At 41.2% G+C, this 273,053-nt stretch overlaps 3 protein-coding genes across 3 annotated transcripts; all 3 read right to left on the bottom strand.

Moving 5' to 3' along the window:
• Nucleotides 1-58,629: 58,629 nt before the first annotated feature.
• On the bottom strand, nt 58,630-60,768 carry LOC144719650 (uncharacterized). The gene has a single exon (XM_078595788.1). It carries the CDS (start codon nt 60,766-60,768, stop codon nt 58,630-58,632), a length of 2,139 nt encoding a protein of 712 aa, XP_078451914.1.
• A 50,947-nt stretch (nt 60,769-111,715) lies between these two features.
• Nucleotides 111,716-262,265, bottom strand: LOC144719448 (transmembrane protein 132E-like). The gene is made up of 9 exons (XM_078595363.1): nt 262,163-262,265; nt 232,430-233,315; nt 198,700-198,855; nt 152,340-152,532; nt 142,607-142,750; nt 139,991-140,196; nt 135,279-135,543; nt 133,020-133,211; nt 111,716-113,621 (listed from the first exon to the last, which is right to left on the bottom strand). The coding sequence occupies exons 1-9, from the start codon at nt 262,263-262,265 to the stop codon at nt 112,539-112,541; spliced, it is 3,228 nt and encodes a 1,075-aa protein (XP_078451489.1). The 3' UTR covers nt 111,716-112,538.
• On the bottom strand, nt 158,871-165,642 carry LOC144719449 (uncharacterized). The gene is made up of 2 exons (XM_078595364.1): nt 163,767-165,642; nt 158,871-159,952 (listed from the first exon to the last, which is right to left on the bottom strand). Exons 1-2 carry the CDS (start codon nt 165,039-165,041, stop codon nt 159,938-159,940), a joined length of 1,290 nt encoding a protein of 429 aa, XP_078451490.1. The 5' UTR covers nt 165,042-165,642; the 3' UTR covers nt 158,871-159,937.
• Nucleotides 262,266-273,053: the final 10,788 nt, after the last annotated feature.

Here is a 273,053-nt window from a genome sequence, read left to right as displayed (position 1 = left end):
GTAATTAATATTCTAGATAAGGGTAATTTCCTGAAACATCAGCTTATTTTGCCATTTTAAGGCAACGTTAATGTTGAATATCGTGGTTTGTTTTAGTCCATGCATCCCATCGCCAACGCTTTCCCCAAATGTATTGTCAGATGTTTTTATAGGTATTTTTCTTCAAGGAAATTATTCTATACTTCATGAAATCAGGTGTCGGAGCTGAACTAAGGATTTATTTTTTTAATGGAACACAACATTCAAAAGTGTTATTGGTGCAGCCATTGATGACAGAGCAGACACTTATCATTTCGCTGCACTTGAGCTCCTGTAATGATGGTCGGATATCTCTATTTGAACAGAAGGGTTTCCACTTAAATTAAAGGGAGTAAGGGTTTTTACAATTGCGCTTCATTCATTCGCAGGAGGTCGTGGGTTCGAGCCCGATCCTGACGATGCCTCGTTATGCATTCGTGTGTTCTCTCCCCGTGGTGGCCTCGTGGATTTTTCTTCTCGTCCTGCGGTATCGCCCTCCACATTCTAAAACGTGCGTTGAGATTATTTGGCTGCGACTATAAATTCCCACGTGTGATAAGCCACATCGATGAGCTATCATATGTGGACAGGTCGCCTCTGAAAAATAAATCATGGCTCAAAGGGCTTTAAAAAATAAAGCTTTCCGTGATTTTTGTTAGGTCGATTTCTGTATTATTCAGATTATATAAGACTCACTCCCACCCCCCCCCCCCCCCCGTGTCTGAAACAAAAAATTGGTTGTGCGTCTTATAATCCGGCAACTGTGTGTTTGTGACTGGATGTTTATAACATTATTGACTGACAGAGGACAAAGGTTTGCGGTGTGTCTTACATTATTGTAACCTGGAGGAGTTCGGTGGTCTCTAGTTAACGTGATCAATACGTCGACAATGTCTCCTTCATATATCCATCTCTCCACATATTTAAAAAAATAATAATTATTAATCCATCAGCCTCTCGTCTTATCAGCAGTCAAGCGTGCTTGAAATCAGGGCCGGTAAACTGCCAGATGTTCGGTGCAAAGTAAAATGTAATATAATTAATAAAATATTAAATAATGCATAACTCGATGGTGTCGTTGTGGGAAATATACACAGTCTCGTGATTATTGTAATAATTACGAATTCATCGATATCACATAGTTAGTATTGCTCGTAAGCCTGAAAACGAATGAGAAATGCAATTTGAGGCACGCATGCAGCTCCCTCCACCACCACAAATGTGCCTCCTCCAGTTCGAATTGTAACAAAGGCATTGCCGGATCGCATGCGGCCAAAGGCGTTTTAAGTGGAGCAAGCTTTCGCGTTGGTGAGCAGCGATAAACTAATTGGGTACCCTATCCCAATTCTAAAGGGACCGCGTTTGAAAGCGAGGTGTTTTTATTTAATATGCCTTGTATTACGAGGTTTGTTTCGTCTAATTGCATTAATTGCTTTCATTAACGTGATAATAAACAGGTTGCGCGCGCAGTGAGTAAATTGTGTAATTTCGTTATTAAGAAGGTGCGGGTGTCTGTGACTTTGTGTCTGATTGTGTGTGTACTGCTGAGGGTGGCTTTATGAGAAGGAGATGCCCTAATTATTTAATGAGATAGTTAATTAAAAAGCGTGTTTCGTGGCTACCATCGTCTATCGGCGATATATTATAGCTTTGGTTGCAAGGACCGACCGAACACGACTCTCCATTCATCACAGTTTTTAAGTTACTGCAATGGCATTGTTAGGATTATCGATGTTTAAAAAAGTTACATCAACACGAAAGCATTCGTTGCAGGCTGTTGATCTGTTTAATAGACCATCTTACACAAATATAGAAGCCGTAAAAAAATTATGACCAATGAAATGTTGATCTAACCTATAATGGGTTAATATTAACAACTGAAACTTGCAAGCGCAAAGCATACCGCGACGTGATATTCATTGCATCAATGCGTGTGCAATTTGTAAGGGCGCGTTGACAGAGACCTATCGAATTTAAAGGTTATACTGGTAGGAACCACCTGGTTCCACCAGCCCACAGGGGATTATTGTGTCCGTCCGTCCGTCGTGCATCCAAAAATGGGAGGGGTGGGGCTGGGTGGGGTGGGTGGGAAGGGGCTGGGTGGAGAGGGGAGGGTGGGGCTGGGGGGCTGGGTGGGGGGTGGGAGGGGCTGGGTGGGGGGTGGGAGGGGCTGGGTGGGGGAGGGTGGGGCTGGGTGGGGGGTGGGAGGGGAGGGGCTGGGTGGGGAGGATGGGGCTGGGTGGGGGGTGGGAGGGGTGGGGCTGGGTGGGGAGGGGCTGGTCACCCCGTGGTGCCCTTATAAAACTCAACGTTTAACCTACTCACACCGGCTTGTGCCCGCCCTCACAGTCGGGAATACACCACGCCGCCGTTGACCCTGGCCATTGACCGAGCAACCCAACCTTCCTACCAGCTCCCTCCGCAGGAATGTGTTAATCCCTTGTTCATCGTGACGTCCTTTTTACTTTGATCTCTCAACAGCGTTACGGAGATCGCGTGACAGACAAATATATATATGGAAATACAGAACAAAATCATGCTTATGAATGCACGTTGTAGGTAGTTTACATATGCAACAGTATAAAGAGGCCACGTCACATATCCGGTGTCTGCTGCAGCCAGGCCTGTGAATTGGAATTCAGAGTTAAATACTATGACTGAAAAGGGGATTGAGCTCGATCCTCACTAGCACAAACATTTTCGCAATACATTGTGCCATGAACATGTGATCGGTAACACGTTTTTGATAATTGGAGTGTTTTTTTTGTTGGTGTCCGGTACGCAATAGTTAATATTGCGCAACGATGCATATGACTATTTAAAAACTGGTCATCAGGAAAAAAATGTAAATGTAATTTCTCATCTTCCTGTGGTGTTAAGTGCAGTCTCCAAGCCTTATTAATTCTATCCCTCTGGCCTCCCTCTGTTGATGTGCAAAAACAAGCCATTGCCCAAAACCTGACCAATTAAATATTATAGGAGGTGCACGATAAAAGCATTGTCCAATATGCAAAAACATGGTTTAGATTGTAATAAAAAAACATTTACGAAGCAACAATCACAAGTTAAATTTCCAGATAAATAGCTATTACCAATTAGACCCGTGCTTTATAAAACATTTCCTTAGTAATTGACAGAGTCGTAGCTCTATGCACAAGTGTTATGGTACTGTGAAGTTTAAGTGATGATAAACCTTGCAACTTGCTTATATTGAGTAAACTGGTGTTACATTACTTTTCTGAATTGTTTCTTTAATCTGATTTGTCTATTCAATCCTGAATCGAGCCTTGTTGGATGACAATTATTTGCACTCCGTACAAAGCTATGTTGATGGCCCTTCATTCAGCACTGGATACGTCATGACGGGTGATGACGGTGATGACAAAGCTTTGCCGTTGCCTGCCGGTGGTGTCTATTGAACACAACTAACAGGTGCTTGCATTTATATGAAGAGGAGCCGATTTCACTTTGTGGAAATATTTGAATTCGAGAGACGCGTGGGTTAGTGCACTGCGCTTAGTTCCCAGCTACCCTGCATTCTATTCCCGACCACGCCTAACAGCGCTGTCAAGCAGGAATTCATTTGCAAAACGCCTTTAAGGCTGACTTGGAAGTAGAATCATCAGCGTAAGGCACTACCACCAGACTACAAGGTACGCCTATCCATAATAGTTATTTATTATTGCCCCCCCATATTCGTATATGGCTATGAGGACAAAATAAGTCGGCGTTTTAAACTTATCTTTTTTCTCTCTCTCTGACTACTTGCTCTCTCTGCCTGTGTCCTCTCTTTGGAATGTTCACACTTAAATTCTAACTTAGCAATCTTTGAAATACGTAATCAACCAGGCTATGCGTTAATTGTGTGTTGACCGACCCTCTGTGTTGTATTACATTACATTTCGATATTTTACTAGGTTATTTAATTTTAGTGTGTCCTTCTCCTGATTTTCAGGCTTGCTTGCCGTGTCATCGCACTTGCAGCAGCACGTTTTGTTGTCCACTCATTGATATGCTAATTTTTTCTCTAACCCCCCTCCCTCGCTCTGCGTCCGCCCTCCTCTGTCTATTTAAGGCCACCCCACAGAGACGACCACCTCTCGTTGTTACCTGTGTTGCTCTCTCTATGTATCTTGGTGATATCTGTCTGCTAATATGTCTGTCTATAGTTTTCTGGTTAGATTTTATGTCGCTATTTCATTATACCTGATGATGATTGCTTGTGTTGCAATCGAAACGTCGTATTCTATTATTTAATTTATTATTTTATCTTTAGACGTGACTTAACCGAAAGAAACAAATAACGAAGCAGAGCTCTTTACTGTTCTGGCTGAAATTAAGCACTGGTTGGCCAGTGATACCTGAACCAGGCCTGCTTCTTCAACACTACCCACCCCCCACCCTCACCAACCAATCACACTGGTCAGCGTGGTGAAGTATGGTCAGACAAGCCCCATGAGCACCACGCCGCGGGGAGGGTCTTTGTCGAGCAGTTGATTGAAAAAGGAGGCTGAGTTCTAGATTTGAAGCTTTCGTGACTGCAAGGATTCATATTCTTAGGTTTTTTCGGTAAAGTCACGTAGGTAAAACATTAAAATTAATAAAAGTAAAATAAAATAAAAATCACGACGTTTCGGAGGCAACACAAGCTTCCGTCTTCAGGTAGAACCGTCACAGCCACGACAGTTTAACACGTAGGCTTTCGCGACCAATGTTATTCATAATCAACGTTTTTGGGTTTAGATCACGTTATTTATAAATGTGTCGCAACCCTCCACCACCCGACACGGCCAATCAGTAAAAATGTGTCACGTTGACAAAAGACAAATAGTTCACTGCTTTAGCCCACCGGTGTGTTGAAGCCACAACATTTACAATTTGAGTACGACGTTTCGCTGGTAATTGCATCCAGCATCATCGGGCAATTCGCCAGAATGGTGAGGCGCTGCTGTTTCTCCCGTTCTTATATAGAGCAGCAGCAGGGTGACGTCATCATTAACTCATTAACTCATCAGGTGCAAAGATTCAAGGGGGGAGTGATTGTAATTATATACTAGATTAGTAATCAGGCTATTGTTACGATGCGAGTTGTAGATTAGTAATCATTTGGAATGTGTTTTATTGTGATTATGCTACATTAGTAATCAGTTAATGTTTGTTTCCCTTATAAGGAATTGTAATGTATCTTATTTAATAATACGCTTCCAGGCCGCACTAAGCCTGTAGCTGTCTGAGCGATTAAAGTTATTTCTGTTTCTCTCAATTTCAATCGATTTTCTAATTAGTCTTTGCCAGTAGTAACTAGTTTTACACAACACTTCCACGTTGTCAAAATCAATTGAGTGTCCCTGTTGGCATGCATGTTCTGCCACTGCCGACAGTTGTGTTTGTGATAGTTTAATATTTCTCTGGTGTTCTTTTAGTCTTACACTAACGTTGCGCCCTGTCTGTCCAATATAGCATCTGCCACATACACAATTAATCCGATATACACCTTCTGTTGATAATTTAGGCAATTCGTCTTTAGTGCACGTTACTAGTTGTTGAATTTTGTGTACTGTACCAAATCTTACTTTAATGTTTTGCTTTTGCAAAACACGGGCTAATTTGTCAGTTACTCCTGAGATAAATGGTATTTTTATTGTTTTAATAATCTGATCGCTTTCAGCAGTGTTGCTTTGCGATCGTGATTTGGCTTTTAGTGCTCTGTTAATTTGAGCATTATTGTAGCCATTCTGTCTTAGTGCTTCTTTAACATGTTTAAGTCTAGTGAGAGAGATGATGCTGGATGCAATTACCAGCGAAACGTCGTACTCAAATTGTAAATGTTGTGGCTTCAACACACCGGTGGGCTAAAGCAGTGAACTATTTGTCTTTTGTCAACGTGACACATTTTTACTGATTGGCCGTGTCGGGTGGTGGAGGGTTGCGACACATTTATAAATAACGCGATCTAAACCCAAAAACGTTGATTATGAACAGCCACGACAGCTGTATCAAGTAAATGAAAAAACCTAAGAATATGAATAAGGGAGCTGAGATTAGATAATGAAGCGAGCAAACATTTGAATGTGTTATGAATCAATTTAGTTTATGTTAATCCCAGAGAAAGGGGGCCCACTGGCTATTCTTTATGAGCGTGTTATAATAATTTTGCACGCAGCCATGTAGGTGTTGTGGACATATGTCTCCGTCTTGGATATGAGCCAGGAACACATCGTGACACAGCAGCAGCAACCTCATGCAATGTATTAGAAGAATGAAAATTAGTTTAGTATGTTCCTGCTTGTGTCAGCTGAAATTACTTCTTCTCCAGATGCCGGTAGACATACTGAATGTCAGCACTGTTTGACTGCTTATTGATGCACACATTACCCCTGCTCGAGCACACGGGCAAATGATTAAGACGCTGTGAATGAGCTAAGTGGGAAAATACATATTCCAATGAAATATGCGTCTGCACGGTAATTTTATGTAAATCTATGTAACTTGTCTCATCTTACATTTCTACTTTGTTATAATCAAGGAGGGTGTTAGTGGTGGTGCAGTGGTTAGCGCACTGCATTCATAATCTATTAATCTAAGTTAGATTTTTTTTCTGGCCACGGCTAACATCTGAACCGGTTCCTCCACCTGCACAAGCACTCCCTGCCCAGCAAGGCGAAGTATCGTAAAGCAACCCCGATGACGGGTCAAGGCATGGGGAGGCCTGGATTGATTTGTGTGCATTTATTATAGCACACAAACTCGTGATGGTAATTTACAGCGTCACCCGGAATGCGAACGAAGCTCTGCTGCTGCCAAAGTGACAAGAGCAAGACTTGGAAAATACACATTTGAGAATGCTTCGGGTGTATTCCATAATTACTTGTAGATCAACACCATTGTGTCCTGCTCTTTAAGAGAGAAAGTTAATAATTTCCATTGTCAACATTTTTATATAAGTGGTAATAATTACACTCACAAGTACATGTATTGGAGAATGTGAGCGACCGCGGAGAACTCAGCTGCAGGGTGTTAAGTGTATTAACAATACAACAATATTGTTAATTCTGACAATATGGTGAAACATCTGTTATTGGCAGCCCTTGTATCTGCAAATTGCTAATATGTATGGGGTTCGGCTGAACCCCATACATATTAGCAATTTGCAGGTATTCATAAAGTCATTCACAACTTTGCAGAACTTATTTTGTACTCTCCGTCGCCAACCGTGCTAATCGGGAATGCGGAGGAAGGACAACAAACTAAACACATAAAGCAATTCTAAAGAAATTAGTTTTTTTAATTTAGATTTATAAGTGGCTTCCGAATATCTGAAGCAAAAGCGTTCCAGATGTCCGCAGTGACCGTCTTTGTTCGATGGTTATCCAGATAATGGATTGAGAACAAAAACAATGACGATGAGAGGGAGTAAATACTGCTCACTATATCAGAATAGAGTTTACCCTTTCTGGCAATAAAACAGGTGTTATGATGTGTAAACACCAAACAGAAAGGTCCCGTGATGTATGTAGCTGCTCATCCCGAGCGATACAAGCCCTGCTAGTGGAATTGACTTTGTGCCAGAGGTGTGGACTCGAGTCATGTGACTTGGACTCGAGTCAGACTCGAGTCATGAATTTGATGACTTGCGACTCGACTTGGACTTGCATAACAATGACTTTGTCCCACCTATGAGATGTGGACTCGAGTCATGTGACTTGGACTCGAGTCAGACTCGAGTCATGAATTTGATGACTTGCGACTCGACTTGGACTTGCATAACAATGACTTTGTCCCACCTATGAGATGTGGACTCGAGTCATGTGACTTGGACTCGAGTCAGACTCGAGTCATGAATTTGATGACTTGCGACTCGACTTGGACTTGCATAACAATGACTTTGTCCCACCTATGAGATGTGAACTCGACTCATGTGACTTGGACTCGAGTCAGACTCGAGTCATGAATTTGATGACTTGCGACTCGACTTGGACTTGCATAACAATGACTTTGTCCCACCTATGAGATGTGGACTCGAGTCATGTGACTTGGACTCGAGTCAGACTCGAGTCATGAATTTGATGACTTGCGACTCGACTTGGACTTGCATAACAATGACTTTGTCCCACCTATGAGATGTGGACTCGAGTCATGTGACTTGGACTCGAGTCAGACTCGAGTCATGAATTTGATGACTTGCGACTCGACTTGGACTTGCATAACAATGACTTTGTCCCACCTATGAGATGTGGACTCGAGTCATGTGACTTGGACTCGAGTCAGACTCGAGTCATGAATTTGATGACTTGCGACTCGACTTGGACTTGCATAACAATGACTTTGTCCCACCTATGAGATGTGAACTCGACTCATGTGACTTGGACTCGAGTCAGACTCGAGTCATGAATTTGATGACTTGCGACTCGACTTGGACTTGCATAACAATGACTTTGTCCCACCTATGAGATGTGGACTCGAGTCATGTGACTTGGACTCGAGTCAGACTCGAGTCATGAATTTGATGACTTGCGACTCGACTTGGACTTGCATAACAATGACTTTGTCCCACCTATGAGATGTGGACTCGAGTCATGTGACTTGGACTCGAGTCAGACTCGAGTCATGAATTTGATGACTTGCGACTCGACTTGGACTTGCATAACAATGACTTTGTCCCACCTATGAGATGTGGACTCGAGTCATGTGACTTGGACTCGAGTCAGACTCGAGTCATGAATTTGATGACTTGCGACTCGACTTGGACTTGCATAACAATGACTTTGTCCCACCTCTGCTTTGTGCTTTTCGCCTTTTGGCGTTCTCTGGTCCAACACTTTGAGACGAGGCTCTAAAGAAAGCTGTCTCTGGTGTGGACCAATCAGTTTCAAAAACAAAGCATATATTATCAGAGCATGTTTTTGTTTACATGTTCACTACAACAAGTACGTGTGATTAATGCAGACAGGATTCATTGCAAACGTGTTTTAACATATGAACACCCGTTTTATGAAATCTTGACTTAAAGCTTTGGAGACTGCAGGAATTCATTTTCTTTGGGTCTTTAGGTAAAGTCACGTAGACGAATAGGTTTTACCCTTTCTGGCAACAAAACAGGTGTTAAGATGTTAAAACACCAAGCTGAAACCTTTTGCAAGGAATCATGTCTGCATTAACCACATATACTTGTGGTGAATATTCTTAGGTTTTTTCGGTAAAGTCACGTAGGAAAATAAATAAATAATGAAAATAAATAATATAAAATAAATAATAAACACAAATAATAGAAATAAATAATACAAAATTTAGAAATAATAATATAAATAAAATAATAATCATGACGTTCCGGGCGCAACACAAGCGTCCGTCATCAGCTGGGACAACCACAGCAAGAAACAATTGTTTCGTGATTTATTTTCTATTATTATTTCTATTATTTCTATTATTTATTTTTACCTACGTGATTTTACCGAACAAACCTAAGAGTATGAATCCTTGCAGTCACGAAAGCTTCAAATCTAGAACTTGTGGTGAACATGCAAACCAAGAAAAAAGCTCCAAGCTCTCCGTGTCCTGATAGTGCATTGTCTTTGTGCTGTTCGCCTTTTGGCGTCCTCCGGTCTAACACTGTTGAGACGAGGCTCAAAAGAAAGCTGTCTCTGGTGTGGACCAATCAGTTTCAACGACAATGCATATATTATCAGAGTATGTTTTTTGTTTGCATTCTGACCACAAGTATTGTGGTTAATGCAGACATGATTCCTTGCAAAAGGTTTCAGCTTGGTGTTTTAACATCTTAAAACCTGTTTTATTGCCAGAAAGGGAAAACCTATTCTTATATTTGGGGAGGTCCCATGATAAAGTCAAGTCGATAGGTTCAAAGAAAATAACTAAAAACTACAACGTTTCGATCGCAACACGAGCGTTCGTCATCAGGAAGAAACAAGAGGGGGAAAGCTGCTGAGGCAGACTGTTTTAAAGGTTTAAAATGAGTGTAGCCCCAAGGGTCATAAACGAAGTGGGCGGGGCTAGTTATGTTAATGTAAGAAATTAGCATGTTAATGTGAGATCGGAGGGCGCCCGCCACGGCGAAGGCGTGGAGGTGGCTATGTTAATGCGAGAGAGATGAGCATGTTAATGTGAGAGATGAGCATGTTAATGCGAGAGATGAGCATGTTAATGCGAGAGATGAGCATGTTAATGGGAGAGATGAGCATGTTAATGGGAGAGATGAGCATGTTAATGTGAGAGATGAACATGTTAATGCGAGAGATGAGCATGTTAATGTGAGATCGCAGAGCAGCAAGGTCGAGCTCGGCGAGCTCGGTGGCTGTGTTAGTGTGGGAAATTTAACCTGTTAATGTCAAATCAGAGAGTTGAAAATAACAACTAACATCGGAAGGCGGTAGGGTGGGAACATCACAGCCAGTTATGATTTAAACTGCTCACAATCTCATGCGTTGTGCGGTACCCCCCCCCCACCCCGCCTCTTGGTCAGATAACAGTCGCTGGACTCGTTTCTGAAGAAGCTGCCAACATAATGGAGCGAACAGCATGCAGCAAACACACACCCCTAGGAGAGATGTAATTATGAACATATACTAAGGGGTACAGTTGGCTCATGTCGCAATAAAAAAAAACATCTTAGCAATTTCCAACTATTTTCAATCTACCAATGAACGTGATTTGAAGCTGTATAAACCGAGTTCGATTCCCAGCCAATCTACACACGTCATGTTCCAGGGATTCTGCCGACTTCTGAATACTCAGTCGATCCTCATACAGCACCAATTCGAGAACTCCGTAGTTGTACATTAGATTGATGAGAGAGAGTTTGCATTTCAATTCCCCCCTTCGTAAGGTCGCGGAGTTTCTGTTCCCCACCGTTTGCGATTGGCGTATTGTACCGGACTCGAGTTGCGTTGCAATAAAACACATTTTTAAAAAGAGAGAGCTTTAATTAGTTGTTTTCTTACTTCGTTCTTTGCATCGCATCATTGTGAATTATTTTACTTTAAAAATATTTAGACTCTACATTTTTTTAATATGGCACCGTACAGTACAATATGCTGTGCAATATGATGAAGACACATTTTTTTCCTCTCTTTAATTTTAAGGGAAGTGAAAGGCTCTCATTCCTGATTGGTCTATAGGAAGAGGGAAGGAGCGAAAGCCAGAATTAAGATGTTTCCGTGTGTCAGCCAGAGGGGTTTTACACTGCCTTATGATGTTTCTGGAGTGGCAGCTGATCTGTGAAGACTCAGCAACAGCTGCTGCTGAAACGTATATGCACAAACATTGCACACGTGTGGATGACCTAATTCCACCAGACCACCACGTGAGAGTTTGTTGAATATAAGCCACCTGCTGCCAAGGCTCTAGCTGGAACATCACCAGTTACTGAACCCATGACGGATGGCATCCAAGGCCGTGTGCAATAAACATTTTCCCGATTGTGTTTGGAGTCCCACGGATCGTTGACGTGTCGAGTAAGATGTTCACCCCCCCCCCCCCATTGTGGAGGACGATGGGGACGTGAGGGTGGTGGATCGGTGGTGCAGTGGTTATTGTGCTGCACTATAAAGCTGGCAACCCGAGTTTGATTCCCAGCCGTGGCTAACATTGGTGGTGAGTTACATTAGAACCTGTCCTCCCCTCCCCTTCACCAACCCACATTGGCCAGGGAGGTGCAGTATGGTCAAAGTTTCCTACAACCAACATGGCATGGGGGAGCTCTTTATCCATTAGTGGATTGAGAATTTTTGGAATTATTTTAAGCGGACACTACTATCCAACTGTAGTTCTGTAGGATTGTTCTTGACTCGTTTTCCATTCTATACATAGCTTCCTTCAGACTCATAGAAAAGAGCTATGGTATTTATAAAAATTATAACTTGTTATATTTGTGCTGAATTTTATTTCGAGGGTTCTGTTTGTAGAGTGTGTAAATATTGTCTAGTTCCTGTAGTTGTTGTTGGCGTTTTAAATTTGTGTTGTCTGTTTTTTGTGTTGGATGTTGTTCTTGAGTGCACCTTTGGGCCCTCGATGAAGCACAAACACTGTGCACGATCAAAACGCGGTAAAATCTTGTATTTATTACGAGAGCACCTGGGGGCTCAACTCTGGTCCTGAAGAAAATGTGACGATTAAATCGCATCAATTACGCCTGCCCTTGACATCCTGTGAAAAAAAAATAGCACAAGAAATGACAGCCTCTACATACGTACACGTAACACACTAAAGCTGGCAATGTGTGTATGAAGTGCAGTCCTTGCACTGGCGAGCTCCAGGCTGGGCAGGTGGTGCACGCTCTGAGCTAAAAGCCAACTGCAAATGCAGTGGGCACCTAAGACCTCGTGTGTGTGAACGTTGCGTGAAATAACGCGTGCCCTTGCCATTGATGAAAAAAGACATTTCCCAAAAAAAAACTCCACACAATGTCTCCAATCGGATACAACTATTTTGTCCAAGTATCTTTAATGTCAGACAATCAAACTCATCTTTTCCATGGCATTCCCATCCACAACTCCCAACGTCAGCGGGGTCTGGGCGATCCATGATTAATCCCATGACCAACAATGTGGTCATTAATTTTAGATTTGAAGCTTTCGTGACTGCAAGGATTCATACTCTTAGTTTTTTCGGTAAAGTCACGTAAGTAAAAATGAAATTAATATTAATAAAAATAAAATAATAAAAAACACGACGTTTCGGAGGCAACACAAGTCTCCGTCATCAGATGGGACCGTCACAGCCAGATTTGCTGTATCAAGTGATACAGAGACTTGTGTTGCCTCCGAAACGTCGTGTTTTTATTATTTTTTTTTATTTTAATTTCATTTTTTACCTACGTGACTTTACCGAAAAAACTAAGAGAATGTGGTCATTGATGATGGTGCTCCGATCGAGATAAAATTATTATGCACCCAACCTAAGATTTATTGATATTGATAGTATATCTGATCGAATAAAATCAGAAGGCACCCGATGCATTTCAATAGGATAGTTAACATTTTCGTGCAGTTTTATTAATATGGCTGTTCAGCAGTGCAAATGGTATAGTACTACAAAGAGCGTTGGCATTTAAAGTTGTGGCATCTCCCAAGGCAAATGAGCAATCAGAATTAGAGTGTATTTATTCTGGATGATTCCCATGAGCTATATAGCTATTTTTCACAAATGTAGGCCGGTCAAAACGTTACAATAGCAAACAATACAAAAACACGATAGGCGTGCAGAGTATAGGAAAAGTAAGCAAATCACTAAAATAAATGTTTACATTTTTTAAAATCTTATCAGATAAAGCCCACTGAGCTATTAGCTTATTTTTGAGAAGTGATCTGGCCACGAGTGATAGCTCAACGAAGTGGTTTATCATGTGGAGATTTATAGAAGCCAAATAATCGAAATCATCTAATATATTTGAACACATCTGGAATTTCTTTCGTTTAGTGTGTAATATTGAATTTGCATAACAAAACAAGGTTTTACGACAAATGTTAAACTGTGCTGTCACAAGACAAAGATGGCCAGAGCTGGACAGAATGTCTTGCTATTGCTGAAAATATGTTCCACCCTCAAGTAATTGAAACATAAATACGTATTATTTCCAAAAGCATGATCATAATCAAAAACATTATTGTCTTGAACGTTTGCTAAAATGCACTAAACTTAAGCAAATAAGTAGACACGCAAAATAAATCATTTATAGCAGCAAAATAAAGTAAATAATCTGACTGGGGCAGCGATCATTTTGTTGGTGGCCATGAGGAATGGTGGACATTTCAGTCCCCCAGCAGGAGCAACAATGGGTGGATTGGATGTAAAAATAAAGACGAAGCGAAGGTGAACACGTAATAATTTAGTTCATTGCCATCTTATGTTTATTTTATTAAAAGCTAAGCAGTTTAGTCAAGATCCACATTTGCACATGTAAGCAAACCACTTGTCATGTAATATGGAAACCGCTGCGATTTGAATTCTAAAAGCATTTCAGAAAATATAATTTAAGATATTCAGCCAGGATTGCTGAGAATAATGTATATAAATGGTGATGATGACTTGAAGCTTTAATTGTATTTCTACATCACTTGATTAAATGCTACACCATTGCTCTTTCTCATTAAAATGCACATAAGCTATATTATTAAACTTTTTTTTATTAAGCTATCTAATTGCCATTTACCTGGAAGCATGCAACCAAGTGTCAAGACATGACTACCTGTGGAATACTTGTGTTTATAATTCAATCATAACTCAAGATTAATACATGTTCCTCAAATGTAATGCATTTCAGAGCCACTGTCTACGCTTTTGAGATCCGTAAAATGCGCATAACAAGGACAGTCTTAAAATAAACCCCGAGCCATTTGTTCCATGCTCCAAAGAAGAAAGTGCATCCTTGATTTTGAGTGTGATGGGAGGGCATTTCATTCAAATATGTGTGTTGCTTTTAAAGTGATTACAGAACACTATGCTCCAATCACAGTCTAACTGTTCACACCGTGGCACGGAAACAAAATGTTTCAGAATGTGTTAAGGCCTCTCTTCTTTTTTCGTATGACAAGATGAGGATGGAAGAACAACAGTTTAAAAAAAGAGATGTTACAGTTGAATGCTAAGTTATTTCAACCAATCCAAGGAGGAGGTAGTATCGTCATCTTAATAATTAAAACTAATTCTTGGGATGACGCTACATGCACGAACGTATACGTGTAAAAGTGGATTATGCATGATTTATGCAAATTGCATACATATAATATACATATGCTACATCTAGGTCAATGAGGCCAACAAGACGGTACAAATGATACATACTATTCACAAGTTGATGAAAACTACCTGGCGACGGTTCTAACAAACTTTTCACCAGGTAAGGTCCCACTGAACTACGTAGCTACTTTTTCAGAAGCGACCTGGCGATCACGAATGATAGCTCAACGAAGTGGCTTATCATCACTCGGCAATTTTTAGCAGCCAAATACTCTCATCGCTTGATTCTAAATGTGGCTGGAAAAAATAGGAGAAGGTAAATATTTTTTTTATTTTACCAGGTAGGATCTACTGAGCTTCATATCTCGTTTTCATAAGCGACCTGGCTATCACAAATGATGGCGCAACGAAGTGGCTTATCACGTGGAAATTTCTAGCAGCGGCCACGTATGTTGATTCTAAATGTGGAGGGGAAAAAAACGGAGGACCCGGAGAAAAATCCACGCGAATACGGGGAGAGAAAGAGACACATGCAAACTTCAAATATACAGTTGTCAGGGTCGGGATCCAACCCACGACCTCCTGTATACGTGGCAAAGTGGAATTTGCAATATTCCTTGTGTATGGTGTGTTTGCTTGGTTTAAACAACGTAATCCAAACAGAGGTACACCGTGTTAACTTGTGGCGTTTGTTCATTGTAGCAATTGTTAAATCAGGCCACCGTGGTCTCATTATGGGCCCTCAACCACTTGTTTCAGTACAACTCGGGGTCTCTCGAGTGTGCGAGGGGCGCACTTTATGATTCAAATGTTACACAGTTGCCTGTCTGTCTCTAGCACAGAGCTTCCCTACAGAATTCCATTCACAGCTGTTCTCGTCTGCTTGGGATGACATCAAAACATTGCTCCGCATTAGCTAGTCATGACACGTCTCTTAAATGTGGGGGATGTGTGGGGTAGCTGCCGTGGTGTCATGATTAGCATAATGGGACATGCAATCCAGAAGATCGCTGGTTTAGCAAACAAATGTTTTGCCTATTACTATCATTGATATTCAAATTTTACATTACATCGGTAAATGGAGATGATAACATTGGATGTAATTTCACAATTGTGGGAAAATTCATTCAGGGGAGATTGTTTTCACGTGTTAACAATAACAAGCAGTTGTATACATTTTTCAAATGTAAAGTCACATATCGATAACAATAATTGTGAGTTATTAACTGTTTTAAATGTTTCCAACAGATGTAAGGGTTAGCGTTGCATTAACAATCAACACTTAGCAACAATGTTTTTGAGCAAAAACATGGTGATTGGGTTTTCCAGTCGGCTGGTTTTCCTTGTCACCCATGACTAATCTTATGTTTAACTTTGCCAAATACTTGTCGACCTTATGAGCTCAAGTCGATGAAGTAACATTTGCATACGAGTCTTAGGACATTGGTTGGCACACAATTCCACAGGAAGGCCTAAACTGCTGTTTGGGGTCGATTTCACATTTTTCACTATGCGTGCCCTCTCCACAGGACAAATCACTGCTGAGTTTCAACCACTTGGTGGTCACCAACTGGCGTCTTTCTTCCGCTGTAGAGGGATACAAGTTTTAGTTAACCCTGACTGAAATTTCAATTCGCGAAACCTCACGATTGAGCCCTCCGCTGTAACAATAGCGATACCAGCACATATCAGCTGTTCATCGCCAAACCACAGTACTGCTATCGTATTCCAAAAAAAGCGTATACAGGGGGTGTACATATGTTTCTATATACACACACACACATTTCTCAAACTGTTGTAGAGCAAGTTTTTATCCATCGCGTCACCAAATGGATGTCTTTGGTCTGAAGCTTTGTGACCCACATTTTGTTGAGTTCATCTGTATCGTTTATCCTTTAGTAGCACATGGTTGGTGTGTGACAATGAATACTACTCTGAAAATGTGGTGGCTTTGTCCGAGGTGTAGTGTTAATACAAGATAAAATATGGCGTCAATAGAAGAACACAACTTAAAGGACCATTTATCGAAGCGTTGCCTATTATACATTCCTTTTTAAGGAGTGTTTTTGATTACAGTTTTTTCAACATATTAGTAAATATAAAAAACAGTATTTCGCAATAAATATATCATTCTTGACATCAAAATAATGTTATTATTTTATCTGAAATTTTGAACCAGAACCACTAAACCTCCAGTTCACACAAAATGTACCTGCGGGTCAGGGTGAAACATTTCAAATAGATATGTATTGTTTTATATTTTAGTAGGAAGCTGTTACAGAGCCTGATTCGTGACGTGGAGGGGGGTACAGTCCCAAACTCTGTGTTTCAGAACCTTCGAGGGAGGAGATTTGGCTCGCTGCAGTGTGAAAAGTTTTATTTTCATACGGAAATTGAAATGGTACACTTAGACGCTTAGATGCATGGTGTGTTTACAGCACATTGTGAGTGTGTGTGGGAAGCGGTTAGCGTGTTGCGTTCCGAGCCTGGTGACCCGAGTTCAATTCCTGCTCACGGCCAACACCAGTGACAATTATCTCAACCGGTTCTGGGCCTCCCCTAGGTCGACTCAGCCTTAAACACTCGTTTAAGGCTGAGTCGACTTGGTGCCGAAAATGTAAACATCACCACTAGGAAGATAAAGGCGGCGAGTGTGGTGTTGGCCACCCACCCTCTCGTGTGCCGCGCTGGCCTTTCATAGGTGCTTGCTAACAGCACTTGCCCCAACAGTATGTTATAACTTAAAACCCTTTCAAATGTAGATATTTGCGAATGACAAGTACAATTGTTGTCATTATGAGTCGTCACCCTTTTTGGTTTAATTCAGTTTAATTAATTAAATATACAACTGCACTAAATTCGAGTGCAATTTCCATGAGGTGCCCTGGAAGATGAAAATTCCAGGGAGGTTTAAGCCATTTACAAGGCATCCTATCAGGTTAGTGAAATTAGATGACTGAAATACATTTCAAATACAATAATGTAGTTATATATAATGTAAACTACTTTAATATTTCTATCCCGTGTCCCCGATGTAAATGCCATTGTATTGCACTGGGGTTCAATTTAGTTCAAACTCGGTTATTGAAATTGAATGTCAGGTATTTTTTGCAGTACAGGATTAGCTTACTACACAGTCGTCTATCGGTATTCCAACAAATGCTTCTCTGGGTTGTATACATAGTAGTGAGCCCATCTAAAAGATTACAATTGTTTAGTGCTGAAGCTAGAACATCAATTAATCAATGATAGGACTAACGTTTTTTTCTTATACGTAATGGAGTAATCGACAGCCATTTACATTTGGCGGATGTCAAGGCAAGCAGCCTCCAAAAGGCGCAGGGGGTTGTTGGTTCGGTTCAATCTCTCGGCGTGGTGGTTGAAACCAAGGCCGTAGCCATGGAGTCAACATTGGGGGGGGGGGACCAAATCTTTCAGGGTGTCTGGGGGTCCCAACCCAGCCAAATATCAAAATTTGAAAACGAATTTCCTGCCTAAAATATAAAAAAAATCACTAACACATGGGATGGACTTTTTATTTATTTTTTACAATGATGTCTAATAGTGTATTGTATTACATTGCTCTGTTTTTACTTTTTTTTTACTATTTCTTGTTGCATTCTATGTAATGGCAGAGATTAGGGATAAATAAAGTACAACCATAACCACAATCATATAAACAGAAATCTATACATTGATTTATATGAAGACAAGTCCGGATATTGTGGCCAAGGTTTAGAAAATTGTTGTTATTATTTACATAGCATAGCAATTTTTTTCATAGCAATATATTGGGGGGGACATTTTGAGCATATTTGAATATTAGGGTAGATGTGTCCCCCCCAATATTGTTTATAATATATTCTTTATAATATATTATAATTACAGCCTTGTTTGAAACGGTCGTGCATTTTCTAAAAAAACATTTCTGCCACCAAGAAGCATCATGGCTACTCCCACAAGTCGACTGGCTGGTGAAGACTCACCTCTTCCAACCCGACTCGTCAGTGTGTAAGAGGAAGGGCTTCCTCTCGTGAAGGCCCTTCCACACCAGTGGTGTGAGCAAGCAATTGCAGGGCTGCTCCTTTCATTGTTTTTTTTACCTTTTTACCTCAACTGATTAGTGAATGTATTTAATTAGGATGCTGCAGGTGCTGTGAGACGGCTACCACTGGGCAAATCAGTGTTCGCACGCGCCGTGCCGTTTGTGCGTTGAAACACGCCAATCGGTGGATTCATTCCCAATATTTCCACAGGAAATGGTGACCGGTTCCTGGATTTTGGAACCGAAAATCTAAAATATCCACGGTTACTGGTTGACACTTCACAGCCCTCGTTGGAACACGGTTTCCGAGAAGCTCAAGCCACTGGTAGCTGGGAAATCAAAGAAGAACCCCCAGGCTGCCTAAAAGGAGTTTTATCACTATCTGTAAACTGTGAAGGAATACAAAATGTTTGGATGACCGGAATAGATTGAGGAGTGGCTCTTAAAATCTTGCAGACGGCTCATCGGAAAAATACTCTCGCTGCCCGACAAAATGTCATCACATTTGACATTTGTCAGATTCCCCCCCCCCCCTCCATCTAAATCGACTTCAAAACTGCAAACGCAATTATTATCCGTTCTGCGAAAGAAAAATACAGACATTGTTTTGTCAAACGAATATTTCTGACCATTGAGGCAAATCATGAAACCCAGATCAATTTCCGCATGGACATTCGACACAGTCTAGAGCAGTGGTTCTTAACCTGGGGTGCACGCACCCGCTGGGGGTGCGTGATGCCCGTTTTGGAGGTGCGAGACGTGGCCAGATTTATTAAAAAGGAAAATAATCGAAACAGTTTTTTTGACGATTGAGAACCAAAGGGGTCCAGTAAAGGTTAAGGACAACTGGTCTAGAGCGTTCTACCTGTCATCGTTTTCTCAGAATGGTCCTCCTTATTGAGGTAGTTATTCTGCGAAAACTCTAAGTTTTCCCGGGGGTCATTAGAATGCCCTGTTTTTGTCATTGTGTGATAATGCACCACTCAAGACAACGCATTTCTCCCTTCTTATGCTATTGTGGAGACGCTATTTTGCTCCGTTTTTTGTACCTCCAGAGTTGACAATATTATCTGTGTTACCTAGCAATAAGTGCATAGAGGGGAGGGGGGGGGGAACAAAAGTGGAACGTGCTTTCAAGGCCGTAAACATCGTGCTACTGCCAGTCGATGGGCCCAACAACGGGACGGCTAAAAACTGAAGATCATTGCTCCCGCCATTATCTTTTGATTTGTATCAATTCAACTCCTTTGTTGATGCTGACAACGACTTTACAACTGACTGATGCTCACATAATTTGGGTAGTGAACCAAAATTGACCCCCCACTTACTCCGCTACCCCGCTACTCCATCCCCAACAGGGGCAATGATTCACAACCACTTGAGAAAACTGATTCTCTAGCAACTACAATAGATTTCTCGCACCCCCCCCCCCCCCCCCGATTAGCATGGTTGGCTACGTACGGTGCGAAATAAGTTCTACATACATACATGCAGATGAGTGAGATCGATTATTACAACAAAATTAGAACTGGGCTGCTGAATCACACGAATACGTGTCAAGCTGGAATCTGACAGCCTACATGACACTGACAAAAAATGTAGTGCAGGAAAAAAAAATGACATTACATGCGGTTTGATTTTGTGAAAAATGTAAACGCTTGTGCGGTGATAGATGAGCAGATATCATTTTAAGAGCCGTAATATGGTAACTACTCATCATTAATGCACGTAGAAATGTGTTGCAATGAAGCAATATTGTACAGTACACGCAGCTTGCTCACACTTAATCGTCGGCGTTGTAGCATTTTCGTGAAAATACTTGATGACTTGCAACGGAGAATAAAATTACCCATCACATCTGATAATAGAGTGCATTAGCGCCGTGTCAGTAAATCTGTGCTTATTACACGCGTTAAGCCTTTGAATCTATGCAAATTACGTGGACATCTAGCTATTTAAATCAATATATTTATCGTTTATTTTAGTTTCCCATAGTTGCAACTCTCTAGAGTTGTCCATAACCCTTGGTTCTAGGTCTCACTTTCTGGCCAAGAGCTTTTGACTACCGATCTGTCAAGCCGGGTGCGCATTGGTGGTAACGATTCTTGCAGCAATGGGGATGCACTGAGGTACGCATTCGATTTCAGCGATCCCAACACTATTGTTACGAGTGTAAGAATAATGTGTCGATTCCTCTTTGCCGAGATTTATGGTGAGGTAGACGACATTCGCAAACACAATGATGCAATACTCGAGGAGATAATTTGAGCTCATCAAATACACCACACGTTGTTGGCAACTACAACAAAAGGCGTGTCGTTATGATGAATGATGTAGTGTTTAGATTTTTTTGGTTCAATTTAGATCATTGAGATTATATATGTAATTTTAATACCAATGATAGAAAAAGATAAAAAAAGACACGTAACCAAAATAGATATATAATGTATTTTATAGCTGTGGAGTTAACCAAATTAATTTTACTTCACTCAGAATAATGTCTGTCTCCAAAAATGTGCTGCGTATTTTTGCCCTCGATGGCATCTTTGTAGAAAATCAAGTATTTTAATTAAATCAAGAATGTTCTTAAACACACGTCTGGTCCCAACATCTTCTAAAATGAGCATTTAAAGTCACGTAAAACGGTTATGTTATGTGCAGGCTAGACACATCCACAGAGCACAAATAATAAAAAAAACACCTCCACAGGAGAGGAACACTTATTCTGGGTAGATTTTTACTTTCACTACTTCTCCCTTTGTAGTGAAAAAAGTCAATTCTGAAATTTCTTGACTGGAAACTAGAGCCAGACACACGCATTTGCACCATGATACTTTTTTAACGAGAAATACCAAAAACAAATACGTTTCTGAGTGGAGAGCCAGGACTGCGTGGTGAATTAAAATGCTGCACAGAATTCAATGCACTCGTTTTATTTATTTAATGTCGCTCCAAGCCAAACATGGGAAATTACTTATGGTGGGGGGGGGGGCTTTATTTTCCCCCCAATGTCTGCAAAAATATCCCTTCAGTTATTATACACCCACGATGAGTTGTAATATAATTGCAATTACTCACCCCTCGATGCAATGTGTGTGTATTTAATATGCGCCGCATTTCATCATTTGGCTGAGAATCCACTTAACGGTAAATTCTCGCTGAAAATTGCATGAAAATAAGGTTTTTTTTGGATAGTTGAATTACAAAATGTTTTGATAAATAATGCAATTTCACCTGCATCGACCATTAAAAATGGACAATGCATGCAAGGCTGTGATCTCATGCCTGACAGTGTGGCTCAGTGTGTCCTGGTAAAACCTATCCCAGCTCCTCCTGCAAGATGACCCTATGGGGTAAATGACCATTCCTATATTTATCTTCTATCTATCAGCATATTATAGGTGGCGTTTTATGACAAACGCATTCAATGGCCTTAGTGTATTATTCATGGTTAAATGAAAAATATAATACCATTTCTTTTGATGATATCAATAAATGTATGACTTTTTTTCAGATCTGAAGACATGATCATTGAATTGAAGATGACATAAGACTTTATAAATGTTAGCAAATTCTTTTGTTGGTAAAGTAGTGTTCTTTTGCACAAAGAGTAGTGGTAAATGTGCAACGTTGATGCTTTTGTGCCACAGTCCAAGAGCATTGTGTAATATTCTACGTACCCACTAGCTACAACTATGGGTGGAGTTGTTCCTTACATTTTTAGCTTAACAAAGAACGAGTTATGTCGCCACATTAATTTTACACGCGATTCCATAGCACGCTGTACAGCACCTAATGTACTGACATTTCATGAATCGCGAGCATTACTTAAAATTCATACGGGGAGGTAGGTGTAATAGAGAATACCCATGTTCTGTGTTTTTTCTGTCGAAAATTACTAATGCATTCCATGAAGGTTTTTTTTTGTCATGCTACTTTACCCCTTAAACCTTCCAGCATAGTCGTATAGCACATACATGACACATCCCCTACACTGTCAACAAGACATCTGTGGAATGTGATAGAGGGTCAGTGCAGAGTCGTAACTAAGGGATGGTTGCCTTGGAAGGGGGTGGAGAGAATGGAGATGAAAGGAAAATATGAACTCACAGCAGCCAACGGGACCTTTATTTATTGGCTTTACAAAACAAATTCCAACTTTGGGTTACACGGCATTTATCATCCTCGTTTAAAAAAAGTTACATTTTTATTTCTTTGCCCACAATTATTGAAGCAGCGCTCTTCTCCCGTTAACAGCCCGGAGCCATTGGTGGAAATTCCTCATTCTTATGGCAGGGAAGAACTCATAGCACAGGACAACCACTGTTGACTTCCCCACAAAGTGGTAAGCATTGTCCTCGTAGGTCCCGATATTTTTCTTTTTTATCTGGGACTATAGCCACTTGTTTTGTTGCCTATTAAAAGCAAGAAAACAGGGATGAGTGAGAATTTAGCAAACGTCAAATATGTTTCATATGTACTCAAAAGTAATTGCCACAATATTTGGTCATTAAATAATTATTAATGTCTATAAAATAAAAGGGAAATGTGTGATAATTGTGTGCCTGTTCAAAGTGTTTAGCGTACGTCCCGACATGCAACAAACTTGAAATTGGCAAGTGAGCTGTGACGCCACATCTGTCATGTCACCCGCGCACGTGGAAGCGTAACGTTTTGTCGTGTAGTGGTTAGCGCACTGCGCTACGAATCTGGCGACCGAGTTCGATTCCCGCTCACGGCCACCACCGGTGACGATTATTTGAACTGCTCCTGGGCCTCCCCTAGGTCGACTCAGCCTCAAATGACTAACTGGTGTGGTGTGTGATCATCGCCACTGGGGAGACAAAGGCGTCCGGGCGTGGTGAATCCATGTCCTGGGCGAAGCTAGTCAATCATAAAGTAATTTGATTTTCATGTTGTTACATTTTTATTTGCCTCACAAGTAATTGGTTATAGTTTATTTTGAGGAGGGAAGAAAATACAATTCAGAATGATATGCCTCTGCTTAATTTTGAGAACTGCAAATATGCTGTGTGGGGACCAATATATTGAACTCTATATATCGTTGAGCTAATAAACTTTGAATACTGACATCGATTGCTATTATTGAATGCGTAGAGTGGATACTATAACATACTATACCATTCTCAGTCGTATTATATATAAAAAATAAACTTATGTTTAGAGAACCACTGAGCTCTTGGGTGGACATATATTTTATCTCTGAAAAAGTATTTTAGAAATCGGCAGTAATGTCATATTTTTTTTATATAGATATAAACGGTGACTGGTGAGTGCTGCGAAAAATGATGATATGGGCCTTTTTGTAGTTTTGTCTCACAAAAGTTGTTGCAGGATAACAAATGCGGAGCACTGACCCCCCACCCCTCTCTCTCTCTCTGCAGTTGGCACGTGCCGGGGATAATAAGGGCGGTGATTTTGGGTTGCCGCTCACCGAGGGGCAACGCTGCTCACCGCTGCCCCATTGGGTTGCCGCTCACCAAGGGCAACGCTGCTCACCGCTGCCCCATTGGGTTGCCGCTCACCGAGGGGCAACGCTGTTCACCGTTGCCCCATTGGGTTGCCACTCACCGAGGGGCAACGCTGTTCACAGTTGCCCCATTGGGTTGTCGCTCACCAAGGGCAACGCTGCTCACCGCTGCCCCATTGGGTTGCCGCTCACTGAGGGGCAACGCTGTTCACTGTTGCCCCATTGGGTTGCCGCTCACTGAGGTGCAACGCTGTTCACAGTTGCCCCATTGGGTTGTCGCTCACCAAGGGCAACGCTGCTCACCGCTGCCCCATTGGGTTGCCGCTCACTGAGGGGCAACGCTGTTCACTGTTGCCCTATTGGGTTGCCGCTCACTGAGGTGCAACGCTGCTCACCGCTGCCCCATTGGGTTGCCGCTCACTGAGGGGCAACGCTGTTCACCGCTGCCCCATTGGGTTGCCGCTCACTGAGGGGCAACGCTGTTCACCGCTGCCCCAGAACAAAACAAACACACAATTGCGCGGCAAACAAACACATGGTTGCGTGTCCAGACCCGCCGCAGATCGCAATACTATTGGCAAGCCACCTGTAATTGCAATGCGCGTTTATGTAATGACGAACTGCAGGTTTGTTATTTCCCGTGAAAGCAATATCCTGTTCACCCGTCACCCTTCTGATTAAATTCGATTCGTCAACCAGGAGGCAGGTGAGGACACAAGAGTAAATGCTACTCAAGTGGCCGGTACTAATTATTCACGTAACATTGTGACGGTGAGGGGTGACCCACACACCTGTCAACCCATACTGTTCACCCCGTATTCTTGTACAGGGAAATTTAGTTTTCAGGTCCATACGGCGTACAGCCGTTTAAATATGGGAACATTTTTGTTGTCTATTTGTTTGTGTTTCTCCCTTGTGATGGGACTTTGTAGGATGGAGGTTAAGATTTGTAAGGGCACGGGGTGACCACTATGGTCTGAATTGTTCTGTAATAAGGTAGGCACTGATAAGGGGTTCACAGGTGTACCATGACTGACATCCAAGGATCGGGATGCGATCAAGATCGTACATAGGGCGTTCTTTTTTGTATCAACATTACAATATCTAAAAAGTTCGTACAGTGTACAGTACATAATTACACTCCATAACGACCAGTGGTGCAATAATTCACTCTCTCCATGGTTCAAAGCATTGTCAAGGTCTGGGTTCAAGAATTTATTGTGAGAATCTATATAATCTTTCATGGTGTGAATGTATTAAATGATACTGTTTGTAGTGGAGTAAATTCATACAATCTGTAGTAGTGTGAACCTACAGTCGGATGAATATATATCAAATTTGTATTGGTATAAAATCTAGAAATCGGAAGCATTGAATCTGAAATGCCTTGCTTATTTATTTTAATAGCTACCGTCTGTAATGTTATTTCTTCCAGGACTTGATATTCTATACTACATTAATCAAGTTCGCTAACAGAATAAAAAAACCCGATTTGGTGCAATATTAAATCTACGTCGCTAAATGCAGTGAGTTTTTAAAGCTGCTAAAAGTTAAGTTTGATGTAACAGATAACCTTTTAAGAAGGACGGTCGTGTATTTTAATGAACATTTATAAAGCAAAAGTTGATTATGGTTCTTGCCCTTGTGAAAGTGCTGATAAGTTCCATTTCCACGAATGCCAAAAAAAAGTTGTTATCCACCTTGCGATGCATCTTTTCCTTCAAAGGAGTGCAAAACGCAAGGGCAATGCAATATCTCAGCGACCGCGCAATGCATTATGTGGAGTCGTGCAACGCAACGGTGTAAAAAATTAACCCGTAAAAACAAAGTTTTTCACTATAAATCCTTTATATGCGTGGCGGCTAGAGTCCTCTCGTCCTCTGGCTTGAGATGGCTGCCACCTATGGGTCAGATGATTGTCTGCCACCATTAAGCAATTGGTAATTAAATACTTAATTTGTTTTCCCTAAACAGTGTAAAATTTTGGAAAAATTTTTTCACGAAAATTAATTGTCACGCACAACGAGTCTGTGTGGAAAATGTCAGCTCGAGTGGATCACGGGAAGTGTGTTAAAAAACGACTGAAAGATTTGCACGGTCGTAAGCAAGCAAGCAAGCACGCAAGCACGCAAGCAAGCGAACTTAATATAAAGGATTTAAAAAGGGGTAATAACTTAAAGGTGCAGACCTGCAATTGCTCCCTCACGCCACTGCATAGCAGCAGGACTTATGTCAGAGGGAGCCCTAGAGAGTCGCTCTATAACAGTAAAATATTTCTGACAATTAAATTGTGTTCTAGATTTGAAGCTTTCGTGAATTGCAAGGATTCATACTCTTTGTTTTTTTCGGTAAAGTCACGTAGGTAAAAAATAAAATAAAACAACTACATTAAAAATGCTTTCGCTACGTTGTCCCCACCTGAAGAAGGACGCTTGTGTTGCGCCCGAAACGTCGTGATTTAATTTAGTTGTTTTCATTTATTTAATTAAAATGTTTACCTACGTGACTTTACCTAAAAAAACAAAGAGTAATTAAATTGTGTTATTTGCTGTTATCCAGGCTATTTATCATCTTGGTCAATGAGGCCTAAACAATAATTAAAACGGCCAATTTAACATTTATGTAAAAAAAAAATCGCCGTTAACAATTGCAGAGAGTTTTTTTTTCCAACTATTTTTCAATAAGTCTAGATTTTGAAGAGTGTCTAAATACGATCGCATCTATTAAGGCGCTGTACGTCATTTTAGTGCACGTGTACGCGTATGAACATGCACATGTATATACACAGAGTGCAAAATGACAGTAACATTCTTTTTCCGGAGCTGTGCAGGAGATCAATAAATTATCATTGCTGATAAAAAATACTTAATGCTGGTGTACAGCTGGAGATGAAAGAAAGGCTGTAAATTGCTTTACAGCTAAAATAAATATATTAGTGCACTCTCATGCATACATGCATACATTCATTATTTCCTGCACACAGTAAATCTGTATAAAATGCTCCCAGGCTATAATGCTTGCTTAACATATTGCATTCATAGCTTTTGTAGTGTTTTAAATATTTTAGTATATGCAGCTACACAGTCGTGCACACGCTGAATTATACCATGCTCCAATGAATTACAGTTGATAATAACATATGCCGTGCACACTGTCAACTGCCAAACGTAACCATTACATTATTTCATTTGCAAGGCGGCAGACTGCTGGAGGATCTTGAATACAATTAACAAGGTGTTACCTGAAAGTAAGTAAATAGTGATTCACGTAAACACAAATGGGAAAAATAATATTGAAGCCATACACACACGCGCGCACACACACTTGGCAATATAAAATGGTGTAGAATCCAGATTCACGGCACGACCGCTGTTGTGTGTAAAACTGTCAAAAAAAAAACTGCGCATGATGCTTCCTATTATCGCTGTAGCATTGCATGTATGTGCATGAAAAAAAAACGTTAAAATAACTTTTATTTGTCATTTAATGACCGTAATTGCACAATGTTGTAATTATGAAAATAATTAAGCTGAGTGGTTTGGTGGAAGCTGTTATACAACTAAATAATTCAGGGGTTTTCATGATGGTCAGTTATGCATACAGAAGTCATCTTTTAGAAGTGTTGTTTTTCTTGCTGATATTATAAATTGGTCCAAATTATTCACTGAGGGTGCTGGAAATACATGCTGCCTTGTATGGATATGATTTGACAGAGGAAATGCATTTCTCCTCAGCACAAACTTTGTTAAAGGGCAATTAATACATCCATTGGGTTTTGCATAGTTTAAATCAATTTAATGAAGTATAATGTGCTTATATAATTTGAATGTGTCTATGATATTATACAAAAACAAGCATATTATTAATTTCATAGTTTTTTGTATCAAAAAGTATGAAACCATGAACATACTTTATTGGACTTTACAGCAAAAGGTTAAATACTATACACTATATAGCACTAGAGCATGTCTGGCTGAAAAACTGTACATCAGGCACAATGGAAATAACGAATTCATAATCAACGTTTTTGGGTTAGATCGCGTTATTTATAAATGTGTCGTAACCCTCCACCACCCGACACGGCCAATCAGCAAAAAAGTGTCACGTTGACAAAAGACAAATAGTTCACTACTTTAGCCCACCGGTGTGTTGAAGTGTGAAACCACAACATTTACAATTTTTGAGTACGACGTTTCGCTGGTAATTGCATCCAGCATCATCGGGCAATTCGCCAGAATGGTGAGGCTCTGCTCTTGCTCCCAGTCTTAAATAGAGCAGCAGCAGGGTGACGTCATCATTGATTACGAATAATATTGGTCGCAAAAACCTACGTGATAAACCGAAATAACGAATGAATTCCAAAAAGTTTTTTTTCTCGAAATAATTCAGCGTCCAAGTTGAAACATTTGCAGCATATGAAATGTGTGCCTTGTTTTAAACGTTTAAATGGAGATGATAACCCAAGACCAATAGAGCTTATGTTGTCCACTGGTAAGATATATCAGTGCGATTTACAGTCGAGCAATGCTATCTGGCTGGTCTAATCATACATTATTAATCGCAAACGAGTTTTCTTTGTGTTCACACGTATCAATCTTACAGTTGAACAATAAATATGTAACAAAGATGATATTGACATGGTTTTCATGTTGTAAAATATATATTTAAACTTCATTCTTTGGAAGCCAACATTTATCCACCACTTTCCGGGTATCAGCTTTTGAATTGAAAATAATTTAAATAATAGCCAAAAATCTACACTTGAATGTAGACGGGAAAATTATATAGTGATGCAATGGATATCACTATTAGTCTCACATTCCTGACATAATTCACATACCATAGCTGACATAATTCACATATATCTGAAGTTCTGCAGCATATTAATCTGTTGAGGAATAAGTGGACTTTATGACCATAACATGTGAATAATTCCTTAGTTTGATTACTCATTATTTGTTAATTAACCACCGGCAGATAATGAAGCAATTAATTAGTGTACATTATTAATTCAGTAATATGGCTTGAGCCACCCCCACCCACAAAAACCGTGGGATTTATTCACGGGACATCGTTGGGTGGCTCAGGGCACAGAGTTGGCACTGCTGAGCAGATTGCACTCAAGTCCAGTTCGAGATCCGTGATGAAAACACGCTTCGCAAGTGCAGTGACTTGTCAGTCTTGGGGGGAGCCACAAATTACATAAAATATTGCCTAATATCACGTTAAATTTAGGGTTTACCTTCAATTAGCATCAATTTCCAGCTCTGAAAATGTCTAAATGTAGTATTTGTTTTACAGCGATGTGGTGAATATTTATCTGTCGTGGAGCGTGTGGAGTAAATGTCGCCCACAGTGTGGATAAAACGCACTTTAAATAATAGAAAAAAATCCTTCTTGAGGCACGTGCAGTTGCATTGCTCTGCAAGAGTTTTGAATAGATAATATGTTTCTTGACACGATGATTATAGTACTATTATGCTAACTTTGGGAAAAGACAAATCAAACAAAAAAGGACTTAAACCCATCTAAGGATGGTATCAAATTCGATTGAAGTTCATCTCATTGAACATTATTTAATCATCACTGAATTAGTTTATGTTAACCTGTGCTCATAACAAGCCACATAAAACACTTATGCAAGCACAATCAATATACTAATGATAATTACACCACGTATATGGTGGTTCTGTCGATCAATCAAAATGTTTTCACAATTTCACAAGTACAGATGGAACAAGAGGCCCAGTGCCCAGGATTTCACCACTGGCCATGGCGACTGTCACAGTCACCACTTCGTCAAAATTCTACCGATGCCAATCTTGCGTTGCCATAAGATCACCAACACAGCTCGAATTTTGTCTTTTGCTGGCACACTCATGAATACACTTACTAAAATTAACATCTCATGCACATCACAATTAACTGATGGCCTCGAGGGAAATCGGGTTCTCAGGATGGTGTTGAAAGTGATGGTTTGGAACTCTTAAAATGTAAATATTTTGACAAATGTTTGTATCGTTGATTACGAGAGTCGGCGCACAATGTTATTATTGGATGGTTGAATTGGGAGCTGCTCACGCATGTAAAATAAAAAACGTTATTCAGGTTGATTGCACACCCAGTCAGCAGTTGGCAGTGCCAGCAGCAAGCACTAACATGCACCAGCAAGTACTAGCATGGATCAACCAGTGGCAGCTAGCTCCAGGCAGCAGTTGTCGGCCTGTAACTACTCACTGTTGGGCAATGGCATCCCCCAAATTCATCCATCCCCTGCTCTGCTTCGTTGGCTCCTGTTCAGTAGTGGCCTTCGAACTCTTTGATTTAATTTCTCAATTTCTTCCGCTCTCTTCCTCTGCGTTGTTGTTGTCTTATATCGGTTACCCATTTTGTCGTAAAATTTGTCTCATCTCTCATCGGACAGCAGTGAGTGGCAGAAAGAGGAGTCCCATGCTGTTAATTGTTGTTATTACTTAAAAAAAATATTCTTCTCTGAAGGAGATCCAGTCACTTCAATTAATGACTTAAGATTACATGCTACTTGGAAAGGTCTAAACTTGTGATGTTAATGCTATTAATAGCCTCCTACTTACACATTATGGCTTTTGTGTATGAATTGACACCTTTTAAGAGATAGACGATCCAATAGGTTGAGTGGAAATCCCAACTCTTATTCGTGATGCCTTCTTATCTGAGGGAAAATAACCAGTCCCAAGAAGCTAAGGCTACAACCGAGAAGTCTTTGCTCAGATTGACCTCAAGTTGACACCCTTTTGCCAGAATGTTATAATTAATTAAATATATCTTGGATCTTAAGGATATTGAAACTGTACCATGTCCAACAGGCAAGATTCCTGTGTGATATGGCCATTAAAACTATTTATGAATTTTACTGTCTGCCTTGAAGATGATTAGTTGGCAGTAGAGTATGTAAATCATTTTAAACATTGTTTAATGACCTGCTGTATGAACAATAGTCTGAGCGCAAATTGCATTTGGTCTCCATTTGTTAACCTTGCATTCCCCACAAACTACAACGTTGTTGTACTCTGATATAATACTAGATCCCCTCCTGCATCATTTGTCCCTATAAAAAAAAACATTTAATCAATATTATTGTGTTTACATTTGGAGTAGTTGCTATGGGTACCCTGCATTATCAATTTCAACAGCACTGACTTTGTACTCTGTTTGCTATTCTCGTACATTGAACATGTTTAGATTTTAGCTCATGTTTAATATTACTATAATACATATATATGTCTAGATATTCATTGTGAACAGTTTGAACAGTTTTTTTTAATAACGGCCATGTTTAAATAAAAATAATATATAATAAAAACGAGATGTCCCTGTGGGCGTAGAGGTCACCTCCTTCGACCTCTCGACAGTTGAAATGATGGTGGAAGTCTCTCAAATCTCTCGCTTACTGTCCACCCAGCGATACGTGAACGGATTCACCACTCTACCCCGTCACAGGGCACGGTATCGGTGGCGTAAGTGTGCGAGTACTCCTACCATTCCCAAATTGTTTGGCCGGTGTGTGTAAGAGAGCAGGCCATTGTTAATTGTGTGTCATTGTTAATTCTCTGTAAAGCGCCTTGTTTATTATAACGCATTGGTTAAGGCGCTATATTCACATTCCTTTAAGATGAGGCCAAAAATTACCCTAGAGAGGGCCCACTCTCGAGCTCCATCTAGTGGAGGCCCTTCTGCCAGCAGTAGTGCGAGCGAGCATTTTCAGTATCAGACAATGTTAACATTTTTTAAAATGACAAATTCCATTTTAATTCTGATCAATTCAGATTGTAGATTGTCCGATGGTTTGGGGCTTTGCAGTTTTTAATTATAATACGATGCGATCATTTGACTCCCTTATCACGCATGCTAGTGATTATATAAAAAGCAAGCCAAATGCCCAGGTAACAGAAGCAACAGCTTCAATGTTAAAAGCTCACAAGGGGCTCTAGGTAAATTGTGCATGGTTTAGGTACGCGTTAGAGTTCTAGATGTAAGAAAGTAAAACGTTTAGTTTGGTTCGGCATTAGGTTGCAATTTTACGAATATGTGTTCACGTTAGATTTTATACAGAATCAATTGTTATTTAACTTCTGCCACAATAATAAGAAGAAAATGAGAGCCAATATTATAATCGTATATGCCTTCGCAAGAGCATCGTCAGTTTTATGCAGAGTCGAGGCATGTATGGATGTTGAAGAGCAGGATATTTTCAGTGTAGTAATTTAGATAAGCAGATGGAGCATATATATTTAACTGTGAAAACCTTGCTTTTTTATTACAAATGCAGAACAAACACCTGACAGTTGTAAGGTGCTCAACACAGACAGCATTGCCTGCCTGCCTGCCCGTGATTGAACTGTTTAATTTTTGTACAAAATCCCCTTGAAATATAACACACTTCATACATTGACGTTCTAATATATCAACCGCACATTATCCACAAACCACTTGTTTCACGTTTCACTGGAAAATTGCTTTCCTACAAAGTATTATTGTATTACCATCCAAATCAACCGTGTTTCATCCGCTGCTTGGTGAATACCTCCCAACCGCGTCACCGTTCCACGATGCCAAGGTCCACGTTGCTGCTGCACGTCAGCTGATCTCATCGCTACGGTGGTTGTCTCGAGGTTTTCTACCCGATTTAACTACAGCAGCAATTAGGGAGTCATTGGCTGAGAGAGGTCCTGTAAGTATGGCAGGTGATCCACCAAGCCAAATAAGGCGGTCGTAAGGAACTCAGGATTTGGAATATTGTCGCATTGAAACAATCGATCAGCAGTGCCCATGTGGTGGAGTCCAGTGTGGGTACCACCACCTCTTCCAAGACGTCTAGCTATAGAGGACCTTTAGAGCGTATTCTAGTGGATGCCCTTCCATCAGCAGTGGCGTGAGAATGAAATTAAATTTCAAGGCTGCACCTTTACTGTGAAACAGTGCACCACATCTCCGCACCTTCGGTTAGCATGGTTGGCTATGTACAGTGCCAAAGAAGTTCAACACACATACATACTTCCCAACTGGCCTCCGTATTGGTTAATTGCACATTAAAGTGTTGCAGCTGTATCTGTTTACTACTTCCAGTTGATTTTGTCTCTGTATTTCAAATAATCAATCGGGAAATTCCACCTGCAAAAATTGAGGGCTTCACTTTTGCAAACGGAGACTTGGTCTTTCATTTTACCACGTAGGATTTATCCATGGAGTTTACGCTCGGAAAACCTGTGTTTTAGTTGACCAACAATATTTTGATAAACCATGTGTGCTTAATTGCCATAACTTTGGCGATAAAAATGGTCTCCCGTTGTTTTGGTGCTGGCTCAGAAGAGCATGACTACCAGACACTCGTTTATTTCTGGCACGCAGTCAACATTACTTTAGAAAATTTCACTCAAGGCCTGTGTGTTCAACATAACGAGCATCAGTATCGGAAGATTTTCGTTACGATACCGATAATGCCTTTCAAAGGAAAGAGCATATTTTTTCACGAGTTGTGGAAGTTGGAAGCTGCCCAAATCACACAAACGTCTTCTCAACACTTCGTACATATTGAAATTCCATACACCATTTTTTCAACATAGCATACAACTGGAGGAGGTTCTCCCAATGGATTCCCCATGCCAGCATGGATTTCATGCATGGACGTAGCAATTACTTAATTATACTGTATTTTTATATAACTCTCAGCTCAGATTTCTCCATTATTCAGTCAGCACACAATAGCCATACGAAATTATCTCAAACACTTCTATGGAATTGAAACATCCTTATTCAAGTATAGTATATATGCATACCCTAACATTCGCGATTTGTCATAGCACACATTCTCTCTCCGGAAACCTTTCCCTTTAATCGCCTCTTGAAGTTGCATGTCTTCGTCAATTTTAAAGCAGCGTATACATAATTTGTCAGCATTGTCATTCACGAATTCAGAATTAAATTGTATTTGTATTGTAATAGTAAGATTTTACGTCAATAATGAAATGTCATTAGAAACGCAGACTGCAATTGGGCGTATATCCGAATAAAATAATACTCAGTGATGATCTCGCACAAATTACCAAGTAGATGACTACTCTAACAACTCAGATCACAGCTTAATGTTTCCATTATTCTATCCAATGAGAAAAATACACACATGCACTTTAATAAGGCCACGATTCAATAGGTTGGGTCAGAGGTTTACTTTAATTGGACTGTTGGATCATTGACTTAACCCCTATTTAATGAAGACAATTATGTTCATGTTCACTGTGATTTAGGAAAAACTACAAGTCCCTGATTCACTACATCTGAATGTATACGCATATTTTGAAAAAAAAAATTGCGTTTGCCATTCGCAAAACTCTTATTGCTCAGCTGTTTGGTGACACGTTGAAAAATTGCTTGATATATTTTAGCAGTGAGGCCTGTATGCTGATTTTTAGAAACTGACACTGCATCTTTCAAATATTCTCTTGCATAAATCAGACTGGGTCTTGACCTAATGGAGTTGAAAAAAAAACGTTGTCTCAGTGATGCACATACCTTCTAGAATCCATGATAAATTCTGATTCAGCCTTCAGGCACATGTCTAGGCATCATTGATTTTTTTAGCAAAGCACACCCTAAGCATGTTGTCACTGACACACATCTATATTTTTGTGGACGGGTGAATGCAAAGTCAAATGTGAGAAAAAATATACAAATTATAGTTGACCATTTTAAAAGCTTGCTCTGTACGAAGATACTTTTCTTGGAACTTCCTCATTGATAAATGCTAGATATATACTTGCTAATCGGTGGTTTATAAAGAAAAATAGCCAAAATGTAATCGTACTGAATTTTTAGAAATCAAATTTACTAACTTAAAAAGAATAAAGTGAAGAGCAATGCTCAATCGTCTACTTTTCTAAACCTACACCACGGTATTACCCTGGACTTTATTATTATGCAGCTCCTTTCCCTGTACATTTCATGGCCACGGTTCTTTAATTTGGCAATGCTAAATATTGTGTTCAGAATAAAACCTGGTATTTTACAACTGTAAACGATATTAAACATATATAACCCATTCTAGATTTGAAGTTTTCGTGACTGCAGGGATCTATACTCTTTGGTTTTTTCGGTAAAGTCACGTAGGTGAAAAATAAAATAAATGTGAAAAATAAAATAAAATAAATGTATTTTATTTTATTTTAAAATAAATGTATTTTATTTTATACCTACGTGAATTTACCGAAAGAACCAAAGAGTAAATATAAACCCATCTTTACATGGAAAAATAAAGGTGCTGTATGTGAAAAAATGGTTGTGCTGTGGTATACCACTGCATTAAACATTATGAATAACATCGAAAAAGTTGCATAATTAAATCATGTTTCTCTATATATTTTCTCCAGACACTGTATCGGCAACACCAAATGATGAGTGCAAATTCTCGAATAACTAAATATATTACGGTCAGCATAACTGACAGTTTTAATCATTGTCAATTGTTCTCAACTATGATATGTGACTAACTTCTTACACTTCCAAGTTAGTGGGGGTTGGGATTTATAGTATTGCCAAGGTTGTTGAAACCTCCCTTTTCAAATTTATATTACAGTGATACCTCGGTTCACGAACGCTTCGGTTCACGAACAACTCGGTTCACGAACAGAAAATTTCATAAAAATATGCTCCGGTTCACGAACTCCGCTTCGGTTCACGAACAGGAGCCGCGCCCATTTTTATGCTAATTCCAGGCTGTCACGTGGTCGTGACTTCCTGTAGGAAGATCGTGGAGAGAAGCAGAGACACAGAAAGAAGTACTGTGAGTACTGTGAAGACACTTTCAGTGACTTTTTGATTTTTGGTGTGCTTTTTAGCACATACAGTACTGTACTACTGTACTGTACAATACTGTACTTACTGTATTGTACAGTTCACCCGTTTGAGTGCTTACTGTCTCCCACCCGCCTCCCACCTGCCTTCCTCCATGCCAGAAGTCATCTCAAGCAAGGTTAGTGTTCTCTCTTTATACATTACTATTACTTTGTAATATATATAATTTATATTACTTTGTCTTTTCACGTGAACCTGCCATATATTCAGAATTCTAAGTAAGCATATAATTATGAATTCCAACAGCTGATTTAATGAATCTAAAAGCAAACACTGTCATATCGTGCCTTGCTGTATTAAAAGATTTGTGATCCGGAAAAAAACCCACTTCTATCTTCTTGATAAGTTTTCCGAGGCTTTGTGTCCCAGGCTGTCCAACGTGACTTCAAAGTTTAAATAAAGTGATGAGTAAAAGCATGCACGAGTGACACCCCAATAACATGACTGGAGTGTGATACTTCACGAAAGTGATTTGAATTTATTTTTCCTCATTACTGAGGCTTCAGCACATGTGAGACGGCTAGTAATGTACAACCATCTTTGGCGTGTTTTCCAGTTGTATCGCACCAAAAAGATATCGTTGACTGTTTAGCGAACTTGTGATACTGACTTATTGTTTCTGCTCGTATGTATTGTTTTTCTCGAGCCCCACTTTGCAAACGTGTACTCGGGCGGATTAAGCACGATGAAATAGAGGTGGACAAGAGCAATTTGTAATTCTTTTTTGAAACTGATCTTAATATTTAAAAGCAACGTAGCCAATCTGCCAGAAGAAGAACGGCTTGAATCAGGGCACATTACTCACTGTGGCACGTGGATCGGAAATATGGACAGTGACAAAGAAAATTGAACAAAAGCTGAGAAGCACAGACAAGTGCGCACTTGGAATTGCACTGAGAGACAGGAAGATGAATGCACGGATCAGAAAACGTGAGAGACATCGCATTGACTGGCAATTAAAGTAAGTGCGGTTTAGGCAGGACATGTTACTCGAAGGGACTACGGCCAGTGGTCAAGACTAATGATGGAGTGGTAGCTGGATGTCCGCCGCAGAGTTGGAGCAAAATCAGCTCGCGTGTACGAAACAGGTCCCTGCGGGGTGGGCTGGTAGGAACGAACAAATGAATGGCTATAATAAAATGAAATGGCGGGGGTACGATACGAAGGGAGAGTTTGAGGCCTAGTTCTAGGCTTTAGACCTAACTGTAGGCTTTAGGCCGCTGTGAGTTAATTTTTAATTTAAATGTTTTAATTAAAAAGTATCTCAGGGAATTATAAGGGAATGTTACACTTGTTTAGCCAGGAAAGCCTCACTGAGTCTAAAGGTTTTTGTAGGGTCCTGCCAAGTGCTTGCAGTAGGGGGCGATGTTGCTACACCTAATCGGACGATGGACGGACGGACGATATAATCTATTGTAGGCTGGTTCACTTCGTTCCTACCAGTATTAGTGTTACATAGCAAAGACCTTGAGAGATGGTGGCAGCTTAGATATAACTTGATTCAGCAGTGGGTAGATCATGGCTGATGATGCTTCAAACTCGTGCCATACAGCACATTATGCACAGCTTAGGTATTTACATATAAACATTAATTGGCTGCATATCTACACATTTCCAAGTTGGCGGGTATCAGGATTTACCGTCATTCCACGGTTGTAAAACCCTTGCAGTTGGCTAGACATCTCTATACAGATCTACAGAGCTTTCCTGTGCTTTCCCACGCCTTTTATTCTAACGAAAACGGTGTGCTTTACAAACTACCGTATTGACATTAGTCATGTGTTTCCATGAAATACTGTAACTTTCACGGCCGAGGTACATATCTGCAACGTGAGAGTTAGTTGCATTTTTTTTGGTTGTGTCTTCCTTGGAGAAAATAGTCGTGGAGCTCAGGATTCGATGTACACTTTACAAGTTCCAGCAGGCTTGCGCCGGTTGACCCAGCGGTCACAACGTGGCGGTTTATGCTCTAACCTTTAATAGGTGGTCTGTGCCCAACATGCACGCCTTAACACTTACTGTTACGTTATAGAAAATAAAGTGCGTGTGCAATGTCAAGGTCTCTTCTGATGTTTTGGGCATGACGGGCACAGTTGTGGACATGCCAATATGGGGTCCCTTGCCGAGAACACACAATTCCTTCACCTTAACAATTTCACAGCCATGCTTCCACTCGCTTCTCTCTCTCTTGTCTCTCGCTCGCTCGCTGGCTTGCGGCAAGAACATTATCCATCTCGCCATTTTTGCCAGTAACATCCACTTGTTATGCAGTATCCTGATTTTTTTTGTGCTCGTTTTTGAGAAATGAAATGCCTCCAGTACTGCTTGGTATTTCTCTGGCCACATTCGTTGAGGGACTACAGCGCTATGCCGTCGCGATTGAAGAGCGTTGTGAAAACTGTCACTAATTGTGGGAAAGTGCCTCACTCGTAGTATTCCATTCATAGAAGACAATGCCCATCGTACCCTCTGTTCCAATGTTATTTAAAAGTAAACATTTTCAGTGGATTGAATTATTTACCGTGGCTGCAGCAGGTTTTTGCGTAAGATAAGTCTCAATATTTGTGCCTTCAATATAGTCTGTCAAACCTTTTTGTTGTTGTTGCAAAACTATCCTTTCAATAGTGGACTTATTTTATACAGTGTTTATTTAAACGTTAACAACCACCAATATATATTGTACTTTTGGTCTTTTATTATACAATGTAAAGATTGGTCTCGAATAATTTGAAAACATTGTCAAGTATTAAGGGTGGACAATTTAACACTCCATTATTATGAAGCCGTCTGTGAAATAAAAAAAAAGTACAACTTGCAATGCGTCTGATCTCATGACATCTTGGAGGCTAAGCAGGCATTGAGCCTGGATATTGCTTGGAGCGGTGGACCACCATTAACTGTCATTGGCAGCTGCAGGGCTATGCTACATAGTAGAGAGCAGTGCAGAAATATATTTTGTTGTACTGTTCGTCTATCCCCCACTCCCGCCAATGTATATGCGCTCCACCTTCAACGACCCACACGTATCAGTGTGGTGCAGTATGGACCAAAAAAACCTCCATGATTTGCATGGCATGGGGAGGCCCTCATCCAGCAGTGGAATATCAAAGCGACGTACATGTTCATATTATGAAGCTATGCATCTATACATCGGGACCGTATCGCAAATATATGTAAACAAATGTTACAAACTGCAGGACGTGTTGCTTGAAGCGATGATGGCAGAGGAGCTAATGCTGAAATCAGCTTGTGTACAAGTGCTCAGAGGATTATTAGAACCGTTACATCCCAAGAGCACAAGAAACGGCAACGGCTTGGGAGGCCTTCATCCAGCAGTGGATTGACCCTTGATGATGATGGTGACAATGACTAAAAACAGATATTGGCTATCCCCAGGTAGTAATGGCTAGGCCCTGTCAAATTGTCACAGCTGTTCATGGCTCTCCTTGTAATTGCTCCACAAATCAGTGAGCTCCCAGTTGGTCAAATTAAAGATATTAAAATTAATTATGGACGGGTAATACACTATTTTTATGCAACGAGACCATGGTAGAATGGCACTGGGGTATTGTGTACAATTAAGTTGAAATGAGGGGAGGAGGGGTATGGGAGCTTCATGAAGAATAATGAAAACTACGGTGCTTGAAGCATCCAATGTTTGTACGGCTGTAATCCCCTTCATCAGCCTTGGCCATTTTCTATTTACTGGTGGATGAAAGTAATCTTAGTTTGACACCGTCGTGAAATTTAAATGCGAAACCTATTTGCAAGAGTAAAACATTGCAATGCGAGAATATGGTAATAAAAACAACAACATAGCTTTATAGTACGTAATTTTAAGTACTGTTTAATGAGCGAGCAATTATCATTGCTTTGATTGCTTGCTTGGGGAGAATTTGCATGGGTAGAAGTTGAACATGCCACTTATCATGTTGCAGGATGTTTATGTTGTGGGATGTTTATGTTGTAGTTTTGAAGCGCCTTAAAAATATTCAATTTATGAGATATATTTAATGAAATGAAATAGAAATGTGCAGCACTTTGTCAGTCTGCATTTGGATGAAGGCCTCATGCCCTTTCGGTTGGGTCGGTCTGAGGGGTTTTTTGCAATACTTCAACATGGTGCTCACTGCATGAGCCAAGCCTTTCTGGTATCACTCACAACTGCTGAACTGTCCTTTTAGGTAAAAAGAAAACAAGATAACTAATACTGTGTACGTTAATTAGTATATAATCTATCATAAAAAAATACTAAATTTTTTTATTTTACCATTTAATGCCCATTTAGCTATATAGCTCTTTGTCAGAAGCGACCTGGCCACAAATGATAGCTCAACAAAGTGGCGAGGACCCGGAGAAAAATCCACGCGGCCACGGGGAGAGAGACACGCAAACTCTAAATGTACAGGCGAAGGTTCGGGATCGAGCCCACGAACTCCTGAATACCAGGCAAGGTAGTTAACATCTCGCCACCACGGCGAGAAATGCACCACTTTTCTTTTTCACAATACATATGCAAAGTGTATGAATGATATGAACGTACACGTGTGATTATAAGAGAATTGAGCAAGGTGGTTAATGTACTGTACGTCTAATAATAATAATAATATTGCATAATTCACACCAATTCCAACTCAAACGCACTACACCACTCATGTCAACATCAACATGGGATGAGAGCAGAGGTCGCAACCGGGTACCCGATACCCGTACCCTACCCGATACCCGGTTACCCGTACCCGGCCGGGTACGGGTACGGGTAGCCGTTTGCGACCCTGGTGCGGCCGGGTACGGGTACGGGTAGGCCGTGAGTCACTGGTGAGTAACCGTTTGTCACTCATTTCGGGTAGGGTACGGGTAGGGAACGGGAACCCGTACCCGGCTGGGTATGGGTACCCATTTGCGACCCTGGTGCGGCCGGGTACGGGTACGGGTAAGGAATCAAAACCCGTTTGCGACCTCTGGATGAGAGACACCGCAGGGCTCAAGACACGAACGCAACCAGGCTCGATGACAGTCAGCACTTTGAACTCCCAACCGTCAGAGGACGTCCAGGGAGTGACCACCAGAGGCGTCCAATTGCACACCAACCCTGGATGATCGCCGCAGCTCCTGACACCAGCCAAGGGTAACTCTCGCAAGAAGGCTCCTCTCCCAGGAAGGTATTCTGGCAACGGTAGGACAGACTACAAAATACAATTTTTTTGCACGTTTGGGAATATCTGACCAACATCTCAAAAAATAACGGACTTGCAGGAGCTTAGCACCCCCAAAAAGAATATATATATAAATACTCGCAAAGTATTATTATCCTTACCATCTTGAACAGCAAGGAGGATACAAAAAAGGAATCATATCTTTAAAATTATACATTGCAGTAATGCAATGGTTTCTGCTGCTTTCCATTTACACCGGTTTCCCCGCAGATCTCGAACAATTTAAAATCCTTCCCTCCGCACTTGTCTTAAGCAAAGCGTTGACCTTGCCCAGGGCCCAGGTAAGAGACGCATATTGTGTATAGCCTGCTGCTGAGTAATTGCTCTTTGGCTCAACAGTGATAAATGATAAATGTGTGCAGTGCTGTCGAACGTCGAGGCCGTTTTGATCATACGTTTCTGAGACCCAAAAATGTCATGTTTGTACAAATATGCCAAAGAATCACAACGAATATGAAATATATGAATGCATTTCAAGATATTGTTCATTGAGATTTCATTTATCGAGTACGGATTCAAATTAATTGTGTATATTAAAAGCCGAGGATTCTATTCTTATTGGAGGATGCTTATGTTTCTGAACAATATTTAGATGCTTGTACAAAGATACAAACTATCGCAAACACGTATGTATGTATTGCTCTAGCAATGCAACGCGATTGTTTTAGTTGTAGTTATTAAAAGATGAGGTTGTTGGTTCAATAAAAACAATAAAAAATGAAGTTGAGGTTTTAATTGTTAGATGATGCTTGTACAACTTAATGTTTCCACACAGCATGCAAACATTGAACTTCTAGGAAGCACAAAGCAATCAACAAATTTAGTGAAGTTTCCATTCACGTGCAGAATATTTGCTTTACGAAAATGCTTCAGTGTCTCTTTGGCTGTAGAATTTTCTCATATTGTTGAGAACTTTTAAGAAATGACATTGATCTCTCGGGCACCGTGTATGCAGTAGAAATGACATCACACAAGGTGGGGCTGATGTTCTGAGCAGTGTAAATAACCCCTGACATGTATTTGTTGACCTTGCCGTTGTAATTGTGTTAATCTGCATTAGGACGGTATACATTGAATAGTAAACACTATACTTTACCCATTAGATCACACAACAATAACAAAGGGTCTGAGAGTATTACAAGTCTGCTGCGTGAATTAATTCACATGTGACCTTCATGTTTTGTGACAATAGACTGATGCAGCTGTGGACTGTGTATTGAGCATAAACTGCAAGGCCTTGTAATGCATTATTGTACAGAACTCTATCTTGGATGATAATAATAATAAAAAAATGAAAACTTCGAATGTATGAGTAAAACAGTTGTAAATTCACTCTCCACAATGAGGAAAATTAACAAAGTGGTGTCATGTAGTGTTACCATGTTTTGTTAATTTAAAGATTATTTGCTTACATAAATGTGGTCCTTCACGTAGCTGATAATATATTGGTGCACTTTAGAATTTACTCACAATTTATATAGCTCTAATGATTGTCCTAACCAGTTGTACTTGTTATTAAGGATAACAAATCGTGTGATTTTCATGCAGCACGAAATAAAAATGCGCTCCAACTGCAATATATTAAAAGCAAATAAAACGAACTACTCTAACTGAATTTTTTTTATGAGTGTAGACTTCGCACATTGTAGTGACCGAACATAATATATATATTTTAAATATCTATCGTGGGGCACACGTGGGCAAATGAGTCAATCATAAACATAACTGTGCGATATTCACGAAGTGAATAAATAGTGTTGGAACATTGCAGCCGTTTGTACTTAAAGCACAGTGGCAGCAGAAAGCATATTGGTTGATAAGCAAGCTGACAAACTATAAAGAGGAATCTTGCACTTGCAGATGTGTGAAAACATGCATGGCCAGCTTCGCAGTCTGGCATCAGAGTCCATTGGCTCAGCCAGTGCAATTAAACGGGCTTGAATTGCTGTCAGCAGATGATGTCGTGCTAGTGACTTGCATATAAATTACCAGCATTTCCATTATACATTGGCCTTCCACACAGGGCCACACTGCGAATGTAAACCTTTTCCTTAAGCATTTCGGGATTATGTAGCAGCCTTTGGAATCAAAATATGCAACTTTTATGTCCACTAGATACATTTCTTAATGCATGTACCTACGGTTAACACTATTATTTATTTTATATAACAATGATAATATGCAACGAATGCATAATGTAGACAAAATCTGACTAGTGGTAATGTTTTAATGTCATGGTGTGTAATAATACATTAATTATAGCATTGTGACATCTATTGGATATTCATTTTTATATGTAATTTATTATATCAATAACAATGTATAATAATTTTCAAGGCATGCATTAAATATACAAATTTAATTAGTGGTAATGCATGAATGTTGCGGTCTTAATTTCAGAATACTAAATATATTCTTGGTTCTTTCGGTAAAGTCACGTAGAAGGGAAATAATAAAATAATATTTATATAAAACAATAAAAATTCTCAAGACGTTTCGACTGCAACACAAGCAATCATCATCAGGTGTGAAATCCACAGCAAGAAAATTAGAAAATTTGTAAAATTAAAAAATTAGAATTTTTTTCTTATTTTCTTGAAATGTTTTCTTATTTTCTTGAAAAAAATTCTTGCTATGGATTTCACACCTGATGATGATTGCTTGTGTTGCAGTCGAAACGTCGTGAGAATGAAATTTTTTTATTGTTTCCCTTCCACATGACTTTACCGAAAGAACCAAGAATATGAATCCCTGCAGTCACGAAAGCTTTAAATCAAAATACTAAATATGTTATAAGAATTGCATTAAAACACACTCAAAGTTATGTTCACCTTCAGCTATATGTATTTAAGGTCATTACGAGTGGGGCTCAGATTAAACTTGGATCTGATCAGATTTTTCATTGGATCGGATGATTATCCCAACCATTCAGGAAATATATGATCTGATATGGATCGATTCACAACCCAATTCACTAGCAAAATTACTGTATATCTCATCTGTGGAGTGAATATTTACGGTGGATCTGATTGTCTTCCTCGAAGACCCTGGTGTATCGTTAACTGCATCAAAACATCAACAGGCCAATGTGCACATCTCCTTCATGAATTGAAAATTTAAGACAAGCCACAGTGCGATTGTGGCCATGCAACCCAAACTATGGACCATGGAGTAAACCACTGTAGTCTGCATTCCTTCACTGGAGGAGGAAAAGCAAAAGTACACCAACTCTGTCCTCTCGTGGCTAGCAGACCTCCACATTGGCATTTAGCTCCTGAACATATTGCCATTCCCAAGAATAGAATAAAATTCCGGAATATTTTCAATTGCACTTTTAACGATATCAGTTTATCATATTTTTGCCCGTAATGAAAGCTATTTCAATCTCTAACCTTTTTATGATGTGTTCTGTACAACGATACCCACCTCTTGCAAAGATCTACTTTTATTATTAATACATATTAAGTGAAGGTTTTCCATTACAGCTGTGGTTATTAATGAGAATAAGTATGCACCTGATGGATAGATAGTGAATTTAACTAGGCAGGCTCAACAAATTAGCTCCTAAAACACTTGTTCCGCTTTTCCACTGGCACATCCGAGCCACGCCACCTTGGGGCCATCTTGGCATGGGTGATTTGACGACTGGCTTCTTGCCGAGTTGTCGATTTTTTTGGTGCGACAGTTTAAAATGCTGTTTGTATATACATACTAGCGGGAAGTACCCGGCATTGCCAGGGTCTTAAAAATATTTCAAAACTACTCTAAAAATATAACAGCATTGCTTACTGACTGTGGTGATACCTGCTATGATTACAGCAGTGCATATTGTGGTGGTACCTGCTATGATTACAGCAGTGCATACTGTGGTAGTACCTGCTTTCACTCCAGCAGTGTATACTGTGGTGGTACCTGATATGATTACAGCAGTGCATACCGACTGTTGTGGTACCTGCTATGATTACAGCAGTGCATACCGACTGTGGTGGTACCTGCTAGCACTACAGTAGTACATGCTGACTCTATAGCAGTATGGATGGACTCTATAACACAAAGTACTCACCTGACAGAGTGGCGTGGTGAGACCTAGTCCCGTGCAGAGCCTCCGGCCTCGCCTAGATTGTCCAGCCGGCCGAGGTGGCACCTTGGCAGGCTGGGGCTGTGCTGCTACCCCTGACCCCCCCCCCCCCCTCCCAGCCACGATCTCCCTAGCCGCTCTGCAGTAATATCTACGGCCTATAGTGGTAGCATCTAACCGACTGTATAGTAGTAACTGCACGCATCGGGGTGGGGAGGACATCACACAGTGAAGAATTAACCTGAGCGTTTAGTGTATTTCTATAGTGGTTTTAACGCAAAAGAAAATGTCCCCCTCACTCCCACCGAAGGCGTGCGACTTGGGATGGGCCATCCCCACCACCAAAGGTGCGTGAGTTGGTATGGTCGTGCACGTGTCATAAATTAATAAATAAAATGGAAGCGCACAAAATCGCTAATTAAACTAATTAAAAGTTGACGGATGTGAAAAAGGAATAGTGCTTGCTCACCGCGGGGCTTACAGCGTGGTACCTGGCTATTTTTGTTTTGCTTAAACCCTACCGTTGGAGAGCCAAGCGCGCGACCACATACAAACCCCGCCACAAACCCACACACAATTTTAGAATTTTATATATATAGAAGAAGAAGAAGATAGATATCATGGTTTTGTTATTATCTCAATCCGTGTTTGAATTAAATGTAAAATTCTATGGTCCTAAATGTTGATGTTTCGGTTGTAAAATATATTGTAATGTTAGTTAATTGTGATTATTTGGGAGTTAATGGCATTGTTACATTCGTAACTTACTGCACATACACGCATGCTTTTAGTTTATTGATTTCAGACGAACTTTCAGACACATCAATACTCGTGATATAACTTTAATTTGTTTTGCTACCGAGGGTATCATTACAAGTAGAGTCGACTGTAAAACACTTATTTTTTTTTACTGTTCACGAGTAAATTCCTTCTGCAATAAAAATCATTGCACTATGAATCCCTAAATATGTTACAAATCACCCCCAACAGCCGATAGGATGCAAGCACTATTTGGATGCAAAGAGCATCTAAATGAGTCCACATATTTAGAAGCTGTACACAGATGGGTACATGCAAAATTAGAACCTTTAACGAAGAGGTGTTTTTGCTTTTTAGGGTAGGAATGGGGATAGAACCCTATAGGACAGTGAGAGACCCACCATCTCCACCACAACATACAGTACGTAAACCCTTATGATCATCTTCAACAACTCTTGCACTATCAATCATCAGTTTACTACACTTTTATTTTTAATTTTATTTGACCAGGTAAGGCCCACTGAGCTATATATCTCTTTTTCAGAAACGACCTGGCCACAAATAATAGCCCAATAAAGTGGCTTATCAAGTGGAAATCTATACTCTAACGCATATTTAAAAATGTGGAAGTAAAAACCGGAGGACCCAGAGAAAGATCCACACTGCAAACGTACATCGATGGGAGGGTCATACTCTCTACCATACATCGAAAAGAAGGGAGAGTAGCCGGTGGACGTGCGCGGGGTCATCCTGTAAGCGGCAAGAACCGTAGGGATATGCAAATCCCAATCGACCTGCGAGTCGCTGACCAAGTGACTCAACATGGCGGTCAGATTTTGATTTAAAGCTTTCGTGACTGCAGGGATTCATGTTCTTGGTTCTTTCGGTAAAGTCACGTGACTTTATCGAAAGAACCAAGAATATGGCGGTCAGAGTCCGGTGTAAGCGCTCGACCATGCCATCAGTTTGCGGGTGGTACGGGGACGTGTGTGCCTTCTTTGTACCCAGCAGGTCGTAAACTTCACGCAGCAGCGTGGAAGATTTTTTTTTACCTTGGTCTGTCAATAGGCACTCCAGGACATAGCCATTCAGGAACGCGTCGGTGATAGCAACAGCCGACTGATTTGTCAGTGGCCAAGCCATAGGCCAGCGTGAGAAATACTTGATGCCCACGAGTAATTATTTGTTTCCACACGCTGAAACGGGAAATGGCCCGAGAATATTGAGGGCAACAATTTCATTCACCCGTGACACCTGGATGGATTGCAGCGGAGGACAACAGGATCTCGCTGGCGGCTTGTGCTTGGCACATTGCACGCAGCCTTTAAGTAGATCCTCAACATTGGAGGCCATGGCCGGCTAATAAAAATCCTATTTGAGTGCGGCCAGCGTCTTCTGCACTCCGAGGTGCAACAGCCATTTATGCACAGCCCACACGACCTCGCCCCGCAGGGCGGTAGGGACAACAATAGCATAACAGCACAATCCTCTATCTCAATACATGAGCAATCCTCCCGCAGCACAAACGTGTTCACATCCCGTGGTGTCTCACCAACGGCGGTCACCCTGACATGCTTAAGGAGGGACGAATCCTCTGCCTGTCGACGTCCCCATATCTCATAATCAAGACCCAAGGTAGCATCATGCTCGATGGGGACGTCACTCGTCCCCTCAACGGCGTTCATGGCAGATGCAACGAGAGGGGAGGGAAAGGTCGAGCCGCATGGCCGACAGCGACCCGAACTGGAAAAACATGCGCACTCCCCAGGTGCTGGCAATTGTGAGAGGGCATCGGCATTCGAATGGCGAGTACCCTTACGATATGTGACATTGAACGAAAAATCCTGTAGGATTTCAAGCCAGCGCGACAATTGGCCCGAGTCCACACGCAACGCATACTGGAGCGCCGCGTCATTGAGGGCGCCTTCAGCGCGTCCGCCTCCGACCACCCCGCCACGTCGGCATTCGTGAGGAATCTTCTCTTAAACGCCACCCAATCTCCGCTGGCGGCAACAAATTCTTTAAAGCTTGGCAGGCTCCGCGCTCCTCGCTGGCGGCAAAATGAAGCCCGCGAGCGCATCTTGACGAGGAGGGAGGACGCCGCTTGGAGGAGGTCAGCGAGATGGCCATGTGCGTCCCTGACGAGCTCCTCAACAGAAGGCGAGGCGCCCTGTGCCCCGGCTGCGCCCTGCTCCGCAGGCAGCGTCTCCGCTCTGTCCTCGGCGGCCGTGGGCGAAGTCAGCTCGTCGTCGTCTTTGTCGTCCAACGCTCGCACACGAACTCTGCGACGTGTAGACGTCTTCCGTCTACCGCTAGCTATAGCCTAGCAAGTTGGCCACTTCCGACACCAGTTGTAGTGAGTCCAACTGAGTCGCAGACGCTATCTTGGGAGCAATACTATTTATTCACTTAACAATACGTAACATAACACAACCTACGCTCGGGTCTCGAATGCCCATCTAACCACGCTATGGCAGAACTTGACACGGTTCGCTATCCCGGTCCGGACCACAAGCTGAGTCCCGGACCATGTGGCTAGAAGCTTCTTCTCCCCAACGTGGATCTTCGAACACCAACACTTGAAAAACCCCGAGCTCCTCACGGATCTCTCATTATATGCCCCCCGGGCTGGGGCTGGCTCCACCTTTAGCCCCGCCCACCTTCCAGGCTTTTCGAGCTCCCTCTCAAATGTTCCCGAGAGCTCTTCGGGACCACGTGACTGCCCCCCGACCCCTGTCCACCGGTGGCCCCCCTCCAGTATTGTCCGGTCACGTGACAACAGGTCAACGAGAGTATCATGCCCCAGGGTAACCCTGGCTGGCTGACGCTTGCTCTCGCTCCCTCACTGGGAGCCGGCACCGTACACTGCTCGTGGTGCCTCCGCACTAACCAGCGCTCACCTAACCACCGCTAGTGTTTGTACTGCAGCCCGCAACCCGGGCTGCCCGCAATGACAACATTACCAGCCGTGACTTCGCAAGTCCCGGCACCACACAGTGACAAGTACAGTCACTACATATTTATCACGATCTAACCTCAAAAAATCCCTGTATTAGGGGGAGGGAGTATTTACAGCTCTACACACAATCTGATGATTGTAGTGACTTCATGGTATTTAAAGGGCTGATAACAAATGATGGATGTGTCAATGAATTATGACGATGTTTGGAGGATTCATTCACACTGCTGCAAACCAGCAGTATTCAGGCGGCACAGGCTGTCGTGCTTGAAGCACCACCTGCCTGTCCAAATGCAATCTAAAAAAACATCTGGAAGTAAAAAACATTCACATATTCTACATATACAAACAATTAACGTGTGTGTTTATTTAAATGGCTACGGATTTAAAATGTTATTTTAAATATCAAGCTTGAGGAGTCCCCACTTCCTAAGTGCTTCTAAAATAATGGCTCAAAGTGTCTCATTTTCATCGCTGGCAATGACATTTAGCAGAGATCTGGTATAATCAATGGTATCCGTCCGTCAAACCTGACAATGAAATTTGCAGCTTTACATTTCTTACTAATATGACAGACTTTACTCGGTTTCATTTACATTTCCTACAAATTGCTGTAAAGGCTGATGCTAGAGAGATGGAACCTACAACAGTTGTGTAGTGAGCGGCTTCCGAGACACGTCGTGTACAATTCTTATTTATTATGAACACACTGGGCGATACATTTATGTCAAACCTGACAATGAAATTTGCAGCTTTACATTTCTTACTAATATGACAGACTTTACTCGGTTTAATTTACATTTCCTACAAATTGCTGTAAAGGCTGATGCTAGAGAGATGGAACCTACAACAGTTGTGTAGTGAGCGGCTTCCGAGACACGTCGTGTAGAATTCTTCTTATTTATTATGAACACACTGGGCGATACATTTATGTCAAACCTGACAATGAAATTTGCAGCTTTACATTTCTTACTAATATGACAGACTTTACTCGGTTTCATTTACATTTCCTACAAATTGCTGTAAAGGCTGATGCTAGAGAGATGGAACCTACAACAGTTGTGTAGTGAGCGGCTTCCGAGACACGTCGTGTAGAATTCTTCTTATTTATTATGAACACACTGGGCGATACATTTATGTAACGCAGCTACACATAGCCGACCCGATCACACAACCCCATTGTCGGCGTCCAACTTCGCAGCTGTCCGACAAGCCCAGTGACGGCGACGATGGGAGCTTTGCAGAAGTTCGACCACGTGGTCGGACGATGAAGAGAGATGACGGCGAGTGGCGACGCAGCCAGGACCCAGGACCCGCAACAGCACCGCACCTCTGGTTCAGTCCCCCCCTTATATACGCCCCAGCACGACCAAGCCTCGCCTCCGGCCACACCCCCTTCCAGAACCTTCAAGCAGGTTCCTGGAGTTCATACTCTTAGTTTTTTTTTCCGGTAAAGTCACGTAGGTAAAAAATAAATAATAAAAGATATATAATAAAAATAATAGAAGAAATGGAGCTTCAACTGACTTTGCCTTTCACCTTTACCCCAGATACGCCCCCCTCATAATTAGGCATTATGCAATATACCCATTGCCCCTTCAGGCCGATAGGTGGCACCCTGTCATTACAGTTGTATATACTTGTAGTCCACTCTTAGGAAGCCACTGGAGCTATACACTTTTACATATAAATATTTTTTTTGTGTTTAGTTTGTTGTCCTTTCCCCACACCTCCGATTGGCGTGGTTGGCTACGTACGGTGCGAAAGAAGTTCAATATACACACGTTACACACGTACAATCTGCAGACGAGTCATGACCAGCTCCCTGCTTCGTGCATTCGCGATTATTTCGGAGCCTCTGAAGCCGTTCAAGATCACAGTTCTATGAGCAAACTCGGAACCGGTCACTGCCAGTTTTCCCGTTCTCTTGCCGTATTTTCTCACCTCTCAGTGTTGATGTCAAAGGTGCTTAGGTCACGTTTGTAGACGTCTTGAAATGGAAGTTTTTGGTGACCTACGGTTCTCTTGGCATTGGCTTCCTCACCACAGAGCATGTCTATAGGTATGTGTCCATCTTGCATTATGTGCGCATATGCAAGCCAACGAAGCTTGCTGTGATTGCTTGTCACAAGTGTGAACATTTAAGGTGTATGCGAATGTCAAGGTTTTGCACACAATGTATCATTGCAATGTCAGAATTTACGATGTGCAAACTCGAGCTGGAGTATTTTCCTAAAAGTGGATTTGCTTCAATGAAAGTTATTCAAGTTTTGCATCATTTAACTGGGATAAATAAGATCTGATCCAAGTTGGGAGCACATGAAGGTCGAAGGTGAGAGTGGAGAGTGAGGTTTAGTTCATCGAGTCGATGGCGATGTAGATTGAGCTGCGTGGCTTTCGTGCTGATTTTACCCAAGGGGCAAAGCCTTTGGAGCACCAAAGCACGGGGAATTTCTGAGAGGAAGGACAGTCCTTGTTTTTCAATGTAGAAGGAGAGGTTTCAGAAGTAAGAGTGGAGCCAGGAAAAAAGTATCCCGCAAACGCCCACGTGGCTATCGATATGCTTAAGGCAGATAAATAGTGGACAAAGGTGCCAAAAGCAGCGGAAAGGTCTCAGAGAACTAGGTCTGAGGAGAGACGTTAATTTGTCACACGTAGAAGGGCAGCTTCTGAAGAATGCCCTTGGCAGAAACAATATTGTACTGCATTGTGGAGATCATGGAGGGAGCGGAATTTGGGAGAGTTAGGGGAGGATAACTCTTTCCAGAACTTTCAGATAAAAGTAGATTTGAGATAAGATGGAATTTGCACAGATGTTGGGACCAAAGATTCAAGGTCAGTTCTTGTACCATTGATATTTATCTAAGTGGACGTTTAGACTTTCCAGCTATTATCTTGGATATTTCCATGAGAAAGCAATTGTGAGGAGTCTTCTATTAAAGTCAGTGACACCAGAATATTGACACTATCCCTCCTTTGGGCGCTCTGAAAAATTGATTGGCTGCAATCACACCATGTAACGTGCTGAGCCTTCTTGAATGGGAGCCTCAAATCCCACAGGGAAACAAAATATTAAAGCAATGTTGGCAATATTAGTTGACCTATTTTACTGATTTGTGTCAGCTATTTCAAATACACAGGCTTATTACGTGAAAACTACTCCGGGGAGAATAATAAGAAAAAAAACGTTCTGAAGGAATATATTTAGGGAGCGCAAACAATTTGGCAATCAGTTGTGGGGGAACTGCGTAACATGAGAGGGCTTTCTGGGTCGACATTAGTAAAAAAAAAATAATCATCATAATGTCAAAACCACTGCTGGATGATGGCATTGTCAGGCCGTGTCGGTGCTCGTGGTTGTGTGATCACATACTTCACGACTTTGGTCAGAGGGGGTTTGTTGAAAGAGGTGGGGGGAGAGGCAGGGTAGGGGTAGATATCCAGGACTATATTGGGCAGCACTCGCCATGAATTGTTAGTCGCGATCCGTGAATCAAACCAATGCCGTTGGGTTTGTAGCGCATCGCGGGATCCTCCCTTCAATGAAAAAAAATAAATTAAGCAGTCAGGTTTTTGTAAAAGTAAAAACATGCATCGAACCCTATGTTGTTATTAAATCCTGTTTGCCAAAATGTAATAACGAAGAAAGGAATGCTAAATATACGCAGAGATAATTCTGGCAGTGGAAAGGTCATGCGAAGCAAGATGAGAACATATAACAGTGAGATATTTAATTGAGCAATTAAATACATTCTTGTAAATGTAATGGCGAATTTTTTTCCTATAAAATCTAAGAAAAATTTTTGTTGTTGCAAACAATAATGATTATTGTGCATGCTAAAAGGGTTTTGAGGTAAACAGTTGAGGTTTGGAAGTGCAGGTCAATTAATCAGTATCGCAAAACATTAATTTTGTGCTCACAAATCTTCATATATGTTAAGTATTTGTCACACGAGCTTCACAGAAGCCAACTGCGCCTTACACATATTTTAGTCTAGGTAAAAATATGCCTTCCATTTATTATTTTAAAAATGCCTTCAGAATGTATTAAATTATGGGTTAAAAAGCCAGTATTAGTGCTGCACGTCCAAGGCTGAGACTGCATTTAAATGACCAAGAAGGACATGACCCCGTTCAATATCTGGGAATGATCTACGGGAATGCATGTTCACCAATTGCCTTGCTTTCACCTTCTACTAGATTTTTCCATGGCTAACTAAATAAATGATTGCACGAGAAAATAACTGAAAAAATCACGACTTGACAAATGTGTGACAATGCATAAACAATATTAAACGCCGTCCAAACCTGGCAAGTGGAAATAAAAATGCAATAATGGAAGAAGACTGAATTGTTGAATTTATATGCTACGAAATATGTTTTTTTTTTCTATTTTAACATGCTTCAGGCCTATCTGGCTTGAAGGGCACTTTAATCACTTGCCTTTCATTCCGTATACATTGGAAACTAAACCAGTGTTCATTTATGCCAGTTAAAATAACTGCATTTCTCTTTGAATAAAGTGGTCTCTACATTTTGGAAATATCTTGCCACAAGCAGCTACTTTATTGTAATTCCCTTTACAGCAAATTGTCCCGTGTCGACTATGCATAGTTGTACAAAAGAACAAGATGGATATTGATCGTAACTTCACAACGTTGTCAGCACGTTGCCGTCCCCACACTGATCTCTTTAAGACTTCGCCAAGCTTGTCAGTCCCAAGAAATTAACCCTATAGATAGTAGATAGCGTTGAATAGCGAATAAACACTTAAGATGTATATCGTAATCGTAGTTAAATGGAATGGTTTTTAAATGTGCTGTTGGGCATATTTTTTTCATGAAGATCGTTGTCGTTTTAGTGTTTAACCCTCCACGTCTTTATAATGTAGGTGCTAATAATAATGATAGACGTAGCATATAGAAGGAGTGGTGGTGAATTTGAAAGGTGATGTTATTTTTCACTTAACATAAAAAAAAATTCAGTGTATATACAACGATTAATACAATTAATATTTGTAAAGTGTTCAAATTGCTAATTAGTTCATATAACAATTATATTAATCCTTGTGCTAAAGATAATTCTGCATAAGAGGTCCAATGATTTATTCCCAAACCCCTCCTCCCCCTCCCAGTTATTCAATGCATTATCGTGATTCAGGGTCATGATAGATTCAAGTATAATTTATTTAGTTATTTGCCTTCTGTTTATTGTCTCTTATGTTTTTTTCTTCCAGTTTTTCCTCTTTCGTTCAGGGTTGTTCATCCCATCGGCTTAATATTATATCAGCAAGTAATTATCATATAATTTGCTTACATTGAAAAAAACACATTCCTACATATGTGATTCAATGCATCTGTCGTGAGCCTCAACAATTAATATTAATTGGTGAATCAGTACAACGCCGCAACCTTTACTTACAGAGTGTCATTGTTCAAAGCAGAACCTTTGCCTGTCAGGTTCTAGTTGCCTGTCACTCTTGCAGAATTAATAAAAAAAATTAGTACCGCACGTAAATTTGCGATGCTGGAAGGTCAAATATTGCTGAATAAAGACATCTGAACGGTTAAAAATTAACGTAAACTTTATTTTAGATGCGGAAGCAGGAAGTTAAAAAAGTATTGAACGCTCTGTTATTTTTTTTGTCCGCACTGTATTTCAGCTTGATATAAAGGTAAGAGAATGCCCCCTTGTTCCTCTTGCAAAAACGTAGCTTGATTAACAAGTGATGCTAATTGTACCGCTAGATGCTTCGGACAAAGTGATTTAACTACGCATTAAATATTAAAATTACGCCACGGACTTCGGGCTGTCGGATAATTCAAGTGTGGCTGTGCAGAATTGCATTTCAAATCCCACGCAGCGTCTTCACGCTCGAACAAGCATGGGGCTCAGTGCTCATCTCCATTGGTGATTCTGAGCCAGTGGCGGAAATTCCACAATCTTATATTGGGGTCCAATCTCTCCATATGAGAGCCACTCTTGATTATCTAGTGCGGTACTTTAATGGCCTTAACGAGATGATGGGCTACGTCAAAATTGGAGTCACGTTCAAATGATGAGATTTGTGTTTCAGTATGCCTATACCAAATACCCAACTCCGATGGACCGGCCACTGCATCCGCATACCTGAGAACTGCCTTCACTGCCAGATCCTTTTCGCCCAGATCTCCAATGGGCTGCGGGCGAGGGGAAGACACAGGAAGCAGTTCAAGGATACCCTCAAGTCCTCCCTGAAGCGTGGAAATATCAGCCTTCAATATCAGCAGGAGCAGCAGGCTGCCGACCGCCCAGGATGGCGCGGCTGCCATTCCCCAGGCCGCGACCCACTTCGAGACCGAACGTTTCGATGCCGAAGCGGATCGCCGCCAAAAAAGAAAGGCAAAAAGGAAGACAACTTGGCACTGCGGACCCCACTTCCACCTGGGACCACGTGCCCTCAATTCCAAAAGATCTGCGAATCCAGAATTGGACTGCTCAGCAGCCACCTCAAGAGCCACCACTAAACCTCATGGACGTCATCCTTGAAGCCCCGAGGGACTGCCGACGATACTGCCTGGGTGGATATAATACTGCCGCAATATAAACGCAGCAGAGTCAGATATATCTAAATTCGTCTAGATCTTCATTGTTCCCATACTTAGAGTATACAAGGCCTGCACTGGTGACACCCTCACGGTTATTTAACTAACCATAACATGATAATTGTTTTTTTACCCTTCTATCTGGCAACAAAACTGACACCTTTTTACAAGGAGTCATGTTTGCATAGACCACAATACCTGCAGTCATAATGCAAACAAAAAACATAACTCTGATAATGTGCACTGTCTTTGAAGTTGATTGGTCCACACCCGAGACAGCTTTCCTTAGAGCCTAGTCTCACATGGGTTGGACCAGATGACGCCAAAAGGCGCACAACTCAAAGACAATGCACCATCAGAGTATGAGAGCTCGGGGTAACCATAACATGCTTTAGATTTTCACGAATATTGTCCCACATAAAACGTGCACACAAAAACATTCGTAAACAGAAAAAAAATTTACAAATAATTTAAAATGTATTGCCATGTACAATATGATATGGAAACGAATACGCTAACGCAACAGGATTTTTGATCAACTTCAAATGGCACTGTGCTTAAATCAAAGTGGCAAGATTTAAATGGATTGTGCCCAGCTCAATTTTCAATTAACTGAAACAATATTTGCAACTACTGTACTGTATTCTTAGGTTTTTTCGGTAAAGCCACGTAGGTAAAAAATTAAAATTAATAAAAGTAAAATAAAAATACACGACGTTTCGGAGGCAACACAAGCTTCCGTCTTCAGGTGGAACCGTCACAGCACGATAGCTGTATCAAGTGAGAGAAATTCCAAGAAAACAGTCCTTGTATATATACTGGTTGAAGGTGGGAGGAGCCAAGGTAGGCCTTGAATATTATTTTTGTGAGGTTCGTGATTTTTATTTTATTTTTATTTTACTTTTATTAATTTAAATTTTTTACCTACGTGACTTTACCGAAAAAAACCTAAGAATATGAATCCTTGCAGTCACGAAAGCTTCAAATCTAGAATTACTGTACTGTATTGAGTAGTTTGCTTGGCTTGAAAAGAGTGTGTGCACGAGAGGCCAATAACATTGAGTGAGTTATGGATTCATATATTCTAGCATACATAAATATTATGATTGCAATTCAGTACTGGCATATCCATAGAAGTGGAAATTATGCAATATCTTTACGTGTGAGTAATAGTTAAAGCCCACCAAAAAGTTAGTTTGATTCATTACAGGTGTACTTTCTAGACAAAGATTTTTTATCAGAGGTTTTATGGTTTATACCTGTGTGATGTATTTTTCATCACGTCCCTAATGCCATTAAGTAATGCTATCCTTGCATTGATTTGTTTAAATATTTTTTAAAATCAAAACACTATGAAACCGTTTGAAAAATGCGATAATCTCTTTCTAATTAAACCAATCAAATGTCTTCACGGCACAGGCTTGAATTGAAAAAAAGACCATAAATAGGCTTGCCTCCTCAGGGTTAATTACTTTAAACGTTTTTGTCATAGCATATAATGCACTTAATTGCACCGTATAAATGCACTAATTTGCTACGTGGGATGTAAACGCATGTGTGCTACAATTCCTTTAAAAATACAGGTATGCATTGAGCGGGTTGTAGAAGCTGCAGGACTGGTGAGTATTGGCATACTGTGCGATTTATGTTTATGGCATGTAGCGTTGTGGCAAATAGTTGAGTTTATTTTGTCTGTAGATAGAAATGTAGTCAATATTTTATTTATACGTAGGAATAAATACGACATTGCAATCAATATCATTTCCAAATTGCTCTTATACGTATATCTGGAACGTTTATTTTAACCCATGAAGCATCATTAGGTTTTAAATAGCGATAATAACAAATGCATATTATTACATTATGGTTTTCATTGCATCACCATTATTGCATCTTTGTAAATTGTCAGTAATGCATTTATTCACGCAGCATTCCTGTGCATATCATTGGCAATATACGATCATTAAAATCTGCACCGCTTAGTTGACAAAACTCTTTGGAAGAGCATCGCAGCACTGGCTGTGTGTGAAACAAAAGGATTTCATCTCGACATCAGGGTCCTTACACCTGAGCCTTTGTGTTCTGTCCCGAGAGTGATGAACAAGCTGCTTAATCGAAACCCCTCGCGGAGAGAGTCAGCGAGCGAGGGAGAGAGCCCCAGCGGTGAGACTGACGGAGAGTCCAACAGCAGCGAGTCCCAGCTTGTCTTTATTTATGCCTGTGAAGACGACGACAGTTGTGATTGTGAATCTACAGTACTATATTATCGTGACTTCTACCATGTGTGTGTGTGTGTTCATATTTGAATACAGTGTTACGCTAAGTCAACCTTTAAAAACGAGAAAACGATTAATCATAAATGTTTGTTAAAGTATCTATCAATGCTGCCTTGCTTGAACTAAGAACCAATTAAAGCTCAGTTGTTCCACGAACTACGCATATTACTCTCACGACTCCTGTCACCACGGTGACTTAGCCCGGTTGAATGACAAAATATTTTTCGATTTAAAGCTTTCGTGACTGCAGGGATTCATCTTCTTGGTTCTTTCGGTAAAGTCACGTAGAATTGAAATAATAAACTAATAAAAATAAAACATAATAAAATAATTCTCACGACGTTTCGGCCACAACGCAAGTAGCCGTCAGGTGGAGAACAGGTCTGTCGAGGAGACAGGTCTGTCGAGGAGACAGACCTGTTCTCCACCTAGGGGTCGGCACGGTTTGAACCGACTCAAACTGGTTTCAAATTGAGCAAGCCAAACCAAACCAAACCAGCGACGACTGAACCAAACCAAACCAAAACCAAACCAAACTAAGCTAAACCAAACCTCTTGAGTTGGCTTGAACCGAAAAGATGCGCGGCAAACAATATTCGCATTCAATACAAATATCAAGTGTATTAATCGCTAATTTCTACGCAGGCTTTCTTCATATTGAGATTCACTAGCAAGTACTGGACGACGATGTCGTCCACAGCCATCTCCTCAAGCTTGGCACGCCCAATGTCCTTGAACGCAGTGTGGTAGTTCAATGGCAGTGAAACCCCAACACTAGGCAACATCCGCGCCCACGAGCGCACACACATCTCGGCCTTGAACGTGCACTTGTGCAGGTTTGGTCGGTCGAGAAAGGAGCGCTTGGCGGCCGAGTTTGCTCTCTCGGAGGGCACGGACGACGCCGGGATAGGCAAATAGTCGAGGGCCACGCGTCGTAGGCGCGGGTACTTGCCGCCGTACAGCTTCCACCACTCGACGACGTCCATGCTCAGGTCCTGAGTCGGCTCAAGCAGGAAGCGGTCGACCTCGGAGGCGGCGCCGTCGTGAGCGTTGGGCGCGTAGACCATGTCAAAGAGGATGTTAATGCCGCCACGCGGCGCCGCCTTCGGCGCCGCGTCTGTCGTCAATGCTGGGTAGCGCTGGTTGAGAATGTCCGTCATCATGTCCTTGATATTGCTGTACTCGGTGCTCGAGGCCGCGGGCTTGGGGTGGCGCAGGTCGAGAAAGCGGGCGACGCGGCTTGGTTCGGACGAGAGAAGGTCGCTGTACTTGACCATGTAGTCGGAGATGGTCACGGTGGCCGAGCTCACGACCACATGAGGACTCGGGCGGTGGGTCATGCAGTGGCTCAAGAGAGCCTCCTGCGCCGTGATGGCGTTCGAGATGGTGCAGTACTCCTCGGCGCCCATGGCATCGGAGATGGCCGCCGGCTTCTCCAAGAACTGGCAGAGCAGCGCCGCCTGCTCCCACTGCTCGTCCGACAAGCCGGCCTGGCTCCGCGACCAGCCGGGCTCAAGGCAGATGGCGTCGATCACTTGGCGCTGCCTTAGCGACGCCGTGAGCATCACGTACGTGCTACCCCAACGTGTGACCACGTCGAGGCAAGGCGGCTGCAGCGGGCACTTGAGGTAGTGCCGCGCGAGCGACGTGTAGGCCGCCCTCTTCGTCTTGCTCTTGCGGATAGCGCCGAGCGTCGCGCGGAGGCTGCGCAGCAGTGTCTCGAACGCGCCGAATGAGGCCTTGACGCCGAGGTTGACGCAGTGCGCGATGCACCGCAAGCAACACGTCGAGCGCAGGTTGCTCCCCTCGAGGAGCGTGAGGGACTTGGCGGATGCGACGGCGTCAGAACCGCTGTCGGTGACGACGGCGAGCAGGCGCGGCCACACGCCAAAGTCGTCGAGCAGCTCGTGCAGGCGCTGCGCCATGCGCTTGCCCACGCCTTCGCCCGGGGCCACCCAAAAGAAGTCAATGATGCAGTTGCACATGGAGAACGACGCCGGGTCCATCCAGTGGAGGGTGACCGAGAAGAAGCCGGTCATGGCGTCGTTTGTCCAACCGTCGTAGGTCAAGGAGACGCAAGAGCCAAAAGTAGTAAAGTACTGTAGCACGAGTAGCTTGAGGACGACATACATCTCGAGCATGCGGCGCTTGACCGTGCGCTCAGACTTGGGCTCGTAACCCGGGGCAGCTCGTTGAAGAAGAGTCGTAAAGGGATCCGATGTTACGTGTTTATGGCCTAGACCACTCGTCGCGATGTACTCGGCGACAAAGCTGTCCATGGCCTTGCTCGCGTGCGCTGACATGGGCGTGGCCATCTTGGACTGCACGAGCAAACCCTTCCCCGTCGGCGGCGACGTGACGACCGTGGGCGACTCGGGGTCGACGATCCCATGGGTCTTGAGATGCTTGATACGGGTGCCCGAGGAGGTGGAGCCCGCGTACTGGAGGGTGCAGATCTTGCAGGTCCGGCTCTGCACGTCGCCCGCGGCCTGGCTCGTCTCAAAGTACTCGTCGTGCCACAGCGCTCGGGACACACGGGCCTTCTTGGGCTTGGGCTGCGTCGCGGTCTGCAGCGCTGCGGCGCCGAGGGTGCGCATGAGGCTCTGCCGCGTGTCGCCGCGCGTGGCGTCCGGGCTCTCACGTTCGCTCGCCATCGGCTCCTCGTCGCTACCGGCGTGTTTGGTCTCTTCCACGTCGTGGATGAGATACCTTGTGATGCTGGAGCCGCCGGGGATGGCGCCGTCTTGAGCCGCTCGAGCCATGGAGATGCAATTGCAAAGTGAATTCGCAGGCAAAGGCAACTACAGCATGTCCTTTCGTGTCGCCTTTACAACCAACCAAACTAGTTTGAGCCGGTTCCACCCTGTCCGAGCCAAACCGAGTCGGTTTTCGTAGCCCCAAACCAAACCGAACCAGTTCAAACAGAGCCAAACCAAACCGATTTGGTTCAGTTCAAACCGCGGTTTGGTGGTTTGAGCCAAACCGTGCCGACCCCTATCTCCACCTGAGGACGGCTACTTGCGTTGTGGCCGAAACGTCGTGAGAATTATTTTATTATGTTTTATTTTTATTATTTTATTATTTCAATTCTACGTGACTTTACCGAAAGAACCAAGAAGACAAAATATTTCTATACCCATAGCAGTGCAGCGCCGACAATTGTGACGATGTCTATTCACGACCGCATGTGGTGACCATTTCTAAATCAATAGACACCCCCTTGCTAACTGGAGCACATGCTGCCGAGATGACTAAAGAAGCCGTTAAGAGCCCTGAGTGAGGGAGTGACGAGGTTATATGAAGGTGCTAAGTGTGTAAAAGGCAGGTTGACAACGGGAATGAGTCACCATTAAGCCATTATACATTTAGCCTTTGTAGAAAACACTGAACGCTAGTTTAACACGTAGTGGGATTTCGTGACCAATATTATCCACAGTAGAGGTTTTTTTGGGGGTTATAAATGCGTTATTAAACATGGCAATTCGTTACTAGTCCAGCACACCGGGTTTAACCACACATTTATATTTACACGATCTAACCCAACACACCTCTATTATGGACTGAATGCCATGTGTTACCTTGTGAAATCTTATAGTGGTCCAAGTGGTGACATTTCTCAGCTCTGCCATGTTGTTGAGCTGTATGGACAGTAAAAATGAGCTTCAACTTTATTATCAATATAATACAATACATTTTAGTCAAATGGTAATGTAAATGGTTATGAAATTGTATATACGTGTAGATGCAGCAGATGCTATTTTCACGCGTAATAATTAGCACGACATAAAAAAAAAAGTTCTATTCGAGGTGATAAAGAATAGTTTTTGTCACATCATAATTTGCTTTGGTAAACTACACATGTATTAATAGAAATAAATACATTCATACTCAGTTACAATTTTCTAAACCATTTGGTGAACTGTGCATCTCAGCATTGGTCGCACGTGGACATTGTGGGTGAATACAATTACTGTGGTTAAATGTTTTTTTCTCTCTCTGTCATTTAAGAGATGGTAAAGAGTTAACACGCACATTTGAGTTGGTGATCTCTAAATGCATGCCGTCCATTTCCGTCCAAAGATCACCGATCGACTTACGTTGGCAAGTGCGATCGCTTACCACGTGACAATTGTTTTCTTTCTGGTATACAGCTTTGAGTGTCCACAGTGGCGATTACATGCATGAAGGAAACACAAGATATATTGGAAAAAATTGGCAAAAAATGGGCAATATCTGCAGCAGCAGCAGTAGCGAATATGGCGCAGTTTGACCTGAGCACACTTGCAGAGATGACGGCGAGATGGGGATCATAAAAGAAACAACGCCCGAGCCCAGATCATTACGTTTGCAGACCAGACTGCAGGCTGCGGCCTGCCAGTGACCCCTTTTAAGATCCATGTAGATGGTACCCTTAGGAGCATGTGGCACCTTGGGGATTGGTACCAGTCACTGGTCACTCACTGGTCTGTGTGGTTTATATTGTTTCATGTTCGGCATTCTCCCACTGTGAAGTGGGGAAGCCTGAAGCCATCTGTCATCATAAGCATTATTAATGACCTTGCATATTGAGAATGTGCACGCTTGATGGCTTTGAACAAGGCTCTGCTCCACGCATACTCTGCAAATGCGGTTGTTGATCCTGGTGTATTTTTGCGCTACGATGACCACGTCGGTTTCGAAGCTGGCATCATGTGAAACACCACTTTGTGTATCCTGTCCCAGTTTACAGGGCGGTCCAGATCTCTTGTGACCTCTCCCCCGCAATTTAATTGACCCCCCCCAATTTTATTTACCCCCTAACATTGTTTTCTTCTGCGTATTCTATTCATTAACTGTTTATCTTAATGTAATAAAAGACTCCGTCAGGCACTGCTGGTCTCCGCTTGTCTTTTATTCAGGTTCTTCTCCACACCCCACTGGCCTCTTCCACGGACCAGCGCCGTCTCACACACGCCCTGCGCACGCGCTTCCTCCTCAGCTCCTCCACTTGTCCTCACACCCCGCTGGTCCTCTCGCGTGCCACGCATGCTCCTCTCGCGTGCCCCGCACGCTCCTCCGTCAGCTCCTTCTCGCGCGCGCCCCGCACGCGCTCTCCCGTTAGTCGCTCCGCTCCTCCCCGCTCCGCACACCGCTGGCCGACGGTGTGCCGAAGCCCCATCAGCCACGTGGCTGATGGCGCGGCGGCCACCCAACGTGGTCCCGCTTCTTCACTCCATCAACTGACCCCGATCTCTTCCGGGCTCCCCTCTATATCGTCTCTCCCACGTGACCCTGACTCCTCCCCTTCCGGAACGTCAGATCCCGCCTTCCCATACTGCCCTGCTGGCTCCACCTCCATTCACCTCGCTTCCCATTGGAGCCGAGGTGAACGGCGGCCCCTCCCACACGCTCCCCATACCGGGCCGTGTGATTGATGCCAGAGCCCAGCAGCAACCCCATTTACGCTCGCATTACATTAAAACAACCTTATCTTAAAACATGTTAAGTATTAGAGAATTGAATTGGGGGGGGGGGGGGGGTCACAAGAAATCTGGACCATGCTGTATTCTGAGGTCAACGTCCTCCTTTCAGGCACCAATAAAGTGTTTAGAGCCCTGAGTCAGCGGTGGAAGTTACACATTTTCAGATCCATAAGATGATCACTTATTTTATGTTTGTTCATCCCGGAAGGGTTAAGGGCTCATTTGACATTCAGCTGGTACATGCACAGAAGGTGGTTGCGCTGTATATAGCTCTCAGATGTGTTTTCGCGTTGTGCCGTGCGTTGTTGTGCGTGATGTTCGACGTTCTGCTCCACGTACTTGGAGCCGAATCAAATTCAGTTACTTAACAAGCTCCCAAGCATGCGGAGCGAAACGTAAAACATTGGGCAGAAAAAAAGACACGTGGTACAACCAGAAAAAATATGGGATAGATTGAGGGACATTTAATTGGGCTCCATTGGCCGATGAGTCATGGTATTGTCAACTTGGCTACTTCATCGCACAGGTGTGATGATGTCACCGGGATGACAGCATCAACTACATTCCTAACCACAGCCCATCTGGGCACTGGCAGTGTTTGATATAGTGTTCCGAAGTCACGTGCTCACTGAGACATGTCTCATTAAGACTCGTTGCGATTGTTTGAGTAGTGAGAGTGGAAGCCGCTATACTAATTGCTCTGGAATGCCAAGAGTCGCCACAAAAAATTACCACATTCTCTGTAGGCTGGTTTCTGCTGATTTCAAACGTTACTCGGTAACCCTGTCTCCATCCACGCCGTACTGTACTAATCATGGAATGATTTCAAAGCGAGTGTGACGATCTTCAAAAGTTGGTGTAAATTTTGTGACATTTCCTGCATGTTAATTCCGGTTGAATTGAATTGAGATCTGTCACAGCGTGCTAGATTTACGATCTCATAGATGCTAAAAAAAACGATAGACACTAGAGGTTTGGGTTCATGTGAATGCAGAGTTCAATATCAAATGGAGATGATACGTGAAAGGGACGGGACCTCCTTCACCATATAGCCAATAGGAAACAGAGTGATATCCATTGCTGGATGAAAGCCGAGCCATGCCCTCTGTGCCATGGGGGTTGTTTGACCATAATTCACCACGCTGGCCATCGCAGGTTGGTACCTAAACTGTTTCACATACCAGTTTCCATTGATGTTAGCCATGCCAACTTAGCTGTCCGGGTTCGCAATGTGACACTCCTAATTGAGGTGTTTTATGTATATAGGTGGGTAACAATAGCCTAGTTAATATAATGTGATGGTTAATTCACATTTAATTATGAAATATTCATCAATACATTGATAATGATGTATTGATGATAATATAATCACATTAACACGTAAATCTTGACTTAAAGCTTTCGTGACTGCAGGAATTCATACTCTTTGGGTCTTTCGGTAAAGTCACGTAGATAGAAAAAAAAATCACGACGTTTCGATTGCAACACAAGCAATCGTCCTCAGGTGAAAAAATATAGCAAGAGAGCTGCTGAAGCAGCAGGGTGTTATATAGGCCTGAGATGGGTGCAGCCCAAGGGTAAGTGGGCGGGGTTAGAGAAGGAAGATCGAGGGCACCCCAAAGCTGTTGGGCTGGCCGTTGTATTGTGAGAGATTAGCACGTCAATGTAGCCACCGCCACATCGAGGAATGCAACTCAGAGAGTCGGAAATAACTGCTGACATCGGAAGGTAGGATGGAAACATCACAGCCAGTTATGACTTAAACTGGTTAATAACGCCCTTCCAATGATTGCTCAGTTTGTACCCATCTTCTCGGTTGAAATTTTGTCTGTGTTTATGTATCTGGATGGTTTAATTAACGAATCTTTGTTGATAGCCAGTAGATTTGCAGATACTCTTCGTCTTGGATAAATCGATTTCGTGTGTGCCCACAGTGGTAAAACAGTGATCAGCCACGGCCGAGGTATTGGTCCTACTGTGTTTCAGATCTGCCTTATGTTCACGAACACGGTCCGAGACATGTTGCTTAGTTTCCCCAATGTAACTATTGCCACAGGCACAGCTTAGTTGTAGACACCGGGGTATTGCATGTCAGGGATCACATCCTTCACAGATGGGATAAGATCACGAATTTTATGTACTGTGTTGAATCGATCCTGGATCTTGTGTTTGCTCATGATTTTGGAAATATTTTTGGTAACCCCTGCTATGTATGGCAAGGTGATGGTTTTGATTGGGTCCTCAGATGGTTCTCTCCCAGCGGTTGCGGTGATAGCTTTACGGATTGTGTAGTCCGAATATCCATTCATCTTGAGGGCTGGGTGTACGTGCTCCAGTTCACTGGCTAGGTGGTGATGGTCGGAAATGCAAAAGAGTCCTATGGTGTAGAGTTTTGATGAGGGAATTCTTCTGGGCTGGATGGTGGTGGGAGTCAGGTTTTAGATAGGCATCCATGTGGGTGGCTTTTCTGTAGACAGTGTCCCAATGAGCCATCTGGCATCCCAACAGCTTTGGGGTGCCATCGATCTTCCTTCTCTAACCCCGCCCACTTACCCTTGGGCTGCACTCATCTCAGGCCTATATATAACACCTTGCTTCAGCAGCTCTCTTGCTATATTTTCTTTTACCTGAGGACGATTTCTTGTGTTGCGATCGAAACGTGATTTTTTATTTTTTTTATTTTTCTATCTACGTGACTTTACCGAAAGACCCAAAGAGTATTAACATGTATTTCATTAAACTTTTAATAATTGAAGTGCGTAGAGCCATAAAGTGCATTCAAGCTTATTAAATGAAATGTTTTATCTTGAGTGATCCACTTATTGAAACCCCACTGACCTCCTATGACTCGCTTAAGTTCTTAAAAAGAAAACTCCAGATTCAAACAAACCTATGTAACAGGTGACGGATTGGGCAATGTGCCAGGAGCAGGGACCCTTGGCCGAAACGTTCTATGAACAAGGATCCGAAATATATATATAAAAAATATATACAAACTATATTTCTTTTACATGGTCATGCCCACTGAGCTATATTGCTCTTTCTCAGAAGCGACTGGCCACAAATAATCGCTGAACGAAGCGGTATTATTAATGTAGTGTGATTTATAAATGAATTGAGGTTTTGTTGTTGTTGTGTGCACCACTACCAACGCAGCAGTATCATCACCAAATAGTTATGTTTGGAATGACAGCTTAGGCCATCACTGAAAGGTTGTAGGCAAATCGTGCATGCTATATTGGACACGGTGTCTCAGAAAAAGTGCTACACGTTTTAATCAGTATATCGAGACTGGTGGGAGACACGTAGCGGCTTTTAAGTGAAATATCGTTTCTCTATAAATATCCATATGAAATCAGTGTGTAACAATCTGTAATTGGATCACCCTGGGTTGATTTTACTCGAAAAATGTTGCCGTATTATGTGGTGTAATGTGTACATTGTTTAGCCTTCAAGTGGAACTAGAGAGGATGTGGGGGAGGTGTGTTGCTAAGGTTACAAGGTGTGCGGCTTTCACACAAAAAATAAACATGGAAATTCAAAGCCATCATTCGCCCTTTGTTCCAATGTTGTTTGATCATGTGAACATTCAATTTTGGATCTGGATTTCTTTAACATCAACCTTTAGAGTCACGTGGCTACAGGGATCCAATAAAAGAGAGATTTACTTTGAAAAACTGGATTTTCTCTTTCCTCCGTGTGAGCAACCACAATCGGTACTGGGAGCTGTACATATATATATAAAAGTGTAATTTCTCTTTGATCCGCGTATAAAGCTGTGCGGATCATAGCGCGCATATGTTAAAGTTCACGGATTGACATTGGAGTGGAGCGATGGTGCAGTGGTTAAAGTGCCGCACTATGGACCTGAGTTCGATTTCCATCTTTAGTTGACATCAGTGGTGAGTTGACTATCCAACCTGCACATGACCAGCTTGGCGAAGTATGGTCAAACAAACCCCCATAACTGACATGGCACGGAGAGGCTTTCGTCCACATACTGGACTGTTTAAAGGCTACCATTTTCTTTATACTTTGTTATAGATATTAAATAAGAGATATTTTATGATTGTTTCCATCAACACATTATTTATGCATGCTGTGTTGAATAACTGGTTGATTCCTCACAGAAATAGTGGATTCATGCTTCTTGAAGCACATGCACAAACACATTAATTATTGCCATATACAGATTTTTTTTAACTTTTCAGAAAATTCCCAGGCTGATTTTAAACCGAAACTAAAGGAAACTTAGTTATGTAAACGATATTGTATTACATTTTTCAGCAATAACATTTCGCGTTAGCAGAATTTCTGCTATTGATGTCGTGGTGGCAGCTTTATTCCACATACTATATTGCCAGATGTTGCTTTAGGCTTGGTCTCACACTCTTGTCGCATCTGGAATATAGTGCTGGTATGGCATTTGTAATAATCATGACGTGTACTTTATAGAGACACGATTTAATATTATTAAAGTGTTTAAATTAGCATGACCTTGACATAGAAATCCTTTTTTTTATTTGAGATACAATGTTTCTGCATCTTTTTGGTTCTTTCGGTAAAAACATGTTTCTGCAATCTAACTTTTTCTTTATGACATAACATTAACATATCACTACGTGAAATGTACACATTACATTATTTTGTGAAGTGACATACAGGTATCTCTTAGTCGTTACATAAAGTACACTTATCATACTAAACATGTCTCAGTTTATGTGTTGTGTGAAGTTTTCAGATTCGCGTGCAGATTCATGGGATTAGAGATCTATTTAAAGATTCACGTTTGTTAGTAAGCCAGACTTCTAATGAGGTAGAACAATCTACATGTCATAAATTATATGTATTTTTATTTTAAGGCGGTCTTGTTGATGAGTGTGAGTTTGTTTTGTTAACTGTGCATGCGCACCACCTCCAACACCACATAATCAAATTATTTATTTGAGTTATTCGTCATGGTCTGCCTCCGTATCCTTTTGCCTTGTTGTTTTGGTGAACTGGTTATAGAGTGGACAATTTCTGAAATGTGTGTACACTGCACTGTCAAAGCATATGTGTTGTGTGGGCCATTGGAATAATTGCTATTGGTCAATGTGAATTAAATAACACGCCGAAGGGATCTGAGCGGTGATGAGTGCCTTGCGCAATGAGCCTAGCAACGTCCGTGTGATTCTCGGCACGGGTGACTTCAGTGGCTAGCGATGTCTAAAATCATTTTGCGCACCCCCCGCCTTCCCCAATCTGCACTGACTGGGCATGGTGAAGTACAGTAAAGCAACCTCCATGCAATGACACAGTGTTAGGAGGTCTTCATCCAGTGGAGAATTGACACAGGGCTATTAATGGGGCGCCTCGGTGGCGAGATGTTAACTACCTCGCCTGGTATACAGGAGGTCGTGGGTTCGATCCCGGCTGTATATTTGGAGTTTGTGGTTTATCTCTCCCCATGGTCGTGTATATGTTTCTCCGGGTCCTTCGATTTTCCTAACACATTTAGAAACATGCGTTTAGAGTTTTTGGCTGCTATACATTTCCACGTGATTATCAATTTGGTTGGGTTATTATTTGTGGCCAGGTCGCTTCTGGAAAAGAGCTATTTAGCTCAGTGGGGTTTTCCTGGTAAAATAAAAAAAATAGTTCATACTTTGTTTGTATAAATAGTATTATTTTGGATAGCCCTTTAAGATGAGTTTTCTTCATTAAAGTATTTTCTACTACAGCCCACAGAGACTACACACTGCGCTACATAGATACACTATATGCAAATAACCACGTATTTCCGTGGTAGAGTAAGGTGTTCAAGATATACATTTCTTCAAAGAATAAGTCGTGCATTCAACTGTGTACATTTTTCCTTTTCCCAAGGTCCACAAAATAATGAATGGACGTTTTACATTTGCATCGAAAATAATCCATTGGACACAGTGCCTGCTCGGTGCGTTTGCGATTGAGCGATCGTACTTTGTTGCATAGGAATGCAACTAATGAGAGTGTTTCTACGTATTTCAAAAACATCAATTTCTATTGAGTGTTCGTAGGAATGTCATCGCTGCCAGAGCAGTGACGTATCAGGAGTGCATAAAGAACGTGAAGGGCAATTTCTCATGTGGATGATCATTTCTGCCCTTCGTAGCTGTCGATTGTAACAAAATATGTTTAAGGAGCATAAATACTAAATAATTTACAGGCATTTAAAAAAAATTCAACTTGATCATTAACATTCTGATCAGATGATGATGGAAATATCCACATCCAAATGTGGCCAACTAGGAGGAAATTATACTCTGGTTCTTTCGGTAAAGTCACGTAGGTATAAAATAAATCACGACGTTTCTGGCGCAAGCATCCGTCATCAGGTGGGAAAGCATGGTCTGCTGCTTCAGCAGAACCAAAGAGTATGGATTCCTGCAGTCACGAAAGCTTCAAATCAAGATAGAAGGAAATTGCAAATTATATCTTACAGCTGATCTTCAAAGTGAGATAATACATGTTTTTAAGTGTTATTTTTCGCAAAATATATTTTCAAGTCTTTCTTTAAAGAAAGTAAATAATCGCGTGATGAATAAGTTGGGGATATGTAACTTTTTGTTTATTTATTTATTAGAAGCGATGCTGGTCACGTTGAAAATGCGCTCATTGGTATAGTTAAGTACATTAAAAAATGCAGCAATTCATATTTTGTACGTATGCTATAGTTTGGAGATGTGGTGACGCAGTGCGTATTACTCTGTGCTATGAACTTTGTGACCTATGTTTGATTTACAGCCGTGCCTAACTTCAGTGCAGAGTGATATATTAACCAATTCTGGGTCCCTATTCACCAACCACCGCTGACCAACAATGTGAAGTATGGTAAAACAACTCCTATAACTGATATTGTTTTCACACAATCCTATATAGACACGATGAGGGAATAATGACAATGGCATGAAAACGATTATGGCACTGGTGAGGTGAGCAGGGTTTTCTGCTTGAGCAACGGTAGTTAATTGTAGAGCAACATGACTGATTCACATATCCATATTGTGCATAGCTCTGAGCCTGCACTGCACTTCCACCCTGCAAAGCACAGCAAGAGTTGGTATTTAATATGATCTCTTCCATTCATCAGCATCATCATCGTCGTCGTCATCATCATCAACTATAGTCAATCCACTGCTGAATGAACATCTTCCCAAGCTGCTGCCACCCCACACAATCTTACAAGGTAGTCATTAATCTAGCAGCTGTATATAAGCTGATTTCATCGCTCCATCTCCTCTGTCAATGTCCTCTCAGACGCATTTTATTCCCTGTTTGCCACTCCGTCATTATCCTTGACCATCGACCGTCATCACGTACGCATGCCAAACGGCGCTCATACGTTGCGTATAATCATCAGCGACAAAAAACCCCTGATCTGGCATTGTGGTAAATTCAAGTGAGGTCTGTTGATCACCAATGTAATACACTGTACTGTTGGACAGATGCAAACCTTTTCCATTCCTCGTGCCACGCAGTGTGGCGTTGGATACATATTCGCATAGCAGACTTTGAGGCTCACTATGTTGAGCTGGCAGCTTGTTTCATGGCTAGTGTATTTATATACCTTATATAAAATAGTAATTGGATTTTTTGCGAGGGAGCTTAATGAATGAATGCTAGCCTGCTGTCATCGTGACATTTATTATGCATTCGTTGTGAAGGGATAGTCCTCCCCATCATCCATTTCAATTTTTTGTACGGTCGCGATATATGATTGTACTTATATATTATTTGGCAAAACAACAGCATCACCCTTTGATGGATTTAAAGCACGTAGCCACCTGTTTGCTATTTACATTGTTGATATATAGTGGTGGTTTATATCCATTGTGGACATCAGAGTGGCTAAATTGGAAGAATCAATGGATTTCATGCATGTGTAGTTATAATGGATGGTGGTTACACTGTGGTTTAAATACAAAAAACAACAATGTATTTACTAACACGTCTTTGCAAAGTTGAAATATTAATAATATTGGTAAATATTGTGAATTTTTACCCCAATGTACTTTTTAAGTTGTAACTTAGCTCAGTGTAAGTACTAATTTATTTTAAAAATGCAGCTTCTTAATTTGATAGTGAGGTGTGGAGGAGTTTTGTTTAATTCAATCATTAATCTACAAGGCTACATGGGTTATCAATTTTGCCAACCTTGCTGGACTGGGAAAATAACATTCATGCAAATATGTTTTAAACAATTTGTACATCTGTAATAAACGACTTCCACGACCAGTTGAGACTCGCGTCCTTTCTTTATTTGTTATGACTGCTCGCCTCCACAACTCTCTTTAGATGTCTTCTTGGTTCTTATATTATTATGTTTTATTTTTATTATTTTATTACTTCCCTTCTACGTGACTTTACCGAAAGAACCAAGAAGATGAATCCCTGCAGTCACGAAAGCTTTAAATCGAAAACATTTTTTATCTTTAGATGGTCACCCTCTCTCTCTTTCGACGCGCTCTCTGCTCCTCCATTCCCGCGCGGCTTCCCTTGCTCTCGCTTCCCCGCGCACCACTGGTCGACGGGAGAGCTTCGGCCCTCGAGGCTGCCACGTGGTCGGTGGGTGACAAGATGGCGGAGATGCAGTCCGGACCCAGACTTCCACGCCGAACCCCGAGTCCTCCTCTTGCCTCTCCTTATATCCTCCTCGGCGGAGTGAATCCCCGCCTCTAACCACGCCCCTTCTCAGAACCTTCTCGATGGTTCCCGCATATACCCATGAGCTCCGCCCGTGAACTTTGGCCCAGATCGAACCCGTAGCCCTCATTGGTTATGCCCGATGCGGCGATGTCTATGAAGCAGAGGTCGCAAACGGGTTTTGATTCCTTACCCGTACCCGGCCGCACCAGGGTCGCAAATGGGTACCCGTACCCGTACCCGGCCGGGCACGGGTACCCGTACCCTACCCGTACCCTACCCGAAATGAGTGACAAACGGTTACTCACCAGTGACTCACGGCCTACCCGGCTACCCGTACCCGGCCGCACCAGGGTCGCAAACGGGTACCCGGCTACCCGTACCCGGCCAGGTACGGGTAGCCGGGTATCGGGTAGGGTACGGGTATCGGTTACCCGATTAAGACCTCTGCTATGAAGCCCTCCGTCACCCGTCAGTGTGCTCTCTCATTACACATCAAATGTACAGAGTGATTTCTTCCATTGCAACTATTATTTGGACCTTTTGGCTAAATGTGAAATATATTCATTATAAATGAGAAAACATCAATGGTTATCAACGGGATAATAATGCCATCATTAGGTGAACATCAGGGCCTTATTTACATTGGGCACAGGCACAATTAACAAAATTTGTGTGATCACACAAAATATACGCTATACATATGAAGGTAATACTTATGAAAACTTTTTTTTGAGAATTTGTATTTTGCTTGATGGAATTTAAATTAAAAAGAGTGTTGTCCTCCTGCCCTGTGTAATAAAGTGTGCTTTTGCAGCTGGGAGCAACAACATTAAAACATTATGAACATTTACTCTTCTGTAATTTAATTAGATTTAGCATTTTGTGGTAATTTAATTGCATTAATACAGTTGAGTCGGTGGTATATTGGTTTACACAAAAAATTGCAGATATCAATGTTTCAAAATCCATAAAAAAAATAATTGGTGATTGGGAATGTGGAAAATACCTTCTCTTAAATTGCATTGATCTGTATTTCTCATTATGCCAAATAAAGAAGTGTTCACAATAGATATCCTACTGATAAAGTATATACACCTTTGTTTTCTATTCAAATAAGATGATGAGTACAGGAATACATAACCTCATCTTCGAATGTGATGAAGTCAAAATGTGCCCTTAAAAAATAGTGCTCACGAAATAGGTCCAAAAAGAACGATCAAAACTCGTTCTGCAATAACTGAATAACGGCTTCAAGTGCTGTGTTTTATATATAAATTGTCCTGGTCAATTATTTTATTTCGTAGAATGTACAATAAAAATGCATCCTGCAAAAATCCTATTGCACAGCTGTCTGTATTTAGCATATAACTCAATCTCAGCCCAAACCTTTGTTGGAGAAACTAGAAAAATGGTAATAGGTTTCCCATTGCAATTTGTTTTCTGCTCAGGAATAGCTGTTATTATAGATGAAGGATTTAAATTGGAAAATTGGAGATGCTTAACTTTCATGCACTCAGTGATAAAATATAATTTGTAAAATTGAAAGTCAAAACATACAGTGTAGCCCTCGAGATTGGTGGTTGTACCACCATGCTGTTTTATAACGTTTTTATATTTTAAAGAGTAGCCAATGGCAATGTTTAAGATAAAACTACCAAGCGATAACGTAGAAATGCATTCTTTCAATAAATAAATCCATGTCGAGACCAATTTACATTCATATAACCTTGAGGCATTTAGTCGAGACGGTGAACTGTTGCGTGTAGACTTATGAAAGGTAACGACTTATTGTTGCCATTATAGATGAGGCATATATTCGGAGTTTGTGGATTCTTTCACCGTGGTAATCACTTGCTTGCTTCTCCGGGTACCACCGGTGTTGCCTCCACATTTAGAAACATGCGTTTGTATAATTTGGCTGCGAATATAAATGCCCACATGATGATATAAGCCACTTCTATGATGAGCTATCGTGTGTGCCGGGTCACCTTTGAAAAAGAGCTAATAGCTCTATGGGGTTTACCTGGAAAATTGATTAGTTTAGTTTATCTGTAAATGGTGCTGGGTTATGAATAGAGAGCACAGCAGCAAAGGCCCAATACTGAAATTTATCACTGTCACAATGAGCATTCGCTCACCAATCCCATTGGCGAACATATGGTATATTGGTATATGCCACGAGTGTGAGTGTGTATATGGCCTACGGTGCCAGTTACGGTCAGTGGTTCTGTCCGTACGGTAGCTGCGGCAGTAGAGCATGCAATATGCACCTGTATTCCCCTTAAATAATATTTAGTTGTATTTCATATACACTCAACATTTAACTTGAATGGGTAATGCAGTATATAGCTCACTGAGATCAATTATTTTAATTAAAATCACTGTACAATATACACTATTCCTAAATTGGGGCACTGCGTATTGCTTGACTTATTTTCCAATCAAATGAAAAGAAATCGTGCGGCTGTCATATAAATCGCGTACTTCAACGTTTTGATGTGACGTCACTGTTTCCCAAAGCTCTTGTGAACATTTACAACTGCTCTCCTGCATTGGTTGATTGTGATTTTTTTAAACACACACACGCACATGACAAGACTATCCAACCATGGGCGATGCACAATGCCTTCCAAAGATCACGTCTGGCCATGAGGCACAAATCATAATTCACGTGATCTCCATCCTCTCGTGAAACGGCGATGAACAAATGAAACATCGGGTGTACATCTTATTGGTTCTTTCGGTAAAGTCACGTAGAATGGAAATAATAAAATAATAAAAATAAAACATAATAAAATAATTCTCACGACGTTTCGGCCACAACGCAAGCAGCCGTTCTCAGGTGGAGAACAGGTCTGTCGAGAAGACAGTCTGAATGACACACCACAGGCTTGGAGCGACTATTTAAGCTGGGATGGAGGAGGGAAGAGCGCCTAGACAAAATAATTTGCATATCAAGAGGAATTTAGCATATTTATGGCAAATGCAGATATGCGATTAGTACTACTTGTGAAATGCGTAGGAGGTTTGACTTTACCGAAAGAACCAAGAAGATGAATCCCTGCAGTCACGAAAGCTTTAAATCGGGTGTACATCCCGGTGCGGTGTCGATGTTGCCGTTTCTCACGGGAGGCACGTTCTTGGGGAGGACGGGTTTCCGATAAAGGTGTGTTCATTTGCTAATTTTATTCGGGCATTTCGAAGCTAAATAGCGCTGCATTTTTATAAAGCCAGCAATACTCGGCGATGCTCAAAGTGATGCCATTTAGCTGCATGCCACACCATATTAAATAATGTACCACGTGACTGACCATAACTTTGACCATAACCTTACACATTTCCCCCCCCATCCTTTACTTGTTTTATTTATTTGTTTAAGCTTGTCTGCCAGCAAAATAGCTTGCTGTTTAGAAAGGACACGCCATTTAAGAAAAAAACCTGTTCTTTGTGATAGATAATTACATTCAATAGTATCTCAATGGGCTATACTTTCATTGACAGAGCACTAATTATACATGAAGTGTTATGTTAAGTAGAAACATTTCATTTATGCACATCTATAAACGTGAGCAAAATAAGTGGGAATTAGATGTGAAAGCTTCTCCAACTTACCATTTGCATGTAAAGTATTCATACTCGTGACTATAACAATTCAACTGGCTCAACGTGAATAAAAAAAATATAAGCGCCGCGCATATGCACAGGAAATAAACGTATACATAAATAAAAAAAATTCTGCAATCAACGAAATGTTTCTATATATGCTTGTACAATCACTACTGTAATGCGTATTGAAAAACAACAACTTGTAAACACCTCCCCAGAAATAAATGTAGTTGCACGCGTCGACGTAGGATACGAAGACAGCTGAACGTTGGTATGCACGCAGAGTATCGACTCTTGTAATAAAGAGTGAACATGTTTCTGTGGCCTTGAGGCACACAAAACCTGAGTACTGTGTGCTCATTGGCTTGGCCGGTGCACTTTGCAGTATCATAAAGCGGCGTTGAAACAAATCTGGTCCATTCCTTTCACAGGCAGAGTTATTGATTAATGTTTGGTATATATCTCACTTTGGGTGCTCAGTGTTATCCGATCAATAATACCTTGTAGCAGTTTTATTCCATTACTATTGATTGAAAACCTGGTCAAACTTCCTGAATGTGGCTTGTCATGCCCGTCAAATTAGTAACCTTTGACATTTATAATGCTCGGTCGAGAAACTTTAGAATGTTCCGTGAAAATATATTTGGGTTTCGGCAGTGTTCTACTTTTTGAAATAATCTCAAACGTAATAAAACGACATAACCGATCAGTGTGGACCTATGGCCGTTTTACTGCAGTGTATCTATTTCAGGGAGAAGTTGTCCGCAAAATAATAATCGTGGTCGGTGTCATTTGCTCCATGAAATGTGTTATCAGGAAATTCTGCTGTCGTTGGTATTCAATTAATGTAAGAAGTAGTATCACGAGGAGTGGAATAACAATTAGAAGGCTATTTTCGATATTTAGCTATGGCTGCACGCATCGACTGCTCACGAAATACATTAGAAATGTTTTAAAACGCGATGTTTATCGAATGTATTCATGAGCATAAAAGCACCGAGGTGAAAAGAAAATATAGAAAACAGTAAATACTGTATCCATAATGGTACATGTACAGTTATGTACCATTCCACTTCTGGATGAGTGCCTCCCCATGCTGTGCAGATCGAACGGGGCAAGGCACTCTCAGAGACAACGACAAGGCAATTGTCTGTGTACTCATCTTCTTGGTTCTTTCGGTAAAGTCACGTAGAAGGGAAATAATAAAATAATAAAAACGACGTTTCGGCCACAACGCAAGCAGCCGTCCTCAGGTGAAGAACAGGTCTGTCGGGAAGACAGCGTCTGAATGAAACACCCCAGGCTTGGAGCGTATATTTAAGCTGGGTTGGAGGGGGAGAGCGCCTTGACAAAATAATTTGCATATCAAGAGGAATTTAGCATATTTATGGGAAATTCAGATATGGGATTAGTACTACTTGTGAAATGCGTAGGAGGTGGGCGGGGGGTTTCAAAGTCATATTATGCCCGTGCATTATGCAGGATTAGCAGCATCAAAGGGAGGGGATAGGGGTAGCATTAATGTATGTGTACTGTTCCCCTTTTGGCGTTCTTTGGTCTGGCACTGACGAGACTAGGCCATAAGGAAGGCTGTCTCTGGTGTAGGCCAATCAGTTTCAAAGACAATGCATGTGTTGTCAGAGCATAATTTGAACCTCATCTGCCAGTAAAAAATATGATAATTGTTTTTTTACCCTTCTATCTGGCAACAAAACTGACACCTTTTTTTACGAGGAGTCATGTTTGCATAGACCATAATACCTGCAGTCATAATGCAAACAAAAGCATAACTCTGATAATGTATGCACTGTCCTTGAAGTTGATTGGTCCACACCAGATGACGCCAACCCATGTGAGACTAGGCTCTAAGGAAAGCTGTCTGGAACATCATCTTCTTGGTTCTTTCGGTAAAGTCACGTAGAAGGGAATTTTTTAAAAATTATTTCCCTTCTACGTGACTTTACCGAAAGAACCAAGAAGATGAATCCCTGCAGTCACGAAAGCTTTAAATCGAAATACTGTATGCTGAACTTATTTCGCACCGTATGTAGCCAACCATGCTAATCGGAGATAGGATAGAGTGTGGGTGCTCCCCACCTCTTCAAAGATGTCTATCGAGCATGCAAGAGTACCACTGCCATTCAATTCTCACCCTCGCGGGATGGGTAATGTTTAAATGACCACACTGATCAAAGCACTGATGTAAACTTGATTGTGAATTGCTGGTTGTTGAGGTGTGAATGTGTTGAGTAGAGTGATTGCATGTCAGTCACTCGGTTTAATTGGAAATCATGTAGCTTAAAAAAGGGCCATTTTCCAACACTGTTAGTTGATAAAAAAAAAACCCTGCTTGTTGCAGATGGTTTTAAAAATACTTGCACCATATGTAAAAAACTAACTTCACAAATACCACATTTTGTAAGTGTGGATCATTATTAATAGAAGGGAGACACGGTGGTGTAATGGTTAGTATTTGTGTTACATATTGTTACGAAGGTAAATTCATATGATATATGAATATGATATATTTATGAAAAAAATACCATCAGGAAAGATAGCTCAAGACAATGGTCGACAATTTATATATTGCGAAGAGTCTTAACGCACACAGATAAATGTAGTTATCTGGAGACTGATACAAAATGGATAACAACCAAGATACAAGGTAACTTGTGATGTAAACTCTTATACAGTTATAAAAAAAAATATGACATACATTGACTATATTGTCGAGGTAACCAGACTTTCTGAGAATACAAGGTAAAGGTGCAGCCCAACAAGTGCCTGCTCACACCTACTGCTGGTGGAAGGGCCTCCACTAAAGCAGCCTCTAGACAATATTGGACTGAACCCGCACTTTAAGTTGAATGTATTTGATTTGTTACACGGGTCATCCTTTACCTGCTGACAAACTAACTGTGGTGCACACATTTATACTGATTGGTAGATAGAGGTGGGCGGGTTTGAGAAACTTTCACCATTGCTCCGGTTACTGCACCGGGAGATAAAATTGAACTCGTGACCTCTGGTATTGCAAGTCCAGTGTGCTTACCATTGCACCACGGCAGCATGCCCTGAATGCCACGTGAGCTCAATAATGTGCGCCAAACTGACACCAGCGGTGGTCATCAAGGTGAACCAGGTGTTGAGCTCTGGTGGTCTTCTTTGGCACTGGAAAATAATGAATTGCTTCACACAGTTTACACAACCGCTTTACGCGGCCAACTACATTGACGTTTTGACTACAGAGAAGGCAGTTTTCAGCTAGCTTAAAAATTGCATTGCACTTTTTTATGGGTAGATTTGTACGGATATAAGGCAGTTAGAGCTGTGGCAGCACACGTCTCTTTTCACAATTTGTAAGGCCTCTGTGAGGCTCCTGCAATACTGAAGTTCCCAGTTGCTGAAAAGAGTATGGGGGCAGTGTATCTGTACCAAGACACCGCACAAGAGTATGAATGAACTGAGCTACGTAGAATTTACGTATGTTGAAAAAGTAAATGTTTATGGACCCCCAAAAGATCAAGATGATTCGGTGACTTAAAGAAATCAGGGTGCAGCAAATATCAACTCTAATTAAAAATATTTATTTTCACAAAAAATACCGAATAAATCTCTCATGTATTTTCTACAACTCTCTCAATTCACCACATATCCATTTTGTCCACACTTCATCTCGCCCGCCAGTGTATATCTATTAAGCAATTTCACTGTTTTATAAATCACAAGGGTGCACCTCCAAAGATAATATTCTCTTAGAGGTCCCAAAGGATAAGGAGTGCAACAGTTGTTGAAGATGATCATGATGATGTATGTATTTTGAACTTTTTTTGCACCGAACGTAGCCAACAGTGCTAATCGTAGGTGCGGGGGAAAGACAACAAACTAAACAAAAAAGCAGTTTTTAAGCACGCAGTTTTCAATCTAGATTTAAAAGGGCCTAGCTCCAGTGGTTTCTTAACATTGGAAAGAAGAGTGCTCCAGACGGACGCAGAAGCGCATGTGAAAACACGTGATGCAGTGATCGTCTTTGTTCGATGGCTAGCCAAATGCTGCTGCGAGGATGACCGGAGTTCGCGTGATGGTTTACGCTCTTTGACAAGAGTATATAATCAGTGCGAATGCACTAACTATACACTAAATGCATTTGTAGTGAGTCACTAATAGTAAGAGGCAACACACGTTTATTCTACACCTTTGGACACTGTTCACGAAAGGAATAATTATAAACGGGTCAGAACAGCCGGCACACCAACCTACGACGCCAGAGACAAAGATGTAGCACCTTGGGTTCCATTCCACCGAAAGACAGCCCCTATCCAGCCTCGGGACTTCCCTTTTATGCCCCCCAGCGTGGCCTGGCTCCGCCCTCGGCCACGCCCGCTTCTGGAATCTACCAAAAGGTTCTGGGCCACCTATCACATGTCCCTTGCCTGGCTCCGCCCTTCACTACGCCCCCTTCTGTAACCCACCAGAAGGTTCTGGGCTGTACCTCACGTGTCCCCTCGGTCACCTTTGCCCCACATCCTTTACCCCGGCCTATCACGTGCTCCACCAGCTGGCCGGGGTGCCACGTCCTCATATGCCCCCTTCTGCCAGCAGCCAGCGCCACGCACCCTAGTAACCCACTCCGTGGCATTGCGTGCTCTGCTGGCAGAACGGCTGCCACACCTGGCTCTGCCGGCAGGTTGGCCGTTACGCCCACATTCCCTCTCTCTGTCAGTAACCAGCGCTATGCGCCATCGTGACCCATTCTATGTCACTACACATTTATTGCAGATAACTTGTGTCTTCACAAACTACAAAGTTGGTGTGTAATGGAGCATGCAATATTGTTCTAATGATCCATGTTTTAGATAGAACGTATATAAGCATATAAAGACAATTATGTTTTGGCTCATTGGCCTATTGGCTTTCCGGAGCATTATTATCCACAGCACCATTTGTTTAACGGCACAAACTCTCGACTGGTGTTGACCTGATCAGCAGAGACAAATGTATTGCATTAATAAGTGTTCAACTCGAATAATGCATAAGCTGAAATGTTTTACTGTATATAGCTTCATTGAAGACGGTATAGTTTACTGAACTGAAAAATAACTTTAGAGGTAGACTCAATTTACTCAGAGGTCATTTAATTTGTCATCCCTCTGAGTTTGCTGTTCAGAATTTTCAATGTGTCAAGAAACTTATGAGAATAGAAGACCATGGGTCGTGCATTTACCAAACTCGCCTAAGACAATTGCATGCCACAATATCAAACTTGCTTTGGTGAAATGCTTTATATATAGAGGTGTTCTTTATTTGTATGTGTAGTGACATCACGGATGTCACTGTGTAATGCCGGTTCTAGCGATGCATTGTCATCGCGGACACCCCGTAGGTGGGTGTAGTACCAGCCCTAGAGGGGGCTCAGTGAGCGCTGGGATAGCGCAGTGGCACCACGCGTGGCGTGTAGTGCCGACTCCTACCGGAGGGAGTGTGGGAGTGTCAGCCATGGGATGAGGTTACCCTAGGCAATGGCCCTCTTGTTGACCCTGGAAGGAACGTGACTAGTAAGATCTACACAAGGGCCCCCGGGTGGGGGCTTGTGGGTGTTCACGTGTCAGGGTGAGATCCTAAAGGAAGGGTCGAGAGACAACCCGAGGGTTCTCGAAGGTGGTCGTGGCCAAGGGCGGGGCCAGCCACGACCCAGCAGCATATAAACCGGGTCCGTACAGGGGACGGGGTTCAGCGTTGCTGCCGTCATCTGAAAGTCTATGATCTACGTTCTACGTCCAAGAAGAAGTCACCAACACATGGACAAGGACTCCACCTTTGGTCCTGTCCGTTATCGCTACTCCCAGTAGTTAGCCTGGTGGTCCACCACCATAGGTTATGTGGGTAAGGGGCAGTAACCCCTTTGTGTTATGTATTGGTATTAATAAATATGTGTTGCTTCCAAGAAGTACGTCTGCGACTCAGTTGAATCCACTACATATGTAATTTTTCAAGTTCACAATTTGTTGTTTTTGTTTGTTTGTGAGTGGTGATGTTTACACACATCTCACCGGGTACTCATTTGAGTCTGAGTCTACCTAGAGGATGCCCAGGACTGGTTTATAAAATCGTCACTGGTGTTGAGGGTGAGCGGGAATCGAACTTGGTAGCGCAGTGCACTAACCACCACACTGCCGTCTCCCCACATATCAACACACACGTACATAAAGGGAGGCCTAGGACTGGTTAAGATAATTGTCACTGGGTTCGTAGTGCAGTGCTCTAACCACTACGCCACCGCTCCACCATGGCACTATTTTCACTCCACCATATTATTCAGTATCCAAGTTTTACACGTGTTGCAATGTATGGAGGATGTATTGCATTATGTGAGTGTTTTTTCTTCTTCTATTTGCAGTGCAGTGTATTTGCCCATCTGTGAACTTGGAGGGTGGTAGATTAGGTCTGTAATTCTGGTATTAATAAATAAAAAAGTACTACATTCCATTTTCATTTTTCCACCTCCCCCACGTCCACCCTTCTGCATGCGAATTGTTGATGATGATGATGAAGCGTACCTTGAGTTAGTGTTGTATTTTATTTAGGCCTCTGTCTTTACCGTACACCTCTTCTTCGTAGATTTTCCACACATGGGGCTGAAAGCTATATTTTGGATGTGGTTCCTTGGATGAACCAAACAATTTTGGATTTTTCCTTTGCTTGGTTTTATTCCGGTTGAAAGCTAACATTCAGTGACAACCTCTTTTTTCCTTACACTAATGGCTCATTGAAAATTGTCCAAGACTGTCAAATACTCTGAATGTAAGAGATGCATTGGTAGTGGCTGTTTAAAGACATTCACTTTGGGCACAATTTAACGTGGGATTGTAGTTTCGCGAATGTAATAGCACGGAGGTCTGTGGCTGATACAATAATTGTTAAGAAACATTTATCTTTGTACAGGTTTGCAATATTTGTTATTGGTTGCAAAAAACTAAAACTTGCACATAATGTACAATTTTCTTTCGGGGTATCATATTATTTTTGTGTGTGTTGTATTTATTTAAGGAGGCTATTTGCTATTCAGAAGATCCGATTATGTATATATATTTACACATTGTATGTGCTATATGGTATATGAAATAAACAGAATTAAAACGCCTTAATCATATTTCCAAGTGAATTCAAATCGTCAGTGACTTCTTTCATTACAGGTTTACCAGAATTCCATTATTCTGTGCAAGAGCAGTGATAATTAATCAAAATTCATGTATAACTTAAAAAAACCCTACATAGTATTTATATGAAATATTTATGTAGAGAGTAATGTGATACAATTATATGCCAATCACATGGTCATCATAAACATGTATTTTGATTTTATAATTGCTCATCTTTACAGTCATTCTAATTAACATAATTATGGAATACACATCGAGTTCAGGACCTATTTGTTGTCATAGAGAGCTTCACTTGTGTATGTAAAACAGCTATACAACAATATTATATAGTTCATTTTAAGGCAGTGTTGTTGACTAATGTGAAGGTTTCGTGACTGCAGGGATTCATATTCTTGGTTCTTTCGGTAAAGTCACGTAGAAGGGAAATAATAAAAATAATAAAAATATAAAACAATTAAAATTCTCACGACGTTTCATCAGGTGATGATTGCTTGTTTTGCAGTCGAAACGTCGTGATAATTTGTATTGTTTGATATTTTTTATTATTTTATTATTTCCCTTCTACGTGATTTTACCGAAAGAACCAAGAATATAATGTGACGGTGTTGTATGTTTAATTGTGCTTGTGCGCCACTACCAATGCAGCAGCTTTACAAAATGATTCGTTTAATTCTAAAGACAACAGTTGCAAAACCTTCTCTCTTGAAGGTGATCAATTTTCAATGGACCCAAAGGCTCCTAAAGGTGATTTTATATTTCATTTTAAGGCAGTGTTGTTGACAAATGTGTTTATTATGTTTTTTTTATTTGTCGCATTGAGATGTACGTATTTGTAACCATTTCCCCCAGAAGTCCCACGCTACACCGCATATACCTCCACATTAAATTGTCACATGGGATCCTGTCTGCGTGCGTTGAATATCATGGCCCTGTACTCTTGTGGCAAGGAATTGAAGCAGAAGGGCTTTTCATTTCCATACAAAGTCACGCGATACTCTTTCACTGGAAATACTGTGGTGCGCATAATTCATAGCCAAACTGACCTCTCACAATTACGCTCGTGGGAAAGAACATCTGTGCCGTAATTAGCACATGGTGATTTAATCCCGTTGATTTGAGTTCAATTCCCCGCCACGACTAATATCGGTAGCGAGTGATAAGTGAAGCAGTCTTTGGGGCACCTTCTGACACGAACCCAAACTGAAGAATGCGGAAAAGTATTGTTACTCAAACCCCGATTTTTGATACAGTGTGGACGGGGGGGGGGGGGGACTTCATCCAGCGGTGGATTGATAAAGGACAGCAAAATGGCATTATTATGCGAGTCACATATTTAGTTGCATACACTGACCTATATTGCTAAGCAGAGTGTACATGAATGTTCTTATCTTAAACATGAGGTAACAAAATAATAGATAAAAAACGACATTTCATAAGGTTGGAACGGTTATTGTTAGTGTACCATCATGTCATGTTAAGTCGTGTAGTTTTTTATACATTGAGCTGGAAGCATCTATTTTTCAACGACAATTTTTTTTATATATATAAAATAGTAAATCAAAAAGTATTACATTCGTAAATAACTTTCTCAGTATTAGTCGCTCTGCTTTTAAAACGACAGCTGCCTTCAAAGACTTGTGATTCTCATCAAATCACAAGTAAGCTGTGTTTGTACGGTTAGCATATGGTTCACCGAGACTATGCAAGGCGCACTATGACAGTTAATGAAGAAAACTAATTCTCACACATTTACTCGCATGCCCTGTCGCTGGCAAATTGTGCTTGAAACAATTTTCCAGATCTGAAAAACGATGTGCTCCAGCTGGTGTACCATGTCAAACATTTGAATTTTATTTCATGTTTAATCTCACAAAATAAAAAAACTATTTACGTTTTTTATATTTTCCAGGTAAGGCCTACTGAGCTATATAGATAATTTTCAGAAGCGACCTGGCTACAAATGATAGCTCAACGAAGTGGCTTATCACGTGGAAATGTATTGCAGCCATATACTCTTAACGCGTGTTTCTAAATGTGGAGGAAAAAACCAGTGGACCCGTAGAAAAATTCACGCGACCATGGGGATAACATGCAAACTCCCAATATATAGCAGGCGTCAGGGTCGGGACCGAACCCACGATCTCCTGCATACCAGGCGAGGTAGTTAACATCTCGCCACTGTGGCACCCCGTAAAAAATGGAAACGTTTATGCAAAATATATGGTAATATATGTAATATACAGTAACAGTGCAGTATACAAGCACTTGCAGTCTGTTTGCATGATCATCCTATTGCTGTGGAATAGAATGACATTTATGGGCAGAAAGTGTTGCATCCAAGGCTGTTAAACTTGTTCGCCAAATAATAAATTGACGTCTTAGTTTGGCTGGCCTCAGGACTTAAATTGGAATAAAATAGCAATTTCCTTCCTGCATTAACATGCATTAAAACATTGGGTTTAATTTGCTTAATGAAATTAGTTTCATTTGAAGAGTACACAAGCCTTTGGAAACTGGCCATGGCCACAATTGTTTTGCCCATTGTAAATTTCAGCAACTGAGATCCTCCAGAAAGTTAATTGCTAATCTTATTGAGAGTCTTCAGTTGGATTGTGTGTTTATGGTTTTTTTAATTGGGGAACTGTACTTGTTCATTCTGGAACACATTTTTAATAACAGTTAAGTCACACATACAAATGAATGAAGCTGCAACATTATTCACAACATTTGATTGCTTATTTGTATGCCAAGAGGTAGGATAAAATAACGCTCTTTACAAATACACGATTATTATAATGTTTATAACCCTTTGTCAATCGACTGCTGTATGAGGGCCTCCTCGGATATTGGGGTTAATTTCCCAAATCTCACAGTGCTGGTCAGTGTAGACTGTGAAATGAGTGGGTGAGCTAGGATTAGTTCTGAGATCACTTGTCACTTATGCTCGCCGTGGCTGATATTTTAACTAAGGTCGCTGGGTTTATGGAATTGTGTGTGCGAACCATTTTGCCACGTCTCTCACCTTCTATACTAATAATGAGAGATACATATGTTATTGTTTTCATCATCATAAGTTGTAGCATTTATGTTTTGAACAAAGAGGTTTGATGAACATAAACAAGAGAATATGCTACATTGTTGGAGAATGGTTTTGTTTTTTAGTTTCATGCCTTTTTTGAGAATGGACATAATTGCATACTTAGGTCTACACCATCTTCTTTTAATTTACTCTTGATTGGATAGAACATTTTCAGTCATTTGTACATCTTTGTAATTTGCATAATACCAATAGCTCCATCCATTATTTTTCATCCAGATACTTTATTTTTTATTTCATGCTTTTAGGCGAAATGTTATATGATATTCACAGTGAAAAGTAAAAGAAAATAAATTGCCATTGAAAATGTGTATTTGAATTACAATTATCGGATGCTTTGATGTTGAAACATTCAAATAAGCTCTAGCATTGCATCAGTTTTTTTCATGTTTATTGGTTAATTTAACTACACACAGACAGTGGTGTGCATTACATGTGCAAACCCTGAGCCTTATCCAGACCACCAGGTCAAAAAAACTGAATGTGGTATTTTTTTTATTTTTCGACTGCCAACTCACAAGAGTTGAAAAAATGTGTCCATCCTAGCATACCGTTGTGTGTCGTTAAACCTATTTGTATCCAGCCTGCAATTACTCGTTCTGTTCTGGTGAGTTTTGTCATCATATACAAATATATTTACAGTGAGAATAATACAAATAATAATAATGCATAGTCTGGAGTCAATCGACTGTTTGGTCAGGGGGTTGTTTGACCATACTTCACCACGCTGGTCAGTGTAGGTTGGTGAAAGGGGGGGGGGGGGTCAGGACTAGTTCAGATATTTCTTGCCAATGATTTTCGTAATAATTTGGCAGCAATCCAAACTATAGCGTTCAAATAATTAAAACGGTTGAATATTATTTGTATTAAAATAAATGTATGATTGTTATATTTGAATATCCTATATATGAGAGATATATAAAACAATTAAAATTTCTATGAAAAAACAAGCTTAGAGATACTTGTTATGTTCTGTACACAAAGGTATTTTAAATTTATGAAAAGTAACCATCGGCAGTCAGAATAATTTTCTAAGAATTTGTCATCATAAAAATACAGCGTAGTATTACTGAGCAATGAAAACACTGTAAGTCACCTTTATTCTGAGGGCCCAGGGTACGATATTAATTGATTCCATTACATTACATTTTCAGATGTAGTGCCAGATGTCACCAAGGTGCTTTAACAACTGGGTTCCAAGTGGTTCTTTGCCGGAGGCTTTGTACTAAATTAATGTTGTGATGTCAAGTCCTGCAGTGAACTGGCCACCTGCTCAGTCATGGGTAACTGCTCCAAATAATTGAGTTTAAGGCTTGAATCATTAAGAGTCTGGTTCCCCATGATCACGATGCAACTCCTGACTGTGTCGTGAATTTTGACTTTGGGAATCCAGATTGGAATTTGTACGGCCTCTGTGCACATCGCCGTGAATTATTTGTGCAAATTTTATGGCTTTAGCTCTGCAATCAGCACGAGAGAAGCAAAAAAAAATGTTTATGTGGCTTGTAATACACTGACGTGGTCACAATACTGAATACATTCCACGTATAGATTGAGCTTGGTCTTATATGGAATGTTTGAAGCATCTTTTGGAGGCTGCAGTTTTAGAGATAATTTGTATTTAAATGCAGTGGATTCCACCATACAATGATGGTTATATTTTGTATTAATCTGTTCCTTGAGGACGTCACCTCAGGAGATATATATTTGTGTGAGCTATGTGTTGTATATATTCCTGTGTATACAATATGGTTTTACAGTAAAAGGTAGCTGTGTCACATAGGGGGCTAATATACGATGAAATCGTTGTATCAATGCATACCGTACATACATAATAATAATATACATTATGTATGTTGACTGTGAATAACCCAACCAAAAGATATCCATTGCAATTTTTTATGAATACATTACCCCCCCTCCCCCTCTGGTCTTCGCACCTGATTGGCTCACAGGTGATGACATCACATTCACCCCTCTATTTAAGAGCGAAACAGGAGGATTTCTCAACACTCCTGGCTGTTGCCTGATGAGGCTGGTTGTAATTACTGGCGAAACATCGTGCTCGAATTGTAAATGTTCTGGGTTTACACTCCAACACACCGGGTGTGCTGAAGTCGTCACTAATTGGCACGTATTGTTTACAAACCTTGCTAATCGGCTGTGTTGGGTGGTGGTGGGTTTCACGACACATTTATATTTCCGTGATATAACTAAAAAACATGAGTAATTTTTATCGTCTTAGCCTAGTTACTCATCCCCAATAATTGAACACAAAAATGCATCTCATGAAATAAATGTTTTGCTTACTTTTTTTGTTACTGAAATGAGCCAAACATTAGTATTTTCTTCGTATATAAACAGCATGCCTCTCATGTGGATAAAAAGGCCGATTGAAATGACTGACGAACTCATTCTCTGACATTCCTTGGGTTGTTATTTTGACTTTTGCTAGCCTCAAGAGTTTCTGATGTAATTGTATTGATATGAGTAGCATAATTGGAATGTAATTGGGAAAACAGACAAACAACAAATACGGGTGAACAATTTAATGTTGAATGCAAATTATAATTAGGTTCATGTTGCATCATAACCTAACAACATTCCTTTCCAGAGTTGAAAGAAATAACTTTTTCAATTAACCATAGTTACGTATGGTTAGTTATGTATTGCTAAACATTTGAGATGAGGATTTGCTTTAATTTACCGCTTGAATGCTACAGAATCTCTTAGCGGCTGTACAAGATACATAACAAGTGTCAACTTTCACAGTGGGGGATGGAAGAGAACATCAACATCATCATGATCGATGGGTAGATGGACCGTTGGTGTCCACTGAACGTTTCGCCAGTTGTTTGAACTTTCCTCTGTCTTGTGCCAATATGATCAAGCAGTGTAGTATTCCGACTGCTTTGACATCACGAGAACAAGATTTTCTGACCTGGGGTTGCGAATCGCCGTAAAGTAAATAATTAAAACCATTTTATTTATTTATTTATTATACCGTCCACCTGAGTACCGCCAACACATTAATATGGAAGTTCATTTCTATTTAAAGCTTTCGTGACTGCAGGGATTCATCTTCTTGGTTCTTTCGGTAAAGTCATGTAGAATGGAAATAATAAAATAATAAAAATAAAACATAATAAAATAATTCTCACGACGTTTCGGCCACAACGCAAGCAGCCGTCCTCAGGTGAAGCACAGGTCTGTTGGGAAGACAGAGTCTGGAAATTTCAGGAAAATTTCAGAAAATTTCAGACTCTGTCTTCTCGACAGACATGTTCTTCACCTGAGGACGGCTGCTTGCGTTGTGGCCGAAACGTCGTGAGAATTATTTTATGATGTTTTATTTTTATAATGAGGACGGCTGCTTGCGTTGTGGCCGAAACGTCGTGAGAATTATTTTTATGATGTTTATTTTTAAAATTGTATTATTTCCATTCTACGTGACTTTACCGAAAGAACTAAGAAGATGCAAGATCATCTCCACGAAAGTAGTGGGGACAATTTAATAAAGGGATGTGCTGCCCACACTGTGTCAACAAGGTGGCATAACATATGCAAATGAACATGTTTCTTAATATATCCATACTTGGTAAATGAACACTGCATATGCCCATGGATACACATAGGTGGCATTTTTATTTATATACGCTATGCCACTAACTTTTAGAAAAGTACATACTGTATTCTTACAACATGCTTGTCCATGTACATATACATATTCAGGTAACGATGATTCTTGTGGTATATTCTACTTATGGATACAGGTGTTTGTACATCCACAAGTAGGCTCTGTAGATGGGAATTTTCAATCCTACTGATCTTTGTGCATGCAATAAAATTCTATAATTAACATGTCGGTGTTGCATATTCTGTACTGTTATTTGCACAGCCTCAGATTAAAATGCAGATTGTCGAATATGCTTACAATGGGATTTATTATGACTCAAGATGTGGTTTTCCATACTCATAATGCAAAATAATCCAAATTGATTTTCATTTCAGACAAGGAATGGGACAATCTTACATTTATACAATGCAAAATGTTTGAATTGTTGCACACAAATATTTGATCATTTAATTTATGACTATATTTGTATTTTTTGTGTTTATTTACAGTGTTACAGTTTTTCTTTATTTTTCAAATTTCTACAAAAGCATTTATAATACACATTTCTAGGAACAGAAAAGCTATGTTTATTTTCTCCCTTCTCTGTGTACACGTCTTCTCCTTCTTCCACGCGTTTGTCCCACTCATGTGGGGCCCAATGCCCCAATCCTTGCCAACCTTCTCTATGCTGTCCTGTCCTGCGCCACAATGTCCGATCGTAATGCATGTGCTATATTCTAAATTATTTTAAAAGACAACTGTGCTTGCCGAGTGGAGATTTAACTAATGTGTTTATTTAAATAGTGCCACATTCAGGTATAACACCAATGCTTGTACTGCTGAGTTTAAGGTTTCAAGTTACAGATAGCTTTGGGTGCAGTATCTCCCTCGACTTGAAAAAATACTGTCATTGGTAAGCCTGCGTTTAACTCTGTTGCATCCCTAAAATGTTCTTCAAAATCCTATGTTAAAACGACTTCGTTGTGCTTGTTCTGCAGCAAAAAAATTTATAATCGGATTTAAATGAGCCCCCATGTCTTTCATCATCATTACAGCACATGCTGAGAGGGCCTAAGATACGATCCTACACCCCTCCCCTCCTGCCCGGACGACCCCTCCCAGCGAGCTCGATTATACCCAGCACGGCAATCTAGCCCAAGGAAATGGATCTGCTGGGCCTACGAGTAAAACATTGCACTATAACTATTATAATTATTCATGCACCCATTCTTCCGATTATCTGAAATTATTTGCACGTTTTCCCCCATCCTGCATTGCGGGACGGCTTAATCCACAAACGTTTTGCAGATAAAAGGAATCGTGGCCGTGAATTAATCTTATTTGCAGTAATTTTCACGGTTAAATGGAATAGATTCACGGATAACAACTTGGATTAAAGCATGCTATGTTTGTCCCCCACATGACCGTCGATAAGACTAGTTGTATTGTATGTGCTATTGTCGATAAACAAGGTGACCTACGACAATTAGAGCAAATTACCAAAGTATGTGTTATTTAATGTAATAAATACAGATTTATCCAGTTATCCTATGCAATGTGTAAGGGTTAGGCCTTGCGGCCAACCCTGTGTCTATGTGTGGAGATAGCCTGCCAGAAGTCTTAACGATTCACAGGCAGGCCAAGTTAAAAATGAGCAGAGCCACTGACAACCGACTTGGTCGGAGACGCCACCACACCAATCTGATTGGAAGGCATCGGAGCATTCAAATCAAATTGGTGCAAAGGGAAGAGGCGGGAGGATTAACATTATTAATGAGGGACAGTTGATAACCGTTGAAAAGGGTGGATTGGAATAAATAGGAGAACCTGATAGAAAGGGGGGGGGGGGGTACAAGATATAAACGGGGCCCGAGAGAGAGAGAGCTCGGGGCACATTCTGGAGTGAAGCCTCTTTAAGTATGGTCGCTATGTGTTTTCACATTATTTGTGAATAAACCATACATTTGAGCTACACTTACCTCGTCCGAAGTTATTTTCAAATGTATCATTGCCACCTTGTGTAACAATCTTGATTTGAAGCTTATGGATCCTGTGTAACATAAAAAAAAAATGTTGCCTTCACGATTTTATATTGACCCATGTGCTCTGATCCAGCCAATCATAGTGCTACTGCACGTGCAACCAAATAACATGTTTAGGACAAGGCCGCATGCTGCAGGGCTAACATGCTATTTTATTTTACCTATTTTGCAAGCTCTGATAAATGGAGAAAAGACAGAATTGTTATAGCAATACCTTTACCGGAAAGTTTCACTTGTTTAACTTCAGCTTAATAGCTTTCTATTGAAACATTTTGTCAGGTTTAATTAGGATAAACATTACATGTAAGACAAATTAACTTAGCTACAAAACATTTCGTGAGAACATTGCTTCATCCTAACATAGTTCCTTTATTTAATTAACTTCGCATAATGTCTGAGAGTTCTTAATTATGATAATTATCAGCAGCGGAAGTGTGGGTGGACTGTTTAGAGTACTGTGCTATGAACCTGGCGATCAACGTTCGATTACGAATGGCCCACTGGTGAGTGATATTTCAACTGGTTCCGAGCCCGCTTTGCCAAATCCCCAATTGATCGGTGTGGTGAAATATGGTCAAAGAAACCCCATGACTGAAAGGCGTATAGAGGCTGGTGTGGAGAGGGATGGTCTTGTGTTTGCTGTTATATAAATACAATTTTCTTTCAATGCATGTGTTCCATTTTTATGACCGACAGAAATATTTTGCTGTTACAATGTCAATACACACAAACAAAATTCTGAGCTGCATGTAGATAACATGCTCCGATGGTCAACACTAATTATGACACTAAGATGAATTGACAAGCATGTCTACAGTTTTGAGTTGTGTGCTTGTTGACTCTAATCTGTCAGAATACAAATATATCCATAGCTTGCCAGCATAGTATGATGTAGATTTCAGTTGCCCATTTGTACAATGTTGTTCCAACATAATCAGGCCCATTTTTGTCAATCTACTGCTGGATGAGGACCTCCATAAACCACGTGAGACATGGGGTTACTTGAGTGTACTTCATCACTGCTCGTCAGCACGAGTTGGTAAAGGCGGGGAACATAGATGTCGGGGCATAGTAGAGTGCAACCATGGATTTTGCTGCAATGTTGACAAAGTAGCTCCATAGCACCTGTCTTGTTCACAGATATCACATATTCAAGCACGATCCAGGAGTAACCCTGATTTGCTTTCAAGACCCAATGAAATGCAACAATATGCCAGGGGTTGTCAAATGGCAGCTAGGGAGCTGTGTGCGGCGCCTAGGCAGCTCAATGCAACTTTCACTCAAACAGGAAAAATGTGCAGAAGAAGCAGCAGCAGCCCCGTTACACTTGCTGCTGTAAGCAGAGCCAGACACGAGTACTCATGGGGCACTCCTACATATTTGGTTTAACACGTAGGCTTTCGTGACCAATATCATCCATAATACAGGTTTTATGGTCCTATCATATTTATAAACTCAGGAATCCAAAGTGAAAGATTAAGCGATGCGGCTGATAGGGTTAGGAAGTTAGACCAGTTCTATAGTGTATAATGTGACCTCAAGAAAAAATATGAAGAAAACACAATAAAGAAATATTTATATTAGTATGTGGAGTCTCACATTCATTGTGTAGTGAGAGGATCAGTGTTTGGATATGTAATATTATTAAGATGAATAAGAACTCTTGTACTCTGACTAATGCTTCTCATAGCTTCCAATTGGAGTTTAAGGGTGAGTTAATTGAACGGCTTTTTGCAAGAGAACGTAGGGAGAGCAGAATCTTAATAAGGATGAGGCTCACAGTGTGAACTCAGGACCTTGTTTTGTTTACAAGTTTTCAATTGTGTAATACTGTTGATGTTCAATAATTTGAAAAAGTTATGCATTCAAAGTGGGAATTTACATGCACTTTTTTTTTGCTTTGCAAAGAAACACTTTGTACCGCAGAATATTAAATGATTTGATCCCAACTGAAAAAAAACCATATTCTACATTTGGAATGGAAAGAAGCCAAAGCCATCGCCATTCTGAAGCCCAGGAAGGCATAAGACTTTCCCTCCAGCTACAGGCCAAGATCCATCTTGTCCGTCACTTCCAAGCTGACGGAACGTGCCATGCTTGCCCAGACTTTTCCCCCATTATCGACTCCCAACTGCCTCCCGAATGAGCTGGATTTCCAACTGACCATAGCTGCTGCGAACAGATCGATGTTCTTCACCACCCTCATAGGAGCTGGTTTTCAGCGTCAAGAAAAAACCGGCACGGCAACGATTGACCTCTCTGCTGCCGATGACACCGTTTGGTATCGTGGCCTGCTGCTGAAGTTATCCCAATATCATCAGATGTCGTTTTCCTGTAAAGATAATCGGTACGATGCTCAGCAACACGCTTCACCGGTAAACACAGCCGCAAGATAATTATCAACAATTGTCTCCCTCAAGGCTCGGAACTAGCACTGTCACAATTGAACATGTATAAGTAACCTGCCACAAGTGCTTTCCGTCTGAATAATCGTGCAGCAGATGCCACCCTTAATATGTCCTTCTGGGGTAGTGCAGCTTGGTATGATCCCACTCTAATATATCTAGGGGTCATCATGGGTAGGAACCTGAACTTTAAGACCCGCATTAAACAGGAACAACCGTGGGTGCATCAGCTGATGTGCTGCGAACTGCCACCCTATCTCTGATCTACGCAGTGGAAAAGTAGTCTGATCCAGTCTGGTGCAGTAACTATAAAAAAAACTGCTAGATACACAATTAAATAACCTAATGTTTCTTTAGAACTGCTTTCTTTAGAACTTTTTGGTGTGTGTTTAGTTTGTTGTCCTCCCCCCCCCACACCTCCAATTAGCACGTTTGGTTACATACAGTGATAAAAGAAGTTCAACATATAGTACGTATTCTTGGTTCTTTCGGTAAAACATAATAATTGTATTGTTTTATTTTTATTATTTTATGATTTCCCTTCTACGTGACTTTACCGAAAGAACCAACATATTCTTGGTTAAAAATAAAATAAAAATAAAATAATTATTTTATTATGTAAATTTTTTATTATTTTATTATTTCCCTTCTACGTGACTTTACCGAAAGAACCAAGAAGATGAATCCCTAAAGTCACGAAAGCTTTAAATCGAAATATAGTACATACATAACCAGAACACCGATACCGACGCCATACCCCCGGCTCCCTGTTCTGGTGAACATTCTGCCACCAAATATCAAGAGACTTGCAAACTGCAAGGGAGTTTACACATTTTATTGCCAACAACAACCCACATTCTTAGGTTTTTTTCGGTAAAGTCACGTAGGTAAAAAATTAAAATTAATAAAAGTAAAATAAAAATAAAATAAAAATCACGACGTTTCGGAGGCAACACAAGCTTCCGTCTTCAGGTGGAACCGTCACAGCACGACTGCTGCATCATTACTTGAAACGTCGTGATTTTTACTTTATTTTTTATTTTACTTTTATTAATTTTAATTTTTTACCTACGTGACTTTACCGAGAAAAAAACCCTAAGAATATGAATCCTTGCAGTCACGAAAACAACAACCTACCCATCAACCAAGACCTCAGCAATGAAACTCGTTGGTGACCCGATCACCCTTCTAGGATCGTGCTGTCACCATCCTAGAATCTCATCCAGATCCAAAAGAATGCTGGCGACATAGAGTGGAACAACTCAAACATCCAGAAAAAGCACCTCATTAGAGACCAAAACACCGCACCTCCTGACTTTGACATGTCTCAAAGACACCGATGTCACCATACAACCGCATAAGGAGCTCAACAAGCCGACGAACACATTTCCTTCATAAATAGAAAATTCTATACAAGTCACGCAGGCGACTGTGGCCATGGAACACAAACTATGGACCGTATAGTCAACCACTGTAGTCTGGTCTTCTTCAATGAAGGAGGAATGGCAAAACTACTATCAAACTCTCTCCTGTCAACCCTCTTCAGCAGACCTCAACATTGTTATTTAGCTCCTGAATCTATTGCTATACGCAAGACGAGAATATAATTCTACACTTAAATTCGAATTCATTCTTTGAATTGGTGACCATGGCATGTGGTTCTCCCATAGTGAACATTCCGCCGTACTTTTTATGCTTTACTCCATACATTGTCGATCTTAAGGCAAATGTGAAATAATGAAATAGTTGTTAATCGGAATCTTTATTTATCCTGGAGGAATCCGATAAGCAACGAAGCTCTTTTATCACAAATGTTCAGTAGGGGTGGGTCAGGTTACAACAACAACGACGACTAATGCAAAAAAAACCGATATGAGTGCAAAGTATAATACGAATAGGTTTTACCATTTCTGGCGATAAAACAGGAGGTGTTAAGATGTTCAAACACCAAATAAAAACTTTTTGCAAGGAATCAAGTCTGCAGTCACCACACGTACTGGTGGGGAACATGTAAACAAACATCCTCTGATAATATATGCATTCTCTTTGCAACTGGTTGGCCTACAACAGAGACAGGCTTCGTTCTTAATTTGCATACTTTGATACTGGCGGAAAGGTCCCATGATATATTTCACTATAAATGAATAAAGTATGTAAGTACAAATTGCAAAAGTGCATCGATTCCTGCGAATTTTTAAACACTAAACGCAATCTTGGGTAAGGCAGCTAAATAACAAGAAAAACCCCAGACCACATCAACTGAAGTGCTGTAAGATCATGACAAAGAAAACAACAGATTTCAGTCAACTACAAGGGCGTAACAGGCTTTGCTCGTTGTCTATTTAAACGTCAAACTTGGTTATGCACCACACAATGTTTTTTTTATATAAAGTTTTTTTTTAATGCAAAGGTGCATAATAGTTTTGCTACCTTTTTTAAAATGATCGATTCTGAGGGAACATTGATAAGTTAGACTAAATCGTTATATAATTAACGAAGAATCAAAATAAAACTGTTGGGTTACGTTACCCAGCAGCAGACATTCAATTTAAATACGTGTAATTATGGTCGGTGGAAAGGAATGGGACAGTTTTTCACACATTGTACTCCAAACCTGTGATCAATTCTCAGCCACGATGAACATCGGTGGTGAGTCATGTCTAAACCATGTCCGTTTCCTTCTTTCCATCAACCCGCATTGACTAGTATGGTGACGTTTGGTCGAACCAACTCCATGACTGACTTGGCATGAGGAGGCCTCCGTCTAACGGTGAATTTACAAACGGATCTACATGATTACTTAATTACGGATGCATTCAATTATAATATATTGACGGAATTGTATATTTATGACACCAATGTTCGCTGATTATCATTGCAATATGTTGTGAGCTTTCCATTGTTTTCTTACATTATGCTTTGCAATTTCTAATTACAAGCATATTATTGTTTAAGAGTATATGCATACACTACATCATCAGGCATTGTGTCTGTATCCACTGCTGGATGAAGGTGACAACACTCAAGATTTTGCAATGTCACCATGTATCTCACATCTGTACGTGAGCTGTTCTCATTGCTCCATCTCCAAAGTGGCCTTATTCTCAGGCACGTTCTCTCATTATGCTATGAGACATCTCCTTTACCAGTGGCAAAATATAGTAATAGGTTTTTACCCTTTCGACTGGTACAAAAACTGACACCTTTATACAAGGCATCATGTTTGCAATAACCACAACACAAGCAGTCAAAATGCAAACAAAAAGAAACAACTCTGATAATGATAATGATTGGACCTATCAACTTCAAGGACAGTGCATATCATTATCATTATCAGAGTTGTTTCTTTTTGTTTGCATTTTGACTTGATGTGTTGTGGTTATTGCAAACATGATGCCTTGTATAAAGGTTGTCAGTTTTTGTACCAGTCGAAAGGGTAAAAACCTATTACTACGTTCTCTCATTCTTTTTCTTCTAACGTACGGCTGATGTAGATGCAGAGAAACAACTACAATTTCGCATTCATGTGGTCAAGCCAAATAACCGGGTCAGGAGCAGTTGAGTGTATCGCCGTGATGTCTCCTTTACAATTTGTGGATCGGGCGTTGCGTCGTTATATGTTGTACGGTCTGTTCTGGATGACCACAGTCGCACACTGGAAGGTCTTTCATTTTCCCTTTTCCCGCATCAGGTATCCGCATTTGGTTTGTGCAGTGGACGCAATTTAGGGTGGACCATGAGCTTCGTGGAAGAACAAACCCAGGGATATTCTGTGTTGCATCTTTCACGACAAAGTGTTCTCTCATTCAGGCTGCCATTGTGTCACTATTGTCATCCATTGGCCGTCATCCCTTCAAAGGATGCATTCTACCCAAGGCCACTAAACTTTTATTCATAATCAATGTCTCAGATTTTTTTTCTAAAAAACACCTATTCTATGGTACAATATTTCATTTTATATCTTGAGCATACAAACCAGTGTCAGGTACAGCAGAAGCTGCATTATAACTACACCCCTTGGAGCAAGGTCAGATGTACTCACACCCGAACTAGGGTGCTTGTGTCAGAAGTGTTCCTTTGCCTTCCCCCCTATACCACTGCAATGTAAGCATGTGTTGCTTATGACACATGTGCTTATATACAGTTTGCTCATATCCAGACTGTATGATAAATCCATCTTCTTTTATTACAGAAAATATTTACACAGATAGAGTATGTATAACGCCCACACTCTTGTTTGAAAATTCTTTAATGCAGAAATTGTAAAAGCTTTCAGATGGACAAACTAACAAAGCGATATATGTGAAAACAATAAGTGTTCCAAATCAGCAATGCAAAGCGGTTAAGATGGGCTGTGCATTTTTGATTTATGATAATTCATTTCAGTGTGCTTTTTTATGTTCTGGCCTTATATTTATTGCTTGATTTAACGGACAATTAAAGGTCCAATTAAAAAGTTACACAAGACCACCTCTATTTAACTCAGATTGAAACATGCACACAGGGGTAGATGCAGCCTGGAGGTTTGCAAACAGATTTGGGGCAATTGCAATATTTGCCTTTAAAAATACTACTTTGCCGAGAAAAAAGAAATCAGCATTTCAAAGATATATTTTCTCATGGGTATCGTAGGGATGATGCCATAGTGCATTCAAATTTAAATGTTTAGCCTTTCCAGTTTGACTGGGTTTATTTTACATTGAATATGTCCTCTGGGTACCATTGCATACTAGAGTATTCTATAGGGCAAAATGTACATTTACTACAATGAATATTACATTTTGGCTCATCTTAATTCCAGGTAAAGACTTACAATATGCACTATTAACACGAGGGAAAGTAAAGTTTAACATTGGCAATTTTAGTTTTACATTGGTCAAAGAAAGTTATACTGAATTGACATTGGCAAATCTCATTAATTCTTCTTTCAAAACGAAGCGACGTCACAATGTTTTTCTTCCTTTTTTTGCATAACATTAGCTATCTGGTCATCCTATATTTGTTGCCAACGTTATTTCTTTTTAAGACGTTATATTTCTTTCATATCGGTAATTCCATAAGCCGCTGAGTAATATGGTAGAAGAGTAACAACGTATTGATGCATTGACAAATATTAACCATTTTGCTCAGGTTACATGTGTAGAGGTATTATTATGCACTCCCCATGCTGTCAGCCGTTAGTATCCCACACGTGTCAATAGGGGGCGGTAGTGTGACTGAGCCTAGTGTCAGGGGACGATGGCCCAAGGGGCCAACGGTAACACCGATGGGAAAACGGATCCTGGAACGCAGACCCCTGGAGCAGGGCCGGCCCGAGGCATAAGCGAACTAAGCGGCTGCTTGGGGCCCCCTGGCCACCAGGGGGCCCCCGAATCGTTTTTTTTTTTTACAATTAAATAACTTAAACAAGTGATATAAATGAATTAATGAATGAATGAATAAATGATTCAAGACAAGAAAATTCTGTCGACAACTGCTGCTTTGTCACGGCTCACGGATGTCACGGCTCATTGACAATTCAATGGCCCAGGAAAGACTAAGTGGACTTGCAGTCATTAGTATTAATAACAAAGTTGGCCAAGCAATACCATACAATGATGTCATTAGTGACTTTGCCTCCAGAAAAGCTAGGAAGGAACGATTTTGAGGTCATTGTTGTACAGTTGACATTGTTGAACCCTTGCTGTTCTTATGTTTGCTTTCATTATTTAAGTATCTTTTTTTTTGTAACATTCTATTTTTGATTAGATTAATGTTTGTCTATTTTGGTTTTATTTAAAAGATTGCACATTTAATGCACATTTGCAAATAATTTATTTAATATGTTTTTTGTGACCGTTTGTATTCAGAAGTTTTAATAAAAGAGTGAAGTATTTTAAGTGTTGTTTTTATTTTTTATTAATACATAACCTCACTGTATTCGTTTATAATATTCGCTATAACATTATAGTGTGACATTTGTGTCAATAATCTTCTAGCACAGATGAGTCTGCGTGGTGGGAGGGGGGCCCCCAAATCAAATTCTGCTTAGGGCCCCCAAGAGGCTCGGGCCGGCACTGCCCTGGAGGGGGGCTGAGTGATGACGTCACCCTCCCAAAACTTGGTGGAAGGTTCTGGAAGGAAGGCGTGGCCAGGGGCGGAGCAAGCCACGGACTTGTATAAAAGCAGGACCTCTGAACGGTCCAGGCAGTCGTCGTCCACCCGAATATCAAGAGCCTCCTGAAGAGAAGAGCCCGATGGGCAGAGCCGTACCCCTGGCAAGGGTCGGCTCTAGCTTATAGACCAGTGAAGACCCAAGCTTCACTCAAGAAGGGTTAGAATAGCCAGTGAGAGGCATATCGGGTGTAAGGGGCCGTTACCACTTTGTGTTAGGGATTATTTGTTAATAAAATTACGTGTTGCCTCAGAAGCGACTTTCCTCTAGTTATTGACCCACTCCACATGCATCAAACCTTGTGTGTAAGAATATATTATTTTGAAAAACACATTTTTAAATGTAATTCTATCAAATGGCGCCCTGCAGCTACTAGAGGTGCTACAATGCACGACAATGATAAAACAATTTCCAGTATTGGAATTAATATCTCAATTCCAATCACAACTCTCAGTCACGACAATGCATCAAATCAGGAGGGGAGTTAATAAATTTAGGCCTGGTAAATGTGTTGTGGCTAGCCTGTCAAAAGCATGATTATAATTCCCCTCTGTCACACAATTAAATGTGTAGTGACATCGCAGACGTCACCGTGTGGTCCCTGCCCTAGAAGAGGGACACGGCGTGCGATGTATTTACATCGGGTACATCACGTATGTAGCGACATCGTGGATGTCACTGGGTAATGCCGGCTCTAGCGAGGCACGGCGTGCGATGTATTGACATCGCGGACACCCATATATGTGGGTGTAGTACCAGCCCTAGAGTGGCTCGGTGAGCGCTGATAGAGAGCGCCGAGTGGCACCACGCTCGGCATGCAGTGCTGTCCCCTATAGGAGGGGGTGTGAGAGTGCCGGCCATGAATGGGGTTAATGTAGACCATGGCACTCTGGTTGACCCGAGAAGGCACATGACAGGTAAAGTCTACACAGGGGCCCCAAGTGGGGTTTAGGGGTGGTCACATGTCAGGGAAAGATCCTGCTCGAGGATTCGAGAAGGTGGTCGTGGCCAAGGGCGGACCCAGCCACGACCAGTGAGGATATAAGCTGGGTCCCCAGAGGGACCGGGGTTCGGCGTTGCTGTTGTTATCCTGAAGATCTATGTTCGACATCCTGAAGAGCCACCAACACGTGGTCCGGTCCGTTGTAGCTACTCCCAGTGTAATTAGTGTAGTTAGCCTGGTGGTCCACCACCCTAGGTTGTTATCTGGTAAAGGGGCAGTTACCCCGTGTGTTGGTTTTAATAAATGTGTTGCCTCCAAAGAGTACGTCTACGACTCAGTTGAATCCACTACAAATGCATTACGTAACATTTTAAACTGGATGTCTATGTGATTGAAAAGTAATCTGTCTGAGACCTTTCAGCCATTTACTGGTAAGACCACCTCTTCTGTACTTAACTCAGCTCACCTGGTATCATCAATTAAAGACATCTCACTATCCCCAGGTGATTTACTTGTCAATTTAGACTATTTTCTTTGTTCACTAAAGCTCCTGTGCCTGATACCATTGCAATCATTGAAGATTTGGTCCAACAAGGATTGAATGCTGATGTACCGGCCCTGGTGAAACACTGCCTCACCAATATACACTTCACCTGGAATGGAACATTCTACAAACAAACTGAAGGCACCGCAATGGGTTCTCCCTTATATCCGGTTGTAGCCAATATTTTCATGGAAAAATTTGAGACTCACGCCATCCAGGCATCCACTCTACACCCGTCCTTGTGCAAGACACGTTTGTCATCTGGCCACATGGCCGACCGGCTCTAAACCAATTCCTCAATCCCATCAATTCCATAACCCAGCCATCAAATTTACCATGGAGGTAGAAAAGGATGGGATGCTACCATTCTTGGACGTCCGAATCAAAAAGAGACCAGATGGCTCAATGAGCCATTCTATCTACAGGAAAGTAACCCATACTGACACCTACCTACATCTTGATTCCCACAACCATCCATCCCGGAATAATTCCCTCATCAAAACGCTACACCATAGAGCTCGTTGTATCTCCGACCACGAACACCTAACCAGTGAACTCAAAAACGTACACCAAGCTCTCAAGGTAAATGGATATTCTGACTACACAATCCGCAAAGCCATCACCCCAACCATGAGGAAGGAGCCATCTGAGGATCCAATCAAAACCATCACCCTGCCATACATAGCAGGGGTAACCAAAAATATTACCAAAATCATGAACAAACACAAGATCCAGGTCCGATTTAGCACAGTACATAAAATTCGTGATCTGATCCCATCTGTGAAGGACAAGATTCTGACATGCAATACCCCAGCGTCTACAAACTAAGCTGTGTCTGCGGCAGCAGTTACATTGGGGAAACTAAGGGACATGTCGCGGACCGTGTTCGTGAACATAAGGCAGATTTGAAACACGGTAGGGCCAATACTTCTGCCGTGGCTAATCATTATTTTAATGCGGCTGGCTCGCACGAAATAGATTTCGTTTGCAAGCCTACTGGCTATCAAAAAAGATTCATTAATGAAGCCATCCATATATACAGACGCAGTTTCAACCGAGAGGAAGGTTATAGACTCTGCCATCATTGGAAATATGTCATCAAACACTTTGGGTTATGACTTGACTTGTGTTTTCTTGTCAATCAACCTCCACCTACAGCAGTGTGGTGTGTGGAGTGGGGTGCAGTGACTTCTTGGCAGCCTTTTGCTGCATTGGCATTACTGCTGCATTGGCATTGCTGGTGCATTGGCATTGCTGCCCCACCTATGCTGCTGGTGCTGCTGATACACTTGGGCTACGCCCATCTCCAAACCTTTATGAACAGTTTGCCTTCAGAAGCTAACCCCTTTTCCCGATGACGACCGTTTGTGTTGCGATCGAAACGTCGTACAATTTGTATTCACTTTATTTGTATTATTATTTCTTGTATCTACGTGACTTTACCGAAATAAGCAAATAATACGAATTCCTGCAGTCACGAAAGTTTTAAGTCAAAATGTAATCTACCTGTGTCTAAGATAATGATTTTCCATTCTAATTGTAGCATATAAAGAAGTGGTTCTTAACTTTTACTGCAGCCTGCACCCCTTTGGTTCGCAATAATAATACATACATTGGTTTGATGAAACAAAATAGTTGTACTGACGTGCCCGTGTATAATTGGTGTTTCGATGATTTACCCTCTCAAAAAATCTGGCCATGTTTCGCACACCCAGAAAGGGCATCACGCACCCCCAGAGGGTGCGTGCACTCCAGGTTAAGAACCACTGCTCTTGAGTGTAATTATCTCCAGCAGCTCAGCAGACAGCTTTAAGAGTTTTTGAGGGAATTACAAAATCGCTGTCTCGTGACGCATTCCCATGCCATTTATGTACGTACGTTCACCTCGGGATTTATGGTTTTTCAATTATTCTTTTTTTATTACCAATTGTGAGATCAATGTCTGTTCAAAAGCCAAGCCGTGTGACATATATGTGAATCCACTACTGATAGAACACCCATACTCCTCAGCGTGTCACATCCCTGGAATCAGACACAGCTCAGCTTCCCGTGGGGGTCAATTCTTTGAGCTTCTCGTATGTCAAATGGAGAGCTTTAGTTGCTGCGCAGCAGTTTGGACATTTTTACTTTGGTGCAAACACTATAAAAAAAAGTTTTTTTTCAATGTATAGTTTGTATGTGTGTCCAGTATTAGATGACAGTTAAATCATTAGTACAATTCGTTTCTTCCTGGGAAATTCGAACCACATTTTTTGAGGAACTGCATCTCTTCCTTGTGATTACTCCTCCAAAACCACTCGACCAACATAGATTTCGTTACTTTTAAGACTACCCTAACTGTTGATAGGTCGAACGGTATATATTTAGGCAGGTGTAATATTTGTTTCGATTTAAAGCTTTCGTGACTGCAGGGATTCATCTTCTTGGTTCTTTCGGTAAAGTCACGTAGAATGGAAATAATACAATAATAAAAATAAAACATTATAAAATAATTCTCACGACGTTTCGGCCACAAGGCAAGCACAGGTCTGTCTTCTCAACAGACCTGTTCTCCACCTGAGGACGGCTGCTTGCGTTGTGGCTGAAACGTCGTGAGAATTATTTTATTATGTTTTATTTTTATTATTGTATTACTTCCCTTCTACGTGACTTTACCGAAAGAACCAAGAAGATGAATCCCTGCAGTCACGAAGGCTTTAAATCGAAATTTACATCTGCTTTATCTTTAACCGAAGTGCTGTAATTTTTGGAGTGCATGTGCGTGCCAGACGGGTATTACCAGCTCGGCGCAGTTGTGTCTTTTAGGAGGAATTGAACATAGACAAAGGTGCAGCCCTGTATGGCTCAACAGCGCCACTGCTGCCAGAAGGGCCTCAACTAGAGAGGCGGTTCTCGGAGAGAGCTCCCTTTCTAACGGGTATTTTGTCTACTCTTCCATACTGATCAGACGTCTTGGAAGAGGTGGTAGTATCCACACTTTACCCCCACCACACTCGACCTGCAGATCAACCGTGGTTTGCTCCATACTGCTGAGTGCACAGAGGCGCAAGACGTGCCCCATTATGTCGACTGTCGCACCAGGAGGAAGAACTAATCCGGTGACCGTCGGATCGCAAGTCAAATGTGCGAACCATTACACCACGGCAAGCATCCCTTTATTATTTAACGGATGTGGATCATTATCTTAAACCAGGGGTCGGCAACTTGCAGGCTCCGGAGCCGCATGCAGCTCTTTAATGACTGCTTTGTGACATTTATTTATTAAAGGGTCGTCTCGTATTCACGTACATTGCGACACTTCGAATATTGAGGGTTTTTTTTAAACCGACTTCGAAACCAAAAATGGCTCTTCTTGTCATGTTCGTTGCCGGCCCCCCGTTTTAAACCCCACTACGACACTGGCACACAATGTCATACCCTTATTTAATACTGTAATGCCAAGTGCCCTTTTTTTGACCCAACAGTTGTAAGCATGCGGTGGAGGCGTGTGACACTGTCCCTATATTGTTCGGCAACTGCATACGGCTCTTAAGCTAACATCCATTGACACTACAAGCACATGTGGTAAACTGACATAACACGTCCATTAACATCTACTGCACTGTATGGGTTATTTTTTGTCGGATACAAGCACAGGTTTTGTAACGGGCACAGATGAACGTAATGTTGGTGAATGATTATATGTAGACGAATGTATATCACCCATAAATCGTAATTACAAACAGTTCAAGTTTGTGGCGTGATTGGTTCTGGATGACTCGGGTATCTTGTGTGTATCATGAGGGGTGTTTAATAAAAGGCTGGATCAGCAGTATGGTAAACAGGAAGGATAACCAAGCAGCCGTTGTGTATTGGTCTATGGAAAGGAGTAAACATCTCACCCTGCGGTTGACTTTCAGGAATAAATAATTCATTTGGAAAGGGTACGTAGCAGGGACATTTGGAAAGGGTACGTAGCAGGGACATTGTATGGATACAAGGGGAATATGTTTGAGTGTTGCGGAAGGAGACTTGGAGATGCTGACCTAGCAAGCTCTGTGGTGAGGGAGACAACTGGGGAAAAGCACATGGAGAGGTGGCTGTTGTAAAGGTGTAATGCGGACTGGTTTCAGAGAGCTTCGGATGATGTGGAGAGAGAGAGAGCTGATATGAAGATGTCCTGTAGCGACGTGTGAAAACACTGGAGAGATATGGAGTTGGAAATGGTTGTGATGATGGGAGTCACGGCGAGAGTTTTATAGCACTATACAAGATTGCAAAACATTGTTAGCGTTAATAAGATAGTTATAGTTTCTCCACTGTGGTAGACATTGCTTAACGGGGTGTGCTGAGGCTTGAAAGGCTACACAAGCTGTGGCCTTCAATGCCATAGTAAGCGCATCCCTCTGTTAGACGCCCCACAGTACATAATGCCAATAATTACGAATAAAGTCAACATGGTTATTTCACAATAGTTTATTGCATCTGATTTTCTATATATTTTCTATCTTGTGCTCACATCAAAAATAATTTTATTTACTTTGAGAATGGCAACACGTTTGCACTTTTTAAAATGCCTACATTTTTTTCTCTCCACTTTTTGTTTCTAATGGAGCACAATGAGTAACCAAATGGTGCAATATATAATCCCTGCCAAGTGTCGAAAACCATTATGTTCTCTATTAAGTTAAAAATAACCTTCCCAATTGTGAAATGCGACCATGTAATAGAATCACGGCATTAAGTACCTGTGACTGTTTATGTCATACACCGACCTTGTGATGAGCCCTGCTCTAACAAACCATCACACCAGGCAGATTGTGTCATTGCTCTGAACCAGCAGCACCAAGTCGCTTACCCTATAATCATGTTTGTAAGTTGGAAAAACTGTAATACGATCGTGCATTAACGTGTGAACATGTGTAGTGACATCGCTGGATGTCACCATGCTGTGGGTGCAGTACCGGCCCTAGAGGGGCACGGTGTGCGTGGAGTGACATCGCTGGATGTCACCATGCTGTGAATGCAGTGCCGGCCCTAGAGGGCACGGTGTGTGTGTGCCGACCTATGAGGAAGGTCGGGTAAGGCCATGACACTCTGGTTGACCCGGGAGGACACATGACCGGTTTGAATGACAGGGGGCCCCCCAATAGGGGGCTAGGAGGGTCACGTGATTCGAAACCAGGTTCTTCCTGACGGTTCTGGAAGGGGGGCGTGGCCAAGGGCGGAGCCGGTTGTCCGTCCGGGGAAGACACCCTTCGTCTATGATCTCTGTTCTGCGAATCTTCCAGCATGTGGACCTGGGCAGTATGTTGTTGGTCCCGGGTCCGGAGTTAATAGTTACTCAGTAGCCAGTGTAGTTAGCCAGGGTGGTCACCACCCTAGGTCATTGTCTTGTTAAAGGGAGAAGTCACCCCATTGTGTTGGAACTAAATGCGCAGCCTCCAAGTCCAGGAGTGTGACTCAGTTGAATCTACTACAACTGGCATCAGAAGTAGCCATACGTTTTCTTTTTGAGTGAGATAGGCCAAGTTAGGTTTGATGTTTACGCGACGCAGACAGCCTACCAGGACTTTATCGGATGACGAAGACGATGAGGGGATTATTCCCCAGACAGCCCCGGGGATGGCTACCCCGGAAAAAGGGAGTGAGGCGCCACTGGCGGAGCAGCAGGACGACCATCATAGCGATTGCTCGCCGCCGGCAAGGAGAGAACGCCAATCGTTCCGCGACCTCGCTGAACTTCTCGAGACCGTGGCCGCGATAGTCGCCGAGCTCGAACGTGAGGAGCCGGTGGTGGAGGAGAGAGCACCGGAGCTGCGCGGAGCCAAGTCCTCCATCGTTGCTTCCCGCCAGCGGGAAAGCTCCAGTGTGCAGCTCACGCATGTGTCCGCCATTTTGTTTGTTGAGCGGGACGGAGAGCCCGCCAAATCTGAAAGCCCACCAAGTTCGCCTATTGAGATCCCATCTCTACTGTTTGTAAAGGAGTTCATGGCTGCGGGAGGAGGCTGGGTGGCTTTCAAGTGTCGCTTCCAGATGAACTGTGATTTTGCGGGATGGACGGTGGTGGAGGCGCTGAGACGACTCCTTAGCGGCATTCTGCACCATTCCGTCGACAGAGAGGGCCACGCTTCCCCAGGCCTTTGCCCAAATGGCGGCAATTTACGATCCACCGTCAATGTTCGCCACAAGTTCGCTGCGCAGAGAAGGGAAGGCAACCTTGGCAAAGGCTGCCTTCCCGAAGATGGACAATGCTTGAGTCGACTCGCTGGTCCTCGAAAGGTTGCTGACGCTGACGAAGGATCTCAACATCGTCCTGCCAGCCACGGAGGAGGATGATTTATCTTCCCTCAAAGTTGCAAGGTGCATCCAGGCGCACCTGCTTTTGAAACGGCATACGGGGTTGGTGGTGTGCACCGCGCCGCTTGAGACGCGTGGTACACCCGAAGATGCGGAGCCCTTCCAAGCCTGTGCTTTGGTCCAAGGCGGAGGCTGGCGGGGAGATGGCATGGTGCGACGGGATGGACAACACCGATGACGGGAGACCTTTCTTCATCCAGGGAGCTGTCCCGTCATGTGCTACAACTGCGGCATGCCGGGACACGTCTCGTCGGGTTGCCGCGCTCCGCGACGATGCCTCCCCGGACCGCTGCCGTCATCCACCCGACCATCCTCAACTCTGCTAGGTCCCAAGGTTCTGAGCGTTTAACACCCCCAAACCGCAGCCTTTCTCCATCTTCAGGAGCTCAAGAGGCGGAACGCCCGTCTTTCCTGCTCATCAGGGCATTTTAGAATTCCCCCTGGGACCCCCAGGGAGCTTACGCCCACCTTGCCTGGGGGCCCGGCTACAAGGACTCGTTCCAAGACTGTCCGGTTCTCGTGACCCCCACACACACACATTCCTACACCGTCGGTTGGATGTCGTACACGTCAGTCGTATTGGTCATTGGCTGAACCTGGACTTTATTGTGCTCATGGGTGTTGTTACATGTTGAGGGTGGGTGATGCTGGTGCTAGGGGGGGTTCCCGAGATTGTGTGTTACCACGTTTTTTTTTCTCTTTCTCTCTCTTCTATTGTGTTATTGCCCAATTGTTGTGTTCTGTCCCTCTGTTCCCTTCCCCCGTTCGTCACTGTATATAGTGTATATATTGTACATACCGGTTGTTGATTTTTATTTGTTGAGGCACGCTAGGGGGCTTTGTTCTGTTTTTATGGGGGAGTTGACAGCTGGGGCGGCTGGGTTTTACAAAGGGGGGGGGGGGGGTGATGTAGTGACATCGCTGGATGTCACCATGCTGTGGGTGCAGTACCGGCCCTAGAGGGCACGGTGTGTGTGTGCCGACCTAAAGGGAAGGTCGGGTAAGGCCATGACACTCTGGTTGACCCAGGAAGACACGTGACCTTTTTGAATGACAGGGGGGCCCTCAAGAGGGGGTTAGGGGGGTCACGTGATTCGAACCCAGGTTTTTCCTGACGGTTCTGGAAGGGGGGCGTGGCCAAGGATGGAGCCGGCCACGCTGGAGAGAATATAAGCTGAGTCCCGAGAGGGATCGGGGTTGTCTGTCCCGGGGAAGAAACCCTTCGACTACGATCTCCGTTCTGCGAGTCTTCCACCACGTGAACCTGGGCAGTATGTTGTTGGTCTTGGGTCCGGAGTTAATAGTTACTCAGTAACCAGTGGAGTTAGCCAGGGTGGTTACCACCCTAGGTCGTTGTCTTCTTAAAGGGTGACGTCACCCTGTGTTGGAACTAAATAAATGCGCTGCCTCCAAGTCTAAGAGTGCGAGTCAGTTCAAACCACTACACATGTGCAAATCCGTGCATAATACAATCTAATAAAACATTACTCCCCCCTGAAAAAAATCTAATTCTAAGAAAACAGACTGAAGTAAGTATGTTGTGAACACCCACAAAAATACAGCTTTTGTTTTAGCTCATAGGAGCTAGAATTATCTAGCCTCGGCATGCCCCAGTTGTTTTCTCGTCCTAATGGTATGTGACATGGAAATTTCTAAGTAAGAAGCACAATTCTTAGACTTTGAAAACTGCACCGAGAACATGTACGGAATTGAATGTTCTCTACCATGAAAAAAGATAGGTGCACTTAATACAAGCGTGCCCATGCAGTGTGCAACCTCAAGACAGTTCAATTATGTCAGCAGACCACCGTGTTCGGCTTAGCTGTGCAACCTCAAAGATTCCCTTTGTCGCATTTTGCACAGCGAGCGCTTGCCATCGCTATGGTCCCTTTGACTGCTTTCATTGTTGCGTAATTTACAAATGATGCACGTTTACTGGCATTGCCGTTAGTGCTGCAAAGTGTTTTTTTGTGTGTTCCTAATGTTAATGAACCATTGAAGCCAAGTCACAAGCCAGCAACAACAATGTAAATGTGAGCTTTAATTGCAAGTCGTATTTAGAGCATCCTTTATCACGTGAAAATGAGATCTGTAAAGCAAGGTAATTCAGAGGAAGGACAATAGGTTAACAACTTAACATTCAATTATCATACATTGAATGAATATACTGCATACTTCTATATATACACACATACATATAAAATGGATTTAACTGTCTCTGTGAATCAAGATCCATACTTTCGTTTGGTTGTATGGAAAAGGGAATAGTTGATTTTAAAACTATCCATTAGAAAACACAAAATCAGTACAGTAGTAAAGAGTTTTTATTATTTATATTGTTAAAAACGTTTAGTTTTGGCACTCTTCAGATGGGAACAAATTGAGGTTGCAAATGTACAATGGATTGTTGAGCAATAAATAATTAGTTGAAAAGTTGAATGGAACTGCATTAAAATACTTTGTACTTTATAAAATTGTACTACAGGGGCTACTTTGACCCTCTGTGTCGCATTGCCTGCTGCTGCTCAATCATAAATGGCAGAGACAATGGTGTATACTCTTAATTATTCTTTGTTTTTTTCGGTAAAGTCACGTAGATATAAAAATATGAAAAATAATAATTAAAGTAAAAAAGAAAGTGAATCAAAATAATAATAATTATTTTTCTTCTAACTATGTAACTTTACCGAAAGAACCAAATAATCTAAATTACTGCAGTCACGAAAGTTTTAAGTCAAAATGTATACTCTTACTTGGATGAGAACATTTCCCCATTTTACATGATCAATGTTTGATGACTATTGAAATACAATTATGTTATTGTACGTGCAATTATCAGAATTTAAATTGCAGTAACACCAGGGCCTAATTTTGGCCGGGTCCGCTCCGTTCTTCTGCCTTGAAAATGTGTTAGCACCCGGCACATCACATCCAGTATACCCCTCCTTCTGGTTGTGGATATTAGTCACATGTCTACGACTCTATCAGTGAGCCGGAAATTATGCAGTGTGAAATGAATGCCTAACACTTCATATCAATGGCCATGTTTCTCCCTTCAAGCCCGTAGGATGCACCGTTAAGTGATTGTAGCTCACATTGTTAGTATTTAAGTTTTATTTATTTATGTGTTGTCACACAACTACTGTGTAGTGTACAGAAAAATATATATTACGTCAGATATTCTAAAAAGCATTTCCCCCCTAAATAACAACTTTGTGTAATTTTTAGTAATAGCATTTGCCAATGACTAATGGACATTTCTTGTTGGCATTTATTTCTGGCCCTTATGCATGCAAAGACGATAACCTCATATTGGTAGTTGCCAGGATAATGAGCAATTTAATGTTATACTTCTGGAATGGGGAAGCTATCCATGTATGAAATTATCTACGAGCAAACAGTAATAATTGGGTGTCACACGATGCTAAGGTTACACCTTAAATTAAAAGGAAACCTTCATGTTGATAAAATGCACTGTTATTCATTTAAAGTGTGCAGCGTATATGAACATTTTCTATTAAATGTTGATGAAATTAGAACAGTTTCAGCAGTGGGCCACACGTTTATTTGGTTATTTTTGTACCAAAGGTAAATGGGCCATTAAATTTAATTTCATATGATCGATAAAAAAAGACTTGATGATGTATTCCACGACCGTTGAGAAACAGACAGATCATTATTGTGCTTTATTATTCAACACTTGCAAAACAAACCCTTAAGGAGCATTTGAGCAAACACTATTTACATTTATACAGTATAAAGTAAGACCGGCTGGGAGATGCTGTAACTGAACCAAACACAGTACATTCCATTAATCTCTTTACCACCCACACCAGTGCTATTTGTAAACAAATGGCAAATTAGAATCATACAAATAACAAATAAATGTAAAAAAAACCCATATGCATTTCAAATTCTTACAGCAGCACTGACTACATAAATAGCAACGATATAAATAATCAAACCATCAACACTGGCAATGGTAATGTCATCTGAAAAAAACTGCAGTGTTATGATGATGACGTGACCGACTATGTACTCACCGTTGCGGTGATAGAAGAGTCTCTGCAGCAAATTTTACAAGCAATTCCTTCTACTGTGCTGGTGAAATGCCCCGAGCTTTAATAGACGAGGGATGTAATAAAACAACACGAAGAAATACGTATGGCTGTTGATACGTTCAGGTCTGCGAGTCACGTTGTCCATTGCAGTGTGGCCCCCACACGCACAGCACTGCTCACTTAATACACCAGCTTCGTTTTCTTTTGGTTGACGGTATGGCAGCATGCCTAAAAAAAAAATCTACATTTCCAAAGCAATCATTTTCGATCCTTACTCGTACCAATGTGAAAGGTTTTCACGTTTTTGTATTTTTTTTTATAAAAAGCTCTTGCGCCTATCAAGCAGCCAAATATTTATAATCATATTTTGTTAAAATACATACTCTTATCCGATCCAAGTCCTTCAAAATACCAAACATTAAAATGTTTTTATCTATAGAGGAAAATTGTAGGTGATGCTATTGTCGTCGGCTTCGGCAACGGTGAATGTCGAAAAAGTCACCCTTTTCCGTTCGGTCGTCGGAGAGTTTAATGGGACATCGCCGTGGTATGGAATCATCTGGTCGTCTTTGTGTTTGCACGATCTGTACTCTCTGTTTTGGTAGTTAACGTCGCTGGCTTGTGAGCTGCTGCCCTCAATCTGGCTGTATCCTTGACCACTGTCCACCACACTTGCTTGCCGGTAGCCGAGCGAGAATAGCGTTTCCTTCTTGGTCGTCCTCTTGCAAGTTCCCAACGAAACCCATTCTTGGGACGTATTGACCTCTTCCTCTTGGCTCGGTTGTCTCTCTTGACACTTGCGCTTGCAAAATAATTTGGCACAGTTGATTAAGAAGAGCACAACAGCCAGGCTAAACACCCCCAACAAGGTGTACATCCCAATCTGCAAATCTGACATGCCTTTGTGCGCGGTATTGACGTGAATCTCACGCTCGTTGCTTTGATCTCCTGAATCGGGTCCGACCGTCGAAGAAAGCTTTGGTCTAGCCCCGTTCTTGTTCATCGCAGGAGTTACAGCCTCCAACTCTTCGTCTGCCGCATTTTGCCCTGTATCGAGGTCGTCTGTTGTTATTATTTGCAGCCCTCGGTGGCTTCTGTCGGTGTACCCTACGGTTGTGATTTCATCAGTGTCAGTTTCCACCTCGTAATCATTATCCTGCTCACTGGGCAGCATGTCTATGGCGCTGTCGTTTTCATTTACATCTTCAGGGCTCTCCTCTATATCCTGGATGTCCCCTCCAAACCTCACTCGCACAAAGGCCTGGGACAACATCAGGGTCATTTTCCTCTTGTTTTTCTGGCAAACGCTTCGGATGTTTAACTTCACCTTTAGAAGTCGCCCATTTCCTTCACCCTCTGCGATGACCACAGGCCAAGGAGACTGCTGATCCTGGTCAACTGAAGCGATTTGCACGTCCAGCGAGTTGACGGCGAGGGTGTAGTCGTTAGGATGGTAGACGTTGAGAGGGGCCATAGTTCCATCGCTGTACTCCACCCACAGTGACAGGGCTGCTTCCTGTGCGGACGACATCCATAAACAACGTGAGATTTAAAAATGCGTCGTACAACATTTTTTTTACGATATCATTTTTGAGTAAGAAATACCGATCGAAGAGATTTGGTTGAAGTGTTTTAACTTAACTTTTTACGTGTAGGTTTATCACAACATGTTCTATTGGTGAACCTAGAAATGTGTATTTTATTTCGTGGGAATGGTAAGCAAGCAACTGGTAAATCAACAGAACATGTTTGCCAAAGTATGTGTCGTATCTCATCAAATATCATGCATCGTATGATACATAAGAGACAATTGGTATGACAGGAAGACAGGTATGATGTACTAACCATTCATTACAAAAAAATGTTTTTTTACTTGTAGTATTACATAGTGAGCTGAGAAGAATAGGAACCAAAGACTAAATCATAACACAAAGTAATACGTAAAATTACAACAACCCTGAAGACCTGCCGCACAGTGACAATCCTCAAATTAGTTTTAAGAACTTTAGCTGGTCTGTTGATCATGATTGTCAGCCAGTGTTTGCAGACCGCAGCTTTATTTAATCGATTAGTTCTCCTTTTATATTCTGGAGTGTTGCTCATTAAATGTAAGCGGTGCTGGTGAAGTAAACATGCCACTGCAACTTGTGATACAAATACAATTCCATCCCGTGTGTGTGAAGTTTGTTCAGTTTGTATGACATTTAATCCATGGGAACGTGATTACACAAGGTTTTGTTTTAATGCTTTAAATCACTGCTAGTGCTTTCTCATTAGGATTACTCAAGGGCCAGACAGATTTGCATGTGTTAGATGACTCTAAGTTTATCAGCAAACTATTCTACAAATGGGATACTAAAAACAATATTCGTTGACCAAATATTCTACTTATTTTACCGCTGCATATTCATTATATAATTACATATTAATACAATCAGCAGCCACGATTTCTCCACTGCTGGTTCAAGGCCTCCTCAAGGTGCTGCCATCTCTTATCCATCCACCTTCTGGTTTCATCATTGCACCTCAACAGGACTCATTTCTTTACAATTGCTGTTTATGTTGAATGTGTTGCCCTTGTCACACACCTCCAATTAGCACGGCTGGCTACGTACGGTACAAAAGAAGTTCAACATACATACATAGAGTCAAGTACATGTCTTTCAGGCATACAATTACAATTCCTTATAAGGGAAACAAATACCAATGAATAACAATTGAATGATTACCAATCTATTATATAATTACAATACCCCCCCCCCGCCTCAAATCACTGCACCTTAATGAATTAAATGATGACGTCACCCTGCTGTTGCTGCTCTATTTAAGACCGGGAGCAAGAGGAGAGCCTCACCATTCTGGCAAATCGCCCGATGAAGCTGGATGTAATTTCCAGCGAAACGTTGTACTCAAATTTAAATGTTGATTCATATTCTTGGTTCTTTCGGTAAAGTCACGTAGAAGCCACAACGCAAGCAGCCGTCCCTTCTACGTGACTTTACCGAAAGAACCAAGAATATGAATCCATGCAGTCACGAAAGCTTTAAATCGAAAAAAGATGTTGATTCACTCTTCAACACACCGGTGGGCTAAAGTAGTGAACTATTTGTCCTTTGTAAACGTGACACTTTTTTGCTGTTTGGCCGTGTCGGGTGGTGGAGGGTTACGACACATTTATAAATAACGCGATCTAACCCAACAACCTTTATTATGAATAATATTGGTCGCGAAAGCCTACTACGTGTTAAACTGATGTTCCCTCTCGATTTAAAGCTTTCGTGACTGCAGGGATTCATCTTCTTGGTTCTTTCGGTAAAGTCACGTAGAAGGGAATAATAATAATATTTCCCTTCTACGTGACTTTACCAAAAGAACCAAGAATATGATTTTCTCCCTTTGGCTGCCACTCCGTCATAAGTCTCAACCAATGGCGATCGGTCCTTTCAGTGACATGTCCTGTCTGAGCCCACGCACTCTTCTTCATCCGGTATGCTGTCATTAGCTCGTGGGAATTCCGATGTCTGTCTCTTAGTGTCGTTTCCAAGCAGGCACCTGTCCACGTTTCATTTGATACTTGTCACCTTCTATTTCATTTTCTTCATCCACATTTATGATCATATGCGATGACAGGATATATATATCACTGGTTATGAACCATCTTCTTTTTGTCACATTCGTATGTTGTTTTTCATTATTAATTCATTATTAAGTTTAGTTTTCCAACCTGCTCCCATCTGCCTCCTTATTTCATAATTTGGATTTCGGTCTGCACTCAATAACTGCCAAATGTATACATAATCTAATCTGTTTTCCAGTTGTCTTTTCCCAATATAATATAAATATATAACACCATCTGACATTAAATCATCTGCTAGCTTTATTATGAAATGTGACAGATAAAAAAAATATATACGGCAATACGTGTGAGTGTACGGAGCCATATGCTTTTAATACACCATTATAACAGCCGTAACAGTTTAAACGGCATTTCACGAGTATGGAAGTATGTAAACCTACAAATGATTAAATAGCTCATATCAACACAGAAACTAAAGTTATTCTATCTGACTATGCCTCTTACATCTCAAATTACAGTTTGTTTCTCTTAGAGAATGTCATCTCACCAAATTGTTTCTGACTCAGCACTCAGTTGCTCGTGTGTAAACAAGGATACACAAATGAGGCCATATCCTCGACCGAGAACTCATGCATATTTTTAGCAGGATGTTTTTCTTCTTCTTCAGGGGTGGTTGCATTATATCTTGACACACCACATTTCTATCCAAGTAACCCTGCGTTGATTGCAGCCATTGTATTGTGTGAGTGCCTCCCCCTAAGTTGACTGAACCTGAAAAAAAACCCCACTGCTCCAAGCAGGAGGAAATGAATAAAGGCAGCCAAGCGTGCCGACTGCCGCTGAGCCACACACCCCTAGTGAGCTGTATCGTAAAACACGCGCGTCCTCATAGCACTCTACTGTCTGGTCCGTAAGGACTTATGATTCGGGAGTTCTTTATCTCGCCTTAAATCTCGGGAGCTTGAGTCTTATAAATATCTGAGCATAAAAAAAAGAATTACATGGTGACCCCTGCATTATATAAACCATAATCTTAAAAATACAAAATGATATCAAATTCCAGTCTTAAACAAATTCAATCATATTTGAATGAAACACTATTATATATATACCAACTAGCTTTACTACCCGGCTTCGCTCGAGACTTGGATTTTTGTCTTGGATTAATTCACGGCCGACACGGAGGGTTGGGGGGGGGATGCGTGACGTCAGCAGACACACTGTGACGCTACCGCATGCGGGTGACATCACAGATGTGACGTCACCGTTCACTTGCTCTGCAAAATATATCCATTATTGCGCCCCCCCCCCAAAATACAAAAGTCTATTTTTATACTTTTTGCATTGTGTACAGTCTGGAAACTACCCACATGCCAAATTTCAAGTTTGCAAAATGTTGGGAAGTATGCTAAACATTTTGAACAGACACACATTCACATTTCGCTTTTATACTATTGGCTTTTTTATTCCAAGTATAATTCTATTCATACTTGCTTTGAAACGACACACAATACCTTATTTTCTCACAATTGACAGTGACAACAGCTCAAATATGTACGTGGCAAACGCTAGTGACTTAAATCATCTCCAGAGAGAGAGAGAGAGTGTGTGTAATTATATTTATCATGCAATGCTTTAGAGTGAGATAAATGAGAAGTGCCAAGCAAACACACTGTCAAGATGAGTGAAGTACAGTATAACGACTTAATTATTCACGTTAAATAAAGATTTAAAAGTGACATATAGCGCTAATGGGAATTTAAAAGTGGAATATTGTTATTAAGCTTAGAGGGTTGAAAACGGATAGAGTGAGCAGACTCCTCTCTCTCTCTATTTTTTGGCAACCTCGTCGGGGCAAATAGAAACAGAACAATTTAAATAGAGAATTCCTTGAAGAGAGCTGTTTTTTTTTAAATAGCGATAGGGAATGATTGGTTCAATAGACATTAGGTAAAATACAAGTGTGAATTATTCAACAGCTGATGTTCGTAATCATTTGCTGACATTACATGGGTTTATTTTATGATAACTTCCTAATGCTAACATCTTTTTGACAATTCATTTATGTGCTGTGGGCAAGGGGCATTGCTCAAAACGTTTCCGATTATTATACATGTTAACTTTTTAAGGCAGTGTTATTGATGAATGTGTTGAGTTTATTTTTCTGTTCAATTGCACTCGTGCATCACTGCCAACGCAGCATCATCAAATACACTGTTGTCTGGTAATGAATTATTTTGAAAACGTTAATTTTTCCTAAAAGAGATCTATTTTAATAAGTGAAAGCGGCCTTCAATACAGAACATAGCAACTTTCTAAAGGTATATATTTTTTTGTTTAAAGGCACTAGGTGTTTTTTTTATTCGGGCTAGCATTGACTTGGTGGTTGAGAGGTTATTCCCAAAACCATAAATATGCCTCTGATAACATTTTTTCGTGCAAACCTTCTGCAGGGGACTAGCAAGCAATTTCTCCATTTTCCAATTCAATAGCACTCAATAAGTTTCAGTGTTATTTGAAAAGAAGAAATTATTAGTGCCGTTTTTTTCCGTGGAATAATATCCACAAAAGGGCCACTGATGTCAAACCTGATACGTAAAGGGACCCTTCAATAGGCATCGGAGAATACGTGTTATAATACAGCAGTTCCACTATTTGGAAGGGAGCATAGAATACATGAGCCTTCACCAATTGGTAACCACGTATTAAGCATTTTAATCGGCCCATTTTTTAAAATATTAATTTAGATTTATGTTTCAATGAGAAAGTAACTCAGATTTTAAATATATATTTGTGACAGCTGTTATTCAATTTGTAGTAATGCCACGGCCAATACATTTAACAATGCATTTCTAAATGCAGTAACGTCTATTGCAACTATCCCTTCAGAAACAATAATTGCTACTGACAATGTTATAATCCTAATTAAATAAATAGCTTGAGGTTAGACACATAAGCTGCTTAATTCAAGAAAAACCTTACGTCCAAACTGTCAGATGCAAGAATGCTATTCTTAACGCCAAACATTTGAAATGGTAATTCTTCGTGGAATTGTAAGCAGGCTTCCACAATCGTTAAGGATCATAAATAATTGTATACGAGTTATTTACAATAATAACAACAACAACAACAACAAAAAGTGTCTTCAGCAATTGTAATATAATTCTTATTAAATGGCAAATAGTAACGATGTCAGAAAGGTTAAAACACTCTACTTGACACGCAATTGTATACTCCAACCTCACACGCATCAATGCATTTCGTTTTTTCCCCCTGAAAAGTGCCGCTTTTGACTCAGCAGTTTTACTCATGTTGTGTTTGTGAGCAGTCGACAAATTGTATTGCTTTTACTCCGAGCCTTCATTCCACAAAAGACCTTCAACCTCCAAGATTTTGGGAGTGAAATTGTTTATCGTATATCATGTCTACCACACAACCACTCTACTAATGGTTGAGTGTTGCCCAGCGAAAGTTATTACTCTCTTCCAATTCCAATCTTGGGTCCCAAATTCCCCATTTTTGAGGTTTTTACAAGCACTTCTTGGGAATTATTTCATCTAGGTATTATTTAGACACGACAGCTCACTGGGGAATTTTTTTGCAGTTCCCATTTTATTCCTCCGATTTAGTACATTTTCCCCGTGGTAAACTCTGAAAAACTGTAAAAAATTGATTGTTTCATTAAATTGTAATTTGAACTTGGAGGGAAATATGGGAAGTGTATGCTTAAAAGAGTATTGTACATGCATACATTTAAAAAGTGTTAATATACACAGCTAGCAAATTAGTATTCAAGAACCTCCGTCCAATTTTATTCCACATATGCATTATTATGCAATTATTATTTCCATCCTATAAACGTATGTCTAAAAAAATACAACTGTTTTATATATAAGAATAGAAGGCCAGAAAGATATCAGTTATATTATATGGCACATTTTCACTTGCATATTTTGTTTTTATGATATGCAGTTCATTTTATAACAGCCAGGTAAGGTTGCATTCCAATGGGAGACATTAATGCGGGACAATCTAAGTTAAATCCAGAGGATAATACGTTTAGATAAATATCAGTTTGACAGGTCCTTCCCAAGCCTTCGACGATACATTTACATATGATGCCCGTCATTATTTGAGTGTTAAATATTTTTTTATCACTATTTGTATTGCTTCTGCATTGGTGCTTTCTATTATGCAGTCAATCATTTGGTCAGTGTGATCTACAGCTTCCAGTTTTGTATCTTCATTTTACGCCATGACCGTAACATTGCATGTACTCATAAGGAAGACACTGTAATAGCTTCGTTGAAAGCATTTAATAAGCCATTGAACCTTTTTCTTAACGATTGAATGCAACCTGTTGATCATGCGTGTACATTTTAATGATTAACTTTTGGGCAAGCTTCAACAAAATGAACACAAAATTGAACTCCTTGCAAGTTATACTCATAACACCCAAAGACAAACAAGGGCATCAAATTGCCTTTTTGCTAATTTGTGTAAAATGCACAGTTAAAAAAAAGATAACGTAATGGTGAATTAAACCCATTTCATATGAACCACATTTGCAATGGATGCACAGAATACTATTCAATCTGGTTTCCTATCTTGTTTATTGGGCTTGGAAACTGGTGTAGTGGTAGATTTAATTTTGGTCACAATGTTTAAATTGCTTGGGCTCTTAAACAACAGGCAGAGTAATTGCCTAACTGGGTTTTAGGATTAGGATTGTATTCCAAATACATTTAAATAGTGCTTCCTGTGCAAGGCTCATGTTTTATGAATGATGAAGCCAATCATTGCATATTAATGTCACGCGTCCTGAGCTTAAATGCATAAGCATAAATGATCACATGAAAGGCTAATAACATTTTCTTTTTTTGCATTGGATTCAGGCAGCAAATATCCCCCAAAGGAACCTCTAGCATTTGCTACGTTTGACAATTTGGATATATTCTTTTGGTCTTTCGGTAAAGTCACATAGATAGAAAAACAATAGATCACGACGTTTCGATCGCAATACAGGCAATCGTCTTCAGGTGAGAGAGAGAAAGCTACTGAAACAAGGTATTATACTGGTAGGAACCTCCTGGTTACACCAGCCCACAGGGGATTATTGTGTCCGTCTGTCCGTCGTGCAGGGAGGGGCTGGGTGGGGAGGGAGGGGATGGGGAAGGGCTGGGTGGGGAGGGTGGGGCTGGGTGGGGAGGGGAGGGTGGGGAGGGGCTGGGTGGGGAGGGTGGGGCTGGGTGAGGGGTGGGAGGGGTGGGGCTGGGTGGGGAGGGGCTGGTCACCCCGTGGTGCCCTTATAAAACTCAACGTTTAACCTACTCACGCCAGCTTGTGCCCGCCCTCACAGTCGGGCATATTTGCGGAATACACCATGCCACCGTTGACCCTGGCCATTGACCGAGCAACCCAACGTTCCTACCAGCTCCCTCCGCAGGAATGTGTTATAGGCTTGAGATGGGAGTCCCCTCAGGGTAAGAGGGCGGAGCTAGAGATGGTCTCCCTGAGGCTGTGGAAGTCGCCATTGTATTGTGAGAGATTAGATTTTTTTTCTCACCTGAAGACGATTGCTTGTGTTGCGATGGAAACGTAGTGATTTAGATTTTTGTTATTTTTTCTACGTACGTGGCTTTACCAAAAGACCCAAAGAATATAAATAGAGATTAGCATGTCAATGATGCATCGGTGACAGAGCGAGTAGGACATCCAGCCTGTCAATACAAAGACATCCAACCTAGTAATACAACTCAGAGAGTCAGCTAACATCGGCAGGAAGGATGTAAACATCACAGCAGGTTAAGACTTTACCTGGTTAATCACGTCCTTCCAATGATTGCTTAATTTGTACACATATTTTCGGTTGAAGTTGTGTCTGTGTTTATATATCTGGATGGCTTCATGAACGAATCTTTGATGATAGCCAGTGGGTTTGCAATTTCATGTGAGCCCACAGCGTTAAAACAATGATCAGCCACGGCCGAGGTATTGGTCCTACCATGTTTTAGATCTGCCTTGTGCTCACGAACACGGTCCGTGACATGTCGTTTAGTTTCCCCAATGTAACTACTGCCGCAGACACAGCTTAGTTTGTAGACACCGGGGTATTGCATGTCAGGGATCACATCTTTCACATATGGGATCAGATTAATAATTTTATGTACTGTGTTGACTCGAAATCATTTTGGTAACCCCTGCTATGTATGGCAAGGTGATGGTTTTTATTGGGTCCTCACATTGTTCTCTCCCCAAGGTTGGGGTGACAGCTTTGCGGATTGTGTGGTCCGAATATCCATTCATCTTGAAGGCTTGGTATACATGCTCCAGTTCACTGGCTAGGTGGTGCTGGTCGGAGATGCAACGGGTCCTATGGTATAGAGTTTTGATGAGGGAATTCTTCTGGGCTGGATGGTGGTGGGAGTCAGGTTTTAGATAGGCATCTGTGTGGTTGGCTTTTCTGTAGACATTGTCCCAATGAATGAGCCATCTGGTCTCTTTTCGATTATGCCAACCAAATAACAAAAGCACGGAAAAAAATCCTCAAATATGTATATGCATTATTTAATTATAATTAAGATATGGTTACGCATGTTTTTGTTCATGAATTCACATTTAATTGTGTATCACAGTATCAAATGTCTAACCTGAGTCAAATTGATGAAGTAGGCTGTTATCTGTCTAAAGTGCACCAACATATAATACGTCTATAGTTTTCACAGGAGAAAATGCTCATGCAATATGCTAACACGTTCCTTCGGAGTGGGCAGGTAGGAACTTGGTTGGACAGCGCATTTGTGCACGACAGACAGACAAATAATCCCTGGTGGGCAGTGTGGAACCTATTGTTCCTACCTGTATGTATAAAAGATAACTTGACTTTAGGTAGCCAGGCAGACAGCCCCCTTAACTATCGCCCCCCCCCCTCCCTTAGGCCCCTCCCCCCTTAGGCCCCTCCCCTGACCCCCTTTTGAAGTAGGCTGTTATCTGTCTAAAGTGCACCAACATATAATACGTCTATAGTTTTCACAGGAGAAAATGCTCATGCAATATGCTAAAATCCAATCAGGTATTCAAAGAGGCCCTTGTGGCAAGGAGGCCTCTACTCCATTAATGACGATCCTTCTTCCAAATGTCACAATCTCTACACAATTGGTCACACTAGCTGAATAAGTAATAAGATTGGTTAACTTGGTATGTTGCTTCCAAACACATGACCTGTTGTTTCTAAGTTGTTAGCATTTGCAGTACATAATTTATGGAACTAAAGAGCATGTCATAAAAAAGATAAAATAAAAATAATGATGAAAATTAAAGCCCTTTGTGAATCCACTGCTGAAGGAAGGCCTCTCCATGCAATGTCGGGCATGCGGCTTGCATGTTTATCCTAAGGTTGGAATCAAAATGAGGTGAATGGGTTTATAGTGCAGCGTGCTAACCATTTTGCCACTGCTTTCATCCTACTTATGAGACCAGGACAGAAATAGTTAAAGCGGTCCAGAGTTTTTCTTTTGGATATTGGGCCTGAAAAACAATTGATTCACAAGACGAAGACATTTTGTTCATGTGGAGAGCACAAATGGAGCTATTTATTTTATTACCTATAATATGCTACAATGCAAAATGTACATTTATATATATATATTTTGCATTGACTAGGAACCCATCTTGTAGATGGTGTGCTTTGCTTATAACATCTGTCAATCCAACAGTATTTAACAAGCGTGCTTTTTCTTATCAAAAAGGTTGAAACCACTCCAGAGTTTGCTTGTTTAAATTAATGCTGCTTGACAATATTGGTTTGGAAAGCCCCTAGGATATGGGACTAAAACATATGCATTTTTTTTATGTTGGGGCATGAAAAGAGGAATCTTTATTTGAAAGAGCATTGGGGTATATATTTACCTTAATTAATAATTAAGCTTCTCATTGGAAAACATACCTTTTGCCATTCCCTTTAAATATATGTGGAAAAACTAATAATTTTCACCTACCATTTTTGCCATGAAAATATAACGTTGAACTGATATTAGCAATACTCTGTCACCACGATACTTATGGAGATATTGAGATTATATGAAGAAGAGGGATTTTTTTATCGTCAGAGGTGATGAAGTGATAAAAAAATGCCAGAAGGTGGAGAGGGAGCAGAATAAGCAAAATATTAAGGTGTGAATGAAGACTTTACAGACAAAATAAAACAATTGAGTCTGGCCAGACATATTTACTTTGAATTTGAGATGCACATAACTTGGGTCACTTTTCGCTGATGGGAGACTTGAGGTTTTGGCAAATACTGAACTGGAGAAAGTTCAAACCAATTAATTGCAAGCAGGGCCTCTCAGAAGTTCCCAGAGGCCCAGACCTGGAGGCAGAATGCCGTGTGCCCCCCCCCCCTTATTCATTCGCGAGTAAAACACTGTGGGGTCCTCTATTGTTGTGTGGTCTGGGGAGAATTGCCCCTCATGCCCTCTAGGCAATCCTGATGACGAGACGGCATCCAGGCAGTGATGTGTCATTCTTGACGCTGGAGATGATATTGGTCATCGTGAGGAGACTGGCTAAAGCAAACACCACAGGCGAGGAGTTTGTGTTTCCTTTGCAAGGATAAAGAGGGTGCGATTGCAAAGAAATATTTGGTTCATGAATATATACAGCACAAATGCTCTTAATATTGTCGTTACAGTCATCGTCTGTGTTTTGTTGAGACAAGTAGCATTCTCATGTAATGTTAACTCTTATATTACAAATCAATCTATAAAGCACGTTATTTTATCATTTGCAAATTATGGCAATACTTAATACATAGTAATTGGTTTTATAATTGCGCAATGGTGATCAAAACTTGCAATCATGCATATTCGTCGATGTTTAAAGTGTGCTGCTAAACTTCTTAAATGTTAAATGTGATTAATGGACAATTGGGTTTGAATGTCTCTCAGTGTGTGTGAATGGCTCTCAGTGTGCCTAATATTGCATGACACTGGAGCTACAACACTGCCACAGAGGTATGGCTGCAATACAAATTCTCAACACCAGGAAAGTGATGTATTCTGAGAAATCGGTCCCACACATTCAACTCACACTTATTTGAAAACATTAATCATATCTTTTGTATTTTAACCAGCATAGGAATGCATGTAGAATTATATATACATACATACCACAATCAATGGCATTGCCAGTGAAATTTATGTCGTAGTCTTGTGGGCTGCTGGACAGGAACATGGTACCCTTGACAAGAACGCTATTACCTCTGAAGGTATTCACAAGGGCTTCAGATCCTTGTAATGTTTAAATAGAAGCTTCCACTATACATCTTGAATGATGTAATGAGTAATGCATTCAATTTGGGTCCACACGAGTTTCATTATATGCACTCTCCATAACAAATAGCAATACGATTAATCGAGGTTGTTTTTTCTTCTTGGTTCTTTCGGTAAAGTCACGTAGAAGGGAAGTAATAAAATAATAAAAATAAAACATAATAAAATAAAATAAATTATTTTATTTTATTATGTTTTATTTTTATTATTGTATTACTTCCCTTCTACGTGACTTTACCGAAAGAACCAAGAAGATGAATCCCTGCAGTCACGAAAGCTTTAAATCGAGGTTGTTTTTGTTTCCCGAAAAAATAAGTTGCATTTCCCTTTATTGAATTCTGACAATTTATAGATTATTTATTAAAACTATAGATGTTTGTTGATAACATCACGATTGTATGTAGAAGTCGAATGTGTAAGCATATCTAATTAGGGCAGTGAATGTCGTGTAGCAATTAATATCATTATTAAAACTAGGCTTGACCATTTTTAGAGAAGACGACCCTGTGTGTCACAAGAAATGTAAAGCTGTGCATTTCTTCCAGAGTATATACAGTCGAACCCCTCTTAACAATCACCCCTGTTAACGACTAATCGCTTAACGATGGGCCTCCATAGAGCCCAATGTGTAGTGTATAGAAGTGTAGTGTATAGTGTAGTGTATAGTGTAGTGTATAGTGTAGTGTAGTGCCTCCATAGAGCCAAATGTTTTCGCTTACCGACCATTCCCCTGTTAACGACGGGCTGTTGTAAGTACAGTAAATATGAATGAATGCATTGATTAACCATATTTCTTTTAATATTATGTGTTTATAATGTTGTTAGTATCTTCATGTATTAATATCCATAGTTTGAATATTATAAAGTACTTTTTGGGGGTAAAAAAGTGTAACATTCGATGCTATTGGAACAAATTTAGGCTTTAACATGTATTTCCTATACTCGCTTAACGACCAAATCACTTAACGACCGGTTTTTGGAACCAATTACCGTCGTTAAGAGGGGTTCCACTGTATACCAAAAGGCTTTTCCAGAGCCCATCATGCTGAATAACATGTACGTAGCATCACTCATGGTCACATGGAGTTGTTCCGTGGTATCATTATTGCGGGATTATCAGACACTCCGAAAAGTAAGATATACCGTACCCCCAAACTGGTGCCTGGTGTCAAGAATGTTTTACAAAAAAATTTGTGTAAATGTTGTGGTTTCACGCTTCAACACACCGGTGGGCTAAAGCAGTGAACTATTTGTCTTTTGTTAACGTGACACTTTTTTACTGATTGGCCGTGTCGGGTGGTGGAGGGTTACGACACATTTCTAAATAACGCAATCTAAACCCAAAAACGTTGATCATGAAATCAAGAATGTTTTACAAATCCGGTCACACACACACACAGCTGATGCACCTACAACTTTTGCTACGGGGGGGGGGGGGGAGTAGTGTGTCTTATAGTTAGGCGAAAATTGGGGGTTCTAAACAAGGGTTGCTACAATATGGCATAACTCCGGTATATCCTGAATATAATAATGTTTTTCAAAACATTATTATATCGTGATTATTGTTGGCCTTTTTTTTTAAATATCCGAATAAAATATCAAGTGAAAGACAAGCTAAATAATTTAAGTTGTAAATATATAGTGATTTTTTTAATTGAATTACTGCTTTGCAAAGTATTTTTCTAAGCAATTACGATGTCAACATTTGCATAGTTCATTTAATTAATGATTTTATTCTGTGTGAATGACAGCGAACGCGTTCTAAGCCTTACAGATCATACGTTGACTGAACTGTAGTGTAATAACAGCACAAATAATACAATGCAGCACGTCGCACAATTGCTAAGTTACAGGAAACTGATATCACAATAATTATCTTAACGCAAAATTTGATATTGAATCGTATTGTATCGCATCGTAAAACAAAACAATATTCCTGAAACCAACGTGTGATCAAGATGGCAAAAGTGGACGTGCAGTTCAAGTAGAAAGCTGCGATAGTTTAGAGTGAACTAAGGTGTTGAACCTGTGAGATTGATGGCAGATTGCATTGTCCGCCGGAACATCTGCCCATGTGAAAGCAATGTTGGGAAGCCGGCCAAGCAATTCAAGGGCCGCAAATCAGACGATGCCGATAAGCCTTAGCAGTGGCAGAACAAGAAGAGTAGAACCGCCCCCCCACCCGAAAATGCACATACAGTGGAGGAAACGATGCAGGCATACCAGCAAGTGTTGCGGGAGGAACATGGTGATACATTTGTAATTGGCAACTATGCTCTGGAGGAGATGACCGAGTTGGAATACCATGAGGTGTGTGCACAATGGTTTCCCGAGATGATGTGATGATAATGAGGTTTACCTCCACGAGTGGAGGTGGTTGCCATGTGGGAAACATGTGTCTCCTGTCAACGTTATGTGAACAAGGATATTTTTTTACGTACTTTTTGTTCGTCCCTCATATTTACGTAAATATATTATACATGAAAACACTTGTTCCACAGACCACTCATGTAATTTAGTGCAACAGGATATGCAGTGGTAAAAACCTGTCACAATGTATTCTTGTCATGGTGCCCTTTTAAGCAAACAACATTAAACAAGTGTTTAATTATTATTTGTGCTTTTGTGATGTTGATTAGTTAAGGCTGCAGCTCAGTAGTTGTTTTTTTACACCAGGTCGGACCCACGAAGCTATATAGTTATTTTTCAGAAGCGACCTAGCCACAAATGCATGTTTCTAAATGTGGAGGGAAAAGCCGAAGGACTGGGAAAATAAATCCACGCGACCACCGGGAGAACATGCAAACTCTGAATATACAGCAGCAGGCGTCAGGGTCAGGATCGAACCCACGACCTCCTGTATACCAGGCGAGGTAGTTAACATCTCATCACTCTTTTGCTCCTAAAGAGGGCAATGGCAAGGGAATTCCATGCAATGGGGACAACAGCAGGGAAAGGTTGAGTGAGACTTGCTGGAACTGAGAACATGTAAAGGGGACTAGGTCAGGATGAGAGGGAGGGACCCGGAGACAAATCCACGCGACCATGGGGAGAGAGACATGCAAACTCCAAATATACAGGTGTCAGGGGTTGGGATCGAACCCAGGACCTCCTGCATACTAGGCAAGGTAGTTAACATCTCGCCACCGTGGCACTCCACTGCTGCTCGACTAGAAGGAGCTCTAAATAGCCCCCTCCAGAGGGTATTTAGCCTATTCTTCCACACTAGCCAGGCATCGTGGAAGAGGAGGGAGTACCCACACTTTAGCCCACCACACGCACCATGCTGCCGTTTACCCATTAGTACTGTTGAGTGAACATGTCAGTATACCTGCGCCCTGTATAATGGGCTTGCCCAGGAATCTGTGCTAACTCCGACACTATTCAACGGGCAATAGAGCGATAACACCATGGACAATGTCCCGCAAGTTCGTGCACGTGGACCACGTGGCCGTGGCTACACAAGGCCTCGGGCCTCGGTGAGGTGGAGGCCACTCTCAACTCTGACCCCAACATTGCGGAGGAGTACTGTCAAAGTGACGATGGAGACCAAACAAATCGATTGCCTCGGCACTTCGTCTCGACAGCCACACTCGACGTGACTTTGTCGTGACAAAAAGGCGCGACATGTCCCGAGGCCAATCGACCTCGACGTGACGCTTGACCATACACTGACTTTCAATGAGCATCTGAAAGAGGTTACTGGCATAATCAAGACAAGGGTGAATATTACTCAAAATTTCGTTGTTATGGTTGTCTCAGTGCTTTGGATGCCGTGTGGGGGGGGGGGGGTGGCACGTGCCTCCCCAATGATCCAATCGAAATTAGGGATTTCGATCGGATCATTGGTGTTTATTAGTAATAAATCGGCATTTTGCGACCCCCACTGCCACTGTGTAGCATATTATTACGTACCAAGGAATTTATGAGATGACAGGACAATAGTCCGAGTCCATAATTGGCAATAAGTAACGGCAAAACAGTTATAAGTGACTCACAGAATTGTGCACAGTTGTGTATACAGGACACGACTTCCCTGAAGACATCACACCTTCAGTGAGCATGATGCCGATCACACAACACGGTTCGAATTCGACCCTCGATCGATGGCTGCACTATCGCCGCACGCGTGTCGAATAAAAAGCAAGGGACAAGTCCTTATTTACTAACAACTCCTATCATTTTTCATTGCTGGAGGGTTTGCCCCCCCTACCTGAAAATCCTGGCTCCGCCATTGACTGTGGCCATTGCCTGGACGAACTGAACTGCTAATGACTGCACACCAGCGATGGCAAAAAAGCACCCACTGTCGACTCATTAATACCGAACCGAACATCGTGATACGAACAATTACGGAAACTTTAAAATCCACACCATTTCCTTGGCTTCCTGTATTTTCAACTGTTGCACCACCAGATGTGTAGCATTCCGTGAACTGCGCCGATTAGATGCCGAACCAAACCTGCCAATCAATGACGATCTGAATGACATCCCGCTTCCGACAGCCAAGATCCAGAAATATATTTAGGAAACACGCACAGACTCTGCGGGATGTGAATTCCATCATCGAAATGGCATGCACCAATGCATAGGCTGCAAGCAACGTGTCCAATAAACTCCTGATCGGCAAGGCCCACCACCACACTGCCCGGCTGCCATCTTGTATGGAGACAATGGCTATTGCTAAACTGGATCCGCACAAACCACGGAAAATGCAGACAGCCGATAACACAGGTGGGAATGTTTTTGCTTTTCTGTGTGCGACTTCCTCAAATATACATTTGAAGGTGGTGGGTGTATCTGAAATTTACCAACTGTCAAACAAAGTAATTGAATGGCTAAATCACTTGTAACTAAATCTCTAACAGTTGATCTTCATTGGCCATATGAAAGAGAGATACTAAAACTTACTCATTATTTCAACTTCCATGCCAGGTGATAGCCATCGAGCCGGAGACCTTGGGATCTATACTACGGCATCATTCAGTGATCTTATACAATACACATAATTTGAAGTAAAACAATCAAATAAATTACAGTTTGTATCAAAGATATAAAAGATGATCCTTGGCATTATTATCAAGAGTTTTTCTTCAACATGGGACTGAAGGCTAAGAAAAACTGTACATGGTTTACTAAGCTCTTGCAATGTAGTGATACCGATATTTTTGCTAAAACAATACATATTGCTTATGTACTGTCCACTTTTTTTTGCGTGTTTGGTCTATTTTGCCAAATCATGTTAGCAAATAAAACATATTAAAGTAAAATGGTAAAGTGCATCTCTATTGCAAATTATTTCAGGCCCTGTACCTCACCCACATATACTGTGTTATTGAAGAGCATCGCCAATAATGGAGCAGATGGTGCTTGGGTAAATCCCTTAATTAGGATGGCCTGAGGCCAGTGTGAAGCATTCCATATGCCCCCTGACCTAAGGTTTCATGGGGCGGTCATGTATATGGTATGGTATACAGTTTACGTTGGTTGAAAACAACACGAAAAAATAAAGTGAAGCACTATATTAGTGTTACACAATATATAGTATAATTCAAACTTTTCAATTTATTTGGTTGCATATATCATATATATATACTCCAAGGTATATAATCAAAATAAGTGCGTGTTATTTTATGCTAATTAAATTACACTCTAACTATAATGGCAGCAACATTGTAAACAAACCATCAGTAAGATGGCCCTACCTTGTTTAGTCCATAATAATGGCGATGATTCACAGTGCACTGAAAAGTACGTAGATAAATGTATTTTTTTCTTATGCTGGGTCTGCATTGGTATGCATTACTACCATCCATGTGTTAGCGCAAAGCCAACTTCTTAAGCAGCTGGTCCAAGATCCATACTGCTCCAGATGGTCTCCACGCTGCCTTTAAATTATAAGCAATTCAGCTGCCACTGCAATAATTTAGCACTCCTTCCAGCCAGCACCAGGGCCTTGGCACTATTCTTGTGCCGGAGAATAATAATTAATTAGGCAGAGAAAAAACACCCACAATGGCAAGACTTTCCAAGCTTGTCTCCTCAAAGCACTTACAAAGTCTTCACTGAATATATATAAATTAAGCAATTTCCCTATCATGATTAATACAAAATTATGAATAGGAAACTATGTTGGTTGACCCATACAGTATCTTCCTAAAAACAATATACAATTTTGGCTGCAAGCAATGAAAATTGGCCAAATAAATAAATAAATTGCTAATTGTTCCTACATCGTTTTAGCATAATGGATGTAAATATGTATTTTCTCATTGTCAGTGTAGTTATTCAAAGGATGAAACATTTAAATGTCTTGATATCCAATAATGTAAATATATTGCAGTGGTGAATACAGAAGTGGCATTATGAGCTGGTAACAACAGTATTTTTACTTTAATCGGTGATGAAACACTGTTTTTATCAATAATCATACCACATTTTGCCAGAGGTAGTTATTAGGTCCGCATTTATCACTCACATAAAATCTCATAAAATGAAGCATCGTGTCTCCAAAGTGAATCGTTGACTTAAAAGAAAGTAAGTTCGCGGTTAAAGAACCTGACAAACACGGGGGACCACTGTTTCATTAGTGTTTGTGTGAAAGAAATATCCTGCCACGGCACTAACTCTAGTTTTTTTTGCTCAATCTAGTGAGGCACCTGGGATTATAGCCAGCAATAAAGTGGAGAGATACATGCCCTCCACAGGCCTCTGCTTCAAACACGCATGCTCCTGGCCATAAGCATACATTCTGGAAACATCCTTTTTATTGACACTTATTAAGGATTGTTATGCTTAGAGCCGAATTTTTTTCATGCATGACCAACACAAGTTTTATATGCCTCATGAAATCTTAATGTTCAATTGTGTTCTTCCCAGATTGACCTTTTTCAATCTATTGAGGCACAATTATGCTTTCAGAACATGGTTAATTGCTCGCTTAATAGTAAAACAGTTGCTTAGTCCCATGCATGTTTGATGTCTACAAATGTGTGTAGAAAACGTAACACTTGAATAAACAATGCCACGCAGCTAGCCGTGGTATGAATAACGAGCGTTTACCATTTTAAACAAGGGTGTTATGCTTGTATTTAATTTCGATTGCCTTAGATTCAATATTATTAACATTGGTGTCGTCTCATCAACACAATGTATTTTAAATACTTTACTAAGATAGATATGGTAAATTGATTTCAAGAGCCACTCGTTAGGCAGATTTATGAGGGTAATTGTTTGACCTTAACTAACTTTCCTTTAATTTGCAAGCTTGTGTTTGGGTATTCATTGCACTTGATAGCAGAGGTACTTTCATCTTCTTGGTTCTTTCGGTAAAGTCACGTAGAATTGAAATAAGAAATTAATAAAAATAAAACTTAATAAAATAATTCTCACGACGTTTCGGCCACAACGCAAGTAGCCGTCCTCAGGTGGAGAACAGGTCTGTCGAGGAGACAGAGTCTGAAGACAAAGTCTGATTCAAAACGTCGTGAGAATTATTTTATTATGTTTTAGTTTTATTATTTTATTATTTCAATTCTATGTGACTTTACCGAAAGAACCAAGAAGATGAATCCCTGCAGACACGAAAGCTTTAAATCGAGAGGTACTTTCGTCAGCAATGCTGTGAGCAAGCAATCACAGGGCAGCAGCTGTGGTAACTACTGTGCTGTAGTGACTAATCCCATATCTGCATTTCCCATAAATATGCTAAATTCCTCTTGATATGCAAATTCCTTTGTCAAGGCGCCCTTCCCCCTCCAAACCAGCTTAAATATACGCTGCCAAGCTTGGTGGTGTTCATTCAGACGCTGTCTTTCCGACAGACCTGTTCTTCACCTGAGGACGGCTGCTTGCGTTGTGGCCGAAACGTCGTGAGAATTATTTTATAATGTTTTATTTTTATTATTTTATTATTTCCCTTCTACGTGACTTTACCGAAAGAACCAAGAAGAGGGCAGCAGCTTATGCCCCCTCGCTTCCTTTGGCCTGGACACCCGAAGCCTCTCACCTGCTTGAGCGAGTGCAGGCCGTGCTGTGCGGTGGTGCTGGCGACGATGACGCCAGGCTCGCTGCTGCTGGGCCGCAGCGACAGGGAGAGGCCCGAGAGCAGCGTCACGTGCAGCCCGCTCACGGAGACCTTCTCCTCGCTCACCGTCACCGCGCGCTCCCCCAGCACGCCGCCAGACACAGGTGAGATAACCTGTGAAGCAAGTAGGCGAGAGTGATTGTGGGAAGTTTGTGGGGTTTTTTCTTCTTCTTTTATTATTGTTGTTGTTGTTGTTGCGTGTGTCGTATCAAATCGAATTATCAGTACATTTAATGTTTGCATTATGTGTATAGCACAAGGCTATCACGAAGGTGCAATGTTTCACAGGTAGGTATAGTCTGCAGTAGTTTGACAGTATGGGACGATGTTCCTGTGTGGCATTACCCAATTAGGTATTTTTCAAGTCATTTTTAAATATCGAAAATTTGGACCCTCGTGCTGGCTGGACATGTTATATTTTTAGTGTCACGTGATCTTTAGCGTCTATTGTGAAATAGATCGCACATTTGCTTGGTTTGTATGCCAGGGCTCAAACTACAAATCTCTGAAGCTAAAGGTAAATAATACACTACCCCTTGGCCATGTCTATACAATAATTTATATGTCAACCATTACGACTGACCGAGCGACTGATTTACATTTCATTAAACTGAAAAAAATTAGCGAACGGATTTTAATTGGGTTTACCTATAGGACAGAAACAGCCTAAAGGTTTAAATTGCTTTAAATTTCATTATCAACACTTTAAAAATAAAAAATAAATTTAAATGTCACTGATTTGCCCAGAGCCCTTCCATTGACAGCTGATGAACTTTTAATGGAAAGCTATTGCCTGTAACACAAGGTACAGTAACTCAACAGAATTTATTCTATAACAAAAACTCTGCTTATGGGACTTAGAAAGTTCAAAGTGAACCAGTGTGTATCCACTCAAACTAATATTCCTCGAAGGCCCATGGACCAATATGAATAAATGTAAATTTCTTCTGTTTTTGATGGTGAAATAGACTTTTACCTGTTTTATGTAAAGGTCAGTCAGTTAGATCTTAACAATTTAAGAATTAAAAATTGGTGTTTGACCTTTGAACAGATGCAAGGATTTTCCTAAAAGATACGATATGCAACTTAGAAGTAAAAAATATAACAAGAAAGTGCTGTAGATGAAGCCGAGAGGAGGCATGTGTGTGAGATGATGACATATACAGTAACTAAAGAAGGCAATGGAGTTGGTTCCAAAAGATCAGGAACCAAGGGGAAGACTTTAAACCAGATAGTGGGGCACTGCAATTTCTTGGTTGTGCTTATTGTGCAACATCTGAGGGATATAGAAAAAAGGCAGAAAGTGATGGCAGGGTCTGGTGGCATCAGCCAAATTGGCCTTAAAGACCTCGCAATCTTGACCCTAACCTTGCCCATGACCCAAGTCCCGCATACATGAAAATGCATTGTAAATTATTAAGACTAATACGGGTTGGTGTTCTTCCTGTGTGGATATTCTCATCCTCTGATTTGTAAAACAATGAATCGAAACGATATCTCACCGAGGTCTAAACTAATTGATTGGTTCTGGACTCCTCTTAAAACACAATATGCGTAATCACCACCATATCTAATGTTCTTAAGACAAGGGTTGTGACTGGAATACGAGTCAGATAAAAAAAAGGAGGGACATATTGTGCTAAGATTTCAAACATATGTAAATCAAAGCTAAATTTATGTGACTTACACTGACAGGTATCCTGTATGGTAGCATACGAATATATTTGTACAATACTACTCATGCTGTTTTCCTTCATGTTAGTTGTTGCTCTGCATCTACATTAGCCATACGAATAAATAATATAATAATATAATTTATGTGAAAGATTTCACCCTAACTAGAATTTATGTAAACTTAATTAAAGGTACGTAACATTTAATATATATTTCTCCTTAACGCCTAATATTTTATATATATATTTGTGTAGTGGGCTACAATGCAGTGTGTGTAAATGAATGACACCTACATTTCTTATTTGAGGTGTTATACGTTTCAAGGAACATTTTCTCCATACAAGAATTGTCAATAAAACGGTTGTTTCCACAACAGTAACATCTTCATCTTCCATAATATGGTATTCTTAAAAAATCTTCATCTTCTACAATAGCATTCCTGACATTGACATGTGTACAGGCACGCGGTTGATAATGTGGCTTCACTTTTGAAAATGCAGCGCAAACCTTAAGGTTGGTGGTTCCAGTTTCTTGCCCAATCACGACTGTTCCACCGCGGAGGTGAACGACCTTCGTATCTTCAGCCTCTATTTGCCTCTTTACCAGTTCGGTCACATCCATGAACCACTCTGGTCCGAGTAACGTTGTGATCTGATCCGTTCCATTGTGGCCGCTGGCGCATAGCTGTGTCCAAACGTGCAGCAAGGCATGCTGGACCTGCAGGGTGCAGCCTTTTATTTTCAATTCACTGTCTTCGTTCCCTTTACCTTCCCTAAGGAGAGAGAGAGAGAGTTTTTTGAGAAATAGATAAAGTACAATACACGAGTGTGTTTTCACAAGATATATATTTTACATCTCCCGCAACCTTGTTAAATGCTGCCTTACATGTCGACTATCAATTTATTCCGTTTTCGTTACAGAATCGTTGATCACATGTTCATGAAAGTGATAACTCATTAAAAATGTGTTATTATACAATTGGGTAGTAAAATTTGGTCTTATAATCTTAAAAATAACTTTCGCACGTTTTCTGTGTTCTTTGGTTATATTACTAAAACCGTACTATGTTATATTAGATATAGTCTTGCCATCCGTGGAATAAAACCATGTTATGAATTGTAAAAAATAATTTCACTAACATAATGTCCGTTGAAATAAAATGTACAAACTTGAAGCATGGTAAGAATCGTCACACTACTGTTGTTCATTAAAACTGTCTTGTTAATACCGAAACTTTGAATTGAAACATACCTTTACAAAAATAATAAATACTTATTCTTACATCAATGAGACTGGCTGATTAAAACCTTTCATGTAATTTGTTTTATACTCTCCAAAACTCATTAAGCATGGAGACACTTTAACTTTTAGATTTATTTGCTAATCAAACGTATGATGCCCTGATGTTTTTAAACATCGTAACTCCCTTAAAGTTATTATGGGTGGTTTCATGTCAGCATAAATTTTAGTTAATTTAAAATGTCATTAAATGGCAATTATTTTTTTCATATAAATACCACAATTTTCAATTTAGATATCAAAGTATATTTACTGGGAAAAAATGCCCATCAAAAAACCCACTTTCAAACATGACAGGTGCCATGGAGAGTGACACATCTGGTTTCAGCATTTGAACGAAATCCTTTAAAGGATATTATGTATTGTCAGTTTAACACGAATATTATCCAGTTTAACACGAATATTATCCATAATGGAGGTTTTTTGGGTTAGATCACGTAAATATAAATGTCGTCAAACCCTTGTAATGTATTACTACATTAACCCTCCACCCCCCCCCATGATCCCCGCACCTAATTGGCTCACAGTGATGACATCACATTTACATCCTCTATTTAAGACTGAACCAGAAGGATTCTACTACAATTCTGGCTGCCGCCTGATGAGGCTGGATGTAATTACCGGCGAAACGTCATACTCGTATTGTAAATGTTGTGGGTTTCCTCTCCAACACATCGGTGTGCTGAACTAGTAACTAAATGGCATGTTTTCTTTACGTGAAAAACCTTACGAATTGGCTGTGTCGGGTGGTGGCGAGTTTAACGACACATTTATGCAATTGTCGGAGGATAAGCTCTGCAAATGGAATTCAAACAGTCCCGTGAATGCTTTGCAAAGACTACTATGTTCAGTACAAATGTAAATAAATGTAATGCACATCAGAATCATCATTGTAACGTATTCAGCACGTAAGTGAGCAAGTTTAAAAGGCCCATTCTTTTCACAAGTTAGCATTACTACTTATTTGTGAGACATGCTTTATGATTTGTTGAACATTTCTCATCAGTGTCTTCATTCATCGAATCTGAGCTGTGTGAATTTACATATTATTCAGGGGATAAACTGTTGTTTGCTATGTGCCATACACAACACTTCTAATTACAAGATTTAACACGAAATATATACTATATTTACGTGCATTTACACCATATAATTAGCGATTATAGGAGCATTGTGTGTTCAGATTGTTTAGACTGCCGATGCAAAGTTTAAAGGAAATTATGACTATGGCTAGTTATAATGCAGATATCCTTCACGGTTATGCACAGGAAATGGTATTAATTTGTCCGTGAACTATTTTGATATTTGGTACAAAGAACATTCAGTGTTGCTCTGGAAGTGTTCATTTAAATTATTAATCATCTGAAGCCTTTTGGCGCTCCACTTCTGGGTGCAACTGTGTTGGTCATGGATGTTGTTTTATACCATTCGTCACCACACTGGTCAGTGCGGCAGATTGGTGAAGGGGGACAGGTGGGAGAGATGGGAGGCCTGGTGGGTGACAGGGACTGGTTCAGACATAATTTCGATTCTCATCTGTCACTGCCCTTAGGAAACGAAATCACTGCACCTCTACTACCTACCTATGTCATTTTTATGACTATCTTATTTACCGTCTTTACTAAATTGTGCAAAAGTGAAAACGTTATGAACATACTATCATGCACGAGCATGGGGTGTAAGGGTTGTAAAGGGATTGCAGCTTGCATTGCCTTCCCTGTGCGTTTACTTGCGCGAGGCACGCCACTATAAACCTCGATGTAAAATTGGGTGCAGAGTGTCCAGCTCTGAATAGCAAAACGTTTCGGTGCATTCGAAAGACAACCATTCCACATGCCAAACACTGCACTTACCGCACTTACAATCAACCAACCAACGCACTGTGTCCTACAAGACGTGATTGAAACCCCCTGTGCTCTGAGATACACAACAATGACTCACGCTGATTAAATGGCGGTACAGTTCTACTTAGTTCCTCTGAAGCCCAATGCACTCAGTTCCACTGATGTTCTGAAGCCCAAAGGGACTCTTTGTGTAGCTCTATGCCACGTAATCACAGCGCACGTGATTTAATTGCCTGGACTATTTATTTCCCTCAAGTTATTGTTCCACTGTGAAAACTTGTGGTGGAAGTCACTGGGAAGTAATCTTTGGTGAATTTGGGGTCTTTGATAAAAACCGACTTCCATGAATTTCCATTTCGTAGTTTTTTCTCCAGATTTCTCTGGGATTTTTAATAAAATATATTTCTCAATTGCTCATTTAACATAGTGGGGGTTTCAAATACTTTATCTGTAAAATCTAGAGAGTTTTCCCGTTGCTGTGAAATGTGTTAATTCTTCTTAGATATAAAGTAAATATAACTGAATGTTCACTTTTTGTAACATTCAGGTCATAGACCTTTGTCAATCACCGTTTGCATCTTCACTCCCTGCTGACCTCTCTCACTCACCCACCTGGCACATCTTTCTCTTGACTCAAAATGTTTCCATCACCATAATCTTCTTCCCTGTCAATAACGATGCCAAACATTCTTTTTCTCGGGGTGGCATGATGCATCAATTCCAATTAATCTATGAATGTCCTATTATTAAGCTCACAATACACACATTAAATAATGTGTGGACGAATCTTCGTTTTTCAATTCATAGTTTGTGTTTGTAATCCCAGCGACTAATTGAGATTCTGCCATGTATTACAGACATGTTAGGAAAACATGTTCTCGAATCAGGTCTCAGCAATGTATTGAGTTGTTATGATTCGTGAGGAGTGGCGGGGGGGATGAGCAGGGGAATTAATTACTATAATAGCCCAGAAATGTGTGTAACGCGCGTGACGTCACTCCACATGCTGCACCCCGCCCGCCCCCCCGTCATTAATAATAAAATAATCATGAGCGGGTGGATTTTTACACTCACGCGGAAGGTCGAGCGGAAATCTTTTTTTAACGCAAATTCGCTTTAAATTTGACGTTTCTTTATTGAAATGTAATCAAATCAATATTTCTACGCAGCAACAAAGTGTACTTGGTGTCTTTATTCATTTCTTCAGCACTTGAAACAAAAGGTAAGTCTAATTTTTGCTTCTAAATTATGATAAAAGTAGCCTATAGCCGTTAATCTGAAATATTCAATCGAAAATAATGACCCGCTCATGATTATGAATGAGGGGGTGGGGCCGGGGTCCACATGAGTGACGTCATCTGCTCATGATTATTAATGAGGGAGTTTGTGTCCCGTGTGTGACGTCACTACAGATGCCGCACCCCTCCCCCTCATTAAGAAGGTCAAGCGGAAATATATTTTTCGCAAATTCGCTTTATATTTAACGTTTCTTTATTGAAGGTGAATCTAATAAATCATTCTACGCAGCAACAAAGTGGATTTGGGGTCTTTATTTTTTTCTTCAGCACTTGAGACAAAAGATAAGTCTAATTTATGCTTCTACATTTTGGTTAAGTTGATATTTCTCGGTGATTTTCCAGATATTGTATTGCAATCCAATTCATTTGAACCCCAGCGACCGAAAGCAGAAGAGAATAAATTATCAGAGCAGTGAATTAGAACAAATTGAAGGTCAGTTATATACAATGCTACAGTGAAATGCAGTGAAGTGTTGTTTTATGACATCCTTTCGTGAAATATTCACTGCCATTCAATTTACACAAGATACAATTATACTCTGCTCATTTTTTCCGTAAATATTACAGCTTCCGTCCTAGGACGGGCAAATAAGCTAGTTATTCCATATTTACACAATTCCATTTACAAAACATTATCACCGTCCATCCTTCCATGCTGATGTTACTGTCTCTCTCTCTCTGGTGTTAGTCTCTCTGCTCTACTGCTTAACACATGTAATGACACACAACACGATTTCCTTGTTTGGGGGGGGGGCCTGGCAATTCTTAATTAGTTTACCTTTTATCGTAAAGAATAGGCACCCGCCAATTCTTGATGGGGCTCAGCTGGCCGTCGGAGAGCTCTATGTGAAGAGGCAGCTTGGGCAGCCAGACGGTCAGGTCCAGGGAGGTGCGCAGGTGTTCATAGCTCACTTGGAGACGAGCCCTTACAGAGCCCCTGCTCTCGTTTCCTTGCACGTACGCAGACTGGCAGGCCGAGGAAACCTACAATGCAATACGAATTATTGTACGTCTCTAGAAGAAGGCTGATGGGTGAAAAACTAATTTCCCCGGATGAGTTTTTTTTAAGTCGTAGCATAAAGGGGAGCCCACAGCTGCACGATTTCAATGCGCATTGTGTGTTGAAAAAAAAGTCAATAAGCATTGTACATTTGTATTTCTGTTCTTTTGCTAGATGCTGATTGACACTGACAAAGTGCAAATAATTGAATTTTTTTCTACGGGGACCTGAATAGGATAGCGAGGTAATTTAGTTTATTTGATTGGATATGGAGGTAAAATAAAAATAAAATAAAAATCACGACGTTTCGGAGGCAACACAAGCTTCCGTCTTCAGGTGGAACCGTCACAGCACGACTGCTTGATGCAGCTTGATGCAGCAGTCGTGCTGTGACGGTTCCACCTGAAGACGGAAGCTTGTGTTGCCTCCGAAACGTCGTGATTTTTATTTTATTTTTATTTTACTTTTATTAATTTTATTTTTTTATCTACGTGACTTTACCGAAAAAACCTAAGAATATGAATCCTTGTAGTCACGAAAGCTTCAAATCTAGAATGGATATGGAGGCTTTTATATTTGTGTCAATAATAACAGATTAAAGGTGCAGCCCTGCAATTACTTACACCACTGTCGGTGGAAGGGCCACGACTAGAGGGAGCTCTAGATCACCCCTCTTGAGAGTATTTTGGCCTACTCTTTCATGCTGGTCACTTATTGGAAGATGTGGTAGTATCCACACTCTTAACCCACCAAAATGGACCTGCTGATCAAATAATTGCATCATATCCGAATTAATACATCATTGAAAAATAGCACCTGCGGTGTTGATAACTTCGAAATAAAATGCACCATAAATGTATAGTGCGACCCTTATAACAAAAATAAAAACACTATCTTGCATACATTTACACTAACAATACGTTGTCAACCACATTATGCTTTTCGTGAGGATGTGTATAAGTTGTTTTCAACCTAGAATTAGCATGTACTTGGCCTTTCGGATGTAGCAAATTATTTCCAATATTTCCTTTCTTGCAGTCTATCAACAAAACGTGAAGCGCTTTGAAGAGTCTCGTCATCTGACATGCCATGTGAGATGTACTTTGAGTAATAATTGGGTAGGGCATATAGAATGGAGAGACCTTGTGAAGTACTATTATTTGCTTTAGACATGCCAATCGCAGCACGTTAAACTTGTTTTTTAAATATATACTTGTTATAAAACACAATATCAAAGGAAGCATGTAGAGTTATGGAGATTTTATTTATTTTTTCGTAAAAAAAACCTTTTCAAGTCTCGCATAAGACTTTGTGACACAATAGCTCCAATTAAAATGTACTGCCTATGATAAGGGAATGTGCCCTTAGTGACTCCATGTTTGATCCAGAAAAAATGCAGCAAGATCTGGAAGAATCTGTCCACCACAGGAGGGCCACGTGCGAGCTTAATTAATAGTTGATGGGACTCCACGCTTCAGGCCTTACTGTCTTTATTTATACAAGCTGGCACGTAATTAGCAAGTAGTCCCCTGCAATGTTAATTAAACCACACAAAGACAGCGGTCAATGGGTCACTCTGACTATGGGTGCAATAAATGAAAAGCCTAGGGGTCTTTCAAGTGCTATATTTTCTTGAAGATCTAAACGGGGGAATAACACACATTTAGCAAATGCATCGCAGAAGACATTAAAATAAAATGTGGCTTTGATCTTTGAGGAACAGCTTAAAAATATAATCTGATACGAATAAAAAAATGGTGCCTATGGATATATAATTATTCGAATGGTTCGGAACATAGTGTTAATTTATATAGTTAAACACGTAAACATTTAATAAAAAGTAAACATAAAAACGTAGATTAAAAAAAACTAAACTTACTTTTTTTGGCAGGTAAAGCCCACTGAGCTAATAGCTCTTTTTCAGAGGCGACCTTTTCACAAATGACAGCTCATCGAAGTAGCTTATCACATGCAGCAATGTATAGTAACCAAATACTCTACACGAATTAATCAAAAAATGGAAGAAAAAACCGGATGACCCAGAGAAAAATCCCAGCGACCACAGGGAGAGAGAACCAAATATACAGACATCCGGGTCAGGATCGAACCCAGTAACCTCCTTCGTACCAGGTGAGGGAGATAACATCTCACCATTTTACCGTTTATTTACGAATTATAAATTGTGATGGGTTCATTTTGAATACGTTGATCGTTTGTCTGACAGTACAACCAATACTAAGGTGAGTTTGCACTGCTGACGGATTTATTTCTATTAACAGGTAAATTATAAAACACGAGGTCTGTTTTTTTTTTTGCAACTACCAGTCACTGAGGCTCTTCAAAAGCATAGGAGTGCGACTATGATTTCACGTGAAAGCGTAAATGATACTGTACCTTGATGACATGTTCGTCCTCCGACTGGCAGTGAGAGCGCTGCGTCACGTCTGACAAGGTGCCATTTGCTTCTAGCATGATGACTCTGAGAGGGATGTTCACTGGCCTGCCGGTCAGCACGGCCGTGTTCACCAACTCGTGGGACTGTCAAGGGAAGGCACCGTGAACAGAGAATAGGTTATACCGCACACAATGCGTATGGGAGGAACAATACGCAGTGCTTTTTACGTAAATAATAATATTAATTATGTTAATGCATATGCCGTGTGGGTTATGTTGCTCAAAGCATAACGTGTTATGATTTAGAGCCGTTTGTCAATCCACTGATGGCTGAAGACCTCCACTGGGCTCAGCACTTGATCATAATTCACCAGGGATGTTGTGGCTGGGAATCAACACTCGGGTCACCAGGCTCACAGAGCAGTGTGCTAACCACTCCACTGCCAACGTGCCCACACATGCTTCATGGGTACGTTTGTCATGAGTATTCCTCTATATTCGTATGTAACATGGTAGCGATGCCTGACTTTAAATGTAACGTCTAACTGCTCTTCATTTTGGCACTAAAAGCCAATATCTTGACGGGCCCTTAAGACAGCCGATCACCATAAACACTTGGTGGGAAAAAGCAGCAATGTTCACTACATATATAACCTTGATAAATTACAATTATTGTTTGATCTGGTCATTATCATGAGCATCTTTCCAGAAATCAGTCGGCATATATAAGAATAAATCTTCCCCTGTGATTGAAATGGAAATGATATAATCCATGTATATGAACGGCAATGTGAAATTGGTCCTTGACAAAGAGGACAGATTGGAAACTAGCCACTACACAAAAATGTGTCATGAACGAAAAATCAAATAGTGTAACACTGCACTGCGAATGAAACACACTTCAAGGACATCTTGCTGAACATTAAGTGGCTAAATTGGAACTTGGCCTAGCACATGGCCTGAAGGGTAAACTACAGATGGACAATGAGAGATACTAACTGGTAACCAATAGAAGGGTATTGTTAAATCACAATGTTAAAGTGATGGGTCCAAGACATTTGCAGGAGTTAGTGGTCAAGAGTAGCAAAAAGTTTGAGGGTTAGAGGGAAGGAGAGTTGGAAGAGACATTCTCCCTGCAGTAGATTGCGAATTGCTAATGGATGTTATAAACACCGATGCCTTGTTATAATTTAATAAACAGGAATATAGGCAATGTATTTAAGGGAAAACTGAAGTTCCATTATTCTGGGAAAACTGACATCAATCTTAATTTTAGAACTTTCGTGACTGCAGGAATTATTATTTGTTTCTTTCGGTTAAGTCACGTCTAAAGATAAAATAATAAATTAAATTAAATAATAGAATACGACGTTTCGATTGCAACACAAGCAATCATCATCAGACATTCCATTATACCTGATGATGATTGCTTGTGTTGCAATCGAAACGTCGTATTCTATTATTTAATTTAATTTATTATTTTATCTTTAGACGTGACTTAACCGAAAGAAACAAATAATAAAACTGACATCCATTGACATTGCAAATGGGGAGAGTAATACAGTACTTGATTTTCACATTTTAATCATCATGTAATCATCCAATAATAAACACTTCAACATTTCAGAGTTGTATGACATACAGGCATAGGCTTCATTCAGTAAAGTTGAATGTACAACTTAACCAAGGCTTTCTGTGATTGCAATTTTAATCCAAAACTTAATTGTCTCTCATCAACTTTGCACCAACCATAAGCTATGTAAACTGTGACTGGATACAATTACAAACGCCTTAGATAATTCTACGTAATGATAATGTGCAATTATAATTAGTGCAATTATATATCTGGCCAGCTGGCACAGTGGGTAGATCATGCAGGTCATTTAAATTATTGTGAGTTCAAATTCCAGTCAGAAATTAACTTAGCCCATCATCCCCGCAGGGTAATAAAACAAGTATCATTGTGGGAAGTCAACAGTGGTATTCTATAGAAATACTTGCCCCTGCCATAGGAACGTCTAATTTCATCCATTAGTTCAAGGCTGTAAATGGAAGATGAGGGTCACTCAGCACCCATTTAATCAGGAAACCAATTTCACTTCTTAGAGTCATTCTCACTTGAATATCTCTTGGAATATGCTAAACGTATGATCTTTACATTTAATGAGTTTTATACTGGTCCGAGAGCACGTCTACCGAAGATATGGAGCAATGAAATCAGCTCGTGCGGGAGGTCGGTGGATTAATAATCAGAGGATAGTGAGATATTCTGTTGGATTGGGGAGGCCTTCTTCCAACAGTGGATAGCTGATGATTGTGAGTCGCATACAAAACTCGTTGAGGTAAATATTGATTAGATTTCTTGAAGGCATTTCCATTTTTGCTCGTTTCCTTGGATGTGAGGGTTATAAAACAGTGCAGACACATGTCCAGTTTTTATTAACAACTTCGTTTAACTCACGGGTCGAGAAGTACGTCAATGATGTGGTGCCTGCTCCCACATCGACGCTTACTTGAATTAATTGATTACTTTATGAATGAATCTTCAATGTACAATTTTTTGTTTGTGTGGAGTGAGGGTGCCCGTAAACTCGTTCACAAGAAGCAGGCGCGCCTGAAGCACGTGGCGCCTGAAACACGTGAAGCCTGCTTCTTGGGCGAGGCGATTCGAGAGTTTTGGGGACCACGGCTTTTTGACCTACACACAAATATATATAAAACAGGACCCTGCGGGTGGGCTGGTAGGAACGAATAACCAAAGAATATAAACATAATGTATTATTACACTTGTTAAGCCAGGAAAGCCCCACTGAGTCAAAAGGTTTTTGTAGGGTCCTGCCAAGTGTTTGCAGTAGGGGTCGATGTTGATACACGGACGGACGGACGGACGATATAATCTATTGGTGGTCTGGTCCACTTCGTTCCTACCAGTATAACTAGCTTTAACTACCCGGCTTCGCCCGGGACTTGGATTCACCACGCCCGGCCGCCTTTGTCTTCCCAGTGGCGATGTTCACACCACACCAGTTAATTGTTTGAGGCTGAGTCAACCTAGGGGAGGCCTAGGACCGGTTCAAATAATCGTCACTGGCGGTGGCCGTGAGCGGGAATCGAACTATTGTCGCCGGGTTCGAAGCGCAGCGCACATGCGCGGGTCACGTGACAGATTTGACGTCACAGCTCACTTGCCGTGCAAAAAAATATATGGATTATTGAGCTCCCCTATCCAAAACAAATTATAATAAAGTGTATTTTTATAATGTTTGCATGGTGTACAGTCTGGAAAGTACCCACATGGCAAATTTCCAGTTTATTGCATGTCGGGAAGTACGCTAAAAAATTTGAACAGACACAAATATTCACAACTTTGCCTTTTATATACTGTATATGGAGATAAGGCGTCCTTAAAAAAAATGTGAATTGCTTTAAAGTAGCGGATTAATTGATTGATGTCGATTTTGATACAGGCATGCATTGTCACCGGATCTGAGTACGTGTGACAAATTTGGAATTGATTGGTCAACAGGAAGTAAACTAAATTTTGATTACAAGATTTGACCACGACACGGGAATCACGTTAAGTAAAACCGCTGAAGAAAAACGAATTTGCACTTGTTATTCAACTGCACAAACACTCACGAGTACGCACACAGAAGTTCACACACTCGTGGTCTGACACGAGCAAGGCGGTAAGTGGAAGTTATATTCAAATAAATAATACCAACAAAGTTTCGTGTTGTTTTTTTGTAACAGCTGAACGAAGAAATTGATAATCAGCTTCCTTAAACTCAAGCACATGTTTAATATCACCGAGTAATGTGGTGGCACTCATATTCACTGGTGGCTCTCAGCAAGAACAGTGGCTCTCAGCAAGGACAGTCACCAATGAATATTCACACAGTGCCCCTCATTTCATTGATCCAAGAAAGATGATGGGCTGAGTCAACTCTAAAACAGTATTTAAATTCACACCCTTCGAAGCATAACATTTAATAACGTAGTACATTTGCTATTTGCGCCATTTTTATACCGCAAGCTTTTACAGATGGATGTCGTCTGCCGGTAGAGGGTGAAGTTGTGATGTGGATTTACAAAATCAAGCGATTTGTCGGTAACATTTCAAATTTGGCATACTTTAAATTTATAATTTCATTTATTAGATATAGCCCTATGAGCCATGCGGCTCTTGACTCAACAAACAAAAACATGAACGAAGAAAATCTTAAAGTGACGACGCGCAACAGAAACACCCAGGAAAAAAACAGAAAAATCTACTTGAACCATGACACCGGCAGACATGGCCTATTATTTTTCAAATGATGTCATGGCATCTTTATCATCCACTTGGTAAATGCACCCACAGAAAACCACGAACATCTGCAACAAGTAGCGCGAACGCGGTTACTGATCGTCCACGTGACCACTTTGACAAATGCACGCCAGTCCTGATTGTGGAATACAGATGGAAAAAAAAACTTGACAGCACTGCGCATTATCGATGCGTTCTTGGAACTTGACTCGTGAGTGAATGTATGTCTAAATAGTGTCCACTCAAACATCACCGCATGCAGTCATTAACGTGTCAGCCTATGATCGTGCCTCCATTTACCGCAGTTCTACAGCCTCCGACACCACTTCTCCCCCTCCCCCACTCCTAAACCATAACAGTAAATCCGATCTCATCTACATATTTCCCCTGAACCTTCTCTGGCTGCCACTTACCCTCCCTCCTTGCCCACACCCCATCTCTCTTCTTTCTTTTTCTTGAAACGAGTGACCTTTAAACTCGGTGACTGATGATAAAAGGGTAGTAAATTAAATTCTGTTTGCACTACCGTTGGTGTTATAATTCTGCATTTTACGCTTCCGTTGCCTTTATTTAATTCTGATGATCTATTACTTTTAAGATATATATTTGCTTTAGGCTGAGATTCCCTTGCAAAGGAATCCAGGCCATCCAAAGGGAATGTTATACAGTATTTTGCACCCATGACATTTACCACGTCCGTACTTTTCTGAAACTAAATTAGGTTAATCGTGATTCAACAAATATTTGAGGATGGAGAATAACCACAGGCTATAATGCACTTGTAACTAAATTGTACTGAAGTGTGTTGAGATTATGATGGGTTTTCTTCTTCAAATGAATGTCCACATCTTTGTTGAACACTTGAAAACATTTGACTTTGAGATCACTTACTGATAATATTTAAATCACATTTAATTCCTGAGAGTGACTTTAAACAAAAAGTGACGCTTGGACTAACTTTATTTTTGCAATTCATAACTTGTGACAGTGCAATATCCTCTGGTAACATTATTGCAAGATTGAAGAGACCTTGTATGAAAATTCTACCAACTACATAAATTCCAATGCATGATAATACACACTCTGTAGTCAATTCAACAACGGATATTTTACATTAATTACAAAAGTCGAGGAAATATACTTCTCAATGTAAACCTGATGTGTCTCACTAGTAGTGCATTTAAAATGTTAACGTTATCAAATGTGTTCCCTTTCAGAGTAAATATGTTTATCTCGGCTGAATTAACTTTTGATTTAAAACAAATGATGAAAGATGCTGTACGCCAGAGAAACAAATTAAAAGCAAAATACAATTGCACAGTAGTGTTCAGGAATGGCCCTTAGCAATACCTACATCAAGATATGGATATAAACACCAGCTAGCGTATACAACAATACCCCGATTTATGCCCCCCCCCTCTTACGCCGTTTGCAAATACGTCATCAATTTATTAATACCTCTACCCGATTTGCATCACCTCAACTCACACTCATGTAGCGGACAGCATCCATCTGTCCTTTCTCGTATCCGCCGCCTCTCAGCCTTCGCCTCCACCTACCCACGAATGCACCCCCGATGTAAACCAGGGGGTATTACTGTTTTACATTTGTCACACTTGGACCTTGGATGGCTAAACAACAGGGATATATTTTCTTGGTTCTTTCGGTAAAGTCACGTAGAAGGGAAACAATAAAATTATAAACATATAAAACAATTAAATAATACAAATATAAAACAATTACATTTAATTGTTTTATATGCTTATTATTTTAATAATACAAATATAAAACATTACATTTAATTGTTTTATATTTGTATTATTGTATTATTTCCCTTCTACGTGCCTTTACCAAAAGAACCAAGAATATGAATCCCTGCAGTCACGAAAGCTTTAAATCAAAATTTAACAGGGATATGTTTAAAAATATATATTATTTGTCATATAGTCTGGAATACAAAAACAACTTCAATCCGCGAGTATTACATATTCATATTGAGACTTACGTGGGATGAGGGACACAAATTAGAGAAACAATGAGGGCCATACAATGTCAATTAGTGAATCTGGCATACAGTTCTACGCATGAATGCACGCACACTCAGACATGCACAAACACATGCGGTGCTCACAAGTGAGGACACATCACGTCAATGTTAGGATGGATGATGAAACGTCTTGGTCTTCGTAAGTCCCAAGGAAAACTTAAAGGCACCGTTATGATTTGTAAAATGCATGGCATGGTGTAAGAGCATACATAGCCTCTATCTTTAGAGTGTCATCTTTGAATGAAGACTGTAAAAGTTCGTGAAAAGTAATCAAACTTGTTCCTGCATTCCTCTCTGCCTCTATCCGTTATTTTGATCTATTTTTAATTCATGTGCTGCTTCCTTTATCACATGTATTGTCGCTCTTTGTTTTGCTCACAATCCGAGCGTAAGTTGCAGAGTCATCATTTTCATGTGGTTGCTTGTACGTGCAAAATAAAAGTAATTTTCGCAAAGTGTTTCAGTCGCTACAAAAGTATTTTCAGTTTTATGAATTTCCACAGGAATTGCACTACCTCCATTGAAACATAAAAACTCGACTTTAAATGTATTCAATCAAAACACATTTCTGCCAGCACCTAGTTGCCCACGTAAAATGATGTAAGTCTAAATTTTCTGAATTTTTTTCATATGCAGTGTGACATTTTAAATGTGGGCATCGGCCATCACGGTGAAGACATTTATGTTCTGCCGGTTCTCTGTTGTACTGTGAAAAAAGTGGTTTGGATATGCCCCTCTAATTCCCATTATATTTACAAGACAAATGCTGTGGCAGCCAGACGCCAGGAAAAAAAAAATATGTACATTACAGCATGCATGCCTGAATATTAATGCTATCATATTCTTGGTTCATTCGGTAAAGTCACGTAGATAGAAAAGTAAATAAAAATGACGTAATAAAATTAAGTAAGATAAAATAAATAAATGAAACTAATAAATTGAAAATAAAAGCAAAAAACCCACGACGTTTCGATCGCAACACAAGCGATCTTCATCAGGCGGAGACAAAAGAGGGGCAAGCCTCCAAATGCAACTGCTTATAAGGGCTTTCAAAGTGGGCGGGGCAGCCAGCGCAAATGTAGGTGACAATGGGGGGAGGGAGGGGGCAGAGACAGGGGGAGAGAGAAGGGGGGGGATCAGAGACAGGGGGAGAGAGAGGGGGGGCTGAAAGGCGAGGGCGCAGTCCAAGTGTGTTAGATAATGGGGGGAGGAAGAGGGTAGAGATCGGGGAGAGAGAGGGGGGTAGAGATGGGGGGGGGGGGGGCATTGCACCTCGCTACACCCATCCACACTGCTGATGGTAGAGGTTGACAAGAAAACACAAATAAAGTCATGACCCGAAGTGGTTGATGACATATTTCCAATGATTGCTGAGTTTAAAACCGTCATCTCGGTTAAAATTGTGTCTGTGTCTGTATATATGGATGGTTTCGTGAACAAATCTTTGTTGATAGCCAGTCAGCTTGTCAAGTACCATCGTCTTAGAGAAATCAATTTCGTGTGAGCCAGCCACATTAAAACAATGATCAGCCACGGCAGAAGTATTGGTCCTGCCGTGTTTCAGATCTGCCTTATGTTCACGAACACAGTCCGAGACATGTCGTTTAGTTTCCCCAATGTAACTGCTGCCGCAGATACAGCTTAGTTTGTAGACGCCGGGATATTGCATGTCAGGAATTGTGTCCTTCACAGATGGGATCAGATCACGAATTTGATGCACTGTGTTAAATCGGACCTGAATCTTGTGTTTGTTCAAGATTTTGGAAATCCTTCTGGTTATCCCTGATATGTAAGGCAAGGTGATGGTTTTGATTGGATCTTCAGATGGCTCCTTCCTCACGGCTGGGGTGATGACTTTGCGGATTGTGTAGTCAGAATATCCATTCGCCTTGAGAGCCTGGTGTACGTGTTTGAGTTCACTGGCCAGGTGTTCATGGTCGGAGATACATTGAGCTCTATGGTGTAACGTTTTGATGAAGGAATTCTTCTGGGATGGATGGTGGTGGGAATCAGGTTTTAGGTAGGCGTGAATATGGGTAGAGTGGCTCAATGAGCCATCTGGTCTCTTTTTGATTAAGACTTCCAAGAAAGGTAGCATGCCATCCTTTTCTACCTCCATGGTGAATTTGATTGTTGGGTGTTTGGAATTGATGTGGTTGAGGAATTGTTTCAGAGCCGGTCGGCCATGTGGCCAGATGCCAAACGTGTCATCCACGTATCTCTTCCAAGAGGACGGGCGTAGAGTGGAAGCCTGGATGGCGTCCATCTCAAAATTTTCTAGGAAAATGTTGGCCACAACCGGAGATAAGCGAGAACCCATTGGGGTGCCTTCAGCTTCTTTGTAGAATGTTCCATTGTAGAATGTTTCTTTTATCTTATTTAATTTTATTATCTGTTATTTTAATTTTATTTTCTATCTACGTGACTTTACTGAAAGAACCAAAGAGTAATTCCTGCAGTCACGAAAGCTTCAAATCATAGTAGCTAATTTTAGGAAATTCGGTGGGGATTTTTTTGTGACTGCATTAGTAGCACCAAGGCCCTTAGGCCCTGATAAAGTAAACAAACATGCCTACATAATTATTTTCTGCACAATGTAAAAAAGTACATTTCAATTACTTCCAGAAAATGGCTCGAGCCTTGACTTTTTAAAAGCCTTTCAGCTACAATGCCCATGCGTTACGTTTTCATGTAATGTTTAACAGATACAATATATGAACAGCAACAAAAATCACTAAGAAATTAACTGTGTACCATTGAATAATAAGAAATTTATTGCAATAAAAGTTTACCCAATAGCCGTATTTTTATTTTATTTCAATTTACAAACGTGTGTGTTTTATTGAATTTGAATGTGCTAAAACTTAACTCGTAATTAAACTAAATTTGTAAAAAAAAAAAGAGAAATCCATAATCGGTGAGGGCCACATAATGCTCGATTTCACAAGCTTACACAATTGCAACACTTTTCCCTGTGATATGCACCAACCCCCTTTCAAATTAGCTTGAGCGTCGAAATGCATTATATGCACACGAGCGCGCAGCCTCGAGTGTTTAGTATTTTGATGCAGACTCCTCAGGATGTCTTTTTTCAAAGATCAATGCTGGCTGGCTATTTGCGGTGTTGGTGATCAATGCATGGCTAAACAATCAAGGGAACCGAGTAGAGCCACTGCAACCACTTAGATAATAACACTAAAAACAACAGGCACGCACACAAGCACAATGGGTCATCTGGGGTCATTCGGTTAACAGTGCGAATGCTGTGTGAATTTTATAGCTGCACGATTTCCTGCGAGACAAAAAAACACACCCCCCCAAAAAAAACACACAGTCAGGCTGGTTTCAAGCAATTGTCGTTTCAAACGTTTTCACACCTTTGGGATTATCTTTATCGCAGTGATGTCTCTCTGAGTGACGGTCAGCTCCGTGATGATGCGGTCTTGATCCGGAATGGGACCCCTGTTGTCGTAATCGACTTGCCAGAGGATGCGTCGCGTCACCGATAGACTCGTCACGTTGTCCATCTCGAACAAAAATCGGGCAATCTCGAGAGCAGACTCTCCACCGCTGTGCAGAAAAACAAAAAGCGAGAGAGATGGGGGTGGGTGGGGGAGAGGTTAAACACGTGTCCTTATGATGCATGGCTTATAGACTATGATTGTAAATTCGTATTTTCAAAGTATTTAAAAATGCATTCTACACGACATGTTATGCTCCTTGGTGAACGTGCAGCCTTTGTGCTTATAATTATATGTTGACATTGTAATTTCTACATAATTTTTTAATAAAGCATTTCTGATAATATCGGCTGTGAATGCAACTGCATCTCAAGATGCTGTACAAACACAACAACAAAAACCACCATTCGACACCAAGTGGCGGTGATATCACCGCAGCGCGTGTGCCAAGCTATGTGCACTTTAAGGCCACGTGAAGTGTCGAACGCCCGTTGGCAGGTCAAGGAACAGATCCAGGTGCCATGTGTTGGTTGACTGAGATGACTGACCGATGCACCACCTGTGCCCCCTACTGTGCCAACTTTCTGTGTTTTATTCGCTCCGCTCGTTGTTGTGAGCGTCGCTTCTCTGCCCTCCGTTGCTGGAGGGCGACTGCCTCCAACTGCCCAGCAGCGTCCTTCACGAACCTCCTCCACAGAGGCCGATCTTGACACCGCTGGTACCAGTCATTGGCAAGTCCACTCAGCTCCACATCCTCTCGTGCTACATCACTCCATCTCTTCTCTAGCCCATGACGCGCTCGTTGAGACCCCTCTATCTGACCGAACAAAGGCTATTTGGGCTTGTGGTGGCTGGGCAGAAGAAAATGAAGGCATCAGGACTGGATTTTGAACGAAATTACTGTAGAGGCGACAAAAAATATATAAATGAGACAGTCAACACAAACGAGACATACAGCATACACAGGCACGGGAGCACAAGCAAGACACTCATGTCCATGGGATGGGCAGTACAGAGAGTACCGACGGTCAAGACTGAGCACAAATAATATCACGTGGGAAGAGGAGTACAAACAGGATAGAGAGTACACATGGGACCGGCAGAACAAATGAGACCGAAAGTACACCTGCTAATAAGAAATCATACTGAAAAAACTGGACAAACCGTGCAGACAGGAGATGGGTTTGTCCATGATTGTATTTACAGTTGGTTCTGAGAGTAGGAATTGCAAACAATTAAAAGATATCTGTAAAATCCCTTCCAAATATTAATCTACAGCATATCCATTCCAGTTGGCCATTGGTGCAGTAGTTAGCTCACTGCACTATGCACTTCGTAGCCTGAGTTTGATTCCCAGCCATGATCATCGGTGCAGACTGACCAGCATGAAGTATGGTCAAACAACTCCCACGACTGACATGGAATGAAGAGGTCTTCAAAGTGATGTAAATTATTATGATCTCATATTTATTGGCTAAAATGCATTGGATTATTTTAATGTATTGGTTTTACATATGTATGGTTTATTGTATGTTGAACTTCTTTCACACCATAAGTAGCCAAATGTGCTAATCAAAGGTGCTGTTTATTCATAATGTTATGGTTTTTAAATAGTTTTTGCTTCGCTTTTGATGCGTTTCGTTGAAGGCAATAAATTAGCTCTTTTAAAAAATCACATCTGGATCTCGGTAAAAGGTAAAACTATTCATGCCATTTTAATGAAACACAGATATTGTTCATCATTACAACATATACAATACAAATGATGTCAACATATTAACATTTGTAGTTAATGCCTTCCTGAATTTCTGGAAACAAGCAGTTAATTGTATTCTCAATTATAAATACTTGGGCTTGTATCTCGTTATTATAATGACAAATTTGTAGTCTATTAATTAAAACTGCACTTTGACTGTTGTGCATTTTTTCGTGTAAATTATCTACGCGATATTTTTTTAATGGATTTATATAGTAAACCCAGGGTTGATCACATCTCTCTCTCAAAAGTGTGTCCTGGAATCTAAATTTAACCTTGCTTAAAATGTGCAATAGCAGAATACATTCTTGATCATCATGTGGACAGTGATTATACATAAGAAAACAAATGATAAGCGAAGAATATTGTGTTAGGCTGTGTAGCATGGTCTATGGTTGATCGTTGCGCTGAGCCGAAAGGGCACTGTACCTTTAGTGTGTCATGCACGTCGCTTTAAGCACATGACATAATGGAGAGCATGTGAGTAACGTATAACCCTTTTTCAATCCACTGGAATATGAAGGCTTCCCCACACCTTACCAGTCATGAGTGTTGTTTGACCTTGGCATTGGTCAGTGTGGGTTGATGGAGAGGGGAGACCCAGGACGAATTTAAATATCACTCGCAACTGATTTCCTGTGGCCAGGAATCGAACTCAGGTTTGCCGGGTTCATAGCGAAATGTGCTAATAACCACTCCACCACAATAGGCGACAATATAAAATACAATCCCGCCATTCTCAATCCACCAAATGATGAAGGACTTCCACGCCATGTCGGTCCTTTTTTTACCATACCATCGGCATGCTGGTCAGTGCAGTTTGGTGACGGGGAGTAGGGCAGAACCATTTCTGATATCACTTGCCACTGATTTTTTGCTGTGACCAGGAATTGAACTTGGGTTGCCAATTTCATAGAGTAATGCATTGACCACTATACCACCACTTTGGGGAGCATACCCATGGTCAAAATGTTAAGCAGAAAAAGGAATGCCTAAATCAAACACAAGTGATTCTGCCCGAGTCTGCGGGTGCGTTCACCTTACCTCAATCACATTGACATCAAAGAGTGAGGTTGTGACAAAAAAGGAGATTGCTAAGAATATATATAGATGACAAGAAATCCACCAATTTTCTAGTATAGGTGTGACCATGTGAAATATAGTAGATAATAAAAAAAAATCATATCCTGCAGACTATCCAGCTGGAAGTGTGTAAGTTGCTTTCTGAAGTACTTATTTCGATACATGGCTGTGCATGTTTGGGCAATTTCCCTCATCATTGCTGTGGAGAGCATCTTGACAATTTTGTAAACATTGCAGGAATTGGAAAGCAAGCTGATGTGCATCTGTGTAATATCTCAGTTAAAGTGGCTATTTTTGTATATTGTTATTTTTCATGCATTTAAATTACACATTGTAATATTCTTTATTTCATGTGGTATACAGCACTGTTTTGTTTTATTAAATTGTAATGGATACAAACTTATTAATATATAGAGCATGAATAAATTAAGGTCATATTTTCTATTCAGGGTCTTTATTGATGACTGGTGCAGGAATCCATTAAACATGCATCAAAAGGGAAGCAATTGCTCACTTAAATTCATAAAAAGACACGGTAATGTATATTTATACTGTTAGAGTAATTCTGCCATAGATGTAGATAATCTTGGTAAAGCGTGTAAAAAACTTTTTTGTAAATATGAAACAACAACATCAATTATGAATGCTTGGAGTAATGTAAAAGTCAAAGTGTGCTCTGCTATGAATCTCAAACGTTTATGTTGGGGCGTGTACATTATCTAAACAGCTGATCAAGTGAGCATGTGTCCACGTAAAAAAACAACTTTGCTTTGAATTACAGTTGTGAAAAGCACCATCCTGTCTCATGTTTATATATATAGTTCACAAAAAACATCACTCTTGTTCTACTATACACATATTTGTATACTTGTAGCAAAGGAAATTTTTTGAAAAAGTTAACATTATAATTCCATCTCAACTATATATCTTTTAAACTAGATTCGAAGCTTTCGTGATGGCAGGAATTACTCTTTGGTTCTTTCGGTAAAGTCACATAGAAAGAAAATTAAATTATTTAATTTATTTTCTTTCTACGCGACTATATATCTTTTCTTTGTTTGTGACGCGATGTATAATTATTTTTTTTGTTAGATGCCAATATTTCATGTAAAATATATAAGCTCGGAATGCCCAGGTATGTCCTGTACAACCATAAACTTAACGATTTCTGTATTAAGTAATTTACATTGGTACATTGCTACAATGAATACTTTGTGTATAACGAGTTAACGTATATGTTTTGCACTTGTTACAAATGTGAATTTGCTTCAAACAAGTTTTGTTTGCAAAATATTATTCAAAGTGACTTTACCGGTACATGATTAAGTTTCTTCGCTTGGATGCAATACCAAATTAACTTTACTATCTTCTTAATGAAGTATGAAATTGATTTAAGCAAAATAACAACATAGCCATATTGAGAACACATCAACAGTATAACAATTAGTGAAAATAGAAATGTGGTTGCAAACGGTTGTTGTGAACATGCAACATTTCATTGTACTGTATAATTAATTATATCTTTATTGTAATCCACTGCTAGATGGGGTCCACTGTACATATTGTGTGAGTTGTAGGAGAAGTTTGACCATCTTCTACCATGATTGCCAGTGTCGGTTGGTAAAGGGGAGGCTCAAGATCAGTTCAGATATCACTAGCCAGGAATTTTAACTTAGATCACCAGTTCAGAGTGTAGCGCACTAACCACAGCGCCACCAATTTTACACTCATCATCAGCCATGGTCAGTCGACTGTTGGATGAAAGTATCTTCCCCAAGCCGCCAAGGTTGAAATCATTATCATCTTATTGTTGTTGCTAAGTTTATATATATATGTTAAAAAAACGTTTCTGCCAATTTCACGTTAATTTACAATTCAGTTAAATAGGGAAAGAGGCACTTAAATAGCAAAGCATCGTTGGCACATGCATTAACAAACAACTCTGCATTAGCATGATTCTTGAGCTTATTAAAGTGACATGTGCATTCTTTGCTGTATGTACATTCTCTTCATTAGCTGATTTGCAATGAAATAATTGGGACGAATTGTGTTCACTGAACTAAACAATGAACTCTTCAATGCATTTAATTAAAAACAGTATTTCTGCAAAAATAAACAAATATCATATTCCATTATGACCAACACATATTTGATAAATGTTTTTCTGACACGTGCATCTACATGAAACTAGACATCTTTTATATGATACTGCATTTTCAGTGACTGACAAAACACAAATAAATAAATAAACTCAACACATATGTCAATAACACTGCCCTAATAGGGAAAAGGTTAAATATATAACACGTGACATATTTGGGAAATAGAAGACAGATTTTCCCTCTATGTATAGTTTTGTTTTTGGGCAGTCTCATTCAGGAAAGTGATGAATGTCTCAAAATGCTATATTTTTTGGTTAAAACAAGACCCTGTAATGTTCATGCTTGAGCGGAGAAAGCCTTTTCTGTGTGCTGCTGTTCTTCCATGACTGTAGCAATTTAGAAAATGCTTTCATGAGCTCATTTTCTACGCTTTTTCACTACAGCTCTACTATATCAAGCATGAATTCAAAAGGATGGTGTCAGAGGAGTTAGAGTGAAGTACCTACTTTAAAAGATTAGCAGTACAGTAAAGTCAAAAATGCGTCAACATCACATCATTCGAAGCAAGAAGCGTGACCTTTAAACTGTTTATTGAAACGTTATTGAATTTATTGTCTTTAATAACTGTTCGTTTTATCTAAAAGAATACACTGTGTATTGCCATATAATATTAAAGTAATATTTGTTGATCAAATATTCAGTAGAATATTATGTAGATCGCTCTAGAAAACGAAACAAATGATATACCTTGGAAAAGCATACTTCTCATGTGAAACGGAGGTGGTTCCTGATGTCACACTTGAAGAAATAACCACTGCCATTCAGCATATAAAAGGGAGAATGTTCCAGGAATAGATGGAATAAATGTGGACATCGTCAGGAGCTCGACTGACTTTTGAGAGAAAGGCTTACACAGAAATGAATTGCCTCAATTGTGGAATGATGCCTCTAGCATTCCTCGATTCAAAAAGAAAGACAATATTGATTTCAAGCATTACAGACCCATTAGCCCCCTGTCATGTATACTTTTTGTTCATAAAGATCATATGGAACCAAATGATGGGCATATTAGAGGCCAACCTACCAAATAAAGTGCATTTAAACAATAATAATTATACCATTGGCCACATACATACTATGAAAAAAACGAGATCCTATAAAAGAGAAATGATAAGCAAATACCATTTTACTTGTATTTTGTAGCTTTTCAGTCATCCAAGGTGTCAGAAATTTACCTCACTAAAACATACACATAGACGATGTACACTGGTCATGAAGATAGTTACAGCTACACTGTGAGATTGCATAACCTTACAGAATACGAACTAGAAGAGGCACGAGACAAGGTGATACGCTCTCACCAAAGTTATTCACAGCAAAATGTAGACGACACTTTATTGCATTTTCTGAAAATTGGATTGGAGATGAGATTTTATTAGAGGAAAGATTCAACATCTCAGATTTTCTGATGATCTTGTCATTGTAGCAAAAGAGCAATCCATGTGTAGTAACGCTTATGACTCGTTCACACCGGAGTTGGAGGCACACTTGTTTATTTAACACCACACGTTGTGACATACACACTGAGGGGGTATCGGCCCCCTCACCCGTCTATCTGAGGACACACCTCTAGGCTAACCCTAGCCTGCCTCTGAGTCCTCCTCTAATGGGCTAGGGGAGGCTATCTTGGCCCGACACTGGTCAGTCGGGCCCGGTACCCAGAGTCCAGACCAGCACTGGCTCTGGCTCTGGTACCACGCCACTGGCTCGAGCCTGCGCGGTCCTGATAAGGACGGCGTGCCAGGGGGAGACCAGGGCTCTATCTAGGACGTCTTCCGTCTCCTCTTCTTAGCTAACACAACACTCCCGAGCCCCTCGATACATTCCCCTTTTATACCCAACCCCTCCCTGAGGGGTGGGGCCCCGGGGGATCATAATGACCGAATCGACCCCCCAGGGTGTCTGGCGCGGACGTCGCAGAGGGCACCTGCTCGTGCACACATGTAGCCCCGCCTACTGTGTTTGTTTACCATAGGCTGCCATGCATAACGGGCTCTCTGTAACAGCCCTACATCACTCCCCCCCACATAGCATGCAGCCGTCCCGGCTGCCAACATACAAAATTTTACAATAAAGGTGCCTTCACCCCCTGACGTGTGCCTCACTATTTTTGAACCATAACAGGAACCAGAACAAGACACAACAACAAGATGAGAAACAACCCGTCGCACCCCCCCGAATAAATACGAATTCCGTAAAAAAAAACAGCTTATATACAACCAGCAGGGAACCCACCCCGCACACACAACAAACGGTGAACCCAACATATGTACATCCGAGGAGCGGGAAACACACCATCCACACAACAGCCAATAAACACAACAGCTATGTACACATTTTCCGGCCTCACAACAGTTTGCGCATTTTAGCGCGCGTCCTTGCAGCGGGCCCCTCACACGGGGTAACCCCGCGTGGCGGACCATCAGGTGGCGACTGTCCGTCTTGAGGTGAGCATTCCTCTGACTCCGCGTGACCCTCGGTATCCGCAGGAGGGGTGATCGGGCGTGAGCCCGTCACTCCTGATGCCCCTGAAGGTGGCACAGCCGGCAAGGCATTAGGTGAGAGCGACAGAGACGGACCCAGCAAGTCGGCCGACCCCCCACACGTTTGGCCACGCGCGTGTGAAGTGGGGTTGTGTACCGCAGCGAAGGGTTTTAATCTGGAGGGGTGCACGAACCATCGCCGCTTCCCCCACTTGATGCGCACGCACTGCGGACGTAACACCTCCACCACTTCCACAGGGCCCCGCCACGGCCGCACAAGTTTAGAGGAGGTTGCCAGTGGCACCTGGGGGCAGTGCAACCATGCCTTGTCCCCCGGCTTCCACTGCAGCATGTGCGCTCGACTCAATCTGAGGCGCTCATTTGCCTTCTGACGGAGGTCAGAGTTTTGCATTGCAGCATCCCGTGCCTCGGTCAATTTGTCCAGATTAAATTTAACGTGGTCAGCCAGATTAGTTTTTCCCTGCGGCACGGGGATCCGCAACTGGGCACGAACAGGCGGGTCTGGTTCTCGGCCGTACATGAGGTAAAAGGGAGAAAACCCCGTAGCCGCATGGGGTGCCATCCGGTACGCCGCCAAGACCCCCTGAATTTGTAGGTCCCAATCCGTTTGCGAGTCCGAAACTTGTTGTGATAACATGGACGAGATGGTGCGATGCAAACGTTCGACCATCCCGTCAGTTTGTGGGTGATATGGGGAGGTCCGAATTTTCTTTGTGCCCAGGAGATCGCAGACTTGTCTGAGTAGTTTACCGGAAAAATTTCTGCCCTGGTCGGTCAGCAGCCTCTCCGGAGCACCTTTGTCCAGGACATAACCCTGAACAAAGGCCTCCACGATGGCTGCTGCCGACTGGTTGGCCAAAGGCCAGGCCATAGGCCAGCGTGTAAAATACTCGACACCCGTCAACAAATATCTATTCCCTCTGGGGGTGGCGGGGAATGGTCCCAAAATGTCCAGAGCGACCAGCTCGTTTATCCTGGACACTTTGATCGATTGCAAGGGCGGGTTAGACTCCCGTGCCGGCGGTTTGCGTTGTGCACATTGAGGGCACGATCCCAACAAATCCCCCACATCCCTCGTCATGCCAGGCCAGTAAAAATCAAGTTGCAGCAAGGCGAGAGTCTTTTGGGTCCCCAGGTGTAGGAGGCGCTCATGAGCGGCCCATACCACCCTACCCCGCAACCCAGTAGGGACAACCAGCCGATGTCGACGTGACTTCCCGTCCCAATGCATTAGCAGACCTTGGCACATTTCCCATGCGTCGGAACCACCTCTTTTTCCCCCCGCCGCACCGCCAACGCGACGTCGCCACCCGAGGAGGGAGACATCCTCCATCTGGAGGCGCCCCCATTCAATGACGGGCAACCCCAACAGGGAATCTTTGCCCTGTTGTTCGATCGAATTAGGAACCATTGCATCGTCGTCGTTGGCGGCCGCCAAGACAGGTACCGATGTGTCCCCTGGAGGCCTGCAACGTCCAGACCCCAGGAGGCATGCACACTCGGAGGTGGTTGGCAAGCGTGACAGAGCGTCCGCGTTGGTGTGGCGAACGCCCTTACGGTATGTGGTTTGGAAATCGTAATCCTGGAGGACCTCCAACCATCGGGACAATTGTCCCGATGGCTGTTGAACCCTCAGGGCGTACTGCAGTGCCGCATGATCTGTGCGGACGGTGAAATGCCGACCGTACAGATATGGGCGATACTGTTGGACGAAATGGACAATTGCCAACAGTTCCCTACGGGTGACACAATACCGTTGCTCCGCTGGAGACAACACCCGACTGCCGTACGCAACCACATGTTCCACGCCGTCAACCACCTGGGAGAGCACGCCCCCAATACCCGTGTTGCTCGCATCGGTGTCGAGCAAGAACGGTTTTGAAAAATCAGGGTAAATCAGGGGAGGAGCGTTTACCAAAGCATCCCGAAGGGAGCAAAAAGCAGCCTCCTCCTCCTGACCCCAGCAAAACCGAACCCCTTTAGATGTTAAAGCATGTAGGGGTTTGGCGATAGTCGCAAAATTAGCGACGAAGCGTCTATAATACGACGCAAACCCAATAAAACTCCTAACCTCTCCCACTGAGGTGGGAGTCGGCCAGGAGCTTACACACTGCGTTTTGGCGGGATCGGTAGAAATACCTGAGCGCCCCACGATGTGCCCCAAATAACGCACCGACTCGCGTAACAAATGGCATTTTTGGGGCTTAAATTTCAAATTAGCAGCCCGCATCTTTAGGAAAACCGCCCGCAACCTCTGGAGATGTTCCTCAAAAGTTTTGCCAAAGACAATGACGTCATCCAAATAAATCAGGCACGACTCCCATTGCAATCCAGCCAAAACCAATTCCATCAACCGCTGGAAAGTTGCCGGCGCTGAGTGTAAGCCCATCGGCAACCGGTTGAATTGAAACAGGCCGTGCGGAGTACGGAAAGCAGTTTTAGGCTTTGAATCATCGTCCAGAGGAAGCTGCCAGAATCCCGAAAGTAAGTCCAATGTGGAGAAGAATCGCGCTCCCGCCAAGGCGTCAAGCGATTCGTCCATCCGTGGGAGCGGGTATGCATCGGCAACCGTAATTTTATTAAGGCGCCGAAAGTCAACGCAAAACCGCAACGAACCGTCCTGCTTCTTAACCAGGACGATCGGCGCTCCCCAAGGGCTGTTGGAGGGAGAAATTATGTCGGCGGCTAGCATGTCATCAACAGCCGATTTGACATGGTCCTTTTCGGCGGGACTCAACCGAAAAGGATTTAGGCGTATTGGCGCGCTGTCACCCGTATCAATATGGTGACGCAGCAGATGAGTGCAGCCCAAATCGTATTTATCCCGACTGAAAACGTCGGAAAATTCCCTCAGTAGTGTCTTAAGACGTTGGCGCTCTAAATTTGACAGGTCCGTCGATCCCGCGCAAAGCGCCTCGAGCCACCCTTCATCGCTGTCTGAATGTGGTCGCGGTGCAGGGGCAGCGCCGACATGACTCGCGACGGGTTCCTCACAGGGCACCGGCGTTGCGTGAGCAAGCACGGTCCCCTGTGGGACCACCACCGTCTGCGAGCCCACATTGAGGACCGCGATGAAGGGTTCTCCATCCCCTCTCACTATGGTCTGGGCCGGGAGTAAATTAGGTCCACTGACCCCGGCCCTAGACGGTCCCAGCAAAACCCCTTGAGCCCCAATGCCCTTAGCGAAGGGCCGCCGAAGTCTCAAAGGAATTAACATTTGCGCCCCCGGAGGAACGCGCACCGTTCTATCTACGAACGCCGGCACCGTCGCGAACGCCGTCCGGCTCGTAGCGGGGGATGGCAAAAACGCCATGCGTCGGCCCGATGGGAGCTCAATGCATCCCTGGTCGATTAATATCCTAATCGGCATTTTGGCCAGGAAATCCGTCCCCAGCAGGCACGGAACCGCCAGCGAGGAGGAAACAAAAATCGGCCCAGATAATTTAATATCCCCGACACAAATTTGGGCTCGAATTTGTCCGATGATGCCAAGTGAACCCCCGTTAGCAGCAAAGAATGGCACATTAACAGGCATCAAAGGACGGCTCTGGGCAGGGAGAATGTTATAAATCAACTCCGAAATAATGGTCGCCGATGCTCCTGTATCGACCAAGATGCGAACCTCCACCCCATCGATGTGACCCACAACGGCCGACGACCCCGACGACGCGGCTACAACCCGATGGGCCAACACGGACCACTGGCTGGGTTCAATGTGAGTACCCAGAGCGGTGCGTGTTGGTGCCATGGTACGCGATATTGGCCCCCCCTTCGCTGCGGTGTTTAAGTGTGCGACGGGCGTGTGCGTGGGCCAAACGTGAGGGGTGCCGCGACTCGCCGGATTATGATGGTGGAGCTTGTGACGAGGGCCGGCGTCCCGTTGAGGTGTCGTCCCGCGCTGCCGAGGAGAGCGGCACCCCGAGGCGACGTGGCCCCGGATGCCGCAGTTGTAGCAGCGTGGAAGCGCTGGTGGCGACGATGGACGTTGTAGATGGCTTGAACCGGCCCGGTCCCCCCGCGCTCCCGCTCCGTGCTGCCGTCGATGATTGATGGCGCAAACCTCTTCCGCCGGGAGGGTGGCCGCAGCGACGGCGCGCCCACTCGCCGCCTTGCTGGCCTTCCGTCGTTGAGAGGACAGGTTTGCGTGGAGGAGACGGGCCGCTTGGAGGGAGCACATTTCTGCATCGTCCTGTGCGACAATGACGATGTCTAAGTCGTCCGCCAGCAAAAGTATCTTTTCTGTCACCATGGCGTCGATCCCCTCGTCGTCCATTCGTGGAAAGGCTTCCTTTGCCAGCGCCAGGAGGCTTGTACGGTACGCCAGGGGCGACTCCTTCGTCCCCCGCTGGCGATCGTAAAAGAGTTGACGACAGTCCGATGGTGGCCCATACACAGCGGACAGCACTTGCATCGCCTCCCGCAGCGTGGAACGCCTCTCCTTCGTTGCCGATGTTAGTGTGGCGAGGGCGTCGCTGTCGAGGAGTGCTGGCAGTGCTCGGAGAGCCTCGGCGTCTGTCCACTGTGCCATCTCCTGGTGAGCGAGGAAGCGCCGCTGGAAGCCGCCCCAGTCGCCCTCCTCGCCCACAAATTCTTTGAGTGGCGGCAGTCGCTGATGTAAGGCAGCGGCTGCAGAGGACGATCGCGCTCCCTCGTCTCCCTCACTCGACTCAGCGTCGGCCCGAAGCAGCGATGGCATCGCCGGTCGCACCCGTGGTGACGCGGCAGGTACTGTACTCCCGCCGTTGGACGCGATGCTTAGAGCGGCCACGCCCTCAACAGCAGCTGCGGCGATGGCGGGAGTTTCAAAATGTTGCTCCGTTGAAATGGCGGGAAGGCGCTGTGGTCGTTGGCTGCTGTCGCCTCGTGGCGGTCCCGCAGCCCCCAGCCGTGTGATGTTATCGAGCATGGCGGCTGCGGCGTACAGCAGCTCGGCCAGCTTCGCGTGCGCCTGCCTCAGCCCCTCCGTCGACGGCTCCCCTTCCTCCAGCTGCTGTGGCGTGGATGCACCCAGCCCCGGCTGCTCGATGGCATCTTCAGCCGTCTCGGGCTCTCCAACTGCAGCGGTGTCCTCCGCTCCTGGTACTCCGACTCGAGTCGTCCGGCGTGTATCCATGTTCGTACTTTGTTTCACTTCTGACGCCAGATGTAGTAACGCTTATGACTCGTTCACACCGGAGTTGGAGGCACACTTGTTTATTTAACACCACACGTTGTGACATACACACTGAGGGGGTATCGGCCCCCTCACCCGTCTATCTGAGGACACACCTCTAGGCTAACCCTAGCCTGCCTCTGAGTCCTCCTCTAATGGGCTAGGGGAGGCTATCTTGGCCCGACACTGGTCAGTCGGGCCCGGTACCCAGAGTCCAGACCAGCACTGGCTCTGGCTCTGGTACCACGCCACTGGCTCGAGCCTGCGCGGTCCTGATAAGGACGGCGTGCCAGGGGGAGACCAGGGCTCTATCTAGGACGTCTTCCGTCTCCTCTTCTTAGCTAACACAACACTCCCGAGCCCCTCGATACATTCCCCTTTTATACCCAACCCCTCCCTGAGGGGTGGGGCCCCGGGGGATCATAATGACCGAATCGACCCCCCAGGGTGTCTGGCGCGGACGTCGCAGAGGGCACCTGCTCGTGCACACATGTAGCCCCGCCTACTGTGTTTGTTTACCATAGGCTGCCATGCATAACGGGCTCTCTGTAACAGCCCTACACATGCAAACGAACTGCGTGCAATTATTATATATATAACTAACTTCAAAAAGAGAGCTGCAAAGGCGGGCTTAACATAAAGTTTATAAAGTATGAGCAACACAAGTCACGCACAACAAGGTTTTGCTAAACATGTGACAATAACTATTGCCAATTGTTTAGCATACTGCACATAGTCCTCTAAATAATATCTTAACATTTGAAAAATATATATAAAGAAATAAAATAGATTGTATTTTCTTATTTCTTATTTAAATGCATTGTCCACATCTATATATATAAATGCGTGCCCATTCAATCATCTACCAAATCACAAAAGTACAACTCTCCCAATTATTGTATACAGAATTTTTTTATGGATCATTAAGTTACATTTTCCTAAAGTCAATGTCGACACCCATGGCATTAATGCAGTACGATATTACATTGTATCTTACATTTTCAAGAAATTCTATCATGATAATGGGATTTAGGCATTAGAAAACTATTTTATCAATAATGCAGTGTAATATATATACAAATATAGATGTTTTTTGGTTACAATTAAAAACAACTCGTTTGAATAAAAGTGTGACCATGATATGAACAGTGCACACACAATTTTTCACGTTTATTTTAAATATATAAAATGTAAAGGCAATATTTCCTTGTAAGGACCAATATGCTTGAGATATACATTATGTGAGAAGGTCATTTGTAGGAACGCAAACTGAAAAATTAGACGTAGTATTTCAAAGAGAATATAGACTGCTGTTTTAATCATATACCAATATGTTCGTTAACAAAGTAAAGATGGATGGTGCTCATTTTTAATTAGTTTAATAGAGTGGGCAAGCTCGGAAAGAACCGTTCGATTCTTCAAAAATCAACATGTTAATTTAATCTCCACACCAAGCCTTTCGTTCTGTCTTCAATCACTAATTGGATAAAGGTAAAAGTAAAGGGACAGTCCTGAAAATGTTTGCTCACACCACTGCGAGTGGTGGAAGGGCTTTCACTGGAGGAGATCTAGAAAGCCTTCTAGAGGGTATTTTGCCTACTCTTATACACTGGCCAGATTACTTTGAAGGGGTGGGAATACTCACACTTTATCCCACCATAACTTTATTATACTGAAAAAAACTGCTTAAAATGTAGGCATCTCTTGCCATTTATGCGGCTTCATTGTCCTGCGGAGGATAGAAGTATACATTTTGTTATTTTAATCTTACATAAGGCAAGTTGTTTTATTGCCTGAATTAAGTAAACAAAACCCAATCCAAAAAAAGAATGAATTTTAAGTTGTGGAGACTATGCAGAGCTTTAGGGGAGAGTCATTTTAGTTGAATGATTTTAAGAATATTCGGTAATACCTTTATGCCACCGGCAAATAAAAAGCACCTCAGGAATATAATGTTTAGAATAAGTTGGATATTTTGAGAAAGTGGTTTTGTAAAGTTTAAGTTTCAGAGACGTTAAATAATAATTCACATGTAGTGCTATCAGTGAATATACTGTATTTTGTTCACACACACACACACAAACTCGTCAAGGTAACAAAACGTAACAATTAAAGCTCGAGATAGAAATTTAAGTGAGCCATCCACACAGTACCACATTCATCCAACATCGTCTTCGGCAAAATGGTTGTTTCGAGGTGGCCAATGTTGCTCAGATGTCAGAGCACTGTGAGCTAGCACTGCTGAGACCCCGAGTGCAACATCTGGACAGTCACCCACCCACGATTAATCAGGGTTATCAAACGCAGTGAGCCGAAGGCATCAGTGCAGTCACCATTGTACACAAAAGAAAAAAAATAATCAATAGCATTGATTATTATGCCTCTATATCTAGCCCTATAGCTAGTATTTTTTTATTTAAAGCTTTCGTGACTGCAGGGATTCATATTCTTGGTTCTTTCGGTAAAGTCACGTAGAAAGGAAAGAATAAAATTAAAAAAATTAAAAACAATACAAATTCTCACGACGTTTCGACTGCAACACAATATTCCTCTGTAAGCGAGGCATGTTAGTGAGCGCAACACCCTCGGTTGTGGATAAGAGAGGTCACTTGAAGAGATCTCAGAAAGTAGCTTTTGATTCCTTCTTCAGAAAATGCCCGTCTCTAATTCACACGGTAATGCACTGCTCTTTGGAAGTTCCCAATGAATGCTTTGATGATGAGACACCAATAGCTCAAAAAAATACTTTTAATCCGTTTTTTAACTTCTATTTTTCAAAGTAATAGGCAAAACACAGTTGCATGATTAATACAATTAATAAAAGGAAGCCTCTTAACAATTCATTGTCACATCAACCATAATCAATCCACTGCTGGATGAAGACCCCTCAAAGCCATCTCTATAGAATCAAAATATGTATTCACACTGGAGGAATCCGATGAGCTATGAAGCTATTTTTTACAGACGTCCAATCGTAATATTATCGCTCCACCTCCACGGTGACCATCCCCTCAGACGCGTTCCCCTTCATTGGCTGGCACTTTGTCATTGTTCCCGCCGTCTCGCTGTTCGCCATGTGTCGTGCCGAAGCCCACTTTTCTTAGCAGTAAAAATTACAAATTTTAACTATGCAAAGGATACTTTATTGTGTGTGTGTGTATATATATTAAAAAAAACTCAATCTAAATAACTATCATGATCTAAATTTCGATTTAAAGCTTTCGTGACTGCAGGGATTCATCTTCTTGGTTCTTTCGGTAAAGTCACGTAGAAGGGAAATAATAAAATAATTAAAATAAAACAATAAAATAATTCTCACGACGTTTCGGCTGCAACGCAAGCAGTCGTCCTTCTTCACCTGAGGACGGCTGCTTGCATTGCAGCCGAAACGTCGTGAGAATTATTTTATTATGTTTTATTATTATTATTTTATTATTTCCCTTCTACGTGACTTTACCGAAAGAACCAAGAAGATATTATGATCTAATATATCTACAGCCTTTTGTAATTCCACTGCTGGATAAAGGCCTCCCCACACTGTGCCAGTCACAGGGGTTAATTGATTTTACGTCACCATGCCGACCAGTGTCGCGTGGTAAAAGCGGACACCAGGAGCAGTTCAGACACTTATTGTCACTGATGTTAGCCGTGGTCGCGAATCAAACAAAGGTCACCGGATCCATGGTGCAATACTAGTGTGACTCAGCTCCACCCTAACTGGTGCAATCATCATCATCATCAGCCATGATCAATACAGCGGCTGGATGAAGGCCTCCCCTAGGTCGCCACCACCTCTCATGATCCTGCGATGCAACAATCCATCCCAGCACCTGGACATGAACTGATTTGATTGCTCCATATCCTCAAGTGGATGGATGTCCTCTCGGATGCATTTCATCCCTTAACTACCACACCGATATTGGTCTTGACCAATGCCCTCCATCCCTGTTGGATATGTGTCGGGCCCAACCCCACTTCTTTTTCTCGATAGTTTGGTTGACGCCATTAACCTGCATATGTTCTCTAACCCATGCCGACCTCTTTGTGTGTCTCGAAGTAAACCAAAACACGCATCTTTCCATGCTTTTTGTGCAATTTGTAGTTATATTTCTACATACTGTTTATATATATACTTACAAGTGGCTGTGTTTCGTTCTAATATGGAATAGTGGGAAATTCACAGGGATTTAAAACGTTCTCCTTTAGGCAGATTGGCATGTTACATTTCATGATGAAGTTCAGATTTCTAAAAGCACTCCATTTAGTAACCTCTTGGATATTGTCTGCCTTAAATAGCTGTCGCAGATACACATAGTGGGTGGTTTATTATACTTCACAACTCTGGTCAGGGCAGATTGGTCAAGGGAACACATTTTGGCATACAACTACCATGTGGCCGAATCCAAAAACAATTATGGATCATTGTACTGGCTATAAAGATCTACGTTTTAGGGAACATATTTTACTCAACTCTTGCTCAGTACCTGATTGGTATGGGTGGCCCTGTCCAGTAGAGCTACTCAAATTTGAAAGGTACTCGAGTCTTCAACCAAAAAAGTCAGTGCTCCATCAAAGAAGACAAACTATAATATTAACTGCAAATAATAACATTAACAATATAACCAGGGCAATTGCATTACACCACTTGTCGCCGGGCAGCAGTAGCATTGGATTAGGCAGGAAACATATTACAGAGTCAATGCAATGATGACCTGAAAGAACCGTTTCACACAATCAGGCTTCAGGGGAGGAAATATGCTCTGGACAATCCCATAAAACATGCTCAAACAGTCATTGTGGTACTAATACAAACAGTTCGTCAGCCACATCATGAGTACAATTAGCTTCATGGCTTGTTTGCTCAATACACTTAATTCAGATGTTCCTTCACACGCAAGAGGGTAAGACACAGTGGTAGTTTAATGGACGCTTGTGTTAATGGACACGCTATATCCCCCCCCCCAGACATTTTCAAGTACACGTTGCACATTCTGTTGTGTTGTGTGATGGTAAGGGATCCCTGCTTGGGTGGGGAGATGTTATCACCCTTGCCTGGCATGTAGAAATCCGTGGGTTGGATCCCGACATTTTGCATGTTCTCCCCGTGGTCTCGTGGATTTTTCTCCGGGTCCTCCGGTTTCTACTTCCACGTTTTAGAAACACGCCTTTAGAATATTTCGCTGTAAATTGTGGCCAGGTCGCTTCTGAAAAAAGAGCTATATAGCTCAGTGGGTCTTACCTGCTAAATAAAAAAATGGTTTAGTTTAATTGTAGAGAGAGGGGATTGTGAGGTCACTTTACTCCCTGTCGTGAGGTAACACATTGGAGGGAACTGTGCCCGGTGATTGGCAGTAAAGTCTTCTCATATACCTCTCTGAAAGGTGGCCTTAACTAAATGGTAATATTCTATGCACTGTCATGCATTTATTATTTCATTTGTCCCAAACATCTACACCCAAGGTGCAGATTCTACACTTGTATATACGCATTGAGATTTGTATTGCAATTCGCTTGTATTGCTCGTAGAATACATTATTTTTGCCAATGACATAGTATCTATAATATATGAAGACATAACGAAATACAGAGGATACATTTTTTTTATTACTCCATCAATATTGGATCCACAAGAGGTGCATGCACAGGAAAGTAGCTGTCATGCATTTGCAACAATATAGGAATACTTCTCAGTTGGCAAATGGCTGCGAGACCAGAGGGTTTTTAAAATTGTATTTAAATAGAATGATATACACAAAGGTGTAAAATAATTACAAAATAATCATTATGGAATTTTTTTGTCATTATTCCGCATAAGACCAACACAGACTGTGTAGTTTTGGTGCGATCGATCGGATGTGATCGGATTGCACTGGATTGCACCTCATCGATTGCAAGCAATCGACCAAGGTGAAGCACCATGCAGGAGTGCAGTCTCGCCGAGTGCAAACCTACCATGGAAGATGGTGGAAGTCAGGAAAATAAGAAACATACACATGCACACACATCCGTATACAGATAATCACACGTACATACATAGTTACAAAACAAACATACGCACACACAAGACACACACAAAGATTGCCATATATCCTTTAAGAGACTGTTGGAGGGAAGTGATGTTATTGATCTCCTCATGCGGGTTCTAGCTTTAATAGGTGCTCAAACATTTATACTCAGGCATGCACACTCACACATACTAAAGATCCCCTGAAATGCCCTGGATAGGTTGTTGGGGAAATTGCTGTTAACGAGCACCTATGAAGGCCGGCACGGCACACGAGGGGGTGGGTGGCCAGCACACCACGCCCAGCCCCTTTGTTTCCCGAGTGGCGATGTTTACACACTGTTGCACCGGGTACTCATTTGAGTCTGAGTCGACCTAGGGGAGGCCCACGACCGGTTCAGATAATCGTCACTGTTGTTGGCCATGAGCGGGATTTGAACTCGGGTTGCTGAGTTCGGAGTGCAACGGCCTAACCATTACGCTACCGCTCCCCACAGACCCATACACGCATACTCACATACGGCATTGGATACATATTGGATTGCGATGGTGCCTGGTTATGAAAATTGTAACCCTGTTCATTCGGGTGTGGTGACAACGCGAAACCGCATGATCGCCGGTGGCATGGTGTGATAATTATGCGATCGGGTGTCGATAGAGATGTAATCGGTACTCCTCGATAGAATCTCATGCCCGAAACCGTGCAGTGTATCTAGGCCTTCAATGAGTTTTGTGTGGCACATTAGGAATGGACCACTCTTTTAATAAGTCCTTATGTGCTGTGCAGTATATCAATGCACGTGTGTACACCGGCATGTGATGACTGAGTTGGGCCTGTGGGTGGCTGGCAGGGTTATTGATTAACCGGACTTGTACACCAGTCACGTGGTTAATGGCGACTCGGTTGAGGATTGCTGTGTGTGACACACGTGCTGTTGCATTTTACAGATTTACCACAACAAATGTGTTTGCCCTCGATTTGGACCACCTGACCACGTCCTTCATTTCGAGTGTGCAACATTTGCCATCAGTTGCCACGTCATTCCCAGGTGCACGTGCATGTACAACCACCCCATCTGGCCAGTTGCCTTAGAAGACCAAAAAAGTGTAGGGTCCAATTAAATGTTATTCCAATTATTCAACATGTTGCAGAGGGCTGCGCTCCCATGTCTATGCTCGCTGTCCTCGTCAACCCACTCTGATTAACGTGGTGAAGTATGGAGGATGAGGGAGGTGCTTATCCGACAGCGATTGACAAAAAGGGCTGTATGCAATCAATGTACACAACTAGATTGGTATCACTGCCACCGTTATTGTTGTTATCATTGATAACGCTGTGTAACATTTTTTTTTCCTGGGTAGTAAGTGTTATTTTCTAATTGCTTATGCATCAAAAGTACAGAAAATGGCTATTATTCCCCATAAACTTTGCTTTTGTGACCAGGACAGTGATATTTTGAAATTTACCTATTTTTTATAAGAAAACGGGCGAATTTGTGTCTTTTCATTCACATAAAGTCAGAAAAAAACAACATATGAATAAAAAATAATATATATTTATTCTAAAGTTATACATAAAATTAATCCAAATATTTAGACACCAAGGCACGCGACCACAGGCGGGAGTGGCCACAGTGGACCGAGTTTGAAGTGGGAGCCACTGGTGGACCCCCGGAAGGTGCTGATGCCACCACTGCATATAAAATTGGGCCTTATGAAACAATTTGTTAGAACTGTGGATAAGAAGTCGACAGCCTTCAAGTACCTTCAAGACTTCTTCCCTAAGCTGTCTGAGGCAAAGGTCAAAGCCCGATGTCTTCGTCGGACCACAGATAAAGAAGATCCTGGAGTGCAATGAATTCCCCAAGAAACTCACTAGTAAGGAGAAAGCGGCTTGGGACAGCTTTGCCGCAGTGGTTTGTGGCTTCTTGGGCAATCACAATGTCGAAAACTACGTGGCGCTGGTTGAGACTGGTGAAGAACTATGGCACAATGGGCTGTAGGATGCCCCTCAAAGTCCATATCCTTGATGCTGATCTTGATAAATTCAAGGAGAACATGGGAGCGTACTCGGAGGAGCAAGGCGAGCGCTTACACCAAGATATGCTGGACTTTGAACGCCGCTAACAAGGACAGTATAACGGGAACATGATGGGAGACTAAATTTGGGGGCTGATACCTGAAAGTGATTTACAGTATAATCATAAATCTCAAAAAACGACTCACTTCTAAATCTTTTGTAATCATTTTTGTATTACTTTAATATAAATACATGTTAATATTGATTCATATGTTTTTTTCTGACTTTATGAGAACGAAAAGACACAAATTCGCCCGTTTTCTCATTGAAAATAGGCAAATTTCAAAATATCACTGGCCTGGTCACAAAAGCAAAGTTTGTGGGGAATCTTAATTTTAGAACTTTCGTGACTGCAGGAATTATTATTTGGTTCTTTCGGTTAAGTCACGTCTAAAGATAAAATAATAAATTAAATTAACCATTTTCTATACTTTTTAGGCATAAGCAATTACAAAATAACACTTACTACCCAGGAACAAAAATTGTGTTACATAGTGTAATTAATATAATATGTCCGGTTTGCAGGTCATCAAGGGACAGTGGAAATCAGTGAAAAGGGACTGCAATCGCAGATAGATGAGTGAAACAACACGGTAAATGAGTGTGGCACAAGGATACACATAAACAGAATTAGAATATGTATTTATTCTGGAGGAATCCGATGGGCTACAATGCTCTTTTTCATAGATGTCCGAGATGAAAGTGATGGACATATCAAAGATTTGGATGTTGGAGGAATATAATGAAGGGTCATTTGTGGAAACGACGAGAAGGGCAGAAAAGAGATGGTGAATGTGGCAAACAAGGACCTTCCATTAAGTCAGAGCACCAATGAGAAGAAAACGAGATAGTATGAATCATATAGCATACTTTCATCATTGAGCCAAGCACCATTACAGAAAACAGCTGTCAGACTGTTCTTTGGACTCTGATTCTGGGTTTTTCCATGCCTGTGTGTTACCCCAGTGTGTGGGTAGTGTAGTAGTTAACATACTGCGCTACGAACCTGCGCTACCAAGTTCGATTACCAACCAAGGCTATTATCAGTGGTGATTATTTGCACTTTTTCTGGGCCTCAGCCTTAAATTATTACCCGGTTCAGTGTATACACATCAGCACTGGAAATAAAAAGGTGGTTGGGTGTGGTTCTGGCCTCGCAACCCCCTTGTGTGCCGTGCCGACCTTCATAGGTCCTCACTAACAGCACTTGCCCCGACGCCTATAAAAGTTTACATGATGGATCTGTGTCTTGGTACATGTGGGTTGTTGTTTATCACTGGGTGTGAATTGTCCTTCGCTCACTCTTCTTTATTTTCATCTATCGTTTCCCCCCCCCCTCGCGATTTCCCTTGCGTTGTGTGAGGCAAGATACCGTCGCATGTGAGAACTCACTCAAAACATGCAAATCTTTATCCAGAACAGCACTACAAGCAGTGGGGACCTTCATGAGCAAGATAACCATTGGCACGATCGACAGTAACCATGTTGCTGGCACAAATGTGCGTTCTTTCGACACTAGCTATTTTGTAGACCTTAAACGTCACGTTCACGTTGAAACATATGTGCCAGATACAAGCAGAATATTGTACTGATGCAGATAGAACAGACGGAAGCGGAGGCAAACAAGCATTGGCCATAATGACGACGCCATTTAAATTGTATTTAATGGGTATGTGCAACAGTTTTTTTGTTATACGTTTCCTTCTCGTGTGCTTCAGCGTCCGTAGATAACAGGTAACTAAGTGAAGCGGGTGAACAAAATCGACACACTGCTTCAGGGGACTGTGTGTGCTGGAGAGCATTAACAGTGGTTGCAATGGAGACGGCGCTGATGTAGATGGAGGCTCTTGTCAAAAAATATAATATATGCGTGCGTGCGTGTCACAGACACGGTGTAAATTATACATGTGTGCTGTGTATCGTTCGTATGACCGATGTATGTGTCTATATATTGGGCGTAACATTTTTTTGGATTAGCATGTAGCAGGATTGTATAGTCAAAATAACAGTTGGCTCTCATTTATGCCCTATCGACATGCAGAGATGGAGAAAAATAACATGATTTGTTATTGCACGTGGTGACCCCAGCAGCGCCTCAGGGAGTCTCAAGGCCCTCTTTCAGGAGGGTCATGCTCAGTTTGCTCAGTCGAAGGCGATGGCTGCTATGCATTCCCCAAATGAAGTAATTTGAGAACAGGTGCTCAAATTTGGCATATCTTGGCACATATAAGTAAATAGATGTAATTTTTTTAAAAGGGCCTCCTGTCATTGTGACGTTCACAATGAGGTGAAATGTATTGCAATAAGAATGATATAAATATGATATAAATGAACAACAAACCTCTGCCACATTGTCCTAGAGGTAGACAGGGAAGATAAGATGCTGCTTTGATGACTCGAATAGAGCACGGGGAAAAAAGGACGAAATTCCAAGGTCGGTCGCGACAGAGGTGAGTTTGATCCAAAGGACACTGAAGAAACATTTTATGACGAAGGCCAAATTGCCCTTACCTTCACCTTTCCCCCCTCTGACTTTTGCTCCTAACGCCTTCCCCCCTTCTTCCCATTTCTTTATAAAAAAAAAGTCCACCCGTGCTCCCTTACCTTCACCTTTCCCCCCTCTGACTTTTGCTCCTAACGCCTTCCCCCCTTCTTCCCATTTCTTTATAAAAAAAAGTCCACCCGTGCTCCCGCTCGCAGTCCCTACACACGTAGGCGGCAGTGAGGCCCATTTCATTCCCTTTCCCCCGCGGCCCGTGAGCGCTGTGTTTGGGGCTTCTGCTCCGCGGAATTCCTGTATCCCCCCCCTTACTTTTTATTGCTCGCACTTAGTACCGGGTTCTTGTAAAAAAAAAATACACATTTTAAAAAAGGAGGCCAAAATGACTGAAGTGAACAAGATCTTTCTTTCACTCTCCACGACAGATAAAGAAACACAAGGCTGTTGTTATTTTTGATTAACCTGTTATCTTATTAAACAAGTTGACCGCAGCAGAACATTTACACGAACAATTCAGTGTAGTTTCAAGGTCCAGTGGCCACGTGCATAAAGCATCTCAAGTGGCATTTCTTTAAGTGTTAAACAACATTATTATACGGCTAATGTAGCAGCAACATTATTATTTATGCAACCAGTTAAGAGGGTCTTGCTGTAATTCGTGTGACCTGGCCTCAATTCTCAATTGAATGTCAAATAAACGTACGTGCTTGAAGTAATACTTGGTTGGGATTACCATAACGATCCATGGGTTAAGATAGGTCAGGAGTCATACCTTTATGTAAATGAACAATAGGCTTAGGCTTACACTACTTATACTTTTAAACTCTGTATATATTCTCTTTTAAAGCATTGCCATTTTCTTACTACGTACAAGACATGCATATCTTTATGAAGAGACAAAAACATAGGTGTAATGACTTCATCTTTGAGTTTATTTGAAGACAATATTAATTTGCGTACCAAATTTTATCATCATGTCTAGAATCATGTAAATTAGTGTCTGTATAGAGTACTGTCGATGTAAGTAAGCATTGTATGCAATATTTTAGAGTCGGTATATTGCACATTTATATTCCTTAAAAATATATTTTGAAAGCTTTGTGTATGTAACAGGTACATATACTCTCTTATTGTGCTTGCCATTACTCCAATACATCTAGGATGGAATTTACCATCCATTGGTGACCTGTCCTCGATGTATAATGTATACACATTTATTTTGCATATTTCACTACTTTATATGCTAAAGAGTAACTTTTGAATGATTATGTATATCAGACAGAACAGCTTGACAAGACCCTGCAGGGCCAGACATCTAAATTCAGCTGTGAAGGGCAATAAATCTTGTTTATTAAAGCTGGTAGCTAACAGCCTTATTTTATTTTAGAAGTGGCAGTCAGCCAGTAGATAAACATCATAAAGGACATTGCCCAGTGCCTATAGCACTTTTCAAGTTGCATATAAACCCTACCAATGGTGCAGTCGTGTCTGTGTAATATTTATGGGTTTTAATGTCATTTTCTGTTTTGTGTTTTACATATCTTGCTTAGTGCATCCGGAATATGGGTACTAGTGTACAGCGATGGCTTTTAAGCATACTTAGTGGCTGAGCTTACTTCAATACATGTTTTAACTTTGTTTCGAAGGGAAGTGCTTTTCTCCCTTGGGTTAGGTTCGGTCAAAGATTATTAAATATGTATACCTGTGTCTTCTACGTCCACACATTATCCACAATGCATCACATGGAAGCTTGCGATCTCACATCGCGACATGCAGAAATTGTCGCTTAAAAAAATCACAGTTAAATATTCCCATTCTATACATTATCAAAAAAGACAAGCATCTACTGGTTATATCACAACCCATCATCGACCTGATGCCTAACAGCCAACAATCCTCACAGACCATTACAGTAACAAACCCGTAGCTGCATTGAAGCATGCAATGATTATCCCACCAGTGATTCGATTAAAAGTCATGATTCAGGATCTTGATAACTTTTTTGTCCCATTTTTACAATTTGTATTTGGTTCTATGTCATTTTCACAGTTTGTTCACTTTATTATCTTACCACAATTAGTTGTAGAAATTATTATTTTTGTATTATGGAAGAAATTATTTAATAGACCATTTACAAAAAGGAAGACAAATATTTTCACAACCAGCGTATTTAAGAACTGTTGGTAGCTGCTAGTTGCCTAAGTTCATATTTTGGTCAGGATCATTAATATTGAGTGTTTATGTCAGATGTTCCAACAGTAAAACCACATCAAATTTGTCAAAGATCTTAGGAGTAATATCCCAAGGCATTCTGCATGCCTCCTTTACTCCAGCCTTACAACTCGAGTATAAGGGTTCCGTGCCATGGCATTGCATAAGCACCTTTATACAATTACCATTTAATGAGATCATCTCCAGCAGTGGGGTGATGGACTGCCACAACTGTGCAATGATGCTTTACACCACCCTTGGTTCCTTGTTTACTTTAACATGGTTTGCTATGAAACTGACTGTCGCCCTCTTTGATGGCAGTGGCAGGGGTCGAGGTAAAGACGGAGCCCTGCAATTTCTTATTCACGTCATTGCAGGCGTATTAAAAAAAAAACTTCCACTAGAGACAAATTTAAATTAATAAAAGTAAAATAAAAATAAAATAAAAATCACGACGTTTCGGAGGCAACACAAGCTTCCGTCTTCAGGTGGAACCGTCACAGCACGATAGCTGTATCCTCTCACTTGATACAGCTATCGTGATGTGACGGTTCCACCTGAAGACGGAAGCTTGTGTTGCCTCCGAAACGTCGTGATTTTTATTTTATTATAATTTTACTTTTATTAATTAAATTTTTTTACCTACATAACTTTACCGGAAAAAACCTAAGAATATGAATCCTTGCAGTCACGAAAGCTTCAAATCTAGAATTCCACTAGAGAGCCCGTGTAGGGCACTCGAGGGTATTTGGCCTACTTTTCCACATCGGCCAGACATCTTGGAGGAGTTGGGAGTAGACAGACTTTACCCCACTACATGCGAGCTGGCGATCTATTAACTGTGTTTGGTTGCACACATTTATACTGCTGGGTGGACACACATGGAGGGAATTTAAGAAACGTGTCCATTGTTTCGACTGCCGTGCAGTGAGACCGAACTAGCGACCTCTGGATCACATGTTCAGTGTGCTAACCATTGCACCGCGGCAGCATCCCAAAGGGAGAAGGGTTATCACATATTCTTCTCTGGTGCTCATTATGTTAGGAATAACTTTGCTCTAATCGGTTTCATGTTTAATGCCTAATCTTTACACGAAAGATCTACCCCCTTATTTATTGCATACTACTAATGCCGCTAAACCCTTGTTTACTTATATTAAATCTTAATGACCTACTTTAATCTACATCATGGAAACTCCTTTGCCAGTACCAAAATATTATAATAGGGTTTCCTCTTTTTTCTGGCAACAAAACAGGTGTTAAGATGTTAAAACACCAAACTGAAACCTTTTACAAGGAATCATGTCTGCATTAACTACAATGCTTGTGGTCAGAATGCAAACAAAAAACATGCTCTGATAATATATGCATTGTCTTTGAAACTGATTGGTCCACACCAGAGACAGCTTTCTTTTGAGCCTAGTCTCAAGCGGTGTTAGACCAGAGGACGCCAAAAGGCGTACAGCGATTCCTTGTAAAAGGTTTCAGTTTGGTGTTTTAACATCTTAACACCTGTTTTGTTGCCAGAAAAAAGGGGAAAACCCTATTATCAGACCTACTTTGAGTTTACCTAGCGTCTACCGAGCGTATATATTTTTATTGTTAACATAGATTCTAGGTGGAGTGGTGGCGCAGTGGTGAGTGCTGCACTGCGGCCATGAACCTCGTGAATTATGTAATAGTTATTATATTCCAACATGAGCCCAGGACGAAGCGAAAACTGCGTCGTGGGTAAGGGGCCACAGACAATCCACGGACCAAAGCCTAGACTCTATGCCCTTAAATGTAAAGGAGGGGAGAAATTGGGCTCAGTGCCTCACCTACTGTAGGTGGGAGACCAAGAGTGGAATCCAGGGGAGGGGGAGAGAAGGGAATAAGAACCAACATAGGGGGATGGAGGGGACGGGGGGAGGGGGAGGGGACTGGTGACTTATATTTAGCACCTCTGATTAGCATGGTTCGCTACGTACGGCGTGAAAGAAGTTCAACGTACATACCACACATATTTAACTCATTTTGTTTGGCTACATCACAACCTTCAATTTTACTTGTAAAATAGCTGGCCAACTGGCTAAACGGCATGATCTGTGATAAAAATAAAATCAAACAAAATAACCCCTCTAAACTCCCAGCCACAGTTAACATCAGTGACAAGTCATTTCTGAACTGGTGTGGCTACACTGCCTCGCAAACTCTCTCATCCCTTCGTCAACCTGCATTGACCGGTAATCGAGAAGCATGGTCAACCAACTCCCATGACCGACTTGGTGTGTCAGGGCCTTAATGTTGCAGTGTAAATTACATTGTTATTTGATTATATGGTGGATTACTTGGTATATTATCGAAATACATTTGTTTTAAAATGATTCCTCGTCTTCCCAAATCATCAATTATGAATTGACTTTGGTTACTGTCACAGTTCTGTGCTACAAAAGTGTTGTCTTTGATATGCGTATAAAACCAAAATCCATTGCGATCGATGACATTGTTAAACTTCAATTATAGCACTCCACTCGGATAGCTGACGAGTGCAAACCACGTGTGTGTGTTCAGACCACCTACAACTGGCCCACGAAATGATGCTGCCTTTTTGAGCGCTGGGTATCCTCGTGTGCAACAATGTCATGTGTGCGTTCTAAAAGGGAAAGGAAAAAAAACATTGCTATCATAAATCCATTAAAGGGATTCATGACTGTCGTGGATTAAGAGCATGCTTTAATACGTGCAATATTTCTATAGTGTGTACAAATGGACATTAATGAAAAATGTGTAGTGTTTTCTAACTGGTTTAATGCATATGTGCACTAGCATGATTTAAATTCAGGAGAAAAAAGCCCAACAGATCGGGGGGGCGGGGGGAATTTGAAATCGTATACGCAATGTAGATAGTGTTCAATGTAGAGCGTGTTCAACATTCAAATACACCATGAGTACAATACACTGTTCAAAATAAAATTTTGCGCACAAATTGGACGTTTTATAATACCTCTTAAATTTTATTTAAAGAGAGTGTTTATATTAAATATGTTGACTACATGTACACTTTTCAACGGCAAATGTACATTATCATGATGATGATAATGGTGATATTTTTATCATCAGCATCAATAGCATTTTGGATTAGAAAAATAATCATGAAACAAGCTATTAAATTGCTATGCTTCAGAGGAGAAAAAACACTAACGTCACACACACACATACCTTCAGGCTGTGTACAGGTTTACATATTCAGCATTCTGCCAGGCAGCTTTAAAGCTGTGATAAACATTGAATGCATAGGGCTAAGTTACAATGTCTTGCTAGAATGAAAATTGATTTTTTTCAGCATTTTCAACATTATGGGTGTGCTAAAAATTTGATAAGATGCAATAAATGTCATGCCCAACTCTGTCTAGAGTACAATGATATCACATTATTTCCCCTTAAGGGGCATGATGTGCTTTTATGTACTCCCGTAGAAATGAAATGTCAAAAGCTGTTTTGGGAAAAAATAGGTGGCTTTTAAACGAACATATAAAATTAAAGCAAACTGACCACAAATAAGTGCAGTCAATTTTTTTTTATTGTTATTTAACTCTGTGCACTTCTAGCTGTGGAACCTTATACAGTATACATTCATTTTAGTAGGAGGAATTTTGTTGTATGCAATAGCACTGCATATGCATCCTTTTTGTATATTAAATGCTCGTCACTTAAGCTTAGCAGTGATAATAAACAACTGTGATAGAGTACACGCATTTCAATTGGTTTTCACAAACGTTATTGAAAATGCCCTGTGCAGGAAAACTCGTGAAACATATGGAGTGTAATAATGATTAAAGGCAAGGATCACGTCACATTCTCTAGACGCACGGTTTTCACAACTATGTGGGATGCGTTTTGAAGAAACTATTTTTTTTTATAACAAATTAAGCAAAAAATAATGCTTGAGCACTGGCGAAGTCCGATTAATATAAATCCGCAACAGTGTGTAAAGTTTGAAAGATGCCTCGAAAGGGACGGACATTTTTTGCGACAAAAAGCGCTGTTGTTACTGGGTCTCGGTATGGACCTCAGTGAGCTGTGGGAGCGCTCAGACACTCGGTCTTCATCTTTCCTTTTAACATTGCCATTCACTGTGCTTCTTTATCGCGATGTCCAACCTAGGATACTAAATTAATGGTTTATTTCACATCCTTCAATTATGGTATTGCACGATAATAAGCGTATCATTAGTATGCTGTGTTTGATGATTGATATGTACTTACAGCCAGGAGTGGCCCAAATAGCTTTTAGAGTGTCCTAATGGACGTTTCGCTATTTTATTTCAAGCTGATAATCATTTTTGTCCAGCTGTTTTATTTCCGACTATAAATATTTCATACCCATATATCAGAATATTTTGATTGTAATCTTAGCATTATATAGTAAATGGCATTTTTACTGATGCAGTAATCATACATAGTCCAATTGCTTAGAAAAATTGCAATATTCAAGCCTTAAAAAATACAGCAAGGAAAATATGCCAGTAAATATATTCCTCTCAGCAAAAATATGTATTTTAAATGTTCACGTAATCTTAGCACTGTATATAAAATGAGCAGTGAAATATAGAAAAATCCTTTATAAATAATTTAATGTTGTAGGTATTGCCCATGGATTTATTAATTATATCTAAACACAGTAGATACATTGAACATTTTAAGCTCAAATAACCTTGGAAAATAGTTGGTGCATCAAATATTGCCCCCATTGAAGTCTGTAGTGATGCATGTTACTGCATAATGTGCAAACTTCCATGTTGTATTTAAAACTATAATAATTTGAATTAAACTTTAATGGTATCTTGAATCGAAAAAACTTTAATTCAAGTCATGATTACAGAAAGCAATAATTTCACAAATATTAATCTTAACAATTTGTACAAAAAAAAATCATCATTATCGACATCTTTGCAAACAATTCCAAAGCCAATATGGTGCAACAAACGTTGTAAATTGTAGATGACATACAGTACTCGATCATATTTATCAAGCAAAGCTTCCAGAGCTGGCGTGTCAGTTTGATGTTAACAGGCTTGTATTGTGTGGTACATGTGTCAGGCAGAGATGGCACTGTCATTATTTCAATATGCCGTTTCATTCTGTCATGTCTACCCCACTGTGAAAAATGTAAAATTGTATTATCAAGTCACGTAATTTGCACCTATGGCATTTATTGTCAATGTTCTTTGCATAATGCGTGTACTTGTATTTCAAGCACGGCAATATATTTTTTTAAAATTCCATTGCAATGTCTGAAATGATGTTCTACTGCTCCTCCATCTTATGACATCAACGTACAGCACAGCAAGTACGGATTTCTGCCTAGATCAAACAGACAGTTAATTGCCCATGGCTAACCCTTAATAATGTGACAGGCAGTTGTTTAGGATTTATGTTGGTTGATAAAGTATGACTATGGCCAGCTGTGTTCATATGAAGATCTATATTTGTCACCCTTCGTTCTTTATTTACTTAAACGTACCTTACATTTACAAATGACAACATTTATTTAGCAAATGCTTTTACACGTGACATTCACACAGAGCACTGGATACACACGAATAATATATAATTACATAAATAATGCAATAAGTAGTTAAATAAGTAGATAAACATTTAAATAATATGTCTATGTTATTTAAAAATAATAACACAATTTCGAAATTTGGAAACGAACTCATTTTGGAAGAAAATCTCGCGAATATATGTATGTTTTGTTGATGATAAACATAAGCAAACAATAACACCTTCGGCAACAGGTTTTAATTCGTTATATTTACAAATGTGGCATTACAGAGCGCTCAAGCGAGAATGCACATTCTCTCGCACATTTTCTACCAAATTAACTTTAGAGCGTGACGTTAACATTCTTAAATATCTCACAGGACACGGCACTCCATTTTATATTTATATATAATACCCATGAAACCACCTTTTTCATGTCAGAAGAAGCATTGAAAGGCATCGAAATCATGACTGTCAGGATAAACACAACTGTGACAAGGAAACTGCCTTTGTGAACAGTCGTTACAATAAAAACAGATAAGTGAGATACAAAGTCATGTGCACAGTTAATGGTTACATTTTAAGGTCCATTATAAAATTGATATATCTGGAGAAGTTATAGTCTGGTTTTGTTTGGAGGTGGCTGAGTGTATATGTGACAGTGTAAATTTGACTTTGCTTAAAGTTAATTCATAATCTATATATATATAATTCATGACTACGTTTCTGGTCTTAATACATAAACCAGATGATGTTCCAAAAGATTAAATTTACTATTTACTATGTAGTTCTTTTTCAGAAGCGACCTGGCCACAACGAAGTGGCTTATCATGTGGAAATTTATGGCAGCCAACTACTCTAAAAGCTTGTTTCTAAATGTGGAGGGAAAAACAACACGACCACGGGGAGAACATGCAATCAGCAGTCATGTCCCAGTGACTGTACGGACACGGAACCTTGACTTGAATAGAATCATAATATTTATTTATACTGGAGGAATCCGATGAGCTAAAAAGGTATTTTTTCACAGCTGTCCAGTCAACTAAAATAGAAGCTCCTGGTATATGAATACAAGTGCACATGGAGTGTGTTTGGAATTTCACGACAGGATAAGGTAAGCAACTTGGACGTTGGGAAGAGAACATTGCAAAAACGTTCTGTAGATTATTAAATTCGTTTTTTTCACACGCAAGGGAGATAAAGCAGCCGGCACGCCGTGGCTGCGTACATCAATTCAACAATACAATATGAAAACATATATATAGGGGGAAAGGGGTAAGGTTAGCAATACAGTGTTTTAGAGGCGGGAAGGGATGGGATAGTTAAGATACACGTTTATTCAATAAAGTGCGAATATTATTGGGTGTGGCCCCGTCTGAGCAAATGAGATTAATGACAGATCAAACAAAGCGTGTGGACAATGAGGTGCTGGTCTCCTCGTTGAGAGGTTTTACGAGGGTAAGGCGCGGTCGTGAGGCCGCGATCGTACGTAATGTAGCAATAGAAAAAAAGGAGGCTATGATGAATGGGACACATGTGCAGGGTGGAGGAGGGCAAATTACTGAACACACACATTGGAGTGGGACACCAGGGGTCGATAACCAAAGGGAAGACTTGAAACCAAACGACCTTGGAGGTCGGGTTTAAACTTTGCAACAATTATAGGATCTAGCAGAAGGCAGGAAGCAATTGTGAGGTGTGGTGGAATCAGTGGTGGCATCAATGACCTCTTGACCTTGACCACGGAGCATATATTTTAAAATGCAGTGCATAATGCATTGCCCTTGTCCTCGTGTGGACATTATATTGAAAAGTTTCCCTCCCTTGCATATTCACGCAACCAGTTGACATTCTTCAGTGACAATTATAACTACGATGTTATTTGCACACTGCGTTGTCAATGATGGCCACGATAGCTCTTTAAGATGGAAAAATGTTCGCCAACAACGACGCACGGCACACTATAAAACCATCCAGCCCACTCGAACATTAATAGCGATACGCTCTCCCGCTAATTATTTCTTAATGTTAGCATTCAAACGCAGTGTACTGTCTCAATTACAGGTGAATTATATTTTAATATTGTAACAAGATGTGCTCTGGAGCATGGAGGCTGACAATACTTTGCATATATTGCACAACGTGCTCACGAGCATTGTTCATTATAGGATGAGAGCATTTGGTAGCAGAGCAATTACACATTTGTGCAATACTCTGTATTTGACCCGATGCATTCAAATGAGGGACACGGAGATGTTCAACAACGATATGAAATGTTCCACCATGAAACCATCCACCCTACTCAAAACATGTAATATTTATTGATGTTCGAATTTAAATGCAGCGTGACACTGCTAACAAAAAATAGGTCGTCAGTTAAATTAGCCATTCGTACAGCAGTGTGGCTGTTACCATTTTGATTACAATTGCTGCAGTTGGTTCTGCTTTTTGTTTATTTCATGTTTCTTTGCATCAGAAGTGGAGTGATATACTTCATGGGTGGTTGAATTAATGGTTGCAATTCAGGGGTCACGATTCAATCCGATGAATCGATATATATATATATTTTACATTGCAGTCATAAATACCGGCTTTAGAGGCGAATGTAAACCCATTACATGCAATACATACAAAGCATAATAATAGATTCGTACATGCGCGATCCGATGCATGTATCATGAGTGTAAGAACCATATTGATGAATGAAGCCATGCATTGGTACTTGTTGAGTTTGTGTATAATTGGAATATGGAATGTAGGACTTAAAACTATCATGGCTGCAGGAATTCATATTCTTTGTTCTTTCGGTAAAGAGGGGGCACCCCTCCTGCATTTGGAGGCTTGCCCCTTCTTTTCTCTCCGCCTGATGAAGACCGCTTGTGTTGCGAACAGAACGTCGTGGGTTTTTTTGCTTTTATTATTTTCTATTTAAAAATTTCATTAAATTATTTTTATTTTCTATTTACTTTACTTTACCGAAAGAACCAAGAATAAGGAATGTCTGCTGAATTATACAATACGAATAAGAATAGATCGTCTCGAACAAAAGACTACCCTTCCCCCTCAATACCAATGTAGCACATTGTACAAGGTTAGAGCTGAGTCAACATGGTTTCTGAAAAGGCATTACACAAAAGCCAAACTAATGTCCAACATTTAGAAAGTTGAAAAATTCTGTTCAGTATATTTATTAATCACTGTCAGTGTGCAGGAGTGATCCCTAAATTAAAATTCCAACCAAAACAAAATGGATGCAATTAAAAAATATAAAATGTAATTATCATCATTGCCAATGGTTCATCCACTGCTTGATGAAAGCCTCACAAATCTCGCGATCCTGCAAAATGATAATAATAATCCACCTAGCACCTGCACACAAGCTACATTTCATTGCTCCATCTCTTTGATAGACGTACACTTTTTTTTAGATTAGATCGCGTTAATATAAATGTGTCGTTAAAATGTAAATGTATGCGATGTAACCCAACAAACCTCGACTATGAATAATATTGGTCGTGAAAGCCTACGTATTAAACTTCCACTTGAGTGATTTCATTCCTATCTGTACTCGCATTATATTTTTATTTTACTTAATTTTGTAAACGTGATGTTAAAAAAACATACCACAGCACACCGCAATTACTAAAAACAACATTTAAAAATGATTTTTGCAGCATAAATGAAGGTATATAAATTGTATATTTTTCTTATAGGAGAATTAACTCTCGCTGGCTTGGTTATATAACTAATGATGTACAGGGGAATCAACATACTGTATGGTATGATAAAGATTCCCTGACAACTGTGTACAGTCCAGTCAGCCCCATTAAAATCCCCATACAATAATGATAGCCATTAAAAGGAAATGTATACAACAGTTATATGGCTGAGCGACATAGGGATACAATGAAGAGCAGGCTTGGTTCGGGTGAATAATACGTTTAGTTAGCGGTGTGAAGGTCCCGTTTGATAACACTGGTCTACATACTACTCTTTGGTTCTTTCAGTAAAGTCACGTAGGTATAAAATAAAAATGTTTTAGATGTCGTCTGCTTCAAACATAACAATTAAAATAACTTATTGGCTACTGTTCCCAAGATATTTAAGTTTTTACATTTTACGTGTATGTATATTGTGTAGATAGTAGAGTTTTACTCGTAAATTGTAAACCTACGTAGGTCTTTTCATGTCTTTATGGTTGCTTTACATGATAACATTTCACCTGTCCTGTTTATGTAAGACTTAAAAAATCAGCAAAGGGGTTATATAAATAAATGTATTATGAAACAAAATGCAACAAACAATTATGTGTATATAAGTACATAGTTTATTTCTTATTCAGTGTCCACTCGGCGCTTCTTGGTATGTCTCTTGTATTCATTAAATGGAGCATCTCTTGTCACTGTCCAGCAATAGTCTGAAAGCATTGATGAGCTACATTTGCCCTGATAGCGTTTCTCCATTGTTGCAATGTCCTGGTGAAATTGCTCGCCATTTCCGTCGCTCCTGCTCCGCAGTTTGGTGGGAATAAATCTAGATGAGTGCAAAATTTTTATATTTAGTGACATGTTGCAACCAAGGCTTTTGTATGCCTTGAGGAGGTTTTCCACCAACTCCCTGTAGTTGTGTGCCTTGCTGTTTCCGAGAAAATTTGTTGCCACTAACTGGAAGGCGTTCCATGCCGTGCTTTCATTGCTACGCAGTGCACTGTCAAATGCATAATCTCGAAGAAGTTCACGAATCTGAGAACCAACAAAGACACCTTCCTTTATCTTAGCTTCACTTAACCTTGGAAATTTTGCACGAAGGTACTTGAAAGCTGCTTGTGTTTTGTCCATGGCTTTGATAAAGTTCTTCATCAGATCCAGCTGATGTGTAAAGGTGGTAACAAAATCTTCCTTGAAGTGGTGGATGCTGAACACGTTTCCTCCCACGCTCCAATGACTGTCGGAGTGGCCAATCTATCTTAATGTAGTGGGAATTTCTCACGCGATTATCTCATTCGCAACAGCACTTTGTGTATCCAGTCTGCAGACAAAGCAAGAGAGCAACAACCTTCATATCGCCACAAAGCTGCCACTGATGTTGGTCATAGTTTATGCACCTCAAAAGTTATTTCATGTTGTCATACGTTTCCTTCATGTGGACTGCATGACCAAATGGAATGTATGGCAAAACATTTCCATTATGCAGCAAAACAGCTTTAAGACTCATCTTCGATGAATCAATGAACAGTCTCCACTCATCTGGATTATGAACAATGTTGAGGGTTGCCATCACACCATCGATGTTGTTGCAGGCTACAAGATCACCTTCCATGAAGAAGAATGGGACAAGATCCTTTTGATGGTCACGGAACATGGAAACCCTAAAATCACCTGCCAGGAGATTCCAGCCCAACAGGTCTGCCTTACTCTTGGGTAGTTCCAAATCCCTGACAAGGTCTTTCAGTTCACCTCGTGTTATGAGGTGTGAATATTCTTTGATTCTTACGGTAAAGTCACGTAGATAGAAACATAAAAAAGTGAATAAGAAATAAAACTAATTAAAATTTAATAAAAAATAAATAAAATAAAAACCACTAATGTAGACTGTAGCTTGGTTCTTAATCGGTGTGAGTGTACTGCCAGTCTATAATGTAGACTGTAGCCTGGTTCTTAACCTGAGTGAGCGTACTGGTAGTCTATAATGAAGACTCAATCTTGCTACTTTCGGTAATAAAAATAAAAGAAAAATATAAAAACCACGACGTTTCTATCACCACACAAGCGATCGTCTTCAGGAGGAAAGCAGGGGGAGGTCACCAAAGACAACCGTTTATAAAGGTGTAATAAAGGTCGGGGAAACGACTTCTGGAATCCGGTCTTTATTTGCCTTTCTTTACAACACTCCTTCACGCTGCTGACAGACAGCGTGAGAGGGATAGAGAGACGCGTGGCCACGTGGTAGCCTGGACTCCCGCGTGGCCCCTTCCTTCGTTCGTTCCAGTTCTGACCACGTGTTGTTCGGTTCCACCCCTATTTAATACCCGGGTCACGTGGTACCTTTCCACCAATCATCGTAACGAGTTGTGATCCGTCAGCGACCCGGATATATCCTCACATTACAAAGGTTTAAAAATAGGGCGTGGCACAAGCGCAAAGAAGTGGGTGGGGCCTATGTGCCGTGGGGTCAGAGAGCACCAATGTGAAGCACGGAACATGCAGTGCCACAAAACGTCTCAGTGTCAGAACGAAGTGGGCGGGACATATGTGCCCTGGGCTGAGATCACAAGAAAACGACACAAATCAAGTTATGACTTGACCTTTGCTCCCTTGACAAGACTGCTAATATGCTCACCAAGCTTAAAAACTACAGTCTACATTATAGACTGCCAGTACACTCACTGAGGCTAAGAACCAGGCTACAGTCTACATTATAGACTGCCAATACACTCACCGAAGTTTAGAACCAGGCTACAGTCTACATTATAGACTGCCAGTATAGACTGCCACTCCGATTAAGAACCAGGCTACAGTCTACATTCGTGTTTTTTATTATTATTTTAATTAACTTTATTTTTCTTATTATTTTTATATCTACGTGACTTTACTGAAGGAACCATAGAATATGAATTCCTGCAGTCACACATTTTATGGATGGGTATATGGAATTGATGTGGTTGAGAAATTGGTTCAAAGTTGGCAGGCCATGTGTCCAAATGATGAAAGTGTCATCTACGTATCTACCACAAGGAAGGACGTAGGGTGGATGTCTGAATGGCATCTGTCTCAAATTTCTCCATGTAAACATTCGCCATCACTGGTGATAAGGAGGAACCCATGGGGGTACCTTCATTTTGTTTGTAGAAAGTACCATTCCAGGTGAAGTAAGTGTTGGTAAGGCAGTGCCTAACTAAAGTTGGTACTTCAGGATTCAGTCCATGTTGGACCAAGTCTTCAATTATTGCTAAGGTGTCAGGTACAGGAACCTTGGTGAACAGAGAAACTACATTAAAGCTGACGAGCAAATCATCTGGGGACAGTGAAATGCCCTTGATTAGAGAGACCAAGTGAGCTGAGTTACGTACTGCTGAGGTAGTCTTGCCAGTGAATGGAAGCAAGGTCTCAGACAGAAATCGAGCCAGTTGTAGGTAGGTGAGTTGATAGTGGAAACAATGGGCCGAAGTGGTGCACCGTCTTTATGGATTTTTGGAAGACCATAGAATCTGGGTGGTCTAGTTACTACTAGACTCACCTACCTACAACTGGCTCGATTTCTGTCTGAGACCTTTAGGGAGAGCCGCTTGAATGGTCCGATTAGAGAGTCTCTTTCCCCCCGTTCCCCAGCTTTTTAGTCCCGCCTACTTCTCCCCCAAACATCACTTCCTCTCCCCCTGGCGCTCACGCAGCCCACCTCCTTCCCCTACCCCACACCCCCCCCTTTTCCCCCTTGCTCCTCCCCCCTGTCTTACCTATATAACCTCTTGCCATGGCAGCTCTCTCGCCCACTTCAGCATTTTTTTCTTGCTGTGGTGTTTCCACCTGATGAGGATTGCTTATGCTGTGATCGAAACGTCGTGAATTGTTTTATTTTATATTATTTTATTTCTACCTACGTGACTTTACTGAAAGAACCAAAGAGTATAGAAATGTGTCCCTTTGCAAAATCAAACACTGACAAATAAGGGCAATTTGTTCAGCAGACTTCTAGGAATAACATGATGCAATTTATTTCATGCATGATGCAATACCAGGTTCAGATTGCATCACTCATTGTTTTGCTCAAAAAGCAAGTACTGTACTGTCCAAACCCAGTCATATATTTATTAATAGATCCAGTCAAAGATGTATTTTAGTCATTTCTGGTTTAAATTGATATCCCTTTCTTTTCTAACTCACTTATTCTCCATCATTCCCAAGTCAAGGGTCATATATACTGACCCAGTCGCATATTTTGAAGGCTAGATCCAAGCAACAATTTTAAGCATAATTTTCATTTTCAGTGACCCAGAATTAGTAAATCTGAACTACATTTATTTCGGAAGCATTTTGGCTGTAGACCAGTGTAAGTGATCCAAAATACTTAACTTCCTTGAATACATCTCGAACATAGCACAACTTTTCAATAAAAATGCAAATTTAATGGAAAGAAAATGTCATTGAACTTTGTTTTTGAATTGCTTTTTTCTGATGCATCGTCCCACTTTCGACCACTATGCCAGTATTGCAATTGTTAACATTCCCATGAGCATTATGGTTATTCTTTCGTAGCTTTCAATTTAAACATTCCTATTGAAATAACGTCTAAACGAGTACAGCAAAAGAACAGTATTTAAGAACGTTTATTTTGCATGTGATCATTGTTGCTAATGGGTGCAGCAGTACTGCATTTCTTTAGAATCTGAATGACACTATGTATATAGTCATCAGTATAAAAGCCTTTTCTCATATAAGCTTTATATTTTGTTCTGAGTTGATTTATAAATTAATTCTTATTTGCATCTCGGTGATCTTTATGAACAGGTTATATTCATGTGATAATGCATGTATGTATATTGAACTTCTTTCGCACCATACGTAGCCAACCATGCTAATCGGAGGTGTTCGGGAAGGACAACAAACTAAACACAAAAATCAGTTTTCAATCGATATTTATAAGTGCACAGCTCCAGGAGCTTCCTAATAAGATACAAATCAATCTACAATTGAATACAGTAGCAAAATATAAATCAGAAGCAAACAAATCAAAATGTGAGACACCATGCTGACGTAAGATAATTAAGTGGGCATAGAGATCGGAGAGAGATGCACAGAGAGAGAGAGAGAAAGACACACAGAGAGTCGGAAATAACAGCTGACATAGGCAGGTAGGATGGAAACATCACAGTCAGTTAAGACTTTACCTGGTTAATAACGTTCTTCCAATGATTGCTCAGTTTGTACCCATCTTCTCGGTTGAAGTTGTATCTGTGTTTTACTCCAGTGACCTGGGTGCTACTGCAGGGTCTACTTTCTGCCTCGCCTACTCCCCCCCTTCTCTCTCCCCCCCTACTGCCGAGGCCTACTATATAACCTCGTGCCATGGCAGATCTTTCGCCTACTTCAGCAGTTTGTTCTTGCTGTGGTTGTTCCACCTGATGACGATTGCTTGTGTTGCGATCGAAACGTCATGATCTATTATTTTTCTACCTACGTGACTTTACCGAAAGAACCAAAGAGTATGGATTCCTGCAGTCACGAAAGTTTCAAATCAAGATTGAACCGCCTCTGTGGGGAGGGTTTCCACACAACTATTCGATCTTTTAACAGACTGTGAGACAAAAAGGCTCACCTGATTGAGTCTCTCACCTTTAAATTTCGATTTAAAGCTTTCGTGACTGCAGGGATTCATCTTCTTGGTTCTTTCGGTAAAGTCACGTAGAAGGAAAATAATAAAATAATAAAAATAAAACATAATAAAATAATTCTCACGACGTTTCGGCTACAACGCAAGCAGCCGTCGTCAGGTGAAGAATGAAACACCACCAAGCTTGGAGCGTATATTTAAGCTGGGTTGGAGGTGGAAGAAGAGCGCCTTGAAGAGATGCCGTGACAATATGGTAATATCGATCGCCTTTACACTCACATCTGCTGCTGTCACTTCTCCTAACTCTAATCGGATTTTGTTTAGGGCCAGCCTAGCTCCAATCTCAGAGAGAATGAGATTGCTCCGATTTGAACTTGATCATTTAGACAATATTCTCTTACAATCACACTTAGAATTAACAGATATAATGTTCACATCTGATTGGGACCACGTAGATAACATTACAGTTTATTCAGCTACTTCCATGTCAACCAAATGTAAAGTTAATTTGATTACTAAATTAAACCTCCTGTCAAAAAAGAAGCCAGAGCCACACGCTAAAAAGTTATATGTTAACAAGATTGTCATCAATCATAGTAGCATCCCAATTTCCGATAGCCTAAAATCGGTACTAGCTAAAGGGTTGAATTTCGCAGTCACCCCTAAACACATCACAATGGATGATAGATCTGAAATCGCTGCTATCATCAAAAACGCTAAGAAAACCATTAGCAACATCAGCAAGGACGAGGGTGTTGAACTCTCTGAATAAAAAAACAGAGATGACATAGTCATCCTCTCAGCCGACAAGGGCAATGCCACTGTCATCGTGGATAAAACCACTTACAACATCAAAATTCTTCTTAATGATGGCAGCTATACCAAAATCAACAGAGATCTCACCAACCGCCTAGTTACAAAAAACAACAATATTATCACTAATTCGACTTATCTTATCGATTCAAACAACCAGCGCTCTCTAAAACCTTCGGCTGCTAGACCACCCAGATTTTATGGCTATCCAAAAATCCACAAAGAAGGTACCCTGTTCCGTCCTATCGTCTCCACCATTAACTCACCCACCTACAAACTAGCCCCATTTATGTCTGAGACTCTGCTTCCTTTCACGGGCAAGACCACCTCAGCTGTATTTAACTCAGCTCACTTGATTTCTCGAATTAAGGACATCTCACTGTCTCCAGTTGATTTGCTCGTCAGCTTTAATGTAGTTTCTCTGTTCACCAAGGTTCCTGTACCTGATACCATTGCAATCATTGAAGACTTGGTCCAACAGGGACTGAATACAGGTGTACCAACTTTAGTAAGACACTGCTTTACCAACACTTACTTCACCTGGAAAGGTACATTTTACAAACAAAATGAAGGTACCCCAAGGGGTTCTCCCTTATCGCCAGCGGTAGCGAATGTTTTCATGGAGAAATTTGAGACAGATGCCATCCAGACATCCACCCTACTTCCTTCCTTGTGGAAGAGATACGTAGATGACACGTTCGTCATCTGGCCACATGGCCTGCCAGCATTTACCCAATTTCTCAACCACATCAATTCCATACACCCATCTATAAAATCCACATGGAAGTGGAAAAGGATGGTAAGCTACCATTCCTGGACGTTTTGATCGAGAAGAGACCTGATGGCTCATTGGGACACTGTCTACAGGAAAGCCACCCGCACGGATGCCTATCTAAAGCCTGATTCCCACCACCATCCGGCCCAGAATAATTCCCTAATCAAAACACTACACCATAAGGCATGTTGCATCTACGATCAGCATCACCTAGCCAGTGAGCTGGGGCACATACACCAAGTCCTCAGGATGAACGGATATTCTGACCGTACAATCCGCAAAGCTGTCTCCCCAGCCATGGGGAGACAACCATCTGAGGATCCAATCAATACCATCACGTTGCCATACATAGCAGGGGTTACCAAAAAGATTTTCAAAATCTTAAACAAACACAAGATCCAGGTTCGTTTCAACACAGTACACAAAATCCGTGATTTGATCCCATCTGTAAAGGATGTGATTCCTGATATGCAATACCCGGGTGTCTACAAACTGAGTTGTGGCTGCGGCAGCAGTTACATTGGGGAAACGAAACGACATGTCTCGGACCGCGTTCGTGAACACAAGGCAGATCTGAAACACAGTAGGACCAATACCTCTGCCATTGCTTATCATTGTTTTAACGCAGTGGGCTCATACGAAATTTACTTTTCCAAGACGAAGGTACTCTGCAAACCCATCGGCTATTATCAGAGATTTGTTCATGAAGCCATCCAGATATATAAACACAGACACAACTTCAACTGAGAAGATGGGTACAAACATCATTGGAAGGACGTTATTAACCAGGTAAAATCTTAACTGACTGTGATGTTTCCATCCTACCTGCCTATGTCAGCTGTCATTTCTGACTCTCGGTGTGTCTTTCTCTCTCTCTCTGTGCATCTCTCTCCGATCTCTACTCCAGTGACCCAGCTGCTGCCACGGGGTCCACTTTCTGCCCCGCCTCCTCCCCCCCCTTCTCTTTCCCCCCCTGCAGCCGACCTCCCCAGTGCTGCCACGGTGGCCCACTTTAGCAGTGTTTCCATATTGCAACACAATCTTTGAAATTCTTCATTATGTTAATGCATATGCATTTACATATACTGTTTATGACTATAGTATTTAATTTTAAGTACAATATATATTGCATAACTTACGCTCATTTACAGACTTATCAAATTACAAAACAAATCAGTAGGGTTGTAGTTAGAAGTCGAAAGGTCAGGTACTTTTTATTTAAATGCAGGATTTGTCTATTATTACACTTGCATGCAACACCTTAAAAAAATATTTATATATTTGCTTAATTTCAATAACGTTACATAAGAAGCGATAGCTTTATTTAAAAAAAAGCATATGAATGTGAACTGGTGAAATGAACATATCTTTACATGACATTGGTATGTCAAGTATGCACTTGTCAAAAGTCAAGCTGAATATAGAGCACAATACAATTTTGGATTAGAGCAGGATTCTAACACAGCCACGTGTGAAAATGCTGCACAAAACAGCAGGGATTGAATGGGGAAAGATACGACATATATGCAATGCTATATAGGCATGCATATACATGCTATATTTTTGAAGTGGAATAAAGTGATGGACAGAGGAGGAGGGTGCTGATCTTGGGTTTGAACAGGGGCATTGAGTTGACAGCAGGTATGGCCAGTCAGAGTTCCAGTTTATTGAGGTTACAAAGGAGGACCGACCTTCCACAATGCTATATATATACAATCATTAAGAACAGATATATTATACAATGTGTAATGATGTGCCAACCAGACCTTATGACAGAGTAACAGGAGTACTTTATATTCAGTCATCCTTTGATCGTGTTCACGGTATCTACCTGCATCGTAGATTGTCTGGAGAAAAAAAACTTCAACCTGCGGTCATTAAACCCCACGAACTGCTGTTGTCAGTAATAATTACCTCGCTAGAAGGAAGCACAGTATTGGCCTTTGAGATGTTTTTCCATTTAGCCAGTTTTTAGAGTGAGGATGCCAATTTGCATTAACGCAAACAAGCAAACCACACGATGTTTCATGTTGGAATGTCTCTTGGCATAGATTTTTTTTGACAAGCTAAAATGACCATTGTCTCAAAGATGGCACGCGCACCATTCACCTAAATTCACCAAAAGGCAGCGTTCAAACTTTGGACCCTATGAACATCATGAAATGTTCTCAGAATAAAAGAAGAAAGGAAACATGAGACCCAGTTGTGTTTGTGCATAAATAATCATAATTAATAACACGGTGGGAATATATTTATCTTTAATCCATGATTCATTGCAGCCTTCAGCCAATTTCTCTCTCAAAGCATTTTAACCAAATCGCATAACACGTGCATTTTGCATTCTGGCTGCAATTATTTTTCAATTATAATAAAAGTACAAAGCTGTGGCGTTCCACAAGAAAGGTCCACCGCACACCCCACAACATTGCAGATGACATGGAATTTCACTGCCAGACTTCCTGACTCATACGTACAAACAAGATCACATCTCACAAAAAGTCTTCAGTATTTACTCTCAATTTAATCGGACGTCAATTTACAAGATTACCACAACTCTCTGAAAAGACGGTAAATGTGAATATTTTTTTGCAAGCCTAACTCTCCCATGTCGTCTCTCTCCTCGCCCGACTCGTCGACTTTGCTCTCGGGACACAAGCCTCTTGGTGTAACCCACAGCCTAACAAATTGTGGGAGGTCACTCCTCCGCTTGAAATTCTCTCCCCATAGTAAGTCAGCACTACTGGCTTCCTCCCTCTCTTCTCAATCCAGACTTGAGACTTATTTTTATTCTCCAATAACACCCTACTGTTTTTTTTGTAAATCCACAACCCCCATACACAGAATCACCCTTTCCTCCTACGACGTTTCCAGTCTACAGAAAATGTGTCATTTTATAGATTCTCTGTGAGTACAAATAGCATTTTATTAGTTAATTAATCGTAATTGTATTGTGGTATTGTATTACACTTGCTTAAGAACTGTTAAATACTCCCACAAAATGAGTATAAGGGATAGATCAAGATTAATTTCACATTTCGTATAAATGAGTGTCAATATCCAATGAGCAGATAGCAAGACAATAAAAATAATAAAGGACACGTTCACTTTGCTTTTAACTGAGCATAAAAGTAAAACAAATCCTCACGTAATGGACAATTTATCAGTACCATTTCCAGTCCATTCAACGTAGTCATTTTCATCCCAAACATCAATTGACTTATAACGTTGTAATCCCAAACGTTTATACATTATTTACTAAATTAATTCCCTTACATATTCGGCAAATGGTGTGTTTAGGCGCTTCGAATTCAAACATTAGGTTAATGCTGCCATCATTTAAAGTATAATTTCTTCAAAGCCTTTCGGATACTGCATGTGCACAGTACATGGATACATAAAGAGGGCCCGGCAAAACAGCCCGGATACACGCCACTTGGGTAAGTTTGCATTGATGAGCACTTTTAAGGCTATTACAGCAAATGAGAGGCTGGTGGGGACCCGCTCCCAATGGCTGGACTCATTTCTCTCTCCACCCCACAGCCCGTGCCCGATGTTGACACACCACGCCAGGTAATCATTTCAGACACAGGTGACCTAAGGGAGGCACAGGTCAGGTTTATATGCCACAAATACAGATATCCTCCATTTGCCCTTTACAGGCTGTCAGGGCAAGTGCATACACAGTAAACAAGCTGGCTGGTTTGGCTTAGCACCGTGCCCCAGCCATATTTGTGTCTATAGTTCCACGTTGAATTACACCGTACCAAGTACTGTACGAATTTAATGCAATTACATTGTAAGTGATATCCTACATGAAGGACGTAGAAGTTACTAATCCAGTTATGCACAGGATATCATAATAATATATTTCTTTTTCGTGTCTGTTATATGTGTCCGGCGATGTATACTTTAATTGTGACACGGTGTTGCAGTTAAAAAATGCTAATTGCAAAGCGCTTCCTCAAACTAAATTTCACCCATGTCTGAAAAGTGATTTTAACAAGCTGTCGTGGTGTAATGGTTACCACACTGAACCCACAATCCAGATTCCACCGGTTTTATCTCCCGGTGCGTGGTTGAAATAATGAACAAGTTCATGAAATCCCCCAGCTCTATCCACCCAGCTGTACAAATGGATAAACTTGTCTTAATGCGCTCCTTGCCTGTGGCGAGATAAAACGTGAGTACCCCCACCTCTTCCGAGATCTCTGGCGAGTGTGGAAGAGTAGGCCAAGTCACTTTTTTTTAATGAGCCGCGCTTCCGCCAGCAGTTGCGTGCGCAAGTCCGGGCCCGGGGGGGTCTTCACCTTTGCTGCTTTATTTATTTGCATGCGATGCAGTTTTTGTGTCACGTCGACTGTATGCTCGAGTGGTCTCTTACCTTCCCGAGGAGGAGGAGGAGGCACCGCGTATCTTGCGGAGGGTAACGGTGGCAACGGCGTGCTTTGTTCCTGCTACGATGTCACTAGTCACCCCCCACTGGTTCGGGCTTGCGGACACCACGGACAGAAGAGTCACTCCTTTCTTCACCTTCATTCTACAAAACAAAAAAATGTTTCCAACGCAAGTGTGTTATTTCTCGTGAGGTCACCTTGAATCACCGTCACCGGTGAGTGTAGTTCTCCAAAAGCGCCGACTCATTGCGCTACCTATTAAAAACGCGTCTGCTGATGTGTGTTCTTCAAACCGTTGATTTAATAACAAAAAATGCATTACGTTTAATTACACGTTAAACCACTGTGAATATTTACAGCAAAATAATATGCAACAAAATTAATAAAATAGAGAATATGAAACATATACTCACTCGTGTGATACAGATAGTAAAAGTTTGATCAGATATTTGAGTGTCTGTAATTGAAACGACTGTACATGATGGTAACTGTCAAAGTTCTAACGGAGTACCCAATCCCGTGTAAATTCCGTCGGTTGGAAAACTTCCTTCAAACCACTACCAAATTTATTTGGCTGCCAATTTTCGATGAGGAATGCACGTGGCACCATTCGGCTCCCGGTTTGACAGCTAATTACCAGGTAGGGGAGGATCAAGGGTATTTCGCTGCAAGTTTCATGATCTCATGACAAAAAACTTTCCCATCGACAGAGCTGACCAATCAGCATCTGAGCCATCTGACACACACGCATACATTCATATATGAACCACAATACCTTGCTGATCTCGTCTAGGAGCATAAACCATCACGCGAATTCCGGTCATCCTGAGAGCGCTTTTGGCTGGCCATCGAACAAAAACGGCCACTGCATCGCGCGCTTTCAAATGGGCTTCTGCGGCCGTCTGGAACATTCTTCCTTCCGGTATTAGGAAGCCACTGGAGCTATCTACTTTTAAATCTAGGTTGGAAACTCATTTCTTTAGAACTGTGTTTAGTTTGTTGTCCTTACCCCGCAACTCCGATTAGTGCGGTCGGCTACGAATGGTGCAAAAGAAGTTCAACATTCATACAATGCTTGTAGTGCTGTTCAAGGATTTGCATGTTTTTAGCGCTGATACGCCACGGCATCTCAAACAGCCTTACAAAATGCAAACAAGCAAAAAGGAAATCGATAGATGGTAATAAAGAAGAGTGCGCGAAGGACAATTCACACCCAGTGGTGAACAACAACCCACACATACAAAGACACATATCCACGTAGCCTTTATAGGCACAATTGGCTACGTACGGTGCGAAAGAAGTTCAACATACGTACATATAAGTGTGGGTGTCAGTGGCTTTCACCCCTTCAGAGCCACTATTTGAGTCTGCACAGGTATAACCTGCTTCGCAAAGGACAGACACAGTTGACTATGATGCTAATGATGAGAATGGTAACATTCACAGCTATAATATATGAATCCACGAATTTTAATCTATTTCTGAATCACCAACCCTAACATCTACACAGACAACAAACCGCAAATCTCCTCATCCACCAACTCTTGCCAACTGTGCACCTGTACTTGATGTGTACTCCATACAACAATCAGGCACCCATTTAAGGCTGAGTTGATCTATGGGAGGCCCACGACAATTTCTGCATTGCAGTGTACTAACCACTCCATCACTCTTGACATAATTTGGCCCAATAATATATAAAGCTACATGGGGGAAGATTTTTACCTTGTGTGAGTGTGTATGCTTCATCATCATAAAATGCTTCGTAATAATCATCATTGAAATCATTATCATCTTCATCATTGCCATCATTACCATCACCATCATCATTGTCCTCTTGTAGATACCCGACACATTGTTCCCGACTTTCCACCGCCCATTCGTGAAATGTGGGTAACAAAAATGTGCCACACGAAGAGGGCAGAATTTGATTTTACGCCGACTCAGCGCTAACTTCAGTGAGAGCCGTCCCCGGATTGAGATCGTCGCAATTCCACTGCTGTAATTGAGACACCATGTGCGGGAACGTTCTGTACTTGCGTCGCCCCGCTCGAGCTCCCGTGCCCAGCTCTGGCAAATTTGACTCATTGCAGTGTTGGACTCGTCTGCGCACGCATTGAACATTGCAGAACGGGACCGACTGTCTGGAAAATAATAGCTTTTGCAAAAAAAACACGGCAGAATGGCGGGCCAAAAAACACGACATCAATGAGGTTCGCAGTTCATACCTGCTAATTTCTAACCACGGCGTTCAATTTCTGCATGTGGTGTATTGTCATTGCGCCAGAATTGTAATCAGCGATTGGACATCATTGTGCAAGTTATCTCAACATTAATGATTCGGCAAAAAATGTATCCCTTTCCATCCAGGTTGAGGGCACTTTAGCCTCGTATAGAACTGGCATTGTAGTAAATGTCAGATTGTAATCTTGAAAAGCTTTCAACTATTCAATTGCAGCCAACCACGTCTTTCTTATCATGAGCAGTAGTTTAGAAAATTGCAAGCATATAATGGGAATTTTAAACTGATTACCACTCAATTTTGTAATTGCTTCTATTGATTTTGCGTGAAATGACAGAAATGAAAATCCTAAGAAGATAGCTTTCGACAACTTATAAATAAGCATGCCTTTTAATTCCATGGAATGGATTAGGTAAAATTTGTATCACATGGCATCCTCATTTCATGCGTACCATCTTCCGATCAGTACCTTTATGTGGTTAACACTTGTGAAGTTTATAATTTCCTTCTATGTGGTGTTTTGTTCCATACCGTGCATATATACAAAACAAATGTATAGACACATTTTAGTAGCAGGGTATATGTAAAAAAGGAGGCACATTTTCTATAATCACATTTTCTACAATAATTTTATATATTCAACCCTGTAGATATATGTACTCATTGAGTGTTTATTAGTGTAACAATTTGTGCATACATAACAAAAAAGTATCATGTCATGACTAAAAAATAAATTCACATCCATCAAACACACTGCCTTAAAAGTACTATATATAATAGGCGCATCATCTGCTCTGAAGGAGGGCCATTGTCCAAAACGTCACCTGTTATAGATTTTTAAGGAAGTGTTGTTGACGACTGTGTTGGGCGTTTTGTTGTTAATTTCTGCTTGTGCACCACTGCCAATGCAGTCTCGCCAAAACACATTCCTGCGGACGGAGCTGGTAGGAACGTTGGGTTGCTCGGTCAATGGCCAGGGTCAACGGCGGTGTGGTGTATTCCGCAAATATGCCCGACTGTGAGGGCGGGCACAAGCCGGAGTGAGTAGGTTAAACGTTGAGTTTTATAAGGGCACCACGGGGTGACCAGCCCCTCCCCTCCCCACCCAGCCCCACCCCTCCCAGCCCCACCCTCCCTCCCTACCCAACTCCTCCCCACCCTCCCCACCCCACCCTCCCCACCCTCCCCACTCAGCCCCTCCCCAGCCTCCCCACCCTCCCCACCCTCCCCTCCCCACCCAGCCCCTCCCTCCTCACCCAGCCCCTTTTTGCACGACGGACGGACACAATAATCCCCTGTGGGCTGGTGGAACCAGTGGATTCCTACCAGTATATTTTACTCCAATGTAACACCAAGCTGAATGCTATTGCCTGAAAGTAAAACAGAAAATACAAAAGAAACGATTGGCTTGCAGCCTTCAATTGCAGCATCTTCTGTTGGTTACCAGGCAACACACTGGGCTGTCATCTTCCCTCCATTCTTCTTTATTGAGTATGGATGACTTCGAGTTTAAGTCAAGGTTTTGCTTTTGCAGTCCTGCAGAGGTTGTACGACAGGAGCCCAACCGTAGTATTGTAATAATTGGGACATTTCTGAAATCGGGGTACTGTATATGGCTTGACATTATTTATTCATGGGGGTAGGGGGTGGTACGGTACCAGGGCTATGAATCTGGTCGCCTGAGTTTGATTCCTGGGTGCGGCTAACATCAGCGGCGAGTAATATCTGAACCGGTTCGAGCACCGTCTCCTTCCCACTCATCAATCCCACCATTCACCAACCCACACGAACCACCTTGGGGTCGCACGGTCAAACAACCCCCATTAGTCTTATATGTTCAAACAAAATAAATGTGAAGCAGTAATGTTAATGTTTGGTGTTATTTTCATTTAGCTGATTTTATTGCTCCATCTCCATTGTGGACATCCTCTGGAGCACGTTCCCTCTCTTTGGTACCACTGTAGTCATTATTCTTGAATGCTAGCCATCATCCCTTGTAGCGACATACCCTATCCTGCCCAAGCACACTTACTGAACGTTACTTGAATATGTAATTGGAGGTGCGGGGGAAGGACAACAAACTAAACACAAAAAGAAGTTTCAAAGAAATGAGTTTTCAATCTAGATTTAAAAGTGCATAGCTTCAGTGGCTTAAGAGTCAACATGACATATTCAACTTCCGCATGTCCCCAATCTATGTGTATAAGCTTTGGGTTTTGTTCCATTTTCTCTGTCAATGTCCATGTTGCTGATCCATGCGGAAGTAGTATGCATTTATAAATATGTGTACACATATATTCCTCACACTTCTATGGACATATGCATGTTGGAATATATTACAGACTCCATGCATAAGCATTCTTTTTCTTCATTGTTTATAAAATATATGAAATGTTATTTTGCCTGCATATGTTTCAAAATGCAAAACGGGAGAAGTGAACGCTATTTAATGATAAATTACCAGCGGGCTCATTCTTTTCAGCTACTGTAAGTGTTTTTTGACACGCGCAGTAATCATTGTGATAACAAAAAAAAACAATACAAATTATTAATGCTAGTAGCACCTTATGCACATTTGAAGAAAAAAAATCATGTCCTCTAAAATGTACGAGTTTGTCTCGGCCATTTACTTTACAATAACGAATTACCTCCGAGGATAATCATTTTCACTAATGTGCTTGTCAGCCAAGCCTCCCAAAAAATGCTTTGCATGAGCACGGTGGACAGTCAATCAATTCACAATGATCTGTATGCACGACGATGCAAAGCATCTACGCGTTCTGATACCGGCCAGCTTATGTGTGTGTAGGGGTGTTACGGAGGAGCTGTATGTGTAGGGGTGTTAGAGAGAGAGCCGTTATGCATGGCAGCTTATGGGAAACAAACACAGTGGGCGGGGCTACGTGAGTGCACGGGGGGGGGGTGCTCTCAACGACGTCCGCACCAGGCAGCCCGGGGCCCCACCCCTCAGCGGGGGTGGAGTATAAAGGGGGATGTGTCAGAGGGCTCGGGGCAGAATGTTTAAGTAAACTCTTGAAGACCGAAGATCGCCTAGCTAGAGCCCTGGACTCCCCTGGGACGCCGCCCTTGTCAGGGCCGCGCAGGACCGAGCCAGCGGCGTGGTCCCGTGAACCAGAGCCAGGACTCTGGGACTCCGGGTACCGTAGCCCGACTGACCAGTGTCGGGCCAGACAGCCTCCCCTAGCCCAGTATTTGGAGGATTAGGAGTTAGGCTAGGGGTAGCTAGCCGTGTGTTCCCAGCTATCCGGGTGAGGGGGCCGATACCCCCTCCAGTACTGTATGTCCCCAGTGACTGTTGTGAAATAAATACGTGTGCCTCTACTCGGGTGTCCACGCGTCCTCAACGGTACTACATGTGCAATATGCACTTCAGGCCCAACATGAGACGTTGGGAGGGTGCAAAGAAGATGTTGGATGAGGCGTCGGAAAAGGGTTTGCAGACAGAATCGGGGCATTGTAGTTGGGAACTCTGCTGTTAAGCCATGTGATGATGAAGTGGTGCATTAGAAGTTGGAATACACGTTTCACTCGCAACTAACAGGGTCGTTGCTTGGGTCGTTCTTTTCAAAATTCTAAAAATGATGAGAAATTATATTTAAATGCACACTGAAGCTGCTTACAAAGAGAGACTAAAACATTCATAGCAATGTTTTTTTTTACGAGGCATCACCAAAAGTTTTTTTTTATATATATAAGAATCCAAATTGCCAAACAAATATTTGCGAAGCATAACTGCTGTTGGGCAACATGGGTTCATCGATTGGCCGTCACACATCAGCACAACACTGACAAGCAAATGTGTTGTGATCAGGTATCCTCGTGAACAAAAAAGGTATTAAGAATGCTGAGCTGTACAGCAGGTTGTGTGTTACGGATATAGATGCAATTTTCAATTCAGATACAATTGCCTACACAGCATGGTGGTCAATTTGCAGTCTGCCTACAATGTCCCTAGCTCTGAACATCTATTCATCCTGAATCATATCCTCCACTCTCTGTTCAGATTTCTTGATCTGACACTTCTTGGCTGTCAGCAATGTCAATTTTTCCATCATTGAATTACTTGACCCACTTTTCTGACATTGCTTTCGCAGGTACAACAACTCACACGGCAACACAAAACACAATCTTCCATATATCCCAGCAGCCACAACACCTTATTTCGCTATAAATGTAATCACTACGTTCTGCATAAACAATTTTTCCACTTAAGCGATCTAGCGTATAACTACTCTAGTACTGCCATGCATCTATGTGTGGCACTGAATTGCACTGCGGAATGCCAAACTATGGCAATTGTACTCTATGTAGAGCACTTACCCACTCGTGGACGCATTTCTGCCAACATGGGTCTGGTAATTGCAGGGCTTCAACTTTACTTTAAGAAGACACGTGTCTGTCAGCATAATGGACTTCGCTCAGTATTTTTGGTGGGTTACTCCGTTTTACATAGCATCAATAGTCAACATTGTCTGTCTGAGTCTGCGTGTTGCAATGACAAAAAATAAATTATATTGAATGTATTCCTTTCCCTTATTTAGCATAGCAGCGCGTAACAAACGAACCCGCGGGTGAATTGTGCACGTTGAAACGTCCGTAAGCTCTTACTAGGCGCTCATATTACACCACAATGCATGCGAGCACACTCATGCGGTACCGAATGAAAAGTTATATGTGAAGTGGTTGAAGTTGACAGCAATAGTTTTAAACAGCCAATTCATTGTCACTAAAGATGGATTTCAATAAAACCCCCCCATAAAAACTGCAATCATTACAAGGAAAATGTTGACCTTCACCAGAACCATGCCATGAATGTACTGTAGCATTATCATCAGCAGCAGCCATGGTCAATTTACTGCTGGATTAAGACCTTTCCAAGCCACTGCAATCTTTCATGATCGTGCAATGTAATAATTCATCAAGCATCTACACACGAGCTGATTTCATGGCTCCATCTTCCCGGTGGATGTAGTCTCATACGTGTCTTGTCCAAGCCAACTTACGTTTCTTAACATATATAAATAAGTATTTAACTGTTATTTGTTCTCTCATCTACGTGTGTCTCCTTCTGTCTCTTTACGTAATTCCAAACATGCATCTCTCCATGCTTTGTGCACTTTCTAGTGTTTTGTAAATTTGTTAATGGCTATGTTTCTGTACCATATGTCACACCAGATAATACGCACTGTGGATCATAGTGAATTTCAACCGCGAAAGTAGCTGTATTGTTTTGGATTTGTAATAAAACATTCAAACATTACCTTCATATATAATTTGTGTTTGTGCACCTTATTGCATTTTGGCTGCACGTGACTGATTCAATAATGAAAATGTAATTGCAAATAAATTAAAACTAATCAACCATTTTATTAATATTATTAATAAAGCCACATAATATCAGCTATATAAACATGTATTCACGTAATATATGCATATATAAGCACGATTGCAAAGAAAATATTATAATCACTCCAGTGTAAAATTTGTGCAGTCGTATAATTGTGTAATAAACGCTTTGTTTTTAAGTATGTCTGCGAGACAGATATGAAGGAGACAATGTCTGATGATCTGTTCTTATGTTCTTCACGATGATGCTCGTACTAAATTTGTCTTGTGCATTGTACAGATTTCCATCCAACTAGAACCCATTTTAAAGAGAGGGGCCTTGCCTCTGAACATATGGCAGTTCACCCGCATTGATTCCAGAAAGCCTGACTGTAAATTAGACCTTGCATGTACGAAGCCGGTCCAGAGGTTGCTCATTTTGTCAATGTTGCTGAAATTATGTACTCCCAGAAGGCTGTAAGGCTGTTGTATAAAAATATATATCAGTTATTGTTGCATTTTATATTTCAATAATTATTTAAAATATATTTTTATTTTGTGAACTGTATTGCTGATGGAAATTAAAAATAAATATACAATGATATACATGCTATCCAATTAATAATTTCAAGAGATGCATTTTGGATAATAAAAAAATGGATTTAGCGTTTTCATATTTTTTGGAAAATGTAAGATTTTCAGATCATTTGCATTTATGTTAAACATTTATATGTCTTTAGGCTAACAAAGTGATGTTACTCGATGCCACGTGGAATAAAAACAATGCATAAGATAGGTTATAGTATTGACGTCAGTTTCCTTGTTTGGAATCTGAAATATTTTTTGGATCGCTGAAATATTGTCTCTTGGCCTGATTTTCGAATTCTTTAGATTAATTTGAAAATCCGGAGCACATCCAAACTTTGCACTGCACTGCTAATGTCCTTATATCTTTTTTTTTTAAATAGGAATATCATGACACGCATGGGGATGGAACAAGCAAGAAATGAGGATGTAGAACGTGTTCACAAGGACAATACCGTATTTTCCCGCATATACCACTTTTTTACAAACAAAACAAATCCTGCGGGGTATATGGAGGTGTGGGCTATCCCAAAAATATTTTACACGTGTGACATGTCATAACTCGTTTAATGTTTTCATGGTAGGACTATCCACTATGCAACACTTACCTTTGACTAAAGCACTGCTGAATAAACCACGCACACTAAAATTGCACATGCTATCACATTTTAAATTATTTGAATTGTTTGTACAATGAAACGGCAATGTTTGAAGTGGGCGCACTTTGTTTACCGTAATACTTTCAGTGGCTGTAGGGGGGTGCGAAAGTTTCAGCTAAGGCTATGGATTGCACAATGGGAAGGGCCTTTACAAGCATCTACCAGACGCGGAATCATAATTGCTGAGTCTTTTAGGCCGCTGCTATTGGCTGAGCGCTATATAGTCGCGACCACGAGCTTTGTTTCAAACTTCCAATGGCTTTGTTGCCAGGAGGCAATGGACGTTACCATAGTGCCGCTATTATCTGCGCAGTGCGCAATCTACCAGTGCTAAAACTGTACTACCGGTCCAGTAGCTGTAATATGATGAGGTTGAATGCTGGTAAGCCTAACGGTACGCTTACTTACTTATCTACCAGTTATGTGTTACTTATTTATTGGATATTTACTTTTGTTACTTATTTACTGTTTTAAGTTTCCTCGTTTCCGGTTAGTTTGTTTTCTTTGTGCACGTTATGATTTTAATTTTAACAATTGCTAGTGGAATGTATTACAAATGTAAACTTTGTATTAAAGCGATAGACGTTAAGCTGCGGTAACGACGTTTAAAATATGAATGCATGTGGGGTATATGGAGGTGCTGGCTATCTGAAATTTGTTTTACACAAAACGTTATTTTTGCGGGGTATATGCGTCTGCGGGTTATATGCGGGAAAATACAGTAATAGTAGTTATATATGAGACGTCATTATAACACATTTTCTGCCATTATGATATAACAAAACGTGAATTTGACACTTATCAATGTTAGGATCAGCACTTTTAAGAAAATGACAAAAAACATAAGAAATTTCAGTGCCAAGGATGCGCTGATCTGCTTACTTTGTTTATCTTAATTGTTAAGCTTTTTAATTTCAAGTCAAATCGGCATATTCCATTTTCATATATTTATTTTCACAGCTTGAGAAAACGATACTTCTCTTTGACCTATGTTTGTCTGGTTTCAGTGCAATCTCTGTGCTGGTCAATCTCAGCGATAGGGGTCATGGAAAGGTGAGGCTCTTGGGTGCATCCTTCATGGACCTGGATGTCACTGTCGAGGAGGTTGAATGAGGTTGAACATTTTAACAGAAAACATCTGATATTATATTCAGTAAAACAAAATGACAATTTTTTTCAACAGCCAAATATATATTTTACAGCGCCTCGTCTGTTATATAAACATTTGCGTAATTTTGCTTCAACTTATTTGAATGAATATAAACACATGGCATTGAACAATAATTCATTTGGCCTGTTTATAAAGGTCTACAATACTCGGGTCCAAGCATGATTGCACCTGAAGTCCCAATGGTGCTTTTTCACAGTCACTGGCACAATAATGGAAATTTGTTTCAGGCCAAGTTGCACTTCTTTTTTTCCCCCCTCACACACTGTGCCCAGGGAAAGTCCACAGGGACAGACCTAAGATAGGCTTTGTATGAAGGCTTCCATGGCCCAGTGAGTTGCCAAATCCTCACATCACTCAATCATGTCATTGGTTTTCTGCTGAAAGGTTAGATTCTTTGGATTAGGAAGGATTCTGTAAATCTAAAGCGATGAGCCTGAAGATTATATCGTCCACATGGGATATACTGCAGTTGAAGTTTATAAATGATGTTTTTTATGTATCGAAATGCTGAGGTTTATGGTTTATTTAATGTGCAAATTGATATTCAAGCTTTATATTTGGTTGAACTTGTTGGTACTGCCAGCTATTTCCATGCTATATTATTACATATTAACTTTATAGAGCAGCATTGCCATATATACTACGGATTACAGCATTTAATAAAAAAATCCAGAAAAGTGCTTTAAGATTGCATCCAGTATCTTGGCTTTCAAACAAATCAATTGCACGATTGATTTGATTACTGCGAATGCTCCTTACACATATATACAATAAACCAAAAAAAATAGCAGGGACATTTTAAATGAGACATTTGGCCAGACATTCCACACATTAACTATGTATTTTGTTGGCAAATGCAGGTAATCTTGATGCCAGATAAAATTAGGATAATTTGAATGGTGTTAAAGGAGTAGAATCACTTTTGCTAGATCTTTATCATTATTATCAACATAAGGCTGTATTCTAGACATTGCTGGGTTAAGGTCTTCCCAAGTCATTGCCCTCCTTCACCATCTTGCGTTGTTACAATCCATCTTGATCCTGCGCACGAGCTGATCTCATCACTCCACCTCAGCGGTGGTCATCCTCTTTGGTTGTGCCCCCTTCTTTAGCTGCCACTCATCACCAGTCTAGTCCATTAATCATCATCCCTTACAACGATGTGTCTTCCTCATGCCCACTTGACTTTTTCTTAGACAATATGAAATCTCTCATTTGTGTTTGTTTTCTTATTCACGTGTTCGTCTATGCGTCTCTCAGTGTATTTCCCAGAAGGTATCTCTCCACTTTTTTGTGCACTTCGCAGCTTTTGCTCCATTTTATTTGTCACTCTCCACTTCCTGATCCGTATGTCATAGCAGTTAATATAGCTTGTTGAACACAATATATATTTATACATTTTACTCATTACAAATTGCAAATATTTGAGAGGCACTTCTCAGCTAAGACTCTTTGAAAAACTATACTCGCGTCATTTGGCTCTGTCCAGTCATTCAAGAACTGTTAGCAACAATTCTCCAATACTTCAATAAAGTGCGTGGCACTGCATTATCTCCCCCCTCCCCCCCCGAGACATTTGTCTCTTAGGAATTATGTGACAACTAGCTTTCAGTGAACCACAACAAGGATCAACGATCAACACGAGACGAATGTAAAGATCACATTTGATTCGCTCTTAAAATTGAATTTGCTTTCAAGTTCTCCACTGCAAGCCTATAACACCTGGGCCACAATATCGCTAAATCAGGAGCTCTTTGAAGAAACGTGGTCTCTTTCCGTTGTCAGCATCCCCTCCTGACCTCTCATCACCTTTGTGACATCCCTAAATTAAATGAATGTTCATTCCCACTTCCCTTCCTCATTGCACACACACATACGCTCCTATAATAGGTACAAGTGTTAAAAGTCTCAGTATATTGTTCATCAGAGTAATTCCCAGAATGTAATGTACAGGACTTTATTTAAAGCGAACTCTAGCATGTTTACTTTTGCACCGTTATTGTTTTTTTAAAAAGGAATTCTCTAAATTAGATTTATAAAATAGTTATCCTGGGCTTAATCGGAGACATCCAATTTTTCTTAAATATAACACTGACAAGGCGCATGCCAAATCGTGCACTAGTTCTAACAACACAGACACTGACATCTGTTTGTAATTAGACTTTGTTATTGATATTTTCCGATTGTGAAGGATTAGCTACGCAAGACAAATTATTGGATTTTTTTTTTACTAAAACCTAAAATAAAAGATTTTGCTCGCAGAATAAGCTGCTGTTCAATTACCAGTCTTTTGGGAAAACAGAAACAGACGCAGAGATGCCAAACGACCGAGACGAGGTGGAGACTGCGTAGCAGTGCCGACGGAATGCGTGTACCACGGTATCCGCGAGTAGAGGCGACAATGTCGATTGTTCACCCCGAGCAAGAGTATCCACGAACATGGTGAAGTCAGGGCATTGCATTCCACACAAATAGAGGACACATTTAATTAATAGCATCAATAACCATGTATACTGTCATATGCTTGCGTTTCTTTCAGTCTTTATAGCTCTCTCTCTGTCTGTCTATGTGTGTATTTGACTTCCTCATTCTCTGCCTGTTTCTCATCGTGTCTGTGTCTTTCCTTGTGTCTGTGTTCATCTCATGCCATGTCTGCGTGTGAGTCTATGTACCTGTCTGCGTCTCTCTCACTCCATGTCTCTGTCTGTCCGTGTTTTTCACTGTTTATCTCGGTCTCTCTGTGATTCTCGATTTAAGATGCCCAGACTTGGAAAATGTGCTCTTTTTTCACGGTTGATGGGCACAGGCTGGAAGGCCCTAAACACCAAGTGGTCAGCAATAAACAGCAGAGAGAGTTGGTGGGTGAGCATGATGTGCATGAGTGAACTCGAGGAGGTTTGAAAAGAAAAGGGTTAACATTGACTGTAGGTGTGCTTTAGATAGGTACGGACAACAAGGCATGAGGCTTCTGGGAGATAACGAAGCAAAAATTCGGGAAAGGAGAGAAATAATGAAAACGTGTGCCACTTGGGGTGTAAAGCAGGAACCAGGGAGTTCATTGCACAATGAACATTGGGTGGGAAGGGCCCAGGGAACGGTGAACTGGGAGGTTGGGAGTTGGACAGTGCAGTGCAGGCCAGGGATTATGCAAACAGTGGTTGGTAACCAGCAGATGAAGTGCGATAATGGGTACAATGGGGATGAGTTAAACATGGGGATATGAGCCCTGGGGTAAGGGGTTAGAGTATGATTGACAATTAACCCATGGAGGCACTGATCATCCTTCAGAGGCTGCATTTCTAGGAGTGATAGACGTTGTTTATTATTAACAATAATTCCCAACCTTGTGTCGATATAATGCTGGATGAAGGTCTCCCGATGCCATATCGGTTTTTTTTGGGGGGGGGGGGATTGTTTGACCATACTTCATCACATTAGCTCGTAAGGGTTGGTGCAGAGGGGCCCAGCATTGGTTCATCAAGATAGTAGTCGCCACTTATGTAAGTCATGGCAAGGAATTTAATGCAGGTCACCAGGTTCATCGTGCCGAGTGCCACGTGAGACTCTGGAGACTAGGGCATACTCATTCCATGTGCATGTGTTCGCTCTTCGCTGCAGTCTGATCAATTAGGTTTTCCTGATACAATGTCAAAACTATGTAAAACATTGATGGAGTTTAAGTTAAAAGTTAAAAGCACAAGCTCTCGCCTTCCACGGTGTAAGTATCTTTGCATATAAATGTTGCTCTATAATAATAATACTACAGCAGAGTAATAACAATAAAAGTAGGCAGTCACATGCATAGCGGCACTTCATTAGTATTCATGACAGCTTTGAAATAATTTCCATAGTACGGATGCTTAAGTGCAAACGTGAAATTGCTTTTACAGTGGTGTATTGGCAAGTGGTAAAGAAAAAATCACGTGTAGTCATGTAATTCAATACTCTGCTGGAGCTATGGGCAAAAGCAAATGTTGAACGGTGCAGTTGGGAACAAATTCAAATTTCCAATGAATTAGAGGTTTCCTTTTTAAATCTTTTATATTAAGTTCACTTGCTTGCTTGCTTGCGTGCTTGCTTGCGTGCTTGCTTGCTTGCTTACGACCGTGCAAATCTTTCGGTCGTTTTTTAACCCACTTCCCGTGATCCAATCGAGCTGACATTTTCCACACAGACTCGTTGTGCGAGACAACTAATGTTCGTGAAAAAAAATTCCCAAAATTGTACACTTTTTAGGCAAAAAAATGTTATTTTACATATATTCAAATAGAACTCATTCATGGCTTTGGCTGAACGTCACAGTGTAAGAGCCCAGAGCGTAACCCCTCCACAGGCCGTGGCGGAGTAGCGCAGTTGGTAGCGCCCTCGCTTCCCATGCCAAAGGTCGTGGGATCGATCCCCGCGTCCTCCACAGGCGAATATATTTTTAAATCCTTTATATTAAGTTCGCTGCCACGCATATAAAGGATTTATAGTGAAAAACTTTGTTTTTACGGGTTATACTTATTTTTCATTTCTCCACCGTTTTCAAAGTCACCAATGTGCTGTGCTTTATAGAAATGTTTATTTGACTGAGAGATTTTGTTTTACGTGACTTGCAGAGAAGCACCTTCCGCTTGCTGCTCCATCTCTCCCTGAGCGCAATATCACCAAGGCTACCACGGAAGTTGAAAAACTGCAAACGGCCACTAAAAAGATCTTAAACTGCGCGTTTGGTTTTCAAGTTTGGAGTGTAGTAACTCTGAAAGAGGCAAGGTGTGCAGCTTTTGTGCACCACGTTCTGAAGTTGTTTTGCTTCCAGCAAGATCATTTTACAACCAGCTTTGTTGTTTGCGAACTAATTAATCGCCTGCTGTGTGGCTTGTGTTGATTTTCCATGTAAATTTTCAACGATGTGCAATCTGTGCATGAGAACAGTTTAAATGCTTCAGGGCGTCCACATATGCATCACAATTACTTAAACTTTGGGCATTGCTGTTTATTATTGTACAACAATCAAAGTTAGTTATTGACTTAAAGCTTTCGTGACTGCAGGAAATCATACTCTTTGGGTCTTTCGGTAAAGTCACGTAGATAGAAAAGTTATATATTAATACAAACTCACGACGTTTCGATCGCAACACAAGCAATCGTCATCAGGTGAAAAATACAGCAGGTGGACTGCTGAGGCAGGAAGAAATATGGCGAGAGAGCTACTGCAGCCATAGGTTATAAAGGATTGAGATGGGTACAACCTAAGGGTAAGTGGGCAGGGCTAGAGATGGAATTTGCAAGTAAATGTAAGATCGCAGAGCTAGGTATACCTCGGCCATTGTATTGCTCTAGATTAGAGATTAGCATATCAATGTCAGACGGCTCTCGCAGCAGCGGCTGTGTTAATGAGAGACATTCAGCCTATGAAACAACGAGTGCCACTGCCGCATCGAAGAACAGCAGCTATGGTAGTGAGACATTTAGCTTGTTAATGTAAAGACATCTAACAAGGTAATGTAACTCAGAGAGTCTGAAATAACTGCTAACATAGGTAGATAGGATTGAAGCATCACAGCCAGTTTTAACTTTACCTGATTAATAACGTCCTTCCAATGATTGCACAGTTTGTACCAATCTTCTCGGTTGAAATTGTGTCTGTGTTTATATATCTGGATGGCTTCATGAACAAATCTTGGTTGATAGCCAGTGGGTTTGCAAAGTACCTTCGTCTTAGAGAAATCAATTTCATGTGTGCCCAAACCATTAAAACAATGATCAGCCACGGCAGAGGTGTTGGTCCTACCGTATTTCAGATCCGCGTTGTGTTTGCGAACACGGTCTGAGACATGTCGCTTAGTTTCCCCAATGTAACTACTGCCGCAGACACAGCTTAGTTGTAGACACCGGGGTATTGCATGTCAGGGATCACATCCTTCACAGATGGGATCAGATCACGAATTTTATGTACTATGTTGAATCGGACCTGGATCTTGTGTTTGCTCATGATTTTGGAAATCTTTTTGGTGACCCCTGCTATGTATGGCAAGGTGATGGTTTTGATTAGGTCCTCAGGTGGTTCTCTCCCAACGGTTGGGGTGACAGCTGTACGGATTGTGCAATCCGAATATCCATTCATCTTGACAGTGTCCCAATGAGCCATCTGGTCTCTTTTCGATTAAAACATACAAGAATGATAACTTGCCATCCTTTTCCACCTCCATGGTGAATTTGATGGCTGGGTGTATGGAATTCATGTGGTTGAGAAATTGGTTCAGAGCTGGCAGGCCATGTGTTGTGATCGAAACGTGATTTTTTATTATTTTATTACTTTTCTATCTACATGACTTTACCAAAAGACCCAAAGAGTATGATTTCCTGCAGTCACGAAAGCTTTAAGTAAAGATTTAACCACCTCTACGGGGAGGGTTTCCACACAACCATTAGATCTTTTAACAGACTCCGAGACAAGAAGGCTCATCTGATTGAGTCACTCACTTTTATGAAGAGATGCCACGACACCAAGGTAATACCGATCGCCTTTACACTCCTAATGCTAAACGGATCTTGTTCAGGACCGGCCTAGCCCTGATCTCAGAGAGAATAAGATTGCTCCGTTTTGAACTAGATAATTTAGACAAGACTCTCTTACAATCACACTTAGCATTGACAGATACAATGACTGGGTGTATGGAACCAATTCTTCAACCAAATCAATTCCATACACCCAGTCAGCAAATTCACCATGGAGGTGGAAAAGGATGGCAAGTTACCATTCTTGGATGTTTTAATCGAAAGGAGACCAGATGGCTCATTGGGACACTCTGTCTACAGGAAAGCCACCCACACGGATGCCTAGCTAAAACTTGACTCCCATCACCATCCAGCCCAGAAGAATTCCCTCATCAAAACTCTACACCATATGGCTCGTTGCATTTCCGACCATCACCACCTAGCCAGTGATCTGGAGCACGTTCACCAAGCCCTCAAGATGAATGGATATTCGGACCACACAATCTGTAAAGCTGTCACCCCAACCGTTGGGAGAGAACCACCTGAGGACCCAATCAAAACCATCACCTTGCCATACATAGCAGGGGTCACCAAAAATATTTCCAAAATCATGAGGGAACACAAGATCCAGGTCCGATTCAACACAGTACGTAAAATTCGTGATCTGATCCCATCTGTGAAGGATGTGATCCCTGACATGCAATACCCCGGTGTCTACAAACTAAGTTGTGCCTGTGGCAGTAGTTACATTGGGGAAACTAAACGACATGTCTAGGACCGTGTTCGTGAACATAAGGCAGATCTGAAACACGGTAGGACCAACACCTCTGCGTGGCTGATTATTGTTTTTATGTTGTGGGCACACATGAAATAGATTTCTCCAAGACGAAGGTACTGTGCAAACCTACTGACTATCAACAAATATTTGTTCATGAAGCCATCCAGATATATAAACAGACGCAATTTCAACCAAGAAGATGGGTACAAACTGAGCAATCATTGGAAGGACGTTATTAACCAGGTAAAGTCTTAACTGGCTGTGATGCTTCAATCCTATCTGCCTATGTTAGCAGTTATTTCCGAGCTTCTGAGTTACATTACCTTACTCTTTGGTTCTTTCGGTAAAGTCACGTAGATATAACATTTTTTATAAAAGAAGACACGACGTTTCGGTCGCAACACAAGCATCCGTCTTCAGGTGAGAAAATAATCCGCTGTTGTGGCTTTATATAGGCACGGGAGGGGGAAGGGAAGGAGTTTTGTCGAGTCGTAGCTATAGGAGTTCACGGGGGGGGGGGGGGTGTGGCGTGCAGGGACGGGTGGGGCTGGAGAAATTAGCAAGTAAAGGAGCTCGAATTAGTTATCGGACGATGACAACCGGGTGGGTGAGTGAAAATCATAGCAGTTAAAACTTGGCGCGGTTTATCACATCCTTCCAATGATTGTTCAACCTGAATCCATCTTCTTGATTAAAGTTTTGTCTGTGTTTGTATATCTGGATGGCTTCATGAACACATCTCTGATGGTGGCCCGAGGGTTTGCAGAGCACCTTGGTCTCGGAGAAAACAATGTCACGTGTGCCCACAGCGTTGAAACAATGATCCGCCACCACTGAGGTATTGGTTCTGCCGTGTTTCAAATCCGCTTTATGTTCGCGAACCCGGTCTGAGACAGGTCGCTTCGTTTCACCAACATAACTGCTGCCGCAGACACAACTCAGCTTATTGTTTAATAGGCTGAATGTCTCTCATTAACACAGCCGCTGCTGCGGGAACCGTCTCACATTGTTATGCTAATCTCTAATCTCGAGCAATACAATGACTTCTTCAGCACCGTAACCGTGGGGTTACATTGACAGATTGACATGCGAATCTCTAGCAAAACAATGGCTGAGGTATACCTAGCTCTGCGATCTTACATCTACTTGCAAATTCCATCTAGCCCCGCCCACTTACTCTTGGGTTGTACCCATCTCAAACGTATATAACCTATGGCTGCAGTAACTCTCTCGCTACATTGCTTTCCTGCCTCAGCAGTCTGCCTGCTGTATTTTTTCACCTGAAGTCGATTGCTTGCGTTGCGATCGAAACGTCGTGATTTTTTATTATTTTATTACTTTTCTATCTACGTGACTTTGCCGAAAGACCTAAAGAGTATCAAAGTTAGTGTCACGGGGTGTGGTTGAGAGGGTAAAATAGCTCAGCTTTTCCCAACAAAATCCCTGCAGGTGACAATGGGGTTGGTGGATAGGTGGGAGCTAACTGAGTTAAGTTTATCAGCCAAAGGTATGCACATTAAAAAAAATATGTACATTATTCTTTCCCGTGAAAAAAAATTTTGGTAAATGATTATTTGGAATCCTCTTTCAGTGCACTACTGGATGAAGGCCTCTCCATGCCATGTCAATGTTCGGGGTTGTTTGACTATACTTCACCACACTGGTCATTGTGAGTTGTGGAATGGAGGAGGGTGGTCCAGGACCAGTTCACGTATCAGTCACCACTGATGTCAGCCATGGCCAGGAATTTAACTCAAATAGTCAGTTTCATAGTGCTAATCACTGTCCCACAAAACTGTACATGACAAATTTGTGTAGTTTATTTTACATGGTTCGGATAACAATCTACATTGCTTCACAGTTAATACAACTTACAAATTCGATATTAAATGCCGTCTTAACTACATAAATATCTCATGTTGACCATGGAACTCGTAATCTTGGCATGCAAAGCAAGCTGCTAATTTACCTTGCCAAATGTGTTTTTGTTCATGAATTAAAGCTACAAAACTTCCTGGTTTAACCAGGATAGTCTCAGTTTTAGAATGGTTGTAATGGTGTCCTGAACCATTTGTGAAAACCAGGCTTATTTCCTGCTCTCAATAGTTTTAGCCTCATGCTCAATTAAGATTTCTGGAAGGCACAACTGGGACAAATGGTGAGCTGGAAGCGCACCACAAGTCCTGCTCACACAATGAATGACCTCTCTATTTTTCACTTTGATCATTCTGCCTTCCTCGCTTGTATTATGAGCGTTGCATGAGGCTGAAAACATTGTTAATGTAGAAACAAAAATCCCAGTTTTCACAGAATCTTCAGGAAACTGAGACTGTCCTGACCAAATCGGAATGTGTGATTGCTTTACAGTACGTACAGTAATACAATCAGTTCACACCAGAGGTGCCAAGAATATTGGGGGAAGTTAAAATACGGTAGACCTTCTTTCAATGTATGCTTCGATAGTGAACACCTTATGAAACGCATTCCACAGTTGAATATATTTGTTCATAAATGCGGTTCAGCAGACACTTGCCACTGCATGTCTGGTTTATTCCTGACTAAAAAAATTTACATTGTACTTCTGGAAATAGCTGCATTGTGGGTATTATAAGGTGATTTGAAATTATGAGCAGCGATAAATATCAACACATTGTTATCAAACAAAGTAAACACTGCAATGCATTTTAACACGTAGGCTTTCGCGACCAATGTTACACAATGAATGGGTTTAGATCGCGTTATATAACGCGTTTAGATCGCGTTATATAACGCGATCTAAACCCAAAAACGTTGATTATGAATTGACTGCAATGCATAATAAACTGCTCACAATATATGAAAAAATGTTGTGGATAACATGAGAGAGAAACTTAGCACTTTTTATATTACTCCTAAGCTCATTACAAAATCAAAAATTGGGAAATCTTTGATTATACGTTGGCAAAACATAACTTGTTGCCTAACAAGTCATGGTTGAAATTCTCTAAAGCGCTGATGAGTATGCTGTAATTCTAACCGCTAATTATGCCGTGTTATTGCGTGCATTTGTACAGCAATTTAAAACATCTGCAGACTTATGGCACTATATTTTTTTTATCAAGAAACCCATGCTATTACAGTGCATGAAAAACTCAATAAAAATGCTTATGAGCATGGCCTCTCATGGTGAGCAGTGTGATGGGTTTCCGTTCTGTAGATTGGTGCCACGTTCTCGCGTAGCACTAACACTGCACAAGAGCGATGAGTTGCAGATTAAAACAATGCGGGTTGTGGATTTTTAAGCACAAGTTCAAATATATTTTTCAGACTTTCAGACAATTACCGTTATATAATGATTTAACAATATATTCGTGCCAACAAAAGTGACATCATCCTATGCAAACCTGTCAACCCCTTATCAGTGCCTACCTTATTAGAGACCAATTCAGACCTTATTGGTCACCCCGTGCCCTTATAAATCTCAACGTTCATCCTACAAAGTCCCATCACAAGGGATAAACACAAACAAATAGACATTTGTTTTGCCCGTATTGAAACGGCTGTACACCGTATGGATCTGAAAACTCAATTTCCCTGTACAAGAATGCGGGGTAAACCGTATGAGTTGACAGGTATGCCTATGTCACGTAACAACACTCTTGGCAGGATAAATAAAAAAAATTGGGATAATGTGAAATGTTATTTCTAAGCCATATATTTTTTAATATAATGAAAATTATGAGCACATCCATACTGTATACCTGTGTCAGCAAGTAACATGCATTTTTAAAACAGCGAATGTGTAAATCATGGAAACTACTGCATTGTTGGCAGTCAGGTCAATGGCCAAGCACATATTTATAGAATTCGGATGGATGGGTTAGTATTTAGACAAATTCTCAGTCGTTGGATGCTCACCCATTGGTCAACTGTTATGGATGAGTGAGCATTCCTGTTTCTGCTGCATGCTTAGGCAAGCTCGAATATGTTGGTGAACACGTGCATGAAACAGCATTTTGAGTGAACAAATGAAGTGTTGCCCAGAAGCATCTGCAATGGTGAGTAATGAATTTTTGTACAAAATTGGTTTTACACGGCTTTGTCATGTAAAGGGAATAGTCAAAGTCAAGGTAATTTCCTGCTCAAATGAACATTGAGGCAGTGCTCATTGCCAGTTCACATCAATGATCCACGGGTATAAAGTCCTTATTCCTATGACAGGAGAGAGCTTCTCCATAGGACAGCCACTGTTGACTTCCCCACAAAGTGGTACCTGTTCATCGAACCTGGAAAGATGATGGACTTAGTCAACTCCCATTTAGGATTCGGAATTGCAACCTTCTGATTGTGAGCTAATCACTCTACCACTGAACTACAGAGGGAATGTTCTTACCCATAATATTTGGCAGAGCAGAAGTACTATATTTGATTTAGCAAGTCTTACTCTGTTTAACACGTATGCTTTCGTGACCAATATCATCCATAAGAGGTTTTTTTTTAGGTTAGATTTCGTAAATATATAAATGTGTCTTTAAAACCTGCCACCACCCAACACAGTCAACTAGTAAGGGTTGTCACGTAAACAGAACATGCCAATTCGTCACTAGTACAGCACTAACCGGTGTGTGGGAGAGCCAAGCCACAACATTTACAATCTGAGTATGACGCTTCACCAGTAATTACAACTAGCATCATCAGGCGACAGCCAGATTTGTGGAGAAGTTTCCCCCCACTTTGTGCAAGAGCGCGGAAGTGTGGTCACCACATCTACGCCTCTGTATAAGGAACGAAACAGGCTCTCCAACACACCGGTGTGCTGTACTACAGAAAGACAGAGAGGGATTTCTGTTGCGCTGTCTTTCCGACAGACCTGTTTTTCACCTGAGGACGGATGTTTGCGTTGTGGCCGAAACGTCGTGAGAATTATTTTATTATGTTTTATTTTTATTATTTTATTATTTCCCTTCTACGTGACTTTACCGAAAGAACCAAGAAGATGAATCCCTGCAGTCATGAAAGCTTTAAAAAGGGGGTAACTTTGTTTATTTAAACATATGAACACTGAATGCTCTGCAACAGCGCATAATTAGTTTTTTTAACACGTAATATTAAGTGCTGGTGAGTTGACAAATGATCTAGAGAAATGTGTTAATTTGTGAAGTGGGTGTGCGATAATAATAATTACTGTGTTATTGTGATCATAAATATTACCTTTTTTTCCGACCATGCAGCCAGTTATGATTCAATTAACACAGGCTTTTTAAGTAATCGGAGGGTTTGCAGTCTCCCGGGTGAAATATTAATAAATGACAAATGCACAGAGAGGGATTTCCGTTGCGATTTTTACAGGGTACTTAAAAATATTGGTAAATTATGGGTGCACTGAAAAGATCTCCGTTTATTACAGCGTATATATGTCCTCTGCAATTCTAGTCATGAATTGCCAATTTTTGGATGAGAGTAATCCAAAACAAAATCAGGAAATTAGGACTGGATACAACATTTCAGATGATCCGAAAATATATAGTTGTGGATTGATCCAAAAGGAGACTTCAGGTGAAATTATATCATTTATAGTCATGTCAATTCGATTATTGTCACCCAAAAGGTGGTGTCACGTTGCTTCTTAGACTGACATTATCATTTATTAACACTCATCCACGTTAATTTATTATAAAATAAAAATCATCCCAAAAAATGTGAAACATCAAAATAGGAAATCGGAAATGTTATCATCCGAAGCTCACCCCTTGGAGTAGATATGCAAACAGCCATACTTTTTTGTAACGTTGTAATCCATAAACATACACAACCCTGATTAGTTACGGCATTAAAATGAGTTAAACCTCTGGTTATAGTCCACGATGTTGTATTCTTATGCAACCTTTGTTGACAAGGGCTGACGTGATTAAATAAGTTCAGAGTCACGTGATTCGTGTAAGTACGTTACAGAGAGTTTCTTCACAATTGTGACCAAGCAGAAACATTTAGTAATTGGCCAAAACCCCGACATTCAGATGCAATGCAGGTTTCGTAACAACTTGGCATTCGTAAACGCTTGTCTAATTGGAGTTCAATCAAACGTAGGCGCTTTATATTGCGTCCCTTTGTCAAATTGCTTATACTGAAAAAAATCCAAACGTGTGTGTGTGTGTAGGGAGTGGATAGTGTAGCGTTTAGCATTTAGCGCGCTGCGCTATGAACCTCGGCGACGCCGGTTCGATTCCCGCTCACGGCCAACACCAGTGACGATTATCTGAACCGGTCCTGGACCTCCCCTAGGTCGACTCAGCCTCAAATGAGTACCTAGTGCGATGTGTAAACATCGCCACTAGGGAGACTAAGGCGGCCGGGCGTGGTTGCTGGCCACCCCCCACCCCCTCGTGTGCCGTTCCGGCCTTTATCGGTGCTCGCTAACAACACTTTGCCCCTACAGTCTGTTAAGGCTACACGGGGGATCTTTGTTACAATGTGCTACAAATCTGGTAACCTTGGTTCAATTCCTGTTCTAGGCAACCGCTGGTTATTTGGTTTGTCCATGAATACCTGGTGCTCCTGGGGACGTTATAAATATTAAAATAATCTCTCGAAAAGCAAAGGCGTGGTGATAGAGCCACACCAATATTTTATGTGCCATACTGGCCCCGATAGATACTCGCTAACAAAACTCGAATCGAGAACCTGTATGACGATATAATGGATTTTTGCTTTGTGTGTGTGTGTGAGTTTTTGCATACCTGCAGAGATTGAGGCTCTAATGTTGGCAGTTTGATTGTCAACATTATGGTATTCCAAATATGCACACAAAAACAGTCATTGATAATTGAGCTACACCTATATAGAATTATATAAAATACTTAACGCCATTTGAAATCTAGGGCCAGCTTCATCCATTGGCAGTGAACGTTTCTTTTTGTCCAATTTTGGATGAAACCGTGCCGATATCTCCATCACCGACATAGCGGCAAATTGCCATGGTGACGTGTTTCAACCATTTTGTCAATATGTGAATCTGGCCGCAGTGTCCATCGGGGTTTTTAGTGACTAGTGCAGGATCCAATAATGATGGAGTGGCAGCCACGGAATTCAGATGGAGCGACGAAATTAACTCGTGTGCAGGTGCTAAGTGAATTATTACATCGGAGGACTGTGGGTGATTGCGGTGGCTTGTGGAGGCCTTTAATCATGCCTGATGATGATGATGACAGGATCCAGTCGCAAATACAGTATGTGGATCTCAGGTATGCAGACCATGTAGATTTTTAGCTGTATAAAATGTTTATCTTCGTCAATGTATGTACATTATCTGTTTTTGTTCACCTGTTAATACACCTTCACTGAATCCTGAAGTAACTGGAATGATTTGTCCACAGACAATTTTTTCTTAAAGATACAATGCAGTTGCATTTACCGTTTAAGCGTACAATAATGATAAAATCATCTTTGCCAGGGACATGTATATTTTTTACATCCATAAATCTGATGTATATATTTTAAAACAACTGTACATTTATTGATTTGTTTGCATAACTCCTACATCTACACTCTTTGGTTCTTTCGGTAAAGTCACGTAGGCAGAAAAATAATAACAGATCACGACGTTTTGATCGCCACACAAGCAACCGTCTTCTTCTCTCTCACCTGAAATTTCGAATGAATCTTTATTGTATATTGCAAACATATCTAACAAATACACGATACAATATAAATGCACATTACATTATTATTTGGATTCACTTTGGACTACACAATACTGTTTTTAAATTACAAAACCTTTAGTATTATTAAATCAAGGGTAAATATCGTTCAATTGTGGCCACCAATAGATTTAGAAAAAATAATGTAAGACAATATGCAATGCCTCCACGTGTGTTCTTACATGTTAATGAGCATCGCTTAATCATGAAAAACATTGGAAAGGTCACTTGGCTTGACTGACAAGAGAGCAAATCCGAGGGGTTCCTCAAGGGTTAATTTGGATTATTGACTTTGCAATGCTTGCATTGGAAGCTCCGTGTACTAAGCATGTGTAAAAATAAAAATAATAATAATAACAATAACAAGCGGGAAAGATATGGACCTGAGCTTCGTGCAGCCAGATATGAATGCTTTCTTGCCACTGCTACAGAGCATTAGAGAAAAATTAGATCGGCTGAAAAAGGAGAGGAGGGACTTGCTTACAAGGCTCCCCGGGGCCCTTGTGACAGAAAACACACAAATCTGTGTCTTCCCCAGAGGGGCCATATAGGATTGAAGTCTTTTTTTTTCACTGTGTGCCTTTAAAATTGATGTAGTCGCCCATAGATACTATGTAATATTGATTTTGTAGGCATTTCACTATTGGGTTTTTTTTATCCACGGGTTTAGGAATATCATACTTTACTTGGATCATGGATTGGAAAGGTATTATGTATAAAAAAATAAGTAGCTGGGGCACGCAGTTTCGGTCCTAATTTACCAGATGACGTGGTTTAAATTTGGACCATAGTTTAATTCTAATCCTATCTGAGCCGATCCATGTTTCCAAGGATCTGATCAGGATCGACATTTCAATCCTCTGAGTTCTAAAGAGCCCCTCCAGAGTTCCAGACGTATCGGTAGAGATGGGAGTACCCGCACTTGACCTCATGACACGCAACCTGCTGATCAAACTCAATGCGGGGTACCCATTTAAGCTGCTAAGTGGACAGAGGAGGGAGGATTTAAAAGAAACTTGCACATTGTTTCAACCACCACACCAGGAGACTGAACCGGTGACCTCCAACTTGCAAGCGCAGTGTGCTAACGATTAGACCGCGGCAGCATCCCTCTACGCACATAAATGCCCGTTAAGTGTGTTATATTAATTGGGAAGTACATTTCAAGGACACAAAAATGCCGTTAGCTAAATGTAAGTTACGCTTCACAAAACACTATCTTCTTCTGCTTATTCAAAACGTGTCAGGTATGAAAGAAGGAAAGCTATTGTGAGTTCACAACGGACATGAGTAACCAAAACATTCGCCTTAATTAGAACGTTCAATAATTAACATGTTTGTCATACTCAAATTATCTGTATAAACAAGTGTACTGAGGAAGCACACATTACAAATGTAAATAATTAGCCCTCAAGCATTTGGCATGGCTGCAATCGGGAAAATTCTTTTCTCACGTTCCCAGAGAAAGCTCTTTTAATATTTATTCAACCAACTGTTCCTGACGTTTGGTTATTCAGCAGCAGTCATGTAACACATAACTGTCCTTATATTTCCTTTTAAGTAATTGTTATAATGTTCTCCGTTATAATTACACTCAAATAGTATTCGTGCTATACTCCATTGCACTCGTGGTTTCAGAGTCGCTTATTGTTTCATAGTACAACATAAGATTAACACTTTATTGGCAAATAATTGTCTCTACAATTATGTCAAAGTCAAAGATACTCTTAGGTTTTCTAGGTAAAGTCACGCAGGTAATAAATAAATAAATAATAAATGCTATGTAAAAAATAATTGAAATAATAATAGAAATCAAATAATAAATCACGACGTTTCGGGCGCAACACAAGCGTCCGTCATCAGGTGGGACAACCACAGCAAGAAACAATTGTTGTAGTGGGCAACTGTGGTTGTCCCACCTGATGACGGACGCTTGTGTTGCGCCCGAAACGTCGTGATTTATTATTTTAGTTCTATTATTATTTCAATTATTTCTATTATTTATTATTTATTTTTACCTACGTGACTTTCTCGAAAAAACCTAAGAGTATGAATCCTTGCAGTCACGAAAGCTTCAAATCTAGAATCAAAGTGATATATTTGCTCAAATGACCATGAAGGTGGTTCTCATCTCCTGTATACTGCCCTAAGCCACTGGTGGACATTCCACATTCCATAGTGAAACCGATGTTGACTGACTTCCCCACAAAGTGGTACTCATTTTAACGACACCACGTGGATGATCGGATGAGTCAACCCCAAACCAAGATTTGCACCAGAAATCTTCTGATTGTAAGCAGTTCGCTCTGCCACTGAATCATCTTGAAGTTGGAATAAAAGGACAACAATATGATGTCAAGGCGATATCGGAAACTGGAACAACAATTATTCTTGCTGTAGCATTCCTACCTTGAGGCCAATATTTTAAAATTACTGTTTGACCAAGTATGTACTTATTTTGTGCCGATTAGATCATAAAGCCTCCGTTTGATTCCCGGACTAACTAACTCACTAACATAAGCGGTGGGTGACATCCGAATCGGCCCTGGGCAGTTCACTTCACCAACCCACAAGGATCAACACGGTGAAGTATGGTTAAAAAAAAAACCACGGCCAACGAATTCTGGGGTGACCTTCATCTACCGGTGGTTTTACAGGGGGCTGTAAATTATTGCTGTAGGTCACAATTTATTGTTTAAAACTTTACGTAACATCGGATATAAATTACTGTTTTTGTGTCAATGTGCATTGGCACATTGTAACGTGGTTGGAACTAATTGGGTAAAATTGTCAACATTTAAAAAGCCTATGATGCCAAATACTTTGTTGCATAAAAGTTAAAGGTGCAATCTTGCAATAACTTGCACACATCACTGCTGGTTGAAAGGATTCCACTAGAGGGAGTACCCACATTTTCCCCCATCACACGCTACTTGCCGATCGACTAATTGTGGTGTACACGTTTATATGTACTGCGAAGTAGACAGGCGAGGGAGATTGCAGTATTTAAAACATGCCCAATATTTCAAGAAACCGAATCGAACCATTGGCCTCTGGATTGCAATTCAAATGTGTTACCCATTGCACCACAGCAGTATCCTCTACTTAAGATCACTAAACGTCTTGATTATGTATAAATGTGTGATGCATTGGCATGTTGAAACTTGTTTGGAACCCACTCGGTGGCATTGTCAACATTTCAAAGGCCCATGATGCCTAATATTTTGCTGAATATCACTTATCTCATATTCATAATATTAGATCACATTCTGTTAAAATGGCTTGGAGGTGATGTCCATCACTCCAAGAGCTGTGTGTTTGAGGCTTCCAATATCCTAAAGTATTTTTTTAATATTTAATCAATAATGTCAGTGGTATCTGTGTTCTCATAAGCACCAGAAATCACAATATTATATGGATGATTATCAACTCGTAAGAAAAAAAACGCACATTTTGAAATGTTTCTAATGTACCAAAAAGAAAATGTTAAATGTATTTATTTAAGTACAGTGAAAGTCATAATGCTAGTCATGTGCTGATACTTAAGTAACTCATTGCTAAGACAGTTGCATCAGGCAAGACGTATACAGACTGTGGGATAATGCAAATGTAGATTTTGTTCTATGGACATATATATAAAAACAATGCATTGTAGTTTACTATTTAGTGCCTACTAATTTTATGATATATTGCAACATCTGTTAATAAATTGTTATCATGGTGTTCGTTATCATTAATGTTTGAAGTGTGTTTTGTCTTGAAGTTTAATAGCTACGTGTAAATAAATGGCATAATTCTATAAACAAAACTATTTTTTATTCTACCAGGTAAGTCCCACTAAGCTTTATAGCTCTTGTTCAAAAGCGATCTGGATACAAATGACAGCTCAACGAAGTGGCTTATTACGTGGTAATATATATATCAGCCAAATACTCGTAATGCATGTTTATAAATGTGGAGGGAAAAAACCGGAGGACTTGGACAAAAATCCACGCGATCACGGGGAGAACATACAAACACCAAATATTAGAGCAGGCCTCAGGGTCGGGATCGAAACCAGAACCTTCTGCCAAAGTGCACGACTGTGTTTTGATAATAATTAGAAAAATCGCTCATTAGTAGCGTGCTACCCTCCCACCACATGCATCTCCAACTCACTTTACTTCTATGTACACATGTGCTCATACGTCTCTCCTTTTAATATTCCCTTCATATCTCCATCTCTGTACCCCTCCTGCAACATCCTACTCGTAAATCATAATCCTTTACGTTGACTCTCAGGGACCTGCAAAATGTTGTAGCAGCAGGGGCAGCTGCCTTCTGGAATCAGTCTTGGCCCCCCATGATGCTTCTCACTGGATATTTTATACACCATGAAGGATTTATCATCTACCCTTGGGATAAAATGTGCCCCTCTTAAATGTCGGTGTAGACTATAGCCGCCTCTCCCCAAAATGCCTTCTTTCTCCTCCCATTCTAAATCTTCTACCTCTCTTTGTCCTAAAAAAATATGTTCAATTCTACAAGTATTATTATTGCACTTGTTTAACAACGTCGCTGCGTACAGACGGACTATGTTCACCTGTGAAGCATAGCGCCTTCGTGACATCCCTGCAAACATAAGAATGGTGTGAAATGCACATAATTTATTAATACCATCATCATTATTATAATTCTCGACTCATTTAATTTAAATACACTTGCACAGGCCCAAGGGCCCAAATTGTCAAGGGGCCAGCAATAAACAGCACGATCAAAGTTGTAATAAACGAGTTAACACGTTTATTGAATGGAGCAAGGTTATAAAGGCTTGGGAAAAGAGGCGATGGAAGATCATTTCAAAGTCGGGCAGTGCGAGGGAAAACGCGGAAAGAGAGGTGTTGTCCTCTGCAGTCAAGACTAAAACTAAACTATGTATTTCTTTATTTTACCAGATAAGGCCTACTTAGCCATATAGCTCTTTTTTTTAGGAACGACCTGGCCACAAATGATAGCTCAATGAGGTGGCTTAACATGTGGAAATGTATAGCAGCTAAATACTCAAAACGAGTGTTGATTCTAAATGTGGAGGGAAGATCCGGGGAAAAAATTTAGAACGACCACGAGAACATGCAAACTCCAAATATACAGGTGTCAGGGTCTGGATCGAACTCACGATCTCCTGCATACAGCTCACCACCACCGCATCGTCTGCAGCCTCGCAGTTAATGCCGCTCTGAAAACGCTCTTTTTTAAAACTTCATGCGCTCCGGCAGTCGACTCATTTATACGTTTCATATAGTTTTGGCACGAACGAGTCCGTTCAAAGCGATAGCGAACGCAGTCGGGGGAAAGTGCTTGTGGCCAATGCTCCCCAGAGTGCTGCATCGATAACAACTGTGCATTGTCATCAAACACCTGCACGAAGAGTCATCCTTCGAAATTCATCATCATCAGCACCACCACCAACCCCCATTGCGTTAAACCATCATTATCAAAGTGAATAAAAACAACACATTGTTCTTAATTGTATATTATTTATTTCTCGTTGCCATTACTATTTAACATTTACCCCCCCTCCCCCTCTTTGTTCACTCGTACCAGAAACGTAACCCCATTCCCCCCATTCCCCCCATTGGAACAAGGGTTTCTGCATTCGCGAATTCTGCATTCGTGAGTGTTTTCAAGAACGTAACCCTCGCGGATAGAGAGGGGGTTACTGAACCCTCCCTCCCAGGAGTGGCAGTGACACAATGACAGGTAACAGGGTGCCTGGTTAAGCACAGCATCGCGCAGGGAAGACGAGTCTTCCGGTAATGGGAGTGACACCACAACAGTCAGAGGAAGCTGGGTAATAATAGCATCACCAAAGGCAGATGGGTCTTCTGTAACCACAGGCACTTGGAACACCGAGAGAGGGATGGCTACTTTTCTACCAGATATCATCTGCCACACCATGGAATGAGGTATGTTAACATTTCCCATGCAAGCTCAGATATCTACCACATTGGATACCTCAGAGGTATGTATGCTGAATTAATTTCGCACCGTACGGAGCCAACCGTGCTAATCGGAGGTGTGTAAAAGTAGAGAGTGGGTTCGTGGATCTTGTCTTCCCAGCTGAGGAATCAGGGTTAGGTGAAGGAAGAATACTGAATTGAATAAAGAAGATATGAAAGGAAGTCTCATGCATAATAAAAAATTTACAAAGGGGAAAAAAAGACTTGGACCACATGCAATGTAATTTGTAAACCGTTTGATCCACTATTTTACAAAAAGGTATATTGGTTAAAGGATATGGCACAAAGGTCTGGTGTGAAAGTAAACATTAGTGCTTTGCTCACGCATAATTAGGCTAGCATTGAAGCTACATTGCTGACACTCGTGTTTATTTCTTCTTAATTATTTACTGTGAATAAAGTTTCGTGGTGTTGTGCTGAACAAGCACTTCTGAACTTACACTATGCAAAATACATTTTGTGTGTGTTTTTATCCCCATAGTTCATGAATATTCTCTTAACCTGCACAGACAAAACACGATATTTAATGTTTCTTCTTGCACAGATAATCTGTAATGTTCAACAAGTATGGAGCAAAATGGGATGTTTGAGTCACATGATATGCAATAACAAATACTTAGTAATACCATGATTTCGACCTCATAAAATATTAACGTTTTAAAATATGAAAATATATGCTAGTACTTTGTAGAATTAAAACTCACTTTCTCAGAGTATGTTACCCAGAGTTTTAATATTATATACCGACGATTGCTCATGAAAAAGATAACATAAAATTCATTGCATATTTTTAAAAATATCTTTAATGAAAATTGGAATGAAACATGATAATTAAACTGTATTACATTACCATTCATATATCTATCATTTACCTCCACTGTTCACATTCTGTGTGCGTGTTACTCCTTAGCATTAAGAATGGCATGCATACTTCATAATGTTTGCCATCAAAGTTAATCCACACGACATTAAGAACTTTAAAACTACAAAAGATAGAAATGGGAGTAATGTCGTAACTGCCATTCTCAAAATGTTTAAACTGATCTGCCCCTAAATTGCAATCTATAAGCTTATGCCTCATAATACGCTTATGCTTGTATGTTGTAAACAAAATTGGGCACTTTTGAGCGTTCTAGTTTGCTGAAAAATCTAATCAAAGTGCATATTTCTTGACTTAAAGCTTTCATGACTGCAGGAATTCATATTCTTTGGGTCTTTCTGTAAAGTCATGTGACTTTACCGACAGACCCAAAGAATATAGAAAAGGGGCATCTTTGCCCACGTGACAACCTGATTTTATTGGCTCTGTAGGATGGTGGAGGGTTTTCGTGAAAATAATGGCATGCCTACACGCTCTATCCCGAAATAAACTAATTATGAATCAATTCCGTAACATTTAGTCGTGTGATCTATTGCAGTTTTACAATTTAATATGCGAAATACGTTCCTACATTGGACAATCTCAACTGGAGGTCGTTACATTGACACAATGGTTAAGCATCACTATCTGGATCAGTCCTGGGCTACCTCCACACACTGCCCAGCTTGGTTAAGTATGGTAAGAGAAAAACCCTCGACTGACATGACATGGAGATGCCATCATCCAGCAGTTAGTTACACAAAGAGCTTTTGATTACAATTTAATATTACAAAATTCGAAATGTCATATTTTACTCGCACAAGTCTCATTAATTTGACAAAAAATATCGATTTAAGCCAAGGTGCTAACATTAGAATTTTATTCAAGCATTTTTACAAGAAACTTTTACAAAAAATTGCTGTATTCATTACAAATAATGTCTAACTCTGGTTGAACATTGTGAGCGAATTTGATTTCGCCAAATTACTATGAAACTTCAGTGGCACGCTTAATTCAAATCAATACCAACTCAATATAGCACCATATGTGCATGGAAATGGCAGGAGCCATGCTTCTAGCTAATGGACCTCAACAGCTAATGGTTGGAATTTATAGCCTATGCAATTAAATAACAATGTTTTGCGACATCTGTGCTCCCTTGGTGTCTCAACTGGAGATCACCAAATAGCTGTGTTTGTAGATCATGCGTGAGCTGCCCTGGCACTCTTAAGCGTCTACACACAAGACCTTTGTCTTGCTGTCTGACAACTGAAACCTGAAATGTCATTAGAGATGAGCAAATATTGTTTTATGCTTCTCAGCACATTTGTGGATATGAAACTGGTATTTTAAAAATACAAAGTCAAATTATCATGGAATGACATTTTTAGAAGCTTAAGCAACAGTAATGCACATAGGTTTTGGTGGTTGTGCTGTATGGCATGATGGCATGACGGACTACACATTGTACAACCCGAAAACGCATCAGAGAACGGTCGTGAGAAATATAAGAATAGGTTTTACCCTTTCTGGCAATAAAGCAGGTGATAAGATGTTAAAACACCAAACTGAAACCATTTTCCAAGGAATCATGTTTGCATTAACTACATATACTTGTGGTGAACATGCAAACAAAAAAAACATGCTCTGGTAGTATATGCATTGTCTTTGAAACTGATTGGTCCACACCAGAGAAAGCTTTCTTTAGAGCCTTGTCTCAAACAGTGTTAGACCAGAGGACGCCAAAAGGCGAACAGCAGTCTCATGATATAGTAGAAGGTTACCAAATTAACAAATTAGAAAACGTTATCTTAAATGGTTTTCTCTCAGAGATTTACGACTTGGCAACAAGAATAACAACGCATTACGGAATGTTATAAGCACAAGAGTTTGGAAGCCTTGCTCTGTGTGTCTCATACCTCAGCGTGAAGTGGTTCACTGTTGAATTTTTAAGAAGTTTCACTGGGACGTGGATGATCTCCTGCGGGCGAAGGGGTTTAATGGGGAGAGAAATTGAAATATCTCCGTCCAGTAATACCTCTCGGGTATTCATACGAGCTAAAGCTTTCTTCAAAGTCACATTGGAAACCCAGTTTAATCCTTGCTTTATATTACTCATGCCATCCTTAATGGGCCGGGCTACTGTTGCCTTATCATGGGAGCCTTGAGTGCAATTGAGAGCATCGTTGGATGACTGTAGACTATAGTACAACTCCACGGTTTTGCCAGCCGACATGTGGTTGGAATGTGGATGTTTGTCGTTTCCAGAAAGTTCATTCCAAAAATATGGCAGGCTCATCTCTGCCAAACACATTCCCAGATTATTTCCAAGCGAACACACAGTCCTCGCTTCATGCACATCAAGAAACGCATGAAGAACAATGCACGGGAGTTTTTTAACGTCCTCTCCGTCATCCCAGTCCCGTTCGGATATGTAGAAGAGAACCTGTATCTTGGCTTTGTCAGAGAAAATTGTATCTTCCGTCACAAATGCGTGGATCTTCCAGTTGGTTCTCACGATAAAAGACACATCGCTTTGCATATCCAGAAGGTCACTGGATATTGTTTGCCCTGCAGAAAATGGGCCGTAGCTCACATTCACACCGTAGTGTGCTTTGGTCGTGCCAAGAAAGAGCACGGGCTGTGATAGGGTCTGCAGACTGGCGTCTTCTATTGCATCTTGCCTGCTCTTCTTGAGGAAGAAGGCGGTCTCAGCATTGAAAAATGTGTAGCGAGGATAAATGTAATCGTTGCCTTGCGACACAGGTTTTTGCTGAGGACCAGTGCTGCTGATATTGACCGCACCTAAAAAACACACACACACACCAGGACAACATTTAAATAAGACGATTGGCTAGAATCGCTCAACTCAAGCAAATGCACAGTTATATTGAATGCAACCTCGCTGCTTACATGACAATCAACGATGTGGTTATAAGTACCCATCCGTAACCATAATAAGTAACCAACCGCACCTCCGAATAGCATGGTTGGCAACATACGGTGCAAAAGAAGTTCAACATACAGGCATTCATAACACAAGGCAAATGGAGTAATAACCTTGTCATGATTTGTTATTGCTAATCACACCTGGGAGAAAATACAGGTTGACTCCTCTTAGCAATGCCATTTATTTTGTTTTATAAAAAAAATAATTCCACAGTTTTTCTTGTACTCTGTCGCATGATTTTCTCTGTTGTCCAGAATATTGTACTCCACTCCTGTGGTTCTCACAACCCAGCTCTCAAGTTGCAGACAGTTTGGCAATAATGCAAGGCCCTGCAGAGCTTTACGAGACAGCATTACACACTTTAGCATCGCTTTGCGTGTGTGTATGCGCATGTTAGCGCACTTGGCTCAGAACCCAGCAAATTGGTAAGTACTGTAAATGTCAATTTATTTCTACACCAATATATTACCAACTGTTGATAAACTGGTGATGTTGCTGTGATAGCAATTGGCCAAAATGTCACCTTTAATAGATTCTGACTTTTAAGGCTTTGTCATTGACGTATATGTTGAGAGTTTATTTATTTACTATGTATTACATTTTCATATCTGTAATATAATACTGTTGACCACAGAGGCAGTCATGAACATAAGCCATGCTTTTTGGTGCGATGCAAAGTGGTGTATCCAATGTCACTGGAATAAAACATCACATTCCGGCAAATGTAGGTGATGTATGACCGTGGACATTGTATGCTACAGGTTACATGACGTAAAATAAATTGTGGTATTTCTATTACGTTGTATTTTATTCGGATTGAAGAAATTCAATGATAGGTTTATCCCATTATCAACTGTAACCTTTAGTGTGATCGAAACATGCTCTGGGAGTTGTTGTTATCCAATATATCACTGATACTAGGGAACATAAATCTCATGCAGAACTGTTGTTCTCATCCCTTAAAAGTGTTTTTGTTTTCACATGTCACAACCATCTCAAATGTCAACGTGGAACCGGCTCAACAATATGCAGAGTTGGCAATACCTGCTTACCAAACACATTTCTACAAAATGAAGATAACGTTGTTGTTTACAAACAGCTGTGCCTGTCAATGCAACATCATCATATTACTTGTAATGAGAGTAAACAACGTTTCTTATGTTTCTCTTAATGCATCAATAGCGTTTAAGAGCTTATATACAGGTAATGCACATGGAGGAAATGCAGCACCGTAGCAATATCTATAACTCACATGACGAGCTGCTTTAAAGCATTAGACAGCAGATGGCTATCCATTTTAACACCTCATTTAAGAATGAGACGTAACTATTGTAATCATTGTTCCACACATTTCGGTACGTCTCATATTTAACAAGGTGATCCGCGCGAGGACAGGAATTTGATTTAAATATGCGGTGTATATGTACCAAATGACATGCCACAATTCCGTAACATTCCAAGACATATTATTGTGTTAGGACTCATTATCTTAATGGAACTGAAGGTAAGTGATATAGATTTAAGTTTCAACATGTTAGAATTTCGGAAAAAAAACTTAAACATCAGAGGGCAAAGTGTAAATTATGTTAATATAATAAGTACAGTGTTGGCTTCTTGAAACCATTTAAATTATTCACATCACATTTATTGCCATTTCCTTGATCACTCTTTCTGGTACGACTTGAGAGTATACAAATTAAAAGTAAAGAGTCAAAACTGCAATCGTTTTAATGTTCAGCAGTGTAGAAATGTTAAATATGTAAAAAAAACACGTTAATTCACAGCTAGCTCTCTGCAACAGCTAAAACTGAACGCTAACAATCTTTTCTAGGCCACAGAATGAAACATGCATTCATTATAATTAACGCAGGGCAGCAAGGCAGAATTTCTGAAACGGCCAGCAGACCAATATAGAAATAGGCAAGAGAGGCATGCCAGTAATATTCAACCTAAGGCCCCCATGGGTGCTGGGCTTCTAACATTTTCAATTATCTTGGCCCGTACTGGATGGCTCCTAACTGACACTATCACCGCATCGATTATTCCCCCGACTTACTGCCTATGCCAAGGTCTCAACTCCCAATGCCATAACCAACACAGCGTCCTCTTTCGGCCTTCATCACAAGGTGATGTGTCTGTTGAGACCAATAATCTGTGTCATGATCATTTAAGGCAACACTGTGCCACAAGCAACTTGGCTTTGTTTAAGTGACCAGAGCCCACTAAAGACTTCTTTGCTCCCATATTTTCAAGCCTCCCTCCCGAGTGAATTCAATGCAACACATACCATCATTACCGCTTGCCCTGACCCGGCCACAACAAAATACACGTGCGTGCTGACCAGAGAATCGCGAGTGTAATACCGTGCAATAAATTACGCTCCCGACTACAGGCACTATTGCCAGTGCGTATATAAACGTGTAAAAGATGCATCAAAAGCTTAGATTTCACAAAAGATGTGCAAGGTAAGAGTTCTAAGCATTTTTCTGGCAGCAAATTGAGATTTTTCCATTCCATCTTGGGTTGTCTTTGAAAATAAAAATGGTTAAACAATCAAAGTATCCACTGCCACCCGGCATGAAAAAGCACCCCAGGGGCTCCTCTTACCTTTGGTGAAAGACTAATCCTAACTTGCAGCAGCATAGTAGTGCAATAAATCTTTTGTGTTTTCTCTCTTGGTCAAACAACAGGCAACACTGAGATTGTATTCCTCAAATGGACTCTTGTTGTTAGCAGCCACTACCTTCCCACGTTATTTACTGAGCTTATATTTGACATTTAGAGCTGTTAAGGATTATGTTTTGAAAAAGTTTAAAAAGCGCACTTGAATTGGTCGGCAATGAATGTTTTGGAATCCTTTGAGACAAATCGTGTTTTGAGTCATATGTGAAAAACACACGTGCAGAATGATTCGGTAAGTGCGCTGATACAATGGCAATTCAGTGTGCAAACATCACTGACAACGTGATTACCTGCTTAAATGGGCATTGAGGCTGTGCTCATTCCTGTTCACAGGCCTGAGCCAAGAGGAGAAATTCAATTCCTATGGCGAGGACAAGTCTATCCAAAGGACAACCAATGTTGTTTGCCCCACGAAGTGGTAACAATTGATCAGCCCTTTAGAAAAAAAAATCAACCCCTCCCCTCCAGCCAGGGTTTGAAATCACAACCTCGTGATCTTTTTTTTTTCGATTTAAAGCTTTCGTGATTGCAGGGATTCATCTTCTTGGTTCTTTCGGTAAAGTCACGTAGAAGGGAAATAATAAAATAATAAAAATACAATATAGTAAAATACAATTCTCACGACGTTTCGGCCACAACGCAAGCAGCCGTCCTAAGGTGAAGAACAGGTCTGTCGGAAAGACAGCGTCTGCTTGCGTTGTGGCCGAAACGTCGTGAGAATTGTATTTTACTATATTGTATTTTTATTATTTTATTATTTCCCTTCTACGTGACTTTTCCGAAAGAACCAAGAAGATGAACCTTATGATCGTCAGGCATCCCTCTACCACTGAGCATCCTGGCGCACATGAAACAAATCACCAATTCCTGTACGTTGGACCTTGTAAAGTGATTATATATGGTACATAACTCTTTTAGGAAATGAATAATGTTATTAACACATCGCCTCTCATTCTTGCCAAAATCAATCAATTAACCATTTTTAAATGTTTTTTTTATGAAGATAAATTATTGTTGAAAGTTGGATGAAAGCCCACATTGATAACAGCTGGGTGCATCCATTCACAGTGCAGTGTAAGGCTTGTAGGATCTAGGATGTTTATTTTCTCATCTAATGCCTTGTTTTGAAATTATCACTTGACAAGACCCTCGTTCATAGGTTGATGGCGATGAAGATTTATTTTTTAACTAACAGCAATTTTCGATATTTTTTCCCCTTCAATAGATCTTGCCCTTTGCAAGAATGGCACGGCCACATCTTAAGGCAACCAATCACAATTCCAATCGCAATATTTATTAAGACAAAGTAAGAAACCGTGACAATAAAGGATGTATTATATCCCGTAATACCAATGTTTTTTGCTACTCAATTTTAAAGCATAAGCTGTGATTGATAACATATCGATCTTCACCTTTGTTGCTCTGTAAGCCATAGTGGGTTGAGAATACTAAATAAATGTCACAATGTCAGTGCTGATCCATATGTGAAGGAGATCATGTCTTCAAACAGAGCACACATGACATTTTACAACAACTTCTGGTCAGCGTTAAACCTAGGCCTTGGAAGTCATCGGACATTAAATCTGAGCTGAGTGACTGTCAATTAAAGTTGGCATTGAAATGCGTTAATAATGAAGAAACCATTTTTGTTTCCGTTACGTATTTAAATCAAGAATTTGCGTTCATCATACTTTTAATTCCTTGATATTATAGAATATCCTGAAAACTTTATTTTCTCACGCGCGAATTGAGTGTGTGAAATAGAAACGTATGAACACTGCTAAATTTCTCACGAGTGAGTGTCAAAATTTAGAGATGTACAGAGAGGGCGTGTCTTATAAACATGGCCAAGCGGTAGCTCATCCGCCACTTGTTGCAGAGGTTTGCGGGCCAAATCCGGCAGGCCGCCCTGGCTAATACTGCGGGTATATTGACCATAAAATATGCGCCATATGCTTCATCGTGCTCATTAAAGATCCTGTGGCAACATTGAAAGAAGTGTAGGTGATTGTGTGCTGTGCTCATGGTCCAAATTTGCCAACTTGAAAAATTACCCATGTTTGTTGACAGTGTCCTTTATAGATTATAAATACAGCTATCACACTTTATTATGAAGCAAATTTTCACTTCGTATTCATATGTCATCATCGTCAGACATGGTCAATCCACTTCTGAATGAAGGCCTCCCCAAGCCACCATCACCGCTCGCCATTCTGCTCTGTTCTAATCCACCAAGCACCTGCACATGAATGGTGATGTATAGGCAGTATATACTGTATATTAAATCAAAAGTTGCACTTAATAAAGACAATTATAAAGCGTGTAGAGTTACATTTTCACGGCACTTTATTGGCTGTAGACTAAATTTCCCTCCAGTTATGCATCTGTATTTTGAATCAGGCCATGCAATACTAAATCAGGTATAGATCGGTGGCGCAGTGGTTATTGCATTGCATTATGAACCCAGCAACCTTAATTCGATTTGCGGCCACAGCGAACATCATTCGTATTATCTGAACTGCTCATAAGCATGCAAACGTTCGCCAACTTGCACGAGTCAGCATAGAGAAGGATGATCAAACAACCCCCAAGCCTGACACAATGGCATGGAGAGAGGCCTTCATCCAAGAGTATGTTGAGAAAGGGGCTGTAAACGATTAATATTTTACGTTTTCAGCAACATTCCACTTCGACATGAATTTCAAATTCCATCCACAGAATTGCAATATGGTAATGTGGTTGCACTAGAGCTCTGATTACATTTTCTATTTAACATTATGAGCCATTGTTCTGCCCCACGCCAGCTATGGGGGTGTGTTTACATAGGAACTTCCTGATATGATGGTGTTGAGTTTGGTCACGTGACCAGAAAGTTTCGAGTTAAGGGTCTCGAAGCCATGAGGCAAGGCAGGTGTGTCAGCCATTACAAAGAGTACAAAATGGAGGCACAATTAGCGTCTCAGTGAAGACGGGTGCATCTGTTCATTGTTGTACTTTAAGAAGCATTGTCTGTAAGTTCGTTTATGTTCTTATAATGCTTGGAATGCTGTTATAATGTTAGGATTGCAGTTATAATGCTGTAAATGCCTTTATAATGCCGTTAAGTTGTTACGATAAATATGAGGCCTAGTTAACAATGAAGCCTACCACTTGCATTATTGTGAATGCTATTTGTAGTTGGATAAGTCAAGCCAGACTTGTGCCCATGTAACTTTACTGTGTTCTTGAGAGCAAGGATGAAGAAGTATCTCATCCACAGTTCAGTGTTATTTGCAGCGCTGTACATTTGGGCTGTAGTATGGTGATTACACAAAGTGACCTTATTTAACACAGTAGCTTATTCTCTTCTTGTATTCAGTGCTAATGTAGGTGCCTGGTCCATCCAGGATCTATTATTGAGATTCATGTTATCTAACACAATGTTATGATGTATTATTTGGGTCTTTCGGTAAAGTCACGTAGATAGGTTCAAAGAAAATAACAAAAAACTATGACGTTTCCATTGCAACACAAGCGTTCGTCATCAAGAGCAGGGGGTTAGCTTTTAAAGGTAAACTGTTTATAAAGATTTGAAATGGGCGTAGCTCAAATGTCAGCAGCCAATGTTAATGTAAGTGGTGGGCATCGAACGGATCGGTGGTGGGTTTTCCCACCAATCAAAAGGCTGCCCAGTAAAAAATTAGCATGATAATGTAAGATCGTTGAGAGGCTTCTACGGCGGTGCTCTGAGGTGGTTATGTTGATGTGAGAGATTAGCATGTTAATGGCAGATCGCAAAGCAAAAACCTCGAGCTCGGTGAGCGAGGTGGCTGTGTTAGGGTGAGAAATTTATCCTGTGAATGTAAAATTAGAGAGATCAAAATAATAACTAACATCGGAAGGTGGTAGGATGGGAACATCACAGCTAGTTATGACTTAAACTGGTTGATAACGTCCTTCCAATGATTGCTCAATTCATATCCATCTTCTCGATTGAAATTGTGTCTGTGTCTATATATATGGATGGCTTCATGAACGAATCTTTGTTGAAAGCCAGTGGGTTTGCAAAGTAAGTCGTCTTAGAGAAATCAATTTCATGTGAGCCCACCGCATTAAAACAATGATCAGCCACGGCCGAGGTATTGGTCTTACCGTGTTTCAGATCTGCCTTATGTTCACGAACATGGTCTGAGACATGTCGCTTAGTTTCCCCAATGAAACTACTGCGGCAAACACAGCTTAGTTTGTTGATGCCAGGGTATTGCATGTCAGGGATCACATCCTTCACAGATGGTATCAGATCACACATTTTATGTACTGTGTTAAATCGAACCTGGATTTTTTGTTTGCTCATGATTTTGGAAATATTTTTGGTGACCCCTGCTATGTATGGCAAGGTGATGGTTTTGATTGGGTCCTCAGATGGTTCTTTCCCAACGGTTGGGGTGATAGCTTTACGCATTGAGTAGTCTGAATATTAATTAATCTTGAGAGCTTGGTGTACATGTTCCAGTTCACTGGCTAGGTGATGATGGTCGGAAATACATCGAGCTCTATGGTGTAGAGTTTTGATGAGGGAATTAGTCTGGGAAGGATGGTGGTGGGAGTCAGGTTTTAGATATGCATCCATATGGGTGGCTTTCCTGGAGACAGCGTCCCTTTGAGCCATCTGGTCTCCTTTCGATTATACATCCAAGAATGGTAGCTTGCCATCCTTTTTCACCTCCATGGTGAATTTGATGGCTGGGTGTATGGAGTTGATTTGGTTGAGGAATTTGTTCAGAGCTGGTCGGCCATGTGGCCAGATGACAAACGTGTCAGAGATTTAGAGTGGATGCCTGGATGGCATCTGTCTCAAATTTTTCCATGAAAACATTGGCTACAACTGGAGATAAGGGAAAAACCATTGGGGTACCTTCACCTTGTTTGTAGAATGTTCAATTCCAGGTAAAGTAAGTATTGGTGAGGCAGTGTCTCACCAGGGCCAGTACATCAGCATTCAGTCCTTGTTGGACAAAATCTTCAATGATTGCAATGGTGTCAGGCACAGGAACTTTGGTAAACAGAGACTACATCGAAACTAACGAGCAAATCATCTGGGGATAGTGAGATGTCCTTAAGTAACGATACCGAGTGAGCTGAGTTAAGTACAGTTGAGGTGGTCTTACCAGTGAGTTGGGCCAGTTTATAGGTGAGTGAGTCAATGGTGGAGATGAAAGGATGAAGGGGTGTACCATCTTTATGCATTTTTGGTAAGCCATACAATCTGGGTGGTCTAGCAGCAGAGGGTTTTAAGGAAAACCGCTTGGATGGTTTGATTAAAGATGTCGAATCGGTGATGATCTTTTTGGTTTTCGTAACGAGGTTGTTGGTGGGATCTCTTTACATTTTAGTATAGCTACCATCATTAAGTAGGTGCTGAATTTTGTTATTGTATGTGGTTTTGTCCATGATGACGGTGTCATTGCTCTTGTCGGCTGAGAGGATGACGATGTCATATTTATTTTTTAATTGAAAAAGCTCAAAGCGCTCATCCTTACTGATGTTGCTACTAGGTGTCTTAGCGTTTTTGAGGATTGCAGCTATTTCCGATCTTGCCACATCTGCAGTGATGTGTCCTAAACCCTTAAGGGCTACGTCGATCTGGGCAATGATATCATCCACTGGGATGTGTTTAGGGGTGACTGCGAAATTCAACCCTTTAGCTTGAACTGATTTTAGGCTGTCGGAAATTTGACTGTTACTCTGATTAATAACAATCTTGTCAACGTCTAACTTTTTAACGTGTGGATCTGGCTTCTTCTTGGAAAGGAGATTGAACTTGGAAATCAGGGCAGCCCTTTGATTGGTGGGACAACCCACTACCATCGTGGTCGCTGCTCACCACTTACATTAACATTGGCTGCTGACATTTGGGCTACGCCCATTTCAAGCCATTGTAAACAGTTTACCTTTAGAAGCTAACCCCCTCTTCCTGATGACGAATGCTTGTGTTGCGATCGAAACGTCGTAGTTTTTTGTTATTTTCTTTGAACCTATCTACGTGACTTTACCGAAAGACCCAAAGCATATTAATTCCTGCAGTCACGATAGTAGTGCAACGCAGTGCACAGCGAAGCCGAAACAGCCATGATCTATCCACTGTTGGATGAAGGTCTCCCCAAACCATCACAATCCTTAATGGTCACTGTCGAGCTTGTACACACGAGGTAATCTCACTGCTCAGGGGTATTGCTCCTAAACCAAACGCTGCCCAAGCAGTTATCGTCTATCTTGGTGTTGCGGTGCAACAATTCGTTAGCTCTAATAAATAATCTGATTTCATTGCTCCTTCTCCATGGTGGATGTCCTCTTGGGCATGTAACCTTCTTTGACTAAAAATCTGTTGTTGGTCTCCACCACCAGTTATCATCCCTTGTAGTGGCCTGTCCTTTGCAAGCCGACTTACTTTCTTAACTGTCAAAGAAATTGCAAACGTTCCATAATCCGTGTTATTCTTCCTTCTGATCTACATCTTTTGATCTACATTCAATAATCGCCCTAGGTATACACAATTTCAAGTGTTTTCCACATGTGTTCCTACAGTTGACATCATCAATTGACTAGCAAACTGGCACATCATTTCTGTGTTGCTCGTGTTTATGTTGAGACCACTTTTTGCAGCCTCCTTGATTAAGTTCCTCAGTCGTTTCCTGCAGTTAATTCCCATTGAACCTATAATATGTCATCATAAAATCCGAGATATCTAACATTTTCCTCATGTAATGTGTAATGCGTCGCTTTAATGTCACTGACATTAAGCGTCAAGTATTGTTTTTCAATGCACAGTGAGCAGAAGAAGAAAAAAACGTCTCCCTGTGTGAATAAAATCCTTTCAACTGCCAATCTCATGACAAAAATGCCATATTGCGTGCCACAGAGCCTTGGTGTTTCTCTTCGCAAGCAAAATAAAATCCGATTGTCATGGGAAAATGTTCATCGTAATTCAGAATTCTTTTTAATGAACCTGCCATGCATTATACATAGATACGTTGCCACTATCTTGGTTGTGTACTTAAAATATGGGTGACGAGATCAAACGATATCAAAACACCAGCAGTGTCAATTAACAACATGACTTAATGGAAGTATTTATCAAAGTCTCGTTAGTATTCATGGCATGTTGACTTTGGACTTGTGTCTAAGCGACGTTAGCCCATGGTTTTGTTACTTCACCAAGGGTTCGAGGATTGATCTGCCAATCGTGAGAACCAACTTTAAAATAAAATCATTACCCGCACATGCGAGTGATCCTACACCTGGAACATCATATCCACTGTAAAACCCTGGCAGCCTTAACACCTTGTTCTGGGATTCAATCATAGCTCTCTGCTTGGACATGTCCACTCCGACCATCTTGTTAACGACTACTGTGGAGCCCTTGTGCAGCGAGGAGTGACACTGTCTGTCGATGCGTCTTGACAACCAATTGAGCAACAAGCCGCACTAAGGCATTTGTAATCAATGCACATATTTGTTGCTGTAATGAGCACTGCAAAAGGCTAGAGAAAGCTGAACTTGGTAATGGAAAACAAAACCAACGTGCAGTACTGATGCGTTTGGAGAATTATCATACACGTGGACATGCTGATGAAGAAGAGGGAACAAAAGCTCAAACGTGTGCAAGGAATCAAGGAGGGATGCATGATTGATATTACTAAGAGACTAACCGCTCAACACATTTTACTTTTTTTTCTGTGATACAGTGTTGGCAGTGATTGACAAGCACAAATGACAAAAAAAAACCACTCAACGCATTTGTCAATAACACTACCGTAAAAGGAAAAATATATATCAGGCAAATGTTCTTTTTCACAGCACATTTTTTTTTATCTCGGCACACGCTTCATTTGACGTCGCTGCGCTAGAGCAACGTTTGATCGCATTATATCAAAGACTAGCAACTCGCCCGTGCGCTTGCCAGGGAGATACCTTCACTGCCCTCGAGGGTGGCGTCGCCGCGGTGAAGCCATTGGCGGTTTGTAAGGGAAGACGACGTCATGCGGATGGGTTTTAACGATAAATGAACGGAGAACCCAACCTGTTGTAAACTGAGCCTCACTCATTCCACAAGTTTTTTGACTCCCATTGGTTTGTGTTGGACGTTATTTAAATAAATAAAAAAAATTGGCGAGCAAAATGGAAATGTGACCATTTTGCGAAAATGTCCTCGCCAAAAGAATCATTTTACCATTTGCGAGATACAGAGCGTGATCGACGAACACGTGCACGTTATATAGTGTGTCCTCGCTTAACGCGTGTTCACATAACGCATTCTCGCTAAACGGCACGCGCCCCTTATAACGCGGAACGCGGTTTTTGAGCGCATCGACGACGAACTACGCTCTTGAGCTTCGCGGCTGAGCGGTATGATACAGTACGCAGAATGATAAAGAAGCGTGGCGGCGTACCCTCAGTTATTTGTCCCGCAATCTTACTGCGTATGTGCACGTCCTAACTCTCCAAACTTTATCGTTCAATCATTTATGGGGAAATTGTTTCCACTTCGCGCGTTTGTCGCTAAAGCCGACATTTTTCAGGATTGCATCTACTAGGACTTGCTGTACAAAGCCTCACTAAATCCAAATAAATGATAAGGGGATGGTTATTATTCAAAATATCTGGCCAAATCCTTTTTGAGTATTTAATGTGTGGAGAAAATGAAGAGTACCAAAAAACTCCTTGCACATAACAGAATACTAATGAAACGTATGCATGTATGTAAAGGTCATTAAACCCTTTGCTACACTCTCATCTGCTTGCCAAATTTGTAGCCCTGCAGGTGGAAGCTTCGTGCCAAAGATGATATTTGCACGATCTACCAATACTGCTTTAGTGTGGCAGATATATGCCATGTGACACCACGCTCGGTAACTATGTTGCAACGTGAGGAGAGATGTGAATGTCTTGAATGAGCACGGGACATTCCTCCATGACAGGTGTTTTAGTGGCAGGCATCGGTGGGGAAAATTATAGCTAGTGCTTACTGTAACAAGTCAAGCATGGTATTAGTGAGCTATTCCTTTTCAAGATAACGCCTCAAGAGTGCACACAGTATTTCATTTCTATCTAGCATGATGAGCCCGAGCCTGCCATGAAATTATCAGGCAGGGTCTGGTCATGTGTGTGTTTTACTGGGCAATAAAAAAAAACCAGGCATCTGCGGCAGATGTCCACGCGTTGTATGACGATGTATGCTCAATTGTGTTTATCCAGTTTAGGAATCCTGGTACATAATGGTCATTTATAGTATCAGAACTGAAAGGGAAGTTATCGGATTAATATCATATACATCGTGCTTAAAATGTTCTACGTAATTTTCTCTAAGTGACCACATATGACCTAATTTACAAGCTCCAGCCTGCCCACAAAACTATCGGGCAGGGTCTGCACATTCATCCGTGGCAGAAGTCCACAATAATGTTGGTGATTTTCTCATCCCTTGTAGGCAGCTTTTATGTAATGGTCACTTCTAGCAACCAACAACACTGCAAAGGGCATATCAGTGCTGGCGCAGTGGTTCTTTCACCACCCAATGAGCCCAGTGACCGAAGTTCCATTCCCAGGCATCGGTAGTGAGTGATATATGAATATACCCTGTCCACCCCCTCGACCCCACCACCCCCATCTTCTTTCACCAACCCACACTGACTAGCACGGCGAAGTACCGTCAACAACCCCCATGACTAACGTGCATGGGGAAGCTTTCATACAGCAGTGGATTGACAATTGGCTGCAAATTGATATTTTCTTACTTGGAAATAAATCATGATTAAAACATCGTGTACTGACTTGTACTGTAAATAACAACGCCACAGGAACTGATAAGCTCTAGCCAGTCGTGAAACTCTCATGCAGGTCTGTTCACGTGTGTTGCCTTGCTGGGGAATGAAAACAGACCGTATGCTTCACATGCATCCATTGCAGAAATCCACAAATTACGTGATTTCTGCTGCGTTTCGCTTTATCCTTCGGATTTTTGCGTGTGTCGCACCATTGTCCCTTGCGTGAAAGAATGTCCCTCTCAACAGGCATCTTGAAAATACGGAATTGTAAGTTTAAAAGGATGAACATAGGGATGAAAACAACAATGAGCTGGTGACGCTCTCCGACAAAGCGTATACTCATGAGAAAAACGTGTAGCTGTTGCTAGGAATTATTGTATATTTAAGGTTGCACATGAATAAGCAATGCAAGCTGGAAATTGTAGCCATGTTTCACACATGTCTGTCATGTGGACACATTATAAGCATGGAGCCGTGGCGCAGTGGTTAACGTACGACACTGAACCCGTTGGCCTGAGTTTAATTCCCGGTCACGTCTCACGAGTTCAAGATTTTGACAATCGTGTTATTTGCCACGGAGCTACCTTGAAAGCAGTACGTTATTCAACTGGGGGTCATACCACAGTGCCATGTCGTGTCCCTGTTTCTATACAAAGGAACTGAAATAAATGTAAACAAGATGTCAGAAGTCAGCATGCCTGAGCATTGCGCGGCGATAACATAATTCGTGAAAGGATGCGTTACAGTTGGCAGGAAATGTGGCAGAATACACGGTGAATGAATTCTAGATTTGAAGCTTTCGTGACTGCAAGGATTCATATTCTTAGGTTTTTTCGGTAAAGTCACGTAGGTAAAATTTTTAAAAAAAAAAATCAAATAAAAATCTAATAAAAATTCACGACGTTTCGGAGGCAACACAAGCCTCCATCTTCAGGTGGAACCGTCACAGCACGATAGCTGTATCAAGTCACAGCACGATAGCTGTATCAAGTAAGATACAGCTATCGTGCTGTGACGGTTCCACCTGAAGACGGAGGCTTGTGTTGCCTCTGAAACGTCGTGATTTTTTTTTACCTACGTGACTTTACCGAAAAACCCTAAGAACGGTGAATGAAAGCAACGTGAGGAAGTGGGTCCAGCGATTTAAGGATGGAGTAATGAAAATGGATACGCTGAGGAGTGGCAGGACAATAATGGCAGCACACTCGAGAAATTCACACTTAGGCGACATAGTGGTGAGATGTTACCTCCCTCGCCTGGTATGCATGAGGTCATGGGTTCAATCCCGACCCTGTCTTGATATTTGTAGTTTGCATGCTGTCGTGGTGGTCATGTGAATGTGTTTCTGGGTCTCGGGTTTTGCCCTACACATTTAGAAACATCAGTTTCTATTATTTGGCGACTAATTCCCACGTGAAGATAAGCCCCTTCGACGAGCCAGATCGCCTGTGAAAAAGAGCTCATAACTCAGTGGACTTTACCTGATAAATAAAATAGTTTAGTTTAGTGGAGGAAAGATTCAGGGTGACCTGCAAGTCAGAGTTATGGACATTGAAGTTGCATTGTGAATTGGATACTGTGTTCTGTAGTAAATGTTGTCTGATGTGAAATACAGTGTCGTGAGGTGTGTGCTTGATGGGTCGGCACCCGATAGCACATAGCCACGTCCTCGCTCCCTTCTGGCATATTCATCGTTAGCTCCACTATCCATTTCTCCAAGCACATAAAGTTCCTCGGCATCACTCTTGACACCACCTTGTATGGATATATAAGGTCGCACTCATTACACATAAAGTGCTTGTCACAAATGAACCACAGTGCCTTGCTGATGTCCATCAAGGAGCATAATCCTTCAGGCGAGCTCCGTTCATCCTCTCAGCGGCTTTTGGCTGGCCATCGAACAAAGACGGTCACCGCATCGCGCGCTTTCAGATGCGCTTCTGCGGTCGTCTGGAATGCTCTTCCTTTCAATATTAGGAAGCCTTTGGGGCTATTCACTTTTAAATACTACTTTTTGTGTTCCGTTTGTTGTCCATACATATCATCACTCTGAGGCTCTGTGCCTCAGAGTTATGGTAATTTATGAAATTCTTTCGCACCTTACATAGGCAACCGTTAATTGTGACTGCCACACAACCACATCGTTAGATTTAGCAAATTCAGGGCCCTCCGTCATTTAAGTCCATGCATCACCACAACCCTCACCAACATCATGATCAGGTCTCGCCCTGACTATTGCACCTATCACTCTCAGCTAGATGTCCTAACCTCCTTCCACTCCCTCCACTGGCTTCCCATCGCAAGCAGGGTCAGCTTCAAGATCTCTGCCACCACGCCTCTATGTTCTTGGTATCCACTGTATCTTTCTTCACACCTGTCACCCTGAACTACAGCTCATGGCAGTACTCTTCGCAGCACGACTCACAACATCATCTCTCTACCAAGGACCAGGATCATCACTGCCAGGCATAATTTATCCGTGGTCAGCTCCCACCATCTGGAACGTCATCTCATTGCACATTTGCAGTACACCTCCTTTTTAAGAGACACTTAAAGTCCAAACCTCTTTTGCCTGGCTTTTGAGTGACACTGAGCTTGGCTCCGTGCCTCAGCGTGATGGTCATTTCGTGTCTGAGGAATATTTGTGCGTGTTATAAATGGCATTATTATTTTAAAAGCTTTAAACAAATATTGACCCTATGGGGCTGGTGCCCAAAGAAATGCGCCATAAGCTGACCCAGCTGCCCTCGTCTAAGCAGTTGCTCCAAACAAATGCCAGACTGCAGTACCGTGAAGACGTCATTTTAAATACGGTGTCACTGTGGCAGAAGACAATTTATTGGGGGTGGGAGATTACATAGAGTTGTTGCTCTTTTGATGCCTTGTAAATAATGTGTCTTCAGTCAACATGTTAGGAAAAAAGAGGCTCTTATATATGATTATTGTACATCACTCGTATCCCATTTGAAGTAATGAAAGCCTATATTATTAAACGGACATTAGTAAATGCCTTTTTGAATTGGCCACCACCATCTGTGCACTTTATGAATTTAAAGGAAGTAATCAACCAGTTAGTACAATGCTAACTGCTCTATTAATGTATTTTACTCTTATTTCTATAAGACACTGTATCATCATCATCAGCCATGGTCAAACCACTGCCGGATGAAAGCCTGCCAAGCCATCTCCATCTCTCGCTGTGCTACGATGTGATAATTCTTCATCGCGCCATCTCCCCGGTACACGTCCTCCTGCACACGTTTCATTCCTTAGCTTACCACTCTGCCAAATAATTGACCATTGGCCAACGTTCCCTATATGTGACGTGTTCTGGCCAAGCCCACGTACTTTTATTAGCAGATGGAATGTTGTCTTTAACCTGTGTATGTTCTCTAAGTCATGTGGTCGTCTCTCTTGTCTCTCAATGTAATTCCAAGCATCAATGTCTCCATGCTTATTTGTGCCCTTTTCAGGTTTTTGTTCCATTCTTCTTTTGTTAATGACCATGTTTTTGAGGCATATGTCACGTGCAATACTTGAAACTAATTGGCATGTGCAGGTACTAAATGGATTATGACATCACAGGATAATGAGAGGCAGTTATTACTTACTGAGGCCTTCATCCAACAGTGGATTGACCATGACTTACGATGAAGTTTTCCAACTCAAACTGGGTGATGTGCATCTCAATTGGCAGCTGAACCAGCAGTGGATAATGTCCATAGGACAGGGAAATTGAATTCCTCCAAAGTAGCACTTAACAGAGATTGATACACCAAAATCATTATTTTGCGAAATGCTCATATGCACGCAAGTTGATCATTTGATGTGAACGGCAGTTGAGTGGCAGACCTTTCTCCACTGTGTTGTTGAGTTGTTCTTAATTGTTTTGCCAATATTTAAGTGCTGGAAAAATTACGGTAATTGACACAAACAAAATGACGGCTTGCAGTGCAATACATGGGAGGTTATACCGTGACAAGTCAGATTGACAACATTCTCGTACGTTTAGATCCATAGATCAAATACTTACGATTCTGTTACCCACAGATCATGAAGAAATGTTTAATTAATCATATTTAAACAAAAATCTGCAATTACTTTGAATTATTTCAAAAGAATATGAATAGGCTGGTGTTATGATGGATTATTGTATTCATGATTTCTTTAAGGATCAAGATACACTTTACATTGCAATGATCAACTGAGGTGGATACTTCTAATTTACATTCCTGTCAAGCCACCATGAGGGTCGGCGGGTGGGGGTAGTTTGGTTTTAGAGACTTGGGCAGCTATGAGGAATTTTGCCAAGACAGAGGCTTAATTTTCCTCCGTTAGAATTGGCACAACGTTGAACAACGGCGTCCGTTTGTGATGCAGGTTATGTAAACCGTCACGGAGAAGTGCCATGCAGAACGCCGCTGAGGCTGCAGTTGTTGATGATGATGGTAGCATGGAGTGAGCGTTGCCCACTGTATGTATGCCCCCCCCCCATACCCATCCCTGCACTGCAGTGTTCCTCTTTAATCCTCTGTACAATCCCTTCAAGAGACATACTTCTCCGTTTGCACCCCCCCCCCCCGATTTGCTTCGATGCTCATTTAACGCTCGCAACGGGTTACCTCTGCCCCGTGTTGTGGTGTGCGGAGATTTTGGAACTGTTTACACAGCTGCCTTGTGATTATACTAACCGTATCGAATTTATGGATTGAATAGGTGCACAAACGTGTGAAATTTGGGGCCCTGTTAAAACATGTGAAAAAATGATTGTTCGCAATATAATATGTATTAGGCTCTGGTGAGCTAAAGTGTTGAATTATGCAATGATTGAAACGCATGTGTTCTCCGTAAAATTAAATTAAAACTATCTTAGCATCACTACAATGGCACATTACTGTGTGTGTCTTGGTGTTTTTTTTTATCATTCCGTTAAGGTATTGGAAAAAGCACTTACATCTTTAACTGACTTGCTGTGTAAAATAAATAATGAAAAAACGCCTTTAAAATTCATGTCTGCCCTATGTGCTTGGTGTATTAGTTCAAATAGCACATTTATTCATGCTACTGCACTGCAGCGAGGCAGGAATTGTACACAGCGAATCCACGGGGACTGAGATAAATGCCCTGGTTGAGGTGGCATTGATGCTTCTATTCACCCAGTGATTGCATGGATATAGCCCGCCAAACGATGGTTCGTTGGTCGAAAAAGGAAAAAATTAAAAGGCTGATTACCCCATTGTCTTCAAACCTATATAAGATGTCAGAATGGAAGAGTGGCCTAAATGCTTCTTTGACAGTGGAAGACCCATCTGGCTGTAAATGATCACTGTGGACACGGCATGCTATTATCCCATTCAAGCCATTGATATTCCAGTGTTATAAGCATTTAATGGTTTTCCATCCGTATGAATAAAATACATAGAAATGGTGGCGTACAATCACTGTCACAATTTATTGGACTAATCAATGTAGGCATTTAAAAATATACATTATATATGTTTTAATTGGGTAATCCTTCGAGATGGAACATCTTTGCTTGCAGGCGTGTCACTAATGATTGTTCTTTTTAGACATGAACACTTTTTAGCTTACATGTTTTTTTCATCACTACATTTGTACTCAAATGGAGCAGACCGTAGAAATAATCGGGTGCTGACTTTGCATCTCAGAGTAGGAAGTGACGGGATGGTACGATGCCATCTATGCCACTGACTCTTTCAATTAAAACACACAATTGGTATTTCAATGTCCACTTGCTTAACTGTAAAACACACGAGTAGGTATGCATATTCACGATATTATAAATTCATGTTGATTCGAGATGCAAATTGAATATTAAAAAAAATGCGTTGATAGTTTTCGTAAATGATCAGCACATACAAACGCAAACCAACTAAAGCAAGCTCAAGAGACAGTGTACTTTATATAAATATTTCCAATGCAATGAGTCACAAGCTTCCCTGGAAGCTGAGCATTTGATTGTGTCTGCACACTGCACGCCGCAGTCAGCATGCAGGGAAGAGTGTTCCAGGTGGTTGGGCAAAGAAGCGTGTTGAGCCGTGTGTTAATGCGAGAGTATCCAGGATAGGTCAGTGTATAACGGTGGATAGTGAAGGGGCCATGTTGGTGAGTGAGCGCTCATATCTGGGCGTGAAAGTATGATTGTAAAGGGATTATAAACTTTGTATTGCAGAGAAAAAAAAACTTTGAGATGAGAACACTTGTACACATTGCACAGGGTAGTCCAGGTATCTTGTGACCCCCCCATGTAATCCTCTAAGCAAGGTTTGTTTAAAACAGAAATGAATATTTCGATTTAAAACTTTCGTGACTGCAGGGATTCATCTTCTTGGTTCTTTCGGTAAAGTCACGTAGAAGGGAAGTAATATTTTTATTATTTTATTACTTCCCTTCTACGTGACTTTACCGAAAGAACTAAGAAGAGAAATGAATATGCTACGGAAAACATTTGTAGGGGTTCATTAAAACATCTGGCCCACCTTGTACACTTTGTACACTATAATGTCCCATATCCGACTGGCACGTATCCACCCTCAAAATGTTCAGGACGGAACACCATGCACAAATACCCCGTGTAGTATGTGTGCATACTGTTGCTGTCATGCACAATAGATGTGCACAGATCGGATCTTTTCACATCCAGTGTTTTTAATCTTGCACACATTCACATTATATTACTTTTACAGCAGTCAAACATTTCCTCAATTTTAATGCAGGTGCTTATTTTTTGTTTTCCATTGTCTCTGTGCACGGCGGTGTAACTGACATTGTCTATTGACCTTGATTTATCCACCTTTTTTCAAACATCCGCCTATATCCCACTCAGCCCCTAGCGAGTTGGATATACGTTATACTTTTTGCACTGCGTATATATTAAAACTGTATGTCAGGGATGTAGCAATTCACTTCCCACCTCACCAGCCCAGCAATTTGATGACTATCCACGATTCCGAGTTAAGATTCAATTTTAAAATCCAGTCTCTTTTTTTTCAACATGGTGGCGAGATGTTAACTTCTTCGCTTGGTTATACAGGGGGTCGGGGTTCGATCCTGACCCTGACGCCTGTATATTTGGAGTTTGCATGTTCTCCCCGTGGTCGCGGGGATTCTTCTCCGGCCCCTCCCGTTTGTCCATCCACATTTAGAAATATGCGTTCAGAGTTTTTGACTGCGTTTCCACGTGATGATGCGCCACTTCGTTGAGCTATCATTTGTGGCAAAGTCGCTTCTGAAAAAGAGCTATATATTTCTCAGTTTGCCTTACCTGGTAAAATTAAAGTAGCAGAGTAGAGTAACTCTACAATGAATGGTAGCGCCTCCAATGGCTGCAGAGGTCACATGACACCCTTTCAATATGCAGTGATATTAGCAATGCGTTGCTGATCAATACATCTTGAAAATGGTGAAAAAATTAAATATACTATTTTTACATTATACTTTAAACAATAGAACAGCATTTATACGTTATGGAAGATAACATTCCTTTTTATTTTAACACGTTTACAAGAGATTTTACTTCCCGACCGCCCCACCACTAGCACTGACCAGCGTGGTGAAGTATGGTAAAATAATCCCCATGACCTACACGGCGTGCGGAGGCCTTTATCCAGCAGTGGATCGATCATGTTCATTATGATATGTTCTTAAGAATGCAATGTAATGCAATAAGACGATACTTTTAATTTAAAAAAAGCAATCACGTGCATAATGACACGAAACTGCATTAACATTTACATAATAGCATAAAAATGTTATATTTATTCAAAAGTTTCAATTAATTGCTTATGGCGTCACTCGCTTTGTACTCCTGACAGTTTTCTTCCCTGGAGTTGAAGTTGTCTTCTCGCCAAAATCAAGTTTGTTCCTTCATAAAGCAGCCTTTGAAAATTGTACCTCAATCAATTTGGAAAGTATTAAGTATTCTAACTTTGAATTCCCACTGTGCGAATTGACAGACAGCTTTAAGAAAATGGCATCTTAAGGCTCAGATTTTGAACCCTCACATTTGTTCACACCAGGGATTGTAGACATCATCGTGCCTACTTTAGAATGTCCCAGAGCAATGTTTAAAGGTTTAATGGAGGAGCATCTTAATTATATATTAAAATATATATTCATGATATCACACGAAAATAAACAATGTTTACGACTCCCAGCCCATTCGTAGTAACATTTAGTTATTCACTGTTCTTTACTCAGAATGTGACTAATAATAATACAAGGTTTCAGTGCTTCGTGTAGGTTTGTGCGAATTCACAGAAATACGGCGAACCTCGTTCTCCCCAAAATTCGCGATATTATACAGTTCAAATTCACTCCTATGTGGTCGGACGTTGGACAGTATTGTGCTATTCGGCAGGCAACTCTCTCATGCGGTTTCGCTCTGTGTGCCCCTTTTTTTCGAATGCATTTACCACAAAGCGAGGAAAACCTGGAGCAATTTCAATTCATAAAGCAGGCACCCTTAAACAATGGATCTCAGAACACCATGCATGTAAAGGAGGTTAATACATGAGCGAAAAAAAAGAAACGATGAACGAAACGAGAGAGAGATAGCGAGAGAGGAGGTCGTTTTAAACAGGTGCTGGTGGGGGGGGTGGTCTTCACCCGGGACGTAAAGGTCTCCATTGACTGTGAGTAACCTTTGACCTCCACGGTCAGGGAATTTCAGAGCCTGGGTGCCGTACAAACGAAATCCCTGTCACCCCAGGTTTAAAGGCTGGAGCACGGTATGCCGAGTAGGGCACGATTTCGTGTTGTTAACCGATAGCCATGATTCTCAAGAGAACACATTGAGTTGTGACATGTCCCTGCCGTCATAGGTGGAGTTTGACTTCTATATTTTGGGGGGGGCGGGGATCAGAGGTTCGCTTTGTCCCTCACATTAGGAATCGCGGGTGCATATAATGAATGTTTTTTTTATCTTAATTGTAAACTACTGAAAATGTATTTATATAGGTGTCCAGTTTGGGGGGGCATTTCCTCCCCTTACGCCCCCCACCCCCAAACTCTACCCATGCCATATGTGCCACTTCAGGTAGTCTTCGGGTTACAGCCTCCTTCAAAACGTATCTACTGGGCAGACCTTTTATGAATATAACTTGCATTACAAAGCAACACCGTTAGGAGTTCACAAAATGAGGCGAGACTGATCCCTGCTCTCAGGGTAGTGCCCTCTACCCTAACCATCGCTTAAGGCCAATCATACCCATCCTGTCATCGCCAGTGAGCTGGGCTCCCAGACAACCCTGAGCGTTTTCCCCTGTTGCTCACCCTTTTATAGCCCCACTCCTCCCACCACGATCCTCCAACTTTGCCTCGTTTGGCTGAGCGGAGTCTGAATCTTCAGCCACTCGTCCCCCCCGCCACCCGGATTGGATCGCCTGCCACGGGGGGTGGGGTCCCAGTTAAGGGAAAAACGTAGCCCACCATTCCAGTTGCACACAAAGCTTCAACGATGCCCGCCACTACAACCCGCGGCCCTCCTGAATGAACAAAACATCATGGAGTTGCGTACTAATTACAAGCAATTAATGGGCACCAACGATGATGAAACAACTATTCCAATTGTTTATCCAGGAGAGCATTGGGATGGCTGGTCAATGGCATTAATGAGACTTAGGCTTCATCTCGGGAAGGACACTGGAGCCCCAGGTAAAACCCAGTATTCACACCAGGGGGTGAACACTCAACACTGGCATTTACTGGCCACTTTGCAGCCCTGGTGGTCACCCATCCAAGTCCAAATCAAGCTAAATTTTGCTTACCTTCTGAGTACGGATGAGAGTGATGTATAAATGTTTAAAAGTACATTCCGATCATTGCAAGTCAACACGGGAGCTTTATGTTGTGATACACAGTATGCCTTTAATGTCAAACCCTTGTATTGAGTATGATGCTAATCTGCATTAAGTAAAGTCACCTGAATATACTGCGAGGAAGGCAAGAGGAAATCATCTCAAACTATCTTACCCTAGTTATGTGGCTCAAGTACCCCTGGGAGTTGTTGCAAAGTGAGATAGGGAGAGGAGCTTGTGCCACGGTATATTGGAGCACATAAACGAGGAAAGTGCTATTTAAAAAAGCAAAACACGAATTAGTAATCCTCTGGAGTAGTATGATTGGCGTATGAATCATTCAGGGAATCAAATGGAGGGAACGCACCTGAGAGTAAGTCCATCGTGGAGGGATAAGATTGGTGATGTGTAGGAGTTATAGGGATTGTCGCATTGCGACCAATTGTGGAGACTTTCAGCAGTGGATGGTGCATGGCTGCTGTTGCTACTAATGATGATGATACAATTAAAACCGCATTTGCCTTAGCTGCTGCATTGTCCCCAGTGAATTATTTAAACTATATAAATACATTTTGGAAATGTGTAATTTAATATTTACTGCACATTTAATGGCTACAAAAGCTACACATATAAAATATAATCGCAACATTGCTTTGTTATTTACAAGCCAAATACTCTGACATGATTTTATAATAACAGTTGGTCACAAAATTGCAACAGCAGCCTACCATGCTCTATACATTCTCTGCACATACAAAAACATGTGGCATGCATTTTTTACGTGAAATTACAACCACACAAAAATGTATATCCTGATGTTTTTAATAATGATATTGCTCATCGCCATCAGCATGGTAGTTTAAGGCTGAAATGTTCTGGTAAGCAACCTCCATTTATCTCCATCTGTCTTGGATGATGTCAATCAATGAATCAGTCAATGGCTTTTATTTAGAGCCTGCTGAGAGCCCATTTAGATAAATGCATCTTTTGCAAAGGACACTTGGAGTAAAATATACATAGGTAAAAATTTGCACAGCTAAGAGAATTTGGTGCAGAGAAAAATAAGTTAAACAAACAGCTTGCGTGTTCTTTGTGATGTGATTTCACTCATTGATCTTCCACCCCATTGCATTACATTGTGTTCGGCTCATGTAAATTTGCCTATTTCCCATGTATTAACATTGTATTCAATTATTTAAAACTTTCTCTAATCTGGCTTATATAGGTGTCTCATTTATTAACTTATTATTTGCACTACTGTCATCTAAATAATTTAACTTGATTTAATTCATGTATATATTATTCATTTACTGCTATTGTAGTCAGTTGGATGTTATGATTTATGTTTTTGGCATGTAATTTACACCCACAATGCGCATATTTGCAAAGATCTGAATTATATTCCATTGCAATTTTCAATTTTCTGTACCGTATTTTGCATACAGATTACATTTAGTTTGTGGAATCGAATGTAATGGCTAGGCCTTTTTTTTGTGAACAGTTTTGGGGCTTCAAAAGTATATATTATTGTGGCCTGCACTTACTTCACTTAGTATTTGGATGCCTCCATATACTGAATAGATTTTCTATATTTATACACCACTGTATAAGCCTGTAGAATTGTGTTAAAATTGCATGATATGTTGTTACTTTATAGAATTGACGAGTATTATGTAACCCTGGGTTGTTATCATTTCTAAACCGCCTTCTCCACTGTTCATGTGTCTTGGTTGTTGTCACAGTATATCTCAAGCTCTGGGGTTGAATCCCATCTCCTGATCTTGTTTAAAACATTTCTCCATATATAACTCGTATTCGTTGTTGGATGCACTCTGCCAAACACAAATCACATATCTAAACAAAGTATTTTCGTGGGGAACAAGGGAGCATAAGTAAAATGTATACAATACATTTATGTGACCTGTGAAAATAACTTATAATACCTTTCACATGTATGTTTGGTCTAAATCCATGGATCCAATGCAACCTTTTATTGCTGATAACATGTCAATCAATGCACATCTATTTATTTATATAACACACAACGCATCAATAGAGGTGTATTAGAGTCCTTTACATAAAGTAAAATTGACAGATAGTCAATACTGTAAAATAACATACAGTTTGTTTAAAATAACAAAGCAATGTGCCCTTGACAATATACTATTTAAAACTAATGTGTATGTATATCATATAACGATAATACCATCTTATATGACGGTATTTCCAGTGGTGGTCTACGTATTTAGGTATGTATGTATGCCACACGACTCTGTTGTGTAACTTTAACCATCATTTTCCATTTAGAAAACATAATTAAATACCTTTACATATTTTTCAGATATATAACAATGTAATTTATTGAGTAAAAATCCATGAAAAGTCTCACTGATGCTGATTGTTCAGCAATTCCTTTTGAAAGAGTGTTTTTGTATGTGGGAAGAAACTGGAGTATTCAGAGACAACCATGCGCATTCAAGGGAATGGCAGTCCTGCACATTAACCCACTTGCTGTACTGCCATCTCCTGGTAGCCTATCAGGTTGAGGAGTTTTACAAATATGTGATTCAGAACCCTTGCCTCCAAAGCATTGGAGTATAGCTGTAATCCGAAAGACATGGCTCAAGAATTTAAAGTTAAACTTTTAAATTATATATGTAAAAAAGATATCCAGCCATTCTAAATCCACTACTGGTGGTCATATTTTATTTGACCATACTTCACCACCCTGGTTCGTGTGGTTTGGCGAAGTGGGGGAGGAGAAGACTTACTCACTTCTGATGTTAGCTGTGGCTGGGATTCAAACTTGGGTGGCTGGGTTCACATATCCCAGCTCCACCCTAAATTTTTTTTTATTTTACCAGATGTCTGAAATATTTTATATATTGCCCATTTTATGAAGGTTCCAAAATGGCTACACTTTATGAATCTTGCCATTTCGGCCTATAAATAAGCTTGTAATGATTGGCATGAACAATGTAGAGAAGGCAGTGGTTGTCTGATAAAACAGTGAATTCAAACTCAACAGTGTTGCCCTGAATATAAATATATTTCTGCTGCTCTTCAAAAGCTACACAATCACATTCTAAATGCATTGACATGTTTAATGAGGTTCCATTGTATTTCAGAAACAATCTTTTTTATAAACATAACTGGATATTATGTTCTTTAAAAAGAAATAAGGATTTCAGTAATGTTGATACATATAATTAGTTGCTTACATAAACTCTTCTTGAGGAATGAGGTGTCATTTGTAATCTACATGTAAGCGGCATCGCTATGCAATACGTGGAATGATTTTCTTGTAATCTATATTTCAGTATTCTTACAGCATGTATATCCAATGTTGTGCCCCTTATTCCAAGAAAAAGCTCAGGTACATCTGAATGCTTTTTAAAGAGGTTCCTACTTTTTGACGCCTGACCAATTCCTCAGTGAGCACTCCGATGTGGCAGGAAATAGGAGTACACACAGAAAACCCACACAGGCAAAGAAGCTTGCACCCATTAATCGTCTGTATGCTGTAGGTTAGCAACATGCTTGCTGTAATGTTATCCACCGACCATCTCATGTCACTTACATATATTGGCAAAACCTAAAAACTCTGGCTCCAAAGCACAACCAGACCAAAAACAGATACAAATAATGGTCACCCGATATCATATTTTGACTCATAAATTTGCTTAAAAACATGTATGGGCAGTAAAAAAATATGTAATGGACTATAGAGGGCATGCTAACTGTGCTGTCTTATGACGGGTGTATCAAGGCACAAGAGCAGTGATAGAAGGCTAAATAGAGTAAATTATCGGTTTTACAGCTGGGCTTTGTGACCCTCACTCTTTTCCCAACAACTGTCTGCGGGGTTTGGCTCACAGCTGTCTGGGTGAGTGGTGTATTGAACGCAGCCGAAATGCACTTCACTTCTGCGAGGCAGCTTGTCATGCTTAAAATTGCCATAGCAGCAAAATAACAATGCTTCATGACCATACCTCAATCCCACTGCACCCCTACCCTGCACAACATGTGTACAATGTCATTGCCTTTTTAATCACTTGCAACATAATGTAATACAGGGGTTGTTATTTAATTTCTTCAGCACTAAATATTCCTCTGTGGTTTGCAAAGTAGATCGTATATGCGTGACTGCCAACCAAAAAATAAAATACACTCAAAATAGTTTAAAGTGTATTTTACAGGAATGCAGTAAGATGCATGTACCATAATCATACCACCAATATGTTGCAAACAACTGCTTGCATTCATTGTTAATTTATAATAAGTTTTTTCAACTATTAATTCCAAACGTATAACACCATGATTTCTCTGCAGATGCATATGGTTGGAGGCCAGAATTTTATAAGCGCTGCATATTTTTTCCCCAATACCGTTGATGTCACATGAAAGGCCATTCTGAAGGAACCGTTTATATGTTCCATCACTGAACAGAGAATACAAAATAATTGCTGTGTAACGATAGTTGAGGCTGATGAAGCAGTTTGTGTGTGCATATGTGGGGAGTGGTCGTGTAGTGGTTAGCACGCTGCACTATGAACCCAGCGACCCGAGTTCGAATCCCACTCACGGCCAACATCAGTTGACCAACAACAATATGGCCTTGAACCGTGTGCTGACCATGCCAGTGTAATATTCTAGCCCACTGGGGGCTGGGTTAGCAGATTACAAAAGATTATGATATGTACAGACAAATGCCTGCCTGCACAGTACAAGGTAGCCTCGACAAAGGAGTGAAGCAAATAAGTTAATGCCTGTGTGTGTTGGGGGGGGGGAGCCGTGGCGCAGTGATTAGTGCGCTGCTCTGTGAACCCGATCACTCGAGTTCGATTCCTGCTCACAGGCAAGACCAGGGACGATTATTTCAACCAGTCTTGGGCCTCCCTTAAGTCGACTTTACCTCAAATTAGTACCTGGTGTCATGTGTAAACATTGCTACTGGGAAGACAAGAGCGGCCGGGTGTGGTGCTGACCATCCCACCCCCTCGTGTGCCGTACCAGCCTTCATAAATGCTCGCTAACAGCACTTGCCCCAACAGTCTGGTAAGCCTCTATGGGAGATCTTTGCCTTATATCAAGAATGCCTACCTCTCAAGTTCCTCAACCAGCTTCTCCTTCAACTGTAATATTGCTGTCATCTTCAAAACCCTCCTTGACATTGCCACAGCTGTACTTGCCTCTTTTATCTCCTCGCCAGTATTCTTTCTCTAACTTCCTCTCCTATGAATCTTTACACAATGGGAGGCTGCTTCCTTTTCTTCCGCTGCTTCCATTGTAACCTGCTGTACAATTGCTCTTTGTATATTTATAATCCCCCATCTTATAAAAATGTGCCTATCTGTATGTCACGTCTGTAAAACATTCTTAATTTCGTGGCCCTTTGTACTTCGTGGTCATACGTGCACAGTGTGTACAAAACGCCTCTTCTGGCATTACGGTAAAACCAAATTGCAATGAATACACCCATGCGTACACGCGTGTATGTGTGGGCCCATATGTACCAACGAAAGCCATTAGGCAAGCTTCATGAAACACTGGCATTCATGTAAGGATTCTCCAAGAGACTATGTTGCGATATGCAATTCTCCTGTGCCATTGAATAAAGAGTACGATTCAATAGCAATACTTTAGATGTCGATAATTATATGAACTAACACAAACATATTTATTTGCAAACAGTTATAAAATCACCCTGTCAAAGAATTACACACATCCAAATAAGTCTCACGAGTTGTCTCTCCATTGCGTGTTTGCTTTTTCATAATTAACGTGATAGTATACGAGGTAAAACAATTTTTTTGCGTTTACCACATGTCTCGTAATCTATCAGTGGATATTATAATGGCAGCATGCTAGACAGTAACTGTTCTGGTTCAATCCATTTCGATGTATGGCTTGAAGGCATATTTTAAACTATTATTCTTAATGCATAGCTCACTCTTAATTTAAATACTTGTTAAAAAACCAGCCGTGTGATCGTTTTTCAAATTGTAAAGCTGCTATATTTACAATCCTACCCTTGACAAGCAGAATATCCCACGCTAACAGTCCTTAAATGGTCGGGACGCCTGGGCAGGGTCAACCAAAAACCGCCCTGTGATTAAGCTGCTGCTTGCGAGGTGGCTGCATGGTGAGTTTATTTGGCTGTTAAATGTGTTTTTGTTTAACGACACTGACATGTGTTCACATAATTGTAATCTTCTGGATCACTACATTGCAATGGTACGATTGCAATGCATGATTGCATGACACATGACGCTACATAATCGTACACTCGAAAAATGTGAAAATAGTCATCTCAAGTCATTACTCGTCAGGATGTTATAACCAAGTGATCTGCTTATGTTGTTGTGAGCATGTCAATGTATGGGTAGGTCTGCTTACCATCTCCCAGCGTGAAGGAAATCATCAAAATGAGTCCAGCGGTTCTTCTGCGCAGGTGCTCATTATCAAAGCGGTAGTTTTCGCATTTCATCTCGTTTGCCATTTTCGTACGGGTGTTTTTTTTTTAATAGCGGGGCGGTCCTCGTCCCTCTTATAAAATTCTTTTTTAATACCCCGTCACCCCCAAGTCGGCAGGCAGGACGCAACAACTGCACGGCCAAAAAAAAAGTTACGCCGCGCTCTGCTCCATTCCTCCGCGGTTCGCTCGAAATCTCCACGAACGCAAGCGACAAATAAACGTCGCCGAAGCCCAATAACGAACCGCGCGCGCGCCCGCCCGCCCTCCCCTTGCCTTGCACAAGCCGCGGCGCGCGCGCCCGTTGCTATGCGCACGTGCGGTGCTGAAGTGGACAGCTCTGCTCGCTGCTGTGCGGGTGCCGTGTGTGCGTGGGCGAGCGAGCCAGGGAACGAAGGAGGCGGGCAGCGTTGCGTGCGCTCTTTGCTTAGCTGACTACGCAAGGGGTTGGGCTTCTTCGCCGCTCGGGGTGCGGGGGGACCGGGGGGGTGGGGTGGGTTGGCTAGGGAGGTGGGGGTGCCGGAGAAAATAGGGCTAGGGCGGGGGGGGTTCGGGGTAGGGCCAGCAGGGTGAGCGGTTTTTACACGCGCAACGCCTGTCTCATTGGAATGACGGAGCGCGTATGCGCTGGCGCGTTCGTTTAAAGATTCAGCGTGCGCTTTTCGCGAAATGACGCGTTCTGCCATTCGCACAATTTATTTTTTGTCTTCTATAAGCATTACGAGTAAAATCTGCGTTCGTAAGTGTCGAATCATTTCGGGAGCTGGTATAACGGTGAACTAAGCAAACGGGAAATGAGAGGATGATGCTTAGAGGAAAGGACAAATTGTTTAAATGCTATTCATGGAAATTACTTTAATTAGATGATTTACAATTCAACCTTCGCCAGGATGGTATTCAGTTGATTTTTACCCCGAACACGCTTTCGCAATTTCTTAAACTGAACATGTTGCAGGTTTAATAATGCTGTAATTGAGAACTCTCGTAGAGGATATGATTGCGACTTAACAGCTATAAATAGTGAGGTTAACACAAGATTCGAGGGGATGATTGTTTTATTATTTCAAATAAATTATTATAAATGTACAGGACCGACAATTTGGGAAAGTTTATATCAAATACAGCAATTTAATTTATCCAAAATGTAGTCTTTGTATTTTAACAGTGACTTCATTCACGCATCCTAAGCATCACACGGGCTTGCTGCAGATAACGTATTCAAACAAAGGATGTAGTTGTATTGTTTGCTTATTCCAACAAGCATGTATATGTGTTGAACTTCTTTCACAGCGTACGTAGCCAACCTTGCTAATCAGAGGTGTGACGTTCATCCGAACAGCAGTCTCCTTACCACGTGTTGTATCATCAACCGGACTGATTTTGGGTACCGTGCACGTTTTCCCGTTTTTCACATACAAACTCTGGACAAGGGCTAGGAGCTAGAGGAGTCGATATAAAAGGTGTGGAGGGGGGGGGGAAATCTATACACATCTAGCAGTGCGCTTTTTGCTGCCAATACTCTTGAGCATAGTCTTAGACTTACACAGTGCAACCAGGCAAGTACAAATATCAGCATTAAGCCGCCAAGCTACAGCTCTTGCCCATCGATTGTCCGCAGCAATTTCGTTAACGTATGCCTACGTCAAGGTATTAAGTACAAGCAACGACGCTCGTGAGATTTAGTTCCAGATTATGTAGCATAGCGCACAAAGCAGAAAAGGTAAATAATTCATGCGAACCCTGCGTCATCACATAACTTCTATACGCCATAATGCACCCAGCAATATTTTCGTGCCTGTTGCTACAAAAAAAGTAATGGAGACAATTACGTGACGTGCTTTAAGCAATCTGTTTCAAGATTCACTTTGTGAACACAGCTGCATGTTCGAGGGCCTTTCTGCGTTACTTTGTATGCCAAAAACGCCCCCACACCTCTTAAACAATTCTGACATTTGCCATTTACTATTATGTAAGTGTGGTGCGGAAATGTCTGTTGCTGTTGCTAAAATATTTCACTGATTGTGTTCGTGCAAATGCTCATACCCGCTGGGGTAAACAGCTTGGACGTGGTGAATAAACATGTGAAGAAGCATTGTCTTGTTAGAGCACTCCTATGCTGGATACACAACCCCGACAAAGTGCTCTTTGCATTTAGCAGCAGTGGTTTCGTGGGGATGTAGTTCAACAAAATATCGCATGCACGGGCCGTTATTTAATGTACATAAATGCATTAAGTGATATATTTTCGTCCGCTGATTGTTGGCGAAACAGACAGTTGAAATGGCTTACAATATTCACACTTAACTTGTAATTAATTTTACGTAAAAGTACAGTGATATTTAGAAAACGAAACCCACATCATGCTCGTGAGTTGCCAGGTATGCTTCGAAAATGTACAATTAGCAAGTTTAATTGTTATTAGTGAAGCAGCAGAGGGAATTGATAGTTTAGCAGACGTATGTTATTTAGTTTATGAATCCTGTTAGAAAGCAAATATCTGATGCCTTGTTTCAGTAAGTAAGGTGTGTGTAAATGTCCTTAAAGGCCACAATTAACTATGTTTATTTTTTGGTTGAATGCCGCCATAATGTGTGCCCATAAAGGTGTCAGCCATTATTAAATAATTACAATTACAAGGGAGTTTGGTTAAAGTGTTGGAAAAATATTCCCTGTATTCGTAAGATGAGTGTATACCAAAAAACCCCAGCAGCACATGCCAGAATCAATCAATATAATCACACCTGCGATGTTGGCGAATGCCTGCAACTCTCTCACATATTGATACAATGTGACTTGCCAGCACCATGGCAAACATGAGGTTTTATCATCATCATCAGCCGTGTTCTATCCACTTTTGGATGACTTTATCCTCATGTTGCCACCGAGCCTTGCAGTTTTGAGATGCAACCAAAGATCTCACACCTGCATATGAGCTTATTTTGTCACTTCATCTCCATGATTGATTGCATTCTCGAGCATATTCTTCCGTTGGCTGCCATCCTCATCAGCAACCTCCTCCATCAGCCACCACCCCATTAGCAATGTGTCCTGCCTCAACTGACTTTACTTCCTTAAAAGTCAATATTTTTTTTCCCTGTAAATGTGCGCTTGTTCCCTCATCCACGTAACCCTCTCTGTCTCTAACTGTAATTCTAGCGTCCGTCTCTCAATGATATTTTTCATACTTTTCAGCCTTTCCCTCTGTATACCTTGTCATTTTCCATTTCACGTCTATGGCATAGCAAGTAATATGTGCAGATTGCCGAATTCCTTTTATAGTAAAAAAAAGACCTAGTATGAAGTGTTTCCCTTTTGTATCCTTCCAACATTTTATTATTTTGTTTAACACGTAGGCTTTCGCGACCAATATCATCGAAACAGGAGGATTTCTCCATAAATCTGGCTGTCGCCTGATGAAGCAAGTTGTAATTACTGGCGAAATGTCGTGCTCAGATTGTAAATGTTGCGGATTTGCTCTCCAACACACGGGTGTGCTGTACTAGTAACGAATTGGCATGCTCTGTTTACGTGACAAACCTTATTAATTGGCTGTGTCGGATGGTGGTGGATTTAACGACACATTTATGTTTATGCGATCTAACCCAAAAAAACAGTATATTATGGGTATTTTTTAGTTTTGTTAATCGAACCTGAAACACTTGAATTTTGTTTTGGGTCTATCTTAGCTGAACTTAACATCACTCTTTGTTAGCTTTTTTTAAAAATTGTGTCATCAGCAAATACAAGATGGTTAATATATTCTCTATTTATATTTATATAAGCCAGCCATACTGGTATTTAATAATGGTGTTAAATATTAATTTACCTCTTGATGGTAAGCGGTCAATGGTAGAAACACCTTTTCTTAATCCAGCTTTTTAAAATGGTTAGTTGGCCTCTAACTTGTCAATTACTCGGTAATCTTTCGCCTCATGAGTAAAACAAATTCAAATCAGTCCTCTCCCCCGCTTTATGTCAAATTATTATTCAGGCATTGTTTCGCAATTGTCGGCATGATGAAAGAAGTGGGAACCCATATTAGATCAAGATTAGTGGACATATTGATTATATGATATTGTATTCTTGTGCATGGCAATATGTTAAGGAGCTAAATGCCAATGTTGAGGTCTGATAGCCACGAGAGGGCTTCGAGAGATAGTTTGGAAAATCATGCTATTCCTCCTCCCTAACACATTCCTGCGGAGGGAGCTGGTCGGAACGTTGGGTTGCTCGGTCAATGGCCAGGGTCAACGGCGGCGTGGTGTATTCCGCAAATATGCCCGACTGTGAGGGTGGGCACAAGCCGGCGTGAGTAGGTTAAACGTTGAGTTTTATAAGGGCACCACGGGGTGACCAGCCCCTCGCCACCCAGCCTCACCCCTCCCAACCCCCACCCAGTCCCTCCCCAACCTCCCCACCCAGCCCCTCCCCAACCTCCCCACCCAGCCCCACCCTCCGCACCCAGCCCCTCCCCACCCTCCCCACCCAGCCCCTCCCTCCCTCCCCACCCAGCCCCTCCCTGCACGACGGACACAATAATCCCCTGTGGGCTGGTGTAACCAAGAGGTTCCTACCAGTATAAGGTGCACAGACTACAGTGGTTCATTATATGGGTTGCATGGACACAGTTGCACTGTGACTTATCTTTCAGTTTCCATTCATGAAGGAGATGTGTGCATGGGCCTGTTGATGTTCTGATGTGATTGATGGCTCCACTTGTATCTTCGAGGAACATCAAAGCTAGGTGTGGTGTTTTGATTCTTCATTTAATGTTTACACAGAAAAGAAATACCTTAATCGTGTGGAGGTTGTGAAAGACAAAACCAGATTACATTTGCATATTTGTGTAGTTATATCAACATAGCTGCAACTCCTTTTTAATTAGCAATTATTTAAATATAGATGTTACCTTCATGGACACGTTGTATTTTGGCACTGCCTATTGCATAACTATGTCTAGTAATATGCATTATGCATACAAACACTAAGCTGCTGTTTTTATAGTCTGACAGCATAGTATGTTCACTGCTCATTGAAGCATGAATGCACAGCCTTGAACTATGTGCTGCCTATGCCCAGTGTAGTATTCTATTCCAGCACGAGACTGGAGGCTGGGTTCGTGGATTACGAGAGATTATGATATGTACAGACACCTGTCTGCCTGTACGGTACAAGGTGGCCTCTACAAAGGAGTGAAGCAAATTGGTTAATGCCCGTGTGGTGGATGTGAGTGTTAGCTCTGTGTTTATTGGTGAAGGGGAGCAGTGGCGCAGTGATTAGTGCGCTGCACTATGAACCCGGCGACACGGGTTCGATTCCCGCTGGCAGTCAATACCTGTGACGATTATTTAAACCAGTCCTGGGCCTCCCCTAGGTCAACTCAGCCTGCAATTAGTACTTGGTGCAATGTGTAAACATCGCCACGAGGGAGACAAAGGCAGCCGAGAGTGGCGCTGGCCACCCACCACCGCGTGTGTCGTGTTGGTCTTCATAGGTGATACTCGTTAACAGTACTTGCTCCAAAAGTATGTTAAGGCTATACAGGGGATCTTTGTTTTTGCGTGGAGGGACACATATATATTCAAAAATACACTTGATGGAATTGATCAAACGAGATCGAGATCAAGATGTCTTCATGGCCAAAGCGATTGATGCCACCGCATCTCGCCAATGCCTTCTGTCAGATTCTGCAGCTGCTGCTAACACAGTAGGCACAAACCTTCAGGTTAAAACAAGTCTTGAAACTTGGTGACGGAGGAAGGTTAATTTTGTAACTGTAATTTGACTTTTGTTATACGGTGATTTTTTTCCCCTAATTTTAAAAGCGAACCTTAAAGAAACGTGCAATTATATTAAGTGCGTTGAACTGAAATAATGAACATGTCTCGACACTTGAACTACTCGAGATACACCAGTAAGAACTACTATGCGGCATTAAAGTAAAATTTTATATTAGGTGTAATAAAAAGGTGAAAGTAATATTGCCATGGTGTCATGCTTCGCACACTGTGCTTACAATCCACAGATTTGTCAGTTCAATCTTCAGGCATGGTAGTTGAATGTGCAATTCTACATAAGTGATTTTAAGTAATTTAACCAGTCAAATGATGAACACGTTAAGTGATTAACATCTACCAACTTGGAAATGTACAGATAAAAACTCTGTGTGGAATTAAAGCGTAATTGAATATTAGGTGTAATGATGATATACGCATCTAAATATTAAAATAAAAGTATACATTTAACTGATTTTTTATTCCCACTGTATCTGACGTTATAAATTAAAATTTTCAAGTATAAAATGTTGTATTCGTCTACGAAAGTAAAACATTTTGCAATGTCACGCCTGTCCTTTGCGATGGATGTGAATTGGTTTTTAAGTGGGACTAAATGGGCTTAGACCCAGGCATTTGAGCTTCATGCCAAACTGGCCCCTGCTTCTGCAGATTCTAATTCTGCCAAGCAGACTCTATTAGCTAGTTCGTGTCGTCTGTGTGCCGCGGTTAGCGCTACGCTGCGCTACGAATCTGGCGACCCGGATTCGATTCCCAGCTCACGGCCAACACCAGTGACGATTATCTGAACCGGTCCTGGGCCTCCCCTAGGTCGACTCAACCTCAAATGAGTACCTGGTGCGATGTGTAAACATCGCCACTGGGGAGACAAAGGCGGCTAGGCGTGGGGTTGGCCACTCACCCCCTCGTGTGCCGTGCCGACCTTCATAGGTGCTCACTAACAGCACTTGCCCAAACAGTGTGTTAAAGACTATATGGGGAATCTTTGTCATTGTATTACCTCATTTTCAGTTGTACCTTGAAACAAGGATTCCCCAAACAAAAAAAAGGACACGTTCCTCTCTTGATTAATATTTTCACTATTTAATGACTACCTTCCAGAATGCTACCCGCGTGGTTCATGGTGAATGCATCGTTACGTTATGTACCTCGTTTCAAAGAGCATTTCTAGAAACAGAACATTCCCAAGAAGAAGCCAATTTGCATAAATACTTAGCAATTGCGCAAAGCATTGCTGCACAGTAACACACTAAAGTAAAGCCATTAAAAATGTTTAGCATTTTTTTTTATATCTGCAGATTTCATGTTTTTAGGGAAAATGTGTGCTCCACTGCATTTAGAAGTTAAAAGTAAGAGAAAAAGAGAAATCAGCATAACAAGTAATTTTGCATGCACGAAGGCCCTCGCAATAGGAATGAGACATAAAAGCACAGTGGGTTGATTGAGTTCATGCTACTCTTAGGGGAATGAAATTTGCTAGCTCTGAAGAGCTGTGACCATGGAAATAGTGGAAATACAGGATAGCAATGAAATACACTGTCATTGGTGCACAGGCTGTGGTGAGGCAGTTGGTATCTCATGACCGTGTAGTCATTTGGCTCTAAACTGAAACTAAACAAAGCAGTCTTGATTTGAAGTTTTCGTGACTGCAGGGATCCATACTCTTTGGTTCTTTCGGTAAGTCACGTAGGTATAAAATATGCAGTCACGAAAACTTCAAATCTAGATTGAACCGCCTCTACGGGGAGGGTTTTCACACATCTGTTAGAGCTTTTAACAGACTGCGAGACAAGAAGGCTCAACTGATCGAGTCGCTAACCTTCCTCAAGAGATGCCGCGATAACAAGGTCATACCGATCGCATTTTCACTCACATCTGCTGCTGTCACTTCTCCTAACGCTAAACGGGTCTTGTTTAAAGCCAGCCTATCACTAATCTCAGAGAGAATAAGATTGCTCCGATTTGAACTTGCTAATTTAGACAAGACTCTCTTACAATCACACTTAAAATTAACAGATAAAATGTCCACTTCTGATTGGGACCATGTAGATAACATGACAGACTCATCTGCTAATGCAATGTCAACCAAATGTAAAGTTAACTTGATTGCTAAATTCAACCTCCTGTCAAAAAAGAAGCCAGATCCACACGTTAAAAAGTTAGATGTTAACAAGATTGTCATCAATCATAGTAACATCCCAATTTCTGACAGCCTAAAATCGGTACTAGCTAAAGGGTTGAATTTCGCAGTCACCCCTAAACATATCCCAGTGGATGATATCATCTCCCAGGTCGACGTAGCCCTCAAAGACTTGGGACACGTCCCGACAGACGTGGAAAGATCTGAAATTGTCACCATCCTTAAAAATGCTAAGAAACACATTAGTAATATCAGCAAAGACAAGCGCTCTGAACTCGCAAAATTGCAAAAGAGAGATGACATACTCATTGTCTCGCCGACAAGGGCAATGCCACTGTCATCATGGATAAAACCACATACAACAACAAAATCCAGGACTTAAATTTCGATTTAAAGCTTTCGTGACTGCAGGGATTCATCTTCTTGGTTCTTTCGGTAAAGTCAACAAAGATCCTACTAACAGCCTGACTACAAAAACCAACAATATCATTACCAGTTCGACTTCTCTAATTGAACCAGTCAAACGGCTCTCCCCAAAACCTTCTGCTATTAGACCACCCACATTCTATGGTCTTCCCAAGATCCATAAAGAAGGGACTCCACTTCGGCACATTGTTTCCACTATTAACTCACCTACCTACAAACTGGCCCGTTTTCTGTCTGATACCTTGCTTTCATTCACTGGCAAGACTACCTCAGCAGTACATACTGTACCTCAGCTCACTTGGTCTCTCTAATCAAGGGCATTTCACTGTACCCAGATTATTTTCTCATCAGCTTTGGTGTAGTTTCTCTGTTCACCAAGGTTCCTGTGCCTGGCACCTTAGCAATAATTGAAGATTTAGTCCAACATGGACTGAATCCTGATGTTTTTACTCTGGTTAGGCACTGCCTTACCAACACTTACTTCACCTGGAATGATACTTTCTACAAACAAAATGAAGGTACCCCCATGGGTTCCCTCTTATCATCAGTGATAGCGAATGTTTTCATGGAGAAATTTGAAACATGCCATCCAGACATCCAACCTATGTCCTTCCTTGTGGAAGAGATATGTAGATGACACTTTCGTCATTTGGCCACATGGCCTGCCAGCATTGAACCAATTTCTCAACCACATTAATTCCATACACCCATCCATCGAATTCACCATGGAAGTAGAGAAGGATGGTAAGCTACCATTCCTGGATGTTTTGTTTGAGAAGAGACCTGATGGCTCGTTGTGACACTTTGTCTACAGGAAAGCCACCCACACAGATTCCTATCAGAAACCTGATTCCCACCACCATCCGGCACAGAAGAATTCCTTCATCAAAACACTACACCATAGGGCCCACTGCATTTCTGACCAACACCACCTAGCCAGTGAACTGTAACACGTACACCAGGCCCTCAAGATGAATGGGTACTCGGACCGCATTATTCACAAAGCTGTTTCACCAACCACGGAGAAACAACCCCCTGAGACGCCAATCAAAACCATCACATTACCATACATTGCAGGTGTTACCAAAAATATTTCCAAAATCTTAAACAAACACAAGATCCAGGTCCAATTCAGTACAGTACACAAAATCCGTGATCTAATCCCATATGTGAAGGATGTCATTCCTGGCATGCAATATCTTGAAGTCTACACACTAAGTTGCACCTGTGGTGGCTGTTACATTGGGGAAACGAAACGACATATCTCGGACCGTGTTCGCGAGCACAAGTCAGATCTGAAACACGGCAGAACCAATTCCTCCGCCGTGGCTGACCATTGCTATAACGCTGTGGGCTCTCATGATATTGTTTTTTTCCGAGACCACGGTACTCTGCAAACCTTCGGGCTACTATCAAAGGTTTGTTCATAAAGCCATCCAGATATATGAACATAGACATATCTTCAACCGAGAAGATGGATACAAATTGAGCAATCATTGGAAGGATGTAATTAACCATGTAAAACCTTAACTGCTTTATGGTGTTGCCTTCATATCCACCCACTCCCCCCCCCGGCACTTTGCCTTGCTCGTCTTCTAATCCCTCTAGCAGCGCACCACTCCCACGACCCCACACCCCCCCCCTCTCTATCTCTCCTCCCTTGCTCCTCCCCCCCCTCTCTTACCTATATAACCTCTTGTCACGGCAGCCCTTTTGCCCACTTCAGCAATTGTTTCTTGCTGTGGTTGTCCCACCTGATGACGGATGCTTGTGTTGCGCCCGAAACGTCGTGATTTAATTGATTTTATTTTATACCTACGTGACTTTACCGAAAGAACGAAACAGTAAACAAAGCAATATAAGTCTCGTGCTGGAATATTGTTTCCAGGCCCGGTATTACATCAATTTCCGGGCAAGGAAATAATATTCTATCCTGAAAACACACTTGAACTTTATTCAATATTAATAGCTGTTGGAGAGAAGCACTTTTGGCACACAGCAAAACATTATACATTGTTGGCAGATTCTTTCACTGCGGCCTTTGCGATGCAACTGTTAATTAAACCAAGTTGTAGGGTATATATTTTCAGAAACACCTGTCAGCAATAATTGGGAAGAGCATATCACGCAATGCTGCCACCATCTCGACCACTCATCCGCATTTTTTTTTACCGTTGACTTGCATCTCCTGGCGTAAAGGTGTGACGACGCTGGGTACTTTGCCTGAGTGTTTGAAAAACAAAAAATCATCCCAGGCTGTACAGATCAAAAAAATGGATTAGCATTTTTATCCATCATCACAAAACATGTCTGTATTAAATTAACGATTGTCTATAATCTAATCACACACCTCTCTTCTCTTACTGGGAAATGACTAAACATCCAGTGAGGATATATTTTTTCCATATTGTCAATAACTGCCAACTGGGTTATGAATACGCCGAAATAAGCACG

The sequence above is a fragment of the Lampetra planeri genome, chromosome 6 (genome assembly GCF_965212315.1).
Source record: "Lampetra planeri chromosome 6, kcLamPlan1.2.h2, whole genome shotgun sequence".
In the NCBI taxonomy this organism is placed as follows: Eukaryota; Metazoa; Chordata; class Hyperoartia; order Petromyzontiformes; family Petromyzontidae; genus Lampetra; species Lampetra planeri.
Note: the sequence above shows the minus strand (reverse complement) of the source record. Positions and strands in the feature narration are given on the sequence as shown.

What these genes read in the sequence shown, in the direction of transcription:
- LOC144719448 (XM_078595363.1), bottom strand. Translation starts at nt 262,265, where the DNA reads ATGGCAAACGAGATGAAATGCGAAAACTACCGCTTTGATAATGAGCAC. An exon ending in GTGAACCACTTCACGCTGAG is followed by an intron (nt 198,856 to 232,429) that starts GTATGAGACACA and finishes TTTGTTTTGTAG; the next exon opens with AATGAAGGTGAAGAAAGGAG. An exon ending in CCTATTCTTTACGATAAAAG is followed by an intron (nt 135,544 to 139,990) that starts GTAAACTAATTA and finishes CTCTCTCCTTAG; the next exon opens with GGAAGGTAAAGGGAACGAAG.
- LOC144719449 (XM_078595364.1), bottom strand. Translation starts at nt 165,041, where the DNA reads ATGGATACACGCCGGACGACTCGAGTCGGAGTACCAGGAGCGGAGGAC.
- LOC144719650 (XM_078595788.1), bottom strand. Translation starts at nt 60,768, where the DNA reads ATGGCTCGAGCGGCTCAAGACGGCGCCATCCCCGGCGGCTCCAGCATC.